This window comes from Myodes glareolus, chromosome 15, assembly GCF_982192425.1.
Source record: "Myodes glareolus chromosome 15, mMyoGla1.1, whole genome shotgun sequence".
NCBI classification, from domain to species: domain Eukaryota; kingdom Metazoa; phylum Chordata; class Mammalia; order Rodentia; family Cricetidae; genus Myodes; species Myodes glareolus.
The window spans coordinates 28,944,159-29,232,516 of NC_142040.1; the positions used below are offsets into that span (position 1 = coordinate 28,944,159).

At 43.5% G+C, this 288,358-nt stretch overlaps 1 protein-coding gene and 2 long non-coding RNA genes across 8 annotated transcripts; all 3 read right to left on the reverse strand.

Moving 5' to 3' along the window:
• Nucleotides 1-15,020: 15,020 nt before the first annotated feature.
• LOC125406110 (uncharacterized) lies at nucleotides 15,021-55,588 on the reverse strand. Of its 3 annotated transcripts, none has more exons than XR_014997200.2 (4): nucleotides 55,418-55,588; nucleotides 27,930-28,080; nucleotides 16,183-16,298; nucleotides 15,021-15,259 (listed from the first exon to the last, which is right to left on the reverse strand). It is a non-coding gene; the product is annotated as an uncharacterized LOC125406110 (long non-coding RNA). The 3 variants fall into 3 exon arrangements; XR_007233799.3 differs by having other exon boundaries at nucleotides 27,930-28,083; XR_007233798.2 differs by lacking the exon at nucleotides 27,930-28,080.
• A 40,179-nt stretch (nucleotides 55,589-95,767) lies between these two features.
• On the reverse strand, nucleotides 95,768-181,682 carry Pik3r1 (phosphoinositide-3-kinase regulatory subunit 1). Of its 3 annotated transcripts, XM_048442906.3 has the most exons (16): nucleotides 181,545-181,682; nucleotides 170,883-171,597; nucleotides 124,310-124,402; nucleotides 123,549-123,623; nucleotides 117,567-117,698; nucleotides 116,564-116,765; nucleotides 116,283-116,362; nucleotides 105,329-105,428; nucleotides 104,444-104,542; nucleotides 104,031-104,211; nucleotides 103,689-103,814; nucleotides 102,534-102,676; nucleotides 102,150-102,326; nucleotides 101,987-102,055; nucleotides 101,302-101,472; nucleotides 95,768-100,035 (listed from the first exon to the last, which is right to left on the reverse strand). In XM_048442906.3, exons 2-16 carry the CDS (start codon nucleotides 171,214-171,216, stop codon nucleotides 99,846-99,848), a joined length of 2,172 nt encoding a protein of 723 aa, XP_048298863.1. In that variant the 5' UTR covers nucleotides 171,217-171,597; nucleotides 181,545-181,682; the 3' UTR covers nucleotides 95,768-99,845. The 3 variants fall into 3 exon arrangements, with proteins under 3 accessions (XP_048298863.1, XP_048298865.1, XP_048298864.1); XM_048442908.3 differs by lacking the exons at nucleotides 116,283-116,362; nucleotides 116,564-116,765; nucleotides 117,567-117,698; ... (2 more) ...; nucleotides 170,883-171,597; nucleotides 181,545-181,682 and adding an exon at nucleotides 109,135-109,281; XM_048442907.3 differs by lacking the exons at nucleotides 116,283-116,362; nucleotides 116,564-116,765; nucleotides 117,567-117,698; ... (2 more) ...; nucleotides 170,883-171,597; nucleotides 181,545-181,682 and adding an exon at nucleotides 107,013-107,147.
• A 79,057-nt stretch (nucleotides 181,683-260,739) lies between these two features.
• LOC125406113 (uncharacterized) lies at nucleotides 260,740-277,743 on the reverse strand. 2 transcript variants are annotated; one of them, XR_007233805.2, is made up of 5 exons: nucleotides 277,642-277,743; nucleotides 276,137-276,186; nucleotides 274,953-275,026; nucleotides 271,716-271,843; nucleotides 260,740-262,133 (listed from the first exon to the last, which is right to left on the reverse strand). It is a non-coding gene; the product is annotated as an uncharacterized LOC125406113 (long non-coding RNA). The 2 variants fall into 2 exon arrangements; XR_007233804.2 differs by lacking the exon at nucleotides 274,953-275,026.
• Between the last annotated feature and the right edge of the window lie 10,615 nt (nucleotides 277,744-288,358).

Sequence of the window (288,358 nt, forward strand, 5' to 3'; positions counted from 1 at the left end):
TCCGTGCAATCAGAGTCACAACCTGGTAATCAGTTGTGCCTCTGCGGTTCAGGGCAAATTGGTGGCTCAATGGCAATAATCGTCTGCAGGTTTTGCCCTTTCCAACTTTGAAATCTAGTCTATTATCTAACTGGACAATCTTCCTCAAAGGTAGCTGATGAAAAGGACGGTTGTTAAATAGGAGCGAAGTGTTCTCTGAGGTGCCTCACTGCCTAGCTGAACATTTTTATCGGTGACTTAAAGAAGAAAAAAAAACACGCTCTGTTCCCATCCATCACACCGCTGAGCTCAGTGTCTGAGCCGAGTCCTGCTTGCTGGCTGCAGTGGCTGGAAATGAAATCGGGTGGGTTGACATGTGTGAGTTGGTCTGATGAGATCGTGGGCTACGGCAGCAGTCGGTTTCCAGAGCTACGGAGATGCACTCAATGGGGAGACAGACAAGTCAGGCCCTGTCTCGGGAGCTGGGAGGGCCATGTCCCGTGTATTAATTGTAAATACAGTCAAAATGGAGCACCAGATAGACTGCTTCTGCTTATTGCTGACACACACAATGCTGACCAGGACAATAAATGACAAAATTTGGTTAGACAACTCGGTTAAGAGCTCAGAAGGACTCATCTACAAAGACTCCTCTTTATTTTAGCTCTTCCATGTTTTTTTTTTTTTTTCAACTCTATCTTACAGCCGTTTTCCTCATTCTGATGGTTAATTTTTACACGGCAACTAAGACACTGGTACCTGGACATTTAGTAAACATTTTTTTCCATGTGAGCTTTTCTTTTTGTCTGAAATTACACTGTGTATACTGAGCAGAGAATTTACCCTCGCTGACATGGGTAGGCATAGCCAGCTAGTTGGAAACCCAGATAGAACAAAAGGCTGTAGCAAGCTTTTTCATTGGCTGCCAGCTCACAAATAACAACAAGGAAACTTATTAATTATGAAAGCTTGGCCTTAGCTTAGTCTTGTCTCAACTAGCTGTTGTAACTTAAATTAACCTGTTTCTCTTTAATCCAAGTTTTGTCATGTAATGTTACCTCTCTCGCCTCTTGCACCTCCTGTTTCCTCTGTCCGACTGGCGACTCTGCCTTTCTTCTTCCCAGGGTTCTCTCTCTACCCGGAAGTCCCACCTACACCTTCTGCCTAGCTATTGACTGGTCAGCTTTTTATTACACCAATCACAGCAATTCACCTCCATGCAGTGTGCAAATATCACACAACAAAAGGCCTGGCCCTAACCCAAGTAAGGAAGAATTCTCTCCCCTGATCCCTTCAAATAGAGGCTCCCACTTCTCCTGCAGCCTTTGGATGGGAACTCCAGCGACTTACCTTGCAGACTTAAGATTTGCCAGTCTTCATACTCAGATGAGCCAACTTCTCATAATCTCTCACTGCCTCTAGGAATGTATCAATACACATCCTACTAACTTTGTCTGTCTGTGGGATTTCACTGAGATACGGTTATATGGTTATAAAGGAGTTTCGACTAAACTTATTTTAATTGTCCTGTCATTAAAAATGAAAAACTATGTAACTATTGGAGCTGTGTGGAAAAATTGTGATAAGCAAAAAAGGTGGAAAGGAAGAGGGCCAGAATGACTACGTGAAGGAAGCCAAAGGGAAAAAAAAGAAAGCAAATTAATAACCCTACCAACTGTAGTTAATTCCTTTGAGAACCTTGGCAGGGAAACTTCTCAAGCTTTGTCTGCATGAATACATTTGTATATGTGTTTACTATTGTGTAATGGAACTCTGTATTTGAGAACAGTTTTTTCCACCATATCTTCAACCTGTACCAGTATCAATAAATCTACAAAGCATACATCTTTTATGATGCAATAGTATTCTGTAATTTATTGTCCAATTTTGTTGAAACTTAAATTATCTTAAATATTTCAGATGTATAAGAAATCTGATGCGTAACTATTATTTACATCAGAGAAAATCCTGGTGGAATATCTTGGGCAGGAGAAATGCACATTTTTATACATGTTTCTCCTTTTGGAAAAGGTGTGAATTGCCTTCTAGAAGGAATGCCTGAATTTGCACTTCTGTTATGGCGTGGTGATTTGACTGAGAAATGCTTCCTATAGTCCCAGGCATGCACACACTTGGTTCCCAGTTGGTGGTGTTGTCTGGGGGTGGAGAGGTTTAAGAGGTACAGCCTTGCTAAAGGAAAAGTCTAACTGGGGTAGGCTTGGGCTTTGAGAGTCAAAAGCCTCAACTGCTTCTAGTTCGCTCTCTCTACTACATGCTTGCAGTAAAGGGTGTGAGCTCTCAGCCTGCCTGCCTGCTACTTGTCGCCATGCTTCTCACCGTGAGACAGTCTTATCCCTCTGGAATCGTAAGCCCAAATAAACTATTTCTTCTATAGGTTGCCTTGGTTGTGGTGTTCTATCACAACTACAGAAAAGTAACTGCTACTTTTTGAACATGTGACATTTATAGAAAATAAAAACTAAGAAAAGATAGAACAAGACAAAACTTTCCCCCAGATCTCTACAACTTTCTCTTAAAACCACTCGGATGGCGGTGAACAGGGCTAGAGATCATCCTTGGTTTACAAAGACTGGACTTCTAATTTTTCAACTTCACGATGGTGTGAAAGTGATAAGCATTCAACAGAAACCAAGTCAAACTTGTGGATGTTGGCCTTTGTCCTTTCCCACACCTCTCTTGTGAGGCAGGATGGCAACGAGAGGGACAGCTCCCAGTCTATCTCTCTTCACCATCACAAGAGATGACACAACCCCTGCTGCATACTCTGCTGCTAACTGTGATGCTCAAATAGGTATGGCCAATGCATTGTCGAGTTACCAGATTTTCCTTTGTACAATGAGTTTATAAAATGTCCCTCTATCATAAGTTGCTTTGGTTACTTTTCTCATTAATGTCACGAAACACCTGGCATCTGAAGAAAGGAAGGGAGGGTTTGCTTTGGCTCATAATTTGAGGCAGAGAAGGCTTGGCAGCAGGGATAACTGCTGGTAACAGTACATCACAGTGGGGAGCCTCGAAAGATGAACACTGGTGTTCTAGCTACCCCCTTTTTATTCTCTCTGGAACCTTAGCCCATAATAAAGTGCTGTTCTCTGGTTCAGGGTGTGACTTCTTAGCTCAGTCACACGTCTCTGGAAAGACCTTGACAGACATGCCCAGAAGTGTGTCCTTAGGTAATTCTGAGTCCTGTTAAGTTAACGATCAAGATAAACTGACACATAAGCCAAAGAACATCAATAAATAATTGACTTTGCTTTTAAGAAAATGAAGTTGAGTTTTGTATATGCAGGTTGCAAAATACCTCTACCATTTTCAGTATTGCTGTGTAACGAATTATCTCAAAATTTAGACTTCAGGACATATGTGCTTTGCTCATGAATCTGCAGTTTGGGCAGGACTTGGTGATGAAAGATTATCTTTGCTTACTCAGTACATAGGGCAGCAGAAAAAGTAAGAGCTGAATCACCCTCAGGCTCCCAGGCCCTATGCTAGAGGTTGATATTGGCCATTAGACAGCTTCAGCTGGAGCTGTCAGATAACCCAGCAGCATGTCACTCCTCTGTGCTTTCCTGATGATCAGACAGTGTCCCAGGCAAATCTGTCACTTTGATGATTCAGTCTTACAAGTTCTGGGGGACCCCTTCTGCTGTGATCACTGTCCTGCCTGATTCAAGGAATTGGGTACTAAATCCCTTAGATTGCTAGTTTTTATGCCAACTTGAAGCAGCTTAGAGACATTTGAGAATAGGGCACAGCAATGGAGAAAATGTCCTACAAGACTGGCTTGTGGGCAAACTTGTAAGGCGTTCTCTCAATGAATGTTTGCTGTAGGAAGGCCCTGTCTTTGTGGTGATTCTACACCTGGCCAGGTGGCCCCAGGACAGTATGATAAAGGAGACAGAGTAAGCCATGGGGAGCAAGCCAGTAAGCAGCACCTCTCCATGTCTTCTGCATCAGTTCCTGCTCCAGGTTCTTGTCTTGAGTCCCTGCCCTGATGTCCCTGGAAGATGCACAATCTGTAAGAGGAAGTAAACTTTCTTTCCCAAGTCGCTTTTGGTCACGTTAAAAATAACATTCCTACATGAATCTATTTTCTATTGCTAATAGCAAGACCACTATAGACTGTGAGTATTTAAAGAAAAGGTCTCTTCTGGCTTGCAGTTCTTAGCCAAGGTCAGGGTTTGCATTTGATGATGAGCATCACATTGGCAGATTGCCAGGCTAACATGGGAAGCGATATGGCAAGAGATAGGAAACTATATGTATGTGTATCTACCTACGAGGTCACATGGTTTAATCACTGGGGTCCATCTTAACGATCCTGTCTAATGCTGATCATTGCCTAGAGTCCCACTTCTAAACGTCACAGTTAGAGTAAGTTTTGGCCCTCTTAGTATCACATGGTGAGGATTAAACCCCAATAGATGGACCTTTAGGGGACCCATCTAAACTATACACCAGCTGAAGCCGCCTCCCATATCTAGGAGATGTGCCCTCACTCTCTCTTAAGAGGAGCAGGTGAGATCGACGATTCTAGTGCCCCTGGGTTTGGAAATACAATCTGTCTGCATGTGTTCCTTGAAGAGTACGCTCAGCTCCAAGAACAGGGTGGTCCGTTACATCTCCTGTACATCAAATTCAGTCAGTTTTGTTTTCTGTGGAGTATGTGATTGAATATAAAAAGTATTTTTTTCCCTAGAGTTCCTTCTTAGAATCAGGGAGATAAGTTTTATATATGTGTGTTTCATGCTGTGAATCACCTTCTTACCATGTGTGTAACGCATTAGCCTTGTCAGATTCACTAGTTGCTCGTTTAAGGATGTTTGGAGATGCCATCCGACAAAATTAGTGAAAATAAAACCAAGAAGAACTTACAAAGCATTAGCCATTATCCGTGAGGTGTAACTGCACAGGAATAAATTTTCTAGGCCACGGCAAGTCTGCACTTTAAAGATTGTTTTAAAAAGACAAAAAGCAGCCAGGCATGGTGGCTCTCGGCTGCAGCCCCAGCACTTCAGCAGCTGAACTAAGGGGACTGGCTGAAGTTCAGGGGCAGCCTGGACTACAGAGTGAGTGGCAGGCTAACCTGAGATAGATAGGGAAATCTTGCTTTCTTGAAAAGGCAGGGGAGGGAAGCAAGTAGTAAATAAAGCACAAGATAGGGGATAGAGCAAAGGCCATTCATCAATAATGATGCAGGGACAGGTGTCTCTGCTGTTCAGACAGAATTGAGCAAGGGATAGCCTGCAAAGACTGTGTGGTTCCAACTGACTCCAATAAATACAATATTCACGATGTGAACAGTCAATCAAACAAAACATGAAAAAATTTCATGAAATATAAGGAAAAATGATTCTAAATAAATAGGTTATTTTATATTGTATACAAATAAATCGAGACATACTACAATTTAATATATAATTAGTTGATTTATATTTCAATATATACTTCAAAGATGTTATTTTTTAAAGACTATCAAAAGAATTTCTGAAATATTCTGCTCTTTGGTCTAATGGGCTACTTTTTCTTCTTGATTGTGCTTGATAATTGAATAAAATATTCCAAGTGGCTTACCTAACACAAACTCTACATTTCAGCTGATACTGGATCCCTGGTATCTGAAGTGTACAGGTTCCCTAGCACCTGTCTGTTCAAATGAATGGGCTTGGTACATCTTCAGTCCGCCCTGCCATCTTGAAATTTATCTGTGGGGATGGAGGAAAGCTGGAATTAAAGATGGCAGATTACCTTTGAATACTTACTTCAGAGGATTTCTGCAATACACTGTATACCATACACACACACATATGCACACACACATGCACACACAAACATGTGCACACAGGAGAGGAAGAATGCAGAAGAGGGTCACACTAACCTTTTGAATGTTAATGGCTATAGGGAAAAAGGATATAAACCATAAATATTATGAAATCCTTTGGTGTTCAGGCCCAGCTCTCTTGCAGGTCACCATTGCCTGGTGCGAATATTCTGGGGAACTCGGTCACACAGGCCTGTCTAAGGACCACACTTACACCGCTCCAGAATCGGACTGTTTTAAGTGGCAGCCTCTCAGAGCGGCGGGCTGATGCTGCACCTGCCACAGCTGCCATGCTGCTGTTTGAATGACTTAAATTAGAGGAGCCTCATGTCCTCATTTCTCAGAGCTGCCTGAGCTGCTGCAGGCCCCAGTTAGTGCCATTTTGCTAATCCAGAGGAGACAGACCCCACATGGTCTGTTGGTGACAGCCTGAGCTCTGCACACGCCACCCACCTGATAATACTGACCCAGTGTTAGCTATGGAAAGACCCCGACTCTGACATCTTCTTGATATTCCAGGATTTTTCATTTTTTAATTAAGGCATGAAGTATTTTCTGTTTGTTTGGGTCAATAAAATTACATTTTTTTAAGAATCCCATACATGTATTACAGTGTATTTTGATTGTATACATCACCTAATTTCCTACCTCCAAAGTCGCCCTAGGCCCCTCCCCAGTGTGTCACACTCACAACTTCTTGTCTTCTTTGAAAAAGAATATTAGTATCTCACTAAGTCCAAGTAGTGCTGCCCCTGTGTGTGTGGTGCGGGGCCATCCACTGTAACACAGACACCCTGCCAGAGACTATAGCACGCAAGAAAAAAGACTCTATTTCCTCCATCAGCTACCAACCAACAGCCAACCGTTTCTCTGCCATGGATGAGGCCTTGGGAGCCCCCTCCCCTCCCGTCCTAGCGTTAATCTCCTGCAAAACCACATCTCCTGTGAGTTCATGAATGTGTAAGATACCATGTCTATAAGACAGCATTTCAGGACACTTCTGCCACCCCCTGCTTTTATGCTTTCTCCAGCCCCTCTCCTGGGACATTCCTCCAGCCTTGCTGGGGAGGGATTGCTACAGATATTCCCACTTAGGGTGGAGTATGCACAGTCATTTTTTCTCAACAGGTTAACCAGTGACATGCCTCTGGGTTGACCACTGACTACCGCACAAACAAGCTTCTTGGATAAAAGGCTGAGAGCAGCACAGACTCAATATTCAGATGGCAGTCGACAAGATGACTGCTTAGCAAAATACCAATCACAGGTCCCCTATCATCTCCCCAGCCATGGATCTCTATTCAGTATTCAATTTGTACCTAATCTCCTCCCATATTTTTCCCTGTAAATTCAAACTTTCACCTATTTTATTTGATTTTATTTGTGCACGTGTGTATGAGAGAGAGAAAGAGAGAGAGAGAGAGAAAGAGAGAGAGAGAGAGAGAGAGTCACAACATGCTTTAGAGGTCAGAGGACAGATTTGGCGAGTCCGTTTGCTCGTTTCAGCGTGGGTTCTATGGATCCAACTCAGGTCATCGGACTTGCATGGCAAACACTTTTCCTGCTGAGCCATCGGGCTGGCTGGCATTCAAGCTTTCTAACAATTCTTTATTACCTGGGTATTGGGTAGAGTTAGGAGAGTGTGAAATTGAGAAAGTGAAGAATGTTTCTCTGCACAGCAAAAATAGCCCTAAGTTTCTATTGTGGTTTGAAGGCAGAGTGTTGCTCGGAAAGGAGATTGCGTTAGTGCATACGGTAAGCATTGCTATATAGGACAGACGGTGACGACGTCCCCTCTAATTAGGAACAGTTGCCTGGAAAAAGGCAAGGGGATCCCATATATCCCATATAAGGTTATCATTGGGCAAGAGGCACTTCATGGGGTGGCTGATGTTTTAATAATGGCATAACTGCTGGTGTGGCCCCTACAGTATTGACTAGCAACTTATTTTTGACACATATGCATCTGTGTGTGTACATCCACAACACATGTATACAAAAACTACATGATGTATGTAACATTTGCATGCTGATTTTCTTTTTTAGGAGACAAAATAAACAGCAGAATGTATATAAGGGGAACATCAATAATAATATTACAACATTTTAACACTAGTCTACAAGGTAACTATTATTAACCTCTTGGTACATATAACATACATGTGCATTTATTTGTTGATATTCTTAACAATAATGTTCAGAAAAGTACTTCTCGCCTGGCTTTTCTCACTGAGCAAGGTCACTGCAAACATAGTCAAAGATCTAGAGCCCGAGTAGGGGGATTAAGAATTCAAGATCAGCCAGGCCCAGCGGCACAGGCCTGCTACCCTGGCTACTCGAGAGGCTGAGGCAAGAGAATTGCCTAAGTACAGGAGTTCTGGGAGGTGCTATGCCAGTTGGGTGTCTGCAAAAAGCTAGGTATCAATATGATAACTTCCCAGGAGGGTGGACCACCAGGTTACCTAAGGCGGGGAGGGGGGTGAACTGGCCCAGACAGAAAAGGAAGCAGGCCAAGAATTTAAGGTCATCCTTTGTCACTTGGCAAGTTGGAGGCCAGGGTAGATTACATGAGCTCTTGTCTCTAGTTAATAAATAAGTAGATGACGATGAAGAAGATAGATAAGACAGAACAAATAATGTGTTTGTACATTGTATGAGATTGGATCCGTTTTGATTATTTTACAAGCTTTTAAGCAATGTTTTAAAGTTATATTTTAAGCATGTAACTGTTTAATACATGCTGTCACAGTTATCTTCAGTTGACAGCTTGGCACACCTGGGATGAGGGGAACTCAACCGAGGAACTGGCCTGTGGGCGTGTCCGTGGAGCTTTTAAAAGTTAACCTGTGGGACACACCCCACTGAGGGCAGTGCTGCTCTAGGCGGGCGGGCCTGGGTAGAAAAGCAGCTGACTGTGAACTTGGGAGCGAGCCAGGAAGCAGCGCTTCTTCATGGCCTCTGTTTCGGTTCCTGCTTCCAGAGTCCTGCCTTGGAGTCCCTCAACGGCAGGCTAGAACTCTAAGCTAAGAGAAACCCTTTCTTCCCCAAACTGGTTTGGTCAGTGTTCCACCACAACTGCTGAGACGCAGACTAAGACCAGATACCCTTGTAGCCTGAATTTCTAAGCTATACATCCAAATTAAAGGTATACCTCCTTTAGATTTTGCTGGAAAACATCTTCCTGTAAACGTTTCAGCAATTCTATACCCACCCACTCTTTCTCCCTTTCCCTCTGCAGCGGTGGGGACTGTGTTTGTTGCCTTTATAAGAGGAAGGATTTTGCTCAGTATTTCAGAGGTGTCAGTCCGTCGTGGTAAGGAAGTCATGACAGAGCAGCTCGCTCCATCACAGCCTGGAAGCAGAAACAGCATGATCGCAAGGGGCCGGGGCAGGATGTAGCCATGAAGGACATCCTCGGGCTAACCTGTGTCCTCCAGGCGTCCTTCCTACCCTCCCCAGTTTCACTACTTCCCAATCGGCTTCAATATTTTATAAGTCTGTATACTTTGGTAATCCCATACATGAATAAAATATATTTGATCTCTATTTGAATTTTGAATCCATCAATGAATTAAGTCATTCATTGTCGGGTCCTTGATGATCCATTTGTCTTTGAAAATGTCCTCAAAGATACATCAAATGCTTCAGTAATCTCTCTGATTTTCCTCCATCAAGGCAAAAGGACAATCAATATCAACGATGACAGGATAGAACCTAGAGCCCTGTGCATATTAGGCAAGTGTTCTACACCTGAGTTACATCCCCAGAAAAACCGCATTTTCTTCCTTTCCCCCATTTCTCACCCTCTAGCTGTTCTAAACAATCATTTTTTCAATGCTGTGGCCGTAAGGGCTGTGTGGCTTCTCAGCATTTGCAAAGCGACAGTCTGAATAGAGATCTACTGGAACTGTCAGCGGCATATCATATTTCAGACGCAGGATGAGGAAACACATGGGCTATCCTGATAACATCCATACCCATTGCATTTTATCATTTTAAATATGTGGAGTGGAAGCTTGTGATTACTAAAATTAATTTTCCTGTTTATTTTCCTTTTTAAAAATATAACCTTTAGTGAAAGTGCATATGCCTTTCTCATTTATGCCTACATTGTGTTTTGGTTGAACAGCAGTGTTATGGGCATTTAATAGATGGCACTGGTTCTCTGCCCCGAATAGGTTTCTTGCCTTGTTTTGGTTAAATTTTGAATAGGCAATACATAGTACCACACATAATTCAGAAATTTCTATGAAACTTTTCATTGACTGGTACAACAAATGACCACAACTTAGTGTCTCAAAGAAATACAGATTTATTCTCTTGGCTCTAGAAAGTGAGAAATCCAAATTTAATTGCATGGGCTGTTTCTTTCAAAGGGTCTAGGATGGAATTCATTTTCCTTATTGCTTTCCACATTTGAGAGCTGATTGCCTTCCTTAATTTTTGGCTCCCTTACATCTATAAGGCCATGAGTGACCAATCAAATTATTCTGAGTCCTCTTTGAGCTTTCTACTTTAAAAAAAAAACAACTTAAAACAGCTTTGCTAATATATAATTCCAACAACACACAGTTTACCTATTTAAACATAGAGACAAATGCCTTTTAATATACTTTCTAGATGTCTCTTTGACTTATAATGGAACTATAGCCCAATAGTTCATCACATATTGAAAATATCATGAGTGAGAAATGTATTAGAGCACATGCCTGGGGCTGGAGAGATGGCTCCGTGGTTAAAAGCATTGGATGTTCTTCCAGAGGACCTGGGTTAGAATCCCAGCACCCACATGGTAGTTAACAACCATCTAAACTCCAGGTCCCTCGGATCCAGCGCCCTCCTCTGGCCTCCATGAGTACTCCATTCACTTGGTGCACATGTACACAGGCTGGTAAAACACCCATACCTAAAAGAAGAATAAATACAATTTTTTAAATTAAGATTTTAAAAATCACTAGTCTACTGAACATCACTACGGAGCTGACTCCATAATGGTGTCTGTGACTGTTCCCCTAGTGTTTGCAGATCCAACCAGTGGCTTTGGCTTCCTGGCATTACATCTATCAGGAGAGAACATCATACTCTGTATTGTTAGCTTGAGAAAGGATCCAAAGCAGAAGTTAAAGCTCAGCTCCTATGGAGTGCATGCCACTTTCACATTATCATGAAGTCAAAATAGTGTAAGTTAGGAACTTCTCAGCCGGGAGGTTTGATTTGCAGGACTCTGAATTCACCACCACAGCCCAGTCCAGGACATTTTCGTTACCCCTAGAGAAGTCCTGTACACCTCGTCATTTATCCCCCTCCTCAGGTCCCACATCACTCCCACTTTGGACACCATGAATCTTCTTTCTGTTTCTGTGCAGTGACCTATTATAAATACCCTGTAGACACAGAGCCATGGGATGTGTTATTCCTTAAGGCTTGCTTCTTTCACTCAGCATGTTGTTGTTGGTCCGGGTTATGCCATGTTTCAGGGTTCTGCTTTCTTCAGTTGCCTGGTAATGTTCTATAGTATTTCCCCTTCTAATTTGAGACCCATGTGATTGGACCACCCACAATTCAAGAAAATCTCCCTGGCTTCAGGTCAGCTGTCAGACAACCTTAATTCTACCTGGAATCCGTGTGTCCACCACACTCACAAGTTCTATGGGTTGGAATGAAATGTCTTTGCAAGGAGGAGGTGCGTACGTATTTCTGTCCCTGAGAGTGCCTAGCTCCAGGCACTGCAACTCCAAGCAGAACACAAATACTCCTCTACCTGGAGACAACACTGCTACAGTGTCTTGTGAGTTTATGAGATATTCTATGCACATAGAAATACACACACACGCATGCATGCACACACACACTCATGCATAGACATACTTTATAAAAAAATGTCCATAGCTGCATTAATTGGTTTATTTCACTTTCTTCAGTTTTCCTAAACTCTCCAATCTGTTTTGGAGATCGTGTTAGTTTCTTACGAATGCTGTAACTGATAACTACAATGGTTGCTTCAAGTCACAGCTAGATAGTCACTTACAGATCTGGAGAGCAGAGGGACAGAATCAAGGTGTCACGGGTTGGTCATCTTCCTTGAGTTCCAGGGAACTGGCTCTTCCAGCTTCTAGTGGCTCTAAGCAGGCCTTAGCTTTCAGTATATCAGTTCAGACTCAATTCCTGCTTTTGTGTGGCCTCTATCTCTTACAATGACATTTGTCATTGGATTTAGCACCCACGCTGACGTTGGGAGTTCTGTTATGATTTTTGTGTATGATGCCTTCTCATTTAAGCTCATCTCATGACAAGCCCCATACGGTTACATTCCCAGGTCCTGTTATTAGGACAGAAGTACGTCTTTTTAGAGGGCTCTTCCCACCATTTCAGAGCCATTCTAAAGCAACAGGGAATAACTGCACTTTTTGAAACAGCCGTGTAGTGTTTTATAGTAAGAATACATTATACTTAAATATCTCACCATTAGATCATGCGGAAACAGACATTGAAACTAGCGGGATATATTTGATGCATTTGTACGTTTTCTTTGGAATCGCTTGTCAAAATATTCTTCAGGGGCCTACAAGGTTTTGTGAAATTGTACCCTTTAAGGAAAAGGAAAGGGCATAGTTAGTCGGACACGGGGGTGGGAGTGCAAGGGCACCCAAGGGAGGCCTTTGGAGGGCCTGCTGTTGTGGAAATCTCTCCAGAAGGGAGGTGCTATGTCCGAGCTTCTCTCACCTCGTCAGGACCCTGCTCAGATTTGAGACATAGCTTCAGGACACTCTCTGACCAGAGCATAGGCTGGGTCCCTTGTCGGCTCTTTCTCATCGTTCTTTAACCTTGTCAGGGGACATGGACGTTAAGTTTGCTTAGATTTGAGGTGATACATACAGATTGTTGGGGGATTTTTGAAGAAAGACTTACAGACAGCCAGGTGTGTCTGCATTTAAGAATAGCCTCTTCTCTCAGGGAAGGGCAAATGTCCCCAAACCTGTTCCTGGTTGAAGCTCGTACCTTGTCCAGAATGGCAGGCGTCCTGTGTGATCTCCACCCGGCTGTAACTGGGAGGAACATTTCCCCCATGAAAGGCCACATTTGTCCGGGTCCCTGTCCACACGGGGCTTCCCAGCCTGCTTTCTGCCTATTTAATGGACACCTGCCCCAGTCGTCCTACTGAGAATCTTACATTAAGGTGAATAGTTGCTCAGTTGGTTTCCTCTTCCCGTTCCCTGCAGGACACACACCCCTTTAAGAGAAATCACGTCAGGTAAGGAGAACTATTGTGTTTCTCAGGTGAGGCTTTTTAGATAAAAACTCGAGGTGAAACACAGCCTGCTTACAGTGGCTTCTAGCCCAGAGGCAGTTTGAACAGGTTCTGTTACACAAAGGCATAATTCAGGCCGGGCTCCTGAACAAGGGCGCATTGTCTCATTGTCACCGCGTCAGGAGATCTGTTAATGGTTTACACGAACCACGTCCTCCAGTTTAAAGCCATGTGTTCCATTTGGCGGGCGAAAGCAGGAGATCTCTCCTGACCATCTGTGCAGATTGGCCGGACTGAAGGAGCCCTTAAAATCTGGGTGGTGCGCAGGCCATCGCTCCCCTCCCACAACTGTTCATTCTCCACTCTCTGTGTGAAGCTGCAATCAGATTCTCATGTGAGTCTAAGCCTTCAGGGCCCCACAGGGAGCAGAGCAAAGTGGGTAGCTAGGGCCTGAGAGGTAGAGACTCAGCACCCCAGGTCCAGTGATAGAGTAACGCCCTCTCCCACATCCAGGAAGTACTTGCTTCTGTCCCTACTTAGGTGTGACTTTCTTGCTTTTCGAAAGCTGGGATGGATTGTTCTGTCTGTGTTCTCTGCAGATTGCCCAGTGAGGTTCTCAGGTACCGTCACAACGTTGCATTCTTCCTTGACTCTCACGAGACACCCAGGGCATCTTTCCCGGGGACAGGCCCTTTGAGGGCATTTCCCCCCAGTTAATCCTCACAAGAATCTGATGAGGTAGGGTCTGTGACAGACGTCGTTGGTGCAGAAGAAGAAGCTTAAAAAAACAGAAATTGGAAAGACTGTCCAAGGTCACCTCCTAACAGCGAGAAGCTCCAGGGTCAGTGCTCAAGGGGAGGGACAGAAACATGAGGGGCCTGGCATCATCACACTTGTCTTTGGTGCCCCCACTGTCCTCCTCCTCATTATTCCAAGGTCCTGGGAAGGGGATGATGAATTCAGGGTGAAAGGTGATTGCGGACACAATGTGTCTCTGAGGTTCTGCAGAACAGTCTCTCTTGACTGGGGAGCTGGGCCCCTGGGGAGTTTCACAGAGAGAAACGACCAAGAATCTTCTCTTTGCAAACACACCATTGTTTTGAGAAAGGCCTATTCTTCCTCATAATTCTCTTTGAGTTTCTATTAAAAGTCAATAACAATCCGTCCCAAGAGCCTCTTTTTTACGGAGCAGCACAGGCCTGTTCTACCAGAGGTCAGTAGTATCAAAGGAACCTTTTCCTCATCTTCTACAGGAAGAGAGTCAGGCCTTTGAAAGGCTAGCCCACTATTCACGGAGGAAGCTTTGTGGAGGACTCCTAAGCCTTTCCCATAATTAGTCACCTCCTTAAAATGCATCTACTCTTTGTGGCCATAACTCACATCATTAAAAGCCAGCGAAGTGATTTTCTAATGAGCCTCTTGGTTCAGAACTAGACATTTATGTGTCCAGAAGAGAATAACATCGTGTGAGCTAAGAAGAAATGGCAAAGTCCTCATTTCTAACTACCTCATCATGTCTTAAGACTCCTAGTACTCCTAGAATTTTGAAAATAAATGCAATGCTTGGGTCAAGCCTGTTTCTTCCCAAACCTTCTATGGGTTAATAAAAATATGAGTTTGTTTGTGTGCAACAGAAATTCAACTTTTTAGTAGTGAAATGGTAAATTCAAAAGTCATTTATTTACTTATTGATGGCAAGAAGCCTAGTTATAACTAGTTCAGAGGGGTACACCCTCTTGACCCAGCCCCTGTTCCAGCTTCTTACCCAAGCCCCTTTTGTGTGTGGCTTTGGAAACTGCTGCTGTCACCCGTCACAGCTGTATTCTGGGTAAGAAGAGAAGGACAAAAGCCACCCAGCCCAGTGCCAGCCAAGTGTGTCTGTGTTCATTAGGCAGGGATTTTCTTCCCCCAAACCTCCTGTTCCATCTCATATTCATTTCTGAGAAAATGTTTAAAAGGGTCAGCATGTTTTAATGGGCAAATTGCTTTTCTACATAATATGGGGGATTCTGTGTCCAGGCAAAGACCAGAAAGGGGTTCTGAAGGGGGGACAGTTACATCTCAGAGAGCATCTCCCGGGCAAGAGGGATGTGTTAGCTTAATATGCCATCGATACTAAGGCAGAAGTTGGAGTACAGGAGGCAGATGCTGTCTTCTTTTGATGCAAGGCAGCGTTGAAACACTGGACTCTGTCGAGAAAAGGAAATAAGTTAGAAATAGAGGATGCCAGTGTTCCTCTCCTCACAGATTTGCTTAGGGTGTCGGCCTCCTTCTAGGATGTGGTTAAGCTTCCTCTGGTCTAGGCTTCTAACCCCAGCCATCACTGACAATCTGCACTGGATGATTCTCCAATGTGGAGAGTCTCTGTGCTCTGTAGGTTGCTTGTCTTGTCCACTGCCAAAAAGATGCCAGTAGCATTGCCTCCTGCCTAGAGCCGACACAAGCAAAACCAAAGCAGCCCCTGGGCAGTGCTAAGGTGCCCCTGGTTAAAGATCAGTGATTAAGTCTGTTTCGTCCCACTAAGCACTGCTGATGGGACTCAGTCTTTTTCTAGTTTTGAAATGAGAAGGATAGGATTCGCCTATCCAGTATGAACCCCTAGTGAGTGAGCCGGTAGCTGGAGGGTGTCCACACACTGCATTGTATCTGACCTGGGCTCCTACTAAGCTGGCCATGATGGCATCTAGAATAAAGCCATCATATTTAAAGCCAGCACCTCGTGAACAGAATTTACGGGAGTCAGAACAACCTAACAGCAAAGATGCCTAACAAATAAAACATAGGCTGAATAGCTCAATCAAATTTCAGATAACCGTTTGGCCTGGGAAGCCCCTGGAAACCCTAAATGGGAGCAACATGCGTGTTCACACGTTCAATGTGAATAATTCCTGGAATCAGCTTTTCTGGCCAGTTTGCCTGGCTGTTCACATGGTCTAGCAAGCACTTCCTGTAGCTCTTGGTAACTATGCTGGTGGCTGAAAGCTGTGGTCAGACATCCTCACATGTGGCGTCTCTGCTCTTGCCCTGGTTTTGAATCGGGTGATACCAAAGCCATCAGATTTTCCGCCCACAGCACCTCCTTTTCAGATCTTGGCTGGAAGGAGGCCCTTACCTTGTCCCTAGGTGGATATCTTAACAGTGGCAGTGACTTACAGGCGCAGCTTCATACTGACCCTTATTTTCTGTGTCTGCATGGCACAGGGAGCATGTGACCTGGGCAGTGAGATACTAGAAAGAAAGAAAAAAAAAGCCCACATCATCACCTGAGTCTCAAAGGCCTGAGTGCTAGCAGTGAAAAGGTAGGGTCCTTTTCTTCTCCACATGTAACCATGGGAAATCCTACGTAGAGATTCTCAGGCAGGGTTAACAAGCAGTATCCCGTGATGGTTGGGCTGGCTGGTCTGCTATATAGGGAAGCTGCCTGTGATCTGCCTCCCCCAGAAGCCCCGGCATCCCTGTCCCAGGGAGTTGTTCTATTGGGTATCAACCTATGAAGTCTGGTGTAGCCTTAAAGAGGTCTACACCAAGGTTTCCCCAAATTATCTGAACAGAATGCTTAGACATGATCAGTAACGAGTCGAGTAGGGCCCACTTGGGCATTCACTGCTCATGCCAGTAATACAGTAGTAGACATTTGACAAATATTTATTATGTGCACACACCATGCTGGGCCACATGTTTAGGGTAGGAAGCATATGTTGCTTTTTAAATTCTAAAAATGATTATACATATTTAATCATCTGTAATTAGTTTCTCAGCATCTGATTCTCCTTGCCAAAGCCCCTAGAGGACAGGACAATGTGTATCTTGGTCCCTAGTCTTTAGCTGCCTCCCGATTGTTCCGAGTCTGTGGTAGATGGGCTGGGTGGAGGAGTTCAGCAGGGAGTGGTGATGTGCATTTGCCCCTCTGAGAACTTCCTAGCTGGTGCAGTGACCCTTATGGGGCCACAGAACAGGATATGCCCGAGAACACATGACTTTGACCCCTTGCACCAGAAGTTAGGTGGAAAGGCAAGAAAAATCATACTCAATACGCGGAGCCCAGGATTGAGGCCTGAGCCTGACTCTGGGAAATCATGCTTTGATGAGAGTCTCTTCTTGAGTTCTCTGTTTTGTCTACGTGGGTTAGTGTCTGGGTCTGGGTTGTGCCCTGAGACACCTCAGGTGTGTGGCTCTTTAGGTGCTCACCCGAGGGCAGCGAGCTTTTTTTCTTAAGGAACACGGATGCACCTCTTTAAAACTAAAACTTAGTCTCCCCAAACATGCTTGTGTGGTAGAAATGGCACAGGGGGCTCAAAGTCCCAAGAAGGAACGTCATTTGTCCCAGCCTGTGCCCCAACAGTAAAGTGTGACCCTGGCTTCCGTCAATCCATGTCATTATATGAGAATCCATTTGCCACTGTACTAAAATATGATGAATTATTACCTTAATTTTGCTTCTGAGTTTTTGTATCCTCTGTAACCCATTTCCTTAGAAGGGCTAATCCTTGTTACTTAGTTATTTTTTTGCCTGTTATTTTCTTATACAATTATTATAAAAAAGAAAGAAGATTAAATAAGTTTCTAGTGGTTACTAAACAGCCAGCAACCACAATTCTAGGGTATAGATTCTAGCAACAACACAATATGACAATTAAAAATGTGGAGAACATATTTGATACATGTAAATATATAAAATATAAAATATTTTCAGTTGATCCCCCTTTATTCTATTCAGTATCCCTTATTATATTAAACATGGAAATAGAACCAACTGCTTTATGTGGATTCTTATTCTTCCGTGTTCATGATTTCTCTAACTTTAGGACGTAAAGTGTCCCTGGTAAGGGCACCCTGTACATTGGTCACCTGAGAGACAGAATGAGGCCCGTCATTACACCGGGCAGTTTGAATGTGGGGTTATCTGTCTGTAGAGGCAGACTCGAGACATTTGGTTTATGATTGCTGAGAAGGTCCTATACTGTTGGCTCTCCTTACCCCTGATACCACCACAGCCGGCAGGTCAGCCTTACTGATCTCCAACGCTTCTTCCTTAACTTGATTCTTGGAGAGATCTTGTCTCATGGGAATCTCCTGGTCATTCTAAGGACTTACTAGCAAGAAATCCTTTAAGGTATTCTGTGATGATCAATAGCACACAACAAATACTAACACGTAGGAAGCAATTTCTACCATTTTTCTTTATTGACTTCTGGTCTGTTATTTCTTGTCACTTTCTTACTTTGGGTTTCATGTGCACTTGCATCTCTAGCTTCTTAAGTTGAAGTTTAATTATCAATGTAAAACATTTCTTTTTCCTGCCCTACACATTAGTGTTCTATGTTTCTCTCTGCGTGTTCTTCTAACTGTATTCACAAAACTTGATCAGTTTGTCTTTATTTCAAGTCTTATAAATATTTTCATTTCCCCTGAGCACTTCTCTTGGAGCTCTGGGTGATTTAGACATTCATTGCTTAATTTTCAAATACTTGTGGAATTTCCAAGCTCTCTTTCTGGCCGTGGCTTCTGGTATAATTCTGTCATGCTCAGAGAAAGCACTTCATGTCAGTCAAGTTCAAGTATGGCCCAAAATATGTTTTGCCTTGGTTTACAGACACTTGGAAATAACATGTATTCTGCGCTCACTATGGAGAATATTCTAGTAATGTCAAAAGGGCAAAGTGGCTAGATGCTGTTATTCACATCTTTTTTCTTAACAAATTCTGTGATCCCTTTTGCATTATTTCCCGAGAGAAGAGTGTTTTGTTGTTGTTTGGTTGGTTGGTTTTACTCTTTGTCTTTGACTCTTTTGACTCTTTGCTTTTTGGGAGAGTGGGGTGAACTGAATAAAAATCCAAGTGTCTTTAAGGGATTCAGAAATGTAGGAAACACTAGTGAATACACATTGTGACTTCCCTCGCTTCATCCATGGCCAACCCCACCGGTACATGCACGTGGGGTCTAAATGTGTTTCCCCTATGGGAGAAGGTCGGTGTCAGGTCAGAAGTGAGATGGAACATTGTTCCCTCCTGCCATTCACTTCCAGCCTTTGCATTACAACACACATCATTGGCTCGCCTTGACCCTGACACCACTTTATAGGCTTAATAATAATAAATCTATGTCCTGAAATAGTTTTTGCAGATTACAGCAATCAATCAAAATTCAGGGAACCCAAGACCATTAAAGTCATCAGCAGCCTTGCAGACCCCAGGAATCCATCTACATCAGCCATTACGATGGAAAATAGACCAGGAGAGCTTCGAGTCGGGGGCGTAGATGGGAGGGTAAATTGCAATTCTATTTTTATCAGACATCAAGAGATGATTTTCTTGGGGAGCTCTTGTCTTTTCATAGTAGGAAATGCAACTGGGACTCGGTAATTCCTCTTGCAAATGAGCAACTAGGAGGTTTTTGCTGGCTCTGGGACTGTGCACTTAAATGCTATCTGTTAATAGTCTACAAGCCAATACACAAGGGAGGTCTTTCCACAGTTGCCCCAGTGAGCTAAGTCAAGGTACCATTCTCAGCCTTCTTTGATGATGACCCCAACTGTTCACACATTGCCTTCTATCCTGCTATGTGAGTACCAGGAGGGATACATGCTGCTACATTGTCCCCAACTTCTGACTTACCAATTTACAGTAGAAAAACAAGAACCACTTTGTTTGCCTACCCCTTTCGTTTTAAATCATTTCCACACATACTAAAATGCCTCATCATAGGCCTAAGGACATATGGAAAGTTCGTTATTGACAGCTTTCACTAAGATAAAGAACTTAAGTCAACAGAACTGTGGTCTACTTCGATCACATGTCTCATGCCTCTGCATGCCTCACTTGCTAGCTAAATAGTACTCTGGTCCATGTTCTCAGCCTGTTGGGGTGGCTTCCTCCATTGCTTCATGAGTCTGTTTTTCTGCTCTTTGTATAAGCTGATCAGGTGGTGTCAGATACGATGCTTTTACAGTTCTTCCTCCATCCTGGTTGGGTGCCAAGCATAGTCTAGAACCATCCTGAGTGGCTCATACACATATGTAATGAGGAGCGGACCTGCCTCTATGGCACTGACTGCAGGGAGATTCTCTCTTACAAGTAACCCGTTAAATCTCAATTTGCGGCTCTTCATAACTGCACATCGAAACCCCAGTGATGACAGACACGTTCTGAGAATCTGTGTGTATCATAATCCAAAGCCATAAATGCAGGGACTAATTGTGGGGTTCATGATGGATATCCTTGGACTTGCTGGGTATTTTACCGTCTTCTGTGGCTAAGCTGTCTTTACCAGATAAACCCCATTTCCCTCTTCACCCTCAAAACCTTCCTGTCTTCTGTCCTTCCCTGTGGATTTATAGTAGCAAGGTGTGTGGAAATTTCTAGTCACGAGATGCTTATAGAAGTAAATCATCTCATCTGTCTCCTCACCCCCTTACCCCCTAACCGGCCTCTTGAGGGAGCCTGCAAGCCTTTATGCTTTTTCTGATTGAGGGAAAGATTGATTCCAGGGCAGAGAGCAGTGACCTTGACAATGTCAAATAATTTAATATGCCATTAGGCTCCAGGCCTGACTTTGGGGTTCATTTGCTGTCATTGAGAGCTCTGTTTTCTCTGAACAATATGGCTGTTGAGAAAGACCGGGGAGGTGGCCGTTCATGCAGTCAGCTGCTAAAGGGGTCTTTCGATTTCACTTTTAATAGGAAAATAAAAATCAGCTGCTGTATCAGCAAAAGCTTTTCAGAAAAATCAGGTCATTCTATGGTCCGTGGCTCTTTTATTATGATTGGAATCATGTCACTAGATACACACATAATAAAATGCTGCCTCGTAGGTCTGGGGAAACAGGCAAGAGAATTGGGTTTTCAAAGTTTCACTAAATGTTGCTTTCTTGAGACAACAAACTGTGGGGGGTTTAGGAAGAGAATAGCCATGAAGTTGAAGTTATGATGATTATAGTGATCTTTGTGTTTATGTATGTGTGTGTGTGAGGAGAGAGAGAGAGAGAGAGAGAGAGAGAGAGAGAGAGAGAGAGAGAGAAGTGAATGCTAAAAGAACATACAACCTATGTTCCGTCCTTGGCAAACTAGTTGCTACTTGGTCCACCTCTGTCCCTCTAAGTCCCACTGGCCGGCAGTTCCTCCCTAGGCTTGCAATCGGTCACACTGGACTCTGCTCTCCCACTTACTGGGTGACCTTGTGCAAATTACTTAATCCTTCTGGAGCCTCTATAGGAATTAAATGAGATCATGCTTGTAAAGTGCTTCTCACAGTATCTGGCTCAGAGCCAGCGGTCAATAAATGGAACTGTGATTAGCATCATTATTATTATTGGGCTTGGTCCTCCGTGCCTTAATTATCTGTTGGCCCCACCCCATCGGTGTCTTTCTGCCTCTCAGAACAGCCTTCCTTCTGTGCCCAGGTTTCGCTGTTGGGCTGTTGCCAGCATCTCCCCTCCAGAGCAGCCAGGAATCATTGGCTTCTTCCCTCCTCGGGGTTAGAGATAACCTCTGGGTACTTTCGCATTCCTCGAAACAGAGCTGTAATCTAACAACAGCCCTTCCTGGACAGTGGACACCCAACGCCTGGGGGCACACAGCAGGGCCTAACCTGTCTGAGATCTTCTGACCACCCAGGTAGGAAACTGCAGGTCTTTGGGCCCTCCCGGGAGTCCCCAGCCTCTGCGAGGAAAAAAATCGTGGCACAGTATTTCTTTATTCCCGCCCAGAAATGTACTTCAGGGCGCACAGAGGCTTTCTGTAACAGTTACAAACACCTGGCAGCGCGCTCGAGTGCTCGGCTCCAATCTCCTGACAGCCAGCTGCGGCTGCTCAGAGCCTGATACTGGAAGGTATTTTGTGTCCCTCATGAGTCCTTTTGGGTGCTGCTGCGATTTGAGATTCCCGACTTTAAAATCAAGGTTTCGGCATTTGAGTTTGAATTTCCAGGAGATCCAGCAATGCGGAGCAAGGGTAGTTTTCTGTAGACCAGAAGTCCTGTTGCGGCTCAGCAACTTAAGTGTTGAAGCCACGGTCTTCTCACACACTCTCTCACACACACTAACTTGGAGAAGAAGAGAAACTTGTATTCTTGGACTCACCTCTTTCTGGGCATCCTACTCTATTCATACCCTATATAGCTAGAAGGAAATAATGTGGGAGTTCTGGTTTCAGGCAGCTCTACCGATTCTTTGCCTGTTAAGAAGGTGTGATCCAAGGAATCAAAAGAAACGAATTGGCTCAGAGCCTCTTTGCCACTGACTTCAGGACCTGAACTTCCAGCCATTCCTAATAAATCAGCGGGCACCTGAAACATCACCTTTCGACTGTGAAAGAACACATAACTGAGAAAATGCACCAGCTAGAAGATTCCATGATCAGTTTACCTTTGTTATGGAACACAGAAAGCGCAGAGAACACACTCCAGACATTCTGAATTGAGATCACACATAAGGGATTTGTTGGAGTGGCTTACTGATTGGGGTCCGGCAATGGCTATCAACCAATGGAAAGTTCAAGAATCTAGTAGCTGTTCAGTCCATAAGGCTGGATGTCTCCGCTATGTGCTGGAATCCCTACAGAGTAGGCTCTAATGCCAGTGAAGGAATGCAATTGCTGGTGAGACCCAGGTCAAGCAGGCAAGCTGCAAAAGCTTCCTTCTTCCAGTTCCCTTATATAGGCTGCCGCCAGAAGGCGTGGCCCAGATTAATGATGACTCTTCCCACCTCAAAAAGGTCCAGATTAAAGGTGGGTCATCCCAGTTCAAATGATTTAATTAAGAAAAAAAAAATCCCTCACGGGTATACCCAGTAACTTGGGTTTAGTTCATTCTAGATGTAGTCAAGTTGACAGCCAAGAAGAGCCATCCCAGCTTTCAAAATAACTTCCGCACTTGGAATCTAGATGGGGTTGCCAGTCACAGCTGTAACGTGTGTTTCAGGGCAGACTTACTGTTGACACATACAGAAAGCTTTTCGTATCCCAAAGTAGTCGCAAGGCAATGATGAGCAGTGACTGAAGAGTCATGTCAAGGCAAGAAGAGCACTGTGGGTAGATTTGCCATTTTGGAGTTGATACAAATGGTTGTCAAGAGTCATACCTGGCCAGAAAACTCCTTATGTGAACAGATCAAAGTCATGTCTGCTTTCTATTGTGTCCCCCCCACCCACCCCTCTGTGTGTGTGTGTGTGTGTGTGTGTGTGTGTGTGTGTGTGTGTGTGCAACAGAGATGAGCGGAAAGAACAAAGGAAAGATCCATATTCAACTACCATGCCTTTGATGCCTTTGGGCACAGGATTTCTACCAAGGGTCACATTGCTTGAGCGAATGTTGGGGGCAAATCTGGCTTGTCTGTGGGAGCTTTTTGTGTCTGCTCTAATCTCACAGGCCATGCACTGTTACCTGCTTTGCTAGAGGAATCGAGAAGCGTGTCTGCATTCTTCTCCCAATAATGAACACTTTGAAGAGAGATTCAGTGTTCTCCTGTGTTGCTGCCTTAGAACTCATGGCTCAACATCATCTATCAAATTCTACTCCGTCTACTAGGAGTTTAGCTCAGCCTTTTATAGCACACCAGCACACTCTCCCTGCCAGACAATTGGATCTGCCTCCTGGACAATGGTGCTTGTTAAAGATTCCATCCTCAATCAGCCTGTTGCAAATTGCACTTCCCACTGTGCACTTCAGATGTCTTCACTGTCTCTTTAAGAAACCTGCATCCCCAAACCCTCCACAGGTCCATGAGAATCTTTGCTACGTTTTGAATCTATAGATTTAAAAAAAATATAAAACTCTATTTATTTCCTTGTACCCCTCTTCTGGCACTGGGCAACCTTCATTCCCATCCATGCTGCCTGCTTCTAGCTGCCATGAAAAGAGACTTGTTTATCATCTCATCAGTGACAACCTATCACCCACTTCTGAGGTGCTGCTGTGACTGTCTCTGTGGTCTCCTGTAACTTATGACTCAGAGATGAAGGAACCAAAAGAAATGTCATGATTTTTGTTTTCAGGGGCCTTTATGTTTCACTCTGTCAACAATGTATGGGCACACTTACATCAGGACTGAATACTACATGGCTTTAATCCTAACTTGGAAACAAAAGACATCAGGAAGCCTTGCCATATGGCTTCTGGTGGTGAAGGTGATGTTTGTGACAAGCACTCGAAGATGGGATGTAGCAGAATTCCAGTAACTGAGTTATATTTTGATCTAGGTTCTTATGCTGTAATTAAACAACACGATTGACAGAGCTATGTCACATCCACTCCCATGCCAAGGGGGACGCGGGGGAGGAGGGGGTGTCTGTTGGAGTCACCCATAATCTAAGTTCCTACAATGTTGGCACAGCAAAAGTACCCCATGGCTAGCTATCAGTGGAAGAATTGGAAAGGAGAAAGCATCAAACTTTCCTCCGTGAGACCTTTGATAGACTGCTTCAGTTTCGTGTTTTCTTACAAAACAAAGACAACAGCAGTAACAACAACAACAAACCCCAGGAAACATAAAAACAACCAAAGCCTTTGTTTCCTCATATAATTTTATAAAAGAAAAAGGGCCAAAGCAACCCCATTTCACCTGAAAGATAGTCCGCGCTATTACCCTGTTCCGGTTCCTGTTTGGGAAGTATTTTGTCTTTACATTAAGGTATTTTACCCCAACCATGATCTCTTACCTAGGGCAAGCAACTTTAATGTGTGACCAAATGCTTTTTGAAATTTTAGTGGATATAAGCTTAGGTTTTCTCTCCCTTTTATCTCCAGCAACAGAAGTTTCTCTTAAAAAAAAGAAAAAAGAAAGAAAGAAAGAAAGAAAGAAGTAAGAAAAAAGTAAAAATAAACAAAAAATTAAAAAAAACAACCAAAATGCCCCACAAGATCAAGTTCTCCATAGCCAGACCTGAGCTGTCCTCACAAGTCTACCCTGAGTTCATCTTCTCAGGCTCCACTCCCTCCCAGCCTTCTGCAATGTCACAATCCTGTAGCTGTGTTTCCTTAGTCCATTTGGTATGCATACTCTTCTAATTCTAACGGTTTGCTGATGAAATGTGTTAGGCTCAGCATTCATTCCTAGCTAATTCTTGGCCTTTCTAGCTTTCTCCATAATTGTCTGTGAGGCTGATTGTCTAGAACCCAGCAGGAAATCCAAGTGGGCCTCATACCCCTCCTCTCCTTGCTATTCAGGAGCTTCCTATTAACTCAGTGCATGGTCTCTCTTGATGACAGTTTCACTCCTAACAATAGTGTCTGAACCCTTGGGTACACAGGAAGGACATATATGACGCTAGGAAGAAAAAGATGGTAGCTCCCATGTCACTGAACCAAAAATTTTGATTAGGGCATTTATACAGAACCAAGAGCTTGTAGATCAAGGATAGACTAACACCAAATGTCTGGCAACATCTTAAAATAGGAACATTTCACAGGTAGCTTTTTTCCTAAGTTATGGGCCATTCTTTATGGGGCCCTTAAAAATAGCCCTGAGGGAGTAGTGAATTCTAATTCTGCAGCTGTCACTTTCCTGCAGCAATCGATGCCAAAAGATTGTCCTTTGTGTGACCTCTGGACTGAATTCAGCAGGAACCACCTAACCCACACGCTCAGGCACTATACACTCAGTTCATGGGTCTCCTATACGGGCACATCTGTTTGCAGACTTCTTGAGTCATTGAAACCCTGCTGTAGGAAGCAAAACTAAATCCAGCCCTCAGGAAAATGCTGGAAAAACTGAGATGTCCCCCTAGACAACTTCTCCATTTATAGTATGAAGAGGCTAGAGTCAGTGGCTCTCTGAGTGTCTCCACCAAATACATCTTTGTGCATTTTGAACTGAGATCGGGCATCGATCATCTTGCAAAAGTTTCAACAATCAAACTCTAAAGGTCCTCATAATTTCACAAATGCACACAGCATGGTTTTTCTCTCTTTCAAATTTATTCTATCCTTGAAGATGACAGAAAGGGCTTGTGGGTACATAGTGCAGAGAGGGCTTGTGGGTACACGGTGCAGAGAGGCCTTGTGGGTACACGGTGCAGAGAGGCCTTGTGGGTACACGGTGCAGAGAGGCCTTGTGGGTACCAGTAGAGAGGCCTTGTGGGTATGCAGTAGAGAGAAGGCTTGTGGGTACACAGTGCAGAGAGGATTTGGGGTACGCAGTGCAGAGAGAACTTGAGGGTACACAGGGCAGACAAGGCTTGTGGGACTACAGTGGGTTCTTGTGCATTGCAGTTGGATGTTCCCAGGAATCTTAGCGAACAGATCATTCTGGCAGAAAACTTGATTCTGATCCTAATTATATCTTAGATTTATCTTAGGAGAAACAATGTTAATCCAATAACTAATAGATTCAACCAGGTAATACTAAAAATAAAAAGAAGCATATATCTTTTAAAAAAATAAAAGTTAACAGACTCATCCACCTACCGAATCAATCAATTTTTAAAAAATTTGCATTCCATATCATCTCTTCTACCTCTTGGCTCCTTGGTTTGAGACAGTTTATATAGGCATGCGATGACTTATTTCTTCCTTTCCGCTTACCGGAAGAGCAGCAGTGTAAGGAACATTTGCTGTGGGATGAATCTGGACTGTCCGGAAGACCTGAGACTTAGTGCCCTCTTTCAACATTTCCGTAGTACCCAGTTTGATTTCAGCTACGCGCATGTTTCATCTTGTTCAAAGTCAAGCTCCTGGAATGAACCTGGTGAAGACGGGAAGTGCTGGGAAGCTAGACTCGTGTTTGTTTTGGATGCAGAGGGCCAATGCATTCCAGTTTTCAGGGTAGGGAAGCAAGTCTGGGTAATGTTGCAACGCTGGAGCCGAGAAAGTGGAGAAGAGGGGGCGGGTCTTTTTGCCACCCCAGCTCCAGCTGTTGTTCAGGCTGAGTTTTGGGGTAACATCTGTGACATCAGGTAGTCTTTGAAGACATACAATAGGGATATAACCAGTGAGTACTGATCTGATTCTGAAGCCTTGATGATAAGTGCAGCTTCTAAAAGGGGAGGGGGGTATTACTTATAATGAACACAACCGTTTTCTGAGCACTTCCATGTTTTAGTAACCTTATCCCATCTCAGAATTAGCCCCTCCACCCTCCCTCCAGCACTAAAATGAACAACATCATTTTCTGACTCTTGAATTTTGTCATTTATCTTGGTAAAGAGGAAATTTTATCTGAGAAATTGCCTTGACTATTACCCGTTCTTAGTCAAGCAAATAATTTAACATGGGGGTGGGTCACTATATCGAGAAAGATCTGTGGACAACTGCTCCAAACTTGAAGCTGTATTGTAGGTTTTATGTCTGCTTTACAAGGTCAAATTCAGACTGAAGGAAAGACAATCCTCTGCCCAAAGACTCCAACTCCAAAATAGATTTTATTTTGTTTCTGTGTTTTGAAAGCTTTTTAGCTTGCAGGGTTTTCATTGTCCCTAAATGAAGACAGTAAAATATTCTAGCATGCTGTGTTCATAAAAAACATCTTCCTGCCCTGTGTGTGATGTGTATTGACCTTTGTACAGAATTCAAGCTCTGACTGATTTGTTGAAAGGGTCGCCAAGAGGTCCCCATTCATTCCATATGTCTACTTTGAGTTACAGAATGACAGAATAGATGGGAAACTCCTTGTAAAATGGGTAGGGATTGTCTGGAAAAGGAATTGGACTCAGCCTCCGTAATCATTGTGTCTCAGTGTCTCTAGCCTCCTATTAACAAGTCCTTTCTCAAGGGCTGGGTCCTAGAAGGGCCTGGGGAAGAGCATGTGTTCTGCCTTCTCTCTCTGGCTTGTAAGCCGGCCCTCTTCACAAAAGCCCTTCTCTTTCCTGTGTAGTTGTAAGCCATTCCCGTATTCCTTCCAGGTCTGGCTCGTTTTCAAGATCTTTCCTCACCTTTGCCGGCTCCTTCTCTGGCTCATCCAACTGGCTCTGTCCCACCTCCTCTGTGGGTCTCAGACGTGGAACTCAGTGAGTAAACAGCATTTTTACAGACAGGGAAGAGCAGTGAGTAGTTCCTTGTGATATGTACGGCCCTCTGGATAGGCTGCTGGGGGTGGGAAAAAGTACCAGACACAGATTTTTTTTTTTACCTTGCTGCTTCTTAATGGTGAAAAGAGAGAGACATAATATCTGAAAATCACACCCTTCTCTGAAATGCTGATCTTGCATGAACACGCTTCTACATAGATTAATAGCATAAAGGGTACTGAAATATTTGACCTACCTAAAAGACCAAAAAAAAAAAAAAAATCCCACAAGGATCAACCTGCAGCCTTCCCTTGCTATCCAACCCATCGCCAGCCTCAGCTCCCTTGACTTCTGCTGCCCACCAGTGAGGCGAAAGCTGCAACCATTTGACTGCACAGTCAAGATGCTCCTCTTCCTCATCTTGTTGTCTTTGCCAATGACAACAGATGTAAACGGTAGGGTGTGACCCGGATCAGAGGAGCCCGAGTAAAAGCCAGCCTAGTTTTAAGGTTAACTGCCTCTACGATAATCCCCAAACATCCCGAGAGAGGCAGGTACCTTCCAACAGCTGTACAGGCCATAAACCAAGCTTTTCTGACTTTTATGCCTGTGTGGCCTCAATTATAAATGTCTCATTAACATCTTTTTTGCATAACTCCAGAGAGACGAGTTATTCTTCTGAGAACTTTGTCCTTTGGTGGATTATACCTAAGTTACATGGAACCGGAGTTTGACTTAAAGTTTTGAAAGTCCTTCGAATTGAGCAATTTCTTGGAATATTGGGGTAACTGCAAAAGAAGGGGATGGGTGGAGAGCCTGGTGGTTAGGCAAAACGCCAAGAAAGAAGGTTCCCAGAGACCGGAGGATCTATTCTCCACCCTGCTGGAAATACCATCTCTTTGCTGAATGTGTCCATGCAGTGAGCTACTGTCTTTCCCAATCTTAAAAGCTTGCAGACTTAAAAAAAAAAGTTTATAGAGCCTTGGAGCTGAGATGCACGTAGTTTGCTCTTCTAATGCACAAATTAAACAGGAATGGATGCACAGGGAAAGCAAAGTTGGCTCTTGGACCAGACTCTCGCTCCCACAGTCATAAAGATACAGACAGGTAGATCTATCACTTTAATTTAAAAATGAAAATCCCTTCAGAAAGCTGGCAGTCATTCAGCCCTGACCAAATGGATTTGAAAGCATTGTGATTTCTCCTGCTGTCGACTGGCTCTGGCGGAGTGGCTGCTGGCAGGCCCACTCGCAGAGTGATTGGTGGCAGTCACCAGTGGACCAGCTCTTGAGACTCTGAGAGCGGAAGGTAGTGGGGCTGTAATACGAGTACTGGAGAAGTACCCTGGAATCTATGCTGCTTCCATTACCTGGGTACTTTTTATTTAAAAAAAAACTATTATTTTAATAACTGGCTCTTAAGCTTGTTGCCCTTCTATGACTGTTGTCACAAACCACTCCAAAGTTAGAGATTTTTGGCTGCATTAAAGATCTCACAATCCTGTAGAAGTTAGGCCCCAGGTCCAGTGTGTAAACCTGAAGGCATGAGAAGGGTTGTGTTCCTTTCTGGAAGTCATCAGAAAGATAATTTTCTTTCCTTCTCCAGCTTCTGGAAGCTACTCATGGTCCTTGGTTCGTTGTCTCCTCCCTTCATCTTCTAGCTGAGCAAAGCTGGGCTGAGCTTTTATCCGGTCGCGTCACTCTGACCTGGTCTGTAGTCCTCTTCCATTTGTAAGGACTTGGATGATGGCATGCATGCCACTGGCGCATGTGGGTAATGTAGGGCAATCTCCTGTCTCCGCAACAGCCAGTTCAAACCCTCAGTCCCTGCCACTTCCGTTCCACTTTGCCCTGTAAGACCTAACTCAGATTCCTAGACGCAAGGATGTGGGCATATTTGGGGAAAGGAGAATTGTTCTTTAACACAGATAAAACCAGGAAACCGAGGGTTTAGGATCATTCAAATAATTAGTAGCATGGAAATGAGAGTCGGGTCTAATCTGAAAAGAAGAAGTGCAAGAGGAAAAGACGAGAGAAAAACCGAGTTGAGGGGGTATTTTTTTTTTCTATGAAGAAAACAGACATTTACAATAAATGCTGTGTTGGTTATGATTCACTGGGAAAGGAAGGGTATGTGCGTTTGCAAATGCCCTTAGCTGGCTCTCTTGCTCCCCCTCCCCATCTGACGTATAAATAGCTTGAATAATTCATAATTCACCAAAATACATTGGCTGCACTCAGGACGCTGGCCCTTCGGGTGTCATAAAACACCCCAGGACATGGAGACTGACCCCACAGCAGACCACACACAGCTACAGAGACCAGGATGAAGGTGGCCGTGTGCTCACACACACCCGGTCCCGAAGCACTCACTGCAGTGCAAGCTAAGCAAGCTATGTTGCTCTATACGGCCGTGGTGCAGAGAGTCTGAATTAAGAAATGAGAGGGACAGAGAGGCAAGGTTAAAGTCGAGTCAACCATTTCTAAGAGGCAAATAAAACAAAAGGAAAAGCCATCCAACTGGGCTGGGCTACAGGAACTAACAAGAAGATGTTACGGGACCTAGTGACCCCAGCGTCTTAAAGCTACATCATGTCTGTTTTCGCTTGAGATCTTACCTTTGCTTGTCTAGAAGGCATGTGCAAGGAAGGAATAGAAAAAGAATAACAGCAACAACAGCAAAACCTTCCCATCCTTTCACTAGTCCCCCTCTACTAGGTAGAGCTCACAGCTTCTTCTCTAGCAGAATCAGAAAAGTTTAAAAGGAGATTTGACGTCCTCCTTCTATTTGTACTCCCCCACACACACACACACAAATAAGGATATGGAGTTTCAGAATGTCTGAGCAAGATGGAGTCACACAACTGACCTCAGCAGACTTGGCGGGCAAAGGTCCCAATGTGGAGGCAGCAAGAGAGGAGAAAGCCACATGAAATGTGTGCTGACCTCCACTCAGGAGGCCCCCAGCTGCAGCCTGGTGTGTGTTTTCTTGGAAACGCCAGCGCAGTAGCTTTTCCCACAGTGCCCAAGCAGATTACTGTCTTTGGTACATTTTAGGAGCTGGGTTACATGAAATAAAATGCCCGTCTTTAAGCATCTTCAAAAGTGGAAACTACAGTTTATAGGAGAAGATGCCTGATCTATCAGACTCTTGGGAACTCCTACTGAAGACTGGCAGATACGTTTCCCCAGGGTGAGATCTTTCCCTTGAACTTGGACCGTCCTAAAGCAGAAATTCTATAAATATATGTATTCATAGAATGAAGTTATATATTATATTATATAAGTTAATTATACATAATATAATCATATAATATAAATATGATTATAAATATAATATAAAATGTCATAGAATGAGGTTATAAATTATAACATACAATATAATCATATATAATATAATATATATTATTATATAATATAATTTATAACCTCATTCTGTGACATTTTCAGTCACCATAAGACATAGAGGACAGAATCCTCAGAGCCATTGTCAGCATTGAGTTGTCCATTTTAGTTTTTTTCTGCTGAAGATACTAAAAAGTTGTAAAAGATGTAATAGTTTCTCACATAGCTTGGGGATGTTGGCTCAACAACAGCTGTCTTGGAAAGCATCAGGCCTGGCTTAACAGGACAGTGTACTACCCCTGGAAGCAGAGTGTTTTACAGCATGGTCACTGCGAGATTTTCTGTAGATTAGGCAGAACATCAAAGCATGCACCTTCCTCTTGCCTTTATCAGATTATGTTGGAAAATATTTGGTTTCCAAAAGATTCCAAGCTCTGGGCTGTGCAGGAAAAACCTCTTGTGTGCAACTAAAGTTGTCACATTAAGTACTTACATTCAGTTCCTTATTTTGTCCCTCTCTTAAAACATGTTCAGTCCCAACGAATGTCTCAGTATGGTGGTATTTATTGCATAAAAGTTGTCTCCATAACTTCTAGTTCACTTACCTCCAGGTGAATGCTTCATTCTTCTTAATAGTGGTGCTAACTACCATTTCCCCAGGAGAAACCCACCGACTTCTGTTCTCTATCTAAGTCAAAGCGGACCTTCCCTTTGGGGACACCATTGGCGTGTCCTGAGTCTGTCAGCCACGAGAAGGAAGAAGTAGGGATCAGTCATGGAGTGTCACCAAAAGGGATGTCCAAAGGAACCTGGTGGACTTAGGATTCTCCTGGGAATTGAGGCTTAGGCTAAAGGTGACTCATCAGCCAAAAGAGATTCTGAATGGAGCAAAGTGCCCAGGCATATGGAGGAACTCTCAACCACAACCCAAGATTGACTGACAGTCCAGCAAGTGAAGTGCTGCTGTGTGGGCCAATGAATGCCATACCTGTGCCTCAGCAGTTCCAGAGTATGAGTTACTCTCTCTGCAAGGTTGTTGCTCACTTGCCATATGGTAGAAGCCATAAGGGGACAGTGACCTCCTTCTCCCTAAGGTAGAAGGGTTGGCCCTTATATGGCCAGGAGGTAAAGGTAAGGGGCTTTCTGTAGTCTTATGTGTCTGCTCTGTCCTTTAAACAATGGAGATTATAGATTTCTTCCCTTAAAGGAAGGGAGCAGCTAAATGAAAAGGGAGAAACACTATGGGAGTCCTATGCAATGGCTCATCAATTCTACTTCTGGGTACATATCCCAAATAATTGAAAGTGGAGTCTTGAGGACATAGTTCTATTCCCCCTGGTCCTAGCAGTGTTAGTCACAATAGTCACGAGATAGAAACAATTGGTTTCCATCAACAAATAAGTAAACAAACAAGATGTAAAATACACATTCAATAGAATATTCTCAACTTTAAAGTCGAGCACGGACTACATGGACAAACCTTGAAAACGTGCTAAATGAGATAAACTGGTTCCAAAGGGACACGTCCTATGTTTAAAGGAAAGTGTCATATTCAAAGAAATGGAAAGTAGAATCATAATTGCCAAGGGTTAAGGCAGAAGTGGGAAGTTGTTTCATGGGTAGAGCGATTAAGTCTTGAAGTATAAAATGGTTCTAAAGATCAGTCACCACATTGTGAGTGTATATACGTGCACACACATGTGTGCAAGAACATTGGTATAGTCTTGGAGGTGGCCTAAGGAGACCAAGACTTGCTATGTAGCCCAAGCTGGCCTCAAATTAATATTTGCCCTGCTTCTACCTCCCAAGTGTTGAGACTGTAGGCATGTACTATTTATTGCCAATGAACTAAAAATGAAGTAAGGTAAGTTTTTTATTTTTTGGACTTTTCTAAACCAAAATTTAAAATAATGTTACAAAACTTAAATTTGAAAAAGCTGGAAGACAGAACAATGATTAAGTAAATTAGTGAAAGTTAACACACAAACCCCTTGATCCTTATGAATTGAGAACAATTTCCCTTTTGTTTTACTGCTTTGAGAAATATTAGTATACCCGGAGCCTTTTGAGTGATTGACCTGAAAGATGTGGACTGTGTTTCAGCTATTCTGAAAGCTTGCAGCGTATGAGAATTATAATAGTTTGGCTACTTTGTAGTTCTCTCTCTCTCTCTCTGCCTCTCTCTGTTTCTTTCTGTCTCTCTGTCTCTGTCTCTGTCGCTCTCTCTCTCTTTCTCTGTGTGTGTGGGGGGGGCTCTTTCCATCAAGCCTGAGGAACTTCACTAAAGAATAAACACAGAACTATGCTGCACACCTGCACAGGGCTCTGTTTCTGCTGGGCGCTAAGAAGCCTGGGAAACTTGGTACGTGAGTGGACAATGACAGATACATTAATCCATTTCTGTACACGTATAGTTTCAGTTTCATCTTCTCTAGGGTCCTACCTGTCCCTCTCAAACTGAATTAGACCCTGCTACAGGCATGCATACTCGTTCCACTGTTTCATAATTACTTGGTTAGTTTCTAGTCCACCAGCCTCTTGAGCTCAAGAATGGAGTTTTTGACTACCCCAAAAAATGCCTAGCATATTAAGCATATGAACTTAGTCAGTAAATGTCATCTGATGATGCCCAGGTAATCACTTTTGCCCTCACAGGCTAAGGACGGTGCATGGACCGATTCCAGTTTCATTCTGGTCCCAGTGTCTCATTCACAGTCAGGCATCTTTGAGTTCCACCTTCGGCTTCCGTGACTTGTTCCATTTCAATAGCCGCTCACCCTTTCCCTGAATGTATGTGTGTGGTTTCTGCCTGGTTGGTTTGGGTTATCCATGCCATTATTAGTCATGCGTGGGCGTCCACGCCTCCATTATCTTCTGAACTTCTCAAGGACAGAGTCTCCAACACATTCTTTGTATCTTCTCAGAGCATCACACACCGACACCGTATTCATGAGCTACTCCTGTGTGGGGTGTGCCAGCGCGGTGAAGTGCAGGCTCACACCTCCTCCTTTATGCTCCACCAGGAACTCAAACAGTCACTTGCCCATCTTTTCTCCATGAACCAGCTTGTTTCCCTGAATTCCTTAAATGGTGGCTATTTGTTAGACTTTATGTTTTGAGGAGAGGTGCCTTTCTTAGTGACATTATGCTAATGGTCAAGAACACTTTGCTTTCAAATGATTCACTGATTTGTAGAAAAAAAATAGCAAGCTATTACAATACATCATCAGAAGTGGAAAAATGTAAATATACGTTTAACAGTGAGTTATGCACAGTGGGAGAGGGGCAGGGTGGCTAAGAGAGAGACTGGAGTTGGAGATACGCCATCAAGAGAGCAAAATAGAAATATTCTCCGATGTCCTCCCACTGAGCATCTCACCGAGACCTTAGTTTCTTCATGCTTCTTCTATTTTTCTTCCACCCAAAATGTAAGGCTTGACGTCTGATGATTATTTTCACATGGTATTTCGGCTATGCCCTTCGTGTTGACCTCATTATTGCCCTCCTGTAATTGACAGCTGGACCAAGGGCTTTCTGTGTCAGCTTGCAACCCTGGGAATGAGTGTGGAGGGCCGCAGTATTGTGAAAAGATTCTAATGACTTGTTGGACTCAAGAGAAGATTGTTTAATCCATTAGTGATGTCTGTTGTGGCTATACGAGTGTGGAGTTGTGGTCCTGATGTTGAAATCTGCTATTTTAGACAAGGTAAATGCTTTAGTCTTGTTCTTCCTTTTTCTTTCCATTAAATGTGTCCTCTCTGCTGGCCAAAGCAGACAGTGTAGCTAGGTGACCTCTCTGTCTACACTGCAAGGATCTAGCAAGACCCCAACACTCACTGTGGGAGCCTCTAATTCCTTCCATCTTCGGACTCATTCCTGCTTAGGAGCTGAGCTTGTCCAGATTAAGATGGGAAGTCTATCGGGCACCTCAGTCCCTCCAGAGGCGGGGCCTGGACTTTATCTTAGCTACCCACAGACTTGCCATCTGCTCTGCCTCCTGTGAGCCCTGGATATCAGCTGACTTCCCGGGTTGCGTCACTTTCTTATCTTTGGTCTGCTTCTTCTCTCCACTTGCCCACATACTGGCCCATGAATGGTCTGAGCCACTGCCTCAGGTAACCTGTCTGCACCTCCATTTATACTTTGAACAGAACTTGTGTGTTTCTGGTCCCAGGAATGTAAGACTTACCAGGTCCTTCACTCCTACTTCAGAATGGGTTCTGTCCATAGATGAGCAGATTGGCCAGAATGGCACTGGAGATCATGGTATACCTCTATTAGTAGGCTAGGCATCAAAATAATTGCCTGCCTAGTACTAGAATGTTCTAGTGTCTGCATGAGGCAGTCACAATGTCTGGACTTTTATGTGTAGAACCATTTAACTCAGCCTGGAGAAGGCAATCAGTTCCCTACTTCTCTGACTTGGATTCTTTTCCCACAAGGCCCAGGATATCCTAGGCTTGAGCTGGGCAATGCTAAAAGACCACTTGCTATGTGCCAGGATCCTGCAGCGAGTGTTTGAATGTGGCACTTGCCTTCCTCTCACAGGGTCCATGAAACAGGTACCGTTATCATGTTACACTGGAGGAAATTCAAGCTAAAATATTATGCTTTAGAGTCACCTAGACACTACAAGGCACTTGGATCTGAACTAACATTTTCCAAGTCTAACCTGTCACTCTTCTAGACATTGCCATCAGTGCTCCGGAGATTGAGGAGTTAACAGAGCGTGGTAAAATGCTAGCCATGATTCTGTTTAGGAACGAGGGATTTCTGTCTCTTGTTTGTTTTATGTTTTTGTTAATTTATGTTTACGCTGGCCAAGTCTCCAAAATCAGAAGATGTCACATAGACATTTGTGTTTGCAGCCTGTTTATATAAAACTGGAACCTCCGACAGCATGGTTTCCATATCTTACAAGGCCAAAATCAAATGCGCTTCGAGACGTCTGCCCTTCGCATGGGTGTGAAGCCTCCAGGCTGCCTGTCTTCGCTGCTCCTCATTGCACCAGTCCCCAGATGTTACCATCGATCAGAACCATCTGGAGGAGGCTGGGTTCTTGCCAGAGTCTCTGATTCAGTAGGTCCGAGAGGGGCCTGAGAATCTGCCTTGCTGCCATGCCTGTGTCAGCTGCCATTGCTTATGCTATGAGTCCTGTCGCCACTTTCACACTTGGTTCATCAGCGCACCTCTTTCCCTGTTGTGTTACGCCGCGTTTATTCCAACCCCAAGCAGTTCTGGGTCCTTCCATCTCTGCTGAAATGAATCTTAAAGGCAACTCAGGTGGCTTAGCTTTCCCCCTTTTCTCTTTCAAATATCTTTAAACTCACAGTGTAACTGCTTTATTCAATTTGGAAAAGGAAGTAAAAGATGTGATTTTTTTTTTAAAGAAGAAAAAGGCACCAAAGTAGACACATTACAGAGGCTTCTCCCCTTGAGTTGGCAGAGGGCCTTTTCGATACATGGAAAGTAAGAGCTTCTAGCAGCAGTGATTCTCTGGTAGACCTAGAATCCCAGAACTGGAGCTGTAGCTTGGCCGTAGATTGCTTACCTAGAGCCCCATAATTTAACTCGCAACCGCCCTGCCATTTTGTTCTTTGGAAAACATCTGTTGCAGAGTCTGAAGAAGCAGTTTTCTCTGGTTAGAGAAAAGACAGTCTATCTCAGGAGACACCGACTTGGCCAGTTATTCAGGAAACAATGCACCAAGTCAAAAAGTGTGCCCCAGGTTTCTGCTCCACCCAGAATGTCCTGCTGTAGTCCACAAGGTCCATCTCAGATGCCATGGATTTAAAGTGCCCTTCCTGATGAGCCAAGGCAGAAATAATGCTTTCGCCTCTCAGAACTCACGGAACGGCCACCTACACAGCAGTCGCCCATATTTCTTGGGAATGTAAAATGATAATGTTGTCCCCATGTCATCTATAAGAAATTATTGGTTCTTTGGGGACATAAGGTGAGACCTATATAGCCTTGCCCCCTGCAGAGTGCCCAGTATTAGTGCCTTGCTTTCGGTGACCACTTAGAAGGTACTCAACGCTTGGGTGGATTGTAGGGTTATCGCACCAAGTCGTAGACCATGCAGAGAGCAGAGCATGAGATGACTTGAGTTCTCAGTGGCTAAGAGCCTGTTGTGTGCCCACAACTCTGGTGCTGCTGAAAGAGTTGTGTAGTGTAACAATCTGCATGGAAAAGCTCGCGAGCAACACAAGCAGGACAACAAAGGGAAAGCCATTTACATTATGAATGGAAAGCTGCATGGCAATAATTATCAGGTAACTAAGTACATGTTAGCATGGGGCCATGTGTAATCAGAGTGGGTTAGGTTAATGGACAGGACAGCTGAGAGAGCAGCTATGTGACAGACAGCTGGATGAGGTGTTTGGCTAGGGGTGAAGTTCCAGTCTTCTGCTGCCAAGGTCAGGAGGATTCTTCCTCGCCACCTGCTACTACATGTATTTTCAATGGTTGGAAACGTGTGGCTATTCTATTAGAATCAACGTGTAGTCATGTTTCATAGCTATTGTAGGTAAACCTGATAAGAGTGTTCACTCTACAGTTAATAGGCCTATCAGTTGATGTGTTAGTTTGTCTTTTATTGTCAGAGTTGAGTCTTCTTCAACTTTTAGATCTATCAGGTTTCCACATGCATGTGTAAGTAAGTGTTCCATTGCTTGACATTAGTACATATAAATGTATGTCTTTCTCATTAATATTTTTTCCTCTGAAGTTTGCTAAATTAGATATGAGTGTACTCTCCAGTTCATTTGATATTTTTAAAATAACTTGTCATTGCTTCATTTTCAATCGATATTTTTTGACCTCATAAATAAAATGTGGGAAGAATTTAATTGCATCTTTATCTAGATTCATGGTCGGTTAATTGGAGTGACGACTCATATAACTTAATGTGACTGTTAATATAATTTTATTAAGATTTCCCCCTTGCTGCCTTAAAGAATCTGTGTCTGTCTCTCCCTACCTCGATTTCTTCCTTTGTCTTTTTTCTATTTTTCTCATTTAATCTGTATCATTGTTCTTTAAGAATTATTTTTTTTTGAAAATTAAAAGCAAGGTGGTTTATTTAGCTTATAATCATGAACAGACATTCCAAGATCAAGCACTTCTTTTATCCAGCCTCTAGTGGGAACCTTCTTATATGTCACAATATGGTAGAGAGGAGAAAAGAGAATCTGTCACTTGCAGAAGAGGCTAACCACATGTCATGGCCTTGTTCTATAAGAATTATTTTTATTTTTCTATTTTGTTCTTTCTTATTTTGTAGTTGCTTGTTATTTTAGCTCCTTTGAGGTCTTTTTTTTTTAAATCATCACCCTAGCGATCACAAGGGTTCTTGAACCATTTCAGAATAAAATTAATCAGCACATTTCCCACTTCCTGGACAGCATACAGATCTTCCAACTCACAGTTCCTGTTTATCCCATTTACCTTCTGTGGTAATTTTCTCATTAACTTTAAATATACCATTTGAATCACCCAAGACACTAGGGTGGATCGTTTTCTCAGACCATGTTCATTCAGACTTATTATTTATTTACCTGTCCTATACCATTCAGAGTCATCTCCACTCCTTCTTAAATTATCAGCCATCGTCTGGAATCCTTTGCTCTGCCTGGAGATCTTTGTACATCTTTTGATACGTGTATTCTAGTGATTAAACTTCTTGGTTGTTGTCCTAATCATTTTCATATTATTGTAGCTTGTTTTACTCTTCGTAAAGAGAAATGCATTTTTATCATACCCTTCCCCACCCACCCCAACTCCTTCTTGCTCCTCCTTTATCTTAAATTTTCAAGAATATTTTGGCTAGATATAGAATTTTTAGATTAACAGTTATTTCTTTTAATATAGTAAAATGTATCACTAAACTCTATTTTATGTTATTTCTGCATACACACACACATACACACATGTTGCTAAATATACTAAGTTCTTTGATGATAAGCATCATTTTCTTTTCTGCTGTTTCAAAGGTTCTGTCTGTCTGTCTGTCTGTGCATATGTCTCTCCTTCCTGTGCTCTTTCTCATCTTTTACTTGTACTTTTCTTACAATGTATTTACCAGCAGTTTTCTTTTCCTAATTTTTAAAAGAATTGCGGGGGTTTTATTTATGTGTGCATGTGTGTGTACGTGTGTGTGTGTGTGTGCCTTGTGTGTGCCCATACCTGCAGAAAAGCCAGAAGAGGATGGACATCAGGTCCCCTGGATTTGGAGTTACTGTTGTGAGCCTCAAGATATGAGTCCTAGGCACCAGATTCCAGTTCTCTGGAAGGGCAGGATGCTTTCTTAATAACCGCACCATTTCCCCTGCCTTTCTACATTCTTTGGTTTGTAGAAAGTCTACATTAATGGACTTTTTTGGTTTTGTTTTTGGGTTTTTTTTTTTTGTTTTTGAGACAGAGTTTCTCTGTAGCTTTGAAGCCTGTCCTGAAACTAGCTCTTGTAGACCAGACTGGCCTTGAACTCACAGAAATCTGCCTGCCTCTGCCTCCCAAATGCTGGGATTAAAGGCATGTGCACCACCACCGCCCGGCATTAATGGACTTTCTAAGTTTGTAATTTGATATCTTTCAAGAATGTTGGAGAATTTCTAGTAAATATTTTCTCAGATATTTCTTCTGCCTCATTGTCTCATTTCTTTCCATTTTAACACAACTATATTATACCTTTCAATTGCATTCTGATTGTATTCTGTGTATCTCCTTTGTTTTCTGTATTTTAATCTTCTAAAATCCTTCTGTATATCAACTGATACCTTTTCTACTGTGTTTTCTTCCAGTTCACCTGTATTGCCCTCTGCTATATGTTTTCTCTGTTAACAGTTGCTAAATCTTCGTTTTCATTATCATCTTTTGTAGTTGGATAACTTCATAGGTTCTAGTTTTCCGGTAGCAATCTCCATCCTTTTATCCAGGTTCTTACATGTTTTGGAATGCATGTTTTAGCAACGGTTCTTGATAATTCCGAGAACTGAGTCACAGCCAAGTCTGTATCTGCTTTCCATTCTACCTTTCAAACATTTCTTTCCCTTTTGTTGTGTGTCTAATGAGGTTTTTCCTGGTATGCCTATTTCCAAGAATTATGGAGATTATAAATGAAAAGTTTGGATGGGATAGATGATGCTAGAATTTTCCACAGAGAATTATTTCTCCTCTAACAGCTAGAGATAATCTAGGAAAATCATACTGTTGAAAGGCTGGCTAGAGGGGTCTCTGTAACTCAGGGTTCTGCCTGGAAGGATCTCTCCTGAGGGTATAGAATGAGGAAGGTTGAGAGTTACTGAGTGATGAAAAGATAGACATGGAGAAGTCGTGAGAAAACAGTTACTTTTAAATGTGGTGTATGTCAATCAAAATTGACAGTTTTGAACCATGGGCATTCAGAATGATCTTATTGCCTTGATGCAAATGAATGAGAATGCCAGCTCAACTGAGACCTTTCTGATAACAAAATCCTGTTAATATTATTGCTTTGTAGAGTTTTGATCTATTCCTCTTAGTCCTATAAAACATGTCAAATCACAGTTACCTTGAGGTGGGTGTTCAGCAATAGACAATAACAGTAGAGAATGAATTGGGGATCATTTATTTGTTTATTTTACAAAAACCTTGCAAAACTCTTGTCAAGTTTTGATGTTTTCTTTATATCTCAAACAGTTGGCATTAGGGCCATTATTTTCTAATCCTTTATATATCTTTATGATAGTTAAAATTCTATGGCTATGGGACATCAAAATATCAAATAATCCAATTGAAAAAATGGAATACAGATCTAAACAGAGAACTCTCAACAGAGGAATCTCAAATAGTTGAAAGACTCTTAAGGAAATGCTCAACTTCCTTAGCCATCAGAGAAATGCAAATCAAAACAACTCTGAGATTCTATCTTACACCTGTAAGAATGGTTAAAATCAAAAAGACTGATGACGGCTTATGCTGGAGAGGATGTGGGGTAAGGGGAACACTCCTCCATCGCTGGTGGGAGTGCAAACTTGTACAGCTACTTCGGGAATCAGTATGGCGGTTTCTCAGAAAATTAGGAATCAATGTACCTCAAGACCCAGCAATACCACTTTTAGGTATATATCCAAAGGATGCACACTCACCCCACAAGTACATTTTCTCAACTATGTTTATAGCAGCATTGTTTGTCATAGCCAGAACCTGGAAACAACCTAGATGCCTTTCAACCTAAGAGTAAATAAGGAAAATGTGGTTTATTTACACAATGGAATACTACTCAGTAGTAAAAAAAAAATAATGATATCTTGACATTTTCAAGCAAATGGATGGGACTGGACAAAAACGATCCTGAGTGAGGTAACCCAGACCAGAAAGACAAATATAATATGTACTCACTCATAAGAGACTATTAGCCATAAAGCAAAGGATAACCAGCCTCCAGTCCACAACCCTAGCAAACCTACACAACAAAAAGGACCCTAAGAGAGACATACACGGTTCCATTTAGGAAGGAGAAAAAGACAAGGTCTCCTGAATAAATTGAGAGCATGGGGGGAGGGGAGGGGGGAATGATAAAGGGGAGGAAGGAAGGAGAGTGTTAAAAATTATAGCTCAATAAAAACAATAAAATAAAGAAGCCCCACGGGCTTTGTTTCCCATTGATTGCTGTGGCCTTTCCTCCAGACTTCATGGACAGCACAGGGACAAGGGAGCCCCATCTCAGGGCTTTAAAGGCAGTGGAATTTGGGAGTGGGTTTGGCAGCTCCTTGGTACTCGGGGTAGGAGAGGGTTAGATGCACACAAGAAGAGCAGAGGGTTCGGGTGGGTGGCGCAGCCAGCCACAAGGAACAGGTGGGGCTGGGGGAAGAAGCAGGCCAGGGTAAATTTTCCTGTGGTGGGAGTGGCCAAGAAACATGAGGACACAAATGTCTAATATTCAGTTGTGTGCTGTTGTCCGTGCCGGGATGAGAACCACACGCCATTTGTATGGGCATTCGTCTAAGTACCATGGACAAACCACACATGAAACACTGCTAGTTCTGGTGTTCGCACTTACTGCCTCCCTCCAGCTGAACTAGTGAAAACCCCAGGCAAGTTGTGGCTTCAGAGGTTCTCAGCCCTGGTCTGGCCTGCTTCCTGTTCTCTCACCCTCTTTGTCTAATGTCTTTTGTCACATCCCATTTGTATTCTTTATGGCCACGTGGAAGGGCGCTACCCAAAGACTTTTCAAAGACTTTTATGTAAGTTACAAAAAATGCCGTCTTTGGTCTGCCGGTGTCCGGACTCCAGGACATGCCATATTTTGACGGATGCGTGTTATTCTTTATTTCATCTATCTTACTAGTGTTCATGCTTTGCCAAAAGATGAATTGTATCTTAGGCTCTGGGCTGGAGCGAGCAGCCTCCAACTTTAGGAGCTAATGACTGTGAGGACAGCGCAATCGAGCATTCCCATAGCTGCAATCGTTGGTGCAAATCCTGCGAGGACATCTTAATCCAAAGTAATTCTTTAATTAGCGACTATAAGCTAGACTTTTTTCCTTTCCCGTCTGGCCCTTTCTATTCCTGGGTGTGTTTATACTGTAGTCGCTACAGATGTGGTCGCTGGTGAGCCTTAGCGCATCTCTTGTCTGAAAGCTTACAGCTGCTGCTTGGATCCCAGAAAGGATCCTGGGACATGTCAGCAGTGAAGGCCTACAGATAGACGCTAGGAAGGATACCGGGAAAAGATGGCGGCATCTTTTGTTTGTGTGTTTGTTGTTTGTTTTCTATTTTCCTTCGTTGTGAATTCTTGCCATCACACCATCACTGCCACAGCCTTGTTTTCAAACAGGAATGCTTTGTTTAGCCAACTCTGAAAGTGTCCTTGCTAGCTGAATCTTTGGGCTGAAGGGGAGCTTAATAAATGGCATCATTGTCCTATCCAACCCTACTGGGTTCTCTGTCTTAGGATTCCACTTCTCGGGGTTCGGGTTGTACTTTCAGCTGGATTCTGCTTTATTTCTTTTTAATGATTTTATTATCTACCCCCTGATGACAGTTCAGCAGGCTGCCCTGCTTTTCGGCTTTCTCCCTAAATAGAGTTCAGATACATCCCCGGGCCCCCAAACTTCAAAGTGGAGTAAATATCCTGGAACTGGTTGTACTCCTCAGAAAAATCAATTGTTATACGCAGGGCAGTTTCCCCTGAGAGCTTCATTTGAATGAGGTCTGAATATTAATTTTCTCAGGGTGAAGTTGTAGCAGCCTCAATAGCCTTAGCACATTGCCTTGGCAGGAGTCTGTACCCAACACTTCTGACCTGTTACTCCTGTGAGACTTTTCCATAATAGAAGCTGTCACTATGAGGCCAGAGGAGCGTTTGTAACCAGCTCCTGTTTGGAGAGGCGGCGTATCACTTAGCATCAAATTCACTTTCTAATTTTTCACTACAATTTTTAGACGTCATGTTGCCTCTGTGCAGACTTTTCTAACTTGGTACTAAGAATACTTTCAACGTGCTGCTGACGAAGAATCAAGAAATATGTTATATATGATTGATAAACAGTGATCCTCCGGTAAGAGGTAACCATCCGCTCACTATACAACCAACACTGGGCTGGGAACTGGGGCCAGAACCAGCTACAGCACCTCCAAGGCAAAGCACCAAGTGAGAATTCAGGCCTCTTTAATAAACAGATTAAGAAATTCAAGCCAGGAACAGTAGAACATTAACAGAAGTGTTAGGCCATTGCAAATACAGGGCTTCCCAGTTCCAGGTCACTCTGGAGTGTCATTTGTAAAGCCCCCGGCCATGAGGGACAGAGGGAGAACTAGACATATTCCTGTGACTTAGAGACTCTTCTGGCATCCACTTATGTGGAGTCATTGAAGCCAACATGGCTGGAGTTATGATTAAGTAAATCTAAGTGCTGGCAAACATGTTCTGAGTTCTGTGATCTTTCTATCTTTTTAAGTTGTTCAAAGGCTACAGGTGCAAAAATGCCCCCTCTCCTACAAGCCAAACTAGAGGGTTTCCCTTTCAAGCAATTCTCTACACAGAGTGGAGGCTATCAGAAAATCTTGCTTACAAGCCTCCAGGGCTTCTTTATCTCTTTTCCTCAATTACCTGACCTAGGAAAGTTATCTTGTCTCCAGAAGCCCAGATCAGCCGGAGCTGTCTTTCTTAGAGTTTAAGCAGGCCGGTTGCTTGGGCCCTGTGTTGGGTTATTGACGGGGAAGAATCTCCCTCACTGTGTACCAATACAACCCAATCACTATGGACCAAGACATAGAAAATGGAAGGGCCTCTCGGGTACCCACTCGGGCCTTTGTTCTCTAATGGGGACTGGACCATGGCTTCCTGGTCCTGCAGTTCCCAGGCTTGTCTGGAACTGATTTATTGTATTCTCTGATTCTCCCATTTGTGGCTGCCGATCATAGAGCTTCTGGGTCTCCATGATTCTGCAAACCTACTTCTTTAATTGATTTCTCATCATATGGCATATTGATCTGTTTCTTCGGGCTACCTTGACTAACAGGATTAGTGACAATAGATAATAACAGAAAGGTAGACAAGTGGCATGTGCAGCGCAGTCTGTGGTAGTGAGGATCCAGCCCAGAATCTGCCATAGGGAAAGCAGAGATATGGGTAGGTGAAAGGCATGAGTGTCTCTGAAGGTCCCAGGAACGGGCTTCCTTATAAACCTAAGCTCCCATCTGTTACACGCTTACTTTGAAGCCCTGTTGTGCCATCTCCCTCCCACGATACCCATTTTTATGAGGTTCGCTGAGAGTCTGGAAGGCGAAGCAGCCAGGATGGAAGCCCATATTCGGGCCTCTCATTCCTGGGGTCCACACATCCGCACAGTTCTCAGCTTTTGCTGGAAGAGGATCAAGGCTGGCAGGGTCAATACCTTCATACTGTGCCTGAGGCCTCAGTTCAGAATCCAACAGAACCCATTCTGCTTTGTTTCCCCAGTGCATAACATATTCTGGTTTCTCTGTCTTGACAGAAGCCTGGCAGCTCTCAGTATAAGAAGAGATGAGGTCTGGTGGCAGAGTCTGCTGAGGGGTTGCTGAAGGACCTTCTCCCAGAGCTGGAGAGATGCCATGGCAGAAGGTGCTAGGTGGCATTCCTTAGATGCCCTCTAGGCAACTGAGGCCATATTGGAGACACTGACATGCCAGACTAAAGGTAGGGGAGGGACTCATGCCAAAGTCAGGAGACCCAAAATGGATTCATTGCAGTTCATCATAGCTAGTCTTGTTTTTTGTTTGTTTGTTTGTTCTTTAATGGTTTTTTTTTTGTTTTGTTTCAGAAAAGACCCAGGCTGGTCTTGAACTTATGATGCTACTTCTTCCAACTTCCAAGTGCTAGAATTGTAGGTGCGTACCACCATACTTGATAACTGCTTGTTTCCTTGTCTTATACACGGCTTATTATGAATGAGAGAGTATGGGGAATATCAAAATCTTTTCAGTCCTTAAAATCCCTGACAGTCCTAGTCTGACCAGAACCCCCCAGTGGCTCTCTGAGCTATTTCACCATCCAGCTCACATAGCAACCTTCTGTGAAGAGTCATTCTGCCGGACATGCGAAACGCCTTTTAGGAAAGGTGAAAGTCTTGTTAATTCCTCTGTGGTGATGGGTGATCATACTTCTCAGGAATCGAGATCAGCGATCAGGGGCTGAGATCCACAGGGGCTGGAAGGACACAGGAGGGCCCTAAGCTGTGGCAGGAAATAGCACAAACCGCCCCCTGCTACAGCTGGTGCCCTGGGTATTTCCAGTCCGTCCAATCCTCCAGTTTTTCTTAATTCCTAGACTTCACCTGAGCTTCCTTCCTTTGCTGCGCGTCTGCAAGGAAAGTGGATCAGATCCTACACTGGCCTGCATTTTCTCCCACACACTGCAGCCCTTCCATATGGGTCATGGCGCATGCTGAGAGTTTCTTTACGGAGGACACAGAGAACTCTGCAACATGACAAAGGCATGCTGAACCGGTGACAACATACTCTGCACTAATGCGTCCATTAAGAACTAGATACTCTTCTATCTACACTTACCAGCAGGGAAATCTATGAAAATAAAGGTTTAAAAGACCTGCCAGAACCATGCTGCAATTGGTAATGCTACATAGTGAGAACCATGTGGCTCACTCTGTCCCTGCCTTGAAGATTCTATTAAAACATGTTTTCATCTTTGCTATTGTATCAATTATTTTTATAACCCCATGGCGGATGAATTATTAATCCCATTCTACAGATAGGGACACTGAGATTCAGAGGTTGAAGGCTCAGGCTTTTTTTTTTTTTTTTTTTTTTTTGCAAGGTACATTTTGATGAGTGCTCCTCTGTAGAACATCTTGCAGAGACACGGAGGTTGGCTCATGAATATGGAGGAAGACAACGTGAGAAACCAGTTCAGAGGAATAGTTCCTCCTTCCTCACCTCCACCCCCAGCAGCAAGGGGGAATAAAACTTACTCATCTGTTGGGAAGTGCTGTTTTAACTGAAGTGTGAAAGGCTAGACCCCTGGGAGCAGAGAATTCTCTGGTGGGTTTCACGGAATTAATGAAGAGGTATTTAACTGGAGGGAAGTGGGAGGGAGAGAGAGAGAGTGGCCCTCATTCCTGTGACCGTCTGTCTATACCTTGTCTCCCTGAAACCCCACATACACATTCTTTTAATTGAATTGAATTCAGTTCTTTGGAATACACTTTCCTCTTGAGCGAACTAATGCTAATTCGCAAGTGAAACAGGCTGCTTTCTAACACTTCCAGGCTTCTGCAAGACAGAAAGTCCTTCCGACTCCTATAATTACCCTCATATTAATGCTACATACCAATTTAGTGTCCAGATTGAAAAATGTAACAAATGCTTACCAGAAACCCATTCACTTGTCAACTTCAAGAGCGAGCCTGGGACGAGAAGCAATATTCTCTGGGTTGAGGGATGTCATTTTACCACCTAGCGTTGTCGGTACTTCATCAATTGAAAATCAATAAACTTCAATGAGTGCCCTAGAACCCATGGCCTTAACCTTTCGATGGCAAAAGGGACCCTTTCTCTCCCCGATAGCTGTAAGTCTAGTGCGGTCTTGCCTTTTCCATACAATCAGCCAAGCTCAAACTGTTTCCTGATGGAGGAAAATTGCTCTGCAGCCCCCGGCAAATGATTGGAAATTGTTTTCCAGTTTCTAACAATGGCCGCGGGAAGCGAACTCAATTGCGGGGGAGGGGAGCTCAGGCTCTCAGCGTCACTGCAGACTTTGCTGCTCTTTTCTTCTTCTTACTTCATGATTTTTATTTTCCCTGTGTTTACTGTGGTAACAAGGCTATGTAGGCTACCATCTCCTCCTCCCAGGGGTAGGATAACCCACATAGGAGCCAGCTTCAACAAAGACTGCCTGGTAGGCACCAAAGACTCCAGGGCCCTAACCCCTGGTGTGCTAGACTTCACGATCCTATTCAATCTACTCAAGCTTAAGTGGGGTTCTCCTTGTACTAGCTAACTTGAGTCTACTACTCTTGAGATAGTCAGTGCTTCCCTGTGTTCATTTCTATCACAGATGACCACAATGGGTTCTCATGTTAAAGAAGTAGAACCAAGAGACAAGGGAGTGAAGAAAGATGCATTGCTATAGCAGGTAAGGCAGGCAAGCACAGGTATTATTATTATTATTATTATTATTATTATTATTATTATTATTATTATTATTGCTATTATCAGTACAGTGCCTACCCAGAACAAAGGAAGCATGGGGAAATTTTTTTCGTAAGGGGGCCTCTATGTGTTCATTGGAAAGCACTTTAGGATGAACACATTCCTGAGCATGCTTAGTTTAACTAATATATTCCCAAGCACGTTTAGTTTGAATGGAATAAAAGATGGCGGACACAATTCTGGATGCGCGCACCATAAAAGTTGTGGAACACGTATTCAAAATGTTAAAATGATAAATCCGAATGCTTCTGGGTATGCTCAGCCTCACCCCCAAAAAAGTTTTAGCTGAATTGTGAAAGGAAAGACACTTTAAGCTGGGTTAATAGAGAAGTGTGCTCCTAAAGATGCATGCTTCACTTTGCGGCTAGTGATGTTTGCTTTTGCTAAACTCCCCCAGGTATGAAAAGGATTCTTTACTATTTTTCAGAAACTTTTCACCATATTCACATGTTCTGTGCCATTTCAATAGGAACTTTGTCAGGGGGCAGGGGAACAGCTAATGTGCAGGCTCAAATCTCCATTTGAGAGCGGAAGTCTTGACGTCCTTTTCAAAAACAATTGCTAATACAATTTATAGTCCTGTTTATGGTGTAAGAGTCAAAAAGCCCGTGAAAGCGCTCAGCGCTGTAGGAAATGAATAGTTTATTAAACTGGGGACTGCGCGCTAATCCTGGCTTCAGAATGATTAACTAATGAATCCATCATCTAGAGGGAAGCTGGCCTGGCAGAGATTAACTCTTAAACTATTCTTATTGGGGGGCATTGTTTACCTTGAATTGGCGAGAACTTCCAGAATTGTTAAAGGGCATTGTGTGTGTGTATGTGTGTGTGTGTGTGTGTGTGTGTGTGTGTGTGTGTGTGCCTGTTTTTAAATTAAAATAGAAATAAACAGCCTTTTATGCATGGCTGTAGTCACAGCCCTTACTTTTTAACCCATGCTGATTGTTTTAATAGTTAAAAGCACAGCAGTTCCAATGAGTGTTTCTCAAAGTACTTCATTCGGGCTGACAGTTAGGGTGTGACTGGTGGTGGGTACCAGGAACCCACATGATAACATAAGGTCAAAGAGGCAATTTATTATAAGGCTGTGTGTGTGTGTGCGTGCGTGCGTGCGTGCGTGTGTGTGTGTGTGTGTGTGTGTGTGTGCAGAATTTGCAAATATAAGTGCCAGCATTGGAGGAGATAATGTATTCATCTGCCAACCGCGGAAGGCTGCGTCTAAGGAACCTCCACTTGACTCAATTAAATTAGAGTCCAGAGGGAAGGAGGCCTCCCGTGTCAGTTTGACTTCTTTTAGTGTCTTCTAGTACTGCTTAATTTTCACAAAATCGCCTCGTCTTTGGGCTGCTTCCATGGCCGTAAGAGATAAACTAATGATTCATGAGATCGTTCCCTCCTGTCCATCTTAGCCTGTGTTCTCAGAGTCTAAAGCGAAGCCTCATCTAAAACTTTATCAGAGCCCAGGATGTGACTTGGAATACAAAAGGAAACAAGACAGCGAGGGCTGAGTCCAAATGTGAGTTGGTCGAGTGCTGTCCCACGAGTTTGAGGGCCTGGATTCAAACCCCTGAACCCTTGTAAATATATGTGGTGGCGTGAATCTGTATTATCAGGACTGGGGAGGAAGAGACAGGAGGATCCCTGGAGCTTGCTAGTCAATCTAGGCATGTCAGTGAGCCATGGGACCCAGACAGAACAAAGCGAACCCTGGCTTAAAGGATACCTATGTACACATGTTCAGAGAGAAAGAGAGAGAGATTTGGGGGAGAGGGAGAGGAAGAAGTGAAGAGGGGAGAGAGGACATAGAACCAGGAGGCTTCAGAAGGTTGCGTGAGCTGCTGTGTTGGGACCGTCTTGGGGGGCGGGGTGTAGCAATGGAGAAGACTGTGAGGAAGACCGGAAGGAAAGGAAAAGGGGGAGGACTGGGAGAAGTCATTCTTTGCCAGGCAACATTGCCCATCACAGTTGCCTTTGTCTCAGGCCTATAGGTATTTTCTTAATTAGTGATTGATGGGAGAGGGCCAAGTATATTGTAGGTGGTGCAACCCTGGGTCCTGGGCTGGAGGTCCTGGGTTCTATAAGAAAGCAGGCTGAGCAAGCCAAATAGCAGTAACCCCTCCAGAGCCTCTGCACTAGCTCCTGCCTCCAAGTTCCTGTCATGTTTTAGTACCTGCCCTGGCTTCTTTCAATGATGGGCTACGTTGTGGAAGTGTGAGCCAAATAAACCCTTTCCTCGCCCGATATCTTTGGTCAAGGTTTCATTATAGCAATAGTAACCCTAACTAAGACAGCACCTATGTGCTGGCCCTACTGCTACCGTGCAGTCTCTGGCTCCTAGCAGCTAGCTAGAGAGCTCTGGGATATAATCAGACACTCAGAGAGTTTAGATCTCCTGGGAATGACTGATGATTTGGAACTCTAGGGATGGGAAGTTTAGGTAGATAAGCACTTCTCCAGCTCAATGCCCACCACCCCCCTAGTCCCACCCCCACCCCCAATGAAGCTTGCTGAGCTCTGGAAATGAATAAGAAAGCATCTCATAAACAGAATGAGGATTAGGAAGACAATCGAGAAAATGAGAATAACGCCCTACAAATAAAAAGCTACTGAAATGGGTAAAGCAATGAAATCCTCAGTGTTTGGAAAGGAGAGGCAGCCTTCCAAGGCGACGTCCCGGCCCATTCCATTTTAGCTGCCAGGCTTCCATCCTTTTACTTTTTCTTGCACCCTCCTTCACCTTTTCTGAACAAGAGTTGATACCACTATAAGCACCCATCCGTAGGCGTGTCATTTAAATAAGGACATGACTTCTAAGATCTGTGATGACTCAGTGAGTCCAAATTGTATCCCATGTGGTCCTGCCCAGAGCCTGCTGGCAGTCCAGGCCACCTGGTAGGAAGTCAGGCCTACAATGAAATGTCAGGCAAGCATCTCATGCCAAATTATTTGAATGAGTGGCAGGACAGGGGGAGGGGCTGATGTAAGAGAGCCTTCCTTTTCTCTGGCCCAGGAGAGATGGGGCATAGCGTCAACACTCAGGCCTCTCCAGCTCGTGGGACTTCAGCTGCTCCTTCTGGAGCTGTGTGGTTGGTGGTAGCTTAGCTTGGTGATTACTAAGTTTCACCCCTCATGCACATCACCCTGGGTCCTATTAAAATTTGAGCTCAACGGGTGAGACTAAGGATCCTGCTTCTCCAGCAGATGCTACTGTTGGATGTTTGTTTCATCTTTGGAAACACACAAGAGCCCATCACTTTACATCTGCCATTAGCAGGAAAGAGAACAGAAAAAGCATGATCCTGTCCCCCACAAGAGCAGAGAAACTACCATGGATGGAGCCTGTGTGGTGCTCAGGATGAAGCCTCGCTGCCAGCATTTGGTCCAAGTATCTGTTGCAGAGGATTTTAGCAAGAAAGGAATCAAATAGAACTTGAAATGTTCTAACCTCATTTCTAACACCATTGGTTGTTGGTGTTGTTGAGGTGTTTTTGACAGGCCCAAGATATACCAACACTGAGAAGAGCGCATGTCAAGAAGGACTAAGAGCTCAAGGCACATGACAGGAAACCCTGACACCAAACATGACCTGCCAAAAATAGAGGTGTGCTGATGCCACCGCTGCTGTTCCCCGAGTGGAAGAATCCACTGGAAACCACGCTGGTGACTCATCCATCACCGCAGTTGCCAAGAGCGCTCTGCAGTCAGAGCCTGGTGGTAAAAAAAAAAATTCCTCCCCCCCCCCCCCCCGTAAGCTTTTCTTCAAAGAACTTCTGAATTTAAGGCAGGCTGTAGCTGAAACACATTAACCATGGCCAGGTTACACAAAGACTTATGCTTTGCTTCTCGAGCAAGAAACCCAGCCCTGGTGGTCAGAGGTCCTGACTCCTCCCAACACCATACCAGAATGAAAGGTTTCCCATATCCAGGTAGAGACGCTACTCTATGATTCCCCATTTATCTAAGCAAGTGAGGACTGATATTCTGAAATCTATACACTCTAAGGACAACACCACCAGCCCTGTGTGCTGGGGGAGGGAAAGTGTTCTCTGTTAGAAGCAAATATTTAAAAATGTTTCTCAGCTGAGAGCCTCTCTATTCTCCCTGGCACACCTGAGCTCCTTTCAGTGCGTCTCCTTCTCTGTCTCTCCTACTTATTTCTCTTGCTCCTCTTTCTTGCCCTCTCCTCTCTTGACCATTCATCCTAACTCATACAGCTGTGTCTTCCAAGACATAACTCCTGCTGATTGCAGAAAAGGAGAGCAGACGAATAGGGATGGTTATTCATGCTGTCATGTCTTGTGAAATATTTGCTGTATAGGAAAGTGTTCCCAAAGATTAAGATCCGGGCTGAAACTTAAACCATAGCAGAAAGAGTTCTTTGGGAAGATAAAGGGTGCAGTATATGAGAAAATGATCAGTGTTGGCTAGCACCAGTCTTGGAACCTTTCCTATGGGTGTGACATTGTATTAGGAGTAAATAAAAAATAACAAAATCTATGCCTCAAAATCTTTATCATCTGTTGTGGAATAGGACCTGTGCATTAGGCTTATTAGATAGTGGACTTTTGCATATTAGGAACTGTGTGGATGGAAGCTTTTCCTTCAGTCATTTGAGGGCACTATAGCTGAGTCTATAGAGTACACCAACAGCAAACATATTAAGAAGATAGAAGGTGTGTTAATATAATATGTGTATAGGGTTGTCATAGGAGAGAAAAGTGAAGACCTCAAGGCTCTATGATCTAGAAGTTCAAGTACCATCTTAATAGGAGAGCAAGCAGGAAGGATATAGACGAACCAATAGCAAATTAAGTGATCTGTGGGGAAAATGAATGAACCTTAAAAGCAGTAAGTGATGCCATAGTCTGCGTGGACATGATATCAACTTCCAGATTATTTTTTCCTTATTGCCTGAGTTCATCTTCTGATGACATTCCCAGGATGGGTTCATGCCCATCCAGCTCCACTCTGAAAATCTGTCTCCTCCACGCAGATAAGGGAAGCTCTTCCCTTCCTTTGTTGCTGCTCCCCACATGCCCTCAATCTAAATCCATCAGCAGGTGAGAGGGCATTTGGAGTGACACTTTGTGATCACTTCCAGAATAAATATGGTGGCACCTTAAAAGTTGATGGAGCACTTTTGTATACATTATGCTGTTTGATTGTTTCCAGCTAACTGTGGAGTGAGAAGAATCTGCATTTTTGTAGATAAGAATAAACCTCAGAAAGGTTAACATACCTTTTCAAAATTCCATAGAAATCTAGAAACGGAGTTGGGGTTAGGCATTGAGGTTGTAGATGGAACTTTCTGTCCTGTCTGGTCCCTCAGGCATTCAGTCCCAAAGAAACACACAGAGGCTTATATTAACTGTAAACTGTTTTGTCTATTAGCTCAGATTTATTATTAACTAGCGCATACAACTTAAATAACCTATAACTTTTGTTTATGTTCAGCCATGTGGCTTGGAACATTTTCTCAGTAAGGCATTTTCATCTTGCTTCCTCTGCTTCTGGAAAACAACTCTGTCTCTTTCTTTCCTCTTCCCAGAATTCTCCTAGTCTGGTTGTCTCACCTATACTTCCTGCCTGGCTACAGGCCAATCAGCATTTTATTAAACCAATACGAATGACAAATCTTTACAGTATACAAGAGCATTTTCCACAGCAGTTTTATACTCATGAGCCCAGAGTCACTTCATCCCCCCTGAAGTTAAGAAGAAAAGGGAGCGTCCCTCTGCTCAGTGCCTTGTGTTGGGAGTCCTAGGTCTTTGCATCTGGATCTATTTCCCATTCTTTTCTATGGTCCCTATCCTCAGAGGGGAAGACATCTCTAATGCAAAGCCTAAGACTTTTATGTGAATCCCTAACTTACACCCCAAACAAACAAGTCAACAAACAACAGGCACAAACCCACATAACCCTTGCCACCAAGTATTTTTGGTTTTTTTTTAAGATTTATTTTTATTTTTTTAATTATATGTATGTGGGAGACTGGTGTGTATGCATAAATATGTTGGGTCCCCCCAGGAACTAGAGTTAAAAGTAGTTGTAAGCTGCTCAAAGTGGATGCTGGGAACTGAAGTCAGGTCCTCTGGAAGAGCAGGAAGTGATCCAAAGTACTGAGCCATCTCTCTAGTCCCTAGGGACTTTATTTAGCCCATCCTCTCTTGTCAGGATTAAAGGTAAATAATGAGATTCTTGGTGTCCCTGGGATGACCCCATGAGGATCATATTATACCTTGCACTGAACCGTCTGCCAGTCACAATCTTACCAAAATCTATGCTCTATTAAGACAATTTAGTGACGATTACTGTGTCTTACTCAGTGGTCCATACTATTCGTAAATATTCTGAATTTGAGATCACATTTCTCTTTCCATGAAGGTCTTAGGGGAAAGCTTTAGTTGACAATCCAGATAAGAAGAACACACAGTCATTAAGGGAAAACTTGAAAAACTATTCTCTTTGTCAGAAAATGTCACCAGGATTTTCTTTTGTGGAGAATTAAGCTTGTAGAACTAGGATTGTAGTCTGTTAGTACCTTAGTGGCTGGATCTGGCCTGTGCATGGTGGATGAGGCTCGCATAGGAACGCTCAGACAGACATACTCTTTCACTTAAGCACCATCCCTTCCTCTCTTGCCCCGTCTTGAGTTGGCTGCACCTATCTCTGGACCTCAAGATCATCAGTGATAAGGGGTTGGCCCCTATCCAAGAGTGCCAGTTCTCCAGACTGAAATCAGGTCTACGTGCTTTAAAGCAGCTCAAGGTAGATGTAATTGGTTGGCTCCCACACTGCCATTTGAGACAAGAGTGTGTTAGCAAAGGTCAGACGAGGGTTGGTGAGACCATTCCTGGGGAATTCTTGGGTCTGAAGCATGCCCAATCTGGTCCCATTGTGGCAAGGAATCAAGAAAAGTGTTTCTAGGTGACACTGGGACCATTCAACATAGAGTATAAGGCTTTAGGTCCATCCAGAGCCATGATGCTTGACCTGGGCCACTGCAGGATTGCTCCAGTTAAAGGTGAAAATGTGTACATCTCCTTTTCCACCCGACCTCTCCATCTATCACCTTCTAATGGCAACATTTAGTATACACTCGATAGGTCAGTCAGTGTGTTGAGCCTTTCACATGGGCCAGATAAGGCCAGATAATATTACTAATGACTCTTTGAGATGATCCTCCGTTAGAGATGAAAAGTGAAGTCAGAAAAGTTAAGTAATTCATTTAGATATAAAGTGAATATGGCAGAGTTGGGATACACGCCCACCTGCTCTGTTCCGGCATCCGCCCTCTTCCCAACCTGCTATGTTCTTTCTCATCCAAACCCCACAGGTCTGGTGTAGAGAAGCAGGGTGACTCAACAAGATTCTTACCTGAAGACAGGCTGTCCCTCCCCAACAGAGTTTCCATCCTGTATCCAGCTGGCATCTTTGCCTTGTTGGACATTTGTTCAAAGGACTTAAATAAAGATTAAGCAGGAAGTCTGGTAGGAGGATGGCAGGCAGAGGGTTTAGTAACCGAGCCAAATGTGTCCCTTTCTGCCACGAAGTCTGCCCTTTGCTCTGCACTCTGTCCTAACCTCAGTGGAGGACGGGTAGCCCCTTGTCAAAGGTGAACGGGACAAGGGTCAGTGGAAACACAAGCTCAGACCATCTCATGGATATGTTGATTTTGGCAGGATCTGACAATGTCATTCTGTATGTGACATTCATCTCTTTATTCATGTCTTTTTTTCCCATTAAGGGGCAAAGTAGAAATGTAGACTCAGCACTTAGTACAAGAGTAATTAAGGTGCAAAATTTGGGGTTAGACTTACAGGCTAGTTTTCTCTCTCTCTCTCTCTCTAAAAATTAGTAAGTTTTCAAGCAGATCAATATAATTCGTAACATTTTTATTTAGCATTTTGTTCCTACCAAATTCAAACCTCTGGACAGACTTCAAATTTGCTATCCTGGTTTATCATCTTCTTTATGTCATCTACTCAAGCAAGATACTCAACACCTCAGTCTCAGTCACTCAAGATTTATGTGTACACAATGATATGTACTTTGAAGAGAGAGCTATGAGGATTAGAAATAATGCGTGTGGAGTAGACTTTCAACAAATGGGTGGCCAGTATTAAAACCCTGGGACTCATTCCCAAGACTGAAGAGTCTCTGAAGGTGAACTGGATTCTATGAAAGGCCTAGACTTCCGGCCTTTATAACTTCAAAACTGATACAGAATGCATATAGGCCTATGCTTATTTCTGTGAGCACACAAAGTATGAGGGCATAACAATTTTGCACTTGTTAGTCCATTTGATCCTGATAACATTCCCAAGGCATGAGACAGGCATTATTTTCTCCACTTAAAAGTGATGGTTTTAAGAATTCTGAATTTAAAGCAGGACAGTGGTGGCACACACCTTTAATCCTAGCACTCAGGAGGCAGAGGCAGGCGGATCTCTGTGAGTTCGAGGCCTGCCTGGTCTACAAGAGCTAGTTCCAGGACAGGCACCAAAGCTACAGAGAAACTCTGTCTTGAAAACACCAAGAAAAGAAGAGGAAGAAGAAGAAGAAGAACAAGAACAAGAAGAAGAAGAAGAAAAAGAAGAAGAAGAAGAAGAAGAAGAAGAAGAAGAAGAAGAAGAAGAAGAAGAATTTATGTGGTTTTCTTTTATAATTTTATAAAGAAGAAAAAATTCTACCCTTCTGAAGCTAAACTCAGAGTTTGTATTATCCAACAACATTAGAATTTTCCATCCATCTCTATACTACCCTATGAAAATGCCTATCAAGAGATTAGTGATATAGGATGGACAGCACAGCCTCTCACTTGCCAAACTTGCACACGAGGCCTTGGGTTTGATTCCCAGCAGAAGAAAAGGAAAGAAAGTATATATCAATTATTAGAATTGAATCAATCTTTCATCGTATTTAGAAGTATAGAAACTACGTGCTGGAGAAGGAAAGATAATTTATTTGGATGATAAAGAAAATCGACAGGTTGCGTGGGACCTTTTGAAAAGGAAGCTTTAAAAATATAACATATAAAGTGTGCAAAGACATCATGAGAATGCCCAGTCTCTGCTAGGAAATAGCAGTTCAACTGGACAAGCTAACCTTCCCAGGATGGTTTAAGTTTAGAACTAAGAATAACAGCCCCAGTCCCATAGTGTTACCATGGTGATGAAGCTAGCTAGATAACAGATGTGAACCAGGCACGTATTTTTCAATGCTCCATAGGTGGTAGGCCTCCTTTACTTCATGCATTAGCTTAACAATCAAGTTTGCAAGTCTGGTAACCAATGCCTGGGTGTTATGAAGCCTTCTCATAACCACAAAGCAGAAGCTGTGGGTACTTGGCATTGGTGGCAGAGTGTGTCAGTAGTTCCCACCTTAGCTGTCCTACAGCAGAGCTGTTCCTAGAAGGGGTGCTGAGAATCTTTTGGCCTCCATGAGGAGGCTGAGTCCCTCTGTAAGGAGCTGCCAGCGAAGGGTGCTAATGTGATCCAAATGTTGGAGTGACTTGTCTGCTCCAGATGACGCGGATGCCGATAACTAGTAGATGTGCCGCCACTAAGGTTCAAGCTTAATGTGAACGCATGCCTGACTAAGAACAAGACTGGGACCATTAGCTCCCAGCGGGAAGCCTCTGAGTCTCTGCAAAATGGTCACAGTGCTTCACTTCCGATGCTGCTCGGAGCGGCGATGAATTCGGAGGCCCATTACCAACCGTGGAAGCCTCATTCCTAGGGACCAATTTGTATTCCACCTGCACGTTGGGACCAATGAACTCCTCCGAGTGGGAGGGGGCATCTATTTGAGTCCAAGAAGGAAGGCTCTTTCTTGTAGTGTTTCTTCTTGGCAGGCAAAGTGATTGAAGAGGTTAAAAACCTCAGCTTACACTGTATGCAAGCTTCTGAGTTACCCATAAAAGAACACTGTTTCACAACCATCTCCTGAGTGACTACGCTATAGGGCACACCCAGGGTCAACTCATTAGCAAAATTACCTTTCTCAAGACCAGGCTGTGTCTATGTTGCTCATTAACCAGGTCTGTGGGTTTGGCCTTGACTTCTTGGCTTGCAGAGTTCCAGTTCTTTTAGCGCCCCACCCAACTTGTGCCCTGCTGAGAAAATACCTGGTTGTTTGTCTTTGTTTGGCTTGCATTTACTATGTTCTAATTCGAGATCTATATGTAAAGTCATCAGGGTAGGTAGATAAGGGACCACCTTGATCCCAGGAAGGACACAGTAGGCCAAAGAAACACTGAGTTTTCTAGAACCTCTTTGTTCTCGACCAATTTAGCGATCATCGGAATCATGGCATCTAATGCCCTTGTCTGTCTAGTGGCCCTTTCATCTCCAGAGGACAGTCTAGAACTTGTACAGCCTAAAGGATTTCTTCTTCCTAAAGGACTTTGTCCTGTCTAAATCTCCTGTTCCTAGGATGTGTGAATTTCAAAAGTTAGTTTCTTATTGTTGCTATGCTAAAGTGAATAGCGGAAAACACACATATACCATATTACAGTTTTAGGGGTGAGAAGTATCCCTGGGCTAATATCAAGGAGCCACTTTGGTTTGGAACCTTCTAGAAACTCTAAGGAAACAAAAATACTCCCTTATCCTCTCTCACTTCATACTTTTTCTCTCAGCCTCTTCTTCCCATCTTCAAAGCCAGCAAGTCCATAATCCATTTCTTACTGCTGTGTCTCTGACTCTTCTTTTTGTGGGTTGGGGGTTTGAGACAGGGTTTCTCTGTGGCTTTGGAGCCTGTCCTAAAATTAGCTCTTGTAGACCAGGCTGGCCTCGAACTCACAAAAATCTGCCTGGCTCTGGTATTAGATTGTTGATGCCACCCAGGAGCATCAACTTTACCTGTTGTCCACATTACCACTTTTCCATGAGGAAGATCTTGCACAGGACCCTTGCTGAAGCAGGTCTGGTCACATGCTATACATGGGTAGACTTACCCATTGAACTGTCTCCCGGTCATTGATGGATGCTCATGTTCATCCTCCCTTGGCAACCTTCCCAGGCATGTGGTGTGAGCTGACTTTCGGGAATGCCAATGTCTTTCCCTTTCAGATTACATATACTGTGTGTCCTTGGTAATCACCTCTTCAGTCAATTCTACCTTGGATATTCATTTCACTCTGAGAAAAACTTGGCTGAACAGTTGGTTCTGAGGCTTTAAACTTTGATTGCTTAGCATGATCCAGGAGAAAAATACCAATTGTAGGCTTGTTTTGGGGGATGTCAGTATCTCTGGAGTGCATAAATGGAGCTCTGTCGACAGGGATGGTATAGAACCTAGAACCAAAAACTAAAATATCTAACTTTCTTTGACCACGGGTGTGACATAAAGATAGACATATGACCTCAGCCAGGTTGGCAAGAACAGTGATGCTCATCAAACATTCTAGTACTTACCTACATTCCTGACCACGTTGCAGTTAGGAAGGATCATGTGGCCAGCTCTGGCCAGTACAACAAGAGGCAGGTGGAGTGGGGTGGCAGAGGATGTCTGTGGAAGTGCCAATGTACTGTTGGTCAGTTCTAATGCCAGGCGAATTCCTGTACTGGAGAAGTAAAGACAGTGTTCTCTGCTAAATGACTTGACTACAAGATGGTAGCACGCCCACCATTCTAAGTCACAGATCCCCAGCGGCATCCACTGATCATTTACTCTGTGCAAGAATTTCACCGGAGTCTGGAGTCTTGGGTCTGAGCTTAGTGGTTAACAGCACTAACCAACCGATAACCAGCATGTTCTCCCCAAGGGAGTCCTCCTGGGACTTCCCAGAGATCTCTGGAAAGTTCTTCTTTGGAACTGCCTATGATAAAGTCATTTCAAGGTTGGAAATTCAACTGTCACCTTTCCACAAGCAGGACAAGGACCAGGCAGACATGAAGCCTTCCAGAAACATTGCCAAGAAATAAAGATGAAGAATCCTTGGCTACATCATGGCCCAAAGGCTGCTTGACCCTTCCGGTCTCTTGATGTTGGGAGGACATCTCTGGCTTTGCTAAGCTAATTTGAAGGGTGCCCTCTGGAATAGTGAAGGTCTTCACACTCATGGCTCTTCCTTCTGACTGACCCATGTAACAATCTAGAATTATCCCTTTTCTTCTTAGAAACCCTTTCCAAAGCTCCTGTATGTCAGAACTCTCTATCCAGTTCGTTGCCCTGAGAGACCCTAAGCCCTCCATATCCTATATACAAGTTCCCTGCTGAAGTGTGATGTCATTACTCTTTCCCATTTCCCTGCAAGCAAGAGTTTACTAATGGCCAAAGACTCTGAAATGCCCCTCTTTGATTATTAAGATACCAAAAGGTAAAAATTCACCAGTGACCACAAATTAAACAATCACAGTGAATATTGATGGCTATCACAACTTGCAGCAATAAATAAATGCAGAGATAGTGGCATTGCCTCAATCTTATTATAAAACTCTTTCTAGACATTTATTTGCTTTCTTTTATTCCCCCTAAAAATAAGTTTTGACCTCTTGGAAGAAAAAGATTTTGTGGGTTTTCCCCATGCAGACATGATGACTGTGTACGAATTCATCTACAACCTCTCATTTGTTCCCTGTGGTAGCCAAAGAGGTGGCCCATAGGAGGTCACCTTTTGGAAAGAGATCAGTGTCTGTGGCCGTGGAATTATACCAACAGTCCACCGCGAACACTGACCTCAGCTCCATGCTTCAACCCATAGTGCCAGATTCTGGCCAGCAACCATGGATGGTTGAATCGCATTTAGATCTGACCTGAGTTGACCCATCGATCCCTACAAATCCTCACACATGATTCCCTAGAGATCCCTGAACTGACCAGATTTAACCTCCAAATTTAGAAATGGTCACTGATCTGCAGGGGCACACCTAAGAGGTTTTTTTTTTTCAACTTTGATCATAACTGTGAGTTGGTGGGTAAAATCGAGTCCTTCTGGGTACTAGCTTGGGAATTCAGTAGGCTCTGTAGGAAAGACTTCCATGAATGAAGAATGTCTTAACCGATATGAACTTCCCTGTGTAAATGTGAAGTAGTGGCTAGAGCTCCTTTGTTAATTTCCTTACTCAACAGGGCCAAGCTGAGATATGATCCAAAGGATTAGTGATCCCCATTAAGTATTACTGACTAGGGGTTGTTACATAATACCTGATAAGGCACTATTGAAAGAGAATTTTTCTCCCTCTTCCTCTCTTGTCCTTTCTCTTTTGTGAGGGAGGGAAAGAGGAGAGTGGGTCCCTCTGTGTAGCTTGTGATGGTCTAGAATTTAACATTCTTGACCCACTCTCCTAAGTGCTGGGATTATAGTGTGCACCATCATACTGGTTTTCACTCTTTGTCATTATTTTTGATGGACATAATAACACAATGTTAATATAACACACTTATTGGTTAGCAAATTATGATAACCTCTGTGAACATCTATATCGAGAATTCCAGAATTTCACATGAAGGGATTGTCCAGCCTATATATTCGATTATTTTCCTGCAATGCTTGCTACTCAGAGTCTTTACCCAAGCTAAGAAACAATCTACTCAGCTGGGTGATGGTGGCAGATGCCTTTAATCCCAGCACACAGGGAGGCAGAGGCAGGTGGATCTCTGTGAGCTCAAAGCCAGCCTGGTCTACAGCGTGGGTTCCAGGATAGCCAGAGATACACAGAGAAACCCTGTTTCAAAAAACAAACAAGAAAGAAAGAAAGAAAGAAAGAAAGAAAGAAAGAAAGAAAGAAAGAAAGAAGGAGGGAAAGAGGGAGGGAGGGAGGAAGGAAAAAAGAAAGGAAGGAAGGAAGGAAGGAAGGAAGGAAGGAAGGAAGGAAACTAAATGGTCTACTCCAAACACCATTGAGAGATCCTGACCGCTGGCATAGCCCCTTGGCTACACGGACATCAGCTGCAGGCCAAGTCAGCATCATTTAGAGTTGATGCTGTCTCATAGCAGCTGCTGGATACCTTACATTCCTCTGCTCAATCTCTGGGAAAGGCCCACATGAACTGCTCCTTTTCCATTTCTAACTTCCCTCTCCCTCTCCCCTCAGTGACCGGCAACCACCTCTCAGACAACGGCTTGTATATTCAAGCTCCAGCATCCAGCTTTGAGAGAATTCAAACTGAACTAACTTTTTGTTTGCTTGGTTGATTGGTTGATTGATTTTTTATTTTCTATGTTTTTGTAGTGGGAAAGAATGTGGCCTTGAAATACATTGTATGACACGAACTCTGTGGTCTTGGACACACAGTTCTTAACCATCTTTGTCCCATAGCTTTCTCATGTGTAAAGCAGAGAGAATGGAATCGGCTACATTTTGGGGATAGTATAGCAGGTGTAGTGATGAGGTGGAACCTGTCCCCCTATGTTTTATCTTTGGGAGGAGAAATGACCAAGAGCTTCAGCCCACAGTATGGTTAGGTTAGGGACGAGACAGATGAGAAATCCAGTCAGTGTTTCCTGCGGGGTGGGGGTGGGGTCATGAGTCAGCTGTGAAGTTCCTTCCCTGGGCCTGCTCTGTTTTGGGTTATGAGGCCATTCCAAATCAACAGCTCTCCTCTTAGTGCTTCATGTCAAGAACAGGAGTTATCAAAGAAAGACAGATTATTTTAATAGTTCCTATAACAAAGAGCACTTAATTGTTACAGAAATGTTAATAAAAATGGTATCTAATACAATATGTTTTATCTTTTCCATTCTTTTCTGACAGCCTGGGTTTACTATTTTAAATGCATTGCTGATGACAGCTGCCTCCCTGGGTAGAGTCCAACCCCACATTGCTATTCATTTGTGAGTATGTAAAGTAATTTTCAAGAAAGTGATTAAAAACAGAGGTTGAGAGCCACCGTGGGTACTTGCTGGGGCTAGTGGGTGACTGACTAAGGGTGATGAGGGGTTCAGGCAAAGGGTACTATTAAAACTCCAGGCTTCCCCTAGCCTCTCCGTATACACTGCTACCTGGCTGTACACCTAGCCCGCATTCCTTCTGGCCAGTATCTAGGTAAGGTATGGATGATCCACCACGGTGCAGCAATATTAGGAATCTCAATAGACCAAGAGAACCCCAGGTTCTTCCCCAGGCTTCTGAAGTCTACTTTTACCTGTATTTCCTTGTGTTTCTAATGTGCACTTCAATTTGAGAAAATCTGTCTTAGGAATGAAGATCTCTTCCTTGCTCGTCCCTACTCATAGGGATGGGAGTCCACATAGTCCCATACTGCACTCCAGAGGGGCTGATGGCAGAAATTGAGAGCAGCCCCTCCTTCGCTCCTTTCCCGTGAGGCAAATGAAAGAAAACAACTGAGGGACAATGGCATAGGGAAGAAGGGAGAGAAGAGATAAGCAGCCAATAGGCATTAGCAGGTGAGAGATGAACAATATGTTAAATCATTGATAATCTAATTATAATCCACAGAATCGTAGAGGTATAGAGTAAGGGACTAGCAGGAGACGGATAGGTCTTGTTAGGAAAAGGAAATAGAATTGATATTTATGGTGGACTTGGGAGGCATAGCTCGAATGGGAGGATCAAATGAGGAGAGGGAGGAGAGGGTATGAGGCAGGGAATATTGAGAAACACAGACAGCTAAAATTAAGGGCCATCTGAGGGGCAGTATGGTAACCTAATACAGTAGAAGCTTCCTAAAATATATACATAAATGAACACAGTATAAATGAAATCGCTAGATAATGGAATAACAGAATCTAACTGTCCATCTCTTATCACCAAATGAAGCTCCCAGTGCCAGGACTGGGTTCCATCTAATTGAGTTGCTGATCAAAGGGGTCCCATTGGAATCCCCAAACAACCCAGGCCATTACTAAAACTCTAGGTCATTCTCCACAAACTGACAGTAAAGCCCCATGGCTAAAGATAGCACCTACACATTACTCATTGACCATGGAGAAGTCAATCCGGTTCCCACATAGAGTCTGGACCCCTTTTCTGGTTTTTTTTTTCTGCCAGACGCAGGCTGTTCACATGCCTTGGTCCCCACCTCCATTGTCAAAGCCAACAGCTTGGTGCCATGCTGGCTCTACTTCCATTGCCATCTCTTCTCCAGCTCTCGCATTTTGCTCCCCTTGTTTGCTTTTGGCAGCCCTGTAGGCATTCTCAGATGGTCTTCCTATGCTGCAGTCACCTGACTAGGAACCTCTATTCCATCTGTAGGTATATTTCTCCTTTGCTATGTGGTAACTTACTCAAGTCTCGGATCAGGATGTAGGCATCTTCAGAGGAGCCCTTATTTTCCCAACTGATCACTAGAACAATCCTACAACCGAAGCGCACCTTTCTCTTCCTGCTCACATCTCTGCAGTCTCTGGGCAGTTCCTCTGCACTGGAACTTTCTGCCCCTTCTTTGCTTTTGAAGGTCTTTTTAGGGTCAGATCTGTCTTTATTTTGGGAACAATGACGACTGAGATGGAGTCCAGAGAGCCCAGCTTTATTCCTACCGCGAGTGAATGAAGCGGGTGACTCAGGCCATTGGGTCAGGCTCTGTGTGTTTACTCCCTTCCATGTTTATACTTGGGAAGTTTTATGGTCCTGATAGCTAAGAGGGAGGTTCGATGGTTCCGCAGCAGTCCAGGAAGGAATTTAAAGCCATGTGCTAGAAGAAGAACTGCCTCTGACCCAAGGAAAATCTGCAACCTCTGCTCACGGAGGACGTCTGGCTAGGGGTGAGGAGATGGTCTTGTAGTTAAGGGTGTGTCACGTGTGCCAGATGTTCTGTTGGGCACAGCCCCCCTATAAAATTGACTCTTGTAATTTCCTCAAGACCCAAAATGCATTCTTCGACAATTGCGAGACTGTAGAAGTAGCCATCTTTTTGAGAAATAAAAAGTTTATTTTGACGTCACAAAAGGTGAGCACAAGTCAAGTCATACAAAAAGTGAAAATATTAGCTTAATAATATTTTAAGAGTGAAAAAAAATAAATGCTTCGGCTGATTTGCTTGTGCATCCTTGGGGCAACGTGACCAAATATTTTAGTTGCCTATGATTGGGTTTGTCATGGTTATAGAAATTTAATTGCTTGTAGTCATGAGGGTTATAATGAAGAATATTAAATAAATATTCATCACAGGTTCCACAGCTATGGTGAGATGAATTCCAGGTGAAATTCAGATGAAAAACCTTTAGTGGCACCAGCTGCTTACTCAGGGAAAACATGGGATAGGAAATAGAACAGTCTTCAGAACAAAGGAAATTCCTTACTCTTATAGACTTTAGTGGGGAGAGGTCTCTAGCTTACAAGGTGTTGGTGGAGACTACACGTTCATTACCCGGCTGCCCAGACCGGTGAGATTCTATCCAGTGTTAAGCGTCTGTCTCCTGCTGTTGGTACATGGTTTTTCCTTGACTGCCTGTTCTCTCCTCCTCTATCTGATTGGAATTCCCACCTTCCCCTATTCTGCGCTACAATAGGCCCAAAGCAGCTTCTTTATGAACCAGTGGTATTTACAGCATACAGAGGGGAATCCCACAGCATCTGAATTTAATGAAAAAAGTAAGTTATCAGATGGTCACTCTGCAAGCCAATCCTATTGTCCCACTCTGTCTTGGGTTTTAACAATTTAAGGGTGGTACTAGATAGGCTATAAGGTGTGGTTGATCCCCATCTAATAAGGTTTTTTTTTCTCAAAGTACCTTGGTTGACTTGTTTGCCTTGTTCCATAGTTATAGTATCCTTTTCCAAAGGCACTTCCAAAAGGAAGTAAAATCATACACAAGCAATGACAGGATGGAGCACCAGCTTTCCAATATATCCTACTTTTAAGAGCTTGTTATTGTAAAACTATTAGTTTTAATGGGTTTGCTCTTTTAAAAGTGCTCAAACATAGATCAGAAAGATGGCTCAATGGGTTAAGGCACTTGCCACCAAGCCTGAGAACCTGGTTTTGATCCTCAGGACCTATCTATGGAGAGAACCCACTTCCATAAGATGTCCTTTGACCTCCGCATGAAATGGCCCACACCCAACCCATACCACCCCAACACATACGTACATAAAACAAATTAAGTGTCACAAATAAAAATGAATGGTCAAGCAAATGATTCACTCTTTATACTTTTCTTGGCTTCATGGTAAACTCATAAACATAGGGTAGTGGGCCTTGCAGCGGGGGAACGAAGATGACTGGGGATAAAAGACGTTCCTCTCGTTTCTCACTGCCAAGATGAACTTTTGTGACTTATTCCTGCTGCAGATTGTCCTTGGTATTATTTACTGAGTGACCTGGCTTTATCACGATAATAGCTTTGGGGGAGGGAGAAAGGACAGCGTGTAATGTAGTGCGCCCTGGGTCCTGCAGGCCCGCAGGAATGGCCTTGGCTAGGGGCATGGTTTTCTTCTGGGGGCCGGGATAAAAGCAGAGAGGGTGTGCTGAATTATGATATTGTAATGAGAGTGTTTTGGGAACAGAGTGTGAGAATGACTGCTTTAGGAGGGCGGGCTGTCCCAGGGTGTCACCGCCGACTTCGTTCTATACACATCTTCTTTTTCCCGTTGGGGGATGGGAGCACTTCATAAACGTGACCTTAGTCATTATCATAATATATTTTCCCAAAGTCTGGAAAGGGCCAAAGTACTTCAAAGGGACTTGGGGCTATTGATGTAACATCATTAAATTCTACTAGAAACATGAAGACATAACACTGACAGTTCAGACTATTTTGGGCTAAAGAATGTAAACAGACAATGTTTCAAACAGAAACATCCCCAACCCTCTGATATCAAAAATAACAAGTTTGCAACAGTCGGTATATCTGGGCGTTCTGGCCACAAAGATCTCCCGTGGAATCGCAAACCGTGGTGATAAAACACAGGCTTAAAATAACAGTTTCAACTATTTTTAGAATCCTTTTTCTCCGAAGGAGGTCAAAGTAATGGAGACGTCTGATCATTTTCCCCAGTCTTGCTTCTCCTCAAAGGGGAAGTATAGGCAGGACTGGGCCAGAGCAAGGCGGAGAAAATAGCCACGGTGTGAGTAGCGTGTCTCGCCTGACTGCTGCGTGCAGGGGATGTAACAGTGGGTTAAGCACACAGACGCTGCATCAACAGCCCCACCACTTCCAGGCTCAGGTGACTAACCTTTCTCCGTGCCACTTTCCTAATGTCATGCCAGACTTATTACAGGAACTGACTCATAGGGTTGTTGTGAGGATTGTCTATCTAAAACATTTCACAGTACCTGTGTCCCTCAATATCCAATGGGGGTTGATTGGTTCCAGGACCCCCTGGGATAATACAAGTCACAGATGCCCAAGTCCCTTATATAAAATAGCACAGAGTTGTGGATAACATTTTCACTCTTTCTGTTATCTCTGAACCCTCTCCGAATCACTAATAAGCTCAAATATAATGTGATATGAGTCAGAAGTTGTCATGCTGTATTATTTAGACAAAAATCGGTGTCCTTTTTTCAGTATAGACGCATTTTTCCTAAATATTTTCAGTCTTTGGGTGCCTGAATCTTCATTCAGGTACCCACAAATGTGGCGGGCCCAGGGAGAGAGGCACAGAAGGAGCACGCAAGTGTCACAGTTACAAAATAAGTGTTTAGGTAAAAGTATTCCTGCCAACATAAGCGGTGCACCATCAAGAGGAAGTGATTGTTGTAGCAAATGAAGGAAGGAAAGATTTCAGACTTCGAGAGGAGGAACCCCTCTAGGAGGCAGCAGGGTTTGACCAAAACTTTGCTATGACACAGGGGGAGAGCTGCAGGGACCCACTTAGCAGAGCACAGATTTTAGCTAAAAATCAGTCAATCCCTTTTCCTTTCTTCCTTTCTTTTCATTTCTTCTCTTTTTTTCTCGCTCTTTTCCTCTCTCTTCCCTCTCTCTTTCTTTTTCTTCCTTCCTTCGGTTCTTCCTTTCTTTTTTTCACAAGCTTATTTTTTTTTATAAGTGGGGCAGCTAGAAAGTTCACTGGATAGATACTAGGATGCCTGGAAAAAAAAAAAAAGACTTGTACTGTAAGCATCCGTTTTCCCCCCTCAGCAGGGGTCAAGTGTCTGGAGTCTGATGAGGGGAAGGGAGCTGAAAAGAAAATCTTCTGTGGAGTCAGCTGAACATGAGAGCGCTCCTAAAACGATGCTAACTGACCCAAGGAGTTTTCTGGCGCTCAGTGTAAGACAACGACCCAAGACTTAGCCTAGAATGCTAGAAAGGTCTCAATAAAAACATCTTAGGGGCTAGGAAGAAAGCTCGGTTTATAAAGTACTGTGATAAAAGCATGAAAGCCTGAGTTTCGATGCCCATCACCCATATAAAAAGTTTGGGATGGCACCGTACTCCCAGTGTTGAGACAGAGACAGGAGGATCCCTGGAGACTGTTGGCCAGCCAGTCTAACTGAATTGGGAAGCTCCAAGTGCAACAAGAGAGCCTGTCATGAAAATGAGGTGGAGAGGACTAGGGGAGAGATAACATCCTGAATGTAATTAGGGCTTCCACATGTATAGGCATATATGTATACATGCACCCACACACATGTGCACATAGACATACAAATATAAATACATGAACACTCCTTCACACACACTGATGTATTGTTAATAAAGAATAGTCTCGCAGAGACACTTCTCTGGAAGAATGCTGAGAATGGGGCCTCTAATTGTTCAGGAAATATTAAGTGAGCCGTGTAGATACAGGGAGCTGCTGAAGGTCAGGAGGGCCCCTTGGACCACAGAGGTGACATTACAGTAGGCTGACTTGATTCTTTGTTTTATTATAAATCAAGTGGTTCTATTTTTGGAGAGGGAGAGACAACCAGCAGTTGGTTACAATGGAGAACAAACAAAAAATAAAATTTGAGACTTGAGACTGTCATCCATAGTTTTGCTTGGATACAAAAATCTCATGACCCCAAAAACGTAAATTTGAGGAACGATAGTTCTAATAATGACAACTAGTGTTTGCTAAATACTTAAAGGCAGGGTACCATTACATATCAGCTCACTTCATTCTTAATTAAGTAGGTATATTATTATTATCTGCAAACCATTACTGGTTTGCAGGTGGGCAAGAAGAGGAATAAAAAGATTATTTTATAGCCTCAGAAGATTAGTCTTCCTGTTAGCAGTATCATAATTAGCATTGCTCTATTAGCGTAGATTCCATGAGTAGATTCTGAGCTGCTATGATGCCGACGCCATCACTATTTCTACTAATGTCTAGGGACTCACAGCCTTGTGTCTGAGACGCTTCACCCATTAGTCTCCTTTGACTGGAGTTAACACGGACCTCAGAGGCATTGGTATTGGGAGTGTTGCGCAGTAACCAGCCCAGTTTTGTATGCTGCTCCGGCACTCAAAACAGTCACTGCAGCTAACACTTGTGGAACTGGTTCAGGTGCTGGCCCTTACCTCACCCAGGAGGACCTCCCTGGTGGTCAGTAACCCAAGCAGGGGAAAGTGTGAAAAATGTGAGTCTCCCTGGGTCTGTGCCTTCTTCAGTCATTTGGTCACCATCAAAAGGGCCACAGAGAAACCCCATCTCGAAAAACCAAACAAAACAAAAACAACAACAAAAAAGGGCTGTCAGTCCTCCATAACAGAATCACATCCAGATCTTCAAATTACTAGAGTGAATAGGTTCTCTACCCATGAGTTCCTCTATCTATAAATCAGTATTATCATAACACCTGCCTTCTGCACTCAGTATTTGTTAGTCATTGTTTCTGCGAATTCTCAAGCCTTCATGGGAATATTAGGGACCAGAGTCAAACCACATCTTGGAAATGATAATAATGATATCTAAGAACCAGTCATGACATGATTACAGAACAAGACCGACACATAGTATTTCGCAAGTTTACCGCAATGCCGCTGAACTGTAACGTGAGCTTCTTCATCTATTAGGAAGCAGAGTCAAAGGAAAGAATGGCAGAATTGAAAGGGAAGGGCCCTAGCAGCCTTGATCTGAGAAAACAGAATCGTCAAGTGTGCTTGATCACTTGATCACTCAGTTACGTCTGAGGAACAGTTTCCTGAACACTTTTAAAGCTATGAACTCTGAGATGCTAGAATCAGAAGCCTTGGGAGTCTTCTTCGCTCTCTACTTTCCCTACTCTTCCTCTTCTTCCTGCTCCTATTCTTCCTATTCTTCCTCCTCCTGGTCCTCCTCTTCTTCCTCCTACTTTTCCTCTTCCTCTTCTTCCTCTTCCTCCTCCTGCTCTTCCCCTTCTTCCTTCTCCTGCACTTCCTCTTCTTCCTCCTTCTCCTCTTCCAACTTCTTTCCAAGATCTTCTTTTTAAATGAAAGCTCCCCAGATAATTGCTGGGTGCTTGGAAGCTTGGTCGCCATCCACCCAAGAACTGACGAAAAGCATCCCACCAGGATCCAAATGGATTTGCAGCCATACAACAGCTGCACACTGAGGTTTCAGAAAACGGCAGCAATGCCAGGCTTTTCAGTTATTAATTAACCAGGGAAATAAGTAGGAACTAGTTTTGTGGAATATTAGCATTGAGTCAAGAATATTTATCTTCTGGAGATCCAAACCAGTCTGATTCCAAAACTGGATACCCAGTAAAAAGATGCACAGGGCTTAGTTGCTGCAGGATAATGACAGTGAAATCTATCCTATCTTAAAACTCCATCCTTTAATAACAACAATCGTTAAAAGAATTGATAATGTTTTCCATGAAACTAGAAGCCAAGGAAAACCCTGACATACCACACATGCAGAAAAGCAATGAGAAGAGACTAGGACCTTAGGAGACTGGAAAAGATGAGAGAAGGTATGATTGGCAGCTACATAAAACTTACTGAGTTTCTCTGGATCCACTCCCATCCTTCATGGTCAGGAGATTGTACCTTTCCATCTTTTTTTTTCTTTTTCAGGAAACTACTGGAGGATGTACTGACCAAAATAGGAGATAAACCAGGGAAGAGGAAGGCAGATTTTTAGGAAACCGGAGCCCACACAGGAAGGAGGTGAAGGGAAATCCCAGGATGATGACGCAGGGAAGTCCCCAACAACAGCTGTGCAGCAAGCATGAACAAGCGGCCCGGAGTGGAGTCATACAAGGATTCCAGGAAAAAAAAATAAATATATATATTGAGACTCAGCAGTTCCCAATGAGTTTGAAGATATGAAAGGTTTAATGTTGATTCTATACAGCCATAGGAAGGCTTGGTATAGTTTTTTTTTTTAAACTTGATCAAACAAAACATCAGGTAATGATTAATTCCAGGAAAAAACAAAATGTTATACAAAATAAGAAAACCACGTATCACTTGCCTTTGAAATGAGTTGTCACCAGGAAAACACTAAGCAGGAATTCAACCAAAATTAGGGTAACTGTAATGAACTAAAATGAGAGTCAAAGTGCTCATCTACCATAATAAAGTAGATTATATAAACAGGAGTCAAGAGATGTAAGTATTGGAAATGCATTAGAATTCTATAGTAACTACACAACGACACAGGTGCACAAAGACACACACTCAAGGACTAAAAGTCAGTGCCTCTAAAGAATGGGGCAGTGAGGTGTGTGTGTGTGTGCACACACTTTCTTGAAACATGTTAGTTTTATTTTTCCAGAGTCTAAACTCTAATGTTTTATTATAAACTTTCTTGAAGCAGAGTGCCGTGATGTTAAGTGTGTTGATTCTAAATAAAACCAAACCAGAGTTCATTTCGAATGCCACAGTGGAGAAGTTCTGTGAGATGGGAGGAGTTTCTTCTGCTCCACATCAACTCAACTCAGAAGAGCGACAGGAACAGGGCTCGGCTCACGGGTGTGCACAGTTAAAGGGTCATGTCCAATCAGGGCTCGGCTCACGGGTGTGCACAGTTAAATGGCCACGCCCTTGTAAACTCTTTGTTATAAGCCTGGCACACAGCAAACACCCAGTAAATCTTATTTCACTTTCATAATTAAGTTTATACATTGCCTTGGTAAGAAAAAAAACATTTAAAAGAAAGCAGGTAGAACAAGCAGAGGTGCGTGGAAATGGCATATTAGAGAGGGGTCCTAGTCTTGCCCAATCTGATGCTGCATCCTGGCTTACTATGGTCAATAATGGACACCAAGTGAAAAGTGATGCTTGTGAGCCAACAGGAAACGAGGAATGCTAGATGTCTGTGCCTTTAAGAGAGGGGGCTGAAGCTTCCACTTACATCCTTATTTAAAAACAGATTTGTTGCACCAGCATTTTTTTCAAAAACTGTTCTTCCCAGTGAGTCTCTGACATAGAATGAATCCACCTTCTTGCCCTGTGTCTGTGGAGACGGAAGGACAGTGGGATTTTGCTCCTGATAACTCAGGCCTCGATGTGGGCCTCTTCCTGTCTTTGAGTGAGGGGCCATGAAGTTGGGGATGGCACAGTTTCCTGCAGCTCTCTCCCTGCCTCAGCCAGAGTCATGAGGAACATGACGAGTCCAGACTGAAGACAGGCTGCAGCCCCGCGAGTTGTTCCCCTGACTGCGGCTCTATCAAACCAGTTCATTGGTACCGTTTCCAGCTCATGGTAGCTACAGTTGGCTAAAAATTGGCCTGGCTGATACAGCTGGAACCTGGTTCCATTTCTCCTGGAGAGCTATGCCTGCAGGGCTCCTAGTAGGAGAACGTTCGCATCTGCTGACTCACCCTGCGTGGACGCTCTCCAGGTCTGCACCCCATCGCCCTCCTGGAATCCACTGAGCACCAGCTATCTGGAGCCCAGTTTCTCATACTCACTGCCTTTTGGAAAAAGTTCACTGATGTCACTAAAATGCCACCATCTTCAGGAAACTGCATCAGGAACTGAAGGCTGGAGTGTGGCTCTGCTGCCTGGACTCAGAGCCTTCAGATCTGTCCCCCTTCCTAACCCAGATATTCACTTAGCCTGGCTCACCGTTTTTTGTATCTTCACTTAGCCTGCCTCACCACTTTCTGTATACTTACCTCTGACCTAAGTGGATAAAGTCTAAACATTTGCATCGACCCAAAACGCGAACTGAAATTGAATCCCCACTGTGGCGTATTATGAGGTGGGGTCTATAAAGAAGCGATTAGGTCCTGAGGGTCCACACTTGTGAGTGGGGTGGAATTTATAAAAAGGGCTTGTGGAAGCTTGCATTCCAGTTCTAGCCCCCAAGGACTGATAGCAGGTGCTGTGCGGGAGGGAGACCTTCCGGTACTTTGATCTTGGCCTTGTAGCTCCCAGAACTGTGAGTAAACCGTTGATGCGTTCTGTGGGGCTCATTCTGCGGTGCTTTGTCACAGTCGTCCGAACAGACCAACACGAGTGAATGGGTGACGTCATAGCCCTTCTATAAGTGAGAACGATGATGGGATTCTTTAAGCTTAACAAATGTTTGGAAAGAAAGGTTAAAGGAATATTTGGATTCGGACAGGAGAACCAAGTGGCAGGCTCAGAGATGAAGCAACTTTTGGCTGCATGAGGTGTGCGGAGAGCGCATGGCATCCAGGGCAGCTGAAGTCCTCGGGCAGACCACTAAGGATTGACTACTCCCTCGGGGGCCTCAGTGAGTCACTTGTGTTTGGTCTTTTGGTTTCCTTGTTTTTAAGTGATGATAACGATCCTTCAGCAGTGTGAGGTGAGGTTTTCAGATTGCTTCAGAGACCCTCCAAGAAATGAGGGCTTACCACTGTGACGTCGTTTGGGTGTTTAGGTAATGGGGAGAGAGAGAGAGAGAGAGAGAGAGAGAGAGAGAGAGAGAGAGAGAGAGAGAGAGAGAACGAGGTGATGAGCTCTGAGGTCATTAGAGATGAAGAGGTATTAAGTGGTTCAGCCTGGAATCTAGAACCCAAGGCAGGAAGAAGGTGAGAAGGTATATTGTCAGTCAAAGCTTGTCAGTCATGAAGAGCCAGAGCCAGGAACCGGACTGTGAACATCATTACACGTCAAAGGCTACACCCTGCCTACTCACTTTATGGGCACAGGAAGCAGCCTGCTGCTCACCACCGTATGAGCTTCCTGTTTCTGCTGCAACAAATGAAAACAATACAAATCTGTCATCTGGTGCTACGGGCTAAAATCTGGTTGTTGGTAGAGCTGCACACACTGCCTCAGGAGGCTGTGGGGGAAATCTGCTTGGCTTTTTCCGACTCCTAGGGACTGTGCATCCTTGGTTTGTGGAACACTTTGCATGACTCCAGCCTCTGCTTTTGTGACTGTGATCTCCTTGCCTAGATTCCCCAAGGACTCGCTGTTGTCATGGCCTGGTCTGCCTTCCCAAATGAGCACGTACACCATGATGCACAGGCCTTCCCAAGCATGTGACTCACAGGTCTGCGAACAAAGCTGAATTGTTACCAGCAGAACTCTACACCTGGTAGTGCTCGGGATTTCATTGAAAGGCAGATAATGCAGGCACCAGCATCCCCACATTTTCATCTCTGATTTGTTTGGCCATTTCATTCTTCAAAAGGTTCTTGACACCTCCTCCAAGTGAAAATCTTCCTGTAGTCCTCAACTATTTCTCAGTCCTTTTCCACTTCGACATGGTTTGTCCACCTTTGCTAAATGCCTCAAGCTCTTCCTCAGCTTCCTATCACTGGGTCACCAAATCCGCCGATAGCCATGATTGGTAAGAGAAGGCACAAAAAAGAATATATTCCTAGATCGGTGTAAATTCCCATGGGAAAACAACAACAAAAACAACGAACAAACAAACAAACAAAAAATGTAGTTGGAAGCTGAAAGGGCAGGTAGCAAAATCCTAATGCTGAGGTGGGACCCTAGTTCTCAAAATCTCTCCAAAGAAATCTCCATGAATTGGTGCCATTTAGAATGATCTCAAGCACAGACCGTGAGAAAGGTGTGGGGGCTTGAGGGTCAGGCTAAGCTCAGCCTACCTGCACTTCCTGAATCAAATCACGAACACTACCAAGACCTTGGGTACTTCACATGCATGTGACAGTTTGACAAGCGTGAGCCCAGCAGGTGCAATAGATAAGAACCTCCTGGCCAACTCACGTCACAGACTGCCAGGTCCCAGCTCAGAGGTCTTCAGGAGAGTCCAGGACTCTCATCCAGCATGTTCCCTGGGGACCACGTTCTGAGAATCACTGGTGTAGAGCAGTAGGGGATGGAGAAGATTTGGAGGAAGTCCCGGTGTCTCTCTGGGCAAGTCATGCCACCATCTTGGTTTCTCCACCAAAGTGAGCTGAATAGTTATCTGGCTTACCTACACAGAACAGTCTAAGAACCCTAAAATAATTACTTCTAGTCAGACAAGGAGACTGTCTTTAGAACATCTGAGACACCATTAGTTGAACACCCCTCTACAGTCTGTCAGGGTCCCTCGTTCTGTGGAAACCTTTCTTGGGAACAAAAGCCCAAGTTTCTCTCGAGAGTGGGGATGAGTCCAACCTCGTGGAGTTGTCGAAGTTTCTAGGGAACTTTCTTTCTCCTTCCTCCTTCTTCGTTTCTCTTCCCTGACAGAGTCCTGAATAAATCACAATGACTCCCACTTAACTAATCTGCAATCTCTAGGCAAGTTATTTTAATAATTTATAGGCCCACAATACTTCCCTGGGACAATAGCAAAAAAGGTTTTATTAGTTTCATTTTGTGGATGGTTGACTTACCATTCCCAAATTGTTTGGCATGAAGACCTGGTCACTACCCACAGATGTGTGTGGTCATTCAGGTTTGTTGGCTTCAGCAGTTCTCCTGAGAGAAAGGGTCACTGCGATAAGTGAACAGGAGCTATGGTATGAATCACTGTGGGAAAAAAAAAAGGATCGGAAAAATCAGATTCTTCCCTTGCGAGCCCTTTGCTTTGCTTTATTTCTCTTCCTACTTCTTTCATTGATCTTGCTTTTTGTTGTTTGCTTTGTTTGTTTTTGAGGTTCTCTAGATGATTTGTGGGTGTGTAAGAGCTTGGCTACCATCCATCCAAAACCTGAGAAAGAGCATCCTACCAGGATCCAAGTAGACTTGTGGCCAAACAACAGCCAGCCCAAGTATTGAGATTTCAGTCAAGAAGAAGCCTAGTGGCCCTGTGAAGAGTGTATGCAATGACTTAGGGACAGTAAGTGGAAAAATCTCAAGGCCCTGGGTGTCTAAGGACCTAAAGGCTTGCCCCAATCCTATGTGTGCTTGGGAAGGAGCCCTCATAGTAGGTTGGCAAATGAGTAGACAAAGATCTCATTGACCAAGCCATGAGTGTACACGTCTTTCATCCCTTGGTCCCCACTGAGAAGATCTGTAGTAATTTTGCCAGGACGGAGGTAAGGTTAAAGTCTTTGCCTACTGGATAAGAGAATTAAATACATCATGTCAGTCTGATTCTTGTTTTTTTTCCCTGTCTTGTTTGTTTCATCTACCTGCTAGCTATTTACTCCCATCATCCTCTGATGTCTCATTTTCTTTCCTTAGCCTAATCTCTCACTTACATATGGCCAATGTATATATGATCCTGCTGAACACTCCACGAGTGTTGGCCGAGGGATGGGAAACCATGGGCATCTTCCTTCCTGGTGAATGCTACCTACTCTGTAGATGTGTTTTCTTTGTGTGATTAGTTATTTTTTTAATCTATGTCTCACATTTATGAGGCATTTTCTGTGCGTCTTGTTCTGTGCTGATATCTAAAACATAGACCCTCCTTTGTTCTTATATAGCAAGTAATATTCCCATTTTATAGAAGAAACAGATGGAGAGAAGTTAAGTAAGAATTTGCTGTAAAATGCATTGTCTTCTAGATTTCTTTTTTCAAGTTTTATTATTATTATTATTATCATTATTATTAAAAATTTTCACCTCCTCCCATTTCCCTCCCCTTCCCTCCATTCCCTCTTCCCTTCCCTCTCCAGTCCAAAGAGTAGTCAGGGTTCCCTACCCTGTAGGAAGTTCAAGATCCCCCCCTCCAGTTCTAGGAAGGTGAACATCTAAACAGACTAGGTTCTCCCAAAGCCAGTACATGCAGTAGAAATAAAACCCAGTGCCATTGTCCTTGGCTTCTCAGTCAGCCCTCCTTGTCAGCCACGTTAGCTGATTCTTTTTAGGAGAATCTCAAGGTGAAGGTTTCTCCAAACCCTGACACAGAAAACTGTGAACTTTAGGTGCATATAAGGGGAAGTCTGGAGAGAGTGCTTTCTGAGTTATCTTTTAGCAAGATGGTAGGCTTCAGGTGAGGCCATGTGATGTGTAATGAGAGGACCCTGGGCAGAGTACCATCCTCCCTTCACTTCAGAATCCTTGCTTCTTGTTGTAGACCTTGAACATTTACAGAGGGATGAAGAAAATAATACCTAGAGAAAACAAGCATTCTCTTACTCATGCCAGGAAGTATGCCTCCTGCCCTTGGCATACCCCTGGCAAGGAGACAGCTGGCATTAACAAGGCTGTATATCAACCTAGTATTTAGGCAGTGGTCCATTAATCTGGTCAGGAAATAAATTGAGTAAGGTCTCTGGTCCATTTCCTTATGCCCCACTACTGCAGTAGATAATAGAGTAGAACATATCCCAAACCGGAAATCAGATGACCAGGGAACTTGGTTAGTCCTGACTAGTGTTAGCAATGTGATTGTGACTGTGTGACTTTGTCTCTAGGCTTGCTTATTGCTTCTCATCTGTGGATGGAGGTTTGTGTCTGTTCTCACTTTAGGAGGATAGATCGCAAATCGACTGAGATAATATACGGAAGAGAGACCTAAAAATCAGCGGCTTTAATTTCTTAGTGGTATCATTATGTCCCATAGTCTCAGAAGGCCTGGGGTTGGAGGGTGCTGAGAAGTTCAGGTTCTAGGACACTTGGGAAGCAGCTTTCATTGGAAGACCCGGGATCTGCTTTTAAGGCAGTGGGCAGGTTGATGCTGGCTTTTGGCTGGAGGCCCTGGTCCATCACCACGTGGATCTCTCTAGAGAACTGTTTTAGTGATCTTATAACTTCCAGTCAACCGCCCTCCCAGCAGGCCTTCCCCTAGAAACACAAATCAGCTCTACACTGTATGGAGCATGAATAGCTGAAGTCAAGGATCATTAGGAACCTCTGAGAGGCCATTCTGTAGGTGGCTACTGCGGATGTCGTCAGATTTATTGTTCTAGCTGACAGTGTTGCTCTAAGCTGGAACTACTGCTAGCTTTCATGATGACTTTGGCTAAAATTCAGGCTGTCCCTCAGCTCGACAACTCTTTCTGCGTTCTGAACTTATGACTCCAGAATGTGTGTTTCAAAGGCTATTTGGAAGAGGAGGGCGGGTAGGGAAGAGTGCAGATGACAGCCAAGGTCAGGGCAGGAAGTGCTGTGGATATTTGAAAGAGCATGAGGAGGGGCTGCTGAAAGACTCGGGATAGCTTCCCAACCTGAAGCCAACGGTGCCATGCTCAGACCTCGTTGTTCCCGCTCTAAGAGGCAGTAGAAGAATCTACCTAAGGCGGTGTTTTCACAAGTCTGCCTTAACCGATCTGTCCATCTTGCTAGCAAAATATGAAGTGTAAGCTTCACTTCCTGTGCCTTTTCCTGTTCGTTTTTTTTTTTTTGTGTGTTGGGGTCAGCCATCCCCTACGGAAATGGTTAGAAAAGCTGTCCAAGGGCCAAGTGTAAGGCTCAGTCAACTCCCTCTGGCTTTCAGTGTTGCCTTTCACCGGAATAAAATATGATTAAATCTGAATGTAGTTCTCTTTCAATCAAGACTTTATCAAATGGTGTCAGAGAAGAGCCCTGCTGGTAGGCTGGCAGTGGGGATTTCATACTTAATGCTTGAGATGCTACAGGGCTTTGTATAGTGCCAGCAAGGCACTCAGAACATGGTGCGATCACCATGGTCCCCTCTGTTCTCTGCTTCTATTTTGGGATGCAAGGAGCCTACAAGATGCTCCAATGATGGAATGGCATGGATTCCACAGCCGTTCTAAGGATAACTTCTCCCTGAGTACCTCTAACTATAGTTTGTTTGTTTTTCCTTTAAAGGAAAGAATTGTCTTTCCTGGCAACTCCTGGCCACACTGTCTGTCTTACGTGGTTCCGGACACTGCATGCTGTAAGTCATTGGTGGGAGGAGGTGACATGAGAAATTCCCCTTTTCCACAGAAAAGGGGTGTGTGCATGGCTGCTCTTCCCACTTCCTTCCTTCGATGTGAACGTGCTGGCTTCAGTGGAGCAGACTCATCTTGTGGGCAGGAGACAACCAAAAATGTAGCTAAACGTCCCGCATGGGAAGCAAAGGAGAAAAAGAGCCCGAGTCTTGAATGGCAATGTGTTTCCATCAAGATATTGAGTATGGAAGTCCCTTGCAGACAGGCTTTCTCTTACCAACTGATATTGAAGCTACATTGTTGACTGAAAGCAGAATTTTGGAAAGGCAATGCGGTCAGAGGATCAATTGAACCGACTTTGAGAGCTGGAGAGGCAAGAATAGAAATGGAATGGAAAGGAACGGGGTCAGAGGGACTGCTTAAGAGACGGAAGTGTAGGAGAGAGGGTGTACCTGCACAGCACACAGGTTGTCCTGAGTTCATGTCTTTAGAGGCAAGGATTTTGCAGGTCCCCACTCCCTAACAGGTGGCAATAGCTGGGGCAACTTGTATAGTGAGGGACAGCTCAGGGTCCGGAAGTTGAGCTGTGGCTTTAGCGTTAGCCACCTGAGTCCGCCCATCATAGATAACTCTGTGTCCTTGAGCCCTTCTGTGCACAATCTCCTTGGTGCTCACATTCCTGATTTGCAAGTTGGCGATAAAATTCAACAATATAACAATACAAGCACCGTGTTTGATCCATAGTAAGTGTGTGACAGTGTGAATAAGGGGTGATTACCACTATTTTTATTGCCGTCTCTACCTGTCATCATAGAAATGTCTGCTTAACCAGAGAATCAGTTGCTCCATCTCTCAGATGGAACCATCCTTTCTCAAAGTATATCACAACAGGATCCTTCAGAAGTTGTTTCCTTTGAAGCAAATTTATTTCATGTGTAAATAACATAGTTTGATTTTTTTAAATCCCTTTACATGGATTTTTGAATAAAAAATCATTATGGGATTTTTTTTTCTCTCCCAGCAGAAATGAAAGAATCCCATGAGACAAGAAGGTCAAAACTTTATAAACCATGACTTTTAGCTAGAGTGGTGATTTCAACATTGTCCCTGTCTGAACCAAACCTCTTAAACTGTGGCAAGTTCCAAAAGAACTTGTGTTTTGTTAAAGACCTTTGAGAATTGCACTCCCACATAGGAATGAGGAGAAGCCGAGGCAGGACTGAGTTACAGTGTCAGGAAGTAACCTGGTGGCTGCCCCCTAAATGTGCTATGCACTCTTGAAAACTTACCTTCCAGTTGCCCGGAGGGCTGTGGAAGCAGCTGCCCCAGACGTGAGCATGAAGAAAAGCACACACGTCATGCTTCAGTCTTTGCATAATGCGATTAAACAGGTAGCCTTGTAAAGTTTTTTGCATAGAAAGCTGCATTTCATGAATATGTTTTTGTAGGAAAATAGATGTGTGCATACGTGTTTAGCAAAATGGAATCAGGTAGCTTCTGTTTAAAGCAAATCAGGGATGAGCAACCGCTCAGGTTGAATAGTGTTTGTCACACAAGCATAAGGACCCGACTCCCATCCTCAGAACCCATATAAAAAAAGCCAAGAGTACAGCTCCAGCCTTGGGGAGGTAAAACAAATTGATCCTCGGGCCTCCCTAGTCTTGCCAGACTAGCCTAACCAGAGATTCCAGGCCACATAAGAGACCTTAGCTCACAAAACAAGGTAGATGACTTCTCAAGAAATCATCCGCACATTCACACACATATGCATCCCCTCATATGCACCCCCCATGTATGTATACCCTATGCATCTGTCTCCATACAAACAGCAAATCAAGTTATGAAAATATGAATATTATGATCATATTTATACATCAATAAACAGGTATTTGTGCAGATCTCTGTATGTATTTTATTGTTATTAATATTCTATAATATATATATATACATGTATTTCCGTGTAGAGGCACGTATGTATGTATAAATAAATAGCTGCCTGCAGAGTTCAGAAGAGGGCATAGGATCCCATGGAGCTGGAGCTAAAGGCAGTTGTAAGTACCCCTGACATGGTGCTGGGTATGTCACTTGATTCACCTGGAAGAGAAGTACATGCTTTTAAATAGTGAGCCGTCTCTCCAGCCGCAAAGGGTAAAACAGCTTTCTAATTTTCACTGATATCTTCTTTTTATTTACTTTAGAGAATTATTCATGAAATTTGAAGAAATGGTCTAATATTATTAAAGGCAAGTTCTGTAAGCATACTTACTCATATTTATTTGATTAGGACCTTCAAATTTATCTGACTATTATATATACTCTCAAGCAATCAGCTGTCACTTTTCATTGTCAGAAATGTTAACAATTATTTGGATATTAACTTCACTGCCTTTTAGCCCCTAGTTTTTAATTAAGATCTTTCAGAAGTTGGTGAGTTCTATATGTGTATCATTTACAGCCCTGTCTTCCCCCTCCCCAACTCCTTTCTTGCCCACCCACTCTCAAGTTTATAACCTCTTTCTAAATTATTGCTGTGTGTACATAAATACAGTATAAATACAGTTTGTTGAATTCACAGAGTGGCTCATATATGCTCAAAGCTGACTGCTCGGTTCTGGGTGTCCCATCAGAATTTCCTCACACTCTTTCAATTTTCTCTTCATTTGGCTGGAGGATTGATTATTTATCTTGAGTCATTTTCTTCAGAAACGGTAAAGAGTGATCATTTGTAGGCAGTATATGTCTTGAGTGATCATTTGTGGGCATTATATGTCTTATGTTTCTCTTGCCTTCAGATGTGACTTAGCTGTTGGTGTGTTGCATGGCTGTTGGCACAATCCCTCACCTATGCTATGATAGTAACCTAAGCTATGATGGAAGGTTTTTACCAGATTCATTTTTAAAATATTTTCAATACTTAAAATATTAAATCACATTAAGCGCTTAAATACTCAGTAGTGTTAATATTTTACTCAAAACATTCTGCTCCACTATTGTTTTTTCCTGGTTACATATGAAATGCACACTTGTTTGAACCCTAGAAAAGAAATCGAACAAACTAAAGCTCTTCCGCTTGTCTCCCTTGTCTTCCTTCTATTGGACCCACAGCCTCGTGAAAGCTAAACACACATTTTATTCTCACTCTGAGACTCTGCCTTTGGACTTTATTCTTCTTGTGGCCCTTTGGTGTGGGAGAATTATCTGTATTCTGTCAATCATGTATTTTAATAAAACGCTGATTGGCCAGGCAGGAAGTATAGGCGGGAAAACCAGATAGGAAGTAGAGGTGATGCAATGAGAACAGGAGAATTCTGGGAAGCAGGAAGGTTCCTCTGCGACTCCTGCACAGACCACCGAGGAGGCAGGATGTAAACTGCCCAGCTGAGAAAGGTACTGAGCCGTTTGGCTAATGTTGATAAGAATATGGGTTAAGATAAGTCATAAGAACTAATAAGTAGCCTGACCTAATGGGCCAATCAGTTTATAATCTTATGGAGTCCCGTCTGTGATTTTCTTTGGGGTTTGCCGGCTGTAGGGTACCGGGCGGGACAGAAACCCCAACAAGCCGGCCCCTCATGCTACAGCCCTTGGTGTATGACAGTTTGGTCCTTTCTCACCACAGACTTGTTTCATTAGTGCCTCTTTGCCTTCTCTGCTCTGTTCTGGAACTTAGGGTGTGCATGCACACGGTGTCTCCAATCTATACCCAAGGTCCTTCATTTATCTACTTATGTTGGCTATCTTTTTTCTCTTCTTCTCTATTTTATTTTCTAAATTTTTTTGTTAATGCATATTAGTTCTACATATTAATGGGGAACATTATGATATTTTCAGACATGAATATAGCATATGCTGATCAAATTCCATCCCCTTTCTACTTCACTTTCCTCTCTTTCTATTCTCTAGTAAACATTTTTTACCTTTCACATAAGAGAGAACATGTGGTCCTTGCCTTTCTTAGTCTGCCATTTTTCATTTAACATAACAGTTACCAATTCTATCTATTTTGGTTTAAATGACAGCATTTAGTTGCTTTATGTGTGTGTGTGTATATATATATATATATATATATATATATATATATATGTGTGTGTGTGTGTGTGTGTATGTGTGTGTGTGTGCATGTATAATATTATTATAATATAATATATAATACATAATATTATATATTATTATATTATAATATACATAATATAATATATGTATATATTAATAATAATAATATAATGTATTATTAATATATGATGTGTATTATTATATATAATATATATAATACATTATACATACACACACACACACACACACACACACACACACACACACAGCACATTTACTTGACCGACTCATCTGTTGATAGAATCCTAGCTTGAGTCCATGCTGTAACACGAGGGGGCCTGCTTGTTCGAATTTCAGTCCTGCCCATCCCCCCAGCTGTTTAGTCCCAGAGAAAAATCACACAAGAGATCTCTATAAGTTTTAAAGCTGATTGGCCCATTAGGTCTAGCCTCTTTTTGGCTAACTCTCACATCTTGATTAACCCATTTTGCTGATCTATGTTAGCCATGTGGCTCAGTACCTTTTTCAGTGGGGCAGCTCACATCCTGCTGCTTTGGTGATCTGGGCAGGAGTAGGAAGAATCAACTTCCTCCTCCCCAGAATTCTCCTGCTCTCCTTGCATCATTTCCACTTCCTGTCTGGTTTCTCTGCCTACACCTCCTGCCTGGCCAATCAGCGTTTAATTAAAACATGATTGACAGAATACAGACAATTCTCCCGCACCACTATGCCTTAGTAATTGTGGTGCCGCACTAAGCATGAGTATTTCTTTGGTGTGTGTATGTTTGTATATACATATATAATCTCCAGAAATTGGATAAATAGATCATAATGGATCATGTTGAAGGTCTATTTTTAGTTTGATTAAATTACATTTTAAATTAGCTTGCAAAGTAATGGGTGCAATCATAACATGTTGTTCATGTATGTCATTGTAATTTATTAATAGTCATCCCTTATATCCTACCCATTTTTTTCTAATAGTGCCTTATTTCGTGTATTTCATGTATATTTAAATATATGTACATATATTACAATCTAGATTTTAAATGCAAGGTATTTGAGGCTGGCTTATTTTGCTTAACACTATGACCTCCAAACTATCCATTTTCTGTCAAATGATATAATTTCATTCTTTTATGCAACCTAGTAAAACTTTTTTATCTTTTCACCTGTCGATAGACATGTAGGCTGATTAAAAATGTTGGCAATAATGAACAGTGCCACAGTAAATACAGATGAGAAGATATCTCTACCACATTCTGACTTAAGGCCTTCAGGTATATACCCACAAATGGTATATAGCTAGTTCATATGGTAGTTAATTTCTAGTTTCTTAAGCTCTCCTATACTGATTTCCGTAGAGGCTGCATTCATTGCATCCCCACTAGCAATGTAAAGGATTCACCTCCCCTGCATCTTTGCCAGCATTTGTTGTCGTTTGCTATCTTGATGGTAACCACTCTGCTGGGGTAAGCTGAAATATCGGTGTTGTTTTCATTTGCATTTCCCTGTTGCTAGAGATTCTGAATATTGTTCATGTATTGTAAGCCATTTGTACCTTATTTAAGATGTTTCTATCAAATTCATTTGCTCTTATTTATTGATTAGATGATTTAAGTATGTTTAATTTTTTTCTTTATTCTGGGTATGAAACCTCTGATGTGTAGCTGGCCAAGATTTCCTCTTGTTCTGTAGGCTGCCGCTCCATTCTTACTCCCTTTACTGTCTAGAAGGCTTTTAATTTGACGTTATTTGTTGATTCTTGCTATGAATTCCTAGGCTATTAGAGACCTTTTCAAAAAGTCTTTGCTCTGTCTGGAAGTATTTTTCTCTAATTTCCTCTATCAGTTTCAAGGTTTCAGGTCTTTATTAAGACCTTGATCTATTTTAAACCGATTTTTGTCCAGAGTGAAGAAGAATCTAGTCTCATTTCCTATGTTTTCCCAATTTCATTTGTTAAAGATGTTATTGTTTCTCTAATGTGTGATTCTGGCATCTTAGCAGAAAGTCAAGTTATTCTATATGTGTGATTTATATCTATTCCATTCCACTGCTTATGTGTCATTTTCTATGCCAGTGCCATGCTGGTTTTATTACTATGGCTCTGCAGTATAATTGGAAATTTAGTGTTGTGATCATCTCCAGCCTTGCTCTTTCTGTTCAGGATTTCTTGAGCTATTCGGGGCCTGTTGCGCTCCCACCAGGGTTTGGAGAGAGTTTGTCTAGCTCTGTGAAGAGTGTCATTGAAATTTTGATGAAGAATAATTGAATCTGTAGATTGTTTTCAGTTGCGTAGCTCTTTCCACAGTGTTGGGTCTTCAGATTCATGAGTGTGGGGGTCTTTTTTACCTCTTAATGTCTCCAATTTCTTTCTGCAGTGTTTTAAAGTTGCCATTGTATAGAGTCTTCCACCTTTAGTGAGGTTCATCCCTAGGTATTTTTGGATAGGTGTTGGCTTCTTTTTTTAACCTCCATATGGTCCTTTTTAGTAGCTATGATAATTTGCATTCCCATCATAAGTATAGACTTCCTTTTCCCCTACATTCTCACTAACAGGGTGCGGTGTGTGTGTGTGTGTGTGTGTGTGTGTGTGTGTGTGCGCACGCGCGCTTGCACATATGTGTACATGCACCAGAGATTGAACCAGAACTTCACATATATGAGATAAATGCTCTGCCACTCATCCTCTCCTCAACCAGATTTGTGGATGATGGTAGTTGTTCTACCTGGAGCTAGATGGTATTTCATTATAGTTTCAATTTGCATTTCCCTTATGACTGAAGATGCTGAACATTTTCTCACACACTTTCAGGTGACAAATTATATTCTTTGTTTTGAACAATGGACCATCTTCCCGTTTTTAAATTGGATTTAGATTTTTGGTGGGATTTTAAGTAGTTTAAGTTTCTTAAATATTGTGGTTATTAACCCTCTGCCAGATAAATGGATGGTAAATATTTTTTACAGATTTTATAGAATATCTCTTGGTGTCTCCTTTTTTTCCATTTGCTATATAGAACCATTTTAGTTTGATGCAAATCTTTCTTGCCAGTTGTTGCTTGTAACTAAGATTATGGGGCTCTATCCAGAAAATCATTGTACTTTTTCTCAGCTCATTTCAGTTCCAGCTCTCATAGTTGGGTCTTTGATCTTGCTTGAGTTCATTCCTCTGCTGAGTGACAGACACGAAATCAAGTTTCAGTCCTCTGTGTGGCGATATTAAGTTTTCTTAACACCATTTATTAAAGAGGCTGTCCCTTCTGAGACATATGTTCTTGATGCCTTTGTTGAAAACCAACTGTCTGTAGAAGTGTAAGTTTATTTCTGGGATCTTTGCCAGCTGATCATATGATGATTTTATCCTACATTCTCTTAAAATGATACATTATCTTTAATGATTTTAATGCATGAAGCCATCCTTGAGATGGATTCAATCTGATCACAGTAAGAGATCTTCTCGAGGTACTGAATTCCATTTGCTAGTAATTTGGTGAAAATGTTTGCACCTATATGCATTAGGAATAAGTCTGTGATTTTTCTTTGCTGTTGTCTGTTTTGACAATAGAGCAATGCTGGTATTATAGATAGTTCCTTGCCTTTCTGTTGTTTGGAATGATTTGGAAGGATAAAGTCAGCAGTGAAGCCATCATGAAGTCCTGGGCTTCTGTTGGAAGATACTCTACTGCTGATTTTGTCTCATTACCTGTTACTGGCTATTGGTCCATTCAGTTGTTTTAAATGCCCTCAAGTTTTGATATTTTGCTAGAACATATATATCTAAAAACTGATACCTACCCAAAGTTTTCCAATCTGTTAACATAGAGTTTTTCATAATCCTATTGTTTCTCGGTGTTTGTGTCTTTTTCCATCTCTGATTTAATTTTTTGGGGTTGTCTATTCTCCCCTTCACTAGTCTAGCTGAGGTTTTGTTGATCTCTACTTTTGTGTCTATTTCATTTATTTATTTTAACTATTTTACAAAATTATTTTATGTGTGCCTACAGGGTAGATGATCTGTGTATGACAGGGTGGGGCACATGCATGCCACAGTGTGTGTGGAGGCCAGAGGACAGTTCTGTGGCATCCGTTCTCTCCTACCTTTACCTAGGTCTCAGGGATTGAATGTAGGTCATCAGACTTGCACTGTAAAGTACCTTTAGCCACCAAGACATCGATCTATCCCTAGTTCACTTATTTTTGCTTTGATTGTTATTTCTACTTTTGAGATCGGTCTATCTATCCCTGCTTTTTAAAAATTCTTAATGTGCACTGTTAGAACATTTACTTGAATTCTGTTTATTTATTTTAACCCAGGTATTATTGATCTAACCGTGCCTCCCAATGCTGATTTTGCTATATCCCAAGTTATACTAGAGCATGTTATATTGTCATTTAAAATTTTTTTAATTGAATTTCTCTTTTGATTGTTCTCATGACTCACTGTTTACAGAAAAACATCTTGTTTAGTCTTTCCATATTCGTGTAATTGCTCTAACATTTTATCTCATCAGTGACCTCTAGTTTTTGTTCCATTCTGATCAGAGAAGATGTAGAAAAAGAAAAGTGAAATTTGCAGGAAAATGGATGAAACTGGAAAGCATTATATTAAGTGAGGTGACCCAGGTTCAGAAAAATAACCCAGGCTCTTTGAATTGGAGAATTTGTTCATTTGTGTTCACGTTCATCACTGATAAATAAAGATGTCATCTTGCCCATTCTCATTTGGCTGTCTCAGATATTTTTATTCTTCCTCTCTTGCTTATCTGCTTGGTTTGGTAGTTATACTTGGCGTTTCTGCTTCTTAGGTACGCACTGTCCTGGTGGGGATTTATACTTTTCACGTGCTTTCCTGGTAACTGAGGTTTTTATTTTATTCTTGGATGTAGGGCTCTCTTAAGCATCTTTTGTGTTTGCTTGTCTCGGAAGGATTTTATTCACCCTTGCTCTGAAGGACAGCCTTTCTTGCTGGGTATAACATTCTTGACTGGCAGTCACTTTGCTTCAGAACTTGGAATACATAATTCCATTTCCTCTAGGCCTTTAGGGTTTCTTCTAAGAAGCCTGCTATTAGTATAATGGGGTTAGCCTTAAAATGGGTCTCGGCACATTGTAAGATTCTAGAATCTTTCTTTTTACTTTAACAGTTTGACTATAATATGCTGAAGTGAGAATCTTTTCTGATCATGTCTATTTGTAGTTCTATAAGCCTCCAGCATATGATTATATATTTCCCAAGACTGAAGAAGTTTTCTAATACCCTGACTAGGTTTTCTGTGCTTATTAACTTTTTTTTCCAGTTATCTTTGGGTATTTAAATGCAGGTAGTTATTCACTAAGTGGTCCCTTGAAAGCCTTGAATGCTTCCATTTTTTAACTTCTCTTTGTTTCCTTTCTTTATTATTTATTGACTTATTTATCTGTTTGTTTCTTTTTTCAATCTGACTGAGTTATAATAAAAAGGCCTAGATTTGAGTTCAGATTTTTCTCCATTTAATCTAGTCCATTGTTGAAGATTTTGATTAATTAATTGATTTATTGAGTTAGTTTTCAAATGCTTATTTTCTGTAAGGTTCTTTTCAAAAACTCTATTTGATTTATTTTTATTCTGTATCAACATTATTTCAGTGAACTGCTTATTTACATGTTCTCAGATCTTATTGAACTTTTTAATAATCATTCTTTTGAACTGTCTATCATATATCTTCCCCGTATTAATTTTTTGGAACCCATTTCCAGAGAACTACTGTGTTCTTTTAGTAGAATTATACTACCTTATTTTTTCCTACTCTCAGTCTTTTGCATTGAAATTTGTGCATTTGATAGATTGGGCTTCTCTGCCACTGTTTTGAGGTAGTCTTAGAGGTCGTTTTCTCTTGAAGATGTATCTAGGGTATTGATTTATTATAACATTTCTGTTTTGTTTCTGGCCCAGCACCACAGTAGCATACCTATAGCTTCTTTGGCTATCATTAATGGTTTGGGCAAAGTATATACTGTGAAAAAAATTAAACTCATTGTCCTTAAGGTCCTGAAAGAGTTGTGGTAGAGACAACAGTTGATGGTGGCCATTCACTGTTTACCTACCCCTACAACGAAAATGGTGCACCCCCAATTATATGATGATGGTCATCGATGCTAGTTAGCGTGCTACTAACAAGAGTCCCTGGCACTGGCAGCCCCAGCAGTGATGAGGTTACCTGAGACATGTGCCTTCTGACCAAACAGTGGCAGAAGTTCACAGGCAACATGGGGAGAAGTAGAGTAGGAATTCCAATGCCCCCTGTGTGGTCCTCACACCCTGTGATGGTTAGTTTTAACCATCAAATTAATAGTCTAGAATCATTTGCAAAGCAAGTCTCTATCAGGATTTGTCTAGACTTGGTTGCCGTGTGGGCATGTCTTGATTATCGGGAAAGCCCTTCTACTGTGGGTGCAACATCCGCTGAATAGGGGAATCCTGGATTGTGCAGGAGTGGAGAAAGTAAGCTAATTTTTCTCAGGTATGGATTCATTAATCCATTGCTCTCTGCCCTTTATTGTGGCTGAAGTATGACAGGCCTCTCAAGTTCCCGCCACTGATACCTCCCCCATGATGGACTTTAACCTGAAACTGTGAGCCAATTTCTCCTGAAATGGCACAGCCACAGAGCATAAGCTCACATTAGTCTGACAATGTGGGAAAACAGGAACAAGGAAGGGATGAGGTGGCCATAGAATCTTACGTTTCTCTTACCTGCCTCAATGCTACGTAGCCCAGCCAAGAATAGGACGCTTGCCAGAGCTAGATGAAACTATACTTCTTTCTCCAAGTCATGTGTACCCATGTATTAGAAACAAAGTTGGTTCAGGCTTCTCCAAAGAGTCCTATGGGTAGGCTTTCAGTGGGCACTCTTTAGGCAGGGTTCTCTAGCATACAGAACTTAAAGAACGATCCTCTCTTTCTCGACCCTGGGTTTGATCGCTAGTACTGTCATCCTTCAAAGGAAGTATAAACAATTCAACCCAAAAACGTGTGGTAGGTGAGAACAATGAACTATAGTGCCACATGAGGTTGGACACCAGGACGAGTCGATGTCTAGTGGGGGAGTACAGAGTCTAGACTTCACAATGTCAAGGAAAGTTGTACCACCCATTATTCATGTACACCCTGAAGCTACTATCAAGCGGCATGCCATTTCCCACTGAGCCGTTGGCCCGTGAGAGTACAGCATTCAAGCAGCTGACCCTAATTTCACCGCCCTTTTTTTCTGTATACCTTGCAGAATGGCTTTCTCAGGCAGGGTGAGGCCTGAGGAATATGGCCCAAAGAGTCCTGGGAAAGGGACAGGATGACCCTCCTGCAGGTTCTTGAGCCTAGCCCTCAATGCTTTCTAGAACCATACTTGGTTTTGATCAACAGGTTGGATAAGAAAGCATCATACGGAGAATTTTTCTGAAAAAAAATTTAAAACAAAGAATATTATACAAGGATCACTATCATTTACAGAGACTTTGTGACAGAGTCCTCAGGGGATGGGAAATGTTTATCTCCTGATGTGCTAACAAGGTCCATCTATGGGAGCATTAAGCCTCTATGCTATTGCGAGGTCTTTTTTTTTTTTTTCTTTTTCTTGGCTGATAGAAGGCTGCCTTTCCCTTCAGGTATTGGAAATTTCCCAATATAATTTTTTGTTATCAATAACTTTCCCCTATCCCTTTATTTATTTGTTTTGTGTCTATTGTGTGTTATGCTTTTTTTAAAAAAATCTGGTATACTTGTATTTAATAATTAAATATATTTTTCAGAATAATTAAGAGACAATCACCCATGCACCGATCAGTGATTTTTAGTGTGTTGCTTATGAGAAATCCAAGAGTGCAGGACCAAGATCCAATAAAAACAAAATAATATTTTAGATACAGGTATAAGGAATCGTAACTATTTTATATAATGTATATAGTAAAAAAAAAAAAAAAAGAAAGTAGAAGCAGAATTGTCACCAAGTTCACGGCGTATCAGGGCTATATACAAATTTGATCATAACATAAAGGGTATCTTTTTTACTTCTATTAAAAAAAAATAAAAGTCAAGCAAATACATTTTTCATCATCCACCACATATTCATCCCTATGCTCAGGGTAACAGTAAGTGGAAAGTGGGAGATATATTCCCAGGAAACAAATTCTATCACAGACACATGTGACCAGGGAGCATATTTATTGGTATACATTATTGAGATGCCAGTCATGAACTCGTTGCATTCTGTGTGGCATCTTGGCCCAGATACTAAGAAGTCAGATGTGTTCTATGGAAATGGTACTTGGGTGAGTCTATCTCACAGCAAGGGTGAGGGGTTCTCATCCGGAATAAAAGGAGCATGTGCAATTGAGTGCAGCTCGTTTCTATTACACCAAGGCAAAAAGAGCCAGGCAAGGCCTGGCCACTGTCCCTGGGCAGAGAGGACAGTAGCCAGCCTGGAGTTGAACTATGTGATGTCAGCCATCTTAACTCTCTGCAACATGGGAGCCACAGATGCAGACATTTGTTTCTAGGAGTGAGTTCACTGTCTTAGCTGGGTTTCTTGTTTCTGTGACCAAATAATTGACAAGGGATGGCTGAAGGAGAAGGGTTTTAGCGTTTCGATGGGATGCAGTGGGTCATGGCATGAAGTCACGGCAGCAGGATCATGAGGCAGCTGGTCACATTACATCTGTAAGCATGAAGCAGAGAGTGGGCCGGAAATGGGACCTGGCTATAAAACTCTCAAGGCCCATTCCTCAGGGACCCAACTTCCTCCAATAAGGCTCAACCTTCTAAGGGTTCCACAGCCTTCTAATAGAGTTCCACCAGCTAGGGTATTGCTCATACGTCAAGACACTCATAGTGGAGAAGGGAGCCTTTGGGACTTGAAACCCTTAGCATTACCTGAAGGGCAATGGGAGAAGTAGAACACTGTGTCTCAATAGTACAGGCTGGGAGAAACCGCCATGAGAAGTCTGGGCTCAGTCCTCCACTAGGTGACATTTGAAGTGTGCCCTGTTCTGTGAAGCTTCACTCTCCCTTGGTCACCTGGAAGCAAATTGTTCGTTGCTATTATCAATCTCCAACAACAGAGGACAGGCATTGTAGTTTGCCTCCAGTAGACAACGGACCTCTTTGAAGGCAGCCATTTTCCTTCGTCATCGTTGGATGGAGCCCTCTCAGTGAAGCTCTGTTGAATGGATAGCAAACACTGTCAAACTCTTAAAGTCTTGATCCCAGAGGGGAGGAAAAATCCACAACCCTTAGCAACTCAGTGCAAGGCATGCGGAACAGCGCCTCTCTATAGATGACAGCAAACACGAGATAAAATGACCAGTACCTCTTCTCTATTGTGATAAAGTTCTCCATATTTTTTGGTTGGCGAAAGCCCGGACAGTAAATCAGTGTGCTCTGAGATGAAAGCTCTATAAATAAATTGGTTCCAGTGGGCTAGTCAGACAACGGACGTTGTATTTTCCAGTCACCGCAACAATTTTAATGAGCCGTCCTGGTGATGGATGGAGCTCTTGTGGCACTCTGTCCTTAACGTGGTGAGTGGCGGTCCTGGAGGTACAGTGTCCTGTCTTTATGCTACGGGCCAGATCTGGACATGTGTCAAGGCAGGTATAGCTTGGAATGTTTTATTTAACAGCAAGTTGAGCCTACGGCCACACTCAGACCATCGTGATTGAGTGCTGGAGAGAGAAGAGAATCTCTCCTTTCTGGAGAGCCAAATGCAGATAAGCGAGCGTGTGTTGGTGGCTACTCATTTATCCTCTTGTCCCCCTTTTGAAAGCAACTCAGCGGTTTTCTGTTGAGCTGATTTATGACAGCGAAACCCAGCTACAGGATACAGAGTGGAACCTTTGAAGAAGATAACCTGAACTTTGGATAGGAAACAATCTATTATATCTATTTATGCAAAATGCATCACACGATTCTTATTTCTAGCGATGGTTTCAGAAACTGGTTAAGAAAAATCTTTTTTTGTTTGTTTGTTTGAAAAAAAATGGGCTCAGCAATCATGTCTTAAAAGACTCATTCACCACTGAGAACCTAGGGCAGTGGGGCTCAACCTGTGGGTCGCGACCCTTTGGGAGTCAAGCAACCCTTGCCCAGCAGTCTCCTAATATTATCAGAAACCACAAATGTTTACATTAGGATTCACAACAGTAGCAAAATTACAGATATGAAGTAGCAATGAAAATCATTTTATGCTTGGGGATCACCACAGCATGAGGAGCTGACTTAAAGGGCCACAGCATTGGGAAGGTGGAGAACCACTGGCCTAGAGGGTTTGGTAGGCCTCTTGTCATCAGGAGGTGGTCAAAAGTCGTTTCGAAATATTCTTCCGTACACACTGTGTAGAAAGAACTCAGTTGTCAGTTTGGGTTCACTGAAAGGACAGCTTTTAAGATGTCAGCAGGACTCCCAGGCTCCAGGTCTGCAACGCTGTCCCTCGGCTATCTTGCCAACACTGCCAAGGACTGACAGACATTACATTCAGACTGACCACAGGCCTGTAGTCACTGGCCATGCTTGTGGGCTCTAACTGTAGTCAGATTGTCACTGGAGTGTTGGGGGAAGGAGATGCTTCTCTCAGTTCACCAAATTCCCTCTCTATATCCTAAAAAGAGTCCTAGATTCAGACTTGGTTTTCACAGGGAAGGAGCTGGAGGCCTGGATAGGTACATGAGTTGGCTAGGTTCCCATAGCTGGTTAGAGGCAACAGTAAAACCAGCTGGGCCTCTCCCACTGCAAATTAGACCATTTTCCTTTCCCTGTGCAGTCTGTACCACAAGCACCCACTGTATCATGAAGCAACACTTCTAGTACTCATTAATGTCTATATGTTTTGTGCGAATTACCAGAAGTGCTCTGAAGAGGTGACATAAAGTAGCCATTTTCAACCCTTTGTTTCCATGGAGAGAGTCTGCAGAATTTGCTGGAGTAGAGTGACAGCTCCGCTCTGGAGTCACCAAGTGAGGGATGAAGTCTGGGAGCTGGAATTCCAACCAAGTACCAGTTGATGTTGATGTGCTCTGAGCAGCATCATGCTATTCCAGGCCATTCATTGTTGGCCACCACGTTCTCTCTACTGATGCTGATGTGCTCGGAGCAACATCACCATTCATCATTGGCCACCACCACGTTCTCTCTACTGATGCTGCTGTGTTCTTAGCAACATCATGCTATTCCAAGCCATTCATCATTATCCAGCACGTCCTTGCTACCACTCGCCACATTGTTTACTCCCTAGCAGGAAGAGCTCCTGGTGACCCTTCTTTGAATTGTTCCATGCATGTCTTTTCGTGGGAAGTCTTTAGATTCTATCCTGAGTGGGGAGGGTGCTTTAGCTTTGAGTGAGACGACCTTGACACTCTACGTTCTAACGTGCTACAGGATCTTGAGTAAGTCATGTCACACCTAGGCTTTTCCAATCTGTAGAATAGGGGTAATATCTTCTAACTCGTATATAAATGTTGGGGGATTGGCTTACGTAGTTGACGTATTTTAGAGCACACTCCTAAGGATAAAGTGTTTTCTGCGGAAGCTTGCTATGTTACACCGGCAGTAGCCCCAGACAGCTCAAGTTCACGTTGTACCATTTGCTCTTGTGCTCCATCTTCTCTCACGTTCTTGTAGCCTGTTTGGGCCCTAGAGGCCCATAGGTTCATGCCATACATCCTAGGTGTAGTACAACAAGCTATGCTAGTTAGGTGCATGCAAACACGCTCAATGCCGTTCACACAGTGGCAAAATTATACAGGCATTCCATTTTCCAGAATGTATCCCTGCCACTAGGTAACACATGTCAGTGCTCCTTACAGGCAGAATTAAGTAAGTAGACTCACTCAGCAGACAAAAGGGTTCAGAAACCAAAACGAGGCTGTAATGGGAAAGCAGGGTGAAAAACAGCACAAGACTGCAGATACTTGGAAAACTTGACCAGAGCCTTATCGAAGAGCGAATACGCAGGCTATCATTCGCACCTGTAGGAGACAATCAATATGGCAGAAAGTGCAGCCATGGAAAGACTCGCTCATGGAAACCAGAGGGTATAAGATCCAGGAAATGAGCTCTATGATGCACCAGAGCTAGAAATAGACAGGACATTAACCTCAGAGCCACCGCCAGGCTTAACACACGGCAGTCATTGTTGGCATGGTAGTGGCTTACTCTCACACTTCCCCTTAGCTCAAGTCTTCTGATCCAGCAGCCTCACACTCAACACATAAAATGTGGGACCTACGTATGTACACACACAGTGGTGTGGCCATAGCTCCAGCAAGCAGGAAATGTCAGTGGGGGAGCTGCTTCTTGACCAGGCCTTGTGATGCTAACTGGTATTAGGGGAGTATTGGCCCCATTTATAACCTCAGGTCTCACCACGGCATTCTGTTCTTGCACCAGTTTAAAGTACCCAGTGTACAAAAGACAACACCAGAAGCCATCCAAAGCCATAGGGACTAGGAGCTAATGGTTAAGGTTGGGTGGAGGACAGGAAGGATGGAGCAAAATGAGGCTTTTTTTAAAGAACAAGCCTTGAAATGCTACCACCTAGACATATGTAATTTTACCATAAAAGCATTAAGATGCTACGTCAATAATATTGAGCACACCCAAGCGACCAATTTGTACCTTCTGTTTATAAAGCTGAGTTAGGAAAGAGGAACAAATGGGTTGGTGGAGGTTTAGAAACGTCTCTGGTGAAAACTAGAATTCCAGATGGAAACTTAAGTTTCAAAACAACCTTTATTCTGTTTGAGGACCTAATACAATGCATTAAGCAACTTAAAACGATACATAGCTTCACTGAATCTATAGCTTGAACAGAATGTCAAGGAGGCACACTCCCTCCCCCCCCCCCACCCGGTTGCCTTGTAAAGGCAAAATTACAACTCCCTCTCGTCAAAATCACATCCTCCCTCTCGTCAAAAGACCAACTTTATTTTATCAATGTCATATAAACAGATCTGTAAAAACATTGAACAGAGTGTAGCTTTAAAAAATACACACATATAAATGAGGGGTATTTTTTTTGTTGTTTTGTTTTGTTTTCTTTAAATAGCAGCATCCTGGGCAGCCAATGCTATCTCATGGTGACAAGTTCAGTGTGAAGCTGGAGAGTCTGACCAGTGGAGCCACTTCCTCCCTACCCCCAGTTATTTTATAGAACTATAGATTTAGATTTTCTTAAAAAATAGGAGAATTTGGCATTTTGGAACTTTGTCCCATGTGAGGCATTGTGCTTTTTTAACTGCCCCTTTCTTAAATGACCCTAAATTCAAACAGACAGCAAAGCCCGCTTTCCAACTGACTTAGGTATCATGCATTGCAAAAAGCACAGTTGGGAAAACCAGCAGGAACTGTCTCCCAATAAGGAACATCAGCAGGACTTCCCAAACAAGTTACTAGTTCAAGACCAGATCTATGACAAAGCGATTGGTTTCTCACAAGGACAGCGCACAGACACACACACTGACTTGGCAACACTGAAAACGAGGGTGCGGCAGGAAAGCAAGCCATCCAGACCCGCTCCCTGAAAGGGCATAGCTTCTAAAACCAGCGAGAGAGAAAAAAAAGTCAAATGATGAACTTCTCACTTCATTTGCCAACAATTTTCACCTTTATAAGACAACACAAAGCAACACCAAAGGGAAAAAAGACCCATACACATCTACAAGCACTGCACTAGACATCTGCTTGGTATGGACTTGAACTCGACTGTGGATCTGCGTGGCTGAAGGTGTACTGGAAACACAGTCCATGCACATATACATATATACATATATCCAGGGCCGTGAAGTTGCCAAATGTTGCAAACATACGCTTGCTGCCTTTTCATGTGGTTATGACCACTCTGGTGTGGGACATGAGGTCCCAGCCCTCCCACTTCGACAGTCTAGCTCAGCCTGTTGGCAGCTTAGTGTCTGGCTGTCTTTAGGACGTGACAGTTGGTGAGAAAAACTATGTCGGGACACTTACAGATCAGGAGTGCTGTATCCATCTACACCCATGAGCCGCTCAATGAACGCTTCTGGATGCCTGCCCTGATGGAATCACGGAAACGTTAATGATCAAACTTCTCTAAGGACAGAGTTGGTGGGCATACTAACCTGTCATCAAAAAGGCCTTCAGCAGGACAGGTGTGGCAGAGCTCCCTCTTGTAGGGGACAAATGACATCTGCCTTCTGACGAATGGAAAATCTATTGTACCCAAGTTTATGAGATGAGATGGTTTTGAAAGTCATCATGCAAAGAGCATTGAAGTACAAAAACAGTAACAGAATTTGTAATGAAATGGCCAATCTCAGATCCATTTTAAAATTAAAATGAAGGTTATTTGTATTTGATAGTATACATGATGTGCTATTGAAAGAAAGAAAAGGAAAGGAAAGGAAAGGAAAGGAAAGGAAAGGAAAGAAAAGAAAAGAAAAGAAAAGAAAAGAAAAGAAAAGAAAAGAAAAGAAAAGAAAGCAAAGTCCACCTGCAAAACTAGCTTACAAATAAATGACTGTTCAGTCGTATGTGGCATGGCAGAATGCAGCCACTGGAGGTTGCAAAGCCCAGAGTAAACCCAGGGAAATCATCAATTGTCTGGCAATAAGGACGCAGTCAGCTTAGAGTCAAGTTTGCAGGCTCACAGTCTGGCTGCCTGACTTCTGCTTGAGAGGGTGGGCAGTGACTTCAGAGCAAGAAAAACATTACATTCTATAGACCATTAACCCAGCCACTAGGCTGCAAATTCCAAAGGACACAAAAACCCTTCACCTCAGTCTAGAAAGGGAAGAGAAAGTCGTGGGTGCATCTGATATAGAAAGGGAACGTGAAACCGAAGAGATGTCCCTTGAGTCTACCAGGGCTGTGACCGTGACTTTGGTTAGCTTCCTCTCTTCACAGCACGTGACAATTCCCGACAAACACGCTGGCTTCGCACACGTACATCAGGGTAGGGAAACTCGAAGTCTTGTCCTAAAGATGCCACCACCTGCTCCCTTTCCTCACCGTGAAGTACAGCATGCACAAGGATGTGAGTGAGAAGAAACTGCCATTTGTATCTCTTTTAACAATTCTCACAAAGCACAGCGACCAGCTACTCGGGTCCACTCGCTTTCCGTTCTAGAGTGAACGGAGAGCCAGGAAAATAACAAACGTCCCACGAAAAGGATTGCTTTCCAGACCATGCTTTTGCTGAAAGGAAGGGTGGCTGGCTGCTGTGACTAGTCCAATATTAAAAAGAGAAAGAACACATTTTTCTAAATGCAGGGATTCAACCTTGAAAACCAGTGTGTTCAACAACAACAACAACAACAACAACAAAGCGAGCACGTTCCAGGAACCCCAAAACAAACTCAGCACTTCCTTCATGAGAACGGAGATGCTGGCCAACTGCACTGCATGGAGCTACAGTAGGTCTGGGGTTGCTGGTGATGGGTAACGCCTACCACATTCAGATGGGGAAAGACGGAGACAAGCGGCCTCCCTTCTTCAATGGTTCTCCCCTTCTCTGGAATCCCGAGAAAGTGCGCACCACCTTACCCCCACCCCCACCCCCGTTACAACCCACGGCTACCTTCCCCTTCAGATTCGAGAAGTTCACAATTCACTAGGAAAGAAACATTGCCAGGTACCGTATTTCAAGAGTCTTAAAACAACACTGTTGGACTCAGCAATACTTTGTCATATCATATATCATTTTCTTTTTCTTTTTTATTGAATAAAGCAGCTTTGAAGCTTATCAGGCCCTGCCCAACATTTAGTCAAAAAAAAAAATCTGTTATGAACTTTTTAACCTTGGGCTAACAGCCAAGTACTCTGTACAAGAGAAACTGTAAAATATTTCATAGTTTTAATTCTTAAGCCATTTTCCTTTCTGGCATCCTGTACATTTCTTTTTTTTTAAAAAAAAAAAGTAAGAATAACAAAACAAATATTAACAAAAACGAGAAACAATATCTTCAAGCAACAAAAATCGGGATGAAGGAAGCTTATTCTGAAGGTGTATTTGAAACTGGTAGCAACATAGCAAAAATGAAGAATTGCATAGCGCTGCACGCTTAGCCTCCGGCGAAACAAAACAGAAGCTATTTGGTATTGGTACAAATCCATCTATTTGATAGTTAGTCACCCAATATTATATACATATTTTATATACTGAATGTCATTTTCAAGTCCCCTTGTCCGCACTCATTTTTCTGTTGTTGGTTTGACAAGTTTTAAGCAAGACATTTTCTGGTGTTTCTGTTTTTCCGCCGAACATACCGCATCGGTGTTCTCTCCCGTGGGAGCAGATGCGCCTCTCTGCTCCACATCGTTCATTCATTACAAAGGAAATAACCCACAGTGCAACGTGTCTGGGTTCACCACACCCAGCGACACCCAGGCTAAACCAGGCTGGACCAAGCGGTCTCAGGCGCAGGCTCTTCAGCCCTGTCTACCTTCTGGTCTCCAAAGTTCCAACTTGTAGCTGGTAAAGCTTCAGAAAGCATTAACAAGCACCATGGTTAAAGGCCTCTTTGTCCCTGCACGGAGAGATTTTTTTTGCATTTCTTTTTCTCTGTGTGTTGTGGCTTTAAATTAAAAAAAGAAAAGAAAAAGAATACGGTTAGAAATGTCTAATCATCCAACAGCCCTAGGCTGCTGGGTCTTCCCCGACTTCTTTTTGTCCAAGAAAGCTCTAGTCCCATGTGCAGACAGCCGGCTTCGTTTCTGCAGCTCAGTTCACAGGTCGGGCTGGAGAGAGAAGCCCTCTGCTTCCCAGAGGCCTTGGGTGGCTTGAAGGTGAGGAACTGGATCCGAGGGCAGCGCGCTTCATCGCCTCTGTTGTGCATATACCGGGTATGCTAGTGTGACATTGAGGGAGTCATTGTGCTGCACGAGGGACGTGTGTTGATAATGTAGCACCAGCTCCTTCAGGGAGCTGTACAGGTTGTAGGGCTCAGCAAAGCCGTAGCCGGTGGCAGTCTTGTTGATGACGCAATGCTTGACTTCGCCGTCTACCCTGGAGAGGGGAGAGGGAAGCAAAAGAGCCTTTTGAGCAGGTCTCAGACAATCTGGAATGCTGCCGGATATTTTTTTTTTTTATAACAAAGTCATCATCAGGGAAGGGCACAGTGAGGGGGTCTGTGTCCCTCCTGGGGAGCCGAAGCCTCAAAGCCACAGTAATCTATTAGCGCCACTTTTACTGGTCAAGCAACACACACAAGGGCTGATCATCTGGGCCTGCTTCACTGGACTGGTCAATGGTTAAAGGGTTTAAAGGAGAGAGGGGCATCACACGTATTGGGGTGCCTGTGAGATATGAGATGAGTGCTTGATAGATGTGTGGTTGCATGTTACATGACAAGCATGTGACATGTTACATTTGGCAAGCATGTGACAAGTGGCAGTTCCCCACTTCTTAGGTATGGATAGCACTAAGATGCCACGTTCTAGCTCTCCTCCAGCTACGATCACCAGGTCTCAGGCTCTCCGGGAAATGTCATCATCTCTCTCCATCTTGGCATTTATTCTGAATTCTGTTCTCTCATTCTCTTGTCCTAACCAAAGTTCTCCCTCTCTCTGTCTTATAGAAACAGCTCTTACATGAAGCAGTGATTGGCCATAGAATATAAGGTACTTATAGTGTCTTTCCACACCAGAGCACATTTATTTCTTTGTCCCAGTGATGCTAGTGACTCTTTTGATTAACTCAGGGTCTCCATACACAGCCTATGTTGATCTCGGTCACTCTGAACGCTAGGATTACAGACATCTCGCTCAACCTTCAAATTTTACTTTTCAAAGTACTCCCTAAACTATTATGAAATAAATCGAACTAGGCTACAAGACAGAACTATGCCTCCTTCCGGGTGTATCTCTGCATGACTGCAGTGGGGTCCTACCTCTCTTTTTGCTTTGGTCAGTTCTTGAAAAATTCCTTTATCTATTTTCGGTGATGTTCTCACAAAATCTAACCTTGTATTCTAACTACACTGGCTTTTAGAGGGGTGGGGACAGCGGGAAGGCAAGGCCACTTCTGTTTATAATTAAGATGAGGGGGTAAAAAGACCTCAAGATATCTAGGAATTAACTTGCCCCAATACTGGAACCCAAGTCCCAGCTGTCCTACTATATGGTGACAGGTGTCTGTCAGGTTCTTAATGGGTTTGTCTGGCCAGACTAACCATAGGATATGATCCTCCAAGGTGAACATGCTTTCAGATCCTGATCTTTCAAATGAGTAAACGAAGGAAACATAACGAGTAAGTTTTCCAGAGCTACTTACACTACAGAGCAGGCGTAGCAGCCCTGCTTACTGCTCTCCCGGACTAGAAAAGTGCCATCTCGCTTCCCTCGTAATAGATTCTCGGCTTTGTTGCGGTTGCTGCTTCCGACATTCCAAGTCTTCTCATCGTGGTGGGGCAGGTCCTCGTCGTCTTCTACCAGTGAGTATTGGCTGCCCGGGCAGAAGCAAAGGTGAGCGAGAGAGGGCAGTGGGAAGTCCGGCCTGCCCCAGGGTCCCCTTTCAAGCAGGTGGATCAGAGGACTCCGCCTCCTCACCACCCCTCCCCCAGGGTGAATCGCTAGCAGAAGTTATCACTATCTCCATCTTCAAATCGGCAACCACTCTTAGGTACCTGAGCAGACCGTCCTGAGAAGACTGCCAGTGCTCAAAGAATTCAAACCAAACATATACTTCACCTTCAAAATAAACTAAACAGAACTGTTTTTCTCTCACTGTTCCAAAAATATTTGGGGATTTTTCTGAAGCTCAGGGACATCATTATGGACACCAGAGTCGATTTACACAATTACGGGGAAAACGACAAGCAAAATGAAACAAAAAACAGCCCCGTCTGCCTGGGCTCAACTGTCCTTTTGTAAATCACTGGCTAATGCTACTGAGCTGACACAGTTTTGCTTGCCAGACGTGCTAAGGCCGGCTGCCCCCATCCTCGGCGGCTACTTACTCTTCATTGTTCTCGCTGCCCAGCCACTCGTTCAGCTTCTTCTGCCGAACACCTTTCTGTGTTAGCCACCTGAAAGAGTTTTGCAAGAAAGAAAAACCATTGAGGACTCATCTTTGATTTTTAGCCCCTGTCAGTTCCTTCGGGCTCTGTTTCAAACACTTACATCAAGTATTGGTCTCTTGTCTTTCTCAGCTGAATGAGGTCTGGCTTAATGCTGTTCATGCGCTTGTCAATCTCACGATACTCAGCTGCCTGCTTCTTCAGGTCTTCCTCCAGCCTCCTCCTACTGTCAATGATCTCACTGATGCGCGACTTCAGCTTGTCATAATTATGCATAATCCTGCAGGCAGGAGAAGAACGTATTGCTAAGTATCTGGGCACACCACGCAAGGTCCCCCCAAATTTAGGAAGCTTTGGGTATTCCATTTTAAAATTGCTCAAATGCCAGGAATGGGGAGCACCAGTCTGACCAGTCTTAAACAAGTTTTGTGACTTCTGTCACAAGGGTACTGGGGATGGGTACTGGGGGTGCTCGCGGCTCATCTACCTTTGAATTTCTTTCTCGTTGCCTTCACGTTTAAACTTTTCTATGTATTCTTTGCTGTACCGCTCCTGGGTTTGGCATTGTTCCTCAAATATTTTTATGGTTTCGTTAAAGGCTTCAATAGCTGTTCTTTTCATTTGAATTTCCTGCAACACAAGTTTCATAAGACAACGTCATCCCTCTCAGAACACGACTTCTCACGGTGAGAGACAAGCTAGCTAGTGATGCGAGGCAAACGTGCTGGTCGGTACAGGCTTCCAAGGGCGCCAACAGCTTAGGTACAGGGGCCCTCCTGGCCCCTAACAGCCAGATGCTTAAGTTCCTTATTGAAATGGTGCCGTGGCCATGCGGGGGCCGTGCGATTTTTCTCATCAACTCCAAATCATCTCTAAATTGCTTGAGCCTGACACAACATCAATGCTATGTAAACAGCTGTGTTGTGTTGCTTAGACAACAGTAGCAAGGGGGCGGGGGGTGGGGAGAAATCTGTACTGTATATCCTCAATACAGGACCAGGAGGTAGGGAAAACCGGCGCGCGCTCTGTTGGCAGGGCTGAACAGGAATTCACAAACTCTGGCTAAAGGACATAGGAAACAGACGTTTCTTGTGGAGAATTTTCTATCTACCTTCACTTTTCAAAATTACTTCTTTTACTTATTTTTTTTTTTGAGATTACAGTATAATGATATCATTTACTCCTTTCCCCTCTTCTAGACCCTCCCGCACACCCTTCCTTCCTCTCTTTCAAATTCATGGCCTCTTTGTCACTAACTATTGCGTGTGCGTTCCTAAATATGTAGGTACAACCTCGTCAGTCTTTTCAATTAATATTATTTATATCATCCATGCTATTTTCTCCTCTGACAATCAACACAGTGGACACAGTCACTTCTCACAGCAGAGGGGATGGGTATGACATTTCCACCCCAGAGTTTGGACAAACCGCCATTAGCAGCTATTATCAAAGTCCGGCCTAAACAGAAGTCTCGAGTCAGGACTTACGTTGCATCGGCTGAAAGCTCACAACAACCCTGCCAGTTAGAAGCAAGCCTAATGTGGGATTCTTATACGCATGGGCTCTACTGAAATGGGTTAGACACAATTGTTCTTTCGAATCTGATTATAACACGTGTTAGTTCAAACTATCTTAAACTCACCTGGGACGTACGGGTGTATTCCTCATATAGTCTATCATATTCCCGACTTTTTTCTTGAAATTGAGTATTATATTCGTGTAATTTTTTCCCTACAGCTTCAATATTATCTTCTTTGACAACTTGATCCTGGAAGGATATACAAGGGGGAGAAAAACTCAGTTGATAAGGTATTTATTCCTGTAACAGTCCTTACTGAAACAGCCAACATGTTATCTGATTCAGCCATTGTGAAATTCCAGTCATGGTGAAAAGTTTGTCAAAAGCCAATTTCAAATTATTTTCCACGCTGGAGAGTGGCTTGGCCCTGTGCTCCTGCGGTGGGAGGAATGCTGATCAAATTACCTGCTGGTATTTGGACACCGGGTAGAGTAACTTCACATCCAGCTTGGGGTTATACTGAGCGAGAGACTCATTCCGGTAGTGGGTTATTAGTTCAACCACAGAGTTGAAGGTTAATGGATCAGAGAAGCCATATTTTCCATCTCGGTGAAAGATTTTGATTAATTTGTTATTTCCTCCTTTCCTGTAAATACAATAGAAAACTAATGACTATTAAAGTTTTCTGATGTAGTGGGAGGGCTCTTAGAAGAGGGAGACAGGAGAAGGAAGTCGGGGAGAGGGAAGAACAAGCATGTTTCGAAACTCTATAATGAAACCCATTACTTTATGTGCAGGTTTAAGGAGAAAGAACTCTAATGAAGAGATGCTTTCATGACATCCCAGACATCCCCACTGCAGCTGCCTCCCTGGCTCACCTTAGTGTAAGAGTATAATCGCCGTGCATCTTAGTAGACGCGTCTCGTACCAAGAAGGTCCCATCCGCTGTATCACGGAGCTTTTCATTCACTTCTTCCCTGGAATGAACACAACGAAGGACCATGCTTACTTTTCAACTTTGAAAGACCACACACTTACAGATAGACAGACAGACAGACAGACACACACCCCATTTCCCCTCCTGCACTCAGGATTGCTGTACCACTGGGCCATACCCTTAGCCTTCACAGATACTGAGCACAAAATCCAGAGGTCCCACCTCTTACATCCTCCTGTCCTTGTGGGGTCACGTGTCACTATCGCACATAAAACTAATTAACAATTTTTCTTTGCTTATAAAGAAGTGTCATATATTCATCCTACTAAAAATAAGTGCATGACACCTACACTTATGCATACATACACCCACTTATACTATTGGCATCTCTATAACACAAGGATTGTTTTCCCCCTTTGAAAACAGTTCCTGATAAATCGGCAGAGAAAGTCAGCCCACAAAGAGGCTCTCCCAGCCCACTCACTAACCACTCCAAAAGCTCCAAGGGTTTATGAGGGAAGCAATAACCTGGATTCCTAAAGTCCTGCTCACTCGAGAGAAAGCGGGCAGTGCTCTGTCACCCTGGGAGCTTCCCTGACATCTCGGTCCACAGGGAGGCTTCCTGGGTATTTAATTTCCTGTGTCATCCAGCACCCACACTGCTCCGGTGCTCGGTGACTTTTCTGGTCGTCTTTGGAAGAGAACCAACTATGCTTCATGCGTATGTTGGATGACATCCTAAAAATGGAACTCAGCAAGCTGGCGCTCTCTGTTCTACTGAAAGCCTCCCTGCATCTGGTGGCAAGGCAGAGCCCCATGGCCTTACCTTGAGATGTCTCCCCAGTACCACTCAGCATCCTGTAGGGACATGCTGTTCATGCCGTTGTTGGCTACCGTAGTGGGCTTGGGTGGCTTCGGGGGCAGTGCTGCAGGCAAAGGAGGAAAAGAAAGTTGTTTGCAATCCTGTCTCCAAGTGCACCTTTCAAATTAGGATCCCATCTTTTCAGCTGAACAACATTTCATTGCAGCAGCGAAGAGTAAGGAGGAAGTGGTTTAATTTTATTTTAATTAAAAATGCACAAAAATTCTATTTTCAGTTAAAAGGCAGTTGAATTTACTAAGACATTTACAGTGGAAGGGGGGAGGGGGAGAGGACACCAGAAATTCACAATTCTATGGATCACAGTAGGCATTTGTTTTCAAAAGAAATCTCAGAATATGGTTAAAAACAAAAACTAAAAAGGAAAAAAAAAGTAGTGCAGAAGGGTGGGGGGAGGACGACACAGACAGACAGACAGACAGACAGACCTAGAGGTTAAGAAATAAATAGGACTGGCTGTGGGAGAAAATGTCAATGCTAACCAAGAGTCGACATTTCTACCTCTAGGTTTTAGCTGTATTAAAGTTGTGTGCCCAGGCAGCTCCATCTAAAGAAAGTAACTAGGAACATCTGAGCAGCAGAAATAACAGGAGTTGGCTTTCCTTTCTTCGCTTCCTTAATTATGAAAGACAAATTTGGTTGCTCTGTCCTGTAGGAGCGCGGTAATCACATTTTTTTTTTTTAAAGCCCTCATTTTACGGCAGGGTGTTTTAAGAACTGGGTTTCTCTATGTTAGTTCTATGTTAGTTTGTTGGGCATGGCTCTGCCAAAACCCCTTCAGGAACCTCCTGTCTGACCTACATCTCCTGAGTCTTCAGTCACCATTCTGCTGGGGGGACACTGTGCTCCACACGTTAGGTTAGAACCCCTATCCTCTTCAATGTCAAATCAGTGTGCACGTCCAGACAGAAAGGTGACAAGACGCCCTCGGCATTGCTGAGTTTCCTCATTGCAGGGAGGGCTGACCCCAGAGGGGCCAACCAAAAGAGCCTAGGATTTTTACCTAAAAATCTGATACCACTAACTTTGAAAGCACTGTGACTCTTTCAATTTATGCCCCCAGAAGATTTCAGGTGTCTAGCAAGAGTCTTTTACAACGGCGAGGAAAGCCCACGTCTTTTGCCATGGTAGTCTCTCAGCACGAGAGCAAGCTAGTCTCCAACATCTGATTCACAAGCGCTTCAGGTCAGCAGACCTGAGTTTGAGTCACTGCTACCTCTCACGAGCTTTCTCAAGCACCCGGCATTATCACAGCAAAGTACCACGCTGCCAGAGTCCACAGCCAGCAGAGAAAACAGCACAAAGGACACGTCCCCTTAATTAAAGGAACAACACACAACAATATAGCCCAACTTGCCAAGGATCATAATTAACAAAGGACGCCAGGAGCGGAAAAAGTGGAATCCAGTTCCCAGCCATTCAGCAAGAACCAGCTTGTATCAAATACAGCCTGAGCGTGCTGCTACAGTCAAACAGTCTGTTTAATTTTAAAGTTCTAATCAGACTAATTTTAAACCGTGAAACAAATTAGTAAAAATAGCAACCTCGAGAGAATCTGTTAACAGCAGCTTTCCAAAAAAAATTAAAGTCAGAAAATTAACTAGCTTCTCCATTAATACTGCAGTATTACCTGGTGGATCCATTTCTATATAAAACATCAAGTCCGTGCCACAGTTTATATCTGTCTTGGCACACTCTAAGTCCAGGTCTTCCATAGTCCAAACCGTGGTGTACATTTGTGCGAGAGTTTCCTCGGCTGTGCCCAGTTATAAGAAAAGAGTCCGGCTTTCTTTGTAATGCTGCCTTGGAATTCATTTTAAAACCTATACGGGGCTGCACTGTAACCTATTACATCACACGCCCCAGCCAATCAAGTCAGAAAAATGTCACCAGACCACTCCTGCTTCATCGCTTCTCCTGGATGCCAGCTTCACACGGCCCCAGCCTCTCTCCGAGAGCCTCCATGCCACACAGCTGCAGTGTCTGCACGCTCCTCGTTTCGAAAGGTGTTTAATTTGCCTGCTCTCTTCCAGCAGTGAGTTCTCTAATTCCCTTTTATTACTCCCTGCAGCATGGTACATTCCGCTGTTGGCGGATTGACAACGGCTGATACACCGGCAGCTTCTAGCTCCGTCCCTCAGTGCATCTGGGCTTAGAGATAGCCTGGCGAGTCCGTGGTATAAAAATCTTACAGAGGCAGCAGACTACGGCCCTTAAGCTCTATTTTACAGACCTTAGATATCGCTTCTATATGTGAGAGGCAGGAAGGATCAGGCGCTCTGAATATTTAAGACAGTCTTCCACAATTCTTAAGCATGGCCATAAATGTACCACATGAAAAGGGGAAAGCTAAAAGACAGTACTCAAACAAAATGCCTCTACCAGAATATCCCAAGGTCAAAACAAGGCTTTACAGAATAAATCATGCAAACTCAGCGCAGGAATGAAGGCGCTTATTATTTGCAGAAATGATAGCATAATGGTCAACACTGGTAAATTTCAATGTTTCTACCTAACAAGACTGGACAATGAGATGCTTCTGCCAAAATAAGAGGCCATATATCAGAAGGCAGAGTTCAGGTGCTCTCTGCCAAGTGGCTCACTCAGGAACCCGTCTCACTGCTAGCTGCTTTAAAAAAAGGTGATGTAATCTCTCTCTCTCTCTCTCTCTCTCTCTCTCTCTCTCTGCCCTCCCCTCTTCTCTCTTTAGCTCAGCGCCTTACTCGGGGACAATACTCCTTCTTAGCAGTGTTCAATATAAAGAAATCAATTTCTCTACAAATCTAATGATTTAGTTTAGTTCTTTAAATCATTCTGCATGTGATTCTGTCACGGGAACTGGAGCTTCATGTACACTGGCACTGTGAACCAGAATCTCTTGACATTTACATGATTGTGGAGGGTACGGCTCCAATGTGAATGTGGCTTCATTTTAAAAATGAGAGTGGGCTCTGTGGGGGTGTGTGCTATGCACCCGTGGGAAGGCTGATGGAACACAGAAGCCCCTTTAGATTTTTACCACATTTGGAATCACACAGTATTAGAAGTGGAGCAAGGCATTCTCTTCCCTGGCTGCTGTCCACTTGAGTCCCCTCCCTAGGGCATTTCTGCCTTATTGGAGACAGCAGCAGACTCAACCCTGTTATTTCCAATTCACACTTCTCTATTTGCCTGTAAGTTGAAGTAAATCTAAACTAAAATTCAAATATCTATCCTAAAATTCAAATAAAAATGGTAAAAGTCATGGTGAAGTATGTCCTTAGAAAAGATGGAAAAAAATAATAGTTGAATAAAAATGTTGAGTCTTCCCCAAAAAGTAAAGGGACAAGTTCCTATACTTGGCAGTATAACCCATGGATCATCCCGAAAGGGCCAGTGTGCAGTACTCCCACAGCAAGCCTAGCTGCAGATTGCTGCTGCCATGTGGCAAGGGAACCCAAGGGGCAGGTCAGAGACAGGTGATTTTCCATGTTCTGCAAGCTCTGGCTTGGTCCCAACTTCCTGACCCCCACTTTCTAAACTCTAAACCTAAATGCCATCTCTTCCTCCACAGTGCCCCCCCCCCCCGTAGGACAGAAGGGAGTGTCTCCCTTAATCGCCCATCTGCTCTCCCCAGGCAACACTCACCCAGGCGCACACACTCCCAGTGCACACACAGACACTCATACACACCCGCTCCAGCCAAACTAGAGAGGACGGCTTGCAGATAAAGAGCCCGGTGCGGAGAAGTGCATAAATGAAAAGCGACTTACTTTGTAGGTTATGCATTTCAGCGGTTTCGCTTTGAACTGCCAGTATCCCACCGAGAAAAAAAAAATCCAAAGAAGCTGTTCTTCTACCAAGTGGGCCCAGCCCCCGAGGCTCCCCCGCCCGCCCGGCACCGGCAGTCGCAAACCTAGCAGGAGGAGAGCGCGCAAGGCGGGGGCGCGCGATTCTCCGCCCGGCAGCCGGTTCCCCCAGGCTAGGCTGTAGCCGGTCCCTCCGCCCCGAGCCCCGCCCCGGCAGCACGTCCCCGGCTCCGCAAGCAGAGCCCCCCTGGGTGCGCTACTGCACAAGGGAAGAAAGGAGCCCTGGCGGACGCTAGCCCGTCTCGCTCAGATAAAGATCGCGGCTTCATGATTAACTTGGGCAGGTTCAAATATTTGCTGAGCTAGGGATTTGGGGAGGGGGGAGGGGCACCCAAGTCAAAGTCAAAGTTGTCATCAGGCTGACAAGTGACCGAGGCAAGGCTAACTTGCTCATTTTCGCCCTGGAAATGAGAAGGGCATTGTAAGGGAGCGCTGAAAATAGTCCTCCCTGGTGGCCATGGTGCCTGTATGCGCAGGCAGCCCCCGCTCCGGGGGCTCAAGTGGCCCCGCAGTGAAGCGGCACAGGAAATGGCCCAGCTAGTTCAGCAAAAAATAGAATCAAAGCCGCGTTTGTGAAGGCCTGAACCTCTCGGAACAGCCCAGAACAGGGTGCCTCACTCTCGTGTCCACCTCCTCCCACACATTGGCACAGTTGGCCCCGCAGGTGTAACAGGAAAGCCCTTCACAGAGAGAGCATCGCATAGGCGCACGGGCTGGCAGCCCCAGGAGGGCATCCTTGCAAGCCCAGATTTTCAAGAGGTCAACTTCAGCTCACCTTCAAGGTCCTAGGACTTTCTAAGAGGTGTGTCTGTACTGGGTTAACTGCCTGCTGGGCTCGCTGGGCAAAGGATAGGGCAGAGAAGGGCACATCTTCCTTCCTGTGGATTCTAGTCCTTTATTTGAGAAAGTTGCAACTAAGTTTAGGGTTGTTGGCTGGCCAGAAACGAATTCAAGTCTTTTCCTGGGACTTTTCCATTGCATTGCAGTGTAGACAGAAGCCTCCACTTTAATCTTTTGAACCATAAATAAAATGCACAAAAGTCTAGAAACCCAAAACATAACAGTAATTTAGATATTACCCCAGGCAATTCCTTCATACTATAGGACAGGAAAAACCCCCAAACAAAAAGAACTCAACCTTCAGATTTTTGGCACTAAACTCCATTCTCTGCTCTTAGCTTCCCTTGGTCAAGGAAAGTAAAAACTGATAAGAAATGGAATTTACTTTCTTTTAGGCCACATGAAAAAAAAAAAACATAACTATAACAAAACTCTGGCTTCCTGGTTTTCTCCTTTTAGCTTAAGAAAAATAAATTTGCTTTCTTATATTCATGCATTGCCTTGCTTTTTAAAAGTGCCCCTCTGGAAGAAACAGACACTTGGTTTCTTAAGCATACCTGTCTGGACCTACCTCAGAACCTTCTAGAGAGATTAAAATGTAACTCTGAGAGTCTCAAAACAAAGGTATCTATGGTAAAGTAGTACACCCCAAAAAGCCTTCAAATAGCCATGAACACCTTGCTGCAAACAATTTCCTCACAATGTGCACAATCAATCTGCTACCACGGACTCTCTACCATGGGGCTGCAAATGTGAGAAGAATCTGTCCCCACTGATAAGATTCGTGCTCTTCATAAGTTTAGGGAGGGCGCCCTCTGCTGACCGAATCGAGCAAATCACTCCTGTTTCAGAAAAAACCAAACTTCCCATTTCACCTTCTCTAGAACCAAGACGCCCCACAAATGAAGAGATATAATTACAAATATGCTGCTGAATATACAATTCACTAATAAGCCAAAGGCACAGATGTCACGACACCTAGGAAATAATTTCCATTTGGCTGTTAAGCCTCTTTAAGAAAATCTGTGCTTTCTCAGTGTCCCATTTACCTGGGACTGCTGAGACCCAGGACACAGGAAACCTTGTTAGTCTAGCTGGAGGCTCACGTCACCTTCTGGATGTTTCCAGCTAGCCTGTATCCCTTTCTTCCGGGGTTCTGTACAACTCCCTCCAGAGGCAAAGATGGGCCATGATTCTGCTTTGCAGCAGATTGCACCGAGTCAGGAAACTTTCTGATCATTAACATGGGTTTGAAACTTCTGGGACATGGTTTCTGCCCTGAATAAGTCCTCTCCAGGCATGGAGGGACCAAGGATCTGAGACCTAGAAAGCTTGCTTCTTCTCAAAGGACTCTGAGCGTCACTATTAAAGAGCAAAAGCCATGAAAATGGAGGCAGCAGAAAAAACTCAATGAATCATAATTCATCGACGATAAAGGGAATGAGTTCCTTTATAATTTTAACAGAACACAACTTAGAAAGTAGGGCCATCCAGTAGGAGGTAAATCTATAACTCCATGTCCTGGGGTCTCAAAGAACACACACTAAGGAAGAACATGTTAATAAACAAACCCAGGTTTACATATGCAAAAAGTCAGAGGCAGGCTAAGGGCTTTCTGCAAAGGCACGCCCACTGTCTAGTGGGGAGGGGAACTCTTTTCCCAGTGATTAGGGCCACCTCCCCTCACCCATCCTGTCCCTTGAGAGACAGAGAAGGCTGTGCCCTGAAAACAAAAGTAAAACCTTCCCCCAGCACGTGCACAGAGCTCACAAGGCTGGTGCAGATTTTGAGTAAAACTGGCTGGTTTGAATGGGATGGAGCTGGGCTCTCCCTCCATTCACCTCTACCCCTCTCTCAGATTATGCATCTTTTTCAAAGTTTCGTTCCTTACCTTTGAAACAACTCAGGTAAGACCCCATTTGAATCCCAATGGGGGAGGGGGAAATTGAGAGCAAAGTAAACTATTTCCCCCGGACTTAGCATTTGCTTGCACCTCAGCCAAAAACCCAGCCCAGAGCATTTCAAACACGACACATGAATTATGTTCTTCAGGAGGGATGTTTTGCAATGCACCAGCGGTTAAAAATTAACTCTGACAGGTGTAGGAGGACAGAGGGAGAAAGAGCCACTTGTTGCCTCCTCCAGGCTTGGCGGTGCGATGTTAGACTCCAATTATGCTACATTAGCATTTCTGAATACGTCCGTGAAATCCAAAATATGGGCGGTATTCAGAGGTACCCTGTGTTCACTGGACCTGTTTCTGCTGTGGTTGCCCTGTCGAGATCAGTTTAGTTCTCCATGTCTGGGCAGTGGAAGAAATTCCAGAAAGCCTGCCACTCAGCTTTAAACATACTGAGGGCTTCTTGTAATAGAGGGAAGGCAAGCTGACAGCAGAGCTCTGAGAACCCACTCTCTGCATCACCTGGCCGCACCTGTGCCTCCTTCCATAAGAGCAAGAAATCTTCACCTCACAGGGCCGCCGGACACACAAAATGAGCTGGTGTCTAAAGTTTCTTGGAAAACCCAAGTTTATCAGTGCTATGAGTATATCTGGAGGAGTACTAGTCTGTGCTCAGATCTGTAACTGGAAGGGATCAAAATGAGAAATAGCTTTTGTCTTTGCCTTTTAGAAACGTAGCCAAACCGATAAAACTAACAGTTTCGGGGAAAAAAGAAAAAGAAAAAAAAAATAAAATAAAAAAAACACGGGACAGTTGAAGAATAGGGAACAGGGAATCAAGATTACACACACAGTGGCTGGGCCGTTTTAACCTGCACAGAAAGCACACACTGGGCCATAGATGAAGTGGATGGCACAGGGGACGCTGTGCACAGTCGTACATGTTGTGCACCGTGCAAAGGCACACTGGCAAGGTGACAGGGGGAGCGGCACTGACATCCAGGCCATTCCACCCACCAAGCCACGCGGTTTATGTCAGCTCATTTAATCCTAACAACCCTGGGAGAGAGACCCATTCTTCTCTCCACTGTGTATCTGATGAAGCCTTGTTCCCGAAGCTACCCACCTGGCCCTGCGGCCCTTTGTTCCATGAGGTCCATAGGCTCTTACTTCCCTCAGGTTTAGCTCATTACATTCTAGAAACTTGAGAAGGCTTTTTGGCTGGACACTGAACACAGCCCCATGGTTTGAGATGGTTCCAGCAGCTTAGGTGTATACAAAGGTTGCAGACAGGACAGGCTGGACCCAAAGGTAGCTCCTGGACAGATCTCCCTGTGGCATACACTGGTCAGGTAGCAGAGCAAGCCTCTCATCTCTGTATCTCCAGGGTCCCAGTGGTACCTTATGACCCTGTCACTTAAAACGAGGCCTTACGTCAGTGCCTGACGGGCCAGTTTGGAGAAACACATTCTTAAGGGACCGACCGCAGTGTACGAATGCCCTAGATGAGTGTACACAACCTAAAGTGCACAGCCTCAAACACTCTGGTTTGCTGTCCATTGCAAATCAAAATGCCATTTTCCTTTGCTCCAGTTAGAAATGGGCCTGGTTTTCGAGGCCCTTTTCAGGGTGTATTCTTCCATGAACTTATCTACTCAGTTACCCCCAAAAGTCGTCAACTGTACCTCCAAATCTCTGTCTTAGAAGTGCACTCCCAGCTTGAATTTAGAGGCTTCTTTAACAGACCTTATTTAAGAAGATATTTTGGCCTCAGGCATCAGCCTTATCTTTCTAACTACTACCTGGTAGAACCCAAGGAAGCCAGAGACCCATCTATCTGCCACACAACAAACACCTCCTTGTACTCCTCATTGACAGGTCCCTCAAAGACTCCCTTCTGTTCAAAGTGGCAGTTTAGATAAATGCCTGATTTATGAGCATTCACTGGAGATGAGGTTCCAAAGCCCTTGGGGACTCTTGCATGCTGGACTGGTGGGGAAGGCACTGGATTCCCACCGGGCTGAAGAGGTCATTTCTTTTTCTGGGATACCCCGCCAATCACTGCGCTGGAGCTATCCTGGAGCCCAAAGGTGTTCAGGATGAAGGCACCTTCCCCTACCCTCTTGTGGGTGGAGCATGAAATGAGAACCTGTGAGGCATCCATTTAATCCCAAGGGACCTAGACAATGCTCAGGGTGGCTGGAAATTACCACATGAAATGAAAAACGGTTCAGAGAGGGCTTAAGAATTACTTGGGTTTAATCTGTTTTCTTTCCTTCCTTCCTTCTTTCTTTTTTTTTTAAAGTCTGCACAAATACTGGGACAATCCAGGATGTTCAATCTTTGTCATCCTCAGCAGCAGAGCTGATGGAACTAATCCTCCTTTGAAATTAGTATGCCAGTTTCTACGTGGGGGACCTGTCATGCTCTTCTGTGTATCAGGCCACACGATGATACATGCTTACTTTTAGAAGTCAGTCTGATAAAAGACATTTAATCCATTTATATTAAACTCCAGTGGTGCAACACCCCTCCCCCCCAAAACAGACAAATAAGACCTTAGTAATCAATTCATTTGTAAAAGTCCCATCTGGATTTCAACGTCCCTGTCACCTGCCTGATGAGGTCAGGGAGTGGGTGTTACGGAGAAGGCCATGATGACCAACTCCTCTGTTCCCCTCACCCCCACCCCAAGCCCTACAGGGCAACCAAGCACAGCTGTGCTTTTTCTCCAGGGTGCATCTCAATGTCAGTCAGGAGGAAGTGAACAGTTGCCGCTCAGCGCTTTGGCTGGGGCCTGCCTATTCTTGGTGCCCTCTTCCTTCCTAGCCTGTGTGGTTAGTCTCCGCGTAGGCCGTCTAATGGCTCACAGCCACATCCAGGCCCCACTCTCATGCTTACCCACTGGGGCCAAAGGCAGTTGCTGAACATAACCCAGTGCTCCTGAATCCATCATCCGGTGCACTCTGTCTACAGCTCCAGGGATCCCCATTAAACGCTGTTTGCTGCAGTTTGGAACCTTTGGAAGATACCATGCTTGCCTCCTCTATGGTCATGCTCACGCTAGGGACAATATTTTGGGTCAGTCCCACAGAGGCCCTTCCAAAATCTTGCATCTTGAGCACTCATCCATATCCAGTCATTTCAGGGTGGAGTTTGAGCCCTAGCCCTTGCCTCTCGCAGTCTGCTGCATCCAGATGCAAAGAAGCATAGCTGGCCATGACAAAAAAGCCCAGTCTGCGCTCTGTCCCAGTGGCTACTCACCCAGCCGTGCTAATCTGCATGAGTTACGCATCACAGAGAGCAGAAGCAGGGTGCTTTGGTTTATAAGCCTGGGCACACATGAAGAAGGCAAGCACAACCTCTCCTGGCCCTGCAACTCTACTTCACCTACTAAGGCCTGACTAGGAATCTAAATGAGCGGCCCTGTGTGCTACTAGATCACAGGTTGTTTGGACTCTCTAAGCGACACGCTGCTTTTCTAGGTGTGTCGGCACGCTCTGCCTGTTCAGTGAACAGCTAGAAGACCGCCTGGTTTCCAAGAGGTATCTGGCTTGCCCCAACTGCAGTCAACACTGCTTTCATGCTGCCTGTGTTGTTGAAAGTGTTTGTTTTGACAGACATTTCTTGGCATAGTCCCTTCCAAAACACACACTCCAAAATACTTTAAATTATATAGTAATTATAAATCTCCCCCCCACACTGTATAAGTATTAGAAAAACCCAAAAAGAAAAAAAAAAGTCAACAGCTAAAACGAACTCTATAAATTTATTCAGCAGTCTAAAGCATAGAGGTGTCGGGTCCAGAGAGCTCGCCCTATGCTCATATAAGACAGAAAGGTGGAGGCAGGAAGGAGGCTTGAGGTCAGGGCCAGCCTCTGCTACAAAGTGAGTTCAAGGCCAGCCTGAACTATGTGGTGAGGCCTTGTATCGAGCTTGTAAACTTAAGAAAAAAAAGTAAGACTAAAACCAAGATAGCTTAAATTTTGCAAGATCTGATATGTACTGCATAGCCCACCACTGTTATTTTTCTGTGAACAGTAAATTAGCATATTATTAAACGTTACAGTTGTACCAGAAACCTGCATTCATTCAGAGGAGATAGAAACCACTGTTTCTATCTGTATGGGCTTCCTTTTGTAGCTAAGAGAGAACACAAGGGTTCTAGCATTAGCTTGATGGTACCTACACATAGCCTTACTCTGTTTCTTGCATTTATTATTTGTTTTCAAAACTTGTATAAGTAGGCCCAAAAAGCCTACTTATAGAGGCCCAAAAAGCCGAGTGACTGTCAAATATTGCAAAGCCTTACCTGGTGCTGGCTGTCGTTCATTCCATTCAGTTGAGATTAAAATCTCTATCACTTTTATGAGGTGTTCAGTATTATCAGAGCTGCAAAAAGAAAGGTGGTTCGTGAGAATCGTCCTTCCTAAAAACAATACTGACTCCAATCATCATCCTACGGAGGTGTATGGAGCAAGTCCCAAGAGATGTGCATCTGTGGCCAGGATCTTCAGACACCCTTAAATAGTCATTAGGGCCACCCCCCACCCCACAACATACCCCTAAACCTTCTTCTCATCTTTCACTTACCTGGATGCTGGGAATCTAAAAAGCACAGGGCTGAAAATCTCAGAGAGGACTCTTGTGTTCAAAAGATTTTTGCTGGAGGCTTGAGAGAGCTTGAAGAAATGCTTAAGCAGATACTGAAGCGTAAGCCAATATTGATGAGGTATATTAGGCGACCTAATGAGCTTCTTCAACAGCTGGATGTAGTCTTCAGGGCTTTGTACTTCTACAAGTTACAGAGAGAAATACAGGAAACAGAGTAAGGCTATGTGGAGGTGCCGATGAGCCAATGCTTGAACCATTTCAAATTTCTGCTATAGCTACCAAAGTAGGCCCAGACAGACACCTTCAAGAGAGGCACCTAGGACCTTTGTCCTTCTTATTAAGAAATGCATTGTGAGAAAGTAAAGGTCTCCAGTCAAATGAAATACAAGAAATTCTTCTTGTAAAAAAACCACAAAATGTTCAGGGTGTGCTCTCAGAAGCCTGGCCTCCATCGAGCAGCTCCAAGCCTGATTGGCTACTTGCTCAGAGCATCAGATAAGGAGCAGAGGTTAAACTTTGAAGGTCACGAACCACAATTTCCTGTCCCCAAAGCACTGAACAGAGCCTTGGCTCCTGATGCTGAGTGCTCCACCCTCGCTACATTTCATTCTGTGTGTGCAGGGCTGTGGACAAGAAGATTCCTCGCCGTGCATTCTAGTCCTAGGTCTCTGAATCTGAGGCTAGTGCTTGGAGAATCATGGCCTTCCCAACTGCAGCGATGTCTGCAGATCGTGATCAGACGTGAATTAGCCAGTTTAACACATGGGCAGACTTCTAAGCAAACACAAATCTAAGTCTCTTCTATCAAATACTCAGATGCTGTGTGGAAAAGGAGGGAATCTGGGGCGGTGATTGGTGAGGCACTGGAGGGCAGCTTGGAATTTTCTCAATGCCTGCTCCTTATACCCAGCACTTCACAGAACAACAGACCTATCCACATCTCAGTTACCTGGGCGGAGAGGTCTGGAGAGAGAAAACCCACCTTGGGCTAACGACATCATTTCGTTGTAAACAGCTACTGGAATGACAGGATTTGGTAAGTCCAAGAGATAGCGTTTGAAAGCATCTGCTAAAACCTGTACGTCAATCATTTCCAAGTCCACTGAGGCGGCATCTAGGAGAGAAGCAATTGAAGAAATATTTCGGGCATTCATACTTCTGGTGGGCCAATTTTCCAAATGTGGGACTTAAAAAAAGACACAGGGAAGGAAGCAACGTGAGGGAAACAGAAATTATTGCACAGTGACAACTGTTTCTCATAAGGCAGGCTCCTGAATTTTGGACAGAACAGCTTTCCTTCCCATAGCTTTTGTCCCACGTAATAAGCATTCAACACGCCCAGACTTTAGCTATTATGCTGGTATCACTTTCCTTCGGGCAACAAAAGACAATGCCGTTATTACTGATAAGTTAGCATCCTCCCTCGTGGCTGTGTTGACACTCAAAGTCCCAATGCTCCATCACTATTTGGAGATGGATCCTAACACAGGTGATTAGGTTAAACAAGGTTTTAGAGTAGACCCTGCAGCCAATCTAACGAGCATCATTGTAAGAAAAGACAAAGTCCCAGAGACACCAGAAATCCGTGAACCAAGGAAAGGCCATGTGAACAGGTACTAAGAGGCAGTTGCTGGGGAGCCAAGAAAGAAGTCTCAAAGAAAGCAAACCTTCATTGTCTTGGATCTACACACACACACACACACACACACACACACACACACAGAGAGAGAGAGAGAGAGAGAGAGAGAGAGAGAGAGAGCGAGAGAGAGAGCCAATGTTTCCTCAAACCACAATAGGGAGATGAAAAATGGAAAATCCCAGGTTTTCTCAAATCTGAACTGATAAATGCTACATAAAATTCAGTCTTAACAGAATGCTCAGCTAAATATCAAGATACTACAGCATTTGAGCAATCAGTTTCAAGATTACCTGTAGAATAATCCAAGCCATTCCAGAAAGCTTCTCCTGATGCTGCTATTACCTAACCTGAGAGCATCCAACTAGCACAGAGAAGAGGAGCGAGTTTCTCCGATAAATCCATCAGCTAGAAAGGAGGCCAAGTCATCCAGGACCGGGGTCGCAGTAACCCAAAGCGCTTTTCGGTAGCCCAGCTCTTGGGGTAGGGAAGGAACTGAGGTCCACTAGAAAGCAGGGGCACCAAGAGCAAGAGTGACTGAGGGCATCCATAAAAGAGGGGCATTTGGCAAGGGGAGACCATGAGGAGAGTTATCTGGGGAGCAGTGTGCTGAGAAGGTGGGCTGACACTACATTTTTCGGTAACTGTCTTCAGTTCTGGCACTGAGGGCTCTGCTGTGAAGGAGCTATGAGCAGCAAGAAAACATAGTTATGTAACTCAGTGTGTGGCTGAACTGGGCGGTGTCTCGGAGATGAGAAAATACCAGAGTCATGCTAAGAAGGTTCTACGTGAAGAGAGGACAGTATTTGGGCTATCCCTGAAAGATGGCGGTGTAAAGCAGGGCCCCTTCAACTGCCCCCTTTCAATTCAAGACAAAAAACAAAAACTTTTGCCTATTCATGATCTCTTTGTAGCCAAGTAATTTTTATATGACCTGAAATATAGAGGTCTATAAAATAGGCATGCAAAGCAAATACTTATTGAAATTATAAGGCAGTTTGTTTTAAAAGTATTCTTAAGTACACATATAATTTTGCCATTGATTAAAGGTGAGGGCTAACTTGCATACTAATAAGAGACTTCCTTGTTTATGCTTATACAGAATTAAATCTTAGCTGAGTATTTGAAGATACGGAGCGCCTTCACTGCTTTTCAGAGCTAATCAACATTTTTATTTAAAAATTGTAAACAGGGGAATGCTGCTTTGCATAAATACGTGATTCGAAATGGCAGAATTGTGTCAAGGGCCGTTCCAAAACTCCCTGGAAATTTTGTCCTAACCCCAAACCAAACTTTATTTAATTTTTTAAAATGAAACTCAAGTCAGAAACTCAAACAACAGTTTTCACAAACATTTTTAGGCAATCCAACCCCAAAATATACTAATGTGTATATGAGAATATATGTATGTGTGAGGTATGTGTGTGTGTAAACGTATCCAACTATCCTAAAGATACACATGCTGAGGATGATAAGAAAATTTATATCAAAGTCTCCCATAATTCAATCACAGTGTTCTATGGAGATCTTTGTGTGTATGGAGAACCACAGCAACTCATACCCTACACCAGTGTTGAATCTGAACTGAGGTGTCTGTGGCCTGACGGCACGGACAGCATGCACAGTGCAAGGTGCGAAGGTTTCGGGTTCCGAACTAAAGATACGGTGGAAGCGAAGGACGACATCTCCGACTATTACATGTTTGGTTTTCACTTAAAACTTTGATTCAGAAACCTTCTATTGTCAAATTCTTCACAAGCACCGCATGCAGTTACTCAACACTTTATGAGAAATGACCCATGCATGGAGAGGCTGCGGCAAATCTGGGCTGAGACGGAGGTAGAAGGTTTCTCTGGACACATCATGACATTAGGCAGAAGTTGTTCCACTCAATAGCCAGATAGATGTAAGTGATCATCACACCATATCTCATACTCTCAGAAAATCCGGCTAGTGTACAATACACACGGGCCAGGCCAAGAAAACCTGCAGAAGTTGAAGGATACGGAGATAAAACGCTGTGTTGCTTAAATATCCTAAAGGGCTAATCAGACACAGCCCATTCTCACCAGACACAGCACAGTCTAACAAATGTGCAAGGGCCACCCTGGGCTTTTGAGTAAAGGGTCTAGCCTGAAACTAGGTCATTAGTAGTGAAGTGATATAATGTCAATTAAGATTACATGGGCATCACTACAAAACCCCAAAGAATATTTGAAGCTTCTGGCTCTGCTAGCTGAAGCCCTTGTGGGCCTCACTTTCTCTCTCTTTGCCTTGAAAGTCTGTGCCACCGAATTTCTCATCCTGAAAAATATATGCTCCACCATTTGTCGATATATGCAGACTTCTAGGTGCTCGAGACACATGGCCCTTTCTTGGGCATAATCCCCTTGGTGCTCCTGCGGGGCCGATGAGCGATCCTTTCACCAGGAGACTTGGCAAGCGGTCTGGCAATTATGTATCTCACGTCATACTTAGGGGGCCTCCAGGACAGAATGTACCTCTCCCCTGCTCCTCCTGCCTTCCTAAACAACCAACACAAGAAGCATGGCAAGTATTTAAGGTCTGGAGCTGTTAGGCTAGTGCTCACTCCAGAGACCTTAAGAACCCAGGGAGTGTGGTCTACCCAGTCTTGACAGTGTTTGAATGAAATTACATACGCAGGTCTCGGGATAAACTCACCACGTGTCAAAGGCCACAAGAGTTGATGACAGAGTATGCTTGGTTTTATTTATTATTATTTGTGTGTATGTGTGATGGGACTTTCCATGAGCCCTGGGGTTCCTGACTTGTGCAATACAAGCTACCTCTTCTGTATGAACGCCACCCTGGCAGCTCCTAGACACCCACAGCTGTCTTGGTGAAAAGAGAGGGTGTTCAGTCATTTCACTTTTCACCACACTACCCAATGGGTCACCAGTTCCTTCGATACCACGTCAGCTCCCTGGGAGGCCCCACCCCCAGTCCCCAGCCAGCCAGCCACCAGCTGATCTCTATCTGGTGTGGTGGTTCCTAGGGCGTGGGGGTAGAACAGACTGCAAACTGGCTCTATCTGGAGACATTCTAGACGGTCGTGACTCAGGGGTGGATGCCACTGGCACCTAGTGGGTAGAGGCTGGGGATGGGGCTGAATAACCTGCAGTGAACCTGGCAGCCCTCCACTCCTCTTCAGCGCGGCATATCCAGAGGGCCAGGTCGAGACAGCCCCGGTGCACGTTAAGAGAAACGAAAATGCGTCAGGAGGACGGGTTGACCGTTAAAATTCAAGGAAGATTCAAAGAAGCGGGGGAGGGCAATTTGTTTTAGGGTAAAATGAGGGAGGGGCGAGAAGGGCAAGGACAACCAAAATAATCTGGATATAAACCATAGCTTTGCCGCTCGCTCTCCCACCAAATCATGTTGAATGAATTTGCTTAAGTTGTGCTTTCTTTACTGGAGACTCAGCGTCACTAACACTTCAGAATTAGGCTGCCACGAGCGGCTGCAAAAGGAGCATTAAGAGAGGTGTGCCGTTTGCCTCACCCTGTCTGGCATTGCAAATTTACAAAGTTGTTCAAAAGCCAGTAATTTTTGTCAAAGGAAACGCAGGTTTCCCCTGGGACATTATAATAGCTCCAGGTATTGCAAAGTCTACAACCTGGGGACACTTTTGGCAGAGGCACTCCCGAGTTTGGATAGTGTTTGCTCTTTTGTGGCTATGAAAACGTGTCAAGTTTTCTACATGTGAATTTTGGTGGCAAGGAGGAAGGATAGCTGCCCATCAAAATATATTATTGATGTGGGAGAATCTTGGTGGTTTGCGCCATCTCCTGAGTGGTGTGAAAAAAATAATAATAATAAAAATAAAACTTTTTCCAATGTGGATCGTTTTGTACTGGTCACATTAAAAACCTCAACCACAACTTTCCACAATTTCATCGGTTTCTGGTGTCTTCACATTTCCTGTGACTTTTAGCAAGCATCCAATTGTATCTTTTATTTTGTTCTTGTAACCAATACATATAACTCAACTTCAACTGGCAAAGAACAAAATTCAGTATTTCCTTATCGCCCTGGTAAGGTTGGTAGAAATACAGATAACAGACGAGGGTCTCACTCTGGATTTTTCTACCAACCAGCGTCTAACGAGCAGATTGGCAGAAGCCCAGGGCACACACAGAAGCCCAGAGGTACGCTGCTCTGTGTGTGCTAGGCTGAGCTCAAGAGACACAGGAACTGGAGTTGAGACATTTGCTTGGGTTTGCTTCAAGTGAAATCACTCGCTGATAAACATCTCGTCGCACACTTTCCTTTAAGAAATGTCTTTTGTAGAAATTCCCTAAAATTGCCTAAGCCTCAAGCTACTTCCCACTTCAAACGGTTACTTTGTAAGGGTCAGGTGGGCATTCCCATGCCAGCATCCTTCCGAAGGGGCCTTGTCCAGAACAAGAACATAGGCAACTCTTTCATTTAAATATCCAAATTCAGGTAAAGAATATGAGGTAGAAAACCACAAAAACAAGAAGAAAGAAAGAATACTATAAATGAATGAAGGATTTAAGACATTCTAGAAGTTGGCAAGAGAAGATAGCTTCCTGGGATGAGGGCAGTACTTTTCCCTGTATGGAAAAGGAAAGAGGAAGTCACAGAAAGCCACCCTTTGGCAGAGTAAGTTAGTGTCTCCTAAGTAATGGTGTGCTGGAGCTGGCTCAGGAGATCAAATGTCCTCAGTTTTTCCCAACTCCACATTCAATGACATCATGTTAGCATGAAGTCAACCACAGTGGGGCTATTTACATCACAGGAAAGGGCTAACACTCTGACCTAGGAATTTTCCTCTGCAGAGAGTACGGTCACCATTACACTACCAGATAAACACCCAATGCCACGATGTTACTCTACGGACATATGGCATGAGACAGTAAACAGGTGAGCAAGGAAGAAAGCCAGCAAGCCAGGTGGGAGGGAAAGAGCCCAAGAAGGGGTAAGAGGTCACCAGGAGACATCTGTCAAATGACGCAGGCTTAGGATCTTTTCGGCTGACCCATATGAGTGAGATCTTACCAAAGCAAGGCCGAGGAACACGGCCGAGGTAGAGTCTGATAAATGCCAAGAAATTGTTTCTGAAAACCCTGCAGAACCCAGGGACTCATGTGTAGGGAAAAGGTTGAGAGCTTACAGTTTATACTCACACCTCCACTCAGGAGCCACAGAGCCAAGGAGGACACTGTGCATGCTTTGAGGACCCCTTTGAGACTTACGGTGTTGTGGGGGTGGGGGTGGGGGCGGGCCATCTGAAACAGAAAGGTGAGCTTATATCCACGTTTATAGTCCCGTGTATTGACTTACCACAATCAAGAAGCTGTCGTAATTCTGCAGGGCTGCTGGAGCTCTGTGTTCTGTAGAGAGTCGGACATTCCAGTCCTAGAACACAAAACAGATCGTGTATGCACAACACAGTTCTCTGGAGACTCGGTGAGCCTGCTGCAAGAGGGACATTCCCATTTCCATCCAGCATCTATTCTAGATGCGTGCTGAAAATTCTTGGAAGCCAACCCCAACAATTAGTTGTATCTAGTTTGTCAATAATTTTTGGCCTCTCCAGTGGACCATTAAAAAAAAAGGTCAATCATATTTATTAAATTATGAAGAATTGAATAGCTCCCACATAGTAACTACATATTGGTCTAGAATAGTGGTTCTCAACCTGTGGGTTGTGAGCCCTTTGGGGGTTGAATGAACCTTTCACAGGGTTGCCTAAGACCATCAGAAAACATACATATTTACATTATAATTCATAAAAACAACAAGATACAGTTATGAAGTAGCAATGGAAATAATCTTTTGGCTGGGGGGTCACCACAACATGAGGAACTGTATTCAAGGGTTGCAGCATTAGGAAGGTTGAAAACCACTTCTCTAGAGTTAGAAATTATCAGCCACGATTCTTCCCTGTTACAGAGATCCACACAGCTAGTGTGGTTAGTACAGCCTCTGTTCACAGCGACCAGTAAGACATTCACATAATGAGCGGCCCAGGGATACATATGAAGTGTGGCAGTCACAAAATAAAGGTCTAAAGCACTGACTCCTCCTAACAGTCTCGTTACCTTTCTTTTCAATGGCTTCGAGGAGCCTGACAAGGAGAGGAGGGGCGACATCAGGAGGGGCAAACTGCTCAGCCAGATCGGGCAAGGTGAAAGCTGAAAAAAACAAATTCCCAACATTAGATTTCATGTGTCAGTCAAGCGCATTCAACCACAATACAGAATATTTAAATATAAATAATTCAATTACTCCCATCCATAGTAAACGCAGAATGGAGCTAAGGGGAGTCCTCTACCACATTACACACTGTTGGGGCCTCAGGGACATACCTGGGTTTTGTTTTTCCCCCCTTCAGAATGTTCTCCAAGCGCCCACCAAGAATCCTAGAATGCCCTGACAACAGACCTTTGACGGTCTCTCCTCTGGGGCATCTTTCCTAGGACAGACTGCCCTGTCTTAGGGTACCTGGATTACATAGAATCGAGAGATGCTACAGCATACAGCTCTCTTCACCCCCATGTCCTGGGCACATTGATATTTAAGAGCGCAATCTGGGGAGCTCAGAAAATCTGAAATCAGTCTGGCTTCTAGGTTATTATGAAAGAACTGCATCTCAGGTAGGAGAGACTAGATAAAAATCTCATGAGATAATGTGTTATCATGATATATAACTGAATAGCAGATCATAGCAACTGGACATTCTTTTGTACCCTTGCACTGAGTTCTAGCAATGCAAGGCAACACAAATGACCAGTAGTCACCTAACAACAAACTAAACCCCTGTGAAATTGTTATCAAAACTTTTGCTTTCGTGTGTGTAAGCACACACACGTGCATGTGTATGAAATAAGATACTTTAAAAAGCTTTGTAGGCTTATTTCATATTATGTATGAGTGTTTTGCTGGTATATATGTATATGATGTATATTTACCACTTGTGTGCCTGGCACTTGTAGAGGAAAGAAAATTATACCAGATTCCCTGGAACTGGAATTATAGTTGTTCGTGAGTTCAGTGAATTCAGGAACTTAACCTGAATCCTCTATAAGAGAAACAAGTACTCTTAACCACTGATCTCTCTAGTCCCAAGAAATACGATACTTTGATAAACTGTATCTTCATATGTTATGTGCATGTTCTGCCAAATGTAATGATACAAAAATATCTAATACCATGACAATCACAAATTACTTCCTCTGACAATATATTGATAACCATATTTCTCACTCAAAAATAAAAAAAAAATGAAGTAAAAGTATTTTTCAAAACTGTGCCAGAAGAGGGAGCTAAATATTTCACCTCAAATTTCTCAAACTTCAAAATACAGGGTTATGAATCTTAATGAAAACATCTTCAGGAGTAACTTGACTTTCAATAATCCAGTAATTTCAGAGGTTTATGATTCATAACTTGCATCTTATCTAGGACAGTTCACATACTTCACTAAATGGTTATAATTAGGTTTCAGTGAGGTTTTAGTGGTATAATTATTAAAAGATATATAATATTAAAAAATTCTAATTAAACCCATTGTAAGTAACAAGAATCAACATAGAATAGTAACAGATTTATAATATAAAAGCAGTGTTATTAAATGCTGACCTCAAAGACTAAGTATGACTTAGGAAGTCATTTTGCAAACTCTAAGACCCCTGCAGATTTCAACATGCCTGGTATAGATGGACCCGTGGGACCTTGTCATTTAACTATACTGACCACAACAGCCACCAGAATGACAGAAGAGCTAAATTTTGGAGGAAATTTCTATCACGGCACTATACAATGACACTTTCTGTGATGAGAGAAACATTTGTGCAGGTTTGCTCTACAATAAAACGTAGCCATCGCAAAATGCAGCAACTGATTTTTTTTTTAAGTTTACTTAACAAATGTGGCCTGAAGTAGCCAAATGCAGTTGTGACCACAGTATTTAAGACTGCAGTCTGAGAACTCGGGTGACGGCAAATTCTGTTAATGAAAAGTTCCTGAGTCAGTACACAGGAACCCGCGGACCTCAGAATGAAGAAGACTTCTTTGTTCAAAATAAGGCATCCATGGTTGTGCTAAGCAACCTACAAAGCTCTCCATCTGGCTTCCTGGGAGGCTCTGCCTTAGGACATCATTCCCCTAGCTTTTTGGCATGATAAAGGTAGAGTAGATATGGCCTTCACTCTCTAGACAGTTACTGTGTACAAGGCTGTGGGTGGAGGACTTCATTCCTGGAACCAAGGTGTCTTAAGAATAGGGGTAGTAATCTGCTTTGAGTTAGTAGTAAGTTTGACTTTGTAGGTGATTTCTCTGAGAAACCGAGCAACGAGATCAGTCAGTTTTAAATGTTCAGATGTGAAGTGTTTTTGAAAAGCACTTACAATATAAATGTATTTATTAAAAGTTTATAATCACTTTAACTAAAAGCACTGTAAAATTTAAGAAAATTAAGCTGGTGTGGGAGTGCAGGTCTCTAATCCAGCACGTGAGAGGCTACAGCAGAAAGATCACAAGTTAAAAGATAGCCCAGGCTACCCAGCAAGACTCTGGCTAGAAGAGAAATGCAAACACACACCACACACACACACACACACACACACACACACACACCAGCACCACCAGCAGCAGCAAAGGGCACACCATGTCATTTCCTTTGATAAACTATAAACCACTTCCCTTGGCTCTCACATTTGAGCTCACAACAGTATCCTCTCCCACAAAGACCTTCTCTCTTCTACACTGAACAAAACGAAGGTCATCCTGTCCCTGTATGTATGCACTGAAGGGAAACTGGCAGTAGAGAAATGATATTAAGAAATGCTATCAATCAGGAAATCAGGATTCAACAGTGTTTTCCTGCTAAGGAACCTCAGCACAGCCCCAAACCCAAAAGCCCACAGCTAAGTAGTAAATACGAATACCCACCCTGCACTCATGCAACTAACTTCATCAAATCCACTCCCATATATAACATAAGCATTTTTATGGAGAAAAAAAAAACAACAAAAGCCTGCACTGAGATCGGAATTGCTTAATAAAGTTTATCTCTTTCCAAAATCTTATCAACACGATCACTTAGGCAGGCAAATATGAAAACCAAATTAAATGATAATTAAAAATTTCATGTGATTGTGATTGAAATATGCACCCAACAGTTGGTTCTGCAAGTGCTGCAGAGAGGCACTTCCATCCCGTTCTCTACTCCCACTGAGAAAAAAGAGAAAAAGAAAAGGAAAAAGCACAACTCTCTTGTTTTCCTTTGTCTTTCCAGCACTTCCTTGGCAAAGACGTTTTTTGTTCGTCTTTGGTTATCCTGAGCTACAAAGTATCTTGTTTCTCTCATACCCACTTTTCTGAAAACCACCGTGGGGGTCCCCACATATCTAGGAGAACACCGGCCTTTTCAAATCACTGTACACATGTGTAGGAAGCATGAGTTCTCTGGCTTGTACTGTGTGAACGTCCAGCTGAATTTTTTTAAGACGAAGCTTTATCGGCCAAAGGGGTGAAGCACAACAGCTGATCGCGCTTTGGCAAGAGGAACTTTAAAAGGCAACATTTACAAGGTGAGACAATGAACACGACAACAATTCCAGGATTTCCTATTCCTGAGTATAGGTCTCTCACTCAATGTGCTTCCTCTCGGAACTATGTAGACCCAGGTAACAGAGCAAGTTCCTGTCACCTGCTGTAGACAGTGGGATTATCACTAGAATTTCAAACTGTATTCCAAAACAAGTGTTACTTTCCTCGAGAATCCTAAACCCAACTATTCCCTAGTTCCATTAAATACACTATGTCTATATATCTGTCATTAGATTTCATCATAAGAGATTACAGCAGGAAGCAGCAATTACTGGGAATGACTAAGCTTGGTAAGTTGTTGATTAGTCCACAATAAGAGGATCAAATCATAGTCTGAAAAAAAAAATAATAGCACCAAATATTTGTTCTCAAAAAACTACAGAGCATACATACAGGATGGGACTATCAAGCAAAACACAAATTAGCAGCACACACTTCTAAATTTACACAGAAATTCCATTTGGTGTAAAATCTCTGGGTATCTTTGACCTGAAAAGGAATGCACTTAGATTTGGAAGCTCGCCGGAGTGCATTGTCTGAAGCAACTGGAAGCATTCGTGGATTTCCTGACACATCCAAGCTCAGTGTCTCACTCAGCCAAACCATTTTTCATTGGAAGAAGTCAACATTGTGCAAGGAAAAAGAAACCAAGCAAAAACAGTGGAAAGGTCTGAGAAGGGAGAACCTAACCACATATAATTTCTAAGGAAACGCAGGCTCATCTGGCCAGCCTTCCTTCCCACGCACAAGAACTCCGCTGAACCAGAGAGCTCCAGGTCACAGAAGAAACCACTCATGCCACAACGGAGGCTGCATTTTCTGTTTGCTCTTTCGGCAGGCCCTGGTGACAACCAATCACACATAACAGAAGAGACTCTCTCTCCCAACTGAAGCCCTTCCCAAACTAAGTCGGGCAAGCCTCAACACTCCTGGGCACCAGCGGTGCGTGGGAGATAGGAGCGTTCTGTGCTCTGTGTGGTGCCAACACCGCTACTAAGTGCAAGCTGAAACCAACACACAGCTGCACCTTTTGGAGGCGTTCTCCATTAAAAAAAAATGAAAAAGAAAGAAAAGAGAAATACATTTTAAAGCTAGTGCCTGGCAGGACTGAGTGGAAAGTTTAAGCAGAAACATCAAAACGGCAGAGGCCGCCCAAGCCAAGTATTTCATTCCTAATGGAAGCAGCTTGGAAGTGTGTTAAAAAAAAAAAACAAACTGCTCATTACCCCTCAAAATGTAACTCAAAATACACAGGAAAGAAAGGATATATGTAAATGGGGACCGATATTAAATCAAGATGTTAAACTGTCTACTGATTGGCTGAATCCAAGCTTTATTTCTGTCTGAGACAATCTTCTCTTGTGACTTCAAAAGAAAAAAAAAATAGTGGACACGAATCAAAGCAACCCCAATTCTGTTCTTAAACTCTATAAGCACGCTCATACTGTCTTCCTAGAACCGCTAATACCCTGGACTTCAGACTTGGTAAGCTCTGCAGGCTGCAAACCACATCAAAAGCTGCTGTGCTCTTTGGGCAAGATGGCGCTAAAAAACAAAAACAAAATAAAAGAGAAGAAACCGTGGGTTCGTTCATTTGGGTATTAGTTTCTTCGGCAGCACTTCCATGATTAAAAGCACAAAGAGACAGGGGTTCCCATCCTCGTGGGGCCAGTCACTGATAGTAGTCTTGGACACGTTCATTAACTTGGACCTGAGTTTTTTCATCTGTCACATGGGAGTAATTACATGAGGTTAGTAAGGATTGGAGAACAACACCCTCAGTGGACACAGTACCCAGAGTGGAGAAAGCATAATTGTTATTAATACTGGAATTATTCAAGAAATCTTTACTATGATTAAAGATTTGAAAGGTTTTGTTTTTATATGCATACATGTTTGTCTGCAAATCTGTGTGCCTGGTGTCACTTGTGTGCCTGGGGCTCAAGGAGGCCAGAAGAGGGTTGTTGAGTCCCTCGGGACTGGAGTTACTGTTGGTTGTAAGCCGCCATGCGAGTCCAGGAACTGAGCCCTGGTCCTCTGTGAGCGCAGCCATTATTCCGAACTACTGAGCAATCTCTCTAGCCCCATTAATAGATTTTTAATTAGTCATTCATGATGACAAAATTTAAGATGAGAACCATCTATGACAGTAAGACAGTTTTCTTAATATTTCTTAAAAGAGGGAAGCTTGAAGCATGTCTGACAGAGTAGACATTAACATTTTGTCTCTTGCTCTATAAATAATAGTCAGTATCTCTTTAGAAGTCAACTCAAATATTATATTTGCCCATAACACTAATCTGTTTAAGTTATTTGACTTCAGTTCTCTGAATGTGAAGAAAAAACTAAGTTGAAATGGCTGTGTAATAAATTATACTAATCTCCCAGAGAAACAAGATGGGTTTGATTTTGGAGGAGAAGGAAGATAAAATTATAGGCAATGAGAAATGGGAATTGATAGAAAATAAATCTTCAGGCATGATCACGTGGTCTTCAGAGGTAACCACTCACATGGAATTTTTCAAAACTGCTCACAGATTAAAACGGAAGTCCTCAAGTCCTTGTAGATACCCTACGCTCCTTGGTTCTTCCGATTTCCACGTTCACCTCCCCCTGTCTCTTCTGCTCCACAGGTCAGAGGGCAGGGGAAGAGTGGAAGAGTCCACCCACTTCATTTTATTTCTACACAGCAGACAAGCATCAGAAACAAAGGTCTTCTGAAGCACAAGCCGGCACACAGCGCTGTCTCTGACAGCCTCTGCTAAAGCCTTAAAGGGACTAGAATATTGAAGCCCAAGGTTGCTCTTAATCTTCGACTGGCAGGCTAATTAATTGTGATCCTTATCAACTAAATTGGAATCTGATGTAGAGATGACAGCTCACAGTGCACAGCAAATTAAAATGCTGAGCAAGAGGTAAACAGGGAAGAGAGTGAGTGCACATACGTGCACACATGCACACACACACACACACACACACACACACACATACACTTCCTACCTAGAAAATATTTATAGTTGAGCCCAAGGAATTTCAGAGGCCAGTGATTTATACGGAAGTTGGCCTTTGGGTCTGTTGGCTTGGAGCGATTTCATCTGAAGCCTGACTCAGATGCCCCATAAAGGAAAGAATGGGGAGGTGGGAATGGGGAGAGGAAAAAAAATCACATTTCATGCACATGGACTTGGCTCTATTCTGAACGCGTGCATGAAGGACACCAGAGAGGGGCCGTGTCCGCACACTATTTTACACACGTTTACACACGTGCTCTTTATTTTTCACAGCAGTTCAAAGGTGTCTTTATTATTCTTGACTTAAAGGCAGGGAAACGGAGAGCGAGAAATTAAGTCACTCGGTCAACGTCATAAACTCGTAAGTGTGCACATGTACTCAGCTTGGGCCAGTTGTCTCTCCGTCAGTCTCTGGCTAGGGGAAGAAACCTATGCTGTGTCCCCAAATTTCCTTTAAAGGTTTCCAAATTTCAGTGGCAACTGCTGTAAGAGTGCTCTGTAACACAGAAGACGTGTGGTACTCAATCCCAAAAGGCGATGGCCGGAATATTGACTGGTGGGTTCCAGTAAAGTCACCTTGTCAGCAGCATGAGTTTATGTATCTCCTCCCCCTAGCTAGACAGGAAATGCATTCTCCTCCACTTTTACACTGTTTCCATAAACAACATTATGCACACTGAAGCAATGAAAGACCCCTGTCCATAGCAGTCGGAGATAGGGGCATACTGCAGAACTACGGGGGGGGGGGGGGGGGCATAGTTTCTCCCACATCAATTTGATAATAGATTTCATAGTCAAACTTATAAAACCCGTTACAAATGCGACAGGGAAGCCCGATCATCAGCTGTAATTTGAGAAGCCCCCAAGGCCGTCAGAGAAAATGGATGGGACAGTTAGTTATCACAGTGACACCGGAAGCCAGAAAGGCGTCTGATCTAGGCTGGCAACCACTGCCCAAGTAGAAGCAGATGCTGGCTGGCCCAGGGAGGGCAGAGCTTGAGAAGAAAACTGCCAAAGAGGCAAAGTGGTCCAGCTGAACAGTACTGAGAGTTTTAAGAAAGCCTGGATGCAAGTGAGAGGCACAAAGGAATCACCAAGTCCCATCCTAGACACCCCAGGGAGCCAAGGCTTTTCTCGGATAGCTAAAAATATACTGAAAACTTGAACAAATTGGTTAGCGAATGCCTAGCTATGTTCCACCTAGACACTGTAATTAATATTTTGCTGTGAATGTTATACATAATTATTTCGGTGCATCTCAATATAAGGGGCACACATTAGTTGCCACGGGCTGTATGTGTTCCCCATAATTCATAGGTTGAAGCCCTTTGAGGTTACCAGCACACCCCCAAAGTGACGATACTCAAGAGCCAGGTTCTGGAAGGTTACTGAGTTTAGATAAGGTCATGGGGGTAGGTCCTTCAGGATGAGAATAGTGCTCTCATTGCTTCCAGGAGGATGAATGGAAGGAGGCCAAATACAAGCCAGGAAGAGGTTCACTAGGTCTTCACCTTGTTCCCAGAATATACTAAAGTTCTATGGTAATCTGAGTTTGTGTATCAGCAACCATATGTAAAGCGGGGGGGGGGGGGGGCGGAGAATTCCTCTGTCTTGGAAAAGTCAGTAAAATATACAAACTCCTCCTTAAGTATCTAATAAACACCTCTGTGTGTCAGTCTGTTCCAGACAGTGATTTATGGGAGAGATGTCCAAGCCTTCACATCACTAATTCTTAAGCATGTGTGGTTAAGCAGGCCTGGGATTCTGCATTCCCCACAAGCTTGCAGGTGGTACCCATGCTGCAAGATCTCAGACCACACTTTCAAAGAGCAAGACTTGCGGATGAGGGTACCAACTGTAGAGAGAAGAGCATCCAAAGAGCCAGACTCTCTGGCTCCTGCTACTGAGAACTCTTGCTTCACAGATAGGTTTTACAAGGGACCTCAGTGGCAAAGCCCCTCAATTGTGTTGGGCAGATGGCGTTGTATGTATGGATTAGATCTGATGTCCTACCTAACTCAACGTCAACAGATACTAGGAGCAGAGAGTCGTGTTGCTTGACGCCTCTGTGTACCCCTGTGTGAGGAAGGACAGCAGGCGTCGCAGCTTGACTGAGGTCTCAAGGTAAGTTCCAGCCAAGGAAAAAGCTCCTTGGATTTGGTGCATGGTTTGGCGAGGAGGCAGAGAGAAATGGGGCATTGGAGAAGCAGTGGAGGCCATTACCACTGCTCCCAATGGCTTCTAAGTATTAAAAAGTTAGAACCTGAAGAGCCCTGGAAGGGCCCACAGTTGTCCTCAATCTACAGACAAGGAAAGTGAGATTTAAAAAATAAAGCGATTGGCCCAAAGTTAGTACAACAGAAAGTTGCAAACCGACGTGAATGACTCCAGCTTGCTTTCTTGGGAGGTCCGCTTGGTGCATTCTGGAGGTGACGCAGCCAAGGGCAGAAGCTGCGAAGAACTTTGCAGGCGACTGATGTAAATGACCCTGGCAACATTTGGAGGCCTTGGTGACAAGAAGCATGTTTGTTCAAACTGGGCTTGGGTTGGTGGGCCAGCTCTCTCCATGGCTCCTGCTTTATCTAGTTTGAAATTTTGCCAACTCACTCAGCCAGGCTAAATATTTTCAGGACAGCATTTATTAAATATTTTTCTCATAAGGCTAAACTAAGCACATTCTTCCTTAAGAATGTCATTGGGTTTATTCAGCTAAAAATAACTGGCCAACTTATCATATTTGGCAAAATATGAAGGACTCTTTGTGAATCATCAGGTGGTGGAAAGGGCCAGTGAAAAATATAATGACCCGGGGACTAAGTAGATGGCTCCGTGGTTACGAGCACTGGTTGCTCTTCCAGGACTCGGGTTCAATTCCCAGCACCCATGACAGTTCACAGTGGCTATAACTCCAGCCCCAGCAGATCCAATGTCTTCTTCTGGCCTTTGAAGGCAGATGTACTACACAGACATGCACACAGGCAAAACACCCAACATGTAAAATAGATAATAAAAATGAAGAAAAATATAGTGACCCAAATATCAGAAGGGGAAGAACAAGAGAAAGATGGGTTGCACGTGGAATGGGGAAGCAGGATGAAAGACTCAAAAACATCGAGTGGAAAATTCTCTAGAAAATGGGAGAAAATAAGTTTGTAAGTCGGAGTTCTTCATTAACAAAACCTTTTTAAAAAAAATCACAGGCAGATGGACTATGCTGCCTCCAAATAATAAAGGCAAAAGATTTTGAGATAAAAGTAAACAAATACAACCTGAATGGCATGAAAGGGCATGGTTTGAAAGAAATCAAGCAATAGGCCTTGACCACCTCTGTTTTAATTCTGGTAGGCTAGTACATTTTCCTGATTCAAAAGATGCCACGTTCATCAAATAAATGAACAAAAATGTACCCACCTCTTCATCAACAAAGTGAACGGACTTAGCTTGCTTATGATTTTGAGACTGTTGGGTGAGTCCGTTGAAGCTGAAGACGGAGTGTAGCAATGCATTCTCTTAAAAGCATGTCCATTTGCAACTAGTACTATGCTATGGGGAGTTTTGTCAGGTTATCTTTTTGTGTTTCCTTAACAGCAATACCAGGAAGCACTGCAGATAGAATTGTAGCAAAAAATATTAAGTATATATTGATTACACCTGACCTCGTTCCACCAAAGAGTCTCAGACTAAGCTAACAAATAGGGAGGTGACATCTGACGAGAGCGCAATGTGGTAATAACTACTTGGAAACCCGTGGGGGTGAAATGGTCAAGTCAATACCAAGGCGCTAACGGCTGAACGAAGTGAAGTTAAAAGAAGCCGGACTCTGGGTAGGAGGCGACCAGTCCGGCTTTTTAATCAACACCTTCGCTCTTAGTGGAAATACGGTGCCCTGCCGCCCTGCTGCCAGGACACAGCTGAAACTTCCTGGCTGCAAGTGGGAATGGTGGGGAAATGTCGATGTTCTATAAATGGAAATACCTGGGATGTTGTTAATGAAAAAACACCGTGACTCATTGGGGGGGGGGGGCTGGGGGGGGGGGAAGGACGCTGCTTGCACCGTGGCGAGCTCTTTCTGCCTTTAGCGTCGCAGAGATAGACCCTCTCTACGCTCCCCTTCCCCCGCCCCCTCCCCCACAGCCACCAGTTCTCGGTTGGGCCGAACAGGAAGTGATAGTGGCTGCACCATGGGAAGCTGTTTCGTACATTTTGTTCTATCAGATTAGCCTTGGTAACTTTATGAATTATGAGCTGTCAACTCCTTTTTCAACTGCTATAGAATAGGCTTCTTAGAAATTGTAGCTATAAATAAAACAACAGATGTTTTCAATTGGCTCCAAGAGCGAGCGCTTAGGCAACTTTGTTAAAGGGGAGCAGTTGAAAGAAATCACCCTACAGCTGCATTAGGGCTCCGCCTGTCGGTTGCTTCTGTAACAGGCTCCTAGAGACACATTTTCATCCAGAGATGGTGTTTGAGGTAACTTACAAACTGTGGGACTCTAACAAAGAAACCAGGAAGGGGTTTAAAACAAACAAACAGCTGGGCACGCTCTGCGACCCCTATTGATTTGTTTGCTTGTTTGCTTTTATATGTATGCTTAGGTCCTATTCTGGGCACAACTGTCACTATATTCCAGAAAAAAAAATTAATCCAAAAAGACAAGAGGTGAAGGATTTGTTCAAAGGTTTCCTGATTTTTCGGTGGGCAGGGAGTCTGGAAATTTTGGACTAAACATTCAATGTTAGTATTCAGACATCTGTATTGGCCTTGGGAGCCTGACAGAACCCTCAGTTGCAGTCACTAAGAGCAGCTCCTGTGCACATTCTCTATGTTCCCTTTTAAAGGCAGGCCTTGCCCACCTCCCATCTCTCTCTCCCTCTCTCTCTCTTTCTCTTCTGCTACTCTAGTCCCCAGGGACCTGTCTCTGCCCCTTTCTCTGCCCTCCTCTCTCCTCTTCCAATCAACCTCCTGTGTGAGCCTTGCTGCATGGCGTGACTTCTCTTTGTGGTGGTTTTAAATAAATTGCAGTATTCACTATCTCTGAGCCACATTTATGCAGCCGAGTGAAATGACCACGGATTAATCTGATCGGCCGTATTAAACTGCTTAATCCTAGGGTCTGGAGAGGCAACAACATAGCTAAATACAAAAAATCAATAAATTTGCATGTGTCCTGAACATGAATCACTTTAAAAAAGTAACTCTGTGTTCTCAGCAGCCATAGTCCTGCAACCCCGGGAACAATGTGAGGTGCCCATGGGACAGCTGGTGTCAACACCACATGCAGGTTACTGCAAATTCTAATGTGCACAGCATTAGATTGTGAGAGGGGGCAGTGATGACTGCCACATCATCATACAATACCCTGTCATCCTGAGCCCAGGGTATGGGGCTTAACATGGTGTCTGCAAATTAGGTGTATGTTTTCATTTTGTCAGAAAGAGCAGTACATGCAAAGAGACTCAAGAATTCTGGTGACTTCCTAACATGGACCTCATGGAAGATAACAGGCCACTATGTAAGTCATGACTGCTACAAACCAGACTGCGACAGTGGTGGACTCGGTGGGGAGGGAAGAAAATGGATCTGAGACTATCAAAAAGCCAGTCAGTGAGGGAAGAACAGGGCCAGTCTCGGACCTGGAAACCACACTACACACTCAGGGTACTTCCTGGAGTCATGATGGCAGCCTGGAAAAGCTCAGCAGTCTCATCTGGTGCTTAGGACAGAGACTCAGAGAGATTGGGTGTGGGCGTCAAGGGCCCCTGACCTGTGCTTGGTACAGCGGAGGATACAGCGCCAAGAGCGTGTCTCTTTCCAAGTTACCTTTGGTTTCCTTCTCTTGCCCTCACTCTTCTACGCTTCCAAGTTATTAATCAAAGAATCTGCTTTGATGGTTTGGGGTTTCTGAGCAATGCATGCAGAGCACTACTGGGCTCTGAGAGGAAAGGGGGGTGGGGAGGACGAGTCTGCCTGGGAACTAGAGTCAGTGGCGGGACAGGCAGAGGTGGCGACTCGGAGGAGTCTGCTGGCGGGGATGTGCCATTCAGTTGTTTAATTCTTCAGAAAAATCATACATTCTGTAAAATGTGGCCATGGAAATTAATCCCACACCACACAAGAGCAGAAACAATACACTAAGCCCGGGGCAGCTGAACTGTGGGCACGGAGATGCCAACAGTCATGGCCGACACTGTGAGGCGGTTAACATGTGCTATGTTCTGCGCTCCTGTGCTTGAGCGGCTCTTACTGAAATTTCAAAATACAATCTCCCACCACACTGTGAGTAAAGCTCTATAATCGCCATCTTTATGGGGGAGGGAGCGGTGGAGACTCTCTGAGTGTGGTCAGTCTCATACAGCTGAACCCATCAGAGCAAGCCTCCCATTCAAGGGTCTCCCCACGGACCTTCAAAAATGGACAGCCCAGAGACAGATGGCAAAGTTAGAAATGGTGCTCGGGAAACTGAGAACCACCTGACTGGTTCAGCTCCCTACAGAGCATTCTTCTTTCCCTAAGAGTCCACACAACGCACAGCACATCGATTGTTAGCTACCCCCTGGGAGCAGGCCCCAGCATGGTGACAGTCACCTCTCCTCATGCCTGAAAATCACAATACAACAACAGCTTGTGGGCACAACTGACCATTCACTTTGGAAGGGAAGAGACAGATCTGAAAGGAAAGCAAACGGAATACAGGACACCGTCACCATGCAGACGTCGGACTAGCTCTCCAAGGAATGGCAGGGCCCTGCAACAGGGGTCTGGAATGGAGGCAGCTACATTAATCTTTTATTTACTCTATTTACTTCTATAAATGTAAAATATGATCACTTCAACTGTAACAGATCAAAGAATTAAGCGGGAATTCTACAAGCTGACATTTCTACCCACACCATACTCAGAACAAGCTCAGGATAGAGCCAGCAGCTCAGTGTGGTGGCGACAGTGCTTTTTCAAAGAGTTGTCCAGTCTTCCTTGGTGTGGCTTTGGCTATCTGGGGGATGTATCTATTTAAAAACTAAAATTATTAAGACAAGCAAATGAGGAACTATATCGCTGTATTATGGGAGGGTCAAATAGGAAGGTGTACTTTTACGGATAGTACGGAACCACTCAAAATGAATCAGCCCTCCTGGGGAAGCATTTGGGCTGAGCTGAGTGGGAGCTGGGAGGACCCACAGCATTTGACACAAGCAAAGAAGCTGCTGCAATATGAAGTCAGCCATCCCAGAGTTTGTCGTGGCATCCAGCATGAGGTCAGGACATCAGCAGGGCTATAGTGAAGCGGTGTGATTCATAAAGTTGTTGCATCTGATGCTTCTCCATCTGCTCCTGGCCTCCCCTAAAATGAGCAGGAAGCTTGACTGCGAGCCTCCTGTTTCGAGACCCTCGTCTGCAGAAGACAGAAGGTTCAATTAGCAGGGAAAGGCTGGCTTCGCTTAGCCATTAAGTCAGAAAGCCCACAGTCTGCTTAGGTTCACATCTGGACAATATGAGCTGCAATAATTTCATTTATAAAATTAGGGGTCATTAACATGTCCCTTATTGGCTGAAAGACAAATGAACAGAAGTTACAATATAGAAGGGGCGGAGGTAGAAATATCTACCATATTAGAGGCAGAGGCCGGCAACTTAGTGAGCTCTGTTTCTTCTTGATAAGATGGTCTAATGGTGTACATTTTTTACAGCACAGTCGCAACCAATTCAGTCTTTCTAGAACATTCAGGTTAATGACCTCATTCTTAAAAAGACATGGAACTATTTTTTAAGGGTGGTGGTTACAATCTAAGCTACACACTATCTTGAAAAATCAAGGAAGGGAGCAAGGAAGGGAGGAAGGAAGGGAGGGAGGGAGGGAGGGAGGAAGGAAGGAAGGAAGGAAGGAAGGAAGGAAGGAAGGAAGGAAGGAAAGAAAGAAAGAAAGAAAGAAAGAAAGAAAGAAAGAAAGGAAAAAAGAAAAGAAATGACTATAGAGAATGGAGCCATGCAACTGCTCCTTATGCTGTGAGGCTGTCTTCTTGCATAAGGTGGCTGCGCTGCCTGCTGCTCTCTCCTAAATCCCGACTCTGTACGTTCGTGACTTGTGGAGCTTCAACCAACCCCTAATTGGCACTTAGGAGAAGCAATGAGTTTCATAACTCTTATATCTATTAATAGTTTGGGCCCCAAAGAGAGTTTCTTTTAAAGAGGTGAGTGTCTTTTGTTCTCTCTGAGTGCAAGGTGTTTGTGGGAGGTGGTGGTGGGAGCAAGGGCAGCACAAACCAGAATCGCAGACAATTCTCATCTTGGATCACATATTATAAATTAATGGAAGACACCAAATTAAAGAAAAATGATTAGTCAGGAAAAGCAGCAAGAAAAGAACAGAGAGTTATGTTTCCCACGAGGGAATCTCCCTTAGAAATGTCACTTCCTGGGTGACAGATGCTGCATGCGCTGAACAGGCACAACTAACACAGAACAGGGAGCAGACATCAGCGGCCTGGAGTCTCCTTCAGAAATGACAGTAAGGGGTTGGTTAGAAATGTCAAAGGACTCCGCCAAAATCATCTAACGAAAGAAGAATATAATCGAGCAGCATATGTATAAAAGCAGAAGCAGGACATAATATAGCCCAAGCATTTCACACCCCGTACATGAAATAGCCTGACTGGCTACCATGACTGCATTGAGTCAAGTTTACTTCATGGTTACTCTACAGCATCAACTATCTTTCTGTTAGACAGAAAGGGTGATGTTTGAGGGGACATCGTAGTTCCACATGTCATCCAGCCACCTGTGTTTCCCTAAGCTACAAATTCTGTTCCTCACTCCTCTGACTCAAGATGCTCAAGGGAGGTTAGGGGAAGTCCAGATGTGGTGGTGATCGTGGCTGCTCCCACCTTGGACCAGACAGCCCAGTATCCGGCTTTCTGTGCACGTAGTACACCAGGAAGGCTCAATAAAGTACTTCTGACCTCTCCCTACAGTGACCATGCCTAAGAATGCGCTATACTGCAAGATACATCCAAGGTACCACCTCTCCCAAAACCTTCCAAAGTCACCAAGCCACAAATACCCAAGGGAATGTACTGACAGTCAATAAGGCCAGGCTAGAATACAGGACTTAGGCCCTTCCTTTTCCAAACCCTTTTTCTTAACTTAACAATGTTTTCCTTCCTCTATATTTACCCATTCATAGTCTCTCTCTCTCTCTCTCTCTCTCTCTCTCTCTCTCTCTCTCTCTCTCTTTCTCTCTCTCTCTCTCTCTCTCATATTCATTTATATCCCCCCTCTCCCTTCCATTGAGCATCTTCCCCAGCCGAAGAGAAAGTTCAAGGTTGCAGGTAGCCTCTGGCCTTTGCTCACACAAAGGCCCACTTCTTCAGCTGACTAAAAAAGAAATCCATCATATTGATATAGAAACTATGAAACGAAAATGATCCAGGGCGCCAGGACACGGTCAGTTTTCACAAAGCATCGAGCCCAATTCTCATTGCAAAGATGCGAGGAACAGTTTTCCCTGGAAATGACTGCTCACTGATAGGAACCACTGGAAAAGTCTAAGGTTATCAACCTACCACACAACAATGGATTTAACAGTAGAGATCAAGATACCCAACACACTCACTTGACCAGAATCAACTTTACTACTACAGGAGTACAGGAAGCAAGTCATAAATTGATGTTGCAGGTAAAACATCACAAAATGGTATATATATATATAAATGTTTGGAGATTCTAAAAATAAAAACAAAAACAACCAACTGAAGAGAAACACAGAGTGGGAGTGGGGTGGAGCAAGCACTGATAATAAGTCACTTCAAATCATTTCCAGAAAGGAACAGGAAACGTCGTCTAGGTGGGGAAATCAGTTGCTTTGAACTCGGCCATTTTGAATCAACAGATACTATTTTTAAAGACTTCGCCACAAATTCAGGGTCTCGCTCCCTAAAACAGGGGCTTCAGAGAAACAATAAAACTGTACCCCAAGGGCCCTGAGTTACCAGGTCTGCAAAGCTCAGGCTCCTGTGGTTACTGGGGCTCAAAGTCCCAATCAGTCACCAGCGCAAGCCGCAGAACTGGGAACTCAAGGAAATAAGGATGGGGGAACCATGAAGTGCCTCTAACTTCACCCTTTCTGTATAATTTGCAAAACCTAATACTCCAAAAGGTGTTGTAAGAATATTCTGAGTCTCCGAGTTAGAAACTCGCTGCTACCATAGCCGTGAAGACTAGAGGATCCAGGGCTGCGTGGGAGCAGAGCCTTACTGTCTTCTTTACTGTCCACTGACACTTTCGCCCTGACTTCCTCCCTTTAGATGAAGCACAGTGGGGCCTGAGGATGCCTGGAAAAGCTCAAACATAGAGGCTGAGATGAAGATGCTGCCAGTTCCAACCCTTCCGCATTTCCCTCAGCCCCATCACTAATCATGGCCTCATGTTCCCCAAGGATTATTTCGTAGGGCAGAGTTTCCATAAACTCCTGGTCCAAAAGAGGCACAAAGCAAAAGCCAACAAGGAACGTTCTTGGCTCCATTGTTGAAGCAGACAATGAGGCTGTTCTGGAGGCTGACCCAGGTCATCAACTCATTCCAATATTGGTGGTCAAGAATGCCAACAACCAAGTCTTTGGGAAGGTCCTAACTTCAGAATCTGTTCCTGAACACATTAACTTCCCTGTTTTTTTTCCTTCTTCTTTTTTCTTTTAGTACAAGTGAGTTTTCCACAATGTATGGCATGGAAAATCTTTGGCCACATATTGAGGATGATTGAAGGAAGTGTCCTCGAAAGCCAATCAAACGGTATTAACCTTCATCATCTATTTAGACATCTCAGAAGCTTTCAAAAACTCTGTGGCAACCTAATGGCTACAAACAAACGAACAAACAAACAAACAAACAAACGTTCCAGGCCCTTCTAGGTCTGTTCCTCTCTAAGGCTCTCTCCCCAGAAATGCTGCCTCAGGGCCACATCGAATCCATCCCTGGAGTCAGGGCCTGACTCGAGTCAACTGGGGACATGGGCAAGAGGGCCTTGGAGGTTACCCAGTGGAAAATTTAGGAATAGGATTCCAGAACCTCAGGAAACTGTGATTTAATTTAAGATACTGTTTTGTTTGCCCCGTGGAAGAAAAAAAAGATGTAAAAGGCAACTGAGGTAATCTGTACCTCTGCATTCCATAAAATTTAAGACCGACAAAAAGATTGTGGGTCTAAAAAATAGTTACATTCCTGCAAAGGTGTCATCTCTTGAATCACGTAAACCCTAAGTAACAATTAGAAATCAGGACACTTTTTGGTCCTTTCAGACCAACCCAAGACTAACCATGATTTACATATTAAACTGATATTTCTAGAGGCCTAGCCTTAGGGTCTTGATGCCATCAAGTTTTAATTGAAAATTTCACTAAAACGAAGAAGCCTTTGTCAAGTACTCTACACAGAAAACACCTCGATGATGCCGTCCTGGCAAAAGTCGCAGCACCTTGGTGCTACGTCACATCATCCCTCTTCCTGTGGGTTTATTTTTTTTTTTCTTTTAAGGAGAGTAGAGTAAGGGTCGATAACCCCTCCAGTCCGTTTGCAATCTGAAATCCATGACTTGTAATTCTTTTCAGCAAACCTTCCATCTTCTATTCTGATAGGAGAAGATGGAGAAAGAGGAAGCGACCACACAAAGTAACAAAACACCTCCGGAGTTCACGTAGGTGAAGAATGATCGCTTTCTTGGGCATCTCTCCTGGCTGGGCTTTATTTTGGTAGCTGCACCAGATGAACAGAAACCTCATGGGAGTCCTGAACTTTGCTCTGACACTGACTGACACCCATCCATCTCTTTCAAATGTGCAGAGTTCTATTTACTGGCCATACTGAGGACCAGATAGTCAACGTGTGAGCATCTCTTGAGATCCTGGAAATATGACCGAGAAGAGGACTCAGTCAATGAAATGTCTGCTGCACAAGCAACAGGACCTGAGTTTGCATCCCCAGCACCCACATTAAAAACCTGGAAGAACCTGCCTGGAACCCCGACACCTGTACTGCAGAGGAAGATGGATCCTTGGAGTTCACTGGCCTGCCAACCTAGCCAAATCAGTGGACCCCAGGTAGAAAAAGTTTCTGCCAAAAAAAAAAAAAAAATAGGGTCAGAGGGCTGGAGAGATGGCCCAGTGGTTGATACTGCTGGGTGCTTCTGCAGAGGACCTAGGATCAATTCCCAGTACCCACATGGCAACTAACAACCACCTGTAAGTCCAGGTCCAGGGAATGAAACACCCCTTCTGGCCTCCACAGGCACCAGGAAAGCACATGGTGCATATACCACACACACAGGCAAACACTCAGGCTCACAAATAAACATATATATTTCTAAAGATAGAAAGTGACTGGAGAAGACACTAGACACGGACCTCTGACCTCAACACACAGAGACCTGCATGGATGTGAATACACACAAAATGCAAACACACACAGAAAGTCACATGCACACACAAGAAAATCAAAGCCAAGCAAAGCCTAACGGTGACCCACGGGCTACAGAACACCAATTTCTTAGGGTGGGCACAGACGGGCCGAGAGGCTTTTGGGTCAGCCACACTTCCCACGGAGCAAATGTCCCACCTGCGTCGTCAAGTGCCGAGTGACAATGTGAACGCGGCTCCACTGCAGGAGGCAGGAAGCATGGGCTCCAGTTACCAGAGAGAACGCCAACAAGGCAAATGTGTGCGCCAGATTCCGATAGCCCTGCTCATGGAAGGGACTCGCAAACGCCCCTAAAGGCCCTGGTTGCTTTTAATTAATAGCACATGCTGGAGCACCTTGCCGAAGTTAGCAAAATATCACTTTATTTTAAATAGGATTCTGAACATTTTTTATAAGCACTGGATCCATTTATTTTTCAAGTCAAATAAATAACCCCAAAATAAATTTAAACTGGGCTCTTTTAAAAACAGTCATATTTCACATTGAATGTGCTCCTGAGGCCAGAGGAAATGGTCTTTCCTTTCCCAAACTTTGTAGCCAAGTACTCACAAACCACGTTTCTTCCCAAGAATATTTGCTTTTTTTTTTTTTTGTTAATTTCTCAGAGCCCAGTTTTAAAAGGCTGGAACTTTTCACAAGGCAAAATAATTCCATTTGCTAGTTGGCTCCTTCTCTGAGTCCAGCTTGGATCCTATGGGACACATAAACCCTTGACTGAAATGCAGGCTAAGTGTCGTGAACCATGCTAGGAGATTGGTCAACCACAGCTCAAAGCCCAAATTCAAAGAGATTCGGAAAGCTAGCTTTAAAGCAAGAGCGGTGAGCAGGCACACCACGGAGCATGCGTTAATCTTTAAGCCAAAGGAACAGAAACATCCAAGGTGAAAATACACACTTTAGGACTAATTGGAGACTAGGACCCGGAGCCAGATAGCAACGACTGTTAGGAAGATGGGACCAGGTAAGGAGATTCAAGTTTACCCAGAATGTCTGAAGCCCAACTTCGAGTCAAATTGTTTTGGCAAAGACCATCTGTAGGGCCTGGGATGCTATCTCTGTGGCAGGGGGCTTGTCAAACATGGGTGAAGTCCTGGGTTCAATCCCTAGCATTGGGAGGGGGGTGGAGATACAAAATTTAGCAGCAGAGAAAAAAAAATGAACAGCAGAGGAAAGAAAAAAAAAACTACAAGAGTGAGCAGTTTTTGCTTTGGGAGAAAAAAAGTGGGTCTAGTTTTCGGCGCCTGTGCTGTGTAGCAAACCACCACTGGATGGCAGTGGGGTTTTAGTTAGTGAAAGTGGTCACGGCTTACTCAGTCTTTTCTCCAACATGCCTGGCTCTGAGGTCCCAGAGGATTTTGAAAAAAAGGGGGGGGGCTTTTCTCTACAAAGAAAGCTTGGGGACTTTCTTTGGGGACACAAATCTCTGTCCGATTTTTTAATAAGTTTCTTGAAAATCCCATCAAAGTACAGAACTGAAGACTAAACCCAACTAGAACTTCTAGATAATTTCTAGGGGGTTGCAATTTGGGCAGCACATGCCACGCACAGGCACACATCTGCACGCTGGCAAACAGGAACACACACACACGCACACACACACAAACATGTCTGCAGTCTGCTAATGAGATACTGTCATCCTGAGCCCAGGAAAGAAACCGAAACCGCATTTCACCCCTACTTTTTTCTGGTGAACTCGATGGCTTCACCACACTTTTCAATGCTACACATTTGCCTCCTTCCCTGCGGGGGGAGGGGGGAGGGAGTAACCTCACCAATGACAAGTTTTGCTTGCAGTGAGGACAGCTGCCAACCTAAACAGCATCTCCCAGGGCAACAGGATAATCACAGACACATGTAGGCCCTCGCTGTCACCAGATGTAAGCAAGCTCAGCTCTGACTGAAACTGAGCCTATAATCGGTTGATCCTTAGACTGAGAAAGGTGTGGGCCCTGAGGGTCTAGGATACAACCCTTAGCTAAATAGCAGAGCAGAGGACCCAGGAGCAAACGTCCTCATCTGTGCAGGGCTTCTAGCCAGCACTGCTCCTACAAAAGACAAGGCAGGCCGACTGCTCTAATACTTGGCAGCTTACCTTAGGGCTCAAAGCATCGGAATCTTCCTCACTCCTGCACATAAGGCTTGGGCGCTGCTATCCAGGCTGGATCACAAGATGCCAGCAGAACACAACCAGGTGGGCCACTCCTGCCCACAGCCAGGCCCCACCCCACCCACCCCAAACTAGGGTCAAAGCCCCAGAGATTCCCAATCTGGGGCTGCAGTTTCTGTCTTTCCCACCGCTGCTTGCCTTGCTCTGGTCATCTAGAAAACCTTCAAAACCACGCAAAGTCTAAAAATGAGAAAGAACGAACCTAGAAGGCTAGGAAGAAAGAACAGAAGTTGTAATTCTAGTCTACGAAGCTGCTTCCTACCCTCTGCGGCTGGGTCCATGGTCATGGGCAGCGGCTGATTCATGCCGTCCACAGGCACTCAAGCTGCCCCCCCCCCAAGGGCAGCTTGACCCCTCGATGGCTTACAAGGACCCGGAGCCCTAGGTTTTCTTGTTTTCAGTCTTTTGTTTTGTTTTTGTGGTACCAGGATTAAACTCAGAGCTTCCTGTGTGTTAGGCAAGGAGCCACCACTGTGCTGGCGAGTTTCACTTCAGCTAGCCCATTCTGGAAGCACGGGCCTCAATTAAGAAAATGCCACCACCAGATCAGTCAGTTGTGCAGGGTGTTTTGTTTGTTGTTGGCTTTTTTTTTTTTTTTTGATTGATGGTTGCCAAGAGAGGATCCACTTCACTGTGGGTAGTACCTCCCTTGGGCTGGTGGTCTTGGGCAATATAAGAAAGCAGGCCATAGGAAGAAAGAGAAAGCCCATGCTCTCCTCTATTGCCTATACATCAGTTCCTGCTTCCAGGTTTCAGCTTTGAGTTCCTGACCTGACTCCCCTGAAATAAACCCTTTCCTCAGCAGGTTACTTTTGGTCATGGTGTTTCACTACGGCAATAGAAATCCTCAAACAACCGCTAACCTGCACATGTCAGTTACCCCCCTTCCTTCCTTTATTCATTTCTCAACGGGGTCTCAGACTTGCTCTGTAGTCCAGGGAGGCCTTAAACTTGTGAGTCTCTGCCTCAGTCTCCCAAACAGCTGGGATTACAATGTGCCGAGGCTCTGGTTCAGAATCCTCAGTATAGCCTGACAAATGATGACGTAAAGGGCCATGGGCCATAGGGATTATAAGGATACATTCATTATAAAAATGACTACCTAAATATATCCAGAGATCCTAAACAACCAATGGGTTTCAGAAATGGTGCTTCTACCATCTGAGCTGAGAACATGAATGGACTTGGGCATAACAGGCTACCAGGGATGTTTCGTAGATTTTTATCAAAAGTATAGTATCACTCATACTCTATGACATTACTATTTCAAAACCTATCCTAGATTTTTGTTTTTTCTTCTTCTATCACTTTACTTTCTTTCAAAACATGGTCTCAATTTGTATCCCAGGCTATCCTTGAACTCTTGACTATCTTCCTTGCTTAGGCTTCCTGAGTGTTGAGCCTGTAAATTTGCACCATCACACCCAGCTTGAGAAATGATTTTATAGTCCAGGTTAGCCCCAAGCTCATTATGTAGAGCAGGTTGGCCTCCTGTCTTCCAAGTACTCGGAGTTCCACACTAGAATTTTTACTTCCATGGTAACAAAAACAATGTCAATCAGCATAATAATCATATTATCTATTATCTATCTTATCAAATACAGTTGGCAGCAACAACAATAAATGGGTGAGGTCATAGAGCCCCAGTCTCAGCACTCTGGAGGCACAAGCAGGAGGATCTCAAATTCAAGGTCAGCCTGAGCTACACAGCAAAATCCTGTCAGGACAAAAACAAAACAAAACAAAAGTTCCTATTGGGTACTCTCCTTGTTCAGATCATGCTTAGGCAGCCATGCCGATGACACTTGAGGGGTGTAGCTTCTGACATGTTTAGCAGACACTTTCTCATATGGAAGGGTGTAAGCTCACAAAGCCTCAACTATAGAGAATAAACTACAGAGAATAAACTGCAGGTAACTAATGCTGAGAGTGAAAGAAACAGTCTTACTCAGGGAAGAGCACACAAACCGGTTATCCAATACCAAACGGCTAGCCCGGAAAACACTCATATAAGTAACATTCAGGCTGAGCAGGTTGCGCTTATGTATATATGTATATATATATATATATATGCACATATATGCAACGAGAATTAAAGAAAAAGAAGATATGAACTTGAAAGAGGAGGAGGAGGTACAATAGGTAGGGTTTGAAGAAAGAAAGGAAAAGAGAAATTACATAATCTTTTTTTTTTTTAAAAAAAGACACCTACAACAGTGGTAGCAGTGACCCAGAAGAGGCCATTGGTTTGGAGGTTGAGCCTTCAATATTGATCTTCCCTCTTCCCTTGGGGGTCACAAACCGCCAGGGGGACAGAGCACAGGACTGATGTCTATGTGCAGAGTATTGAGGTAAGAACCTCTCCGAGGACACAAATCAGTTTCCTTTCAAAGGAGTCATGTCGCTAAGCCCGATTTTGAAATCTCATAACGAACATTAAAATTTCACGGCAGCTGACTCCCATTCCTAAGTACTGCTCTTAGGAATGGGAAGCACTGAACACAGTCGTGTTCCCACAGTAGGCTCTCCTCGCAGGCTGGCTGTCGCCACAGGAAGTCTCTCAAGCTCATCTGTAAGCTGGCCGTGTAAAACCTAAAACACACTTTGCCCCTCGAAATGTTATAGATCTGAACGTTAGAGCTCCAGGTTAGGACACCCAAGTCCACTTCACCAACATGACTTTTAATGATTGCCCTGAAGACTACTAATGGACATACCAGCGAGATTATGGGTGACCTAAATTTTAGCAAATGAATATAGAAACCCACCGCACTTCAGGGAAGTTTCCATTTGATATATAGGTGTGTCAAGCCCAACAGAAATAGTCAAGACTTCTCCCTGCCACCTTCACAATAGGAAAGGAGTTGACAAAGTTGGCCAAATCCAAGAGACAGAAAACGGGGATGACAAAGGGTCGGCAACAATGCACGGGTCTCCCCTGCCTTCCTTCATGGGGCCTATTACTGAGGTCTTGAAACCCCGGGAGACCCTACCCCTTCTTGTCCCAACCATCTGAAGATGCCTTATCAAACCCCAGTTCTCCAGCCCCAGAAGGAAAAGTGCAGCCACTAAGAGAAGCACATGTGGGACTAAGGCAGACAGCTGAAAACCAGGTGCCCCAATCCAGTTCCAATCCCAAGGGACTCTTTGGGTGTGCATTCTGCTCCCTGCCGTTACGTTATGAGCTTTGTTCAAGGGATCCAGGCGAGCACTTGGCAAAGAATGAGTACAGAACACATAAGACCGTAGTGAGGAGTCCTCGGGGGAATTCTCCCCAGTTATCTTGGGAACAACTGGACGTCAGCAGTAGGAGATGGAGTGTTGCTATTTCAGTTCTATGCTCCCTCACCAAATGGTCCGTCAACTCACTTTTGTGTGGGAATGTTCAAACGATTGCTTGAGAAAACGCCAGGGTTACCTTTCCTTCCCCGCCAGTTTTCGTTGGAGGAGTCCTTGAAATGCGAGGTAAGTGATGCCTATAAACACCCACTAAAATGCAGCTCTCTGAGAGGTTAGATCATTATAATGGCAGTTCAGGGGACCAGTGATGACAGAATTTCTAGAAGGGCTTGGGGGATTATCCTGTGCCATCTGGGGAAAACAGTGTAGTTATGAGGATGTCCAACAGTCCAGTTCAATATTGTTTAAAAGGGAAACTGAGTGTATGCTTCAATCCTGGCTTTTATAACAGGGCTGCTTAGTGCCAGGGTGGACAATCTGTTCAGGTAGGGTTTGAAAGCCCAGTATATCTGCACTTATGAATTCAAAAGAGAAATGCCAAGGCGGGGTACCAAGATACAGATCTGATGGATGAGAAGGGGTTGTTTTAAGATGGATACATATCAGATAATTGGGAAACGTCGACTTGAAAGAGGGGCTGAAAGCTTCCTGCGAACCTAATTCGATTCTTCTTAAACAGTAGGAACAAAAGCAACCCGAACAGGAAAAATAGCTTTGAATTTTAAGTAACGAGTAAGCATATATTCCTTTTCCTAAAGGAAGGGACAAAAATAGACAAGAAAGAAAGGTATCATTACTGGTAAATGGGCAAGCCTTTTCAGCAGGAAATTACGCAGCCCGCCCGACTGCAACAATGCATTTCAGCTTGCCTACAGGAGACATTCATGCCTCGAGTTTCTCCACAGTTTCCACAACGCTGCCCTTTCCTCCTCGCCCCTCTTTTCAGTGGAGCCGCCAAGAGTAAGCCTCACGCTGGCATTCATCAGACTCTGCTGGAAAACAGAAATAGGTTCTACTTCCTTCAGGAAACATCCCTCTTTCTGCATGGCCTCCCTCCAGCCATTCTTCTGCCTGCTTCTTGCTTGCATCATGCTCTGCTCGCTTTATCAATATGTTGCTTTGTAACAGTTTATATGTTTGCTTCACACATATATAGGTGCACTATGTCAAAACGCAAGCAAATAACATATGGGTTCCCCGGTTCCGCTTGTACCCCCTCTTTCTTTAGCTGCCATCGTACTTTGTTCAGGGTGGAAGGAACGTGAATTAATTAGCTGAACATGGAATGCCCAAAACAAGGGCATCATATGATTATTTGGGCAGTACACGGCATTCTAAAAATGCTCATAATACCAAAGATGAGCAGGCACATAGGAAGGAAACAAAGCCACAAGTTAGAATATGGGCCTTAACCATAGTTAGGATATTACCCAACATACACATGCACACACCACACATACACACACACTCAGAGAGTCCACAAGTAAAGCAATTATGTGTATACAATTTAGCTTTCAAGATCTATAAGATTTATTTATAAACATCTGGGATAAGAAGTAGATTTTAAATGATAAATTATCAATAAAAATAGCTATACTAGTGCTTTCTATTGACGTTCAAGCTGTCTTAATCACTGAATGTATATGAACCACCCATAGTAAAGAAATTCTTTTCCCTGTTTGCAAGGGTCTGAGAATTTATCAAAATCCATGTGTGTCAAATGCACCTTATGACAGTAAGCAACTCTGGATAGATGCCATTGCTTAGATCAATGGTCTTTAATTAGGACCCATGGTCAAGTTAACCAGATTCCAGCACCAGAGTCATCAGCTGGCCATTCCAAGGGCCTGTCCCATGTCAGCTGGACAGGAAATACCAGATTCCAAAGGCTGGAATCTGAAATTTTGAAAGAAGGCCCAAACCAACCACAGAGTTACAAAATCAGCCATCAGTTTGTCTAATTAGAACTTTATTTTCTATTCCACTAAAATGGAATTCTGATGGTCTCAAGAAATATGCACTTTAAAAGAGCTATGTCCGCCCTTCTCCTTAAATACTTATCATGACTTACAGAGACTGACTAGAGAAACCAGGTTTTAGGTTCCTAATGAAACTGTGCATTTTTCAAACGTTTTAAAAAAGGGCATCACGGAAAGACTCCCCTCCCACTTTCACACCACCTGAAGCATGGCCACTTCCTTTTCCTCTGCTTCTCTCTTTTTACCAATAGATGGCAACCTCTATTGGGCGAATCAATCGGATTCAGAGCAGGCGTCCCCTCCCTCCAACCAAGGCCTTGCACATCTTTTACTAATGACCTATTTCATAATGAATCCGTGATATGAAAACAAAATATTTTTAAATGACTTTGCTATTGTGAACTCCAACTTTGTAAAGGAAAATGAAGTTCTAAAAATGAAGGTTTTCCTCAAAAAAAGAAACGCATTAAACAAACAAAGCAGAAGAGACCTGCAGTTCTGGGCCTGATTTTGCCTGGACTATGCCTTCTGAATATAACATAAAGTCTATGAAACTCTGCCCAGCAGACCAACGACCCCTGGGACGGTTTGCACTTAGGTGGCACAAACAGGTGTATATATCTATAATCCTAGCACCAGAGAAACTGAGGCAGGAGGCTTGTAGTCATCAGCTTGAGGACTTGTCTCCTGAGGCCATTTAGAAAGACCAGTCTTAGAAAATATAAAAACAAAAACAAAACAAAAAAAGCCTAGATACCAGTGAGAAAGACAAAGGAACGCATACAGGAAAGACTACCAGAAAGTATCTGCCAGAAAGGAACAAGACATACACATGTCAATAAAAACTCCGTGTTAGGAAACTCAACCAGCCCAGGGATGTCAGTGTCTGGGAAAGCATGGACACAGCTGTGGAGAAAACATTGGTCCACAGAGCACCGCCGGCCCTGTCTACCTTCCACTGAGAATGAAGTGAACTCTCAAACAGCTGGGTGTTCTCGAAGAGGCAGCTGCTGTACCCGTGGTAATTCTGCTTCATTTCTTCTTTGGGCATCGGCAAAGCCGGGAACGAAGAGTTCACCCTTCTCCGTGAACCATTGCTTCATGCATCCTCCTCCACTGTTTAAACTGGCCCTTGGCCTCCATTTCCTGTGGCTAGGCAACTTCAATTGCTTTCGTTTCTCTCGGATTTAGGCCGATCACTTAAGTCTAAGACTGTGCGTGGCCAATGTGTAATTTCCATTTTGAACATCAGCATCAAATAGTAGGCTTTAACCACTCCTGTCCTCTGGGACTTGAGGGGTGACCGGGAGAGCCCCCTCATACCCCAGCCCCTTGCCACCAACTCTGTTCTACAGATGAGAAAGCCAGGGCCAAGTATGTGACCATCTTTGGGTCAGGCAGCAAACAATTCACAGTAACTAAGATGCACAGTTTGCCAAGGATGTCCCTGGAAGTTCTTGGTGCCTGGCTTACTCAGAAGTACGCCACAGGAACAATACCAAAGGCAGGGGACACTGAGTCAAGAAAGGGCAGTGGTTCATCTGGGGACCCTACAACAGCAGACACCACCCTGCACCCCATATTCTCTTCCACCTGCCCTACACGTAGCAAATAATGTAAAATCTAACCAATTGCTATGTTTTTTCTTGAAATTTATTTATACAAATTCCTGAATGTCCCAGAAAACTGTTACCACTGCTGACTGTGTTCATTTTTACTAGAATAAAGAACTACGAAAGACAACTGGGATTTGGCAACGTACTCAATCATCAGAATCTCTACAATTTCTCTACAATCAGGAGGTTCTTTTTGGCTAGAAAGGGGACAAGTAACAAAGCCTGTTGCACGCTGTACACTGAGCCCTTCGGCGATGCTGAGATACAGTGTTCCATCCTACAAACAGCAGCCAAACCTGAGAATCAGTCTGAACTGGAGGCCTTGGGTGCCTGGCTTATCCCACAGTAACTGTGAGAAAGGTCACCCTTCTGCTCAGCCCCTTGTGCAGAGAACTCAGAGAGGCCACAGACGTTGCCACCTCTCTGGGTTCCTCAGAAACTCTCTATAAAACCCATGGGAAATACAACGCAATAGAATCGGGCAGAACGTTAAAGACCACACAGTAAAAGCTACACGTTTTAACCTCTAGTCCTACTAATTCATATCGATCTGAAAAATTCAAACAAGTACATCTTTTTCTTCCAGAACATACAGATTGCCTTATCGCTATTCCTGGAAAACTAAGGAAGCAAATGTCAGCAATAGGTCTAACCAGCTAACTCTCCAGAAGCAGTTAGTTAATCAACACAACATTAATATATTTAGCATGAGTTATGATTGTGGCCAAGGCTAAAAGTCTTTTTTGTACCCACAAGAATTTAATTTATTACTTGACGTAAAATAAAATATGCAATTAGAAAAAAAATTTTCCGTAAAGCCCACTGAGTGAGCTTACTATTTCTAATTAAAGTAAATAAGCCCCACTGTCTTTAATTATGACCCATTTAGGTAAGAGACTTTCAACACATGCTTTCTGCTAAGTCCTACTGAAAGAAGAGACATTTTCCATCACTCAGATCTGTCTCCATGTAAATACACTCAACTGCTGTGTGCTTCTGATTTGTTTTCTTCTAGGTAGCCATAAAAAGGAAACCAAGTTAAATCATTTCAATTTTAAAAGGTTTTACTATAAACAGAAAACTAAAAACCCCACTAAGGACTGCGGTTAGCAGAACTTTTATTTCCCCTTAATGAGCATATATTGTCACTTTTATGTATCTGTCAAATCCACGGGAACTTAATCTCAACAGAGAATAGAATTAATGTAGCCACAGAACACTACAAATTAACGGTTTAATGTAAACTACAGCTGGTTAATCTTTCCACAGTAAAAGACCAGCATACTTAAAGCTTCGTTCTAGAGGAGTAGGAAACGAACACGGGTATAGAAAGGAAAATGAAGGTACGCGATTGTCCGAGAAGCTTAGGGAACCATTTTATACACTCTCAGTTAAGCAGTCCTTTGTCACGTGGGGCCACATGATTGCGCAATGACGGGCAGACGGTCCACTCTGGGTGCCAGAGTCGGCCTGCGTCAGATCCTGAGCCATCAAAATCAATTCAGCACCTGATGTATACTGAAGACCCCGCTGGGCCAGTCTTGCCGTGGCAGGAGCTTGCTGTAGCCGGCATGCTGAACTGCCTCTTCGCTGACCTGCTGACCAGGGCTGGCTTACACCTACTTTCTCTAACAGTCATTAGAGAAAGGCACAAAGACTGGTGCACACTTTTAGTGGGCCACGCTACTACGGCCCTACATGGGAACCGAAATCTGAGTCTCAATATTTATTTAATATTTATATACATGCGTATACATTGATCAGTTCCACCCCATCCTTCCCTCTCCCCACTGCTTTTCCTCCAACTTCATGTTGCTTTTTTTAATTTTTTTTTTTTTAATTTCCCCCTGAGATTTCCACAACAGTCACCCACTGCAGAACTCAGGGCATCCTCACCCCCCCCCCTTTTCATTCACTTCAACTTCCTTTGAAGATTTTTTTTTAGGTTATGACCTCTATGGATGTCTCTTCCCAGAGCCAAATTTTCTCTAAGGAAAATCTCATCTTCTAGGAGTTCATAGGAGAGGGTGATTTTTAAGAAACAAAACAAAACAAAACAAAAATCAGGAAATGAATGACAGAATCTTACAAAAAGTTTTGTGTCTGATCACAGTGGCGGAACAAGTCTTGTCTTAATCAAAATTATTCTTCAGCAGCTAGAGTCCAGTGGGCGTTATGTGCCTGACACTGAGGTCCAGGACAGCTCTCCCCATCCTGAGGCAGAGTGCAGGTTTCCCATAAAGGGGTTCAAAACCAGTTTCCCTCCTTCATCTCAGCACTGTGTGGAAACTGTGACACTAGACCAGTGGGAATTCTGACAGGAAGCAAGTCTCATCAAAGACTGACATTTTGTTTAGTTTATTTAAAAAGAAGCAGCAGAAGCAGCGGCCGCCGCCGCTTTCTGCAGAAAACTTGCATTTTCCATTATGTGGTGTCTGGGGAGGGTGGGAAGATGAGGCTCCCTATCTGTAGGCACTGTAATTTATGATGAGTAATGGGAAACATAAATGAGAAATGTGACCCTCGGAGGCAGGGGTCAGCAAATTTTATTCCCACTTAGGTCCAGTTTTTCCTCTGCCAAAGCAGGGGCTTTCCCTGGACAGACACACTACAATTTACCCAGGCACCAAGGGCTTCATCCAAAGATGACAAAGGAAGTCGCGTCCACAGTGGGAAATCCTCAGCTCTTGCTTGGCTTTGTGGGCAAGCCTGGGCTCAGCATACTTCCTACCTCACAGGAGAGAGGGTGACTCTGTTCACAGCACTAGGATACCCCAACTCCTGAGCAGGATGGAATGAGAGCCCTGAGGCTATGTGGCCTCTCACAGAGAAACACTGTCTCAGAGCCCTACGTGGGAAGACAACGTGGGAATGGCTCAGAAAAGCATGCTTTCCTGGCCCTGGTGCCCCCTGAAATCAGGACTTCAAAGATAAACATTGCATTCATCTGATGACCTCATAGAACCGCCCAACACCTAAAAGTTTTGCCCTCCCAAATTATGCCCGAGATGTGAATCAAAGTCTGGCCACTATGTTCTCTGAGCAAGGCTCAACTTTAAGCCACATGAAAAACATTCGCATCCTGACTCAAGAGCTCAGAACTGTTCTTTTTGTAAGCAAACAGTGAACTTTCCCCTAACCAATCAGATAAAACAAAAATAGCCATTTTGGATTGGGATTGCTATTAAGAATTTCAAATCTGGGTTCTAAAACTAATAATGAACTAATGGCACCCTTGCTAAATTAATGGGGTCACCTGTAAAATCTCACAAAGGGAACTTTGAAAGAAATGGACATGTCTCATAAAAATAATTACGTGGGGAAGGTCATGGGGGATGGTGAGGAATTTGTTCTGTGTATATTATATACTTGAATGAAAATAGCCCTGTGTAACCATGTACAATAAAAAGTTAATTAAAACAAATTTGAAAATGAGTAGACAAATTGCCTCCTACAGGTCTCTGGTTTACTACAAGCTTCAAGTACATGATTTTGACACAAACAGGGTATGGATCAATCTAGCACATGAACATTCCTAGCTGTGGTATTTTAAGTTACTTTGAGAGTAAATGGAGGGTTATCAAGAATTACGGAAACTTGAAACTACATTTAAATCTACGGTTTAGACACTGCTCTTTCTAAATGCATCAAATACGGCTGTCTAGAGGTCCCTTTGCTTCAGGCTGGCTGTTTGAAGGTTGTGTGCATGGTTTTGAGAAACACACATTCGGAAGCAAGTCTGCTGTGCAGACTGACTCTCCGGCCATTGTGCGTGACCCTGGTCTGGTTTCTTTTCCTCTCTATGCCTTAATCTGCAAACAGGACTAGGGAGTTACACTAGAGTGCGGTGCACAATGCCCAGCACACCACACACATTCCACACATGCATTCCTGCACACTTAGGAACGGCCACATGGAAGCTGAACCTTTTGCATGTCCGAGCAGGACATTTCCTCTTACACGTATGTATATGAAAATGAGAGTGTGAAATCTAGGACCATGAAATCACAAATACAACCTTTCTAGCAAATCGAAAACCCATGTACTTATTCAGGTGCACGCCCATAGATGAGAGGTCCAGAGTCAGGTGACAACATTCCTTAGCACCTGCCTTGCCTTCAATGGTGTCGCTAAACACGAACTACCTTTTCCATCCTCTATGGGCAAAGTACTCCCACCTTCGTGTCAAAAAGGGTTTCCAATCGTTATTACCTAACCTTCCTACTTCCCGTGAGAGTAAACGCATTTCCAAATGTGAACTAAACACAGCATCTGAGGTTAATAAAAGAAGGCTCCTCAAGGCCCCACTGAACTGAGGGGCACATCAATGTCTAAGCAGAAACCACAGCCGGAGCTTCCGTGTGAGCTAGAAAACGGGATGAGCGGGGGCTGCCTGAGAGGCAAGGCTGGACGGCAGGTCTACATTTGGAAAGGCCGTTGCAAAACTGACCCATCCCCTTGTGAAGTGTATGAAAGGCAAGTCTCTCACAGCTAGACAATACAAGGACAGGAAGGGTAAAAAAAGGGAGGGAAGGAAGGATCCCGGTGGGAAATATGAAAGGGAGGGAGGAAGGGAGAGGGAAAGATTGTTTTACCCTTAAAAAATTACTCAAAGTATTACCTACCTAGGTTTTAGAATTAAGTTGGAAATGGTCAAAAGCAGTTATGTAACTGAAGACTGCGGCCTGTGACAGTTCAGTTATTTGACCAAACTGTGATAGGCAACCAGTTCTGGGACCTGCTGCCCAGATCCGGGATCTGGCAAAGGAAAGAAAGGTAAACATTCCTGCGCTCTGTGAAAGGTTTCCTTAGTGAGAGCCAAAGTTAGCCGATTCCAGCCACAGAGGGGCTGCGGAGATGTGGGTTGACAGGAACGGAGTTTAAGCTAAACAATTGTGAAGTTTCTGCGCCAAAGTGTTTAAACTTCCTCTACTCAAAAAAGCTGACAGTGTTTCTCAAGTTTCCCTTAAGGGGAAGATTAGACCACAAGTGACAGTTACAATGTAACTGTCCATAAAACTCCAAACAATGAAGGCCAGTAAAGCAGCAACAAGTTACAGCCTGCTTGACAGAGCAAGCAGGCTCCATGAGAAAGGAACATTCATATAATTAACCCAGCAAAACCTTCCCTAGGATAAGCTGTACCATTGGATCTATTTATGTAAATTGAATTTCATATACATTATATATGAGTACATAATAATGTGCATATAAACACTAATTTGTGTTTTATATATAAACATGTAAAATGTATAGATGATACATGAATCAAATATGATATTTAACATCGAGAAGCCCTAGTTAAGTGAAGGCTAATTTGACAACTAATGTTTTCACCAATCTTGTAAGACTCACAGGTTCGGACTGAGGGGGATGGCTCAGTCACTAGCGTGCTAGCCTCTTAAGAACAAAGATACCCAGAATCCACATAAAAATGCTGGCCATGGTGGTTCACATCTGCAATCCCAGTCCTAGGGAGGCAGAGACAGGAAGGTTCCTGGGGCTTCCTGATCAGTCAGCCTAGCCTAAACATTATGTTTCCGGACCATTGAGAGACCCTGTCTCAACAGAGACAGATAGCTTCCTTAGGATGACATCTAATGTTATTTCCTGGCTCCCAAATCACTCACACTCACTCACACACACACACACACACACACACACACACCTAAACAACAACAACAGGTCTCATGCAGAGTGGATAAACTGTCTTTAACATGAACCACCCCTTCCCAGCTTGCTGACCTGGCATTCCTCTGTCGGCAGGAAGAATGACTCCCATGTCTGCTTCATACATTAGTTTTTCTTGAGTCTATTTCCTGAGACAGGAAACATCCACTTTGTTTAGTTCCTTTTGTCTTGGCAGACCACAGGTCACTGGAAAGCCAAGGGGTCATTTGTCCTTGGCTCCAGGACACACCCCTGGCTGAACCGGAGTGGATGAGTCACGCGGTATAAAATGATTACCTATCTGGTTAGCATGGCACATCTGCTTGAGAGTATAGTGAGGTCACATCCCATCTTTTCTACTAGCTGTGTGACTTGGGGGCATCATTTAACTACACTTTTACAACAGGGGTGTACATATAAGGCCACCATCATAGAGCTGTCACGAAAAGTAGAAAGCTAGCATGTTAATGTGTTAAAAGAGTACCCAAAGCATGTGCAACATGCAAAGACAGGCATAAATCTAGCTTTAGATTTATGTATGTATACATACAGAGACATACATATATTTCTTTAAAGTTTTTATGCAGAGTCAGCATTTTCCAATCACATTTATATACTTTGGTTTTATCATTATAGTTCTAGGAATTTGGAAGATTTACCCTGTATATGTCTAACAATCCTCAAGTTAATCACAATTAATTTTAATGTATGTACTTTCTAGCTGTGAACTTAAGGTTGAAAATATAATTAAGCCCCACTCCTACATGACAAGAAAGTTTTAATTTCTGAAGAGTTGTGTATTAAAACATCTCTGAAAGGCTGAAGATATAAACTCTAAGGGGGCAGCTCATGCCCTGGTTGCCATCACTTCTCAAAACTGTTGAAACTGAACAGGTTTGGGTACCGATGGCTAGAGACGGAGGGTAACCTTGTTGCTTGGTAACAAACACCCTGCACACATTTTGGCCAAGAACCTTAATGTTACTCTTACAATTATTCTATTATCTAAAAAGTTTTTTACAACATATCTAAGGGTGGCTTTACAGGGACGCCACGCGGAACAATGGAGAACGCGTTCAGCTCCGCACACAGGCCTGATGCTTCCTCAGCCATGCTGCCCCGTTCTACTTGACCGAGTTCCTGCTCACCAAGCCTTGGGTTCTCAGCCCGCGTCCCTTTATGCATCTCCCCCACCTTTCCACTCATTCTTCTGCTTTAGGCTCTGCAAGATCTTCCCTCTGGCGTCCCTCTCAAGACATATCTACTTTTCGGCACTGTCCATCCTGGTTTTTTGCTGGCTGTGACTGACGTTTCTTTCATAATTCCCCTTCCATGTCACCCCAGCCTATTGTCTCTTCAGCTCATAATCACCCCTCCGCTTTCTGTCCACTTCAAGCAGGCAAGTTTGAAACTTGCAACTCTTCTCACTTTGAGTGAGAAATCTCTCTCGCCTTCCAACCCACGGAGTGCACAAAATGACAGTTCTCTGGAGGCCTGGGGGGTGCTTTTCCTGTTTAGGAATGAATAAGACCTCTCACTGATAATGCTGTTGGCCCAAGCGCTCCATCCACTTTGGTGCTGGCTTCAAGTCTAAAGTCAGGTGGCAGAGTGAAGCCAACAGTTCCCAGGCCATTCCCAAACAGATGTTCATTTCGGCGTAGTTTTACTAGTCTGAAAGAACAATCCTTTCCGGTTGTTAGTCTGGTTGTCCGAGGCCCTGCCTGATCAAAAGCCCCGAATGTACAGCTCTTCAGTCAACTATGACTTTCTAAGCCACTAAGCTCCTTATAGACCCTGCCCCCTAGCTTACTGTAGGGAAATTGGGTTTTTTGGACAGATCTCATGATCTGATCTAGTTTGCCCTTGAAATCCTTGCCCCTCAGTTTCCTGAGCACTGGGATTACAGGTCTCAGGTGTCATACCTCACTCTTGGTTATTTTTGGAATTATTACCTCCTACTGAACAGGTAGGTACAGTTGGTAAGGTGAGGAAGAGGAGAAAAACACCCCAGGGATGAAACAGAGACAGGGAGGTCGAGAGGCTGCCTGGATACCTGTAGGTGCCCAAACCTTACTCTACTGTGCTTTTAAACCTGGGTCCACTGAGTTTACAACAGGCAGGCTCCCCAAATAGTCCTGATTCCTGGAAGCATTGAGAACGTGTTTTTGTTCTTGCCTCTTATGACTGCAGTGGGAAGCAACAGCCTCTTTGAGGCTCTCAGAAAGTTACACCAGCGCTACCAGTTAGGACCTTTTAAACTCAGGGAACATTTTACATAACATTTTTTTTTCAGTTGAAGAGGGAAAAGCAAGCATCAAAGTATTCAAGACGCCTTCCTGGCACTCCTCGTTTCAGTCACAGGATAGTATCACAGTGTCTTCTTAAATTCCTAGAAATAAAATTCACCTGTGCCCTACCCAGGCCCTCATCCACCCTTCTGTCCTTGGAGGTCAGGTAACAGAACACAATGTTTACATTACAAACTTGGCAGTGGCAGACTCTGTTGAGAAATAAAGTTTGACATTCACGGGAATTTAGTAATTTACTCAGCCCCCTAACGCGGCGTTTACTGCTAACCTTGACATAATTCAGGGAACAAGCCTCCAGGTTCATTTGACTCAATGTGCGAGTTCTTGGATATACAGACTCCAAGCAGCTGCCCTTCACACGCCAAAACACACAGCTCTCAGGCTGGAGAGTCTCAGGATTTTGGCTTTGAAGCAGGTCAGACCCAACCTGTGCTCCATTCTCATCAAAAGGATATAAGCCCAAAATATGAAAACTAGAAACTCAGATGCATGTGAAGCAGCATTTAGTTTCTTGCAAAATAAGAGAGGCAGGGCATGTGTGTGGGGGACGGCTATGTACGTTCATAAAACTATATGACTTGTTAACTATCTGATCAAAGTACAATTTCCTGGGGTGGGGGTGGGGCACATGTAGGCATATGCCCAAAATACGGTCTTCTTTCTGAAGCTTCATCCATCTCTTTGTAAGTCAATCCTTTGACATCTTTATCAGAAATAACTAAATGCCATAAGTGGTATGTACTATGAAGGTAGCTGCGTTTGCAGTTGAGTGAATGGGACGCTGGTGCAACTTAGCAGATGAAGCAGACACATGTGAAGGTCATTCCCAAAGCAAACTTCAACGGCCCCTGACGTCAGGGACGACTCCAAGTCAAGACCCAAGCTGTGGCTGCCACCTCCCCGGATGTGGCTCTCCACTCAGCAAAGGCTCCTTGGCTATGGAATCCCCTTTCTTTCCAATAAAAATATTCACATGCTAATCTGAGCTTATGCTTTATCTCAAAATCGTTATAAGAACCGAGCCTACCTTTGCAGCCAATCAAACGCTGGCTATAAAATGCCTAGCAGAGGCCTGGTAGACACTTATGTCTACAGAATTTTAAGTTCAGCTTAAAATCAAAGATATTTGCAGTCAATACATCTATGAGAAAGTGTGGGACAGTGACAGTGATGTCATACATACTTTGATATATTCTAAACATCTCATTTCATGGAATTAGATAAAGTCAGTGTTCTGGCTTCTTTAAATATGTTTCCTTCAACATTAAAAATGCATTTTTGGCTATCTTTAAAAATAACCTAGTAGAGCCAGGTAGTGGTGGCACATACCTTTAATCCTAGCACTTGGGAGGCAGAGGCAGGGGGAACTCTGTGAGTTCGAGGTGAAGTTCTACCAAGGACGTTCTACCGAGGAAGTTCTAGGACAGATAGGATGGTTACATTGAGAAACCCTGTCTTGGGAGGACAAAATTAAAACAAAATAAAACAAACAAAAAAACCAGCAAACCTAGAGCTTGTTATTAGTAGAGAATGCTTTAAATTTTTACATAATATACAAATTAAATATGTAAAGTTTTTAAATGTTATATATAAAAACTATAGTTAATCATGCATAACTCTTTGACAATGACACCAACATACCCAATATTGACAGAGAAAGCTTTAAAATTATATATAATATACAAATTAATATGTAAAGTTAAGATGTTATTATAAAAACTATAAACAATCATACATACCAAGTTTAACAATGACACCATCATAACCAACTATGTGTCTATAGTTAGGATAGAAATAAGCGAGAAATAGAAAATAGTCAAATGAATTTTTTAGTGAAGAAACAACATTCTTAAGCTGAATTAAAATATACATCAAAAGACTGGGGTGTAGCACAGTGTTAGAGTGCTTGCTTAGCATCCACAAGGCTCTGAGTTCAAGTCCCAGCACCAGAAAACAAAAAGATAAATTCATTTCTTAGAAATAAGGTAAAATTAAAGCCAATAGCATTCAACGCAGTCACAATAGTTTATAACATTGGAGGAAATTACCTAATATCACTAAACATTGACTTCTCAGCACCTTTAAGTAATTTTGAAAATTGCATTTTATCAAAACAGGTAGAACAAGGCGGAAGCTAAGATAGCATCTTTTTGCTGGGCCACTGACCCTATGTGTTGAGACCAGTATTAGGTGTTTTCCTATCGAAGAGAAAGCTGGACCAAGATGATGATCACACAAGACTGTCACTAGTACCAGGGCAGGGTCATGCCTAATAATATGCAAATTCTTCTAAAGATGCGAAGTCTACATAAGCAAAGTTTCGTAATCTATACACAGCACTATCCTTTACTGATCCTGGAGAATTTAGTTCTAATATCCATTAAACAAATCCCGAAGGACAACATGAATCCAGAGGCAGCACAGGATTAGACAGCATTCCACAGACACCGTTTAATTTGTTCCTGTCCATAAACCTTGAAGAGTCATGAGCCAATAGGGAGGTCAACTGCCAAGTATCCACCAATAAAAGTACAGAAATCGCTATACACTGGTGATATATGTCTTAAGATCATGGATCATAGATATTGGCAAGAAAGTACCAAATGGACACTTCATTAGCAATAATTCATATAACCCCAGAAAAGTTTCTGAGCAGATCTCGGGATGAGGTCCTGTGGGCACGTCTTCTACCCAGCTACCCTACGTCACTCCTCCACATAAACTCTCTATTTGTCCCGCATCCAGGGGTTCAGGGTAGTATTACTGGGGTACTACTGGTGAAAGAACTTATCCTTAGGGTGTGCGGGAGTTAGTTCTCCAACAATTCTGAGTAGTAGAAATTGAGAGGTTGAAGTAAAAACCATAGCTTCATCTCAGAAGAGTCAGTATGAACTTTTCATTTTACAGTTAGCGTGTGCTGGTCTTAAAGTGGTTAAGGAATATTTAGGGAGTGAAGCAGAGTTTCTGATCCAAAGAGCACATCATAAAAAAATGATATTTCAAGTATGCCGATATCCTTTCCTGCCCTAGATGTCAAATTTAATCAACAAATTACAGATAATCTTCTACACCAACTTCAAGATGCATCAAGCTGACAGTCAGAATAATCTAAGCCCATGTAACGCATGCCACTAGCTGAGAACAGATAAGACATATGACAATAAATAGATTGTCAACCCCTCCATGAAAGAAATAGTCCAGAAAAGGACTTCCCAAAAATGCCGTCCAGGCAGCTGGAGTGGCAGAGGGCCACTGGGAAAAAGTTCTGCACACATCATTAAATAGAAAGTCCTGCCACCACAGGTTTCCCTCTCCACCACAAAGTTGTATTTGAACAGTGTACACTGTATTTGGCTTTTAGTTACAAGACTGTTAACAAAGTTTCTACTGCCACGGCACTAGAATAAGGGGAACTAAGGATACTTTTGTATAAATAATGATAAAGAAAGTGGTCTGACACTATTTTGTAAAAGAGAGCAATTGCAATCAAGTTACCGAAATAAAAGCAATTTCTACCTTCATCTTGTTGGTCTCTATGTGGATTTATTAAAAATCTAAAGATTGCTATGATATTAAATGCTTTAAGTTAAACGAAGACATGGAAGCACTAAGGACAGTCTACCGAGACATCCTGCTCCTTGTCTTGCCAGTGCTATCAAGTTCATTTCACATCCTTTCTTGTGGCAATCTGTTAGCAACAAGCATCCACATATAAGCAACAGCCAGCTGCACTGTGAACATTACTTTCTGTTTGTTCGTTACGAACTCAACTATGAATATGCAAATGACGACACACTTGGCATGTGCATTTCCCACAGGTACAAAATTTTTTCCTTGTGGGATGCAACTTAGCAGATGTACGGCACCATTTGTTGTTGACTTTCAAATTTTCCTAATGTTTATTTTCTCAGATCCAACTGTACTGAAGACATGTTTACTAATCCCTTTTTGGACAAAGATACACACATCCGCCTAGAAACCACACTAGACCTCAAACTTATCAAAAAAACCCTAGTGACAATTAAAGAGAGAATACTTGTAGTTTATGGGGTTTTACCTTTATGACAGCGAAAACTTGGGCCATTAACATTAATTCAGTCCTTAATGAAGAAAATAGACTCCTTCTGACTTAAATAGCTTGTTTGAATCAAAGTGGAAGGGCTTCATCCACACTGAGCGGGTAAGGTCTGTGGCCCTTCTCACACTTTGCAAACACACACACATATATGCACACACCTAACCAAAAAAATGCCAAGCCCAGAAATTTAACATAGCACATGAGGAATACAGGAGTTCCAAGACCCTCAGTGGGCACCTAAATACACAAATGGTACCAATCTCTTTATTTAAACCATTTTCTTCCTCCACATACACACCTATAAGAGTATAATGTATAAAGCACTAATAAAAACTACAGTAATTATAGCAATATACTGCAGTAAAAAGTCAAATAAATATGATCACTGCCCCTTTCTCACTCAAAATGTCTGGTTGTATAGTGATGTTTTCAGCCCCCAGTTGACCTCAGGTAGCCAAGAGAAGCAAAACCAGGGTTTGGAGGGACCTACTGCATTTCACTTAAGGAAAAAAAATTGTGGGGCCTGGAGAAATGGCTCAGTGGTTAAGAGCAGGTATGCTCTTTCAGAGGACAGGAACTTGACCGCCAGGATCCAAGTCAGGCAGTTCACAACAATCTGTAAGTCTACCTCCAGGGAAGTTCAAGGTCACCACACCTTGCCCACGTAAATACATACAGAACGCCAGAAAGAGAAATAAGTCTGCTAAGAACGAACCTAAGCCGCCTGCCACGGCTGTTGATTCTGAAGGGTATGGGTCCTGTTATCCAGGCATGTAACTTTATTGCCACTGCGGCTCTACTCCAGCCTGACCCTGTGAGTAATACCCAGGGGAAGGAGGTGTGTCCTTCCTCCAGGCTGGGAATGCCCAGGGCATCCTTGACTCAGCTGCTCTTTGCTCTGCCGGTCAGTTCCTAACTAGTGTGTCAGAAGAGGAACTGAGGCCTCCTGGGAAAGGGGGGAAAGGGAGAGTATGTCTCTTCTTCTGGTTTTCCTTTACAAAGGGGTATGAATATGCCTCTCCTTCCTTGCAATTATTTCCGGGGGAGGAGGCAGGGGAGAAGGCTGGGGGGGAGGGGTGGTCACATTTTAAGCTAACAGAAAAAGTATTGTAACGAATCAAGAATTTATAGACAAGAATATTAATTGTTAATTATGTGTTTATATTCTCAAGGAAGGGAGGGCTAGATCATAATATGTAATAATTTATAAGTAATAAACTCTGTGATCACCAAAGTGGTTAGGGTCATCTTATTTTATCAAAATTAAGAATTACATTTGTAACCAGGAATGATGATAGATGTTTTAATCACGGCACTCCAAAGACAGATGAAGGCAGATTTCTATGACTTCACGGCCAGCCTGCTCTATATAGCAAGTTCCAGGCCAGTCAGTTACATGGTGAGACTGTAGCTCAAAAACAAAACAAAACAAACAAACAAACAAAAAAACAAAAACGAAAAGAAGTACAGATATGAGCTAGGTACGTAGTACTTGCCTCGCATACATGAGGTCCTGGGTTTGATTCTCAGTACTATCATCATGACCGGTAAAATGACAACAACAATCAAAATAAATAAATATTTGTGTTTAATCAATTACACTGATGATCTTTTAAGATGTATATTCCATTTCCTAGGAAAACAGAGAAGGCAAACATTCAAGCTTTTTCTGGCTAACCGGAAGCAGAAAAGAAGGGAGGCTCAAGGGCCCTCTCAGCAGAGGTCCTGTGCCTTGTCCTGCTTTCTCTGCGGAGTACCATGGATACAGAACACAGAACAAGGGAGGGACCACCACCCAAAGTTAGATGCCCGAGACAGTCCTCCAGTTTCCTGGTGATGCCGTACTTGAGAGGAGGAAAGAAGGTGGACAAAGTTAAAAAAAGAAAAAGAAAAAAAAAATACCTCTTCTGAAACGGGCCTTCCTGTCTGTCGTCACCTGCAGAGAATCATTCATTTAGAACATGGCACCCCACTAACGTGTGTAATCTGGTATCAGGTCTCTCTTTTCTGTGACCTCTGGGTAGTGCAGAGTTGATTTATGTGATTTATTGCAGCCTTGCTTTCGGACAAGGAGGAACAGGCACGGAGGGACACTCAGAGGCCCGGGTGTGAAAAACATCAAGATAACATGCCCAGGGAACCATGAAAACAGAATGCAGGCTCTTTTCTTTTCATATTTAGAAAAGATTTTGATCAAAATGTCAAACATGTCAAGCACATGTCTGCCTTTTGTTTTATATTGTGAAGCCAGCTAGGACCTGCTGTCGGGAGACCCCGGGGTCATGGGTGCACGGGGCTAGCCTGAGGTTTATGTAAACTCGGGTGCCCAAGGGGCCCCTCAAGTTGGCAGATTTTATGGATTTACACAACTGTCTTGGCCAGAAGCTCACAAGACGAAGTATCCAGCCAATGTCTGCCTTCACCTGGAAGACTGCAAAGTATGTGTTCAAGTTGCTAAACAGCGCGGCAGACAATTTCCTCACGAGAAGAATGTACTTGTGTTTCCCATCCCTAAATCCTCACCCACAGTTGAGTCACTTCCTTGTATTGGAGAGGAAGCATGAGTCCCCAACAAAGTCAGCTTGCGTGTCAGACAGAATGCCTTTACCCAACAGCTCAGGCAGAGGGGCCAGATCGTGGCTGTGTGCCTCAGTGTAAAACATACAGGTTGCATACGCCAACAAACCAAAACAAAGGTCGTCCCTGAAGAAGCTCAAGTGGGACGCTAGGTTAGAGGAAGGTGAAATAAAACATGAACCTCATATTGATACCGGCAACCCTCATGCCAAGAGAGAGCCATAAAGGGGGAGGGCACAGCAAATAATACAAAATCTGTGTCCCAGGTCACCTGCTGATAAGACACACCTTCTGCTCCCTATCAGCTTCCCCCACTTTTTTTTCCAGAGGCAGGACGATCTGTCCCAAGGGCTGGGGCAGAAGATAAGCATTCTGGGGGCACAATAGGCAGTGCTATAAAGCGACAGGGTACCTGGGAGGTGACTGAAGAAAGGGCAAATAAGGCACGGAGGCCAGAAGCAGGCTGAGCTACTCGGCCTGTGCACCTACACTTGACACACATACATGTGTTGCAGCTGGTGGATCAGGCCCCAGCATGGGGTTTCATCACTGGACGAGACACTGGTGCACTGTGCTGCACAGCCGGATCACAGCGGATCAGGACCACTTCTCTTTGAGCTCCCCATGAAAGAGCAGAGGGGCAGGGGGCAGCGGGGCCAGCTTCCGTGAGAAGCGGAGGGGGTCAGCAGATGAGGGACCTAGGAAAGGACTGCTGGAGCTGAGAGGGCAGCGCAGCCAGGAGGGGAGGGACCCGGAAGTTGTCTTCATTTCCTCAGCTGCTCTGCTTTCTAGCACAAACAAGGAGCCCCATCTGTGTTTACCGAATGAATGTGATGCCCTCAGTCCAAGATGGTTGGAGAAATAAACTCATTCATTGCACAGGCCAGGGTGTCTCAAACAACTGTGTGCCAACCGTATTGGCAGAAGGGACATCTCGCTCAGATGTACATCTAGGCTGGGTTTTGTTGTCCGCATTTACCGAGTGTTCACTTTGTACCTGGCACTCAGTAGCTTAGCTACATACCTGGGCCTGCTTGTCCACATGAAAAGACCTATTTCTTCAACCCCACAACTAAATATCCTCGTCTTCTTTTGAAATGCATGCACTACAAGGCAAAAGAAAGGTAGATTCTACTGCCTAGGGAGGAACAGCTCAAAAGGAGTCTACTCTGGGCCAGAGTTGAAAGTCTTTGAAATGCAGACCGGTGAGCCAGGAGCAGTGGGTATACAACTGTAGTCTCAGGTACTTAGGAGGTAGAGAGGGAGGATGCCTGAAGCCTAGGAGGTCAGGACCTCCTCTCAAACATGAGGAAGAGAAAAGGGGATGCCCAGGGTTGTGAAGAATCAACAGGCCTAAAGCAACCAGGATAAGATGCACGCTGGTCCAAGCTTCCTTTGTCTACATCACCACCCATCAATGGCATCTGGGGTCCAGGTGCCCAGAGGAGAGAATGACACCCAGTACTTAGGCTTGAAGGGGGGGCCTTATAAGTGAGAGAAAGAAAGCAGGGAATCCAAAAGAAGCCACATGAGATGGAGAGAGTGCACAGAAGAACGACAAGACTGAGGACGTCTGTTACATAAGAGGAAAAACGAAGAGAAAGAGAAGAGCGCTCCTTTTCTCGCCGTCACACAATTTTCCACTACAGAATCTTTGGAAATGAATATTTCTTGGGCAAAAGAAAGCTGCAGCGGTACCAACCCGGGAGCTGCTGACCTCCCACGTCACATGAATCATATTTAAATGAGACTGTGAGGCTAACGTTCCTAGAGTAGCGAATGAACATTTAGTACAACGCCCTCCTGGTGACCCGCTCCTTCCACTGTCCTCCCAACCTTCCAGTTATTCCAATTTTCCCACTTACGTTCAGGCCCATTCTTCCTAATATTTCCACGTCCATCACGACGGGCCTCTTCTTGCATCCTACTATAATTTTTCATTTTTCTCTTTTTCCACATATCAGAGAGAAAAATGAAAGGGCTGTTAAAAATCTCCATGCTCACCAGAAAACGAAAGCATGATAGTGCAGCGCCTTACAGAAAAGAGGGTCATTTTTCCTGTAGGTCTTATCCCTTGACTGCATTATGACAGTCGAATAAACTTATACCAGGTAAGTTATCGAATATACGTTTGTCTGGAAGCTATTTTCACAGAGTCTTCTCGCCAGTAATTATGACCTGGCACCCTCACCTCCGCCTTATGAGTCATCTCGAACTCAGCTGAGCTTTTGTTTATGGTTCTGTAGCTCTTTGTATTTGGGGTGCAACGAGGTCATTTTTCTTCTTAAATGAACCTACTTAGCTGTTTCTAACTTATGAAAAAAAAAAAAAGAAGAAGTCGGGGGAACAGAGAGAGAGAGAGCTAAGCGACTAACAGGCCTGTCTGCTCTTCCAGAAGACTTGTGTGTAATTTCCCAACACCCGCATGGTACCTTATGACACCATGTAACTCCAGTTTCGGGGATCTGATGCCCTCTATTGACTTCTGTGAGCACCTGCATGCCTGTGGTGTACATAGATACACAGTCTGACACACACACGCGACATAAAGTGAAAATAAGCAAATCTTTCAAACAACAATGGCAAAGAGAAGTCAGGTCAGAAAGCTGTTATTTGATGGAGAGAAAACCAACGACTTGTAAATCTTCTGTCTGCTAAACCAAATATGGAAGAGACACAGCACTTAAAAAACTGTCTGTGCCCGGAACACATGCACAGTTCAAGAATTTCTGGTTTGATTGAAAAAGAATGCTTTTTTAACTTAGTATAGTTTTAAAACTATAGTATAACATTCTCAGAACAAGTAACCCTTTGGAGTCCAATGAGGGAGGCCAAAAGAGCGGCCAGCCCTTCGGGGCTATCTCAGATCTGCCCTCTGTCACATTTTCCACCCTGTTGCCCAGCGCCTAAAGGCAGCTCTCACCCTGAAACCTGCCTCTTTCTTCTCCTGCGCTCCTTCACCTGATTCGAAACCCTTCCAGACGCCTCCCGTGCAGGCCCCGTCCAGCGCTGCTCAGTATGGACCCACAGCTCAGCAGCTTCATCTGTCTAGCCAACCTGGTTATTCCTTCCTGAGTCTCTGGGGGTGGGGAGAAAGACTACACCACTCCTGCTACCCCCTCCCCTGAAAGGGGCCCAAGATTGACTAGTGAGAAACAGTATCTAACAAAACAGACGGCACCAACACTGAACGTGAAGCTCATCTCAGTGAGAAACTGAAAAGAAAAAAGAAAAAGAAAATCTACCCAGGAACAGCTGTGTCCAGGCCCAAGGCCAGGCCATCTCCAGCACGTGCATTTTGAATGGAGGTAGCCTCCATTAGAGAGAAGTACCCAGTGAGCCTGAGTTTCTCCTCACTGGGGCCACTCAGATGACTGGCACTCCTGCCACAATGGCACAGCCCTCGTGGGAACAGAAGCCCCTTTCCTTTTATGCCAACCCCAAGCCTCGAGAGGAAACCCAGGGGCAGATTCTAGGTTAGAAAAACAATGGTTTCTTCTCTGCTGAGTTCTGTGGTCACTACAAGACTCGACATTTTTCCATGCAAACCACATTAATATTAAATATGCTTAGACTAAACTTACCCTTCGCTTTCCCAAAGCAATAACAACCATAAAAATAGGAGGCCTGCGTTAAGTCAATGGCCACTATAATAATAGTGTTTAATGGTACTCACTAAACAGGCTCTCAGACACCATGTCCCAATTTATACAAGCGCCCAACCACACAAAAGCAAACTTCTAGCCATGTCATGATCGCCCAAACTTTTATATACCACATATCAGTTCATGTCAAATTGCCAAGATGGCTTCTGCTCAGAGCTTGATGTCCCAGCTCAAATCTAAGATTCTACCATTTAAAAAATGTAAAAAAGAAAAAGAAAAAGAAAAAGAAACAAAAAAAACTAAAAACAAAAGGTTGTTAAAAAATAACCGAATACTCGTCATGCTGACCTGGTTGCTCAGTGTCTGCTTCAGTTTTTGAAGAACCTGGGGCGACCGGAAGAGGCCTAGGGGGGCGGGGCTTGGGAGTGGGTGGTGAAATCCTTTTCCTTCCAATATATTCAACGTAAGTTCCCGGAAAGTCTCCCCTTTCCCCGGTGGTTTCATTGTAGCCATTTAACCAGCCGATGTCTTCAGGCCGCGCTTCCTGGCCATCACTGAATCCAAGAGCCACTAAGGAGCCTTTATTCACGGTCAGTATGTCCCCCAAGTGCAGGTCGATGTCCTCCTCCCTCTCCTTCTTGTAGTCGTACAGCGCTCGGTACTGGTACCCTTCGGCGCTCATGTCTGCAGCTCTGTCACCGGGCAACAGAGGAGTCAGCTTGTACACCGCAGTCTTGAGTTTACGTTTTGAGGGAAAGCGAGTTCACAGAATGGGCTAAAACCCCTAAGGGGTGGCCAGCCGAGGACGAAGGACCACTATCCAAAGGCTTAAGAGAGGTGACTGGCCGTCCGGCTGTCCATCTGTCCTCCATCAATGGTGTGACTGAAGACAAGGCTCTACTCCCTCGGCATGCCGCAGTCCGCCCTGGTGTCCTTCTCAGCGGCCTGTCAACACCTCGACTCCAGGCTGACTCTCGCGGCGAGGCCCGATCCTCTCTGACGTTCTTGTCACACTGTCCATCTGTCGTCTGGTTTTACTGCCACACTCCCCTCTCAGCTTCACCTAGCAAAGCAGAAACAAGACTTATGAATGAACATCACACTTTGCCATCTGTGGGGATTTGAATTTCGACTTCCATTCAACAAGTACTTAATCACTCTGGCAGGCGACATACACGGGCCAGTGTGCTACTGCTTGACACAGTAGACACCACCAAGATTAGCAAGACAGGCCCTGCCTTCTAAGAACACTGGGCGGGACAGGAGAATGAGCCGGAGCGGGGTAGCACGTGGCAATGTTCTGGAGATAAGACCAGTACACAAGGAACCAAAACATTAGGTAAATGCCATAATAGATGCTGACGTGAAACTCCACGGGGTTCGAGTGAGAGAGAGAGACCACGCTGCAGGAATCTGCAGCCAGAATGGAATGTGAGGCATGCTCCTGGCTACAGACAGACCGAGCAAATGTCATAGCACAGAAAGATGCAAAGGCAGTCTCAGCCATCAGAAGACAGAGAGGGAACAGTGAACCTGGGTTGGAAAGGCAGTCGGGCCATTTGAAATGCACACGGACAACCAGCCTAAGTCAGTCCTTGACAGTGCACACTGCACAGCGATGCGGGGAAGCAGACATGGGACGAAGCCTGTACTGAAGGAATCCCAGTCTGGCCTCGATGCCCGGGAGGGACTGGCACAGGGAAAGAATGGAAGCGAGGGCTGCTGAGAAAGGGAGGACAGAGACAGACAGGCAGCAGCGGGCCTGTAAAGGTGCAGACTGAAGTGGTACACAATATTCCGAGAAAATGTGTGGAAGGTGGACAAGGCTCACTGGCAGAAGCAAGGGGGAGCAAGTGCTTGACCCCGTGCTGCTGAGAATTAATTCCGTAGCAATATTAGGCAAAGGAGAGCCAAGAGACCTGCTAGGCTCAGGGAATAGAGACAGCCACTGCAGAAGTACTAGTGACCAGCCGAAAACTCCGGATGAAATCAGGAGGACATCAGAGGCGATTTAAGTAGAGCTGATTAAGTAAGCAAGCTGATGGTGGGGCGGGAACCATCACCGACTTTCTGGGATGCCAGCTTGCAGGCCAGTAATGAGGATAGCCGCTAGATCTTAAGGAGTTAAGATAGGAAAGGAAGTAGCCATGCTGCTGCTGCTGCTGCTGCTGCGGAAGTACTATGTAAAACAGGCTTGGCGGAGGCCAGGGTAATGACAAACATTGTCTTTCGATTGCCAAGCATAGTGGGGGCAGAGCAACCCGGGAGAGCTTTAGTCATCCTGGATGGATGGCTCGTAGGACAGCAGGCATCGTAGATCCACGCTGCACCCCATTTCCTGATCAATGCTACCTTTTCTGCAGAGACTAAATTCAAGCTAAAGGTATTCGGTTCACCAACCTGTACAATAAAGCGATACAAACACAGCCACACGGGCCTGTGTCAAATCAAAGAGACTTTCCTAAGTTTGGAAGACAGAAACACTAGCCGCTGAGTGTTGCAGGCGTCTTAAGGTGCAGAATCTAATCACAGATTAATTGTTATGTTGGCATTCAGAAGTGTAAAGCATTCAACTTCACATGGCTAAAGCCTCTTAGCTTTATACAATAACACTCTAAGGAGGGCTGCATATTAAAAGGAAGTGAAAACAAACACTGGAAATCTTTGTGTAGCAAGAATATTAATTTGGGATAGCGCTCTACTTTGCATTTCAGGCATCAGAGGGGGAAAAAAATTAATGCGGCCAGTGGAGCGTAGGAGAAAAATAAGCTAGATTACGTTTGAAGAAACCCTCTCCTTCTGAAAGATCCAGAATCAAATTAAATATTCATTGCATAAATTCACACAAAAATGTAGAACTAGCAAATCTCATTTTTTTTTTGTACTAATGTGCTCTGTACAAAAGAGACACAGAACTCCAAAGAACATGAAAATTTACATATCCCTAAAAGCTTGGAAACCAGGCAATATGCCTAAGAATAATTTAATTCCTTCAAATCTGCCCTGAAATTTTTGTTAGCTTTTCCTGGCAATGTATGTCTTTTAGTGGGGGAGGGGAAAGTCCTAAGTCAGTAGCCAGGGCCGATCTCTCTGCCAGCTGGTGCCTTGCAGGTCCTCAATTGCAACCACCCAGAGGACCAGCTTGGTGGGATTCTCAGTAGACCAGGAAATGCAATGCCTCCAGCCCCCAGCCACCATGAGACAAGCCCCTAGCACACAGCACAACGACATAGTTAGGCATGTTCCACGCCAGCGACTCAGAAATTGTTCCCTGCCTTTCCAGGGCTTTCTGACTCTGAGAGCCTCTTGATTGTGCCTGGGGCTAAGTCCACAGAAGCGGGTGAGACTCTGGGAGGAGTCTGATAACTGTTGGAGGCAAGATTCTTGAGAAGCAATCCCCACTCTGTAGGCGGAGACCTCTAAGCTTGGGCCAAAGCTCTCTCCTTGCCATTGGCAAGAGAATCTTTAAAGCTCTGCAGAACCCCGGGTTTCACTCTGATCCAGGAACCCCAGATCTCTTATGGCTCACGCGCTGCGAGTTGAATGTGACTGGGGATGGCAAGGAGAACAAGGCCAGGATGATCAATGCAGACAGTTAAGGTTGGGTGTCAGGGAAGCAGTCTAAAAGCAATGTTGTAAAAAGAGGGTGAGCACACAAGTCATTCACTTGGGTGGGGACCTGGTCGTGTGGTGACAAGGTTCAGAGAGAGACCTTGGCCCGGCGGAGAAGGCAAGCAGCCCTCTCTGAGGGCACTCGGTACACTTCTCTGGCCTGTCATACCCATTTAAATGAGGCAGGGTTATCGCAATCAGCATAACGTGGTACCTACCGGGAGCTGTGCCTCCCTTAACCCATTCCATCCCCACAGTAACCAGGGTACTCTAGATATTCTCACTTGACAAGCGGAGGAAGTTTAGCATCTCAGGCGTGACTGCACTCAGCACCAGATGTAGAACCTAAATACAGATCCAATCAACGTGTGGAGCCCCCGCTTTTAAGACCACCATAACTTATTTCCACCTCAGCTATGCCAATGTCCGCCAAAACGACTTTATTAAAAGACATCCTTGCCTACGAAGTCCATAAAATAGTGAATAAAAGAATCCCGAGTCCATCACTTCTGGACGACTGCCCACTTCTGGAAACCTGCCCTTCTTCGTCCTGCAAAGGAAGCTCCTGCCACCTGTATTCCTCTTGGCCTGTCTGCCCTGGGCCTCGTATTGCACAGTTTCTAAAACCTTGGCTCCTCCCTGGGGAGATAAGCAAAGCCTCAATCCAGAGTCACAAGGACTGGCAAGCTCTCCCTTGCCTTGCCCCCAGGACTGCAGTGCCCAGCAGCCTGAAGCATGGGAAGTGCCCGTGTCGCCCTCCTGAGATCAGTTTGGAGCTTGGACATCACAGCTATTTCTCACTTTCACCGAATTCTGCCTCCCGCTCTCTTCGACTACAAACACCTGCCCGGCGAGCTCTTCCCACCCAGATTCACTCTATTTGTGGACCCCAGTCACTGTCAACAAAGTAGTACTTTCAGATACCCCGGGCAAGTTTATGCTGTAAACTGTAAGCTAGGCTAGGATATTGTATCCCCCCCCCCCCGAAAGGAGCATAAAGGAATTCTGTAAGTTGAAAAATAACTTATTCTTATACAAGCTCATATGTAACTGCCTTATGGGAATTATTATTATTTTGCTCCAGTCTCTCAACCCTTCCATAGCTGTCTACAGTCCCACTCAAAGTTAATTTTCTTTCTCTGCTAACACACTGGGTAACTTTTATTTTATTTGCCCAAATAGAATTGTTTCTAATGCTTGACAATTACAAATCCGTGACTGCTTAATGTCCAATGGTTTAAAAATAAATTATTTTTACTTATTTATTTATTTATTTTTAGTTTAACCTTCTAATCTGCAGGCACAATGAGAAAGAACCAAACAACTGAAAAGCCCTCAAACTTTTTTCAAACTCTGAAAAGCCCTCTGGTTTTGCTGTCTTATTCTGTGACCTTTTACAAGGGACAGGATTTGGGAAAGCGAGTGGGGAGGCAGAAATAATGGACCTCCTCAAACTGCACTTAAAATTAAAAACAAATAAACAAAAAAACCAAGACAATATTTATTTATACATCGCCATCCCGTGATGAAATTAGCAGCGTGACACCAGGTGGCAGCACCAAAGGGCTCTACAGCCAAGACAAGGTGGGGAGCCTACACCTGCATGTGTAACCTCCCCCCTTAATGTGACAGAGCTCAGAGTCTAGGGGAACCGTCCCACCTCAACTTACAGTCTTTTGAGAAACAAGAACGGTTACTTGAAAATATGTCTTTCAAAACTCTTGAAGTTATTAACTATTAAACTGACCTAAGAGCCTCGTAAAGACCATGAGTCTATATATAAAGTGATGGGATTGAAGAGCCTCAATTAAAATAGGATGAAAAAGATGGGCTCAATGTAATCCCAGTGTTACAGGCATCTGATATCTTCATTCCTTTCCAAAGCAACAAGCTAGGCAGAATGCGCTGCCCGCTGCCACACTCCAGGCTGAGTAGCTAATGTGGGTAGGTAGGGTGTGGAGGCTGTAGTTCCTGCCTGCAAGCCATTTAGGGGTAGAGAGTACACATCCAGGTGACACAGTAAAGAGGCAGGGCTGCAAAGCGGTTATAGCACTGGGTGTCCCTGAGCCCACCAAAAAGAGGCGAGGAGAGGAGAGGGCTCCTCTGGCCCACTCACAGCAACCCTTCTAGACTAAGAGGGTCAGGATGGAGACAGGGGTAGGACGAAGGGCCATGTGACCAAGAAGGGATCCTTCCACCAAGAAGAAGATAGGAGGCCAATATGCCTGGTTCTTTGCAACACCATAGTAGAGAAGGACTGAAACGATGGTCCTGGGAGGAATGACCAAAGGGAGATGCCCTAAAGTACTTCTTGTGAAACACACACACACACACACACACACACACACAAGAAAGGAAGGAAAGAAGAAAGGAAGGGAAGGAGGGAGGGAGAGAAAGAAAAGAGAGAGGAAGGGAGAGAGAGAAAAAAGAAAGAGAGAGAGAGGGAGGGAGGGAGGGAGGAGGAGGGGAGGGGAGGGGAGGGGTAGAGAGGAGAGGAGAGGAGAGGAGAGGAGAGGAGAGGAGAGGAGAGGAGAGGAGAGGAGAGGAGAGGAGAGGAGAGGAGAGGAGAGGAGAGGAGAGGAGAGGAGAGGAGAGGAGAGGAGAGGAGAGGAGAGGAGAGAACCGAAACAATAGGAGTCCTTAAAACTCATGGCAAGAAGGGTGAATTCTGCCCTGCAGGTAGCAGGGGCTGTCCTGATCCCTGCCTAGATAGGTAGGTATTGGCAAGTCGTTGAACCTCCCCCCTTCATTCATCATTTCATCACCTGTGAGGCCGTGGAAGAAGTAGGCCTATACCTCACTAGGTCATTATGAGGATTAAAGGCAATTACACTCACAAAGCACGTAGCACCATGCTTCTGGGTACGAGCTTAATATAATTATCCCTGACTCGGGGCTCGCTGTGTGCCAGGCACAGTGCTGGGAGTTTTGCATGCACCCTCACAACTGCCGTGGTTTAATTATCAGCCCCATTTTGCAGATGAGAAAACAAAGCCGAGTGAAATAGCGTGCCTGAAGTGACAGTCAACTGTGGTGGTAGTGCTCTTGCAGACAAGGACTGCTAGCAATATCAGCATTGAATGTCACTGCCATTTACACAATGCAGATTTAAAACAGAAACAGACAGGTGCCAGGAATTCTCTCTTGCTGCGGCCTTTCAATGCTGCAAGCAGTTCTAAAAGAAGCCCGAAGCTACCTAAAATAAAACCCTTCTGTAAATAGAGTCAGATAGAGCCTGCCTGTGGACTTAGCCCAAGTAATTCTCTCTCCAAACCCAAGGTGGAAAGCAGCCGAGTAGAGGTCAGAGGGGTGTTACGTGGGAGGGATGGTGCCATGAGCCTGCTTGGTGACAGGGCACGAGGTGGGAGTCATGACACTGTCGTCTAATTGGGTTTCATGGCTGCTCCCTAGGCTGCCCTCAGAAAGGAAAATCTGAGCACGGTAACGCAATGCTCAGGAGAATGAGAGCAGCTGGGTCCTCAAGGGACGAGCCCAATCCTCAGAGCCACAGAGGCATTCCAAGGATGAAGGCAAGGGGCAAAGGCTGAACCGCCAGGCAAGGCATCTGGCTTCTGCAGACTCACAACAGCCACTGGTGGGGCCTCCTGACCCTTTGCCAGGTTCCTATGGCTTCAGTTCTCTCCCAGGTGATCATTAACCTGAGGACTATTTTGACTACAGGTGCTGATGGCTACACATTTGATTGACTTTAAGGAAAACAATGGCGGCAGAACAAAATCTCCAACGATGTTTTCACAGGCCCTTTCTATTCCTGCAGTTAAGATTGTAGTACACTCATCCCACATTTCACCAGAAGAAGGTATTGGGGTGGGGGGTGGGAGATAGCATAAGCCAAACAGACAAACTATATGTAATTACACAGTCGACTTTTCAGTTCATTTGGCCTTAGTGTACAAGAAATGGCCTTTAATTGCCACTACTTTAGGCACGTGATTTCAGTAAGAATGCTGGCAAAACCATGACCAAAAAAAAAATCACATTAGGGAGGACACAAACAAGGCTTAAAAAAACACAAGAAATAATGAGAACTTTAAAAGTTAACCCCAACCGAGGTTTCAAGAAGAAAAAAATGATACAATTTACATTGTCTAATTTTAAAGTAAAAAAATTTGAGTTTGGTGGCACAAACCTATAACCAACCCTAGGGGCTTGGGAGGTAGAGGTAAAAGGCTCAAGAGTTCAAAGTCAACTTCTGCTATGTGTAGACAGAGTTCAAGGCCAGTCTGGACTACTTAGAACACTGCCTCCAAAATAATGAGTGTACATACACACACACACACACACACACACACACACACACACATACCTGATAACCCCTTCTATTGACAGGTCACTTTCTAGTTTTTCAAAGTTTCATCAGCTGCCTCATTTCCTGCTTTTGCTAGCAAAGCCCTGCACCATGTAAGGGGCTCTGGGCTTGGCCAACCCAATAGGCACAATGGCCTGACAGGGGCTAAGTTCTTATTCATGTACACTTTATTCATGAGACAGTTAAAAGTAAAAGCTCACTCAAACGTAAGCTCAGCTGGCTGACAATATAAACCCCCACCCTCCCACCAGTTGGATCATTCACTATCTATCCAATAAAACACATTTTGCAAATCAAAAATGCAAACACAATAAAAGCTGGATCAGAATTGTTTCTGTTTTACCAAGTATGTGGACAATTTTTCAAAGGGAATGCTTTTTACAACACTTCCCCTGAACTACTAAGGAGAAAGGGGGACAGAAAGGAAATTTCAATCAACACCATAAGCTTAAAGCTCATGGTGTTCACGGCAAAAGTTTAAAGGAACAGTCAACACTTTAAGGGTACAAAGTTTGTGAGTTGCATAGACTTGTACTTAAGACTCAAAGCCTTCTGAGACATTCAGACGACAGCAGAAAGGGGACAAGAAAAGGTAATGGGGGAGCGAGTACGACCAAAATGTGTAACATGCATGTATAAAAATGTCCCAAAAAGTTGCCAGGCGGTGGTGGCGCACACCTTTAATCCCAACACTTGGGAGGCAGAGGCAGGTGGATTTCTGCACATTCAAGGCCAGCCTGGTCTACAGAGCTAGCTCCAGGACAGCTAGGGCTTTGCACAGAAAAACCACATTCCAAAAAACCAAAAAGAAAATAAAAAAGGAAAAGTTCCAAAAAAATTAATATACACTAACAATTTTTTTTAAAAAAGCAATCTATCAGCTTAGGTGTAATTAACATTTCCAAAAGATAGACGCATAAACTCACCAACAACAGTCAAAACACATATTCCTGTAACATGTTCTATTGCTGTCTCCCCAAACCAACTTTATTTAAAAAAAAAAAAGAAAAGAAAAAAAACTAAAGAAAGCAACACATTGGATCAGTGGGCAGTGAAATACTTTTTTACATGGCTACAGTGCATCACAGATGTGAAAAAGCAGAGTGCTATCATAAAAAATGCAAATTAAACAGCAGATAACAATGTGCACATGGCAGAGCTCTGTTATGCAACTAGGAACGAGTCCCAGGGCAAGATGAAAGTTAAAAGCAAACTCTCCCACAGCCGTTTGAGAGCCAGGATCAGCTAAGTCCGACTTTCTTCAAATCACAAAAACGGACAGATTGCTATGGAAAAGGAGTGTGGCCTGCAACAGGCGCACAGAGGAAGGCGGCCGGTGGTGGCATTGCAGGGAACTTCTGCAAAGCCAGGAGCTTCGACCCACTCGCCTTTCCTATTTCAACCTGACTTTGAACTATAAAAGGTGAAGGAAGAATCGGGATCATTTTCTTTGTGATAAGCAAAAAGAGTTGTTTTCCAAATTTTAAACAACTTGTATGCTTAAAAAAAAACCAATCGTTTTTTCTCAAAAACAGTGAGTGTAACAGTCAAAAAAAAAAATCTCATGAGGTGCTGGTTACTTGTTCAGTGACAAACGATGCAGGGACACCTCACCTGTGCAGAAGGCCCTGAAGTCCTAATGATTTCTACTTTAGAAACCATTAATCTGCTAATCTGTGGCAGAAAATAACCCCATCTGCCTACTACTCCAAGCTTTTTTTTTTTTTTTTTGCTCATAATTTACTATCTTTAAGGTGTCCAAAACACACCATGAGCTAAAGAAATATTAAGATAGGGCTCCACATGGAGTCTAGGTCAACCAGCTCTGTGAATGCTCCTACCACCTAAAACTTGAAACTCGAGCTCACTAAAAATGACAATCTCATGCTACATTCAAAACCCGGAACTGCTTTATCCTTTCCTACTTCGCACTGTCTGACAAAGAGGAAAGACAGGGAAAGAAAGGGGGGGGGGGATTTTTAAGCCCTAAAACCATGAAACCCCTAAATAAAGCCTAAACTCACACCAGTACATAACCAGAGCCTGCAGCTCCTTCGAGAATTAACGGTGGAAGCGAGACCTTTCCGGTATTAGCAGCGCCAGGAGCAGAATTCCCCTGAATCCAGTGCCGGCACACAGCATTCAACATGCCACTGCCACTCCGCTCACACCCTTGCATTATTGTGCGCGAAAGCTGGTAACCAAAATGCATTTCTGTACATGCGTGCCTGGTCAGAGCGTTTCTATTCTCTTTGTCTCGTGATCTGCCGGGCAGTTTCTGCCTTTGGGAAGGAAGTGGCTTGCAGACAATTCCCCCTGATATTTTAGCCTAGGCTTGTACGCGGGGCCGGCTCTCCCGGGTCGGCCGCATATTGCTGGGCAGGTCCCTCCAGGGTTGCCCCGCGTTAGGAAAAGCTGGATTTCCGGGCGGTGCCAGGATCCCACTCATTATGCCTCCAGCAACCTGCCCAAGCCCGGCGGGCGCCAGACGCCAAGCTAGAGCCCCAGCCACCGACCGCCCCGAGGCGCACTTCCCCCACCCCGGAAGAGGAGGGCGGCAAACTTCGGAGGGCGGGGGTTGGGGGCGAGCTCCGGGGACCACCGTGGCCCAGCTTGGCCGGCGACCCCGGCAGCAGCTGCCGGGCCTGGAGGGGACGTCACGCTATTGCAAAGACAGAGATCCAGGCGCTCTCCTCGCGCGCTCCCGGTTCCAGGAAGCTGCAGGGCAATAGGGGACCCTCGGAAGCGTGAGGTGACGAAGGAGGAGGGGAGCCGGCGATTGCTGGCAACTCCCGGACCGAATGCGTCCGGTAGCGAGCAAAACCAGCCCGGGGTAGCACCGAGGAAACGACAGCAGGAGGTGGTCGCGACCATGCAGGCTAGCCACTGGCCCGAGAAGGCTTCCCAGCGGCGGAGAGATGCTGGCGACTGGGGGCTGGCAGCTGGGTCGCTTCCCCTCGAGTGGCTCCGCAGCAGAAGCGGCTGCCGGTGACAGGAAGAGCAGCGGCCGAGCGTGTTCGCACTGCCTCCCCCTCCCGGGCACACGGGAACCCACCGCCGCCACCTACCTCCGGAGCGGTTCGCTTCCTTCCTCTGCCTGGCCTGGGCTTCAGCGGCCTCTCAAGCTCCCAGCTCCCAGGCGCCTGCGATCCAGCTGCGACCCGCCGGCGCTTCGCTGTTCAAGCTCTTCGGTTGTACAGCCGTCCTCGCCGTAGCCGCTGCTTCCTCCTACTCGGCTCCAGCTGCTCGCTACTCCTTGCCGTGCACCCTCGGCTCCAGCGCCTGGCGCCAGCCCCGCCCCTCCGCCCCGCCCCCAGACACACACCAATCAGCGCCCGAGACCCCGCCCCCAGAGCCCGAGCCGCGCCCTCCGCCTCTACCAGTCTCCGGGCGGGCGAACAGGGTCCGGGCACAGTACTCGGTGCCTACCGCCCCTACCCCTAATCCCCTCCTCCGCCGCCCTCGCCTCCGCCCCCGGCACGGGGATGTCCCAGGCGACCGGACGGCGGGCGGTCCCCGCTGCGGAGCTCTACTTCTGCGCGCTTGGGGCTGGTTCGTCTGCGGGGCGTCTCCCGGGCCCGACTGGGAATGGAGGTGGGGACCCAGGGGGAGGTGGAAGATAAGTTCTGGCCTCCTGGGAACCCGGCTTGCTACCTGCTATCTTCGAGACCCTGCGTCTTTCGAACACACTAGAGTTTCAGAAGCCGGAGGACGCAGATGCCAAGGCTCGCCCAAGAAGGGAGGCCCTGTAATTCCTGGCCTCGCCAGCACGGCTTCCCTAGTGGTCAGAAAAACCGCGCCACCCGGCGTGGCACTCCTGGGGTGAAGGAGGGGTGAAAGGGTGAGCCGGAGCAAGGAGTGCCTGCAGCCTGCGGCCGCCTGCAAAACCCTGGCACCACCGCCTCCCGACCCAGGCGGGACCTGGGGGGGGGGGGGGGAAGAGTTCTGTGCCGCTGGGCCTATGTAGGTCATTCAGATAGCCCACCGCCCTCTAAGGCTTCTGGCCGGCAGCAGCTCAAATGAATTCTATGTTTTCTAAAATGGAAAAATGCAGATCCTTGGAGCATTAACCGCACCTGAAGCTCCTAAAGAAAAAAGTGAAGTTGGCTCAACCTTCCCATGATACGAGAAGATGTCAGCCCGGGTTTTGTTCTCTGAAAATCTTCAGGAATTCTTGAACTTTAAAAAAAAAAAAAAATTACTCCCAGAATATGGCTTATTTTGCAGTTCAGGGATCTGCAGCCACCCACCCTTCTCTTCCTAAAGTTCCTTTTTGCGGCTCTTCTCCAGTACTCTGGCAAGAATCCTACTTTTTCTTAACCAAGTACTTAGTCTTTTGTCAAATTCTAAATTTGGTATTGTATTAATGTGAGTGTTGGAAGCAGACGGGAAAAGATGAAATTCGCAGCTTATTCTTCGCAGATGCAATCGCGTTTAAAGGTGACTCACATTCCAATAAATCGGAGATTTCCTTGGTACACTAATGTTTCTGTTACTCCTGGTGTCTGGTGAAGACAAAAGACAAAAAGCAGGCAGCTGCTCACATCATATTTAAGAATCCACCTGTCATGTGGGCTGTGGTAACCGGGACACCTGCAATCCCAGCACTTTGAAGTTGTGGCCATGAGAGTCTGAAGTTCAAGTCAGCCTAAACTTTGTAGAATCTCTCTAAATATTGATTATGTTCATTTGTATAGGGAGATCCATCTTAATTATGAGTAGAGTAATTACCCCCCTGTGCAGGAAGTTCTGGACTGTCTGAGTAGAGAAAAGAAACTGAACCCTATGCATACACGCATTAGTTTTTGCTCTTTTCTCATTGAGGACATAATCGTGACCTGCTAATTCAAGTTCTTGTGGATTCCTTGACTTACCTGTGATGACAGACTATTTGGAACTGTGAGCTAAACCCTTTCTCCCTTAAGTAGCTTTGGTCGGTATATTTTTTTTATCACAGCAATAAGAATCTAAGAAAGCAGGGAACATTCTTTGTACTATGCTAAATGCAGAGCCGTCTGGTGGATGGGAATGATGTGTGTCCTGTGGTAGAAGTCCTTGGATCTAATCCAAACTAAGATGACTAAAATAATAAACACTCACAAATGTTTTCCTTGGGTTCACCTCTGAGGAAACTAAAACTATGAACTTTTCCAGCTATGTCCTCCTTTTGCGCTCCCTAGAGACTTGTAAAGAGACCCCACCATAGGAGTCTAGTCAACCTGAAAACAGTATGTGAGCCCTAATCACGTTTCTTCTTTTAGACAAGTCTTCAGCAATTTATTGTACACTTATGCTTTCTTTGACTTTTTCCTATCATAGCTGAACACAACACAGAGCTTATGTCAGAGAGGATCACATGGAAGGAAAATAAAGTTATTTCTCCATGCATGGAACCAAATAACCTGTCTGTTTCATTTGTATCAAATTGGTAACTTCCCACACATCACTAGTATGGGTTGACCGAGGTTTCTATCTCACCAGGTCCCACAGTCGTTCATTCCCAAAGAAACGCACAGAGGTCTACATTAATTATAAACTGATTGGCCCATTCACTCAGGCTTCTTATTAACTTTTATAACTTATTTTAGCCCATAATTTTTGTCTGTGTTAGCGATGTGGCTTGGTATCATTTTGGCAAGGCAGTTACATCTTGCTTCCTCTGTGCTTGAGTGACAACTGCAGACTGACTCTTTCCTCTTTCCAGGATTCTCCTCTTCTTCTTGCCCCACTTCTACTTCTTGCCTGGTAGTTCCTGCCTGGCTACTGGCCAATCAGCGTTTATTTAAAATATAAGTGACAGGGTACAGACCATTGTCCCACAGCAAGTATGGTATCTTATTTCCATTTCCCATAGGTTCTATGAATTAAAAGCAGTGTCAATACAATATCAGTATTCATTCTTGGAGTGTGTGTGTCTATACATGCTCACATGTATATGTATGCATATGCAGGTGCATGCATGTGATTGACAATCACTCTCCACCTTATTTATGGAGGCAGGGTCTCCCACATGAACCCAGAGCACCCCATCAGATAGTCCAGCTAGCCAGTTTGCACCAAGGATCGCCTGTCTCTACTTCCTGTGCATTGGGATTGCAGTTGAGCCCCTATGCCCACCCAGCGTTTACTTGAATGCTAGGGATCTGAACTCGGGTATTTACCCTTGCATGACAAATGCTTAACCTTTGAGGCACAGCCTTAAACTTGTGTTTTCTAGTAACTTTCTCTTGAGTAAAATCTTATCTGGAAACACAAAATGTAACTGTTATAAAGCAAGAAGCTGATATGATAAGGCCGGGGGCCCATTGTGTGACTTGCTTGCCTTTCTTTTCTACAAAACCTCCAGATACTTGAGTCAGAGCCATGCGCATCTCTTTGAAGCTTACTGGAAATTTAAATTCGGGGTCTTCACTAAACCAAAAATGTCAGCTTGGAGTGGAAAAAAAAAACTGTTTAGGAAACTCCAGGTCATTTGCTGCATCCTGGGGTTTGAGAATGGTTGCCATGAGGGCTTTCAAGACATCCTGGAACCCACTCCAATAAAATGCTCATATGTCATATAGACACAGTTGTTCTAGTTTGCTTTCTGTTGATGGGATAAAGACCAAAACAGAAAGGAACTTTAGGGGAAAGGGGCTAATTTCATTTTATATTCTACAGTCTATCCTGAAGGAAAGTCAAGGCAGGAGCTAAAGCAGAGGTCATGGAGGAGCTGCTTGTGGCTTGCTCCTCACTGATTCCTCAGCCTTTTTGTTTTTTTATGCAATCCAGGACCACCTTCCCAGGGGTGACATCACCTACAATGGTCTGGGTTCTTCCATATCAAGAGTTAATCAAGAAAATGTCCTCCAGACTTGCCTACTGGCCAATATAATCAAGGAATCTTCTCAGGTGAGATTCCCTTCTCCAGAAAGACTCCACCTCATGTCAAATTAACCGAAACAAAACAAAACAAAAACAAAGAAAGGAAGAGAGAGAGAGAGAGAGAGAGAGAGAGAGAGAGAGAGAGAGAAACAGGAAAGAAAGAAAGAAAGAAAGAAAGAAAGAAAGAAAGAAAGAAAGAAAGAAAGGCAGGAAAGAAGAGAGAGAGAGAGAGAGAGAGAGAGAGAGAGAGAGAGAGAGAGAGAGAGAGAGAGAAAGGCTAACCAGGACACACAGTTCAACTGGTACTGGTCAAATTGTTGACACTGGCATTGGCTGGTGCCTAAAAATGTGTCAGAAGATGTGCAACTCCCTCCAGGGATACAGGAATGTCACATAGCAGCAAAGATGATTTGGAAATCAGAGTCAATCAAGAACCTGCATTATAGAGAAAGAATTTGAGTGGACAAAACAAACGGAGATGATATCCTTCCTCAACAACAAAAAGTCAGTAGGATGCGGTTACTGGCTGACCATCTGTACTCCAGCCAGTGCATTAACTGTCGTGTTAGAATATACTTCCATTAGGATTGAAACACGTGTGCATTTTAGAGTTCCAAACACAAACAAATGAATACAAATGTCCTGGAATCTAACTCAACACAAGGCCCACCGACTAACAGCTTTGTCAGAATTAAGAGCATGTTAGAAAGGCTGAATATGAGGTCCTACCCTAAACCTACTGGCTCACAAGCTGCAGTTAACAAGATGGCCAGGTGATGCATATAAAGGCTAAATCCAAGTGGCCCTCAATTTTGAACATGCCACAAAATTGCCTAGGGAATTTACCAACATCCAAAATCTGCCCTGTTCCCCAAGACGGATTATATAACATGTCCAGAGGTAAGTCATGAGCATCAATTATTTTTAAGTATCTTCACATAACACGAAGGTGAAGCCAGCTTTTAAGAACCACTACTGTGGAGAATGCAGGTAGGAAAGGTATCTTCAGCAAGGTTGTCAGGTGTCGAAACATCTGATCTCAGGAGTAGCAGCTGATGCTGGAGGTTAGTTGAGCATTGTTGCCTAGACTCTAAGCCCAGGTTTTCCACACCTTCCAGTTTTCAGAGAGACACTGAAAATCTGCATTTGTGGGAAATATCCCAATTATTATGTGGTAGCAATTAAATCATCGTTTTTGATTTTTGGTTTTCTTTTTTAATATGGGTTAAGCCAAGAGTATGATGGTCACCATTTTGTGAATTTAAAATAAGTAAGGCGAAGGATGTTGAGGTGTTTCGGTGCTGGTCTGAAGATGCCTCCACCCCACATCTTCTGCTCTTCAGTACTAAGGAAATCGTCGGCACTTGATGACTCAGAGCTGGTGACTGGTGAGGACCATGGCTTATGGCCTTGGAATCAAACACTGTGGTTTTGTTGTCCCGTACTTTTCTTTCTCCCTTTTCCTGTCTGATAGTTGAAAAGTACTTGGGGTGAATCCAAGCTGCATGCTACTTCTCTTACTATCTTTAACTATTGTGAGTATCTAGGTTAAATCCATACTATGAACTCTGAAAAAAAAATCATTGGCCAGGATGCTTGATATCAGAGTAAGAATTCAAGAGGCTAGCATTCCTATAATTCTCATTTAGGTGTTATGAACTTATTAAAACTATTACGTATGAAGTTCTGAAAGAGGGAACCTCCCACTGTATTCTAGGGAAAGACTAAGTGCATGGTTGCATGCTTACAGATCTCTGATAATGGCATATGCCCTGGGGACCCTTGGTTCTTTCTGTAAGTGAACAGGGAGTACATGCGTGACTGCCTATGTGATACTGGCAATGGAATTCAGGCTTCATGTATGCAAGTGCTGTCATGCTATATGACTGACTCTCTGGGTATGAAAGGGAAGTAATGAGGCACTTTAGTGACCATTTCAATTACATTTTGCCTAATATCTTCTCTTCAAACCATCTTCAACCAGAAGGTAAACTTTGAAGTAATAACCTTGGCTAAACAAATAAAATATAAAACAAGCAAAATTTATGCATTTCCTTATCAACCGCTCTGTAAGGGAGCACTCAGTAAGGGAGAGAGGACTGAAGGGTAGAACTTCTGAATCCCTGCTAAACTCCTTTATCTGTGACTGTTAAAATATTACAGTGTGGGTGATGGCCATGCAGCACATCTGAAAGGCAGATAAACCAGATCCAGACTTGCGGACAGGTCAGAGGGGTCAACATACCACCAGTCTACATGTGTTGTAACTCATCATTGGGCATGGGATATGTGAAAAGTTGTGTACAAGGAAAAGCAAACTTTGACCTTACCGCTCACTATATACAAATTAACTTGAAATGGAACATCAGCTTAAATTTAACAGCTAAAGCAATATAACTTTTCAATGTTTTGGGAAGGCCTGGGAAAGCTTTCCAGAATATTAGGACACAAAAATTTGAATTGGATGAAAGGAAAAGGAAACAATATGTTGGACATTATCAATGTTCAAAATATTTCTCCCCAAATTATACTACTATGAAAATTAAAAGCAAACTTGGTAAAAGTACATTTGAAAGTTTGACAGCTGAATAATAAAAATTGTGGTTTTGAAAAGTGGTCAAAAGGTTTCCAAACAAAATTTCAATAACAACAAAAAATAAATATGGATGAAAAACCAATTCACATATAAAAACCCATGGGGAAGTACAAATGAAAACCACAGATGTCCACCAGGCACTTATACATCATGTTCACAGGAACTGTGAATAATATTCAGCCATATTCAATAATTGCCCCAAACTGGGAACCATCCAAATGTCCATCATCACATGAGTGGATAAATACATCCATGTAACACAGAAAGCATATGCATATGTGCATATACATAAGATAAAATATTTTTGGTGAACTCGCTGGACACAGATGAACAGTTTAAAATATCATGCCTAGTGAGAGGAAAACCATGCCGAAATATCATTCTATTGTCTTGAGCTATTTAGAATAGGCAAATTTGTAGAGAGAAAGGGAGGTTTCAGAGTGGCAGGGCAGGAAGGGCTTAATGGGTGTATGTGTTTCCACTGGAAGCAAACTGGTGATGGCCGCAGGATGCTGCACGCATAATTCTTGCTACTACACTACAGCTTTACGGTAGACATTATATCCATTTCAACACAACAACATTTTTTTAAAAAAAAATTAAGGACCAAATTTGTTTAAGAGATGTTATTTTGCATTCTCTAGGTTCTCAATAAATGGCTGTCAGATTAAAAAAGAATATATGATGAAATAACATAGTTATGCCTAGACTACTGAAAAATAAAATTCCAAAGGTTGGCCATGCCAAGTCATGGCAAGGGTACGGGACGAGTGTAATTCCATTGCACTGGCAGAGGTGATATGGACTGGGACAGTCAAGAAAACAGCCAAGCAGTTAAGTGTATATCTACAATAAGATCAAGCTGTTCCTCTCCTAGGTATTCGGTCCAGAGAAATGAAAGTCCAGGCCCACCAGAAGCCTGTAAATGGTCACACACGTTTTGTTTGCGCTGCCACCAGTAATGAACCGGTGAAGGGGTCAACAAACTGGTGTTTGCTCATAGTGGGATCCTGCTTGTCGGTAGTATCTGAAGGCGCAGAAACAAAAGAACGAAGGAGTCAAACTGCTGATGCACAAAACAGGGGTCAGTTTCAAATTACGATGCTGAGAGAGAGAGAAAAAAAAAATAGGCCAAAAGAAATGGTCTGAAAGGGCTTGTTTAAATGCACTTAAAATGTTAGAGAATGCAAACTGCTCTGTGATTACTGATTGATTACTGCCCTGCTGGGTTGACATAGGCCTGGAGAGATGGTGAGTCTAAGCAAAGGCATGCAGAAATTTGGGGGCAGGATGACTACGCTCATTGTCTTTATTATGCTGATGGGTTCTTGGCCTCAGGTGTCTGTTAAAACTCCCTAAATTTTACACATTAATTCTGTGCAGTTTGCTATGCCAATGATGGCATACTAAAGATAGAAGAAAAAAGAGGATAGCTTTTCTTTTCCCCTCCCCGGCATTCTAAATTCTGCCAGGATTTGCAATGATTTATTAATTTTGCTGAGAACAATGGGAGTTTTCTAGTGTCTTCCATAAAGCTGTTGCAATAAATATTCAAGTCTACAAAGTACACGCCATCACTGATGTTGTCTTTGATACGATCCTCTCGTTTAGTACACAGCATGCATAGCAACCTGAAAACCTCCCTGTTCACCTTAATCCCTTCCTGAGTCTGGGGAAACTTCGAAGCAGAATGATTCACTGCAAACTGCTATGTCTGTGGCTGCTGTTTTGAAAAGGGGGTCTCAGTGTGTAGCCCAGGCTGCCCTGAGATTGGCTGCTCCGCTCTCTCAGGCTCCCAAGGCATGGAATTACAGGTACGCCCTGCCACGGCTGGACTGAAAGGTTCTTGTTAATGGGTAAGTGTGGTAGAGACTCTTGCTGAATATTTCATCCTGACTATTTAAAAAAAAAAAAATCCCTGTTGAAATCTCCCAGGTGCCTGGTGGAGTGTGCCCGGGCCCATGTTCTGGGGATTGTCTGATGAAGAGGAACATGTCCCTGTTCCCTCCCTTCCTATCCTGGGATGGCACACAGTTGCCTTACTTTAATTAAAACGGGTCAATTTCAAATTATGTTTTCTTCTGCATAAAACTGCAGTTCTCCGAGCTTTGGGCTTCTTGACTTGCCATCGGATTTTAGTCCCCCCTCTTAGAGACGAAATCTTAATTACCTGTTTCAGACTGGGATGGTAGATCTTCCCCACTACTGTTCACAGACCATCTCCTAGAACAATTCAATTGTGGATTCCTGTGTTGATTTCTTTTCTTTGAGGTCATTCCCCCCCTACCAGTGTTCCAGAGTGGCCTTCTTTTGACCCACGCAGCCCCTGAAATCACGTGCCAGTTAAATTCCAGAAACCATTCCAAGGCATTCTCTGCTCTTTTTAATCTGAAAATGAGCTTGCCTTAGGAAAGTGACAGGGAAGGGCGAGCAGAGTGAAAGGCAAGCTAATAAATTACGTTCCTTGGTGATTCAGCTAATTGGAAATTTAGCCCGTGGTTGATTGTATTCCACACCCAAGCCTGGAGCGCTGGCACACATTGTCAGGGCGCTGCTACAGCTGTCGGGGTAAAAGGATTTGCTTAAATATGCTCTCATTGGCACTGCCAGCATCAAAACCAAGAGCAAAGTCACACAGACAGATAATGAGCCCTTTATCAAAGAAACTGTGTCGGACAATGTCGCCGCTCAGAGAAATTTTCCAAAAGAATCCCCAGTCTTTGTTCCCTCCTTTGGATGGGACCCAGAGCTGTTGGGACTGCTGACACAGCCTCGTCAAGGGGTGTTCACACAGCCTCTCAGGATGCAGGGGACACATGACTATCAGTCACCTCCACCCAACCCTAATCTCAGAGCCTTTTTCTGCTCCCGCCATGACGTGCATGTTCAGAAAACACTTCAGACTAGGTGAGGCTGTTTGGACTTCATGGATTTCTCTAACAGCATTAGAATCTTGTCACTCAAAGGCCTCACTAGGGGAATGCGCATCATCATGCTAACGAGGATTCGCTTCCAGCAGCCATAAATAAAGTGTTCTGCAGGCATGACTAACAGTCCTTTCGAATGCTTCATGAGCGGCTGATTTCTTAAACTGTAGTGTTTGAAAGGGTCCTTTATGTCTTCTTGATGGCTTTTATATCAGATTTTAATTTTTAATGTCTAAAGGGGGCTTTTATAAAGACTGTTTTATTTGATGCACTGGCCCTAGATCATAGAAATAAAATGCATGATGACTTTTATTTTGAAGACGACATAACAGATGCAGGGAGGTTACATCCTTGGGCCCTGGTCCCAGGGATGCACAGAGAAGAACCAAACCAAACCTCCGCTTTCCACTTGAAGACCGCATGACCTATTGCTTGGTTTGTTCCCAGTTCTGCCTTTGTAACCTGCCAGGCCGCATTCAGACACTTTCACCTAAAACTATAATTAACCAGTCCATTGTCTGCACACATGAGGAGGGAGCTTTGAGAGGGCTCTAAGAGGACTTCCGAGGGAAGGGTATCACCCATCTTCGTACAATGGACAGGTGTCATATGTTACTAGTTTGAGTATGTTATTTCTGATAAAGAAACTGAGTTCTAAAAAAAAAAGTTTGACAACTATCTCTCTGTTACAAAATTATCTGCTGCTCCAAGTCATAGAGCCGATTGGTGGCAGAACCGTGAAAAGAGCTGAAGTCTGTTCTAGCTCTCAGCCTGGCTGTTTGGGCTCTGGCCTTATGGAACTGGTCAGGATCGGCTAGTTCCTGGCAGTACTTGAACATAGCAGGCCCCATCAACTTACTGAAGAAGAGCTTTATGACTCAAATAAATGATTACAAGAAATGTCAACAATGCCCTTGTAAAAGATTAATACTTGTGTACAAATTTCAGGCTCTGTGCCACAAAGAAAAACACAAGGAACAATAGAGCCGATGATGCAATCGGAGGTGAAACTTGCCCAGTTTGAAATGCTACAAACCGTCCACTGCAGAATTCTGTGCAAAGACCTGCGGATTCCTGCCCTTTTCTTCAGCGACTGAATTTGAAAAGAAAAGAGAATATACATCCATTGTCCCTAAACACACATGTGACCTTGGATGTCTATACACATCTTTGTTTCCAATTCTATCATACAACCCACATCAGAACCCATTAAAGCTTCATACCCACATCCTTCTCATTCATTTGGGGACTCTGTACCGTGCTGAAAGTCCAGTGTTACCAACAGTAAAAGTACAAGATGAGGGATCTTCCCAACCTCAACGCTGTGGCAGAGGGAATGTCATGGTGTTTTTATTTTTTCTCCTTCATTCTTTCTTGGAAGGGATTCAGAAGCCTCTTGGCTTTCTAGGAGGGTACCTTGCCAAAGGCTGTAAGGCCCCGTGTCACAGAGTCAAAGGGGTATTGTGACATGATCATCAAAGCGTTAAGTTTGGGGCACACACTTCGCTGTAATAAGAAAGTTTGATTGTAACTACGCTCTCAAGTAGAAAGTTCCTGAACAGAGGAATGCTTTATTTTTTATTATAATATAATATATGCTTTGCACATATTAATTCATTTCCCTTCCATGAATGTCCTGCGAGGGAGCTACGGTGTCATCTTCTCATTTTACAGAAAAGAGTTAAGCTTGGAGCTCAGACCCATTCACTGCAGACAGGGGTCTGTGTAACAGCACATGGAGAGACTCAGGACCATACCTGCTTCTTCTTGTTTGTAGTTCTGGGCATCAAACTCAGACCTGAAAGTGAAGCAAGTGATCTATTGCTTAGCTTCCCCCTCTGATTTCATGCTGCCATCCAAGAATGGAGTACGGTGGCTCAGTGGTTTCAGTGGACACAATATGGATCTCAACACTCAAGAATGACACTATTGTGGCTCTTTTGAAGAAGTCCATTGGCTCTTGCAGTAGTTTATACTGGGGAGTAATAGAGACTGTCTTTCTGTCCCTCAGCTTTCAAAGGTACAAATACATCTGAGGGCAGTTTTTTTCTCTATTTTTGACATTATTTATTTGGTGGGGATGGGGACAAGGAATGTGTGTCATGGTGTGGATGTAGAGGTCATAGGACAACTTGTGAGAGATGACTCTCTCTGTGTGGATTAAACTCAGATAGTCAGGCTTGAAGGCAAGGGCCTGTAGTTGCTAACCCATCCTGATGGCTTCCCAGAGCAGCAGTTTAATAACCGAGGACAATTTATTATCTCTCTAATTCTTCACCATTCAGATTAATATGAGAAAGATTTAAAAAAAAAAAACCCACCACCACCACCAACAACAACCCTGCCCCTGAGTTACCTTAGGGGAGAGGATGCCACAGATCTGTTAAGTTCACACTTGTCAATGACACCACTGGGGGGATATTCATCCCCTTTCAATCCAGAAAGCAAGACTGGGAGAAATATTGGGTAGATGCAGGAAGGCTAAAGGGAGAGACGTCAGCCTTTGCTAGTAACAGGGTACAAGGCTGAGACAGCCTGCAGCTTTGTCCAGGGTAGTCCTTGCTGGTACTATCCAGGTCTGCTGGGCTCTCAGTGTCCAGTGTCTCTCTATGCTAATGTAGGCTGCCTACTGAGCACTCAACCACAGATTATTTTATAAATGTTTTTGGTCATTTATGTGTTTCCCCCAATGGCTGTAGATTCCTTGGGGGTAAAGTCCATAAGTCAATAAGTCAATAACACCTGGAGTAGGGCAGCTGTCTCCCTGTCCTTCCCAGGGACACATCCTGGAAGCCAAGAGGAAATCCAGGCATAACTATTTTCCTGGTGTTGTTTTTGTGCGGAGGACCAGGGGGGTGGTTTTGATTTTATTATTTCTTTAATGCCATCCATCAAACAACCTACAGGAGATCTCTATGTGCAACCATTACCGTCGTCCATGATATGGACAGCCTCATTTGATCTTGGGGTGTCGAAGAGTGCAGGGCTCCCACCAGCACCCTGAGGCTTGTTGTCTCATATGTCCATATTTTCTCCAAAAGACTGGAATCTCTGTGTCTGCTGTTCATGTCAGCATTCTGAGGAATCTGCATGTTCATCAAAATGAGAACCAAAAGGACTGGAGTTGGTTATACATGGAGTTGGTTATACAATTTTCTCTCTATAGCAAAGCAAATGATACTTTATACCGGCATCATTTCAGAATGAGCCATTTGCTTTGTTGAAAGAATCAGTTCTGACCTCATACTCCAAATCATACAAACACCCCTCTCTTGGCATTTGTATGGCATTCTGGAAGCATTAGACACCATGCTGATAATTTTTAATAAAGTGAAATGTCTTGTAAAATCACAAGCCTTCCTGGAGGTATCTTCGTTGTAATTGTACGGTTCATACATATTAATTTATTCAGTGGGAATTGTATTGGTGAACTTTCTATCTAGTAGTCAGTGACACCTATTTGGCAGTTTTAGTTCATGAGAGGTTGCTCTATCACTTTGGGAATATGGTAGTCCAATGCAATGGAGCACGTAACCCAGCAAAGCCATTCACCCCTTGACTGGAAAGCAAAAGAGATACAAGAGGAACATGGTCCCATAATTCCCTTTGAGGGCCCTCCCCCTATGACCTAAAGACTTCCCACAAGGCCCTATCTCTCACAGGCCTCTCTCATCTACTCTGAGTAGCTAGTATTTTACTCCTGGATTTACAGACAACCCTGAAGAAACCAGCTATAGTAGGATGCGTTGGTCAGCTCTCACTGTTGCTTTGGTTCTTCTTTTTCAGGTCTTATTCTCCCCGTTCCAGTACAGGAAGCTAGAGCTATCAAAGGAGTGTTGATTTTGGCTATAGTTTATCAAGGTATATGAACCCAAGTGGGCCAATGATAACATTTCCTGGGTCCTAGTTCTTGGCACAGCTGATTGGTGCAGAGGTGGTCAGGTGTGGCTTTCATACTGTAGAAGACAAGTGTCTAAAGTCTAGGTCTGAACCCTAGGCAGCTGTCACTTGCTATGTTTTCTTTATAATAACAAGAACTGCAATGGATGCTGATTTGTGAGGAGACAGAACAGTACAGGCCCAGGGAAGGATCACTGAACAGAGAGAACTGTAACACCATCAGAATGCTGATTTTTTTTCTCAGTCCTACCTGTAGATTAATCCCTAGAGCAGAGTGTATACAATATCTTTGTATCCTCAAGGTAGAAAGATCTTTTTGTTTTAGCTAATTGAAATGCAATCACTAATATTTAGCACAAGATTAGCAATTATGCTAGGAAAATATGTGTAGCGTGTGGAAAATGTATTTATCAATAAACTCCTTCACGTTCCAGTTGAGGGCTGACACAAGGCCAAGGTTTTCCAAGCTCAGTCATATTCATTGTTGCTGCTGATACTACTGCGGTGGTCGGCTTTAATGAATAAGAACCAAGGATTTGAAAAGGATATCTTGATGATCCAAAGAGAAAAGTAAAGAAGTTATGTTAATTGGAAGTACAATACCTGTCTACATGAGATCTTATCTCAAAATAAATGAATAAACACAAAATAAAAAATGAATAGTGTGATACAGTTGTTAAAATCAAAACCCATCCTTTAGCTCTCTCTGGTTCTGGTCTTTGTTCCTATCTCAACAAAAACACGGGAGCCTCCGCAGAGGCCGGTGCATTTTGCTCCCATTTCCCTCTAGAGTCTGCATCTATAATGGTCTGAATGAGACGTGTCCCCCATAGGTTCATGTATTTGAACACTTGGTCCCCAGTTGGTGGTGCTATTAAAGGAGGTGATGGCCCTTTTAGAAGTTGGAACTTTGATGGAAGACACACACCGTTAGGGGTGGCCATTGAGGGTTTATAGCCTCGCTCCACCTCTTGCTATTCTCCACTTCCTGTGATTTGATGAAACGTGTTCCGCTCTATGCTTCTGCCACCATATCATGCCTTCCTTGCCATAGTGGACTCTAGCCCTCTGGAACTAAAAGCCCAAACAAACTCTTTCTTAAGTTGCTTTCAGTATTGGCTTTTGTTTTGTTTTGCTTTCAGTTTTTCAAGACAGGGTTTCTCTGTGTGGCCCTGGCCATCCTGGAATTCACTCTGGAGAGCAAGCTAGTCTCAAACTCAGAGCACCTGCCTCTGTCTCCCGAGTGCTGGGATTAAAGGTGTGCACCACCATTGCCAAGATGGTCATTTAATCATAGCAATAGGAAAGAAATAATATGGTATTATCATTCTCAGGAGTTTGAACTAGAAGCATCTGAGGTGTGTTCTTTCCTAGACATCACTACTGTTACTCAAGCCCAAACTCGCATTGCTTATTAGACACCAACTTGGCATCTTTTCTAATACCACTAAATGTTTAGCATGCCATTCATCTCTGCAGTTCTAGCCTAAGGATTTTTTTAAAGTGTAATCTTTTGTTTGTTTGTTTTGTGTTTTGTTTTTGTTTTTTGTTTTACGAGATAGGTTTTCTCTATGTAACAGACTTGGCTGTCCTGGAATTCACTTTGTGGTCTAGGCTAGCCTCAAACTCACAGAGATCCGTTTGCTCTGCCTCCCAAGTGCTGGGATTAAAGGCGTGCACCACTACCTCCTGACCTATCTTCCATCTATCTTCCAAAATATGTCCCCGTATTCTTCGAACAACTCTGTGGAGTACTATTCGGGAGGTTAATGAGCCTTACCTGTTGTTTCACCATACTCTTACCTGGAAAATTCAAAATAATACTGACAAGCCACATCTCTTCCCCTTCCATGTAGAACTTTAGTCCCCTCAGAGCCGGACCCTGTTGCTGATAGTCTTAAGTACTTTTCTTGGGTGAAGAACAAACAGCTCCAGGGGAACAGGTCCAAATACCAAGCATGGCTGCCTCAGCTGCCTCCTTCCTCCACCCTGCCCAGCCATCTTCCATCTGCGCCCTGTGGCGGGAGCCTCCTGAGGAAAGCTTCTTTGCCTTCTCTGATTAGCTCCACTCACGATGGGGGCTCATCCTAAATCATACCCTCTTTCAGTGGTGCCTGTCTCCAGAGGACTTCATTATGAATAGTGACTGACCAAATGAAGTGGGTGAGTGCCCACTGGTTGCGGCACTCAAATTCTGCAAGAAGATTCTTGCCACCAATTTAACAAACATAGCTATGAGAAAACCAGGTATTCAGCAGAAAGACAGGGTGAAGCCCAAAAGGAGGTGGGTTGCTACCAATGTAGCAACAATGTTCACTGGAAGGAAAGATTCTATTAGGGTAAAGACACAGGAAGGAGGCCTCTTGGCGGGCTGTACCACCGGATGATGGGAGGCCCGGAGGAGACTCCTGCTAGTCAGAGCTGGTCTCCACTTTACCCTCTATGGTTCTCCTCTGCCTATGACTAAAGGGACGGGAAACATTTGTCCAGTAATCCTGTTGGACCTGACGGCACAAGGCAGTACTCTCAAGGGTGCAGCAGAGCTTGGACTGGGATTGTTTTGGTGACAGAAGAAAACTCCCACAACTAAGGGTACTATAGCTAATGTGGGGCTTAGACTTGGAGCCAGACTTCCTAGTTTCACATCTCTGCAGGTAGCTCCGCTGAGTGACCACAGGACGGCCTCTCTGTATGCTTTATGCTCCTACTTCCCAACTGAAGCATGCAGATGATAATGGTCCCCCACCTCACAGCGTGTGCATAGATTATATAGATTACAGTAGCAGTACCCAACTCACCATGTATGCATTATATAGATGATAACAGTCCCCACCTCACAGTGTGTGAACTGAATTATATAGATTACAATAGCAGTACGCAACTCACCATGCACACATTATATAGGTAATAGTCCCCACCTCACAGTGTACATTAGATTATATAGATTACAATAGCAGTACCCAGTTCACAGCATGTGCATAATATTATGGAGAGTCTCTATGGCATGGAATTAAAAACAAATTATAATCTGTTTATAACAAATGGGATTATATAACAAATTCTTTCTAAATAAGCACCAATCTCCTTCTTCCACCACTAAATACAATTCTAGTTTGTATTTTAACTTATCAGTCTCCTCACTTTTGCTCTCGTTCCAATGAATATGGGTTGGTGCTATGGCAACTGCATGCTCTTAACACACACACACACACACACACACACACACACACACATATGACAGTCTTCAGGGAGCAAGCCAAACTTCTTACCATCAGATGAAAAGGGGCCCCTGATTTATGACTCAGATCAAGGTGAAGATTCTTCATGATTCCTGAAGTCCTGAAAGATCATAACTGGACACATGACTTATTTTCGAGTCTGAGACTGTCCGTGAAGCCTTGTTTTAAACCTCTACCCCATGATCACCATCCCCACCCCACCCCCATGCCAGCAAGCCTGGCATCTTCTGTTGTACAGATAAGAACCTATGTGAGTGTTCTTCCTGAGATGGCCACAGAGCGACCCTGGCTCATAGATCATCTTCTCTCCCAAGTCCCCATTATCACTGAACATATATCTAGAGAAAGGGATAAAGGAGGCATATTGGGACAAAGTACCTGCCAAAAACCATCTAAAGAAGAAAAGGATTGATTTTGGCTCACAGTTAAAGGGTCCAGTAGTTCATCATGATCAGAAAGTCATGACGTGGGAAGAAGACATCCATCCACAACCAGGAAATAGAGAGAAGAAGGTTTTATCTGTTTTCCTCTTTAGGGGGGTGAAGTCAAATGTATTAATGGTATTCAACAAAGTAGGGTCCCATAAGCCCCTCCCCTTCTAGGAGTCTGGGATGGAACCCTGAGGAGAGAATAGCAATGCATGGGTACTGAGCTGGGACAGGGTCTCCTTAGTGGGTAAGGGCCTCTCTCTTCTTCTTGGGTTCTTGCTGGCTGGTGAGGATGATCTTGGCTTTCTTACTTCCTAGAGGCTATATGAGCCATGAGGCCCACTGTTCTGTTACTAGAGCCAAATTCCTCATCACACCAGGAAGTGAGCTTGACAGAGTGGTCGTTGAGAGCAACGCCAGCCCCAACATCAAAGTGAGAAGAGTGGGTGCTGCAGAAGGCAACCTGTGTTCCCCCTTTTGATTGCCTGGGACCCCAGCCCGTGTGATGACATAGCCCACAATTAGAGTGGGTCTTCCCTCCTCGGTTAAATATCTTGGAAATGCCCTCACAGACATATGGCAGATGTGTCTCCTAATGATTCTAAATGCATTCAAGATGACAATGAAGATCAAACACACATGGGCTGTCCCATTTAATCACATGTCCTAAATTGAAATTCTGTGGGCATACAGTGAACAGGAAGAACATTATATATATTATACTTGCTTATTAGATCACAGTAAGCAGAGAGATGTCCCTGTTACAGTCATGCAAATCCATCTGAGATTTCTATTTGATTAGCCCTCCATTGTAAATAACTGTGGTGGTTAATTGTATCAAACTGGCTGCGCCAGAGATTTCCCAGATATTAAGTCAAACTTTATTTTGAGTATGGGAGTGTTTGTGGATGGAAGCAATACTTGAATCGGTAGACTGGATAATACACTCTTATCCCTAAAATGAGTGAGACTCAATGAGATTATAAAAGCCTAGAAGAAAGAGATTGACTACTACAGGAAGGATGGTTTCTTCCCTCTGTCTGCCCAGAGGCAGAGCTGAAGCATTGCTTTGCTTTGTTCCCTGTCTCCAGGCTCTAACTGCTGTACCAGTCACCCCGGATCTCTGGCCTTACTGGCATTTGCCTAGAGCTACTCTATCTGGCCTCTGGTTAAGTCCTTTGGACCCAGAGTGATAAACATGACTTTTCTAAGGTTCTAGTGTGCTGCTCAGACACTCTGAGCTTTGTTAGCTTCCTGTACTTCTATCAGCCAATTCCTCACAATAAATCTCTTTGCTTGTGTACATACACACATGCCACATATGCACACACACGTGCATACACACATGTACATACATACATGCTCACACACACACCACACACACACACACACGCACATACACATCACACACACACATACACATACACACACATGCACATATACACCACACACACACCACACATTATTAATTCTGTTTCTCTGGAAATCCCTAGTAGTACAAGGAGCTTAGAGATTTGCTTCACATTCGTGCGTTCAGGAGACCACATGCTAAAGAATTTTTTCTTTCTTATGAGGACTTGGAGTATTTTAGATAAATACTGAACATCATGAACATGAATCACTTCCTCTATGGCGTTGTGGGCAAAAAGGGAATTAACATGACTTGAGTGTTTGCATTTGCTGTGAGCCAGTCATTTACATAAAGTCCAACTCAATGACAAGAATTAAGGCTCTGTTTTATGACCTTAAAAAAAATGTGAAAGAACAGCTCCCAGACAGGAAGATCATCCTCTCCTTTCCCAATAAATATAGAGTTTCCTGAATTGACTTGATTAGGGCCACGGTATACACTGGAACAAAGGCCTTCTGCTCAGGCAAACTCTACAAACTTCAAATCGGAAAGCAAGACCTTGTCCCTCCTGTTGGCCTACTACAAGGCCTTGTTAACAGTTCCATTCTTCTTTCCGAGTCTGTATCTCTGTGATGCAGAGGTGGTGACTGGCCACTCTGCTTTTCTGACACCAAAAGGCCAGGATGACATCCTACATGACACTTCCAAGTCATAGGCCCTGCCTGACACACAGTGTGACGCTCGGATAGGTTTCAGGAGGGCTCCATAGCATCTCTACTTCCTCATGAACTGAGAGGAAATTATAGGAAGCCTTTCAGACTCAGCTCGGTCCCACACGCAGAGACTGCAAGGTTTGACGGGGAGACATGAAGAAAACGCCAGGAAGTAAGTGTTTTAAGACCTACATCTGAAGAGATCAGTGCACAGTCCCAAGGCCTTCTGGTGAGCCCTCTGGGATTTTATTTTTCTAGAATGGACAGAAAGGTCAGGGAGGGAAAGGCTCCTGCAGCAGATTTGCAGAAGCCTAGCCTCATCCTCATGTATAAAATTGATCTAAACTGTTGAGTTTTAATAAAGTCATATCCTCAAACAGTAACTGACAAAACAATGCTTTGGGGTGGACAAGAAGCAATGGGTAGACTCTGAGCACCAACCACCCTGTCTTTGCCACTTGGCTGTGCCATGAGAAGGAGAAAGAGAAGAACTGGATTAGAATATTACTAAGACTCTTTTACTCAAGCAACCTAAGGTATTTTGGTTATCTTTCTGAAGCGGTATTATCAGCCTGATAAGCCTTCTGCTGGTTGCTCTGATGGCAGGGATTTGGGGCTGTAGGCCTTTGGTTCCGTTGTGTGGTGCACAACAGCTCTATGCTAAATTCCAGACACATAAAACAAACTCACAAAGTTGGAGGGTCTCAAAGAAGATCTACAGTTTAATTTTAAAAACTAAGCATCAAAGTGTTCATTTTAAACAATACAACAAGGCTGGGGAGTGGTGGCACACACCTTTAATTCCAACACTCCGGGGAGGCAGAGGCAAGCAGATCTCTATGAGTTCAAGGCCAGTCTGGTCTACAAAGTGAGTTCCAGAACAGCCAGGGTTGTTACCCTGGAGAAAAACACTGTCTCGAAATGATAGATGGATAGATAGATAGATAGATAGATAGATAGATAGATAGATAGATAGATGATACAATAAAAGAAAAACTCACCACAGCTTCAAAGCATGCCCTCAAAAAATGTGTTACTCCTCCCACCAAGAGCTCACCAACTTCAGTAAGCGGCTGAGAACCACCACTGCAGTATCTGAGGTCCTGATCTCTTGCGTGTTCTCTTGCTTTGTCCTCTTACATAGTCTAGGTATGCAGGATGTCTGGCTGCCCTTCAATGCTATGCTGGGTAGGAGTCAACAAGCAACAGGCCATCAGCAGCAACTCTGAGCTCCCAGTGCTTGCTGCATTTGGGGCAGAAGCCCCAGATACTGTTTGACTACACCTGCAGGAAACGTTCTGGGAGAGACCTACCTATGGAACCCTGCTTGAAATCTCAGCATTAAAGGTGGGAACAAAACGAAAGGACAGGCCTAAGCTCCTGGTTTGGAGGGTAATCAAGTGTGCACTAACAGTGACCACAATAATGTCTTCACCAATATTATTCTTAAAAGAGACCAGAATTAGAGCTACTATTGCAACATGTTATCATGAGGTATAGCCCACTCAGAGTTGATAGATAGTAGATGGTAGATGATAGATAGATAGATAGATAGATAGATAGATAGATAGATAGATAGATAGATAGATAGATAGATGATTGATAGATATTGTAGTGGTTTGTAGGAAAATGGTTCCTAAAGGGAATGGTGCTAATGGGCCTGGCTGGAGGAAGTGTGTCATTCTGTGAGTAGGCTTTGAGGTCCCATATATGCTCAAACCATGCCCAGTGAGACAGATTACTTCCTGTTGCCTGTAGGATCAAGAAGTAAGAGCCCTCAGTTCCTTCTCCAGCACCATGTCTGCCTGCATGCTTCCTGGTGCTTCCCACCTTGACGTTGACGGACTTAAACCTCTGAAATGGAAGCAAGCCACCACGATGAAATGTTTTCCTTTATAAGAGTTCCTGTGGTCATGGTGTCTCTTTACAGTGATAGAAACCCTAACTGAGACAGATAGATAGATGATAGAAAGAAAGTCATTCAGATAACCTAAAATTTCTTCTTCTTCCTCTTCCTCTTCTTCTTCTTTTTGGTTTTTCGAGACAGGGTTTCCCTGTGTAACAGTCCTAGCTTTCCTGGAACTAGCTCTTGTAGACCAGGCTGGCCTCAAACTCACAGGGATTCACCTGGCTCTGCCTCCCTAGTGCTGGGATTAAAGGCATGCGCCACCACCACCCGACCTAAAACTTCTAAACATAGAATTATGCGATGTCCTAAAACATCCTGTACTTTCAGAAATGTAAGCTTGAAACATGGTTTACATTTCTTCCAACTATAAATGCACGAATGAGATATTATTATTGGGGGAAATTCAACTTAAAAATGAGGGAAAACGCCTTTAAATTACAATTGTTTTTCTGTTTCACATTACTAGTGTGCTTTAGCATGACTGGGCATTTTGTTTCTCTTTGGAAAAAAAAAAGTCACCCTGAGTCTTTCTTTATTTACTCTAACCACAGTGAGACACATGCTAGTCTGGTGATTAGGGGAAAATAACTTGAAAATAAGAACAGACTCCTGCTCCCTCCCCTGGTGCGTAACTGCGCGGCACGTGATCCTTCCATTCCAAATTCATGGGTACGCTATGTCTTTTTAAAATATCTTAACACAGATATTTTGAATGACATCAAGATTCAAAGGCTCTAGCAGAGGTGGGCCATGACCCAACCCGAAAGAATGACAGCTTCAGTCTGGTAGTGGTGGTGCACACCTTTAATCCCAGCACTCGGGAGGCATAGACAGGCTAATCTCTGAGTTCAAGGACTGCCTGGTCTACAGAGTGAGTCTCAGGACAGCCAGGGCTACACAGAGAAATCTTGTCTTGACCAACCAAACATACATACACTTACAAAAAGAACGACAGCTCCAAGACTAGATAGACGGCCATTGTCTGCTGATGCAGGGTCCAGTAACTGCAGACAGTATCTGTAGTAATAGGGGACAATTTCAGGTTCTACCTTGGGATTGTAGCTAGCCATGCCTCTTCACTTTGGCTTCCTTATTTGAAGAGCTGTAATTATGTTTTTGCCTGACCCTAAATGTCGCTGTGTAAGTTTGAAAAGGAAGCAAACTAGTTTTAAGGGGAAGCATCTGAGAACTAAATACTAAACCGCTTTTGTAAACACGTAAGCTTCCAAAACATTAAAAATAAACTTGTTTTGCAAAAAAAAAATGATTTAATAATTTTCATCCATTGTGGCCACATTTGCCTTCTTAGCTGCATTTTGCCTTCTGAATTCTGAGTGGAATATTCGCTTTCTCAGTGAATAAGCAAATGTCCATGCTTGTGTGTGGGGGGGTGAGTAAGCACAAACCTTATGCAAGATCCTGGTGGGTTTGATACTTATTCGTGGGTAGGGTGGGAAAGACACTTGTTTCATGATTGCATGGAGATCCGTGTGAGAAAAAGAGAGATGGTATTTAAATAATAAATTCATAGTATGGTTCTTTTACTTGATGGGTCCACTCTTATTTGGAATATGCTGAAAAATATCCAAGTGCATCTTTTGCAAACTGTTCTGGAAATTTCTCTGTGACAGAGAAGGAAGACATGTCTGTATCTAAGAGTGTCAATGTTGGGTCCCCACTTGGCTTTGAAGAAAGGACACTTTAAACTTCAGCTGTGTTTCTAACCCGGCTGTGAAAACTCTCCCTGCGGTCAAGGTCTCAGTCTTCTCCCTTGGCTTTAGCATTCTCTCTGGTGGGAGACCTTCCGAACTTCTTCCTGTGAATTGTGTCTCATCTGTTGGTCTCCCATTCCTTAACCCTTCAATTCCCTTCCTCTATTCACGCAGCTCCAGTGCGGTGCTTACAGGACTTGTACAGCCCGTCCATCCTATCTTCCCATCAGGTAGTAAGCCCCCTTCCCCAGGGGTCACCCAAGATCCTTTGTTCTCTTCCTTTCAACACAGCCAGTAACCAGCTTTACCTGAAACAGGTGCTCAGTCACCGCCAAGGGCACTGTCTGCCCTTGGTCCACTTGCCCCTGCTTTGTCTAATGTGTCCCTCCAAGATTCGCCCCTGATCTGATTTTGACTGAGTCCTTCTGCGTTTTGATTCTTACCTTCCTCCCTAGGGAGGAGAGACTGTGTCAGCTGGTGCAAGATGCCAGCAGCTAGCATGTGCCCGTGTGCACAGCGTCACCGCTCTCTCGCCGGCTCCCATCCTTTTCTCACATCCTCACTGTGCCCTGTGCGCCTTTCTGTTCCTTCTCAGTTCCCTTTGGATTACACCTGCAGGCCAGCCGGTTGTCACTTTACCTCTGGGTTTGAACTTTCCAAATCCTATGCTGAAACCAACTAGGAGTCTGCAGTTACTTAGAAGACAGTGCTGTGTTTCCAGCGTGGATACATCTCCTGAAGTTGCTAGTTAGGAGTAGCTCATTCTAGGTTTCCAGTACAGCCTGGTATGAGCAAAACTCTATTCTACAGTTCTACCATTTTTTTTTTTTTTGGTTTTCGGTTTTGTTGTTGTTGTTTTGTTTTCTACCATGGAGAAGCATAGGGTGGAAATATTTGAAACTCATTATGGATTACTGTTTTAAAAATACTAACAGCATAGATAGGGAATGATCACTGGAAACTAGAAGAGTATGATGCAAAGCAAAGCAGAATGAAATTTCACTTAGGCATCTTAACTCTGTGTATGTACAGAGATGGAGAATAATAGTATAAAAATACAAACACACACACACAAAATACAGACAGACTCTTATTCAATAGCGGAAACTATATTATGTTTTTGGCCTACATTTTCTCATTTACTTCAGGAACATGATTTTTGACCAGAAACATCAGCAACAAAACCCTAACATTACAGAAAACCGAAAAACCTTTAGCACTACGAAGAAAAGCTATTATTGTTACCTGGAAAAGCAGAGGGTAAAGGGCCTTTTTCACTGTCATATTTCCAAGTGAAAATCGTTTACATCCATGAATAGAGAGTGGCTGCTGAATTTTAAAAGCTTATGGTCGTGATTGGTGTTAGGGGTAGGTAAATGTTGCAGCGGTCCATCAGACAGCTTAGCGAACGAATGGACCTCACTTCCCGTCATCCATTTCTCTCCCTTCCCTGCAGTCCCGCCGTTTTTTTTAAGAGAACCCGTCATCCTTTCATTCATTCGCATTTATTTTATTTCATAGAGGGTAGGTTTTCTCCTTTGGGAGACCTTACAAATCCTCGACCTTCTTATACACCCACGAATATGCCATACGTTCCCTTCAATTCCACCGGGAACAAAATCTCATTGACCAAAAAACAACAACAACAACAACAACAACAAAAACCCAAAAACCAAAACCCAAAAAACCATACAGAAACACCACCACTACCCACAACAACAAAAAACTAAACAAAACACGCTGTTATTTACTCAACTTCTCTTCAGTGATAAGGGTGCATCATCCAGGATCAAGCCGGCCATAGCCGGCCCTGGCAGCCCTGGAGCCACCCCATTGTGATTCAAGATTCGGGGTGTAAACAAATGCAGCGCTAACAATCAGCAGTTTGCATTTAAAGCCTTATAGCCGTGACTGGGCTGGGAAGAACACAGTAGTGTCTTCTTCGCTGGAACTGCAGTCGGGGCTTTATTTAGTTTTTGGGCAAGCGGCACCGGCAGCTGCAAGCGCTCAATGGGCGCTTTCTAGTCGGCGTGGGCCGCGGGCGCGTTGCCGGGAGCCCAGGGTCCGCCGGGCGGCGGGGGCAGGAGGAAGCGGTTGCTGGGCCTGCATCCCGTCTCCGTGACAGGTGCTGGGGAACAAGCAGAGAAAGGAGCCTTTCCACTTGCTCCCCAGCCTGGGCTGGGGGTCTGACACTAACTGTCTAACTGTCGTGTTCCCCCCTCCCCCGTTTTTGTTTCAAGAACAGAGAGCATTGGTGGGTAGAGATGTACCCTGTGGCTTGGCCTTTCACTACTTGGCCAGTGATGATGAAAACGATGACAAAGACCCTGACTTTGCTTAATGACCAAGACTCGCTTAGATACAAACCAGAGGCTGCTGCTGGCAGAACCTTCTAGATGCTTCATGCAGTTAAATTAGGAAGCATGCTGAGGAGAGGGCTGCAAGCCATATTTCCCGAGGACCAAAGGGGATTACCTTCTACTGCTTGGGGAGGATAACTATCAAATATCATTTACCGAGAACTTTTATACGCCATGCACTGAATCTATAGTCGTTTTGTCTGTAGTCACAACCCTTGGAAGTTTCTCTCTCTCTCTCTCTCTCTCTCTCTCTCTCTCTCTCTCTCCCTCCTCTTTCTCCCCCCTCCTTCCTTCCTTAACATAAGACAAAAGGGAGTTTCAGAGAGGTTTATCTCTTCAACCTTGTTACACAGTTTGTAAATGTGGCAGACAGAAGCCCAGTTTTAGCAGAACTATAAAATAACAGTCATGTCCTATGGGAAGGTTCATAGTTCATAGAGAGAACACATTGAAGCCAGGCTATGGCCAGGACAGGTGACCTGGCCATGGAAACACAGACTCCGTTTATGATTCAGATATACAGCACTGTCTACTCTTCTCATGACAGATAATGTCATTACAATGTTGGAAAATTATGCATGTGACCAAAGCCTCTTTTCCCTGTAAATATTTCTCAACCTGGGCTTGTGAGCCTGTATGAAATGCTTCACAGCTAATAGGTTATGTGATCTTATTCCAACTAATTACACACTTGCAAAGTTCAGAAAGACATGATTATTATTATTTTACAACAGTTTGCTATCTAAAGAAAATTGTAGAAAATGCTTTTACAAACTGCCTTCCTGGCTCCATATTGCTAACATCTTTAAGGTACATGAGTCAAATACATTTGTTATCATTTAAAACTTAAAATTGATATACTAACCAAGGTAGAAATAGTTTATTCAGATTTCCTTTGTTTTTTTGGGTTTGTTTGTTTGTTTGGTGGTTGGTTGGTTTGAGACAGGGCCTCATTCTGTAGATTAGGCTGGCCACTGACTATGTAGCTCAGGTGGACTTAGAACTCCTAGAGAACCTTCAAGCCTGCATCCTGAATGCTGGAAATGAAGTTGTGAGCCCCTGCACTGTCTCCAATGGGAGCCCATGTAGAACCTGTGTTACGTTTATTTGTCATGGTCATTGCTATGCTATGGTGGGAACCTTTGTAGTGAATGTCCCATGGTTGGTGGGTCCAAACCACAGGGGATGACAGAATATGTCATGCAGACAGAGGGAGGGAGGAAGGGAGGGAGAGAGGGAGAGGGAGGGGGAGAGGGAGAGGAAGATAGAGAGAGAGAGAGAGAGAGAGAGAGAGAGAGAGAGAGAGAGAGAGAGAGAGGCCTCCTCAGAGAGCCTGGCATAAAGGCACTGGGAAAGGAGTGGGCGGAGCTTGTCTCCTGAAGGAACATTTGCTTCTGTGTACAGAGTAGGACCCTGGCCTGGCCAGGGTACAGCCTGGGTACACCTTGCCGGATGACAGGGAAGACCAGCGTAATGACTGAATCCTAACAGTCACGTTGTCTTGGTTGGGTTGTACAGGCTCAAGAGTTCAGAAGATGGTTCAGTTTCGGTAACCTTGCTGGTTTTCAGGAGCCCCGGAAATCGGAAACTGATTCTGTGAGGGGTCAGAGGATGCCCCTCCTGGCATTTATCTGATATTTTGTTTTTCTTCACATTTAGAGCAGATGTAACGGATTTGGGGGAGGAAGACCACAAAGGTATGGGGACAGCTTTTTCACATCCATTATTAGTTTGTGAGCAGTTGAATACGATTTGTGACCGTAGCTGCTGACTGTGACCTCCTGCCTGAAACAGTGTTTGTAAGAATTCTCCAGCGACTCTTCCTATCCTTCACCGTGACCTCTCTGGTAGGGATGACTGCCCCGCTCACAGCAGTCTTCTCCCAGTGATTTAGTCTTCTTAAAATGATTGATTTAATACTATTTGGGTTTATCAACCTCTCCATCTCCACTTCTGTTCTTTAAATTATAGTCAACAACTTGTAGCATTTGAAAGCTTGGAGAGATTATGTGGTCTCTTGGAGTCGGATTGTCAAAGCCAGATTTAATATATATATAATATATATAATATGTATATCTCAAATATATCATATATCACACACATGTATATATCACAAATGTGTATCACAGTCACACTACAGCTTCCATGTGCATGTGAAAAGCGAGTGACTGGCCTCTGTGAAGACGGGTGTCTATGAAGACTATGTAGAGGGTGCACTCTGTAAAAAAACTCTGCAATAAGTCCCCACCCTAAGAAGACACACACTGTTGCCCTGCTTCCCCTGCAATGTCCCACACAGATGCTCTACCGGGACATTCAGTGTCCGAGGATTCCTTTCTCCCTTTCTTTACCACAATTCGCTATGAGAAGGCATTCACTGTGCCCTGGGATTGGACAGTCATGCTCTAAAATTTAAGGAACTCTTGGTGACATTGGTTGTTGCCTCTACCAGCAATTTTTTAGGAAGCGGTATCAACCCAGCCCTGATTGTAACAAGAGGGGGCAGTAACAATAGAGTGTGTCCGCTGCCTTGTGCCCTGAATTCCTCCCTACCCAGGCACAACAGGGTGGCAGTCAAGTGTGTGTGCTCCGGGTTCTGCCCCCATGCTAAGGTTGTTTATAGAACACTTTGTCCTATGCTGCTTTTTTAAACCCCTCATACTTTTCCTTTTGTCCTTGATGAAGGACTTGGTTCTAAGTGCATGTGTCTTCTACCCCTTCTCCATCCGTACCTTTTGGTTCAAATGAAAGTAGTTTCAAACCTAGCCAACCTGTCTCATGAAGCCTTAGGAAGAATCTTGCACTCTCTCTTGCCTCTTTACCTCCATCCTGAAGGGCAGAGCCTAGACCTGGAAAAGGATCCAGGTTTCTTCCCTTTCATCTCCTGAGCCCACACTCAGGATTCTGTGGCAGAATCATAGCAAACAGACACATCACACTCTTGACTGGCACCCAGATCCTAACCTTAGGGAGCGTAGTTGGGCCTTGACGTTGGTAGCGTAACAAGTGATCTGAAAAGCATATGTCGTCAGTTAAGCCGATCTGTGAGTGAACACCGACTGAGTACCTCCGATCCGTTTTGTGCGCAAAGTTAAACAATGTGAACAAGGCTGGGGAAAAATGGGAAGCCCCTCTTCCCCCTCTCTTACCATTGAGAAAAGGTAAAAGAAGACCAGAGGTTACACAAGTTGAGCTGGAAATGAGGCCCCTCACCTTAATCTTCTTTGTTACTTTATGTGACATAAATTGAAAGTTCTATTTAGAGAAGAGCCCGGACAAAGTGTAATTGTAATTGAAATCCCTTTGGAAGTCACCAGAGTAGGAAGAATCCCAAGGGGCACTCAAGATAGGGCTGGGTGGGCAGAGAGTCATTACTGTAGGGCATGAGGTGTGAGTGGCTCAGTAATGTTTAATAGCATCACTCACCACGCTCCCGCTGCGGATTTATGTGATGTCTGTGCATGACAGGTGCTATTATTGCCTCCTACTTAACAGGTAAGGAAATTAACACCTTTAATGATTCAACGACTCAGCTCAGAAAGTAGCAGACCAGCAGAGAACCCAGTCACCGTTCTTCCTAAATTAACACTTCCTTACTGTGGGCCAATGAGATGGTACCAGGAGATTTCTAAAGCCACGGAGCTTTAGAAATCGTCATCTGACCGCTTTGTCCTCATTTCTATCGGCTGGAGAAGGAGGTCAGAAGAGACCCTGCTCCAGCACTCAAGAGATTCTGAGCAGAGCACGTGGTTATAATATTTGCCCCGTGCATCTAGTAGAGTAATGCTCCCACTGCCACTCAGCAAGGCAGAAAAGAAAGAACATCTTTGTCACCCTTGAGAGCCAGAGATCACATGTCCACTCTTGAATCAATTGCGGTTTTGTAGTCAAAATCATGTACTTTTAGGGCATGTAGGGAGTCTAGTTCTTGGCTCTCCAAACAGAACTCAGGTGTTTTGAGGGGAGAGGTGGATAAATAAATGTCTTCTGGATGCCTGAAGGACGTTGAACACTAGACTGTGATGTCACTGCTGCTGTCATCACAGAGGATGGCACTCGAACCTTGCTTCTGTTTCCTTAGCTGCTCCACCTCATGTCCTTAGGGCTAAGGAGTTCAATTCCTCTTAATTTTCTGATGTTTGTATTATACCCAACAAGCTATCCCAATTTTAATGGCTTAAAACAACAGCGATTATATTAAATTGCATAAGTCCAGGGTGGTTGATTGTAGCTGGGTCATCTTGGGTTGTGTGATGTTGGCTGAAGGAAAATTTCTAGGGGTTTGATTAGTTCCGAGTGTCCACGACTGTCTTAATTTCATGTTTCAGTGTGGATAGGCTACAATTGCTGAGGTTTTTAGCCAAATACTAATTCAGGTGTTGCTATGCAAATACTTTGTAAAAGTGATTTACATTAGCTATTAGTTAATTTGAGCTTCTTGGCTGCCTCAGATTGGATTTGTTAGTCCCTGCAATTGTATTAGTCAATTCTCTAAAATAAGTATCTATCTATCTATCTATCTATCTATCTATCTATCTATCTATCTACCTATCTACCTATCTACCTATCTGCCTACCTACCTACCCATTCATCCATCCATCCATCTTTTGTTAGCTCTCTCTTGTCTGTTTATCTATGTATCTATCATCTACCTTTCATTTATCTACCAATATCTATATCTATTTTTCCAAATGGTGATACATTTGAACAGGGGTGACTGCAGTGGTATAAAATTAGCTAAGTTGGGTAGAATGAGTCACAGAAACAATGGGTAAAGATAACAGAAGCCAGTCTACTAACCAACAATCAGGTGTACATATCTTCTTCCTGGGCATGTGTGTGGATAGATATGCACATCAAAATGTTTTTACAAAATTCCAACTTTAATTTTTAAAACTCTCTCATCAGTGTAGAATATGAAAAGCAAGCGATAAAGCTTATATGGTTATCTCAAATTTGATAAACACTGAATCAACACCACTTTCTTTGTTGTTTTGAGAAATGGTCTCACCATGTAGTCCAGACGTTCAGGGCCTCTAACTCACAATTCTTCTGTTCCCAACATTGAGATTATACATACATACAACCACAGCTAGTCTGTCTGTCTTTGGTTTGCATTTTCTTCCTTTTCTCTTATCCCCATCTCTTTTGTTCTTCTTTGTTTCATGTATTTTGTTTTACAAAACAAGGCCTCCCTATGTTGCTCTTTCTGTCCAAGAACTCACAATGTAGACCAGGTTGGCTTCGAACTCACAGAGATCCACCTGCTTCTGCCATTAAATATGTGCACTACTACACCTGGATTTCTCCTTTGTTTTGAGACAAGAAATCATCCTGGACTCAGATTCATGGTAATCCTCCTGCCTGAGCCCCCTGACTATCAGCATTACAGGAGTGAGTCACTATAACATGTTCCAAATATTAATTATTACCTATGGATCAATGACCATGTGTAGGAGAAGATTGCTTGTTTGTTTCCCGGCCACTCTGATGTGAATAATTACACAGAAACTATATTAATTACAATATTGCTTGGCCTACTTGCTCAGGCTTCTTATTAGCTAACTCTTACATTTTAAACTAACCATTTCTACTTACCTGTGTATCAGCATGAAGTTGTGACTTACGGATAAGGGTCCAGCGTCTGTCTCCTTCAGCAGCTACTTGGCGTCTCCTTGACTCTGCCTACTCCTTCTCTTTCTGTATCATTTCCAGCCTGGCTATATTCTGCCCTGCTATAGGCCAAAGCAGCTTCTTTATTAACCAATGGTAATAGAACATATTCAAAGCATACAGAGAGGAATCCCACATTAGCTTGGCTCATTGGTGATTAGGGTAGGAGTCCTCAGAAATGGGATGCTTCATGCACTCAAAGACTCTGGATACACTAGTAGAGATAAACCACACTTTCGTGGTACAGTGTTTGAGCCTCCCACTTCTCTGATTAACTCAAACTGCATTTCTTTTAAACCAGCAGTTCTCAGTCTATGGGTTGTGACCCCTTGGGGGGATTCCAAAGGTTTCTTTCACATGGGTTACATATCAGATATCCTGCATATCATATATTTATTTACAATATGATTCATAATCATATCAAATCTACAGTTGTCAAGTAGCACAAAAATAATTTTATGCTTCAGGGTCACCACAACATGAGAAACTGTATTAAAGGGTTGCAGAATTAGGAAGGTTAAGAACCACAGTTTTAAACAAACTGTATCCCCTTAGACACCATTGCTTTTGTCCTTTTCCTGAGTTCTCATAGCTTTCTTTACAGTCACTTTTTATTCATAATTTCCTTTGGGTGCCAATAGATCCTGCTATGTGCATAGCAAGCAGAATTTCAAGATGATTTCAATCAGGCCCTTGTACAATCCTCATTCACCGAGTGTGAATCCTGCCAGCGACACAATGAACCATTGCTGCCGTGATTCTCATAGGGCAAAGGGAATTTTGCACACACAAGTCAGTGGATATTAATCAGGGAATTCCCCTTGATGGGAGTGGCCTAATTAGGTCAGTGTTTTGAAAACAGGAGATTTCAAAAGGGATTTGAAGTGTGAGAAGAGTCAGGTACAAAGAAGATACCCTCTATTTGCTTGGGCATGGGATGGTGCACAGGACAGCTTCTAGGACTGGTGTGGAAAGTGCAGGGTAAAAGGAACAGCTGGAGCAGGACACCAACCAATCACTGAGCAACTTTTCATGGGAGTTGGAGGAGATTGCTATATTTCTGTAGGGGGCCTCCCTTTAGCAGAGTGTTAGCAGAAGAAACATCGTGGGCTGGAAAAGAAGCAGATAGCTCTGTTAGGATGCTCCTGTAAGGGAATGGAGCAGAACTCAGCTGTAGTGGCTCTCCAGAAGATCAAGATCTCTATATCCTGTGGGGAGACCATCTTCCACCACACCCCAACTTCAGGTAACCTGGCTTCCCGGTAGTCAGTATACCTTTCTTCCAGGGCTGGGCTGTCCCATTGCAGCTCCAGCACCCAGAGCTGTCTTATTGTGGCTCTACCCCTCCAGAGCTATCCTATTGCGGTTCTACCCCTCCAGAGCTGTCCTATTGCAGTTCTACCCCTCCAGAGCTGTCCTATTGCAGCTCCACTCCTCCAGAGCTGTCCTATTGTGGCTCTACCCCTCCAGAGCTGTCCTATTGTGGCTCTATCCCTTCATAGTTGTCCTATTGTGGCTCTAAGTATATCCTGGCTTCCCAATAAGTCATGATATCCCAATACCACTACTGTACCAATTCCCCTACAGGAAGCCCTTCTATATATGTATTGCTTTTATTGGTTAATGAATAATGCTGCTTTTGCCTATGGCAGGGCAGAATATAGCTAGGCAGAAAAGCTAAACTGAATGCTGGGAGAAAGTAGGCAGAGTCAACAAGATGCCATGTAGCTGCCAGAGGAGAAAGACACCCACCCGCCGGTACTGGTAAACCATGAACCTTGTGGAAAAATATAAAATAATATAATAGAATAAATAATATAAATAAATAAAATAAAATAATAGAAATGTTCATTTAAGAAGTAAGAGCTAGCTAGAAGTATGCATAAGTTATTGGCCAGGCAGTGTTGTAATTAATACAGTTTCTGTGCGATTATTTTGGGTCTGGGCAGCTGAGAAACAAACCAGCAGCCTCTGTCTACATAGGATCTTATTAGAACACTTCCTTGCTGTCAACCAAGTAAGGAAGTTCAGTCTGCAATCCCAAGGAACTGAGTCTGTCCCAATCACATGACCACAGGATGTGAGCTCGGTTTCAGATGAGGGTGCAGCTTGCCTGACACTTAGCTTTAGCCCTGTGAGATCCTAAGCAGATCACCTACTTGCCTACATCCAGTTTTCGGACCAGTAGAACTCTGAGCTAAAAATAAGTGCAGGATCCTTCTGCAGCTTTTGTGTTAACTGGTTACACAATTACACTACCCATTCTCTCTAATGAATTTCATCATCTCCTCCAAGGTGTGCGCTGTGTTTCATTTATCAACAAACACCTCTGAGAAAAGGCCTTTATGTGGAGTAATGGGCTCATATGTGCTGACTAAGATAACAGGGGAGTAGAGGTACGCCTTTTGTAGTTCTGTCTAGGCACTTAGAATAAGATCCAATGTGCTTGAGGTGTTTCAGTAAGTGTTCCTGAAGCTACCACTTGGAGCTCAGCCCAAAGCCAGTGTCAAAGTCTTCCTGGAAGATGGTTTCTGCCTGTCTTGGTCTCTGAGTTTGCCTTATCACAGCATACAGGGTTCCCAGTGTTACTGACACATGGAAATACCGGGTATTGGTATCATGCTATTAGACATAGGACATGATGGGGCAGTGAGTAGGGGATGAGAAAAATTCCAAAACTTATTGCCACAGTTTGAATGTATATATCTCCCTAAGATGCCTAGGTTAAAAATCTTCGCCCCACTGTGGGGACAGAGGAGGGAGAACCATTAAGAAATTATCTCATCAACAAGGAACTTTCACAAAAGAGACCCAAAAATGAGCCTCTGTCACTTTTGCCCTATGATGACACTGTGATATTCTTCTGTTGACTAGAAAAAAGGCTGTCACCAGGATGTAAATATATCAGTATTGTTTTCTTGAACTGTCTAGTCTCAAACTTCCAGAACTGTAAAAAGTTCTGGAAATAAATTCTACTGCATATGCATCATAGACTAGACTCTAGGGTGTTTCTACAAATAGCAGTCCCAGTGGATTAACACTCTTATTTTGAGGGATAACTTTGTTTTGCTATATTTTATTTGTGTATGTGTGTGTGTGTGTGTGTGTGTGTGTGTGTGTGAGAGAGAGAGAGAGAGAGAGAGAGGGAGAGAGAGAGAGAGAGAGAGAGAGAGAGAGAGAGAGAGAGAGCAGGCATGGTATTATCTATGAGCTTTGTGCAGTATGAATGTATTTTGCAGGTTTACTTAGTAGGGACATGTAACTGGAGGTTTTTCTCCCACCTTCCATTTTCCTAATAACCACTCAGAGATTTATATTAATTACAAACTGTTTGACCTACTAGCTCAGGCTTATTATTAACTAGCTCTTACAATTTACATCAACCCATTTCTCTTTATGTTTTGCCACATGGCCATGGCATTACTCCGTTTTCTACATGCCTTGCTTCCTCAGTGACTGACTGGTGTCTCTCAGACTCTGCCTTTTTTTTTTCTCTCCCTGCATTTAATTTGGCTTTCCTGTCTGGTTCTATTCTGCGTGGCTATTGACCAAATCAATTTCTTTATTAACCAAGAGTAATAAAACATATTCACAGCATATAGAGACGTCTCACATCAGGGATATCCCAAATAACCCTCATACCAGCTAGACTGACTCTTCTAATTTTTTCCTCATGGGTCCAAAAAGGGACATCTCAATATCCTTCAGGAGCAGAAAAACACATTTATGTTTTCAAGATTATTCCCTTAATATCATCAACTTCGGGTTTAAAAGAAAGGGTCAAATTCTTTTTGACTCTGAAAAAGTTCAGGCATTGTAGCCCTACTAGAAGAATCTCAGGCTAAAAGCCTTGACATTTGGCTGTTTGGGCAGTAATTAAGCATGAATGCCAAGTGACTGACGATGAGACAATGCTTAAACTCTGCACTGTAGCCCTCCCTCAAAGGGGAGGGACTCGGATGATGGGAAAGCAAGCATCTCCGGAGTGAGCATAAAGTGAGCAACAGCTAGTGGCTTACAGTTGGCCACTCCGTTTTAACCCCGGAAAACAAAGACCTTGCTAACTAATTTTGGTCCCTGCCTCAAACAGAGACACATTCGGCAGAGATCTTCTTACTTGTTCAAATAAATAATGAGAATGTAGTGGTGAAACAGGCAGATAAAAATCTTTGTCATTTGGAGCTTAAAATTTTCCGATGAAGTACAAGTCATTTCATCTAGAGAATTCTGTTCCATGTTCAGTTTCAGAAATGTCCAGCATGCAAGTCGCACCGAAGAGCGAAGAGGATTCGGTGATGCAGCTCTCGCACCGTCTCCATCCCAGGTCCTCCGTGCCCTCTTCGGGGATTTGGGAATGGAGGACAGGTATGAAGTGCACTTTCCGGCTTAAGGATCAGCCTTGATGCCTTGAGCGTGGTTGTGGGTTCCCAGCATTTCATGCAGTTTGCTTCCCTGTTCCATATTGTTCCGTCTAAGAGTCTGGAATCCACCTTTGGCACCAACACAGAAGGTTTGGAGCGAGTCGTGTACCACTCTGCCAAAGGCCTCCAGACCCAGGTTCTGCCCCAAGTTCTGTGCCCTGTTCTCCCACGGAGGTCACACAACAGGACCAGGCCGTCACTGAAGTTGTGGCCAAAGGGGCACCTGAAACTCTGCCCAGAGAGATCAAAGGAACTTTCCCAACGAAGCACTCCTTTATTGGAAACAGAGCAGTAGACTGTTTCAGCAGGGCCATGGCTAGTAAGCTCCAAATGACCTATTCTAATGCATCAATAACAAAAAACCTGTATTTCCATCCACTGTGCCAGAAGAAAGGCAAAAGCACTCCTCTCTACACAGAGCAGCGTTATGACAAAGTTCTCACCGTGAAGGAACAGATGAGAAAGGATCACAAAAATGTTCTAAGTGAGTCCAACACTTAAACCCCAACCGGAACAGTGGTTGTTACTTGACGCCAATGATATTGTTTATTTCGTCTTCCGGGTGCTTTTTATTATTTGTGGGAAGTTGTGACTTCTTTACTCATTTTAAAATGGTTATTCACTCTTGAAGCTAATTTTATACCCCTGCTCATAACAAAGGTGCCATTTTTTTTTGTCAGCTTCATAAGTACCTGGTCTGCCCTTAACAAAAAATATATTTTAATAAAACACACCAAATAAATAATAAAAGAAATCAGTGGCTCCAAGAGAAAACAATTCCTTTATCTTCCTTTAAAAATATAAAACTCGATTAATATTAAATTCTTGCTCTTACTTGATCTTGAATCTATTGAAAAGTTAACCAAGGGTGCTCAATGTACTTCCACCTACCAAACCAGCCTATCCGGACCTCAGTGGAAAAGGCCGAGCGCAAGCTCTGTCTTCTAAATGGGAAGAAGGCCAGTTTGCCTGAGTCCGATTTGGGAAAGAAATTAAACGATGGGAAGTCCCCCGGATTGAGAATCCTCTCATCTCATCAGTATATTTCCTTAGAAATAAGTTATGCTTTCAGAGGCAGCTGCTTCCAAATGTCTTTGTGGACCGCATCGCTCCGTATTTCCCGGTGACTCGGGCGTGAGTGGCAGGGCTGCAAGCCATGGAAGCGGAGAGGAGCCGCCTGCCCGCTTTGTTGCAACAAAACCAAAGGGCCCTTGATTTATCAGTACATTTGACACAGTCTTTCTTGCACTCACGGGGACGAGGGTGAGGATGGGTAGTGGGAATAAAGGTTGTAAATTTTCTAAGTGCAAGTCCTCTAAAGTAGGCCAATTGGTCAGCTGTGAACTTGGCAGCATCCTGAGGCATGTGTGCTGGGCGGCCTGAGAACACGATGTTCTGTTTCCCTTCTGAGAGCAGAGGGAAGTGGAAGCAGAGCTCAGACCAGGACAGAGAGGGCTCAGCACAGACATGAGAAAGGGCTGCGCGACAAAGGAGAGGGTGGCAGGGAAAACCGCGGCCAAAGAACAAAGAGTGAACTTACAGCCCCTAGAGATAGCGTGGGCCTGGTGTTCGCGCCAAAACTACATTCTGGAAAATTCAGAGTGCTTGCCTGACTGGTGACTTAAAAAACAACTGATTTGTTTAATGTAAGAGAAATAATGAAATTCTGCAAACGTACTTGGGAGTAACACGGACTTTATAAGATGTGGGCTTTAAAGATGTGTGGCAAGAAAAGTATATTAAAAATGGAAACGCCAGCTTCTTTAGTTCTTCATTTAATAAGGACTTGCTTGGGCTTTCTCAAACCTCAATTTACACTTCATAATGCTTCAATAAATGTCGAGCTGTTAATGAATAAAATGGTACAATGAATTAAAATCGTGAAGCCTTTGACATTCTTGAGCTGTGCCTCTTCTCAAGCCATAGAAAGTAAATTAATTATCCCCCTCCCTTCCTCTCTCCCTCTTCCAGCTCCCCCATCCCCCTTTGACGACGATAGTAGGGCTAGATCGCAGAGTCTCACACATGCTAGGCTAAGCCTCATTGCTGGTCCTAAAGTAAATATTTAAAAAGGAAAGGAAAATCGTGACATAGTGGCGGCAGTTCGAGAACATCAAGGAGCCACAGTAAACTCTACTTTAACTCGTGACATTTTTTATGGAGCAGGACCAACAGCCTATAGCTTCAGATTTGTCTTTTTTTTCTTTCTAACCAGTAATGTGGAATTGCATGAAGTGATGTTCCATCAGAAACCATCATGTATAACTGACAGTGTGCAGTGTATTTTCTTTCTTTTTTTTTTTTTTTTTTTTTTGTCAAGGGTGTGATATGGCCAGCTTGAAAGAAGAGAGATTCAGCTGGGGAGACTCGCTTTGGTCCTCACACACTGTCTCGCTGCACACTATTCTTTAAAGGTATTCAATTCACTTCTTAAGGGCTTTTTTTTCTCCCCGTATTTGCGCATTAGCTCTCCATGAGCTGACAGAGTAAGCTTAACTGTGAAGACAAACCTGCTTTTTACTCAGCTGCACCTCTTCTCCCCCATTACGCCCTAAGAGACAAAACCCCCCCAAAGTCCCCTATTTATTAGTGTAAAAGGCACCCCAGATGCGGAGGCCAACGGACTCAACTGGTCTTTGTAAAGGGGTTTATAGCCCTCAGCTGAGCTCTCTGAGTGAGCCTTCTCATTCTCAGCTGCTGGCTCTTTGTGAGCTCCCTGTGGCCTCTGACCTCATCTCCATGGAGACAGAGGTGGGAAGGGGGGAGGGAAGAAGAGGCCAACTTTTTTAGGCAGCCCTCCTAAGCCTCTGCTCCTCTGACAGAAATGACCACACACAAATAGCTGGGAGTCACCGTCAGCTCTTCCAGGTTAAACGCGGAGGAGATAATTGGTCAGAAAAAGACATTTGCAAAGGGAGAAGAAAGCACCTGCCATGATTGGTCCTGCTTAATTGGCGTTCAAAGTTGAACGCTCCAAATGGAGGTAAAATGGCTGCTGACATTTAACACACAGAGTTGCTCCCTCCATCATCCCGAGTTCGGCTTCTGGCTGAGAGCCATGAATGTCAGGTGTCAGAACTTTGCAGTTTCTGTAACCTGTGGGGGCTGGTGTCTCCCCAGACATCAAAACCTTGAGATTTTAATCATGAGAACTCTTATATATATATATAAAAAAAACCCAAACTATTTTCCTCATATGTATCAGCAAATGCACTTCCCTGCTTTCCAACCTTTGTTCCGGGTCATTCATCTAAGGCCAATAAAAACAACAAGGCGACTCCAGCCATGACCACACCACCGGCTCTTCCCCTGGTGACCTGCAGTCAGGCATTGCGTAATGGTGACACCTGCTAAGGAAAGATGTTTTATTCTTACCCAACCATAATCTCTTGGAAAAACAAATCCAAAATATACTATTAACCAGGAAAAAATAGTCCAATAATACACAAAGGAGGAGAGAGATTCACACAATGAGCCCCTTATATCCATGGCTCAATTATGACAATTGTCGACACCAGGCCTTTCCTGGCTCATGCTCCCCTTTACACACTCCTCCCTTTTTTGAAGCAAGTCTAATATATGTTTATTCATAAATATTTTAGGATACATCATAAACTAGAAAGACCCATTTAAATGCAACACAATACCATTAGCATACTTTAAGTAATTAACAACAATTACCGAATGCTAACAAATATCAGCGATGTGACTGAATGATGATGGTGTTCATTATATTTCATAAATTCAAAAACTTAAAGCACGGGGGGATTAAGATCCTGCAGAACATTCCCCCACCCCGGGAATAAGGAGGAGAATCCTGATTAAAATCTGGTTACAGATAAGGTAAATAATCTTGCAAGATCAAAAGGTGTCTGATAAAAACAATGTGTTTGCTATGTGGTCAACTTTATTGCAGTTATGATGACAATTCTCAAAACCCAGTGAGGAAACATTGTTCTCCCCATTTTACAGACACGGAAATGAAGATGCAGAAGGCTGTGCAGCAGCCAGGGAGCGGGGGTTCACGCCTTATTCTCTGATGCTTTTTCTACCTTTATATCTCTTGTATTTCTATTCATGTGCATAGATACTATGTTTTTTTATTGTTTTTATTGAGCTATATATATCTGCTCCCTTCCTTCCTTTACCCTCCCCTCCTGCGTTTTCCCATGTTCCCCATGCTCCCAATTTACTCAGGAGATCTTGTCTTTTTCTACTTCCTATGTAGATTAGATCCATATATGTCTCCCTTAGAGTCCTCTTTGTTGTCTAAGTTCTCTGGGATTGTGAATTGTAGGCTGGGTTTTCTTTGCTTTATATCTAAAAGCTACTTATGTGTGAGTACATATTATATTTGTCTTTCTGGGTCTGGGTTACCTCACTCAATATGGTGTTTTCTAGATCCATCTATTTGCCTGCAAATTTCAAGATGTCCTTATTTTTTTCCACTGTGTAGTACTCTTAATTTTCTGAGAAATCGCCATACTGATATCCAAAGTGACTGTATCAGTTTGCAATCCCCCAGCAATGGAGGAGTCTTCCCTTTACCCCGACATCAATACTATGTTTTCATGGCTAAAACTCAGATTCAAAAAGACATACAATGGAAAATATTCACTCTGCTACTGTCTCCAAAGGTGGCAATGGTTTCAGCTTCCTGAGCATCTTTCTGTGCTATTCTTTCTGCATATCTGTGCAAGCACAAAGTTGCTCTTCCTATTTTCACGTGGAAGGCACTTAGGGGTTCTTTGCTAAGTAGATTTTGAAGCCTTATCTTTTTTTTCTTCTTTTTGCAGAGAATCGCATAACTCCACTCGGCCTGCACACACATGGGCAAGTACACCCACATCCAAATTTCTACGTCTTTGAATTTTAACTGACCTGTATATATTTAATATGGAGTTGGAACTTTTGTGCTTTGGAGCCTAAGTATTCTGAAATCAATTTATTAGCCATTGCTTCCTCAGGCAATGCCCCCAAACTTACTCGATAAGTAAACACCCTGCATTGTGTTCCCTTGAATGCTAGCAAAGTTTAACTAATCACCCAACACTACATTATTTAATAGTTACAGTTCAGAGTGATATCAGAAGACAGAGACAGCTTTCCTGAAAACATACTATGAACATCATACTATGATCTCATATCATGAGATGATAACAGGGAAAGATGAGGATGGAATGTATTTCAAAGTATTTCTTATGAGAATTTCTAACCACATTTCAGCACCATCTGTACAGCAGCTTAAGGCAGTGATTCTCACCTTGCCTAATGCTGTGACCCTTTAATGCAGTTGTTCATGGTGTGGTGACCCCAACCGTAAAGTTATTTTGCTGCTATTACATAATTGTTGTTTTGCTACTGTTATGGATTGTAATAGAAATATCTGATATGTGATCCCAAAGAGGTCACGACTCATGCGTTGAGAACCACTGTTTTAAGGGGTCCTAAATTGGTATTGCCCACAGATGCCTGGCAGAAACAAACACAAACTCTGTTTAAGCCCAGGACACATACAAATTAGTATGTGTAAAGTTTCATGGGACATCTGGAATCAGTATATTCTCTCTTTCTCTTCACCCCTCCCTTGCCACGTCCTCTCCCCCTCCCTTGCCCTTTCCTTACCACATACACCAAATATAAATACATTCGCTCAATAATATGGAAAAAACAGTCCACCAAGAATAAGAATTAAAAAGAAAGACAAAAACAAAATAAAAAAATAACAACTATAGATAAAAGTCCACAGATATGGGGATTCTAGGATTATCAAAGGATGGTTAAAGAAAAAGTCTGTAAAAAATATAAAAAAATAAAAATATAAAAAAAATGAACTATTGGGGTGGGGTAAAATAATCTCACATCACCAGATTATTAGAAAGGTAACACAAAGAATAAGGGAGAAACAATATTTGAAAAGAAAATGAGTGTTTCCAAAATAGTTGTAATTATATGAAGTTTGTCAAATTGAATCGCTATCTTTATTAAAAGATAGGTTCTTAGATTCAGGCATCCCAACAAATTCTTGGTTTTTTTAAACCTAAAAACTAAGAGGGCAACAAAAACAAAACAAACTGATGCAGAGAAAGAAAGGCGTGCGGAAAAGGGAAAACAATTTGACATCTGAGTTTTCACCAGCAATATGGAAGTGAGACAGTGGTAGGGCATTATTTTCTTTCTTCCTTTGTAGTAGTGGCAACTGGACTTAGGGCTTGTGCATGTTAGACCAGGGCCCAGCTATTGAGTTATATCCTCAGCACTCAGGATTATGGGTTTAAAATTTCTACAGATAAAAAACAAAACACCCCCCACATCTTAGATTTGTTTAGACAGCAAAATGTCATTTAAAAATAGGAAGAACTAGGCAATTTCCCACTTCCAAATCTTCTCTCAGTGACCCCTGCATGGTAAATTTTGTGAGAAAGGAAATGGACTTCTGAAGACCTGATTTTCAAAGAAATATAGCAAGAGATAAACTGTCTGGTATCTAAACATGGACAACAAATAAAATGATATAATAATAAATGTCCATCTTAAAGCAGATTAAAAACAGTTGAACATGGGCGTCATTGATTAAAAGAACACGTAAGGAGTGCCATTTATCATTTAAATATCATAAGCTTTTCCCACTCTTCAGAATGCAAATGTCAATTAAATTTAGACTTTTAAAAATAAAAACACATGTTAAAATGTTGAGGCTAAACACCAAAACTACGAAGCAGCAAATGCAAAAACGAAGAGAGGAAAATAAACCTCTCCTAAAGCAAAGAAATGGGAAAGGACAAAGCATTTTTTAAAAAAGAAAAGTCAGTGTCAGTGGAATATGAAACATAGAAGCGACTTTGAATAGATCAATAAAGAATGCAGAAGGACTAAACCCGTCAATTACAAGACTGTACAACTGAACTTGAAAATAAGGCCAATATGCTGTTTGGCAAGAGCCACATTCGGGCAGAAACTTAAGTACAAAGCAAGACTGAAAGTCAGTATAGAGAATTAGACGACGGGGAAATCACAGAAGACACTGAGCTATCGCTCTTTTAATGGAGCATTACTACAATAAATTGAGTCACTGTATCTTTGCAAAAGCTTTAGCTTTACCAGAAAGATTTCATAACTCTCATTTAAGTAACACAATGATAAATATGAAGAGAGCATTCTGGCAGAAATGACAAGCCCATTAGGCCTGAAATTCTCAAATCCAAGAGCGCGTTAGAATCACTGGGAAGGATGGTTGAAACAGAGACTGCTGGACCTCACTCTGCGAGGCCCTGATTCAGTAGTTCTGGGATTAGGATTGAGAATTGCATTATTAGATATCAATGTTACCAAGAACCACCCCATTTTCCAGAGAAATCTTATGTGTTCTCTCTCTCTCTCTCTCTCTCTCTCTCACACACACACACACACACACACACACACACACACGCACATGCACACGCACACACACACACACACACTCCTGAGGTGCACCCTAATATATGAGAGTGTGTACTGATGCAAGTCATCATAAAAATTATTAACAACACTTCTCAAGGCACAGTAGGAAACTCTAAAGAACTTACAGTGTGTTTAGACTATTGAACACTGTATGAGGAGAAAAATTATTGACAGTTATGTGCAACAATAGCCAAGTCTCAAGAGCAGTGATACATCTAGAAATGATAAAAGTCATAAAAGAAAGAAAGCAAAGCCATAGACAGCAGGTTATTGAGGAGTGGGAATGGAAAAACTCAATTTGGGAAAGTGATGCTCTATTGTTTCTTCGTGGGAGGAGGTGGAGTTTTGGATACTTGTTTTAGCCTATGATCTATAAGCAAACGATGCCACATTTTGCATCGGTCATTATTTAAATATAAAATGCCTGCCCCCCCTTCCCCAGGATTATGTGTTTAAACACTTGGTCCCTAGTGGTGGTGCTGTTTTGGAACCTTTGGAATGTAAAGGTCAGCTGTTGAGTATAAGCCAATAAGAGGATAGCTGGAGGATTATAGGCAGGCCTTACCTCCAGCCAAGCTCTCTTTCTCTTGTCTACAAAAATTCAAGGAGCCCGGGTCACACAATCTTACTGTGGTTAACTCTACAATGCCTCCCCAGCCACAAAGGACTGTGCCCTTTGAAGCTGTGAGCCAAAACAAAGTTCCCCACTTCATGGGTTGTTTCTGTCAGGCTTCTACTGCAGTGAAAAAAAACAGAAGTAACATAGTGTCCTTGGTCTATTTCTCAAGAAGTTGGGAGGCCATTAAAATACATGGTATTGAAGAGGATCAATCACTCCCTCCCAAAGGGTCAAGAGCAGTTTCCACACAGAAATGGGATTTGAGTTGTTGGAAGAAATTTGATAGCTAAGGGCTGGGGAAACAGGGAAGAAGATAATTTAACTTTGGCCATATCACATAATCAAGTCACAAGGAGGATATCAGTCTGGCAAGGGACACAGAAAGTGGGTTTGTGTGAAAATTAGACACATTTTTTTAGTTCTACAAACACACAAGGGCAAAATTTTGAGAAGAGATGATACTCAGCAGGCCCATTCTGGTCAGAGCAGAGCCCCAGAAAGTCAGGCCTGTGGCTGCTTTCTCTGTCTGCTGAGGAAGTTCAAATAGTGTGGATTCCCAGAAACACTGCAGGCCGACCCTTCTCTGTGGAAAGCAAACCATCTTGGATGATATGGTGTTTTTAAAGAGATAGGGCTGAGGACTGAGGATAGGGTGTGGTCTTTAGATGAAGATCAAAAACCACTTACTATTTTAATTTTATAGATATGGTTTGTGGTAAAATATGCATGAAGCTTTAAATGCATAATTCCATAAGTTCGATAGTGCAAACCCATAGCTCATCTCCCCTAACATTCCCATTCTAACTTCTACTACCTGTACACACCTAAACTTTAGCTTCTTGATTTGATTCATTTTCTCTACTAGATAAGGACTTAGTCTTTATGATTTCCAGCCCTAAATGCTGCCATATTTGAAGCTTCTCTAACTCCAATCTCCCAACCTAAACATTTCCAGTTTTTGGCTACATCATAGCATCATAATCTACTGATGCCGGTCACACACAGGGCCATGCAAATGTTGGTTTCAGTTAGGTCATGAAGCACATTGTGAATACATTTCTGCATTTCTTTCTTTCTTTCTTTCTTTCTTTCTTTCTTTCTTTCTTTCTTTCTTCTTCTTCTTCTTTTTTTTTTTTGAGACAGGGTTTCTCTGTAGCTTTGGAGCCTGTCCTGGAACTAGCTCTTGTAGACCAGACTGGCCTTAAACTCACAGAGATCCGCCTGCCTCTGCTTCCCAAGGGCTGGGATTAAAGGCGTGCGCCACCACCGCCCAGCTGAATGTTTTTTGATGAGTTTGTTAGAAGAAGTTAACTATTTTTCACTGTAAACCGTATGAAATTATCAATGTAAAATTTATTACCTGTTTCATCTTCAATTACATTAATGAAAAATAAAAATGAATGGCTTCTAAGCTGTATGCAGGGACCGTACCTTGGCACGATAACTGCATCTCTTACACTCAGCTGTGAGCTAGCCTCAGCTACATTTGTTTCTAGACTGTCACTCTATAGTATCAAACCCACGTGGAGTTTCTATATCCTGTTTTCCTCCTGGTGTATCCACCTTCCAGTTTCAGTACGAATTGCTCAAGTGTTGCTACCCCAGTACTCCAAGCCTACCCTGGGACATCTCGTGACTCTAGTATCCTTTTCCTTGTTGAATACCACCTGCTATTGTCTCCTATATGCCTGCACAGAGGATTGTCTTATAGGCTTTTCAGGACACAAGGTCTGTCTGGCTTTTCAGGGAGCTCCAGAAGCTTCCACCTTTCTATCTTATCTTGTGTGCAATGTCTGTCTGGAAGAGACTTCTTCCGTGGCTGGACTGATAGATGGGTAGTGAGCTGCCAGCTCCCCTGGGAGAGTCCTGCGGGGAGGGAGCAGATTTAAGTCTTCAAAATTGAACACCTTCCTTCACTTTTCAGTCTTTTATGAACCGAACCTTCAAATGCTTAGGATCTAAAGAGTAACTGTCTTCAGTGTAGTTATACAAAGAGAAAGACATATTATAAAATCATAAAACTATCAAGATTATAAAAAGGATTAAGTCAGTTAAATTTTATAGTCAACAGATATTTATTGAGTGCCTAGTGCACAAAGCCCCACACTGGTGGTTAACTGAATGCATACTTCTTTACCAAATCCCTTGGAAGTGGAATCTACAGTTTGTTGTGTGTGTGTGGGGGCACATTTGGTACAAATCCCAGAAAATCATGCTGACACACAGGTTCTGAAACTCATTACTCCTGGAATGTCTAGGATAACTGTGCAAAAAATAAAATAAAATGAAAGGAAAGGAAAGGTCACAAAACCAACTTCCTAATAAAAATGAAGGCATTTTGGAAACATTTCTCATTTCTGAGGCTCTTGTTTAAAGGACAGCCACCTCTTTTAACTGTCTTGGTGGTAGTGGTGGTGGTGGGGTTGTTCCTGGAAAGCTATATTCTTGGGATATTCTATATTCTGGTTTGATGCAGTGGGCCTGCAATGTGCATATCTACCAGAAGGTGAACTGTATATCGTTCCAATCGTGTGCTGTGTTTGGATGGATCTTCATACACATTAAGTTTTCAAGGTGTACTGTGTAGGGTTCTGAAGATCGCTGAGGCTGCAATTATAACTTGTGATAATGTCAAGGCATTATTTTATCTCTTTCTACCATGCTGACATTTGTTCCAAGGGGGGTTAGTGGCTAAGACAAACCAAGAGGGTGGCAGGAACCGAGAGCAGCAGGCACAGCCCTCTGACGACAGATCTGCACCGGGAAATGAGCTTCATGTGAGAATGATGTCAGTAGTAACATCATCTCTAGCTGTCCACACTCAGTTTTTTTTCAATAAAAATGACATTTACTTTACTCATGTGCACTTGTGTCTGTGTGTGCATGTGTGTATGTACACACACACACAACACAGTGTGTATGTGGAGGTCAGAGGACAACTTTCGGGAGTTGGTTATCACCTTCTACTGCGTGGGTTCTGGGGATCAAATCTCAGTCATCAAGCTTGGCGGAAGGTAATTTATCCAGTGAGCCATTTTACAGGCCTCCAAACTAGGGTTTCAAAGCAATCTTTAGAAAGGATGAATCCCACAGGGCTAGGGCCTAATTTACACAGAAAGGAAAAGCAAATTTGGATGCATCAGAAAGTCAGTCGCAGAGATGGGAGCAGCATGCATCATACCAGTGGGTTTCTGCCTCCCATGCAGAGGGCATAGTCTGAGCACACAGTTGGGAAGCACATCACTTACGCCATTTTATCCTTCCCTCAGGAGGGAAGATCTTTCACGTGTCTTACAAATGTGCACAAGGTAGTTTACTCCTGTGACATTCATGTCCTTTCGCAGTCATGGAAATTCCATTTCTAATGACCACTCAGTATCCACGCGGGTGATGCATACCTCTCCAATCATTCAGCTACACCTTGGATCTAATTAGTTGTCACTTTGAATACTGCTGAAGGTTTTTTTTTTTCCTCTTTCAAAATTCAGTAGTGGGTTGGCTCTTTCAACAGCAAACCTTTAAAACACATCTGTAGAATAAAGCCAACTGGCAAAAATATTTATGTTGCAATTTGTTAGTTGTGGCATTGGGGGACACTTCATCTATGTGCTTTTCAAGAGCTTGGGCTACAAGGAGGATCAGTGGGTGGGGGCTCCCGCATTTCTTCTTGGTTTTCCGTTTTTTGTTGGTTCAGGTTTACAAGGTGCATCAGATGGAAAATGTAATGACCTGATGGGATACTTTTTTCCCTTCTTTTCTTTCTTTCTTTCTTTCTTTCTTTCTTTCTTTCTTTCTTTCTTCCTTCCTTCCTTCCTTCCTTCCTTCCTTCCTTCCTTCCTTCCCTCCCTCCCTCCCTCCCTCCCTCCCTCCCTCCCTCTCTCTCTCTCTCTCTCTCTCTCTCTCTCTCTCTCTCTCTCTTTCTATCATGGCATACCATTATCCAAGGTAAAAATGAAGAGGAAGTGTAGCAGCTATCCTGGGAATCATTGGCTAATGATGACAAAGGTGCTGAAGACGCTGGTAGTGATAGTAGTTAATTATGCTTCTCTCATAGTGGAGTTAGTGTATCTCACTGGTCCACTTCACAGCTCTGCAAGGAAGGTCATGGGAAGCTCTCTTACTTTTTCTAGGTTTCAGAAATAGTAAGTTGGGGTCAGTGATTGAAACTATTTTTATCAATCTTTTAAGATCCATACACTTAATCAGAATATGACATAGTGCCACTTTGAAAACTGGGTTGTAATCCACTGGTGGATCACCTAACAAAAGGTAGAGATCACAGACTATAACAACAACGAAATGTTTCTGAATGTGTTGCAAAAGGCTGCTTGTTTATTCCTGGCTGCCCAGAACTGAAATAATCACTCAGAAACTGTATTAATTAAATCACTGCTTGACCAGTTACTTAAGTATATTGCTAGCTAGCTCTTATATCTAGAATTAACCCATTTTCATTATTTTATATTTTACCACGAGGCTTGTGGCCTTCCAGCAAGGTTCCAGCCGGTGGCTCATGTCTTTCTTCTCTGGCGACTCCATGGTGTCGCCTGACTCTGTTCAGTCCCAAAGAAAACACACAAAGGCATACATTAACTATGAACTGGTTGGCCTATTAGCTCAGGCTTCTTATTAACTAATTTCTACATTTTAACCCATAATTCTTGTCTGTGTTAGCCACGTGACTTGGTACCTTTATCAGCGAGACATTTTTGTCTTGCTTCCTCTGTGTCTGGGAGATGACTGCCATCTCAGTCTTTCCACTTCCCAGAATTCTCCTGTTCTCATCTCTCCGCCTCTACTTCCTGCCTGTCAATCAGCATTTTATTAAAACAATACAAGACCATTGTCCCACAGCATGAATGTAGAAAAGCCAGTTAATTAATTAATTAAAAATCACCTGGGGGCTGGAGAGATGGCTCAGAGGTTAAGAGCATTGCCTGCTCTTTCAAAGGTCCTGAGTTCAATTCCCAGCAACCACATGGTGGCTCACAACCATCTGTAATGGGGTCTGGTGCCCTCTTCTGGACTGCAGGCATACACACAGACAGAATATTGTATACATAATAAATAAATAAATATTTAAAAAAAAATCACCTGTGTGCTTAGAGAGAAAGTTCAATAGGTAAAGTCCAACTGCCATACCCAGAAATTGGTATTCCATAAACCCCATCTGCCTCTGTGTTGACAGGGGTTTTTGTCCCACTCGGTCCTGCAGTCATTCAGTCCCAAAGAAACACACAAAAGTCCACATTAATTATAAACTGGTTAGCCTTGTAGCTCAGGCTTTTTATTAACTCTTTCTTACATCTTACATTAACTCATAATTTTTGTCTGAGTTAGCCATGTGGTTTGGTACCTTTTATCAGCGAGGCATTCTCATCTTGCTTCCTCTGTGTCTGACTCCCTCTGTGACAACTGCAGACTGACTCTTTCCTCTTCCCAGAATTCTCCTGTTCTAGTCACCCCGCCTATAGCCTATACTTCCTGCCTGGTCACCCTACCTGCCTGGCTATTGGCCAATCAGCGATTTATTAAAACAATACAAGACCATTGTCCCACATCAGCTCTGGCTCTTCCATTCTTTCTGCCTCTTCTTCTGTAATGTTCCCTGAGCTTTGGAGGGGGTGATATAGATATTCCATTTATGACTGGGCCTTTAACCATCATTCACTCATATTCTTCAATCCATTATGAGTCTCTATGTTTAGGTTCAAACACTTCAGAATGCAGCAGAGTTGGCAGCAGTACAAATCTATAAGTGTAAACACAGTCATTTAGAAGGCAAAGAGATGAGCATATTGTGTCAATGCAGCAAAATAACAGCAGTAGTTTCCCTAGGACCTGCTTAGCCACAGCCTTTTACAGTCCCAGAAGTGAATTCCTTCCAGGAGAGTGGGGCCTCAGACCGTTCAGAGAGCAATTGGTTACTCCCACAACAGAATTGCCACTGTTGTCCCAGTGAGTTCTTCTTCCTTGGTTAGTAGATATTGTTGCTATAAAAGTGTGTTTGCATTGAGTGATCAGGAAAGTTTCTAAATTTTCCTCCAGGGGTCAGAAACTTTGCTCATAGGATATATTTAATAGAAGTCACTGTTATTTTGCACCTCCCAAATCATGTATATGGGATACACTAGTTTTATCTTTGTGAGTTTCACTTAACAACAAGCTGCCCGTTGTCTTGCAATGCTTACATGGCATTCTACACTTGAGCATTTCATGTTGAATTTAACCAGTTCTGTTCGGATGGATATTTAGATTATTCCCAGTAAATTTTCACTACTATCAACTATTAATATTGATTCATATTTGATTTTTTCTTGCTATGTTTGTTTAATTTTGTTGTTGCTGTTACTAGTACATTGTTATCCCAGGAGGTTATGGTAATTTATATACTACCAAAACACACGCCAGAGTAGTAGTTACTTCTCCATACATGCTAGCATGACAGTTTGCATGATTATTGAATTTGCATGTCTGTCATGAATGAGAATGAGGTCCTTTTAAGTGTTCAGGAGACTATTGCATATTTTTTTTTAAAAAAAGCTGTCTTTGATGGCTTCAAATGTATAGTTTGTCCTTGGAAAATATATTTTTAATAACTAAGTATTATGGAACTTACCCTTTTGTTACATATTTTATCTCATTAGCAATTTTTCTATTTATTTTGCTTGTGATATGTTTTTTATTTGGAAAATTTGACTTTTATGTTCTAATTTTTCAATTTTTAAATATAGTTTCTACACTTATTTGATACTTAAGAACGTAGTTCATGTTTTGTTGTTATACAAACATTCTATCTTTTCTCAGAACATTTTGCATTAAAATGTTTTATTCCTGTCATAAATATTTTAATATAGCACGATAAGACATTGATTAGACCCCCCCAACATCATTATTCAACTAATCTCCATTTTCACTATATGACTTTGAGACTGTTTTAGTCATGACTTCCTGAATATTAATAAAAAATATAACAGGCCAACATTAGATTTTTATGATTGAATTTTATAATAAAGTATTGTAGAAAAGGTAGCTTCAGAAGTTCTTTAATAGGAAATACTCAGCTAAGTGGGACAAAAACGATCTCAGCAATGTGAACGGAGACGTTTGGAGGAGTGATGCTTTCGTGGTATCTGCTTTCTGTTTGTGGGAAGCCAGTCTGTTGCAATTTGACCCTTTCCTCTGGAGTCAGTTCTGAAGGACCACACATTTCACTCAGGGTTCATTTGTGACTTGCCTTGAGTTGACTCTTATCATTGTTTGTATTTCCTTTGTCCTTCTGATTGCTTCTATTTTCTCTGTCCCTAAGTTTTTGACTTTTGTGTACTTTAGGCTTGCTCTTGATGTGACTAGCTATTGGTTTCTCTCTTCTACTCAGTTTCTTATTCTTGTATTTACTTCTTGGTAAATAATTAATTAACTGCTACTTTTATATTTTGCTTGTTTTTTTCTTTTTTTTTTTGTAGATCATTTCTTAAGCTTCTGAAGCAGTCCTTTCTTATGTCCCATATTAAATTGATTAATTGAGTGGACAATTGGCTGAGAGCTCTCTAATGTTTTGGGTTCCTCTGTATGCAAACAAACTTATTGGGGTATAAACAGTAAACCAAAGCATAAGTCAATGAGAAAGCACCAGCTAGCTCCTGTCTTGAGACTAGACGACACCAAATAAGGCCAAGGATGGGCTGCAGGCACTCATGCAGTATGGTTCGCCTCTGCATTGCATGCAGAAGTTTGCTGTTCACGCTGCTAACTGGAGCTCTCTGCATCCCTCTCGGTCTAAGTGCTGCCTGGCTCACAGAGCCTTTATTGTTCCAAGAAACCGTGCTAAAGTGGTTGTGCCTAAAGTTTTCCTTTTAACAATGTAATATTAAATTTTTGTCAGCCCTGCATCAGTTATTGTGGATCCAACTACACAGTGTGTTAGCCTCATTCTCGGTTTCTGGTTGGATTTCTCCTTTGTTCCCTTCATTAGAAAATGGTTTCCAATTTCTGAGTTGGAAGAATTTTGTTGCTCTTGTTTTGTTTTATTCTTTAATTTTAAACGTTAAAGCCTAATTTATCTGTGATTTGGTAATTTCAGAAAATATTTAGATGAAGTTAGTTCTCTGAAAACTTGACATCCCTACAGAAAAAGAAATTGTGTGTAAGACACGGTGGCCATGGAATGTGGTGGACTTTTTAGCCAGGATCTTATCTTTGACTCTTCACCCTGCTCTTGTGGAAAGGGGGAAAGGCCAAGAGAGGTAGAAAGGTGGACAGGGCCTGAAGGGTAAGTGTCACAGCAGGCAAGGGACTTGGGACGGGGGCAGGGGTGGAGGGGCTTACTCACGGCAAGCCAGGTAGGAAAGAGGGTCAGAGGAACCGACTGAATTGTTCCACTAGAGCACATTTTTAGAAACATCTTGAGAAAAAAGAGAACTCCACGAAAAGAAAAATCTTCAGGGAAGAAACAGCCTGCTTAAAAAGCCAAGGTTAAGGTTTGTTCTGTGGGGCTAATTTCCTGGTTCCTCTCATTCTTCCGGTGTAGTCTCACTGTGGGGTTGTAAAGTCGGGCCTTTGGAGGTTCACATCAAGTGGATGAATACGAACGCAGGCTGTATCCCGTGAGAGCAGAAGCTGCCAGTGCAAACCTTGGGTTGCATTTTGCCTGCGTGGGACTCTGAAGATCTGAAGGCCAATGGTGTCGGACTCTAAGGAAAAGGCAGGGCAGCAAAACCCGTGCTCCGTTGTGGTGGGCGTGGCGATATGGTGGGCGCGGCCGTGTGGAGGCAGTGGGGTATGAAACTCTGCTTTGCCATTAAATAGTTATAGGATCTGGGACAGATTGCTGATGCTGGTCGAAGATCTTATTTTTTCCCGAAAAAAAATTATGTGACCAGAGCACACTTTGTGCCTATTTCTGAAATGTGGCAAAAGGTAAGAGCTCTCAGTAGAGCCAATGTTTTCTTTTATCTCTGCCGTTCATTTACTTAACCTTGGGTAAATTACCTGATCCTTTAAGGAACTGATTTCCTGCTGTGAAAAATGGGAATAATGATGGTGTTATGAAGTGTTATGATGATGATTAAGTCAGGTAACTAAATAAAACACAGCACCTGATAAGCCCAGTAAATCTTCAACAACTGATGTTTAGTATCAGTGATAGGCAACTAATCAAAGATCTGTGGGCATGGCAGCGCCTGCCTTTGATCTCAGTACTCCAGAGGCAGAGGCAGAAGCAGACACATCTGAGTTTGAAGCCAGCCTGGTATACAAAGTAGGCCAGGGCTACGCTGAGAGACCCAGTCTCAAAAAAATAACCCCCCCCCCAACAAAAACTGCAAACAAACCAAAATCAAAACAAACAAAACAGAAAATAAAACCAAAATGCAATACCCCCCCCAAAACCAAAATAAGCAAAAAAAAAAAAACCGTATAAATATAAATGAATATATGAACAAGGGAACAGGATTGGTCCCTGGCTGATCATGTCTAGGTTTATTTTAAGCAAGTTTATTCAATTGCTCTTCTCTTCAGCTTCCTCATTCAACCAACTGTCAGTTTGGGGGGAAGGTGTCATGGGAGACACCACAATGTGTCACATCAGCAGTTACCCCAGTAGCAAGGGTCAGCTGGCCGACTTTCCCATTCCGTTCCCTTCTGATTCATCGTTGGTGCCCTGAGAAATCTTGGGTTCAGTTCCATATATTGCTCCTAATTACTCATGCTCCACGTCATACGAAGTCCACACCCCTTCACGTCTCGAGGCGATATCAAATCCATGTCAGCTCAGAGTCAAATGCAGACATGGCCAGACACCTTTCTTTCTTCTGTATCTGCTCCAAGTTTCTTTCTAAGTGATGCCACCGACTGATATAAAAGCTTGTAAACTGGGTGATTGCTGAGATCCACATAAAAACCACCTTGCAAGCAAAGTCGGTTGAACACTGTTCGAAGCCTCCATCCATCCTCTCTTGAGTGAGGAGGTCGAAGTGTAATACAAACAAAGCTTTGGTGCCAGGCGGTGCTGACTTGCACGGTAGGCAGATGGCACCAACCGTGTGATGTAGAGCTGGTAATCTATTTGCATGTTGATTCCATCATCTGCGAAGTGAGGCTAGTGCTATCCTGGGTATATTACAGAGAACGTTACATGAAGTAATAATGTGAGAAGGCCTGGTACCCTAGGTGTCTTTCCTGTCTTCTCATAGGGAGGCATAGGCTCTATGAGCTATGGATTACATGATAAAGTTTTTGATTAAGTATTGCAACTGAATGACAATGCTGTCTTTGGTCATATATATGTATATATATATATGTTAATCCTATAAGTTAGAAAATAAACATTATTCCAATTGTTCCATGTTATACCACATAAAGGGGGGTGCTTGTGGAGGTTGCACGGGAATAACCTGACACTGGAGGGGGCAGGAGAGTGTGAAATTCTAAGGACTCACCCACATGCTGGTACAAAGGAGATAATGCAATTGTGTTGTGGGAAGAGGAAAAGAAGGTGAGAAGAAATTCAGGAAAAGCCGCTAGAGAGGAAATAAACATCATTTGCTCCAATCAATCCGTTTGTAGATTTTCTAACAAACAGAAAATTTCCTCATGCACTGACTAAGAGGGATGCTTTGTCAGACTTTGTGAAATAAAAAGGAAAAGCAAAATAACCAAAAACTCTAAGTTGTCCAAGCGCTGGTTAACCGAGAGTTGGCTCTAAGAAGAACGAAAACATCTGTTGGCTTCCTTGAAGGAAAAACAATCCCTTTGGGTTTTTACTGCAACAAATCCTGTTCTCAATTTTCTGCTTGGGAGCGATCCAGGAAAAAAATGACCTCTCCCATTCTGGTAATGAATTTCTATTCCCTTTTGAACTTTAAATATGTTAATTTAATCCCCAGATGGCCACCAAAAATATGTATTGTCAAACCCTCAATCTTGATGTATGCGCCAGGGCTAACCCCTAGCCTCTTACTCTCTGCTCTCTGCTCTCCTTTCCAAACACAGAGCTCACAAGGAGAAGATGGCCTGGCCCAGGCCAGCCCAGGCCTGCCCTTCCAGTGTTTACAAGAATTTGGCCTTTTTGTCATGATGTCCCTTCACTGAGTGGAAGTGTTCCCAACCCTCCAACAATCTCAGAGGTTGGATAGGAATAGTTGGTGGAATGCTATCAAAAACCACATCACTTCTCATGTCTGGATTAGAAATCCCCAGCGTTCGGAACACATTATCCTACAACATAGTGAGTACCTCCCAACTAGGAAGTAAATTATTTATGAATCAATTCAAGTGCTTGCCTTTACAAGAACAGAACTATGTAGTAAATTACTCCTCAAGTCAAGAGTCTGATAGGACCCTGGGTATATGTGGAGGGCCGAGGGTGCATGGATAAGTTTGTGGTCTAATGTGATCCTGGCCCTGCTGTCACTTACTGTTAGTGGTCAGAGCAGATTATCCGTAAGGTGGGAAGCCAGTTCTCTAACGTGGGATTCACTGCCATCTGATATGTTCTGGGCCCTGCACTGAAGGAAGACATTTGGAGTCTATAGGAGATTTGTTTCCAATATGATCTAAACCTAGTGTCTCAAGCCATCCAAACCTTCCAGCTTTGTAAGGGGATCAAAACATCACATGTACAACCATTATATGAGCATCTGAGCAACACTACAAGCTTTTACACAGACAGAATATGAAGTTTCTGTTTGTATAACAGTGCTTGGGTTCAGTTCTATATAGTGTGCTCCTTTCTAGGGTGCAGGGGAACTTTTCAACAGAGTTACCGCTCCACGACACTGCGTGTGCATTTGGGATAGGATAACCAGCCAATAAGGCACAGACTTGCCTGCGAGGACCGGTTAGGGAAGAGGAGAGACAAACACACAGTGTCATAACATGAAGACGTTAGGATGGCCACAGAGGTCTGGTCATTTTCTATATCCAACGGTGACTTTCAGGTTTCTGTCTACACATTTACTTGTTTTCTTTCTTGCTCTTCAAGCATTGAAATTGACCTCTAGCATCAAAATGAGGACAGGCTATTGCCAGAGGAAAGACCTTGGGCATCATCATAGGTGTTTTTGATGCCAATACCACGCTCTTTCAAACAACTCACTTCCAGATGTTAGCATCTTTGTCTCACCATGTTTGTCCCTCTTTGGCCAGCCACTTCCATTGGTAGGGTCACTCTGGGTTTTAACAACTTGAGCTTTATCTCCTGAGCACATTATGCTGTGATTTATGATTGCTTGCCATCGTCTGTCCTTCTGCTCCTTTCTGGCCAGATTCTCACTGTGCTGATAACTCAAGTTTTTCTTCCAGCATACCAGGCCCCCCAATTCTGCCCTCTTTCCTGACTGGTAATCTTTAGCTGTGGCTCTGGTTCCTTTCTTATTTGAACTGGGCATGAATCCATCAGGATCCATTGTCTTTCTGCTGCACCTGCCTTCCCACTCTCTAGCCTCAGCCAGCCTGGTTATGTGCCATTTTCAATCTGTTGACTACGCCCTGTTGCCTCCAAACAATCGGAACCCTTCAGTGTCACGCTGTCCTTTGGCGATATGCATCATTTAAAAGTCTGCTCGTGTCTACTCTCATTCTCCACCTGGGTGAGCTTTCTCTACTCTCTCAAGCTGCCTTTGCAAACACTGATGCCCCCTGCTCTGCAGGAGCTACAGAGGCCACCTCCTATGATATAGCCAAAACAGAAGGGCTCTGTTTTATGACCCGCTCCTTCCCACCTCATCTCCTTATCACTGCAACGGGAAAAGCAACTTCTCTCCTGACCAAGGTTTAACTCTGTGTTGCTGCAGCCACTTCCACAGGATTATATAATGTCGAGCAAATGATGATTTCACATGTCACCTGGTACCCGTCCTTCTTCACCCTCCTCTCTAATGCCACGGCGCAGATAACTGTGCCCCAACATCTCCCCTCATAACTGGGTCCCATATATTATCTTCATGTGATCATCAGTATGTGAATTTGGATCAAGTGATAAGAACATTTGTGACTTAAGCATGCTACATGCTTCAGGACTCCACTTTGGATACTGCACTGCAGTATACCCAAGACTTGTACTCTTTATTTGATATTTCAAAAATTTCCTGTTACTCCTTATCACACCAGGGTTTAAGGGAACAGGGTCCACATTTGTGCAAACACGGAACAATGGGGTCCAATCTCAGTCTGCCAACAATCCCCTGATAGGAAAGGAGGAATGACAGCAGAAACATTAATAAGAACCGAACTTCAGAAGATAGACAACAAAAAAAAGAAATAGCTCTAGGAATAGGAAGTCCTTTGTTGTGAACCAATCTCATTCAGCAATATCAGAACACATTTACACATGAGCCTGACCCAGAGTCTTTCAGTGTCACTGGTAGGGGGATGGAGTGCTCCAGATAGGCAAAGTGCAGCCACCCACCTCTGAACGAAAGTTCCAGCCCTCTGAAGAGAAGCCCTCACACCATCAGACAGAGAGACTCTGGAGGGACCAAGTTGTTATCCAATGGAGTCAAACTGCTCAGCCATTCTGGGACGAAGGATCCTATGTTACACGTATGAAGCCCATCTCACTAGCTTCTGTGGACACATGCTTGTGAGTTGTAGACAAGCTTTGAAACTGCTTGTTCAAGATGTTTCCCCAGGCCTCTTCTTAGCCAGAAAGAACTGAAACCTTGAGAAAGAATTTAGGGCCTAGAGTTCATGCCATGGGTGCTTCCTAATCCCCTGTGAGAAAGTCCCCCACACAGAGCTTGTATAGCACTGTCTCCAGTAAGGAGTCAAGCAACCTTTGACTTGAGTCAATCTTCAGATACCTCTTTAAGTCCTGGGTTCCCCATGTGTAAACTGGAACAACAGCAAAATTTGCCTACAAGAGTTGCGTCAAGGATTGGTTCTCATGCCTTAAGCTGTATAAATAACACTGTCAACTATGATCTGGTCCTAGTAATAGTTTTGTCATTCCCTCCAAGACCCCAACCAGTTCCATTTGGGGAAGGATATTTGCCACCGGGGATGATGTTCCAGGTCTTGCCCGAGTCCAAGAGGGTAAAAGGAAATCGCAGTGGCTGCTTGAATGTACTGGCATGACATTAGTAGACCTTGTTCTCTTCGGTCCAAACACAAGGCGCAGCCAGTTCTTTGTGGTAGGAAAATCTGAGGTCTTCCTGGACTGGGTTACCCACAGAGGAATGGCTCACTGGAGAGCCACAGAGAGGAGAGAGAACTGGGACTGGGGGGAACCCCCAAGGGGGATTTCAACCCTAAGTGGGGAAGGATTTGTTATGAGGCAAGGTAAGTCTTAATTTGCGAAAGGCAGATCATGAATCAGTGTACGGTTCTCCACCCATAAAATAGAACATTCATTCTCAACAGTTTCTGTGGTCGCGGGTGGTAGCTTTGCCAAGAGCCATGTACAAACATAACTGCATCTGTTTTTATGTCCACAAGCACATTAATTTCTTTTGTTGTTATGACCAAGTATCTGACAGAAACAACACAAAGGATGAGAGCTTTGTCTTAGCGCTCGGCTCAGGGCATACAGTAAAGAACATGAAGGGGAGGAAGGGATGGTGAAGGGCAGAATCATCCAAGGTGGTGGGATCTTAGGGCATGACTCTTTATAGCCCACTGGGTCCAGAAGCAGAGATCTCTGGCAGAAGAGGAGTTGGCATAGAACCCTCTCACCCTGCACCGATGCTCTAGTGTATTCTAATTAGGGCCCATTTCCAAAAGGTCCTATTAGTGCTCCAAACAGGGTCACCAGCTGGTCACCTAGTATTCTAACACAAGCGCCAGTGTGAGACATTTTACATCCAGACTACAACAAACATATTAATATTGGTAACTACAACCTATTTCTTACATCTGTGATTTTTTTTTATCTCTCTCCAGAATTAATGCAAAAGCTATTTAGAGAAGTGTTTACATAGACCAGTTTTAGATGTGGAAACCCTGAATGTACAAAAATTTGATTTTGTCATCCTGCTCTCTGTGTTTTCTGAAAAGAATCTATATTATTTGTAATACTATAAGACAATAATATAATATTAATCGGTTCCAAGCCCCTTCCCTCCTGGCAAGAAGAGGGATGGATTGGTCCACGTTGTGAAAGATCAGCAAATCTGTTGGTACATTCCCGGCTCTGTTGTTAGGTTTTTTTTTTTTTCCCAACAGACTATTTCCAGGTTCTGTTCTACCTAATCTGGTTTATTAGCAAGTATCATGAAGAATGGTTCATCTCACTCCTTGTTAGCATCTCAGTTTTTTTCACTGAAAGGAACTTTTGATTGGAGATGGTAAATGCAATATAATGTCTCTCAAAAAGAGTTTGATATAGGACCCCCAAGGTGGGGACATTTTCCATTTTACCTTTATTTATTACATAAGCCTTATCTGGGTCATGAGTTTTAGATGTTTCTTTTGGGTGTTTTGGCTCAATTTTTGGCAACCATTTAACTCTCGAAGGCTGGAGGGTCTGTTATGGGGAGTGGAAGACTATGTCTGACTCTGTGGGAAGCGGATTGCATGGTACTGTGCTGGGCAGCCTCCTGGCTCCGCGAGGCTCTCTGTGAGGTTGTCTCTGGAGACCACGCCAGCAGTTGTGGAGTGAGCCAGAGGTCGGAGCCTCAGCATTCTTGGCCTTGTTCTTGCTCTGAAGACTGTTTTCCTTCGGCTCCAGCACAGGCCTCTCCCAGAGCACGGCCTTGTTATCTTCAGTGGACACCTGCCTCAGTGTCTTTCCAACACCTCAACTTCAAAATAGTTAAGTGATAGTCTTTACCCCAAGCCCTACCTCCATGTGTTCCTTGTCTTACTATGCACCCACTAATCAGGATTCCAAGGACGCTTCTGTTCCCTCTTTCTTTTCTTCCCTGTATTCAGTCAGCCCAGTTCCACCAAATTCACGGATCCCTGCCCTACCCCAAACCCACGATCTTGTTTTGGGTCCTCAGCATTCTTGTACTATATTCAATTCTCATTTGCCAAACACTAATTAGTTTTAGTGTTCTTTTTCTCTTGAGCTATAGACTTTTGTTTAGAAACTGCTCAAACTAAAAAAAATAAAAATAAAAAAGGAAAAAAAAATCTGCCAGGAAAGGTCAGGTAGTAAATGGATTCCTAATGAAGTGAAAATTGGGGGCGACAAAAGTTTAAAAGGCCATGGAGGGGAGGTGGCACCAGTGTCATTGGAGAACGGCTGTGACTGGCTTTCTTTGGCAGCAGTGTGGAGGGGGAGCATTGGCACTGCTGAATCAGGTGTTTCCTCTGAATTCCCCACGCAGCAGTCACTACACAATGATTTTGTTACAAAAATGTTTGTTTCTATTCACAATTTCGGACAAACTACCGATAGAAACAAATCAAGACGGACACACCAGGAGCTGAACAGTTCCAGTTGTAGATAGCACGCATCCCGCAGAGTTCCGCCAAGCCCAGGAACTGGATAGGCTGTGGGGAAGCACATGAGTGGGAACTGAGGAGGGAAATATTTGTTGCGTCAGGAGTTAATTCAGACCCGTTACTGTGTGCGTGTAGTATCACACCAGTGCATTTTATTGCTAAGATACTGGTGCACTGGCAAAGCATTTGGTTAACCATGGAGAGAAGTGAGCCGCAGATATGTGCCCCAGCTTTGTAGAGTCCAGAGCTGACAGCCTTCGCTGACCGCCACCTCCCCCAGCACCAGGTCCCACAAGGGCTGACAGCAGGACTACCTGCTGGCTGTACTTCTAACTTGGCAGCAATGAAGGACCCAGAAAGAGAAGAGAAGGGGAAAAGAGACACATGGTAAGTGAAAACTTAAAAGGCAGGGAAATGAGACACATCACATCCATCTAAATCCCAGATGTGCGGGCAAGTCTCTCAAATCACTGCTAGATTAAGCAACAGCAACTAACACCGCCAAGCGTAGATACACCTACTTCATTTACCCAAAAGTACAATACATAGGGGTCTCAAAACTAGTTGGGAGAAAAAAATCACTAGAAGAAAATTCAGAGAAAACAGCTCTTCATTTCACACATCTCAAGGACTGATACACACCTTCAGGTAACGCAGGCAACTGTACCGCTTGTGGCTGATCAGGACTGCACCTGATCACGGACACCAAATGGCTTTACAGAGGAACTTTGAACACTTTCTTTTTGAACCATAAACCGGACTCTGGAGAATTCAAGTGGCCCTAAGGTTTATGACCCCAGGTCTCAAAGGTTCTGAGGTCATGCCCTTCCTTCCCAGACGCCATGTCAGACACATAAAATCTGCCATGTTACACTTTATATCTTGAAATATGGAATCGTTTTATAAATTATCTTGAGGTAATTAGTTATTAAAATGGTTTCTGCCAAGATTTCACACTAGCTTAAAATTCCATTCAGTTCTTTTTACAGTTCTCTACAGCTGTTGGCACATTGATGTATTACATAAAGTCACCTTCTCTGTCAGTCGGTTTGGCCAGCAGTGAGCCTTCCCCCTACCCTAGCCTCTTCATTCCCCAGTGAACAAACCAGATGTCAATACTGCCCTGCTACAAATTGTTTGGAAGGCTACAGAACTTCTGCAAAATATAGCGCGAAAGTTCAGTTTTGCTAGTGAAGAGCAAAAGAGGAAGGCTTTTAGAGCTAAGTACAGGATTTATAATGAAGAGTGTTGGGTTAGGGTATTCATGCAGATTCTTCCAGTGGGTCCCCTTCATTGGGTATCACAAAGCCTTCATCTGGAGCATGGCAGATGTCTATAGTCTTCTGCAATATGGGTCACATCCCAACATTCTCCTGGCCAATCTATGAATGTCTGTCCCATCCCAACATTCTCCTGGCCAATCTATGAATGTCTGTCCCTCAGCTTTCTGAGTATCTTTGACAGGAAACGTCTCTTTGACTGGCGGCATCAATTTGGCATCTTTGGCATCCTGGCTGCCCACACTCCAGCTCTTTCTTAGCCTTCCAGGACCAGCTTAGGAGCTGCGGCAGTTTCTTGTGCTGACATGATCTGTGGGGTTGCCGTGTGAGAACGGAAAGGCTCCTTCCATTCATTCAAAGCTGAAGCAACAGGGAGGGAGCCATTGCGGTTTCTTGACCTTGTCAAGCAGTTACACATCATAATGTTTTTCATCATAGTTCACATTAAAAAAAAAAAAACTTAAACCACTGAATGAATTCAAAGTTGCCCCAAAACTTTCCTTCTACTGACTCGTCCATAGGAATTATGCTGTCAACCACCCTCCTCATGAAACCTGCTGGTAGTGTTTTGAAGTTCTGGATACATTCTTGATCTAGCTGAGCTTGGAATTTCCCTTTCTTTGAGGCAACAGAGCCAGGGGAATAACATTTCTGTAAGCTGAGAGTACACGTTGGGCGCCATATGTAACATGATGGCCGGCTTGTTGGAATATCTGTCCCGCCTGGCACCCCACAACCAGCAAGTCCCAAAGAAAATCAATCACACAGAGATCTCTATAAGTTATAAAGCTGATTGGCCCATTAGGTCAGGTTACTTATTAGTTCTTATAACTTATGTTAATCCATTATCATTATTTATGTTAGCCCACGGCTCAGTACCTTTCTCAGTGTGACAGCTCACATGTTGCCTCTTCGGTGATCTGCGCAGGAATCGCAGAGGAACCTTCCTGCTTCCCAAAATTCTCCTGTTTTCATTGCATCACCTCTACTTCCTGTCTGGTTTTCCCGCCTGTACTTCCTGCCTGGCCAATCAGCGTTTTATTAAAATACATGATTGACAGAATACAGATAATTCTCCCACACCACCCCTGAGCAGAGCTGTCTGTCATCTTTGTCTGAGCAATCTGAAGAGATGCTTGGGCGCAGGACAGCATGTCACAGTAAATAAGGTTTATGACTAGTGAGCGACACTGAGTATCATTCAACACCATGCTGGCCACACCTGGTGCGGGTTCTTTGTTAATTTCTTTCAGACTGTCCCATATTCACCTGCGTGGTGACTTCACAGGGACTCCGTGGTGACACATCAAAGCAAAAGCCATCTATTTTGACTCTATTCAGGTCATTTCAATTACACTCACACTAAACATTCTTGCAAATCTATTAAATGCTCAGAGGAGAGTTTCATGCTATTACTACAAGATTTATAATTAAATTACAGCTAATGACCTCTTTCCTTACTCTGAAACAAAGGTATTTTCCTCAGTTATAATGTTATTTGTCATTGACAACATCTCGGTGAAGTCTTTCCATGAAACCCATTGCACAGAAGAAGAAACCAGGCGTTAGAGAAATAAAACCACCCAAACACGGAAAACTGGTCCTTGGTGCTGATGGGTAGAGCCAAGATGACCCATAGGGATGGAGCTTTTTCAGTTTGGAGGGATCCCTGGCTTTGAGGAGTCAAGGCTAGTGGGAGAGGCAACCAAACATTAACACAAATATAGCAGTTGGAGCAATGGCCCAGGGAAAACATGGAACAAGATGTGGGATTAGAGAAAGTGGCTCAGAAGGGTGACTCTTGGCCAGTCTTTCCCTAATGACCATAAAGGTACCACAAGGTTATAAAGAGAGTACTTAGCACCAGAACAATACTTTCTGCACAGCCAATACTCTTCCTTCATTCCATAGAGCTGTAGGGTTGGGATACGGATTAATGCTAAAGCAATGTCTAGCATGTTCAGGGTCATGGGTTTGATTGGCAGCAGCACAAGCAGCAATAAAGACAACAAAAACAGCCCGGAGTGCTTGTCATCTGCCTCAGTGACTCTTTTGTTCCACCCTGCCTCTTCCATTCGAAGGCAAGCTTCTTGAGAGATAATGACCACCTTTTAGCCTAAGGTCTAGATAGCTGGCTGAAAGCAGAAGTACACACGTATGTTGGGTGTGTAAGGAAGCCTTAAAAGAAGTTAGAGAGGGAATGAGTCCCATAAAAATATGACAAATGAAATTCTCAAAGAATTAATCAGAACATATTGTATTTTGACAAAGAAGTTAGGAAGGCCCATAGGGGCTTAAAGGTTCTCCTTGATTTGATAAACTAGTGTATGAAACTTGGATACTGCCCCAACAACCTCTGATTCCATTAGAAACAAACATCTTGATGATGATCCTGACATTTGGGGTAGAAGAAAGGAATAAAGAACACCTCCCATGTCAGACATCATAGATGACCCCATTACTACACAAGCTGCCTTCCTAGTTCAGACTCCAAGCAGTCAAGATATGATTTGTTTTTAATGCGACTCTCTTCCAAATGACATCATTCTCTGTAGATTACCAGTTTCCTTGGGTTTTGTGAATATCTTGTTTACTTGTGATGTCACGAAGACTCAAGTTTACGTAGAGAAGCTGTTTTGTACTTTGGGGTGTAACGTCTTACTAAAGTAGCAATCCGCGGAGGGACATTTGTGTAGCAGGTGGTGGGAGTTTGCTCACAGAAACCCCAAGAATTGGCACAATGCTACTAACCTGTGTAAGCCTCCTATTGCAGCCATACAATGTTACGTTAGCTTTGCTTACTCACAGCAATAGAGCCACACTTTTGTCGTCACAGTTTTGAGAACCGGAAGGACAAAGTGACAATATCCTCGAAGCTACACTCCCTCTGAAGGTTCCAGGAGCAATTCTGTCCTTTACTTTGTCTAACTTCCAGTGCTTTGATGTACTGTGTATGTCTTGAGATCGCGTAACCATTCTCTGAACAGTCTCTAAATGTTGCCATATCCTTCGGCCCATCCTCTGTGTGTCCCCCACTAGGTTAGTAGATACAAGGCCCACCTAGGTACTCCAGGGTGATCTCTTACAAAGGTCTTTGATTTAATTACATTCAGATTATATTCAAAATAAAGTTCCATTGACAGGCTCCAGCGAATAGAATATAGACATATCTTTTGCAGGGCAGGGAGCACCATACACCCTATTACATGACCCATAGTTAGGAGACCCAAAGATAACAGAGTTGCCTCCTCAGGGAAAATGATGGGCATTTCCTCTTATCTCCTTTACCACGAGAGGGGCATTGGTTATGTCACAATCCTGTTTTAGAGGCCAAAGAAAGGATCCCATATTGATAGAAGCCATTCCGGCACTACCTAGGAGATGTGCTCTGATGAGTCTGTGGATGCAGTGCTTTATAATGTGTTTGAATTAGTTCAGTATGTGAAAAAAAATGTAATGTTTTTCCACTAAAGTCCTACAGTTCTGGCTCCTTTCATAGAATCCACATCCAGTTTCCTCTCAACAGCAAGGCGGGCACCTGCTCCTGGTGACAAGGCCACGGTCCTCACCACTGCTGCCTGCGTATCTCATGACCCTTGTACTAGTTGCTTGGCCCTGGGAGTCTTGGCCGGGCAATTTCTATCCAGAGACACAGCGCGAAGGGCAGCTTATCATTGGGACCGAAATGCGAGCCGTGGCTCTGGCTCATGGAGCTAAACTCTGGATGCTGTTCCCAAAAGACTTTCCACAGAGGAGGACCATTTTCGAATCACTTGATCTCTTCCCGGGTAGCCAAATCCATAACCCGAAGATCTCCTTGTCTGTTAGTCTATGATGGAACACACAGTCTAATGTTTCCCTGCTCAGAGCAGTTTCACTTCTTCCAAGCTTAGTCTTGTGTAAACACGATTTATAATCTGGAGTTTTGCAGCATCAACATAGTTCCAGAAGACTCGCTTATTGCTTTTTGGACTAGGTGTTTTATCTGTTTTATAATACCACTTATATAACATGATGAATATCTTCCTGCTGCTGGGAAAATTCTTTTGTTGCAACTTATACCCGCAGAGTTCCACTGGGCTAACGCTGCTAGGGCTGCCCTGCCCACACCCCTTCCCTGAGACTCATGGGGTGTGAGGTTCACTTTTTAAAGTGCTTTTTTTTTTTTAAACAGATACCCACTGGCTTTCTTTGTTTTTAAAGTTTAGCTCTTGCCAAGTCAAGGGCAGCCTTGAACTACAGAGCTGTGGAGAGACCTTCAACACACAACACTAATCTACTCTTCACAATCAGCCTGGCAGTTGGCAGTGAACGAGTAAGGAAACATTGACCCCGAGGTGATCTGAGGGAGGTATTTTCCCGAGGATTAACTGTTCTTACACAGTTTTCCCTACGCTGTTCTCAACTTTTTTTTTTTTTATAGGGCATGGTTTCTGTTTGTAGCGGGGAGATAATATTTCATGTGGACTGTTTGAAATATGAACAAAATCAGACTTCCTTTTTATACACGTCCTTCGATTGAGGCCGACATGAGAGTCATACACACACACACTTTTTCGTGATCCAAACCTGTCACATCTTTGAATATTGAAGATGTACTCTGTCTATGGTGTGTGTTTGTGTGCACACATGCACATATGTGTTTGCCTGTGTACCTGTGTGTGTAGGGGGAATTGCATGTTTGAGCGTAGAGGCCCAAAGTTGATGTTGGTGGTTTTCTTAATTGCTTTCCATCTTTTTTTTTTGAGACAGAGTATTTCATTGAACTAACGAGACCCTGTTATCACGTGTCTTCATGACCTGCCCCCTACCACCTGTGGTGTGGGAGCTCCAGATGCTGCTACCCACACCTAGCAGCATCCTTATGAGGGTGCTTGCCATCCACACTTGGGTCCCTATTCTTGTGTAGGAAGATCTGAGCCATCTCCCCAGTTGACAATATCAAATTTGATATACATTTGCAGGGGCGATAAAGAGGAAGTGACTTGTTAGGTAGGGAAGGAGCAACACAGAAAGCAACATTTGAGGGTATACATGAATATACATGAAGCCTGCACTTAAAATTCTCAACCAATGTAGATCAATGGGAGGGGTAAGACTACAAGCAACTGTGTTATAGCTCACGGGACAGACCCCTGCTCTAGCCTGCTCGTGGAGGTACTGTGTTTATAGCACACAAGATACAGAAGTGGCCACAATTTAAATGATGCATAGATGGCATGTCTCCAAAGGGGAATCTCGCAGTATTTCGTTCAGTTGTTCATGTGGACACATCCATGCATTTCACTTAGCAATGCCTCTGAAGAAATTCTTTTAAGCAGGGCAAAGCAAATAAAGCAAAAGGTAAAACAAATAAACTTAGTTTTGATCTTTTATTTGAAATTGGAAAGCGCCCAGTGGTCAAGGGCTGTCATGGGTCCTCTGAAGACGGTGTGGAGAGTTCTCTGTGCGGCTTCACTGTGAGAAATGCTTACCTAAGATCCTGGAGATACGGACAAGATTGAGCAACAGGCAGGCGGGAGAAGGGAAATGCTGAATCGCGAGACCTCACCTCCTTGACACACCTGCCACTGGTTTTGTGAATAATGAATTTCATTGCTGTAAATGATTTTGAAATGCTTATAGTTCCAGGGTCATTGATGATGATGAATGGGTATCTGTGGAGACACTGCAGCTCAATCAATCTCCATTTTTCAAATCGTTGCTTCCTCATAGAGAAAGTAGACACGGCCATTAACTGTGGGTAAGCTGTGGTTCATTAAGCAGAGGTTGGCAAATAAATGATTTATATGATGTATATTCCATTATATATGGGCCGCTCATTGTATATTTGTTCATTCATTTCTTCTAATTGCGTGAGTCGAAGATGTAGCTCAGTAGTAGAGTGCTTGATCAGCATGCATGCGAATCTAGGTTTACTATATAATACTGGACAAAAGGTATCTTGAGCTATAAACACTAAAGTTTGAAAGTTTTCACACCAAGACTAGTAGATTATAATCTCTAGATAAATGAATTAGCCAGTTTGTAAAATGTCTTCATTAACATTTCCCCTCCTTCTGCTGACACAGGGTCTCTTGTGGCCCTGGCTGGTCTCAAACTTGTTCTTCAGCTGAGGATGACTATGAACTTGGATCCTGCTGTCTCCACCTCCTGAGTACTGGGATTGGAGACATAAACTACCACCTAGTTTATATGATGACACTGGGTGTCAAATCCAGGCCTTTGGGGCACCGTGGGCAAGCACTCGCCCAACTAATTACTTCTGAAGTCATTCATTAGTATCTTCTCCATTCCTTAAGCTACAAATAAGTTCTGTGCGAGTCCACTGGGCATGAATTTAGCAACTGTCTAATAGGTCCCTGCAATTGCTAAAGGTTCAAGACAGAAGACGATGGGCTAATACCCTGTGATTTCACATCCAGATAGCTGAGGGCATAACGAAGGTGGGGATGGCGTAATGCACTCTCAAAGAAGAGTTGCCATAGCAGGGTTGGAGGGTTCGACAGAAAGAATGCGGCAGTGTGGCACAGAACTAAAAGAAACCATCTTGAAAGAGACACGAGTCTAAGAGATTTAGCAATGACACAGGAAAAGCTGGGAAGACCCTGGCTGACTGGACACTGGGAATGAATCTGTTTGAGGGAATATTTTGACGTTCCCAAGCACCAGTTTCTCTGCATATAAAATGGGCATAATAACAGTTGTTATCTCGTGTGGCTGTCCTGAGGACGGCGGAGGACGGCAAATATTATGATTACCCTATTAGCCTGGTGTCTGTGTGTCACACTGGCAGTTACTGTATTTCTAGTCATATTCTCTTCAGTTTTAGCAATAATTCTCAAATGCCCCTAATTTCTAAATCCATTGTAAGCAAGTGCTGAGTGCAATAGTTAGATGTGCTGCATTTTCTTTCCTCTGTTGCAGCACAAATGCCCTATTCTGCTTCTTCTCTCCATGAATTTTTGTAAGTTGGACTTTATAAAAAAGAAGGGTCTTCTGAATCATTATGACAGAAGTATTCTAGCGGGAGTGCACACTTGATTTGACAGCTACTGAGTCTGGCAGGGTCCCAGACTTCCAGATTGATAAATTAACACCCTTTCAACCCTTCCGCGTTGCCACCAAACCCTAATCTTTGTTGTCTTCCCACCCCCCTGAGATTTGGAGGCCTCTGAGGTGAATCATTTTGCAAACTTATGGCCTTCTTTTTCAACATAAATCATTGCCCCTGGAGGCTAGTCATTGGCCTCACCATTACCCAGAAATCTCTCTCCATGCTGTTCTGAAATGACAGGGTGAAGAGCAGGTTTGACTTCTGTCGAGGCAGCATACAGGGTCTCCATCTCCACTCCCCCGGGGAAATTTGGTCAAGTAGCAATTTTGAGGCCTGGTAAGGAGCATAGAAACAGGGATCACGAAGTGAGGTAGTAGAGCGGAGATGCACTGGCGGTTGGGTTTGTGGCCTTCACAGGCCCTCCTCGTGAAGCCCTTGTAGCTTTTTTTCAAGGTCCTCGTGCCTCCTGTCTACCATCCCCAACAGACACAGGTGAGTCTCCTGCCCTGAGCTGTTGGCTGCAGATGGGATTCTGCTGGTGTTACAACACAGGCTTCAACTTGTGCTCTGTTGACTTGGGTTGCTTCATCTGCCAAGTTGGATGCCAGCAAACCTGTTGCAGCTGGCTTCCTTTCCTGCTTCCAAGGATGGTCGATTGGGTTTTTGCTGGTTAGGTAGGGTGTGTGAATATGTGTGTGTGTGTGTGTGTGTGTGTGTGTGTGTGAGAGAGAGAGAGAGAGAGAGAGAGAGAGAGAGAGACAGAGAGAGAGAGAGACAGAGAGAGAGACAGAGAGAGAGAGAGAGAGACAGAGAGAGAGAGAGAGAGGTGAAAAGGTTAATGACAAATCTTGGGAACAGCCCAGAAGGTGACTGCTGTCTGTAGGGGTGAGTGCTGAGTTTGGCTCTTGGGCTCACAGGGCAACAATTGAGTGGTGAGTCCACCTGGGCTCTCAGTTCTACTGTTACCTCTTCTGCCCTGGCCTATCTGCCCTGGGTGGGGTCTTTCCTGAGGTCTGGCCACAGCACTCAATGAAGTCAACCTAGTGAAAAACTTATCAACAACCCACCTATGCCCAATCAGACAAAGTGTTGACTCCTTAGCCTAGCTATAAAGGAGGAACACTCCAAATTCCATTTGTTCTCTTAATTAGGCAGCCTGGACAATAGCTGTATTAGCAGAGAAAACTTTTTAGGAACTGAGAAGGAGAGACCATCAACTGCTTGTTGACAGACAAGAGAGTGAAGGATGGTCGCAGTCCTTTGGGTTTTTGGAGACTTACATGCTCAGGCTTCGTCTGGAGCCGCTAAGTCCGCATCTTTTGCTTTAAGATTGAAAGCCCTATTGTTATTCTAAGAGCAAATGAACTGTTTTCTTTTAATGTCCTTAAAATTTTCATAATAAAAATACAAAGCCGTCTTCTAAAAGTGACTTTGAGAACATGTTCCTGTTTAGTACATGTGTAGGCAGGAAGAACTGGAGGGGCAACATTTTCTCTTCAACTTCAAAAAAGGTCCAGTTATCTGCCCTTTCCCTGCCCCAGATAGCTTTAGGAGAAGGAGAAATGTTTTCTATTCAGAGCTGTCTCTGTGCCCAGAAATGAGTTTCGTTCCTGCTGACAGCAGCTTCACTTGAGTCTGCTCTAGAAATGAAATGATCTTCAGAGTCCTAAGATTGATCTAATTAGCAACATTAGATGTATTTGAACAAGACGTGTGGGTTAGATAATAAGTGGAATATCATTAATTCCCCGATGTGGGCACTGAGTTGTGCTTACGTGATGATTTTGTGGAATATAGACGAAGTGTACACAGAAATTCTGTGTTGGTTTTGCTGTTTCTGTATGACTTCACCCATTCCAAAATAAAAGCTCAAAGAATGAACACTTTAAAAATTGATGTGCTAGAATAACAATTTGTCATTACCACTTAGGTTCCAGAATAATCAGTATTCTGTTCTATCTGCCATACATTTTAAAAAAGCAGCGTGGCATGCCGGTACACGCCTATAATACAGCACTCTGGAGGCAGAGGCAGTCATATCTCTGAGTTCGAGGCCAGCCTGGTCTACATAGTGAGTTTTAGGACAGCCATAGTGAGGCCCTGTCTTAAATAAACCAAAAAAAAAAACAAAACAAAACAACAAGAACAAAACAAAGCAAAGCAAAACAAAAACCCACCACCAACCAAACAAAACAAAAACGATTTGAAAAGGCCCACTGAAGGTACCATGGAGTCCACTGTTTTGCATCTCTCATAAGCAGGAGAGGAAGCTTGCAGTGGCTTTTTCCTTTCCAATGCTTAGCCCTGGAGAATTTTCTTAGAGTGTAAAAGAAAAACCCCAGGGAAAACAAGTTTTCCATTGTAACAGCACCAGGAGATGGAGAAGGAGGAAAGAAAAGGGAAAAAGAAAAGCCACGCTGCTGAGTTAGGCCAGCACAGAGGGAGCAGGAGAACGGAAGGAAGCCAGCAGTGTTAGGTAGAACAGAGGCAGGAAGAGGAGAAGGACAAGCAAAGCTTTTTACAAAGCTGCATGGCTGCCACCTTGCAAGCCGCTAAGCTGGGAACAGGAATTATGGGACGGAAAAGTACATTATCTCATTAATGCAATAATTTTCCTGTCTATTTCTTTAGTTCCCGTCTGGCAGTCTAAGCTAGGTTTCCACGTTTCATGCTTTTTTTTTTTTTTTTTTTTGTATCTTTAAGAAGGACCCTCCACATTCCTTAATCTTGTAGTTTCCAATATTTCCTTTGGACGTTTTTCTTTCAGTTTTAATCTTTGTGCTGTGTGCTGTGCAACTGTTTTGAGACTGGAATTTATTTTTCCTTTGCCTCTTGTTCCCATTTATTGAATCGCTTATCATTCTCCAACTTACTTTTAATGCCAGACATTCCAATAAATTCTCTTTGTTTCTTTGATCTATTTTTGATTTTCCATTCTGCTCATTAGTTGTCAGCCCATTCCCACACAAACACCTTCCCTTTCTTCTCCTGTGACATAAGTCTCTCAGCACTGCAGGCCAAGCCTTCCCTTCCTGCTTCCTTCGCTTTTGTTCCACAAGAAAGTGTTTTGTAGGTCTCAACCATTTAATTTGTGTATGTATTTGTATTAGTGTGAAATGACATTAAACTGTCTACAGTTTAAAAAAGGAGACTATTGTATGTATAGATATTTTGGAGCAATTGACTGTATAATATTTTGCCTTCCTAATTACATATACGCCATAATTATATATTATTTCAGCCTTCTATTTTCTTCAATAATATTTTAATTTTTTCACAGCTATCATATACAGATTAAATTAGATTTATTTGGGGTTCTTTATAATTTTTTGCTTTGGTAAATGAGATTTAAAAATTGTATTTTCCATTAGTGCATAGAAACACTATAGACTTTGAATAGTGTTTTTATACTTGTAACCTTACTAAATTTTCTTATGAGAAACTCTGATTTCCGTCTCTTAACCCTCACTGGAAAATAAACAAAAGAAATAGAAGGGATTGATGGGAGGTATTTTCTTCTTCATCACAGGTCAAGGTGAGGGGTCTAAACAGCCTGGTGAAATGTGTCCCCTTTAGAAGGCAGGTTTAGGTTGGTTGCTATCATGGCTATTCTTGGTTGCCAACTTGACTACTTCTGGAATCATCTAAAACCCAACTGGCTTCCCATATCTGTGAGGGAAACTTTTCTTAATTAAACCACGTAACTTAAGAAGACCTACCTTTACTCCCGATACTTTGAGGTAGGTCGACCCACCTTGACTCGGGGTCACACCTTCTGTTGGCAGCCTAGATAAGGTTATGGGAGACAGCAGCATACTCTTTACCTGCTTGCCCTTGTTCTTGCTAGCAAGTCCATTTCTTCATGGGTGTTGGCGCCCACCTCTTCAGTATTCCAATGTGTGTGAAGACCAGCCGAGACATCCAGGTTCATAGACTAAACAATGGTTGTTTTGGACTTTCTGTTGATAGACAGCCATTGCTAGACTAACTGGACCACAGCCTAAAAGCCACTCCAATAAATCATATATATACATATGCATAATCATATATATATATACTTAAATAATACACACATATGTATATACTTGTGTGTGTATCAATTCTGTTTTTATAGAGAACCCTGGCTAATGGGAGATTTGTGCTCCTAAATCTCTTGTGACAAGTATACAGGTGACTAATAAGGAGTGGTGACTGAGCTGGGGGCCTGTTGCACTGAAGTAGGTTAGGGCAGGCTACATAGTAATGTTTCTCCCAGATCAGATATGAGTCAGTTAGATCAGCTCTGGTCCAGGATTGTCCCAGGTGTTTTCAAGAGAACGTTCTAAATGAGTGACCATCCCAATGGACATCAAGACATTTGAAGAAGGAGCCAGGGACTAGCAATTCCAGTCTTATTCACAGGAACTGTGGGAAATGCCTGGTAGGAGAAAGATACGGAGAACTCACAGAAGTGCCCCTTTGAGACAGTCAGCTTCATTTTACAGCCAGAATAAACGGAGACCCAATGTTGCTAGTGAGATGGGACCTTCCCCGCCACTTGAGATCCTGTCACTTTTGCTGGGCTCCTGTTAGCAAAGTAGGGCATGCAGGGGAAACTGCAAAGTTGGGAAGAACAAAAAAAGTTGTTCCCACCCCACCATTATCTGCAAACTATATTCAGGCTGTAATGGGAAAATTAATAGGTCCTCAGAAGCCTTAAGTTTTAGTGATTGCACAGGGTTGGATGTGAACATTACCAGCTGTAGGAATCCACAGTGCTGAGTGTGACTGGTGAGGTTATGGAAGTACCCAAACTTCCCTTAGAGGCCTACAGTGTAACTAGCAAAGAACAAGGGGAAGAGCAAGAAAGTTTCTCTCTGATTTCATCTCCCTAGCCCTGCTTAGTCAATATAATTGCAAGAGAATAGGCCACATGTATAACGTGATGTCATATGAACAGTGATAGGCTAGTGGGGCTGGGACCTGGAGTGAGAAATTAGAGATCTAGCTTCATCATTTAGTAGGTGCTGAAGAGCTTTCGCATCAGCATTTTCTTTTATGAAACACACAAATTGTACCGTTATGAGCATTGATTTAGTTAATATATTGAAAATACCTACACCATTGCCTGGGATATGGTAAGTGACATTAGCTGGAAGAGTTACAATTTTGTGGTTAGTTGTTAAGATAGGAAACTACTTTATATAGTAACGTAAATGGCACACACATCAATCTACGTTGCTGAAAGTGGCGGAAAATCTTGGGAACATGGGTTTTAAATAGTGACTCGGTTTTCAATGTAAGGATTGAGAGAACTTTTAATTAATGGATGCAAGCATGGGTCTCCCTCTGAAGGTGATGCTGGGTGGACTGCCACTATAACCTTATCAGTGCTTCTGAAATGTCACTAACCCGGTGTGGGGACGTCCCAAATCACATCATAAGATGCATGCTAGGTGAGCTCAGGAGCATCTTTCTGTCTCAGCCAGGTGGCGTCATCCTCAGTTTCCCGTGAGGTTATTCTGTACTCCTCCACAGATTCCTCCTCCTCCATGTCCCCAGTTCACACATCAGGACTATTCCAACAATATGCTAGTAAAAGGCTCATCTATTACACGGTACTTCCAGGTACTCACCATCCCAGGTTCTTCTGTGTTACTTTGTGTTGGGGGCTGCAGACCCCTGGCCCCTTGTCTTTTTTTTTCTTGCCTGTCTCAGGCCCTTTGCCTGCTGCAGTGAACTGAGAAAAACAACGTGTTTTCCTGAGCCTGCAGCTGCTCTGAGCACAAGACCCTCATGAGTTCCTGATGGCAGAGGAATGAATCCTGGTGGGTTTTACAACTGGAAATCCCAAGCGCTGTGGCAAGGCTTTCAGGTAAGGATCCCTATATAAGCTTCCCTGGAGCACAATAAAGGGGCATTCTTGTTTCAAGAATGACCTGTTTCACCATGTCTCTCTCTGTGTGCATGTGTTTTTAAATCTCCAGCCTTGTTCCTGGCTCGCAAACCATACTATAGTACATAGAGCAGGCACAGCACTTTACAAACCAAGATGAGCTGACCAAAATTATCCTTAAATTATCTGTGAAATAGCCTCTTTCAATGTCATCTTCAATTTATTCTTTGTTTAATGTTTGGGTTGTATCAGTGTTTAACTGACCAACAGAGGAAGACAAAAATAATAGTAGGAACTGAAATCCCTACAACCCCCCCCAATTTTCTCTTTTGATAATAGCACTTTTTAAAAGTTTTGATTTTATAATATAATTATGTCATTCCCCTTTTCCTTTACTCTGTTTATTTTGTTTTTTTTCCCAAATTCTTGGACTTCTTTATTAATTGTTAATATATATATATTCCTAAGTATGCTTTAAATATTTGCCCCGTCCTCACTTATAAGTTTAGTTCTCACCATGGATCAAGGAAATGGCTCTCTGTAATAGTTGGAGATCATTACAGAAAACACAACCAATCAAAATGCAGAGTTGTGGTGCTGAGTCCCAGCTGATGCATCTACCAAACAACCCCGACAGAAAAGGCTCAGTGATCATTTTGGAAGAGGAGGCAGAAAGATCCTAAGAGCCAGAGGATCAGATCATGGAGGTTTTTGTGAGGCTGTGTCTCCTAGTAATGCGGAAACTGCACCCATAAAGTCTCACAGCAGGGCTTCCTAAACAGGAACTGAACGAGGATAGTAGCACTTTCTAAGTCATCTGGGGGCTGAGGAAGACATGAGTAGATTATTAGTCAAAGTATGCATCCATGGCGATTTCCTGACAATTAAATGAATTATTACACATTGTGTGTGTGTCTATTTCTGTAGTCATGCTTTATTCCATCATTATAGATCAGCTTATCACTTCTAATATTTTATATACGTCAAACCAGGCAGCATGAATTCATTTCTCCTGGGATGGGAGGTTGTTGAGGAACCTGGCATCTTTCAGCATAATTATTCTGTGATTCTTGGACATTGTTTCTTTGGATCAACAATCCATCCCCTCTTTGCTGCCAAATAATATTCCATCATGTGCGCGTACCACAATTTGCTTATCCACTCCTGTGTTGATGGACGTTTTGGTTTCTTTTTAGATGCTTGCTATCATAAACAAAGCTGCTGAGAGCATTCTTGTCTAAGTCTTTGTGGGGACATATGCTTTCATTTCTCTTGCATAAACACATAGAAAGGGATGGCAGAGCGAGGCTGGCAGGTTTATGTTTAACGTTTTAAGAACTGACAAATTATTTTCCAAAGTGGTGTACTACTCTAAACATTTAAGATATTGTAAACACCCACTTTGGGGGAAGGTAAATTGCATGAACGAGAAACTGTGCCCGATTAAACACAGTGAAGGGTGTAAGATAAAGTTGCTAGAGGAGAATTCTGACGAGTCAGCCATGTCTTCAGTCGAGGCCTGGGAATAGACTCCTGTGTCTGCTTTGCTGAATGACAGACTTCAGATATTCAACAACGTGAGGACGCATGCCAAACAGGAATGCATTCACCCACCCAATAGCAGCTGTCCTTGGAGGGCTGCTAATGAACCAGCAGGCCTGCGATAGTGCTGCAGCCTAAGCAGGGTGGCCTCGTGCCAGGGGCAGAGCCATCTCATTCATTTTAATGCTTCTGGCAACGCTTGCCACACATGTCATCTTCTCATGATGAATCTCCCATTTCGAGTTATCCCTTTGGGAAATCAACTTCGGATAAGCTGCTGATGGCGTGTGTGCGAAGTGTGAGAATGTATGTGGGTACATGCAACCATGCACATACTCAACATATGGTTTTTCCTATATAAACTCAGCCTCTTCTCTTTGCTCTGGTAAGACTAAACCATGGCTGATGCCTACGTTACTTCTCACTTTGAGAAGCCCATGGAGTTGATTCAGCAGGCTTCCAGGAAGAAGAGATCAGTGTGAACCTGTAGGAGAAGGTGATGTGAACTCTGGCCTGAAGCCCTGGGAGAGGATTCAGAGCGCACGCTGTGGCTGTGGAGGAAGGAATGAGTCATTGTGAGGAATCGGGTGTCACAAAATATTATTTTAAGGCGTGTTACTTTTGTTGATGCTGCATTTGTTTAGTTCCGTGAAGCTGTGACTCTTTGTCTGTCTAAAACACCTGATGGTCCAATAAAGAGCTGAACAGCCAATAGCAAGGCAGGAGCAAGGATAGACAGGAGATAGAAGGAGAACCAAGGAAGAGGGGAGCAAGAGAACAAGGAGAGGAAGACATCAGGGGCCAGCCACACAGCTACACAGCAAGCCATGGAGAGAAAAAAAAGGTATACAACAATAGAGAAAGATAAAGCCCAGAGGCAAAAGTGTGTTGGGATAATTGAAGTTAAGAAAAGCTGGCAAGAAACAAGCCAAACTAACACTGGGCATTCATAACTAAAAATAAGCCTCCGTGTGTGGTTTATTTGGGAACTGGGTGGCAAGGCCCCCCATAACAGTAAGCAGTCAAGCAACACACAACAATCAGGTATATTGGAAGAAAGCTTGTGTAGGAGATGCTGTCTGGAGTACATCATCCTGGAACTGTCCCTGCTTAGTTAAGTCAAAAAGAAACTCTCCCTTGAGTTACTACGGACTTGTGCCATGTGCTAGAGCCGCATTTCTGTCCCTCTGCTTCGCATAGCATGTCAGAGCATCTAGGCTCCATGGAAAATTGAGTCAATTGTCATTTAAAAATAACTTAGCACAGACTTAAAACTCTTAACTTACTTTTTGACCAGGCCTTCCATGTGTTTTAATATTTTACTGTGTTCTAGGATCCAACTTCTCATGTAACTTTGATTTCCAGGGCTCCCTACTTTTTGTGGCTATTTTGCTTCTTGTTCCCTTGGATTTCTGAAGCTTCAGGTTGAGATGCCTGTCCTTGTTCTTTTTCTTTTTCTTTCTTTTTTTTTTTAAGTCTAGAGTTTTGCCCTCTTTGAAGAAAACTCCCAATTCTGCTCACCTGAACCTGTGCGGTCCTTTCGGCAGGCTCCATCTGCAGTCTGGGCCTCCTCAGACGATATTGTCAGTATTGTCAGGATAATGTGGTCTCCTGGAGTACAGCTCTGAACTGATTTGTTGAAGTTAGTGTGAGTTTATATGTTAAAAAAAAAAATCTGAGTTCACTTCCTAGTTGGGTGACGTGGGCCAAGTCACCTTGATCCTCTATGAGGTGAAGAGAAGTGGCCAACAGAGTCAACTTTGCAAACGTGAGGACCTGAGAGCAGAGTTTGGATCTCTAGCACCCGTGTACAAGGCTAGATGGGCTTCTTGGTTAGATTTTTTCCCTTTTTCTTTTATGTCAACTTGACACAAGCAAGGGCTATCAGGGAAGAGGACCTCACTGAGAAAATGCCTCCGTCAGACTGTGTGTAGGCAGTTCTGCAGGACATTTCTTGATTAATGATTGGTGTGGGAAGGCTAAGCCCAATGTGAAAGGTGCTACCCTCGGGCAATTGGTTTGGTCATAGACTTTATCACAGCAATAGAAAGCGAACAGACGGTGCAAGCTGTGACTATCTATAACCCTCGCCCTGTGGGTGGTATAGACCTTGGTGGATACTGGGGGTTTGTAACAATAGGGGGCCTGCTGCTTGTTGGGGTTTCTGTCCTGCCCAGTACCCCACAGCCGGCAAGCCCCAATGAAAATCACATGGAGAGTCTACATTAGGTTATAAACTGATTGGCCCATTAGCTCAGGCTTCTTATTAGCTCTTGTAGCTTATATTAACCCATTATTCTTATCTATGTTAGCCACATGGCTCCGTACCTTTCACAGCAGGGCAGGTCACATGTTGCTTCTTGGTGGTCTGGGCTGGAATGCAGAGGGAGCTTCCTGCTTCTCAGGATACTCTTGTTCTCATCGCCCTGCCTCTACTTTCTGTCTGGTTGATCCACCTATACTTCCTGCCTGGCCAATAAAACATTATTGACAGAATACAGACAATTCTCTCACACCTGGGATTCATTGACCAGTCAGTCTCATGAAAACAGTGAACTCCAGCTTCAGTGAGAGACCCTGTCTTTAAAAAACATGTGGACAACGTGGCCTTGAATTCAGTATGTAGATCAGGCTGGCCTATAACACATGGGCTTCCTGACTCATGATCCTGAATGCTGGGGCTGTCGACATGCACTATCATGTATGGTTTCTGAAAATCAAAACTTAACCCTCGGAGTTTCAGTTTCCTCCTCTATGTGATTCTGAGAATGATGCAGAAGTCTTGTGAAGGTTCAATGAGGTGATGTGTATGAAAATTCTTGGATCTTCCTAGGCTTGCGGGGAGGTTACACAAATACCAAGATGAATACAATTAGAGAGTGAACATCAAAACTTACTGGGGTACCTCATTCTGCCCCAAGCAGAAAGATCAAATTCCTCCTGCTGTTTATTTTTCTAATTTCTAGGTCTAGAATAGAGTAAAAGCAATTGAGAGACAGGTCACTTTCTGCATAATTCTGAAGATTTAGAAACAAGGAGATAGGAGCATGCCATGGAAGAAATTGCTAGACGTGGTTAGAAATAAGGTTCAGAGGGCTGGAGAGATGGCTCAGTGGTTAAGAGCACAGGCTGCTCTTCCAGAGGTCCTGAGTTCAATTCCCAGCAACCACATGGTGGCTCACAACCATCTTTAATGAGATCTGGCTCCGCCTTCTGGCGCATGGGCATACATGGAGACAGAATGTTGTATGCATAATAAAAATAAATAAATCTAAAAAAAGTCTTTAAAAAAAAAGAAAAAAAAAGAAATAAGGCTCAGAGACTCAGTGGCTCCAATGCTCAACTTTTCCTCCAGCAAGGCTGCTTTCTAGCTGGAAATGATTCTTCTCTCTTCTCCTAGTTCCATACCTGGAGCTCTGCTCCCATAACAGTGGAAGAAAGCAGGCTACTTAGCACCACTAACTTCTGCATCCTTGTTTTCTTCCTTCCCTGATGCCTGCACCTGTCTCTTGATTTGTATCACCGTAAAACCAATGTCCCCTGGCCTTTGGTCACCTATCACCTTCGATATCTCTATCCCTGTTGTAACCCAAATCCTTCCACAGTTAGTCTCTGTAGCCCCCAGGACCACTTTTTGACTTCCTGATCTGCCTCAAAGCAACCTTTGTCAGCATCTTTTCTTGTGTTCTGACCTGTCAAAAGACAACGGTCTCAGTCTGAGAATCAGTGGTTTATCTGCCGCTCTTAAGCCTCTTCCTTTACTTTCCATTACATCCCTTCCCATTTAGTTTCTTTCTACTTTCTGCAGTCTTCATGGGCAGTCATACCTTGACCAAGTGACTTCCAAGTTGAGTTTGCCAGGATTCTGTCCCTTACCTTGCTGTTATTCTCATGTTATTCTCGTCACATCCCTTGAGCAACATCCTTCACCCAGATGTATAATTTTCAAAGCCTATTGCAAAATGAGAATGCTTGGCTCATTGTTTAATGATTGTTAAAGATGTCAAGAAGGCTACCATGGAACATAAAACAGAGGGAAGTCCCTTTTTTAAAGATTCATGTTGCATGTTCATTTATCTAGTCTAATATTCAACTCTAGACCTTCAGGAAGAGAGTCTTACAGGTCTACATTCTAGCCCAGACCCCTTCAATCTGGAGCTCTGGATTTAAATACAGTTCTTGTCTCAAAAGGATCATCAGGCTTTCTTGCTCCAGGCAGATGTATTTTAAATCTTGGACCTATCACTAACTAGCCATATGATTTTGAGGCAGGCTAGTCAGTCTTGCCAAGTTTCAGTATCTATATGTAAAAATTTAAAGGGTTCAATAAAAGTTTGTATAAGCATAAAACTAGGGAGTTAATAATAGATGCTGATAATTGTATTCAATAACTGGGCACATTCATAAAATGTAAAATGGCTCACAGCAGGGAACATGGTAGCTGCTATAACACCAATGCTTGCCTGGGTATTCAGCTGTTTGGAAGTGGTGCTAGCAAGACAGATAGCAAGGTGCTTGGGACTAACATTTGCATCAAGAGTCATTTTTGAAATCTATGCAAAGTTGTGTACTACCATGAAAGACAATGCTCCACGAGACAGTGAGCTCATGAGAAGGATCCATCTGTCTGATTCTAGGAGCTTGGTAGCAAATGCTTTTTAATTGATGGCCAATTTCCAATCTCATTGTTGTCTGGCTTTCCTTGAGCAGATGTAAAGAAGCGATTCTGTCAAAGTTGAGCAAACTGAACCAATGACTTTGTTGGGGTTGCTTCTAGGAACATGGGTGACTAAAAGGCTCCTACCAAAGTACTTGGGGGAAACTTCTAGGTAGCTAGCTGTAGAGCTGTACAGTTTACTGGGTCGATACAGTACTAAGGAAACCAGTTCTTGCCACGCCCCTCTAAGCCCCTTTTTGTGACGGTCTGGTGGGAATGATCACAGCTATTCTGATTAAAGTTTGATGTTGGCCATGTCCAGCCCAAAGAAAAAGATTGAGATGAGTGTATAGCAGAAACAGAACTCAAGCATTAGGCTTAGGCTGCAAACGTCCATGGGGAGACTATTCCTTTGGCCATGTTGATGGGTATCCTTCCAACCTTCTGGTGGATAGCAAAACCAGGCTGTTCTGTAGAAATCTGAAAGCTAGCACACTCCACTCTGAACCTTTCAATTTCTTCCCTTCTTAAATGCTTCTTCAGCCACACATCATTCAGTGCCATCGGTGACTATCAAGTCACTGAAGCTAAAGGATGAATCCTGGCCAATGTGCAGTCTGTTCTTCTTCACCAGAGCAGCCATCCCCAGGAGGTACACGCTGGGCACAGGGACAGAAGCTCGAGCTGGTGATGGGCAGAGTTGGCCTGCACAAGACAAAAAACATCTCTTCTCCAGAGTAGGCATTGCAAATAAAAAAGAGGAAATTGTAGGCAAATAAAAATGTTATAAGATTGATCTTATTTCTAGCTCAAACCTTAGGATTTGTGACTGACTGCTGTTTTTCTACCTTTCCATCATTACTTCGCAGATAGAATTACCACTCAAGCTGTTTAAAATGACCATAAATCAGTAACAAAAACTAAAGATAAATGGGGAAAAGATATGACAGACAACACTGACATTTAATAGAGATACATAATGAAAAAAAAATCAGTGATAAAATAACTTGCTATTTTTGTAAAAAAATAAGTTGTTAATTTTGAAATGGAATGTAATTTTTTCATATTGATAGATATTTATATTTAATATCAATGAAACAATTGTGGAGAAATGTTTGTAGATAATTTTAGAGGGTGCTCCCCTCAGAGGCTTGGAGGAGCTAGTGTGTGTGTGTGTGTGTGTGTGTGTGTGTGTGTGTGTGTGTGTAGGAGGTGTATTGAAAAAGTACATGTTATATTTTATATTTATATTATTTTATATAATTCCCTGAGTGCAAATTTTTATAAAAAGGATGATTAGCTTTTTAGTTATTTAGCCTAAAACTGTAGTGATTTTAACTCAAAAGGTGGCTGAGATATTTTTAGTCTCTTTTTCTTGGGTGGTTTTATCCCTGTAACAACACGTACGTGTTTGTACAACCTGAGGCAGAATTAGTCTAAGTAAAGCTTTTAAACTATATCTATTCAGTTGTTTGTGGTACCTGGTTTCTCAGGCCCCACTCTGGGTGGGTTTAATTCAACAGATATGTGTGTGTATGTGTGGGGTGGTCCCATGATCACAGCTGAGAACAATGGGAATTGGCTTTATTTGGGTTTCATAGCCCCTTGGCTGGTTTTAAATTCCAGGTTTCTTTTTAAGGAGGATGGAGCCGAAGGCCAGGTTACCATTGAGAAGTGTTCGGGAGGTAAGAACAGGAGACTGTAATTTAGTAGCTAAATTTTCCACATGAAGCCCAGCACCTGTGTTTGTGGCTGCAGGTGCTGCTCTGCCTTACCTGAAGCAGCTACGGGTATGCAAATCCACACCTGCCAGGTTTGCACCAACCGCAGCGATCAACGGTGGGCTCTAGTCTTCTTGCTAGTCCAAGGGTTTGGACTTTACTTATAATTATTGGGGTGACTCTTGTTTGTATTCTCCAAGGAAATCTAGCTCCTCGAGCCACCGAATACCCTCACTGTTTCATATAAAGCACACTTTTAAAAAAAATATTGTCATTTGGATATATACAATGAGAATGATTTATTAATACTATTTTTAATTAAGTCACGAGATATTTTAGCCTATACTCATTTTATTTTTTCCCAAGATATCTTCTTTGTAATTATTTGTACAGTATTTATATACCTACATCATAACACTACATTTTCTTGCGTCTAATTATATATTTATTTGGGTGTCTACTTTTATCCATGGGATGTCAGGTTCTTTAAAACAGTGGTTCTCAACTTGTGGGTCACAACACCCATGAGGTCACATGTCAGATATCCGGCATATCAGAAATTTACATTATGAATCATAAAAGTAGCAAAATTACAGTTATAAATAATTTTACAGCAGGGGGTCGCCACAACATGAGGAACTTTATTAAAGGGTCACAGCATTTTGGAAGGTTAGGAACCACTGCTTTAAAACAAGCAGGAGACTCCTTCCTGCCATATGTATTCGAGAAGTATTTGATGAGCTAATTCCTCATGAGGAGTTTACATGATTTAAAAGGTCTCAAAACCTTTTAATTTGTTTATTAATTTTTCATACAATATCACTTCCCCCCTCCACATAAAGACCTCAGAGCATAAAGCATATTTAAGAGGAATGTCTCCCAGTTGGTTTTTCTAGGTAAGAAATGTGGAATTTCTAAGTAAGAAACCTTGAAAATAATGGCTGGGGGTAGGATGGCGTTTAACACGGGCTAACTTCTTTGATGTGGTAACTTCCACGTTATCTGATCACTTATTTGAGGGCCTAGAAAGAAGGCAGCTTGGGCCACATGGAGTTCAGCTTGTTCTCTTGGTTTTTGGTTTTAGTACCTGAAGTGTTTTCCTTCATGATGGCAACCGAAGAAAGTGACTCAGGTTCGCACATCTGCTCTCTCACATCCAGCGCACTTCCTGTCCTTTCCCTAACATTTGGAGACTGAAAGGACCGGGAGAAAATCAATTGTCCAAATATTGACCCGCTTTGCAAAGTTGGAGCCACCTGACTTTTAGCTGCCTGCCGGAAGGCCGATAATCCCCCTCTTGCTGCCGGCAAGAGCCACGTTGTCCTCAGCTGAAGGCCAGTGATTACGTCCCTGGCGATGCTCATGACACACATTCAAAGTGGCACAGAGTCACTTCTGGGGCTGCGTGTCCAATGATGGTGGCTGATTCAGACTTCAGTTTGAGCCTTGATTGGGGATTTTGAAATACCAGACGTACTGAGGGCAACACATCGTGTTGCTATCAGTATTTATTAGCTTAAAGGGAACTAATCCTCTTCGGTCATCTCAGTCTCTAGCTCGCTGCTTCTCTCCCTCCCTCAAGCGTTGACTTTCCCTGTTCTTTATGTCAACCCACGACAACCTATCTGTCTGAAAGCCCCTTTTCCTGCTGGGAAGAATCCTCTGGCCACCTCTTGAGGTATCTTTGGTCTATTCAGGACTCAGCCCCATTTATCTTAACACTCGCTGTGACTAACTTTGATTATCCTTTTGTGGTGGAGAGGAAATTTCTCTCTCTCTCTTTTTTTTCTTTTGCCAATTGAAGACTACGTTTACATCGAAGCCTTTAACTATGTTAAAGTAGATTTCGTGGTACTGTACACTTATAATCGTAGCACTTGGGAGGGTGGGGCTGGAGGCTGATGACTTCAAAGCCAGCCTGTGGGTATCTAGTGAGACACTGACCTTCTCCCTCCTCCAAAGAGAAGAAAATACAAGCTATATTTCAGACTAACTGAGAAGGGGGAAGCATGGCAGGATCTTGGTGAGTTCTAGTTGCCAGAGTTCATTTTGGTGACCCTACCACTTGGTTTGGCATCTTCCAGTCTTGCTGAAGGAGTCCATTGCAATTCAGATAGGTGTTTGGTGGGCACATTACAAACTGCCTGTGATGGTGACGAACAGGAAGTTAGAAGTATCCAAAGAGGAGGCTCACGTGGGAGATGCTGTTGTTAGATCTGAACCACCAGCCTGAAAAGCTTTAGCCAAATGGGCTCCTGATTGCCCAGATTCACCTGGGTGCTTAGGACCTCCCCAGTCAGCGTTCCAGGCCCTACCCCTGCAAACAGAATCTTGGCCATGTTTCAACACAAGTGATTTTAACTCCCTATTAGTAGAACTGACTGCCTCATGGAAGTGGTTCCCTAACATATCCTTGAGAACCACAGTAGGGTTCATGAAACTCAGACCTGGAGGCTTCAATCCCAGGGACTTGCATTCCAGCCATGCTGGCTTGGAGCCCAGAAATTTGCATCTTTAATGAGTGTCCCAGGTGAGACACTGCTGGGGCATGAGGAACACATGAGTGGGGGCATGACACACTGGGATGAGTGTTAATCAGATCATAACCACAGATAGCTAATTGCAGAGTGGCTATCTTATCAACTCTGGGTATCGGAAGAGAGCGCTCCCATAGCTGGCTGTACCTTTACAGGCTCTCTTCTTGAAAGCGGAAGGGATGTTAACTTTTTAAACCTCTGTCGCTGATGGTAGAGCAAGGGTGTTTGAAAACAAGGGCAGAAAAGTAAACATTGTCACCTGACAAGTCAGCTCTTTGTCAAGGACCCCAGGGTAAACCAGAAGGCTCTTATCTTACTCTGCCCCTTTTCGACTCCACTGTAGGACTGCTGTGGGAAACAGGAGAGACGGCTTGGGAATCCTCTCTAACATGGCCCCTGTTGTACACAGATAACCACCGTTAAGTTTATCTGGCAGTACCCAGGCCTTTCTAAATCAGACAAAGTCGGTTTTCATTAGGGATTCCCAGCTGCTGTTAGGGCAGAAACTCTCAGCATGGCTGAGAGAGGCCACGCTCTGTGCCTTCACATTCTGGCCCTGTGCAGATCATACACTCATCTCCTTCTAGGTCAAAGTCACCGGAAACCAACACATTGGAAATAAATTCAGGAAACTGATTTTCTATAAATTCTCAGAGGCTCTTTCTTTTTTTTGTTTTTGCAGCAATTCAGTTAATAACCAGTGAGATTTCAAGCTCTTTCTACAATGATTTCAGTTAAATTGCTTTACCCATTATGGTTTTCATAGCGACGTTTAAGGAATTGAAGCTCAGTTTTGAAATTCTCCTTACTCCATTCATTAATTACCAACCTGGTACAGAGTGAGGCGAGAGGCGCCCTAGCGATGCAGGCCTGAAGAAGGATCTGGTGGTGCCAGGCTGGAGGCTTTCAGGGAGCGGTCTTTATGGTCGGAACAGGGGGCGTCATAGATCTATGGGAATAACAGTCCAAATTCTTTCACAACAAAACTTTTAGAGGCTTTAGAAAGTAGTACTTGCAGTGCCTTATAAATTTGTTGTAATTTGTAGTCCTGCTCGAGCTGTGGAGGAGGCCAGGGGACTGAAGAACTGGTATTTTTAGCTCTCCGAGCAGGGAGCCGGTTCTGGCTCATTAGGAGCCTTCCCCATTACCACAGGGCTCAGGTGTGGATTGCTAAAAAGAATGATGAATGTCATCAACACTGAAGCAACTGGGAGAAACATTGGAAACGAAAGGTAAGGGCATTTTAAACCACACACAAACACGGCTTCCCTTTCCTCTCCGGTCAGTTTTACAACACTGGTCCTTTAATCCCACTACCGGTGACCGGGCAAGGCACACCTCAAGAGCGTGTCGTCAAGTGTCTGCAGTAAGAATAATGACACGGAGAGGGTTTACCAGGGGAACCAACCCGGGTTAGCACGGAAGCTGAGAAGTTCTACAACAGGTCACCATCTGCGACCTGGAGACTCTGAGTGCAGGAGGAGGGGTGCTCAGTCCAAGCAAAGGCCTGGAAATCTGGAGGGGGCCAAAGAGACAAGCCCAAGGGTTCAAAGACTGTGCACCCTTGAGTTTTGGTGTCTGCCTCTAGGAGAGGAAGGGTACACCTGTCCTAAAGTAGAATGAAAATATTTCTTCTTTTCTGCCTTTTTGGGGCTCCAGGATGATTGGCTGGTGCCCCCTCATTGAGGACAGATCCTCCCATTCAGCCCACTCAGATTTACACATGTTCTCTGGAAACAGCTTTAGAACCACACCCCCCAAAACTGAATTACCAGTTCTCTACATAGCTCTTGACTTGGTGAAATATAGTCAAAACTGAGTGTCATGGGTTTTTTGGGTTTCTTTGAACTTTTAAATTTAAGGCAGTGGTTCTTAACCTTTCTGATGCTGTGACCCTTTAACACAGTTCTTCAGGTTGTGATGACCCCAGCCATAAAATTATTTCGTTGCTACTTCATAACTGTCATTTTGTTACTGTTATGCATTGTTATGTAAATATCTAAAATGCAGAATATCAGATAAATGACCCCTCTGAAAAGAGAGTCGCAACCCACAGACCGAGAACTGCTGGCTTAAGGTGACATGAGTCCTCTAGTGCCATGACTGTTGTGGGCATAACCAACCACTTTCTGATTGGGTTTGAGACCTGTTTCTGTAAACCTGGCAAAGAGCCCACAGCTGGGAGACCCTAGGCCATAGTGGAGATCTGCTGCTATTGTTTGGCTAAATGATCAAGTTGACAAACTGCCTTCTGAATAGATTAGTGTTGCACATAGCTATAATCAGAGGCCCTTCATACAGCAACAGAGGTAGGTAATACAGGAAACCTCAAAGACCAAAGCTTATAACATCAGTAAAGAAAAGTGGTTGATCCTTCATGAGAATCACATCGTCTTATAGAAGTAGAAAGAATCCAGAGGGTGGGCAGATGTGCTGCAGAAAGCTTCTGTTTGGATCTGACATCATGGCCATTGTACTCGTGAGCTCACAGTTGTGGGTATCTACACAAGACCTCCACAAGCTTAGTTCCCTCCACATTTCACAGGGTTCCAGGGAGGAGCTCAGGACACCCCTCCCTCCCTCTGGGACTACAGAGAATTAGCCATCCTTGGAGGAGGGCGTGCCGTTTCTTTAGTGGTGTAGCTCTGAGAAGTTGTCTTTGCTCCAGTGAATTAGCTCTCATCCTCTTACTATTATTATTTTGCTAAACTGACAGGGTATCAAACTGGCCTTGGAATTCCTATCTTTACATCCAGATTAGTGCAGCCCTCAGCCCTCCTCAGAGAGGTTTCTTTGTGAAGTGGATGACAGTTAAAGCGGAAATTGGAACCTCAAAACTGGGAAATGTGCGGAGAATAAATGTCTGCGGGATGCTCTGCCACATCCCATCATATCAGGGCCCAGGAAGCTTCCTAAAGAGGGAGGAAAAAGACCGTAAGAGCCAGAGGTTAGGATGGACCAGAGTGAAATGATATACTCATGAGTCCTGAACCAATCTTTCTTCAGATCAAGTCTGTCAAAAGGCCAGCATGGGGGAGGAGCTCATGAGCCCCCACTTGTAGCTGAGGATTTATTGACAGTTAACTGACGGCTTTTAGAGGATGGTGAATCAGTCTGCGTTAGGACTGTGACCCCTTGTAAGGTGTCCATGCACTTACACTCCAAAGTACATGGACAGTAAAAATTGGACGCAATTTTTTTTTTTTTTTTTTTTTTAGAAAAGAACAAAAAATTGGGAGAGAAATGAGGAGGTGGGGGAATGCACCTGGGAGGAGTTGTGGGGGTGTGGAGGAAGAATATCACCAAAAAAACATTGTATACTGGTATGAAATTTTACATGAATTAATAGAAATGTTATATGAAAAATACCCCTTGCCCACTCTTGGCATGAAGCTATATTTAACTCAGTGAGTCACACACATAAAGGGGTGGAAATAGAGAACAGGGCCTGCTGGGAAGACAGGGTCTAGCGGGGGAGGGAGGAGACTAGAGGAGAGTGAGGAACAAAACACTAAGATTTATTGCACAAATGCAAATGTAATGAAAGGTTAAACGTTGCAAATATATCTTAAAGGCTGTTGGAACCATTTGCTTTTGCTATACTATTCAGAGACAGTTCATTAAAGTAAGCTTTCTGGATAAACTGAAAATTGGCAAGTGAACCGCTTAATAAATGGATAAGGCTGGGAAGCGCAGTTTGGAATCACAGAAGTTGCTCCTTGTTTCTGGGTCACCAATCATGATGATGGTTTTTGTTTGTGAACCTCCTAATCTCAGTACCGGGTGTGGACCATCATCCACTTCCTCAACCCTGTCCTGTTGCTCTGGGCCTGCTGGGTCATGTTTCCTACCCTCCAGGCCAATTGCCTGCACTCTCCCTTGCTTTGAGCTTGCTGTGGCAAATGCAATGATCTACAATGACCTGAGCTGAAACAGGAGCATGCCTCTTTGAGGTGAAGACCCTCAGTAATCACAAATGTGCCCAAGCAGCAAAAGGCATCAGCTTGTTATTTTATCATAGAAACAGGAAGCAAACTAAGAAAGCAACCAAACCTCAAACTTGATTAAGGACGTGCTGGTAGGGAAGTGGGCCTTTGGCTAGAATTACAGGCAGCAGACTAGCTGGGACTAGCAATGAACACTGTTGCCCTGAGGAGCCCCTGATGTGGAATATCCTTCTGTATATGTGTTGCTTATGAATAAAGCTGCTTTGGCCTATGGCAGGGCAGAATATAGCAGAATAGAAGAGATGTATAGAGTAGACAGAGTCAGGGAGATGCCATGGAGCTACTGAAGGAGACAGACACTGGATCCTTACCAGTTATTCACAGCCTCGTGTCTATGCACAGATTAATAGAAATGGGTTAATTGAAGATGTAAGAGTTAGTTAATAAGCCTGCATTGATAGGCCAAGCAGTGTTATAACTAATATATTTTCTGTGTGATTATTCGGGTCTGAGTGGCCAAGAAACGAAAGAACAGTTTCCGATTACACATGACATGGGGCAACTACACTTAGAAAGTCTAGGAAGGAATTCTAGACACAAAAGAACAGAGTTAAGCACACCTTCTTGGTAGCTACATCTTTTTTCAGATAAGCTCTGTTTGCCGGCCACAGGCAGATGCACAGCCCCTTTATGAAGCGCTGGTTTCCTGGTTTGTGCCGGTAGGATGAACTCTGACTCTTTTGGGAGGTCCTGTACTTAAATGGGGTTTGCGAGCAGCATACTACTAGTTGCTTAATGGTGACATAAACCCACTGCATCCCTGGTGCTGGGGCAGTGAGCATGGCTTGTAGAGGCAGTGAACATACCTCTGCCATGTTTGACTGGGTGGAGCTAACAGGCAGGGCCATGGAGTTGGTCCTAACCATGTCCACTTAGCGTTTTAAGAAAAAGGTACTCCTGGTCAGAAAAGAATTTCAGATACACAACAGGACAGATTCAGGCATAGAAGACCTCTAAATGAGACATGGTATATTTAAAAATGTATGTAGGACATAAGCTTGGGAGAGGAGAGGAAAGAGAGTATAGATAGGTATAAAAAGTAAATTCTTTAAAGAGACAGTAAAAGTAATATAAAAGAGCACAGACAGCCATAGATTAAAGGAGGAAAGATAATAAAATAAATAATAAAAAGTAGTAGAGTAAAAAAAATAAGCCATATAAAGATGGAAAATACACAGATAGTCTACATTATGAATATTATTCTGTTTTCTTTGAATTTTTTGACTGCAGAACAACATTTGTTTTTCATTGCTGCTACGTTAAACCAACATGAAGGCATCTTGATTTCAAAATTTGCATCTAAGAATATGTTGCTTTGAAAAGAGGTTCTGCTTTTGTTTCCACAGAAGATTAGAATTTGTAGATTCCTTCCAGGCTAATGTGGTTTCATGGAGCAAGACCCCCGAAAAGTCTCCATGAACCCTAAAAATACTTTGCCCAACAAACAGCAGAAAGCAGTTTGAAGAAAACAATGCCCAAATTCCCAAAATGATTATTTATAAGCATTTATTTTTATTTAAAGGGGGTTGATTATAAGTGATTAAAGGTCACAATCAATTTCAAAAAAAACTATAAGAGGGATGTGATATAGAGATGAATACTTTACATTGATATGGACTTTGGTCTACTGCTACAAATTTAAGTTTGATTTGTTACACTGTGTATATGTATTTCTGCTCCTGTTTAAGGTATTGTGTTTGTGCAGCTCATTTAAAAATATAATGCATAATTTAAAATTATAGATGAATAATGATTTATAATGAAACTTTTAGTCATGTTAGTTAGGTTTTCTTGATATATAGAGATATATTTCAGTTAGATAGATAATCTTCACTACTTCAAAGACCTATGAAACATAGCATTTAAAATGCTTTAAGAACTTAGACTTTTCTAGACAGTGAGACATGTCTGCTCTGGCAGCAGCAATTAGTTCAGAGAGGTTGATGGACATTGAAAAAACTCATTATGGAATTTTCTTTCAATGTGACAAGGCTAGTCATTTGGGGAAGAAACTGCTCTTACCTGGACTGCTTGATGGTACGCTGTATAAACTGGACATGCAGGACTCACAGAAAAATGACTGCTGAACATTTCAAAAGACGGAATGATCCTTTAGGGTTTCTGCTTCATAGATGAAACTGTCAGACATTCTACAGGATACAGAAGAAAGTGACTGAAAAACTGCCAAGACAGCCAAAACGGCCTCTCGAATTTCCTGCTTCATGGAAAAGTCTGCCGGATACTATGGGCCTGTAGATTGAAGATGGATGCCCCAAGTTTACAGAAGAACTTTGGGTGACTGTCCAGGCAGCAAGACGCCATGTAGCTGCTGAAGGAGACAGACGCCAGATCCTTACCTTAGTCACAGCCTTGTGCCTATACACAGATGAATAGAAATGGGTTAATTTAAGATGTAAGAGTTGATTAATATGCCTGAGCAAATAGGCCAAACAGTGTTGTAATTAATAGAGTTTCTGTGTGATTATTCGGGTCTAAGTGGCCAGGAAATGAAAGAACAGTCTCCGTTTATAAGCCCCTAGCAGAATGAGATTAGAATGTAGACTCTCTAGTTGCTTAATAGTGGTAAATGGAGTTTGTAATACTGTAATAGTATTGTCGAGTGTGTAGGAGTTTATTCCTAAAGAGGAAAGAGATTTCTTTATATGAGTCCTGCATCCTAATTTTACATGTGAATATATTCACCTAATTCTGTATACATGTTGTAATCATATATGTGCAATGAGATGTATGTAATTGCTGTATGTTAGTTCCATTCAACGCCTGAAGTTGCATCTATTTTTCTTTTTAATCATCTTTATATACTGAAGGTCTGTGGGTTTGTCTGATAAATAGCAGAGGACCCTTGCTTGTGGTTCACCCACCCACAAGGGTCAATGATGAACCTCAGAGAGAGCCAGGGGCTTTTTGAAACTGAAAGTGAGTTATGAGCTCATATATATGCTTGATCTTGTTTGTCAGAGGGGCTGAATGAATATATTAGGTCCATTCTTGGGTCTTGTATGTCCCAACAATTAAATACCATCAAGCTGATTACAAGACCACCCATTCGTGAGCTGGAGAATGGATGTCCACTGAAGGGTGTATGTGTGACATTTACTTGCCTGAAACCACAAAAGGAATTGGAGTGCTTTATAATATAGGTTTAGGACCACATGGGTGTAGTAAGGGAATGTTAACCCATACAATACTGTTACCATAATTTCTTACTTACATAGTATCCTTTGAAAATGATTGAAAAGTGAGGAAAAGTCACAGTGCATAGAATATAAACAATATGTGCCCTTAGAGATACATAAAAATTTTATCACCAGCTGCTAAATAAGTAAGTGGTATGGAAGGTTCTATTTATAAAGCAAAAAAGGACAATTTTTTTTTTCTGTACTAGTGTCTGTTAGTTCCTTCTGGGACTGTTATAAAAATTACTTGTGGGGAAATAGATTTTTTTTTAGCTAAATTAAAAGCAGAGGGGAAAGCCCAGGGATTAATTACAAAGCAATGTTGGTGATAATGGCAAGAGCAGCGTTTGAGTGACTGTGACGCACTAAACACTGCTGTGCTAAGTGGTTTATCTGTGTCATCTCATTTAATTTAATCCTTACCAACATTCCATGGCTTAGACGCGATTACCCCATCCACAGATGAGAAAACCAAGAAACTAATGGTCTTAATAACTTGCCAAGATAAGGGTTAGTAAATAACATAGAAGAATTTTGACCCTTCATGGGTTGGCAAAAACAAATGCTTTACTCCCAATAAGTAAGACCAAAATATTGAAATGGCTAGGGTTTTTAAAGAATTAAATGCCAAAATAATATTAATTCCCTTCAAGAAACAGGCACTGAGCCCTTTCTGCTGCCAAATATGCACATACAAATGTCAGGATTCTCTTCAACCAGCTTTATGTTTTTCTGTTGTTTTGACACTTTTATTTTGAGCTGAAGAGGAATGGAACCTTTCTACAAAAGTCTCTGAATGTCAGATGTATAGGTAAATTCCTAGAGACACCAGAAATTCAGATGGAAATCTTAGGGTCAGAGGCAATAAGCATAATGTTTTATTTGTAAGTTGAACTAAATGTCTACTGTCATACAAGAAATATATGTCTGTCTCCTGACTGGTATGTGAATTTCTATGTGGTTTTGGTGTTTAAATCTGACACAGGCAGGTAATCCATAGATTGAAAAAACACTTTACATATTTAAACGTGAGAGGAATGCAGTGCACAGCTCATGGGGTTTTCCATTTGAACACTTTGTAGCGGACCTGGATTTGGAACCCTGGATGACTGGTTGGCAGACAGCACTGGCAGAGGGATGCCATAGTGACCAGATGTGCGGTGTGATTTTTACACCGTGTCCTGGTAACAAGAACTAACATCAAGGACATCAAGGACGTTGTTATGTCTTTGCTACTTCACATTCCAAAGCATCATGGGGGAAACTTGGCGGAACATTGGTTCTAGTGAATGGGCACAGCCAACACCATGAGACCTGATGTTCCTACTACATTGTTAGCTTCCAAAATGACAGCTATCTGAATGTCCCAGGACATTGTGAAAATATTTGTGGAAAACGGCAATGATTTACTGGGGCTGATTGAGAAAGCCAAAGCAAGCGTGGCTGTGGATCATCCATCAGAGGTGAGGTGAAGGGTGTTGATTCTCATCCACCCTCCGTTTAACAAGGTTTCAGGCAAGTTCCTTCCTTACTCATCTCCTCAAAGCCAAACTGAAGGATGGGGAAAGGAACAATGTCTCCTGGGAAAACCTGGAGGGAATGGGATTCTGTCACCTTGGAAATTACCAGAACTTCTGGAAGAGGGGAAGAAAATCTCTTTAAGGAATACAGAAACTTGTTAGGTGACGTCTTAAAGTTTAAAAGCTAAGTACGTTTTGAAACACAAAGTTAAAAAAGTCAAAAAGATTTAAAGAATAAAATGTTTATATTTATCAATGGAAATGTGAGTCTTTTCAAGTTGAGAACAAGCTCAGTAGAGGTTGTTCCAGCTTCAGGAATAAGTACCTGCTTATCATTGATCCAGTAAGCACAAGAATGTGGAATATACCTCAATATTCATCTGTGTATTCACAATTAGTAGCGCTGGAAATACAGTATTGAACAAAAGAGATCCAATCCTGACTCTCAAGGACTTTATATGCTTGATAAAAAGTGTAATAAAGTGATTTAACGTGCTGGAGAGAGTGGGAGATGGTAGGGTATCCTGCTCAGACACTCTTACCTGAAGGAGTTACCACCCAGCTCTTGGAGACTTGGCCTTCTAGGATTGTTCCAGAAGTGGAAAGCTGTCTTGATCTGTAAATATGTGAATGGATCAGCTCTGGGCTGGCTTCTGGCTGAGCGGGGGACTCTACTGAAGAACAATGTCTGGCCTCAGGTCTCCCGATGGGACTGGTTGAAGCTGTCTTTGAGGTCTACATCAGCAAACTGGGTTCATCATTGCCCATTACTTCTCTTACTTCCTTCACCACTGAGGGCCAGGGCTTGGCTGAGGTGGGTGAGGGGCACAGGTGCCAAGCTGAGGAGCCACCTTTGCTCCCAGGGCCTTGCTCAGGAGTGACATCTAACTTCAAACAAGTTTTTAGAAATGCAAGGGATGTCAACAAGGCATCGAGGTTTAATTTGTTTTCAATTTTAAACACAGTCTACTAGCTTAGGCTGGTGTGGAATTCCTGGTCTCCCTGCCTCAGTGTCCCAAATGCCCAGGTGACAGGTGTGAGTCAACACACTCACCTTAAGGCTTTAGTTTTGTAAAGGTGATTTAAAGAACAATTGGGAATAAAAATTTAGATTAAATTTCAGTCCCGTATGGGTGCCATAAAGTGCAAATATTCCAGGAACATAGTCATAAAAGATAATCTTTAGGCATGGTTTGGCTTACAAGCACCTGTATCTTAACTGGTTATAGCTATCACCTTGCGTAGCAAGCTGGCAAGGTCTTAAGGTCTTTGACACCAGCTGAATGTCTTTTAAGAGGACCAGATAATAAAACATTCCCATGGGAAATCATAATAATCATAGCTAGCTGTAATTCTTGCTATACTTTATTGGCACTTGCTAAATGTATTTTATAGTCTATTGAATCTTTATACTAATCAGGTAGAAATGTTCAGCTAAACTTTGTGTGTGTGCATGTGTGCACGTGTGTGTGTGTGTGTGTGTGTGTGTGTGTGTGTGTGTGTGTTGGGGGAGTGATGTATGTACCATGGTGCATGTGTGGGGATGCCTTACAGGAGCTGGTGCTCTCTTTCCACAAGTGGGTACCAGGAATGAAACTCCGATTGTTAGACTTGGTGCCAGATGAATAAAAAACAAACAAACAAACAAACCCCAAGAGAACAGAAGCACAAAAAGTTTACATGTTTTACCCCAAATACAGAGCAGGGTTAGTGTCGAGATTCTTACCCAGGAGTCAAGGCTCTGCTTCTTCCATGGAACAATGTTGGATGCAGTTCCTGCAATAGAATTCTGACTTGAACCTGTGTTCCCTTACAGTTTTGCATTTATAAACCAGCCATTTGGCTGCAAGGAGTTCTGATCCTAGAATCAGATGTCAACATGGGGAAAACATAGTACTTACTGCTGGTAGAAGTTCAGACTCATCCAGCCACTATGGAAATCAGTGTGGAGATTCCTCACAAAATTAAGATCTACCACATGATCCAGCTATCCCATTCTCAGGCATAGACCCCAAAGACTCTTAGTCTACTATAGAGACACCTGCTCATTAGTGTTCATTGCTGCTTACGACACAATAACTGGGAAATGGAAACAGCCTAGGTGTCCAGCCACTGAGGGATGGAGAATGATAATGTGATACATTTGCACATTGGAACAATTTTCAGTTGTTAGGGAAAAACAAACTTCTGAAATTCACAGGTGAATCAGTAGAATCATTCGGTGTGAGGAAACCCAGACCCAGAATGATAAATATCGCATGTTTTCTCTTGTTTGTGGGTGTTAGATTTGAATTTTTCAGGTATGTAAGTTTGGTTTAGAATACACATATAGCTCAGTAACAAGTAAGGGTTTAAGGGGTATGGCTTTAAAGAGAGGGGAAGTAGAAAGTAGTGGTATATGTAGACAGAAGTTTCTGTCCCACATGGTTCCACAACCATTCAGTCTCAAAGAAACACACAGAGGCCGATATTAATTATAGACTGTTTGGCTTATTAGCTCAGGCTTATTATTAACTGGCTGTTACAACGTAACAATAATTCTTATCTATGTTTAACTACATGGCTTGGTACCTTTACTTAGTGCTGCATTTTTATTTTGCTTCCTCTGCATCTGGGTGGTGACTGCAGACTGAGAAATACCTCTTTACAGAATTCTCCTATTCTGGTTACCCTGCCTATACTTCCTACCTGGCTACTGGCCAATCAGCATTTTATTAAACCAATACGAGTCAGGGTACAAGAACATTATCCCATAGCACTTTCTCTTTTTCTCTTTTCAACACAAGACCCTGAATCTAATCTCCTTTGTTTAGCTTTTTTTCCTGACCATTATCCATAACAACTTGTAACCAACACACTAAACAAAAATAAACATCCATAATCCATTTTTGGGAACATAGGCATAGTTTTCTAGCCTACTTCATGCTGATTGGGGATGCTGATAATCTTATGGGGACCCAAAGAAAATTTAGGATTATGGTCAAGTCCTGGCTGGAGTATTCTATGAAACTGGACCATCTCAGCCAGCAGTCTTGAAGCTGTTCTGGATGTGGAACTCAGAAGAAACGGCAACAGAGGTGCTCTGAAATGCTGAGCCATCTGGGCCATCTGTTCCCATTGGATGGATAATCCATTTATGGATATTTAGCTTTGTTTAGTTGACATAGCATTGAACTTCCTCCTACTGACTTATTGTTATACCCATAGATCAATGTGCCTTTCAACACTCACCAGAGAAGCTTCCATTTGCAGTAGATGGTAATTAACATAGTAGCCTAAAAATGGCAAGGTGTAGAGAAGAAGAAATAGCAGAATGCTGAGCCTTAAATAGGACATCTGTGTCACACCCCCTCCTCCCAAGGCTCACAGACATTATGATGTCAGAAAGACTGTGAAAGCCAGAGACAGCAAATGAAAACAAGGAAATACTGGTCTCTGGACACAACAGGACATTTGTACATATAGACTAAAAGCATGAACAATCCTAGGGGAAGCTCAAACCAGACCAAATACCAGCATGGAGGCATGAAATGGGCATGACCTGATACAACATTTTAAAATTTAAATGGCCTTTATATACTTCGTAAGACTTGTAATACATATATACCAGAGCCAACCCTGTTTTTGGTAACAATGACATGTCAATGTAGGTTCACAGAATGGGGCTGCTGTTGGTAACGAGGAGGGTAGACCTATGAGGTCTTTTTCCTCTTCATTGCCCTGTGATGACCTGAGAGTGTCTGTTCTCCCTCCCAACCATACCTGCTCATCCTCTTAAGAGAGTGTTCTGCTGTGTGGATGGTCAGAGAACACATTCTGTTCTCTTTCTACCACCTCCCTACTTCCTTCACTGACCAGAGTGGCAGCTCATTTTCTGGTTTCTGAAAAAAGAGGCCCCTTGCACCTCAAGTTTCAACCTCTGCACTGTGGTGAACAGACTCTCCCAGCATTCATGTCCCCTTGCCTCAGAATGTGAAGTCACCCAAAACAGAGTCTTTACTGGGTTAAGTTATTGATGTAGTTCTGTTGGCTCAGGGCACTGCTGTTGTCCTTATGAGAAGAGGAAAGAACAGAAACAGAGAAGAGGCAATGTGTGTGTGTGTGTGTGTGTGTGTGTGTGTGTGTATGATGTATGTTTATCACACACATATGTACAAACACACACACACACACACACACACACACACACACACACACACACACACGAAGATGGGGGGAGAGATTAGAGTGATGCAGCCTAAACTCTGGGGAGCCAAGGATTGCTGACGAACACCAGAGGTCAAAAGAAGCAAGGCAGCCACCAGAAGGAACACAGCATGGCTGTCACCCAACTGATGATGTAGCTGGGCTTGTAGCCCCCAGAGCAGTGATAGAATAAATTCTGTCATTTAAAGCTCCTGGCTGCACACGGCTTTGTTTTCATAGCCCTGTAGAAAACAAACACAGGAGAAACTTTGCCTTTGTTATTGCAGTTCTGGAGCCCTTCTATTTCTGTGTTCATCCATGCATCTTGCTCCACCCTCCCTTATCTTCCTTGGAGAGCCAGACCCAGAGACTCACAATGACGGGTACTGCTTTACCCAGTTGGCCCAGCTACATCATCACACATATATCACATGCATTCTGAGCATCTTGGGGATGGCTCTTCTAGGCTTTCCTTAGTTTAGCCTGCCATGACTAACCTGATTTCTTCATGTGTTGTCTCCAAGGAGACAGTCCCTGCTCCAAGTCTTTACCCTGCTTTCCCCTCTTGACGTCTAGAGCCCCTGGAAACCCTCTTGGGCATCCCTTTGCTCTGCTCCTCTGAGGACAATTGAGCTTTTAAAACCCAAACTAGTGCTTGCTCCTGTGGGAATATTTTTCCCCCAAAACATTTATAATTTTGTTTTCTGAACTTTTTTGCAGTGTAGTCACCACCACATTTACGTATATTTGCATCCACTCCGGATCTTGTGACATTTCCCACCCTTTCTGACTTGATTTTTTAAAGCTGTTTAATACCAAAGACGGTGTCTTTGCCCTCTTTTATATGTTCTCATAAGTCCTGAGCACAGAGATAAGAGCTCATTAAGACTCAAATGAATTTATGTTTGAAAACTACAGAGCAGTCATGGGTTCCTCAGCAAAGAGAGCCAGTGACTTTCAGTGGAAGACAATCGCCGAATCAACCAGAATCCTCTGAGGAGGTCACCAAGCATGTGGACACAATTTCTTTAACCTTTCAGAAAACGTCTTGACAAACGTCCATACCAGAGGTTATTTAAAAATAAAAATGAGTCACGATGAGATTGTGGGGAATGTTTTGTCATGGTTAGGGAGCTGGCTTAGGGATCGGAAACAGCCCAAACCAACTCTTCTTGTAACACATTCCGTATGTTCTCAACCTTCTGCCCGAAGAAAATACAGCTCCTTTCTACGTGGGAAGGTCATATCGGGGAGACCCCTCAAGAGATACACAATTCGGTTTTTATTACCCTGTTTTGAAAGGGAGATCTTACAATTCAATCTGCCCCCAGAACGCTAAGTTAAGAGAGACTTTAAGATTGGCCCGAAATGTCTCTGGGAGGATACATGTCATCAGCGAGGTGACGGATGAACCTGGCCACTGGCAGTGGCAAGGGAGCATCAGAGGAAAAGGAGCAAGGGCTCCTTTCAGGAGGTGATGAGTTCCGAGGTATCCCTTACGACTGGGCAAGGGAACCAAGACATTCAGTTCTCAGCCTCAGTGTTAAAATATTTGATAAACATTTATTTAGAAGAAAGGCTAGAAGTTGCCTGGACAAGGACATAAGACGGCCTCAGCGGCTCCTGATCTCCTCTCAGTTCTGCTTGGAAATTCAGTTCAATCTGGAACTTTAAAGTCTGCCTAAGGAAAACAGCAGTATATGTGCCTATGTCCCCCAGTGATTGGTTGTTAATCTATCACATGTTTTTGGGTGTCCTCAGTAATTGGCTGTTAACCTATCACGTGATTTGGGTGTACTCAGTAATTGACTGTTAGCCTATCACATGTTTTGAGGGTCTCCCAGTGATTGACTGTTTATCGATCGCATGTTTTGAGTGCCCCCCCAGTGATTTGCTGTTAATCTATCACGCAAATTGGGTGTCCTCAGTGATTAGCTGTTAGTCTATCACATGTTTTGGGTATCTCCCCCACCCCCAGCCGTGATTGGCTCTTAAGTATCCCAAGTGAACTACTACTTGGGAAAGAGAATTTTAATGTTAGAAAGGCTGCCCGTTGTTGGGTGGGTGGGAGTGGTCATGGAAAGAAAAAAGAAGAAGAACACAACCCAAATAATCAGGAAGAGAAGGCAGGTGATAGTAGAAAGTTTAAAACATGTCTGAAAAAAACAAAATGGCATCTAGATCCATCCTGAGAGTGTGTGCTGATACAGGGTTCCCGGGACCACAGTCCTTCCTAAACATTGTCCCGGGCTGGTAGGCAAGGCATGGACATCCACGGAGAGTGTGCAGCCATCTTTCAATTGTGGGTTTTACTGCTGCATATTTCAAGCCTGGAAACGTCTGCAATCACAATGAATGTATGAATTTCAACCTCTACCCTTTCATCTTCCTATAAAAGGGGGATTTAAACAGACACGGAGTAGGTGCGAAGCTAGTCTTATTTTAGGTGTCAGCCATCTGCTGGTCGCGCCAAGATTAGAACAGTTCAAAGGAAAAGCATGTATTGAATTAAATAGATAACAGTGATTCTCCTGCTTAACAATCCAAACTCATAAAGCAGAGTCACGCAGGACTGAGCTCCAAATAATGATGCTCAGGGATTGGATTACTCTGAAAGGAAAATGCAGATCATATTTTCTCTCATATGGATGTGTGCATACATTTATAAACATATATATGTAAGCATACATATTTCAGGGCCTGCATTTCTTTTTAGACAGCTTTCCAAAATGTTATTTCTATGGAAAAAAAAGAAAGAAAAAGAAAGAACCTAAAGACAAAAACAAAAACAAAAAACCCCAAAAACAAAAAAACAAATCTGGAGTGATGACTACAGAATTTGTCCTTACCAGAGTCCCAGGGATAAAGGAGAAGCTGGATTCAAGATTTGGAGTACAGGGGCAAAATAGACATGGCTGGGTGGAACACAGTAATGACTTGACTTTTGGGAGGCATCAGAAACGAGTTCTCCTCAAGGACCATGAAGAGATATTCTAAACAAAGCAAGATTTTAGGGTCATTTTCTTTTTTTTAGTTGGGAGGAATTGCATTCGAAGTCTATGCATTTTGGAAAGTAAGAGTCATGAAAAAGCTTCACCCTAGGGACAATTTAACGTTGTAAAACAAGTGCAAAACACAGGTCTTCTTGTGCAGGCCCTTGCAGGAGTGGCAGGGACACAGATGTGTGTGCAACATCTTTGGTGGTCTGTTCATCATCATATGCCTCTCTCCATTTCCATTCTTTGATAACATGATGGGTCTTCCACACTGGCACACTCATACCGAGTTATGGCCCTTGAAGTGGCAGATTATGCTTTGCAAAAGGTGAGCTTTAGAAGGTGGATGGAGGTTCCCAGGGAGAGAAGTGAATGGGAAGAGGCCCCCCCAATGAGGTGAGAGCACAGTGGGCGAACTGCTTTCTAACACAAATCAAGGCCCAACATCCAAACCCTAGCAATGAAAAACAAACAAACAAACAAAGCAAACAACATAGTTTCTGACAGAAGTCTGCCTGTGGCACCTTTGGAGAAGGACGAAGCTAAGCTCATGTTGGCACGGTGCTAGAGTAGGTTTGTGGTTGTGCTGATCAGACTGGCAACCCTGCAGGAGCTGTTTTGTGGAGGAATTTCAACTAGTGGAGAGCTGGAAGCTCCAAAAACTCCTGCTTGGTCTGTAATCTAGAAATGTCACCAGAGGCTCAGGATACTGGACAGATTAGAATAAACTCTGACCGCTGGTCAGTTCCTTCTTTAATCTCAACCCCTCCCCCACATCTCTCACTTTGCCTAAGGAACTTTAGAAATTTCTTTTATTTCTATTTTTCTGTTTTGAAGTGTCAAAGGGGCCACTTGTGAACTCTGTTGAATTCCTCACTACTCTTTCCATCCAAGCAAACACAAACAAGAACAACAAAAAACACAACCATAATATTCTTCCCTCTTTCTCTCCTAGATAAAAGTGCTGGCTTCTTCCAGCCCAAGGAGCTCAAGAAACTAAGACTTACAGAGGCAGTAGGCTCCCTCTTTGTCTTTACACTCTCCCTTGCAGTCCTGGATCCTTCTTTCTAGCTAATAGGGCAATTCTCCCTCAGCTTGTGGCTCCTTCTGGTTCTTATACAGCTAAGTTACTGGGTATAGTCTACATTCACTGGCTTCTTTTCTTCAGTTACTTCTCAACCCATTTACGTCTGGGGTTGATCCCAAATTGCTCTGGTCAAGGGTCCAGCAACTTCTGAGTAGCTGAAGAATGGCTTCTATTCCTCTTATTTGATATAACCACAGTGTTTTAAGCAGTTGGCTACTTCCCTTTTGCCTCCCTCCCTCTCTCCCTCCATCCCTCCCTCCCCCCCGCCCCGTGTGTGTGTGTTTGAGAGATAGCTAGCTAGGTAGATAGATAGATAGATAGATAGATAGATAGATAGATAGATAGATAGATAGATAGATAGATAGACAGTGAGTGCCAGAAGATACCTTTGGCGCCCCTCAGGCCCTGTCTATCTTGTCTTCTGAGACAGCGTCTCTTACTGACCAGTGTAATTAATAAATCACAAAGGTCTATGTTCAGAATGAGGTGGATAGGTGGATTTCAAACTTAAAAGAGAATTGCAAATAAGCAGAAAGTCTTGGGCATCTATGTCCCCTAGCAGGGAGCTGTGCTTGCTTGTGTGGATGCTCTCAGTTCATCCTGGGGTTGGAAAGTTCCAGGACATCTACTGTACGATAGCCCATGTGTCAAAAGAGAAAGGAATCTCAAGTCCCGGGATAGTTGTTAGACAAGGCTTTGCATCTCGGATTAAGAGGATGAGGAATCTGGAGAGGATTGTACCTCCCTAAGAAGTCATCCATTGAGAACCAAAGGCGACAGAGAAACCACTGTCTTGTGCCAACTTGGCCTGCCATTTTTTCCTTTTGTCTAGGCTAATGTTAGGCTTCTGCAGAACTGAAATGTGCCTTGTTTTCACTACTATCCATCCCCAGGACTCTTATTGCGAAATGAAGGTCAGGTGTCTTACACCTAGGCCTCAGCCAGCTAGGATGAGTGGCAGCAAACCCTGAGATCCAAACCCAGCCACTATGTCTGCATAGGGGTCTTGCTATTTACCATATGGGAAATATTACTTTTACTTCCCTGGCTTATTGAAGGCTCATCCTTTACGAGCTCAAGGTTTTGGGGAGTGTTTATTTGGACCCCAGAAAATAAAGGGATTGCAGGACTAAGCTAGGGCACCATTGTCCTGTGGATTAACAGGGGTCTGCCCAGGAGGTACAGTAAGGGATATCAGTAGTTATGAACTTGGGAAGAAAACCCAGAGAAGACACTGAGGGTGCAATTCAAGAAACCAAGGATCCAAGGAAGGAGAAGCAGAAGTATAGGAACGCAGTATAAGAGAGACAGAAGCCACTTTCCACCAGGAGGCTCAGGTGGGGCATGTCTACTAGGTGTGGCAAGTAGGAGGCCTCTGAAGGGGCAGTTTGACTAGAGCTGTAAAAGCAGAAGAGATGAGGCCACTCGTACCTTAGTACTTAGACAGACACATCAAAGCCCTTTGATTGACAGAATGACAGAGGAGTGGATTTACATAGGGATGCTTCACAAATACAGCTTTCATAAAGGACGCTCATGGAAAATGAATTGATTTAAAGAAGTGAACTGACTAACACATTTATGGAATTGCTGGCTGTGAGTATGGGTTTGTATGGGACCCGGAAGGCTTGCTCTACTAGAAGTCAAGTCTCCATTGGATATGGTACTGTAAAGCTTGGTGAGATCGAGACAATAGGAGGAGGCATGAAACTGTGACCTGGAGACACTAGATTTGTCACTAAGCTCTCGTCACATCAGGACTTTGCTCATCACTAGTTGAGGTGGCTGAGAAAGGTGAATGTCCTCACTGCATGTTTTCTGGGGCTTCTTTCATCCCTAATCATCACGGCAATATCAGATTGTATTTTTCTCATTCAAAGGCAGACTGACTCAGCCTTGGCCTTAGAGATTTCAATGAACAAGTCTTAAAAAAATTGATATTCCCCTTTAATTACAAAAGAAGCAATCTGAGGTTGTTTGGATGACAAACTCGGACTTCAGCACCTGTGTTTCTTTTTGTATTCCCCACGGTTTCAGATGCCCTAAAGAAGCAAATTTTCGCAGGCTGAAAAGCTGCTCCCGCTAGTTGTGGTAGTTTCTTCTCTTTTCAAATTGGTAACTCGCATCTCATTTGAACTATGGAATTTGTGTGGAATTGCTTTATCACAAAGGTAGAAAGAGAACGAGGTAATGAGTATTCCTCTGTAACACATGCAGGCCAGGCAGAGGGCAGAAGCTAGCTCCGGGCTCTGAAGGAACAAAGGCTTCTGGTGGGAAAATAACATCGTTGAGTCACACACAGCACGGTGGGTACGCAGAACCTGCAACAACCTTAGCCAGTCGTAGCCAGCAGCCTTTTTAATAGTGCTGCAGCTTGTCACCTTTTGCGCTGGGTGAGAGACTTGTGCTTTGATTAAGCAGCCTCATTGCCCACACTTTTGAATTGCCTTTTTGAAATTTTTAGTTTGTGATTTCCACCTTAATTTACAATTTTATTTATATCTATAGAAGAGCTCTTAAATATTTGTACTTCATTTGTGCCTGTGGATATTTACGTCACATTTCAATTTCAATGAACTAATCAAATAAGTAAAGGTATTACAATTAAATAATTTTGATTGTTCACATTCACCCTAGGTGATGATTTAGGCTGTGCATTAGTTGCTTTCTGTTACCATGGTAAACATAACAACCAAGACAACCAAGAAGAGAAGAAAGAGGAGAGAGGGGGAGGAGAAGAAATGTATTTGGGCTTATGGTTCCTGACAGGTAGGAGTTCGTCATGGCAGGGTATTGTGGCAGCAAGCAGCGGGCATGGCAACAGGAACAGGAAGCCGACAGCTAGCATCTCAATCACAAGTAGGAACCTGGGAAAGCAGGGACTGGAGATGGCGAGGAGCTTTTGCTCCCAAGTCTCCCAGCCCCAGTGACATACTTTATCCTATTTGCCATTTTCCTTTAGAAGATGCCCCTGCCTAATGTATGAGAACTTGACATTACAAAGCTCTACTTGATTCCTGAAATCTTTTGAAATAGATGCAGGGAAACAGACAGCACTGGGAGCTGAGGCTCGCTGAAGACACACAGTCATTCTGACATTGTCGGGACTTCAGTCCAGGGCATCACATCCTCAAACAGTGGAAAAGCTAGACCAAACCGCTTTGTCAAACCACCTGTAGAAAGCACACTGGGGTGAACGTGATGATGGGGCATGGAGGAAGAGAAACCACACCAGCAATGCTGGTCTCTGTGGCGTAGTCCTCTCTTGTCCTTGATGTCACTGTCTCTGGGTTCAGTTACTGATTGTTAACTGCAAAATGAAAATCTTAGGTATGGAATTCCATAAAAAAAAACAACTCACACATTTAATAGAGCACACCCCTCTGTGCAGTGTGACGAGAGCTCATGTTTTAGGGTTCGCTGCTGGAAAGTTGAGACACACACTCGACTCACACACTCCCTGTGTCCCCTGCCTGGTCACTTAATCCTCTGGGGAACAGTGACCCATTGATTCCCACAGTGCTTTGACTTTAATAAGATATTGTTTAGTCCTTACTTCTATGCATAAGGTCACCGATACAAAAGAGGCCCTCGGCACCACATATGGAAAGCGAGAACTCTGCTGGAGTGTGGTTATACCACGGGACATGAAGGAAAACACATAAATACATTCAAGTTTGGTACTCTGATGCATCAGGCGTCCACAGGAGATCTTACAATTTATCCTTGAATGATAAGGGAACTTGTGTTCATTCAATAAATCAGATATTAAAGGCTCGTAGGAGTTCCAATACATGAAGTAGGTTTTTTAAAAGACAAATTCAAAGCTGAGCTGTTAGCAAATGAAGAAACCAGGAAGACATGAGCTGACATATTGGTATTCATCAAATTCTTGGCATGAAGCCTGTAAGCAGTAGGAAAGAGTATCAGGTAGCTCTAAGAAGAGGTGTGAAATAAACTAGAGATATTTATCTTGATGAGGTCAACTGAAGGAATAACCCCCCCCCCCCCCATTCTGCAGAGACAGGCTATGCAGTATGAAAGCATTTTCATATTTTCTGTAATAGTGAGAGAAGTGAGGTCGTAATTGGGACAATGGGGCTTCCACTTCTTACTATCTAAGAGGAAGGAGCTCAAAGGGAGCTGTGGAGGACTTGTCTGGTCTTGGGAGCTTTCTGGGCTGTCCCTCAGAGAGCTTGAAAGTCAGTTTTCTGGGGTCCAGTTGGACCAGCATGAAGTCTCAATTTGTGACCATTTCTGTGTTCCTTTTGTGGAAGAAGGAGGAGTCAGAAGTTGAGAAATCATTGGGTCCCACCAGGAGTAGAAATGGATAGATCTCCTTTGGGGGATGGGACTGAGGAGGCCACCCAACTTCCTTGGGAAGGAAAGGATGAAAAATTGGGCCAAGGTTGCCGCCGGAAGGGAGGGCATGTTTGCTGTCCTGTGAGTGGAAGGAGCTGTGTAAATATTAGGCTGTCTTTTTTTTTTTAAAATTAAGGTTCACATACAGCAAATTATTTTCAATATTTGCTAATACTTTCTACTCCTAGTGTAGAGTAAATCTTCCACCAAGCTACACCAAACTCTTCTCAGCAAAGGGCTGGGGGCTTGTCTTCCTCCCCTCAAGATGCGAGTCCTTGGGGAAAGACAAAATGCTTCTTTTGCCCTAGAGAACGAACATCTCAGCAGAAGCCTTTAAGAATCGGGGTTGCGAGGGCAAATATATTGAAAGTGTGTAAAGTGGGTGGGGAAATCCTCATGCATTTAACTTTGCAGCTTGAGTTGTTATTTAACCATTTAATGAGCAGTGAGGTCACTGCCCGACCTGGAAATGTTTGACTGGAGAAGTAAGTCACTCTGAGGAAAGCTCTGGTTCTGGGGCCACTTTTCTCAAAGTTCAGACACCGGGCATAGCTCTCTGAGGAGTTCAGACAGAAATCTATTTTATGGGGATGGTAACTGTGTGAGATGGATTGGGAAAACATTGGAAAATGTGAGTTTTCTCCTGACATTTGCTGTCTCTGACCTGACGCTGAGGAAAATCTGAGAATCAATGGGGTTTCATAAGGGGAAGCTTGCCATCTAACCCCTGAAGGCTGTCATCCCTGAGGTCAGGGCTGAGAGGTTCCTCTCTCTGGGAGCCCATTTCCATTCACATGTATTTTGCACTTGAACTAAGGAGGCATGCATTTATGAAAAGTTATAACTTTTTTTCTCATCACACCTCACCATTGCTTTCAGAGTCCATGAAGATTAGTCAACAAACTCCGAGTTTGAGAAACTTGAAAGTTTCTGTGTAAATCGTGTCTCATGCTTTGAATTAGTAGTAGAATAAATCTATTAAATTATTGAATCTCAGTATCAAATGATTAAAAGTTCGCTTGAATTCCAATAATCTAAACTGGCCTTTTATGTTTTGAGGAAATTCCTAGAGGCTCAGCCTCTGCATAGTGTGTGACTTGCCTACCTAGGGCACTGATGACAGACCACAGAAATCATTCCCTCCAAAATCCAGCTTTGAGCCAGCATGGATGATAGCTTCCAGGAGCTTCTACTCTGTATTTGGGGAGCTCCGTCATCTCCCTGTAGCTGATTCCTGCTTATTCAGTTTTGGGCAATCTCGTAAGTTTCTGTTAGCTGAGTCTTTCTTGTTCTCCACTGCCCTGCGAAACACGGTGAA

Coding starts and splice junctions, on each gene's coding strand:
- Pik3r1 (XM_048442906.3), bottom strand. CDS start 171,216: ATGAGCGCCGAAGGGTACCAGTACCGAGCGCTGTACGACTACAAGAAG. Junction 104,212..104,443: donor GATTATACTCTTACACTAAG/GTGAGCCAGGGA, acceptor TTGTATTTACAG/GAAAGGAGGAAATAACAAAT. Junction 102,327..102,533: donor AACGAGAAAGAAATTCAAAG/GTAGATGAGCCG, acceptor TCCTGCCTGCAG/GATTATGCATAATTATGACA.